The following is a 262,976-nucleotide window of genomic DNA, read 5'->3' as shown; positions in this document are numbered from 1 at the left end:
TTTGAGAGTTGCAAAATGTAAGACTTGGAATCAACTCTATGAAATGAAATGGCAGCAGCAGGCCTCACCTGTCTATGAAACCCCTTGTCAGTCAATCGTCCCATCACTTTAGAGCTCACTTTTGAAATGGCTGTCGTTCCGGTTTGTTTGCAAGCCCCTTGAACTCAAGCTGAAAGCCTGCACTTCAGTCGCATTGATCGTTTGCTTTTAAGCACACTTTGCTGTTGAAAAAAAACAGATGAGCCAGGAAAAAGAAATGTTATGGACCTAACTGTATGTTTACACAAATATGGGGAGAATTTAAGATTTTCTGAGCTTGCATCATATGAAGTTTGTGCTTTTTCCTGCAGCACATGCCAAGGTACTTAATGCCATATGTTCAAAAATGTGCATTCAAGATTACCCTGTGGACACAATCTGTGCAGCTCATAAGAGGAAATGTGAAACAGAGTTAAAGCATCGTGATCAAACGGTAACATATCAGAGCTTTTTTCTGGCCCAGTTTCTGTGCAATTCAAGGGAGCCTCAATGCATTCCACTCCTTTTGATGCAATGATCTGAAACTGTTTTTGCATAGCTACATTTATGGGATGTGCACTGGTGTGGAAGCATTACATGGAAATTCTTCGGCTCACTTTTTAGTAAGTGCAAAAATCCAAGTTGCAAATATCCATTTGAGTATATTTAATGCAGGCTATACGATTTGCATTGTTTTCATTGGATGCTGACATTTTTCCCTATTAGAGAAGCATGTGTTATTTAGTATTTCTACAGAATACAGAGGGCTGGAGTTTGTATCCTGCAAACACATTTCTCTTCCCTGTCCCCTCACAGAAGAGGAAACCATTCCTAAATAATGGATGTAATCCACTTTCCAGCACCGAAAATCTCTTCTCCCTTCTCTTTAAATATCTCTGCCCCCTCTTTATCAAGACCTATTCCACTCTCCATCATCTGACGCAGGAGCAGAGCCCCTGGTTTTATTTCTTGTGTTATCCCAGAAATGATTAACAACACGTGTCTTGGGACAATTTATCATGTCAGTGTCAGGCAGGAGGAAGCAGCAGTAATAAAATGTCCAATAACAACATGAGTGTTCACTGACAGCCTCTTTTCTCCCATCAGCTAAGCTTCAGGTGCTCTTGCTCTGACCTTAGAGATCCTCTACTGCCCTGTTGCCATGGCAACACTAATGCAACGGGCTCTTCCCTTAAGCTGACAGGAGCAGACAAGAATTGTAGACGTGCACATACGAAGGCTGGGGGGGAGAAGAGAAAACAACAGCACTGGGTTATTTTTGGCTGTGTGCTCAGGATCAAGATGATTTCACTTAGAATAAAGAAAAAGTTTCACAATTGTATTTATTTATCTTTTTCAAAGAGTTGAGGCTATTGTGGGGATCTATTCAAAAGCAAAGTGTGAGGAGCCTGGTCCCAGCTGTAATCAGTCAGTTAAAAAATAAGTCCACAAGCATTGTGTCAAATAATCAGCAGCGTAGAGCTAGTTTATACATAATTGGTGTTTTTTTTCCTTTTCCTGAACAGTCCTGTTTCCTTGTGTGAGATTATTATACTATCTTATGCCACTTTATACTTCTAATCAAAGAATTGTTGAATCATTATACGGCTACAAGCCACATTATGCCTTGGATTAAAGATTGTGAAATCATTACACTGTTTTATGATGCATTATACTGCTGATTTATAAGAAATACTGTTTTCAGAGAATCATGGCCTTATTTGTCTGATTAGAAAGAACAGAACATACTGCACAGGAAGCCAAGGTCATAGGCTCACTGAGAGAGAAAGAATGTGGATGTTTAGGTTTTATGACTTTAGAGGGGGCTGAAGCTATAAGAATTACAAAACGGTTAGACACTTTGAGATCTGACGGACACCCTCCTGTCCACTTCTCCCGTCTGGACGTTTGTAATGCTCAAAGTGTTGTATGGAATAAAGAGATTGTTGACTGAGCATTTATACACCGAGTGTTGCTCTTCCTTCAGCCCAAAAACCAAAGAATTGGGATATTTAACACTTGCTAATTTGTAGATAGAACTTGACATTTAAAAAAATTTCAAAATTGATATTTTATATGCCAAAAAAACTGTTTACTAGCTGTGTTTTCAATCATTATATATGCTCCTTTTTGCATGCCGGGCTGTCTCTGAGTACAAGAAGTAGTTCTGTAATTGAGGGTGTGTATATTCTTCCATGTGTTTTAAAATGCTCACTAATACATAGACTGTATATAAAAGATGGATATATCCACCGTGGCATTGCCCGGATGATCTGATATCGTCGTGTTGGTGTTGTTCCTAGATCATCATGAAAATGTTGTTCCAGGTTCAACATTGGCTTGTGATTGGTCACTTGCATTCGTGCATTTATGAAATTCCAATGTTGCAAGGACAATATTAATTCTGCTTACCGTTTATTAATGGGTCAGGGTTAGGATCAGGGTCCGTTGATTGGCGGACAGAGGTGGTTTCTCGCAGCTTAAGTACAGTTTTTTGTTTTACGGCGGTTTTTCCCGAAGTCGCAAAAGTATGACGTCACAACATTCTGATTGGTCACTTGCAATGTTGATCCTGGAACAACATTTAGTATGATGATCTGGGAACAACACCAACACGACGATATCAGATCGTGCGGCATTGCCCAGTGGTTTCTGTGGTCTACATTTTGAATGCAGACCTGGATATTAATATCTGTGGCAACTGCCTTTCCCATTGGTAGAACTTTAGGTTTTTGAGGTTGCATTGTTGGTGAGCTGCTCCATTTTCTATCAAGTATTAGTCCATAAATAGCCCCCAAACCATCACACAGCATGTTTTACAGATGGCTGTAAACACTCACTGTTGTACTTCTTCTCTGGGCCTTTGTACCACAAAGTTCAAATCTGGAGACATCGCTCCATCAGACTTGTTGTCTCTGATTTTCACACCAGTTCTTGGTGTGAAAATCAGTTTCTCCTAGTTTCCCTTCCTTATGAATGGCTTATTGTCAGGCACTCTTTCAATGGGACCATTTCAGAAAACAGTCGATGAATCAACTTACGGGCCAGATACATCGCTCAGGTCCTGTGTCAGGTCTTTGCTGTTTTTTCCTATTCGAATTCTTAAAGGACTGACTTTCAGTATGTTTCGATCCAATCAGCTGTTCATTACACTTCCCACATTGAAATAGACGTCAGCATGAACGATCGCATGTTCGCCATTACCTGCCCGAAACCGGAAGCCTATACTGGTGTTTTTATAAGTCATGTTTAACTTTATGCTTTTCTGAATAGTTTCTGTGATGCTTAGAACTCAAATTGCACTGCTTAAAATAGTTTATTTTGATGCACATGCTGTTTTCTTTGCAAATTTGCATCATAAGATTGTTTTTCGTTTTTTCTGCAGTATATAAAAATTGGTGTATCTCAAAAATAAAACTATGAAGCCACTCCAAATAAATTTCCTGTTGTTGTAAACTATTTTTTGCAACTTTTTTTGTATTTAAAGTTTTGAGGGATAAACCTCTTAAATTTCTCCAAGTAGAAATATATGTAAAAAGAATCAAAAATGATTTTCAATTTTTTTGTAGTTTATTGCAGTTTATGTCGTTACTATGGACTTAATGCATACATATTATTAAAATGTGGGCTTATAACAGTTGTACTGATGTATAGCAACTTGAAATGCTCCCTAAAATGGCACTACAGCATGTAAAAATATAAAGTAAGCTCTGGCAGCCTTGGTTCTATGGTAGGTCTTAAAGGGTTAATGAACAACAAAAAGGAAATTACATCTGAAAAATGGCCGAAATCTGGACTGAAAATGAGTGTAAAAGCAACCAATGTCCAAAGAAAAACTTTGAAAGACGATTTGAAAGCCTGGAGAACTGTTGCTCAAGACAGCTTTAAAAAGTACAAGAAAGTCTGACTCCATTAAAGCAAACTGTAAAGACTTTTGCACAGCACTGTAAGTACTCATTTATGTGCAAGTGTTGCTGCTGTGGGTGAGGCGTGTGATTATATTGAAACTTGTTTATTTGTTTTCTTAAAAAGAGGATCGGCGGACTCCAGTAATAGCACGCAAGAGCTGAGGCATGCATCAGAATCAGGGCTCATCTAGAGGAAGTCTTGACTGTTTAAGTTGACAAAATATCACTTGTGATTTGATCTTGAAGTCCCATATGTGACTTCATAAGTGGAGGGTTCGTGTCCCCTGAATGACCCCTCCTTCAGCAATGCCAAGACACTGAACGTTTGCCTTCCCTTGAGGCATCACCTCTGGCTTTCCTTTGCTCAAACGTGCCCATGCGTGAGTGTCTAATAAATAAATGTCTCACTTTGTGCAGTTAGCGTGCGTCAAGTCTTTTTCAGGTCTGTGTCCCCTTGAATGCAAGCAGTTCCCCTGATCAGAGGTATGGCTAACACCTCATGGAAAGAATAATAGAATTTTCAGATTGTCTTGTTCCCTTTCAGAAGAGAAGTGGCCCACTGAAAGGTGCTCTGAGCTGAGGCAATGAAATAGTTATACTTTCATAAGAAATGCATGTGGAGATGTCAGCTTTCCTGTTGCACTGTTGAATGATTCATTTGAAAAACTTTGTGTGAGGCCATTTGGTCATGGTTACTTCAGGAAGACTTTCTTCTACACCATATTTTGAGCATGCACAGTATGCATATGGAGTATGAAAAGCGTGTACATGGTCTGCAAAAATGCTAAGATAAAGTTGGTGGGATGGGTTAAAGTAACATCCACGTGGCTGGCAGGACCCAACGTTTCCTAGCAGAACGTTGCCCACAATTTGGCCCTTGTCAAATTAGGTCTGGGACCTTCATGTTCCAGATATCAGTTGTCACACATGAAAATGTATTTCTCTCATTCAAAAGATGCACGTGATTTATGTCTTATGCATTTGTTTTCAAAGGTTTATGGGGTCACATCTGGGTGTGTCATAGACCCCGAACAACTGTACAAAAAAAAGAGAAATGCATACTGAAATATTAATACTAGACAATACTGATTAAAACCACACATGAGACCAAAGCTCGAACCAGTAGCCCTATATGTAACCTTCACTCATGTCCTCATCCAGATGCGGTGCTGACACGCATTCACGCCCACATGTTTGCACTCTGAAAGTCTGGTGCTTTTGAAAGTGCTGATGTGCAGGGAAGTGCATTTGAATGGTGATGTGCACAGCTACTGATGCTCACTGTGAAATATTTTGTTTGAAAGGTAATGTAACATCTTGGTTTGTGGGGGGTGAATATGCACAACAACATAGTCGGTGGTCATTAATTTTTCAACTTTAATGAGCGAAGCTAGAGCGAGCGGCAAACTCATTCGAGATTTCCTCCTCTACTCTGCGCCGCACTATTCACACTCATTTGTAAGAGTCAAATCTGCCACTTCTGTTCATGGTACCTTTGAGTTTTACTTTGCAATGGGCTCACGGGACACAACTTGCTTGTTTATCGTGGTCAAGCCTCCTTCTGTCAGTATTACATGTGAGATTGGCCGCCTTGTCCTGTCAGCAGAAGGAGGACACATGAACAGTCTGTCACGCATGTGATGTAGTCTTCCTGTTCTGTGCCATTGTGAGCAATCCATCAGGTTAACACCAAATCGCATTAGTTGCTATGTAATCAAGCGCTCCCTCAGTAATGACTGTAATGTGTGTGTTACGACTGTATGATCTGCACTGCCTGCCTGTGTTGTCAACAAACTCAGAGAGGAAATCAGTCATGTTCGGCGCAGGTCTACAGGCAAACATGCTTCAAAGTGCTGCCTTCCCTTCAGCATCATTTCTTTTTTTAGTTTTGACAATGTCAGGTTAAATATTGATGCTCTGAAGTTGCTTCAAAGGAGCTGAGGAGAGAGGGAGTGAGCGTTACTTTGGCAACGTACAAAAGGAGTACTGAGAGTTTTGCTAACTGGGTGAGGAATTTGGAAAAGGAGGAAACAAAAAGACCTGAGATAGACTATTCTCATTCATACACATAGAGGTGAACAAGTTCTAGTAATGCCTTTTACATTGGATTTATTAGTTCTGAGTGTTATACAAATTCATAGACACAAGAGGTTTTGGTCCTTGGATAATAGCGCTCGCAGTTCTAATGATGTGAACTGAATTCACAACTACACCCGGGCTTGTTCTTAAACATCTTTTGGATGAGACTACTTCTCAAGGCTAAATCCCTTTATTCAAGTACCAAACACCTGTATTCCATTACTCGGCATGCAGATGATACCAAATGGACAGCAGGCATATTTTGCAATGCTTGAATATACTTCTTTTTTGGTAACCTTCATACATTAATAAATAGCACCTGGCAACAGGAGTGTAGGTTTGGCTTTAGCTTTGGAGGAAAACACATTAGGGCCTACAGTCTTTCAAGAAATTTTGACCATCAGATACTTAATTTTCCACCATCTGGTGAATTTTAATGCACCGATTTGTGATTTTTATGCACCATTGTATGGTGGAAATGGAAGAAATAAATATTGGCACTATATAGCAATTAAAAAGTACCGGAATATATATATATATATATATATATATTAGGGGTGCAACGATATTCGTATCGATATTGAACCGTTCGATACAGTGCTTTCGGTTCGGTACGCATATGTATCGAACAATACAACATTTGTAATTTATTTTATCAATTTTCCTTCTGACGATGCTGTCTGTGTTGAGCGCTCAGTGAATCTGTGTTCGACTACTCCGCCTAGGCTGCACTGTCGAGCGCAGATCCACTGAGCGCTCAACACAGACAGCATAGTCAGAAGGAAGAGCGCAGGGCAAGCTAGCGAGACAGAAGTTAAGCTCTACTTGCAACATTCAGATCTGGCGTTTGGAATTATTTTGGTTTTCATGTGACGTATGACCGTGAAGGTAAGCGAGTCATGGACTAAAGTAAAACAGTATGTTGGATGTGCCATGCAATGCTCAATTACATTGGTGTGAACTAGTGTGTTAGCGCAGTTAGCTCGTTAACGGAGATTTGCCGTGTTGTGGCGTTAAGGTCATTTCAACGAGATTAACCTGAAAGCACTAGTGGGAACACAACGAATATGACTGCACATTTACGCCGACATCATCCTAGTGCAAAGACAAAAACAACAAGCATGCTACTAACTTTAGCCGAGTCATTTAGACAGCTGTTAGCACATGATTCTCCTTATGCTGCTGAGAATATAGCCCAGAAGAAGCGGATAGTATAGCTTTTATTTTGGAAAGAGCCATTTCTCTGTAATAAACTCTCTTTTCCAAAGATGAGTGATTCCTCAATCAGATACAGGGCTTGCAATATCGCTAGCCCGACGTCCCGGAGCTAGCGATTTTTTCAGTCGGGCTACCAAAATCTATCTCTTCCCTGCCCGTCGGGCTATTGTAGGAAAAATATATGTCAATGCTTTTGCATTCTTTCAGAAATGTAGCTGGGTAATTATGTCATTGGCATCGGTGAGCCACTGTCAATATGTGACATATTGAAGTCGCATTTGAATTTGCGCTTGTTTTTTTGCTTTCACTTTGCAATCGTGCGAACTGTGTATAGAGAGCGACAGCACTGATCTGTGAGTGATGATAATTTGTGCACCAATTCCTCTGACATCGTCTTATTAATCGTTAGCTTACTATGCAAACATGACAAGTGAAATCTCCCGCAGCAAGCTTAAACATGTGAGAGGTTGATCGCGCAGAGAATCGCTGAGCTTATGTGAGTGAGCGTGTAAAAGCATTTCAGTTCTGCTGAGCCAAATAAGACAGGTCAGGGTGAAGAAGTGACAGCCAAAGAAAAGCTTACCACAAAACGGAGAAGTTATGACAAATCAGACTATAAGGCAAAAAGAAAGTGCAGCTTTATGGTTTCATGGACAAAAGAATTTCTGTGGCTGCAATATGATGAGCTAAATAACCAGGGCTGCACATAAGTGGTCCGCAGGTGCGCATTCGCTGTCAAAATAAAAAACATGCACAAGGGTTAGGGTTAAATTTAAAAACTGTACTTTTGAGTTAAAATATATTTATAATTTTAATAAATGACAAATTAAAAAGGCATGAACATTTTTTTTGTATCGAAAAAATATCGAACCGTGACACCAAAGTATCGAACCGAACCGTGAATTTTGTGTATCGTTGCACCCCTAATATATATATATATACATACACACACACACACACACACACACACACACACACACACACACTATAATATGGGCATGATAATACAGTGATGCTCTGGTATTCTGCTGTTAGGGTTTAATCCAAGGACTCAATAGCAGGACACTGATTAAATTGCTTAAAAAGTTTTAATGCAGTTTTCAGGACTGTGCAACAGCAGGTAATGCTCAAATTTGGGTTTCCAGAGACCGAGACTTCACTCAGTTAAGTATTCTTTAAATTACAGTGAAGGTATGGCTTTCCACTCTTCCAGCAAAAAGTCTAAGCTTCCAGTTTCCCACAAGTTCCAAGACTGGCAAGTATCTGAGACAGAGTGAGAGTGGGATTTCAAGGAGGGAGAAGACGAGCACAAGTACAAGGTACTCAGGTAACTGGAGAGAAAGTGAGCAAAGCAGAGTAGAATTCTGGCCTGAGTTGTAGTACCACATACTTAAGACACGGCAGAAGAGGAGAGCCAGGAGTGGAGACTGAAACCAGGTGGAGGAGGACACTAGACTACGGGGGTGCCAGGAAAATAGTTTCCAAAAAAATTGCCAAATCTTTTTATTGTAATGCTCAGGCAACACATGTACATACAATTTATACTTCTGTGAGTGTTTTAAAATGTTTTCCTGGTTCCACAAATGAGCAACTCAGATCTTATGACAGTTGGTAATTCGGTTTGGTGATGAAACTGTTTACCTGCAACTGTTTCTGCCCAGTCTTCCTAGGCCAGCTGAGAGATATAACCAGCGTGTCCTGGGTCAACCCTGGGCCTCCTCCTGGTGGGACATGTCCAGAACACCTCCAGAGGTGGAGGAGGACACTAGACTATGGGGTAGCAGGAAAATTGCTTTCAAAAATTTGCCGAAAACTGAATGCAATGCAATTAAATCTCTAAAACCCATATTTTATTCACAATAGAAAACCGAAACCATATCAAATGTTTAACCTGGGAAAATGTACCTAAAAATACATGTTAACACATTTATGAATTGGATGCCAAAAATGTGATTTGCAACGTTTTTAGATCAGGCACATAAAAAAAAAAAAGAAGAGTAGGAAAAGGAAAAGATTTACAATTTTAAGGAAAAATAGTCATTTTGATGGCCAGATGGTCATTCTTCTCTTTAGTTGGAGGGATGGGGCATCCATATTTTCCAAAACTAATTCTACATTTATGTCCTAAATGTTGACTTTAAGTAATCTGATTACATGTACATTTTCCATGTAATTAATCTTTGATTTCCTATATTTCAGTTGCATGTCATTCAAAATGTTTATGAGGACCAAAAATAAGCTTTTTAATTGAGTGTGGATTTGACTGACTGCAGAGGTTTTCTCCTGAACCATTTTCACATCATAGCATCTTTGAGTTTTAACCTGCGTTTTGGATGGTATAGAAAATTGTGTTCACGGACAGGGATTTCTGAGCCAATGCTCAGAGGTCACTGGGGACATTTGGTACATTTCCATATTGGGTATCCAATATGGATTTTTTGCATGCACAGAGATTTCTTCAGATTTTCATAATCTTTTCATGATATTTTGTAATGTAGATGATGAAATATTCAAATTCTTTGAAATTGTACATTGAGGAACATTATTCTGAAATTTGAAGATATGTTTGTTTTTATTTATTTATCTTTTTTGCAGATTCTTGAACCTTTCACTTCTGAGAAATGCTGCCTCTCAAAGATGCTCTTTTTTTACAACCAAGCATGTTATTGACCTGTTGCCTGTTAACCTAATTTTCCTCCAGCTGTTTCTTTTTTGTACCGCTCACTTTTCTTGCTCTTTTTTTCTTTTTTTACTGACTTCATCTCAAAAAAGTTGAGAATCACATTACTGCCATTAAATTCAAAAATGTTTAATGTTTTTGTAAACTGGGATATTTTCTACGTTTAAACATTTCATGTTTTTTCTGATGTTCTCCTTAATAAAATATGAGTTTATAAAATTAGTAAATTTTTGTATACGGTCCAGTCGTTTTTGGACAATGGGTTGTAATATATTCCAGCAAACGCAAAAAAATTTCTTCAGCTGACATTTTTACATCCATCCATTCACTTCCGCTTATCCTTTTCAGGGTCGCGGGGGTGCTGGAGCCTATCCCAGCTGTCATAGGGCGAGAGGCGGGGTACACCCTGGACAGGTCGCCAGTCTATCGCAGGGCCAACACACAGGGACAGACAACCATTCGCATTCATACCTAGTGGCAATTTGGATTAATCAATTAACCTATCCCCACAAGCTGCATGTGGGACGTGCTTTGAACGGTGGGCGGAAGCCGGAGTACCCGGAGGGAACCTACGCAAACACGGGGAGAACATGCAAACTCCCCGGCCTGATGTTGGAATTGAACTCAGGACCTTCTTGCTGTGCGGCAACAGTGCTAACCACCGTGCCACCGTGCATTTTTACATTGTAATCAAATATTCTAATACTTACTGTACATCAAACCAATGCACTAAGAACAGCACTGGAATCCAAAGTTCAAAAAAATTATTTTAGGTTAGGAGTCGTTTTTGGACTGTATATGACACAAAGTTTTGAATTTGTAATCTTTAAAATGATCTGGATCTCCTGCTGGCTGACTGCTTTTTTGTAATTAGGCTATGACAGGCGTGTTTAAATGGTCTTGCAGGTGTTTGAAGACTAACTCGTGTTATTCCTAATAAGAACTCCTGAAAACAGCTGCTGCTCCTTCAGGCTATGTGAGGTTGTGATAAACTATTTCAGGGTCTTGATAGACGCTAAACCGTTTCACTAGCTGGCCACTAGGTGTCTCGGTGATGTTGGGTTTTTGTTTAAGAAAAAAAAAATCTCCTTGATTTACAGTCATGTCTTCAAATGAGCTCTCACAGAGTGTAATTTGTCCCTCGGCTGAAAAAAACAACACCGGTTGGCCACATAAGTAGAGGGAGTAAGAGCTCTACAGTTTGACCTGGCTGATGTGGAGGATCCAGCTGAAGTGGCTTCATTATTGTTATTCTGAGTGGATGAGTGCTGGTTTTCCTTTTTGCTGATGAGATGGCAGAAAACTCCCAGAACACTCCTGTGACACTTCAAAGACAGTGCTGAAGAGAAGCAGGTTTAGTGCTAGAAGAAGCAGCTGAGGACACAAAATCACAATGTTCTGGCAGTGTAAAAGATTTTGCACTGCCACCTAACTTAGTCTGTCATAGATCAGGTTGTATTTAATAATTAAACATTTGAAAAAAAGGATATTTATTTTAAAGGCACAACACTAAAATCCCAATATCTTCTAGAAAATGCATACAAAATGCAAAAATGTTGTAAAAATCAAATGCATTTTAACGAGCAGTTATTAAGCTGCAATTTATCTTTAATGCAGGTGTTTTATTAAAAGTCAAAAAAGCTGCTTATCTGAACTCGGCTGATTAGCTGAATAAATTAATTACTTACACACATTTTCATAAGGAGTTGAGCTGCAACGACTCAGTGTTTGTAACTGTATAACCTGCACAACGTTGCTATGGTTTCTGTTATAAAATCCAGGCCTAGAGAGCAACAAATAATAATATCCTCATATCCCACACTTGTTAATCATTTCCACTAATTCTTCTGTGGATTGACTCGTGTAATTTAAATTGGTACAATTATTATATTATGACTGGTAACTTGACATTATTAAAGAAGCGCAGCATACGGAGAGATTTCGCAGGTCTTTCCTCCCCACTGCTGTCAGACTCCATAATAAAGACTTTAACTGATCAAGCACACACATCCATACATATGCAATAATACTAAGTGCAATAATCCTTTCTGTCATCGTTGTATTTTTACTCAGTTGTATATAGTATTTGTATTTGTATTCTATTTTTATCTTATTGTATATTTATTTTATTTTATTCTACTGTATATAGTATTTTATTTTATTCTATTCTGTACAGTTGTGTACTGTAATTATTCTTATTGTATTCTAATTTTTGCCTCATAACTTTTGCACTGTCCACTTCCTGCTGTGACAAAACAAATTTCCCACGTGTGGGACTAATAAAGGTTATCTTATCTTATCTTATCTTATCTTATCTTATCATACCTCCAACAAGGCTGAAGATTCCTCTCATACTATCCATGAATGGCATTCCTGGATATAAAAGGATATCCAGCTGCAGATTAGTTTTTACATTTTCTTCAGACAATCAAGGCCAGCACTGCAAGTACACACACTGTTTGTATTTGTAAAGATACGATCCAAAATGTACAATGTTGCCATAATCCACAATGATAAAAATTAAACTCAAGGCTTCAGATAAACTCAAAAAAACGAATCACTTCTAGCTAAAAGATGGACATATCAATCACAAAGCTTTCTTAGCAGAGGTAAAACTCTTGTTGTTCATCAGGGTTGTTGCAATTTTGGGTCGGCAACCCGTACTTTGGTTAAGTATGTTAGGGTTTGAAAGCATAACAGTAATTCAAATTGTAAACAAAAACAGCCGGTGCAATACGGGAAATTTAAGATGCTTCCTTTGGAATATTTTAAACTTTAATAAAAATAGATTAGACTTTCACAAACTCTTAGCCGAGAGTTACAAATATGAATATATAAGAAAAATATGACATGAAACTCAGATTTCTGAAGGTAAAATAGACAGGCAATAAATTATTGATCCTATTGTGCATCAGCTTTCTTGAAAATCAATTTGGACATTTTATGTATTGGTAACAATTGAAAAAAATAAAGTGAAAACTACAACTTTCTTTGGTTTCTAATGTGGGATATGCCAAAAAAGACTTTCGTTTAAATACTGTAGTTGCTACAGAAGACTGTGGTTACATTGCACTTGTTAAAAAGAATTAACCCACCACTTGTCTTGAAAAAAGACAGATTACTTTATATCCGATTTATAAATGAAAAGATTTTACAAACATAAACATAAGCAAGATTATAAAATGCTGTCTCAGCAGGGAAAATCATCAGTTAAGGTTTGTGTCCCACAGTGGCATCTTGTGGCCAGTTTAAGACATCACAGTCTTATGCCCTCAAAGCTGTGTGAACAGACTGTTTTCAGATTTGTGGCAAATGCTGTAAACATGCCGTCGCCTCGCCAACCATAACTCACGAAGCTGAGTGTGACTGATGCTCGAAAAGAAGAGCAATCTGCGTTTCCCGCCCCCGTTCTCCATTATAAAAACCTTGGGTTCCCTGCCAGTGTGTCACACATCTGAGGCCAAGGACTCCATCAGAGAAACGGATCAATATGTCACCGAAGGAATTTCTGTGCATGTATGTGTGTTTGACTGTATTCATCAAAGCCAGGGTTGGAGAGGAGATGACCGTCTGAAGCTTCTTTGTTCACAGTATTGATTCAGTCTAACAGAGTGTGAGCAGATTCCACTGGGGCAAATGCTGACTCTGGGTCAGTGATATTGTGGTGAGACGCCCTCTACTGTTGCTTGTGTTTGGATATTCAAGTGCTTCTTGAAGCATACATAGTTCTCGGTGGTTCAGGGTTTCCCATTTTCCGTTGACCTGTTTGGATTTTAAAGAACACACACCGTCTGGTAATACACTGGTCTCACTGTACAAAGGGTAAGAGGATGAATCTTATCAGTGGAGTTGAGCACACTACATGTTCTTTTTTTTGGAAGCTCTGCAAACTCAAATCACAGATTGCCAAATGCCAAAGGTTGTATAAGGCCTCTTAGACTGTTTCCTTTAATGAGTGATATAAAAGTCTTCTAGCTTAGGCTGCAAAGAGGGCTGGAAGGCCTGCGTGGGTCGATTCAGTGTTTACTACATGAAAAAGAATGATTGCATGCCTCCCTATATACACTGTGCGTCTATCCAGCAAACACACTCACGGACAATTAACACATGGTTTGCTTTCAAGTTGAGTTATGACCCGACCACTGCACGGTGCGTTTTCCATGGCCCTTTATGCATCACTACATCAAAGTGCTAGTTCATCTTTAACACGGCAGAGTTAACGACAGGCTGTGAGGACCGGACACACAGTCATCAGCAGAACCCACTACAGAATTATGCTGAGCCAACACAAGTTAAGTGATGTCTCATGGGCCCTTTCAGAGTTTTTATTCCCATTATAACAGCAGCTCCACTGTAAGGACCATTTTGGAAGGAGTTCTGGTTAAGAGCAAAGATTCATGTGGAGTGACAGCTTGTATTAGAGAGCCCCATAAACACAATGAGATAAAGTTGGAATGCATAATCCACACAAAGTTAAGAGAACATAAGGCAATAACTGACTTAAAGCTGCAAATCTGGGAATGCATTAACATATACAACACACATACAGTATATATATACTGTGTACACAAATTAAATTGCTTTTGCAGTGCAACATACATACACACAGTTGATCTCCACCACAGAGGGAATTGCTAGAAGTTCCACAGCATGCTAATAAGGCTGCAGTCAGCCAAGAAAAACACAAATCAGATATACATCTGCGTTCTGACCTCGAATGGCTTGCTGCATAATACAAAGCAGAAATAATGAAAGATACATTTGGAATAAACATTTCCACAAATGATAGAGTTAGTGTGGCCTGATTATTGTCAGTGTGCCTGAGGCTGTGGAGATCTGGAGACTGTAGTTGTTTTCTGCGCAGTATTGAGTTGTATCATGGCACCAAACAGTCCTGAGACACTCTCTGTGCTCTCTGTTTTTAGGGCTTCTTCTTTGTTGCGCAGAACAAAGACTGTTTGGTTGCTTGAACAAAGATAGGCATGCTTTGGGTTGACTGTGGTGGCTGTAAACTTCCTGCTGAGTGTGCTCTACTGGTGTAAAGTGGCTGACCAGAGGAAACTGGGTTCTTTGGAGTGGGCACGCAAAGGCGGTCCTTTCAGAAAACCAGGCTGCATCCCAACTAGTAGGTAGATTTTTACAGCTGGGAAGATCTAGTGATAAACTAGTAAGTTATTATTTTTTTCTTTTCTTTTAAACTGTAGAAAGGAAGCTGTTGTGTCAGCATATATACCTAATTATAGAATTTTTAAATGGTAAATGGACTAGCTCTTATATAGTGCTTTTCTACTGTTTTTGAGCACTCAAAGTGCTCCATAAAACATGCCTCATTAACCTATTCACACAAACGCTTACTTATCTAACTCTTTCACACACATATTCATACACACTGCTGATGAATGCACCGGAGAGCAACTTGAGGTCCAAGTAAAATTCCTTAGACAACCAGACTGGAGCATCCAAGGCTGAACCACCGACCTTGTGATTGGTAGAGAACTCTCTCCACCCCTGAGCTACAGCTGTGCGTATATTTAAAATACATTGGGTTAGCTATGATCAAAACACATTAATTGTGAAAGGTGACCTAGCCTTAAATGCTGTCAAATTTGTGAGGGACACCCAATTGGGAGAAAGCTGGCTTAAAGAGAGGGCGGCCTTAGAACAGATCTGAACTAAACATCGAACTGAAGGTAGAATAAATGGACAGCACAGCGGCCCAGTAGAAGATGAATAAGGATTTTTTGAACTGTTGACTCTTTACCCCATAAAGATGACATTAGACAACCTCTGCTGTACCCTTAGTGACACGTTTTAGCACAGGAAGAGGTTCTGGGTTTTTCCAAGAGTAGCCCAGAGATTATCTTCACTAACTTCTGATGCAGAACCAGTCATTTAGCTCAGGAAGCATGGGTGGAATATGACAAAAGTTACCTCTAATACACATCCAAAGGTGAAAAAGAGTTAAAATAGGGAGCTTTAAACATCATGGTCTGGATCACTCCCTGTGAAAAAATTGCATTATTACTTACAGCTTTAACATTTTGATCCCAGTTGGATCTCTGTCAGCTTAAGTTATATATGCAACTGAATGACTGGCTAATTACTGAGTAGCAACAACTGTGAATCAAACTCACTAAGGTTAGTAAAGTTATACCTATGGAAGATCCTGGAGCAAAGAGATGACTTTCTCTATTATCAATGGCAGCAACATTAAAATGTAGATAGAAAAGAGATTACTATATTCTTTCAGAACAATGATTCATATTTCTCCAGTAAAATTCCAAGCATGAAAAAGGTTTGACCTGGAACAATAAAGTCGCAACACTTCGTAGATTCCCTCAGCTCTACAAAATATTTATTCATCTTTCAGTTCAGTGTTTTTTTTTTTCCATCTTCAGATATTTTCAGAAAATCAAATACAGTTACCATAAACACATTGACATCACATCTGATAGACTGACTGCCTACCAGAACCACACAGGAGTCAAAGTTGCTGCTGAATTCAGAACTTAACAGCTAAAAAGCTGGTTTCACATCTCAGGAGTTGTCCTGGCCATAATCTAAAAGGACCAGTGATCTGTGCACCCTTTTATGGCAGCAGCAGCCCAAAAGAAATAACTTCAGTTTCAATTTGAAAGACAGAGGCCCGTTTGAGTCCTCAAGCAAGAGGAGATGAATCAAGGAGGCTTACAGGTAAAATACAGGAGTTACCAGACGCTCTTCATTAATCTTCCCGTCTTTTCTGATTTCTACAAACACAGAGAACATCGTTTGTCGCTGTGATTTGGGAGAGGGGGCAATGTTTATAAGAATGCATCTCTGTGACAACTATCCTTGAGGGCATTATGTGTGCCTTTTAATTCTGTATTTGATAACAGCCATTAGCAAATTAAAGCAGTGAGAAGACAGTCTTTGTTTATTCATCTTTGGAGTGAAAAGTGGTTTTATTATCACTGCCATTGTAAGAGGCCCACATTTACAGTAAAAATACAGAAGGCAATAGCCAGTCAATGACTGAGAAAGTCCACATTTACTGTTAAGTTTGCCATTCTCAGGAATCAGCTTTGTCACCTGAGGCTCAAACAGAAAATATCTCCCTGGTGCCCGTTACTGATCTTACACGGGAAATCCTCGCAGTGCAGTTGTAGAGGCATGGCAGCGAATCACAGAGGGCACAGCTATGGAGAAAAAGAAACTGCATTTAATATTTTCGATTTCTTTGTGGATTTAATGTTGTTATTGGCAACCGTGTGACTGTAGTGCATTTTTGTGTGAGTATGGTTATCCTCCACAGGATGTCTCAATAGTTTTTAAAGGGGTGTAAGAAAGCTGGGAAAGGGGGTGGGGATTTTTTTTCTCTGTTTTGTACCAGAAATCCTGACTGATCTCTTTCAGTTGGGAAATCATAAAAACTTCATGTACTAAGATCAGAAGAACAAACAGGAGCGCTTCCTGCTTCTGTTTAGAAATCCGCATCTTAAGCCAGCAAACTCTGATTCATAGGATATTTTCTTGAGCAATAAAAGTTATTGAGTGATGATATCGCATGCGTCTCATGTTGTACGAGCATTGGACAAGTTTCTGTGTGTGTGTGTGTGTAAAGGAGAGAGAGTCCGTGTTCCTTCCATGAATTCTTCTCCATTCTCCAGGGTATCCTCTGAGGGTAAGTGTGAGTAAGCACGTGTGTGTCCAGGATCTGACGCCCGGCAGTCAAGGGATGAATGAAGACTGTGAAAGGTGTGTGCATAAGTTGCTCCAGTGGGTCAAAGGTAACTGCCAATACACACCCACATCCCACCCTGTGTTGGACAATGCAAGGGTGGTGGGCTGGTGATTAACAGGACAGGGCTGTGGCTGGACGAGAACGTGGTCTGTCTCATACCTGGCGGAGCCGGATGTGTTGTGTGAAACGCCTGTGAGCTCAAACGTGTACTTCCCCATGCATGTCTGACTGGGGACATACATCCTGGAGCGACTCACGGAGCCACAAGTTTGAGACGGAGGGAGTAAATGGTGCACGGGAAGGGGTTATTTATAACTACTGACCGCCCCCCTGAAAATAGAAAGACACTGCTATCAACTTATCACAGGTTTTGTGTTTTGGCAATATTCTCAAGGCAAACTCGGGCCAACAATGTGCTATAAAATCGCTGACTTGGCAGGGCCTCTGCTGACCAGTGGTTTCAAGGAAGTGACAGTTCTCTGGGCAGCATTACACGGTATGTAGGAGCCAGGATATAAAACTGAGGCAGTTCTGTGGGAAAGAAGCACTGAGCATGCTCCGTGACCCCCATTGACCAGCTTGTCCACTTTCTGATGGGGACTTCTCAAGAGGAAGAACCCCAGAAGACATTTCTCTGCTCTGCCTGCTGTGCAGAAAAAAACCCTCTTTTGCTTTTCTCTCTGCATGTTTTTACACAGCAGTTCTCTCAGGAAGGATACGTTTATTTAAGAGAACGCCAGAATTTCTGCTTATGTTGACGCTCGCTATGTGCATCATTTCTTCTAATCGCTGTGTATTTGTCCGGCCCTCTGTGTGTGGACAGAAAGTACAGACAGCTCTGTACAAAGTGAGCAAAACACTCGCAGAGATGCTTCTCAGAAGATCGTATCTTCTTAAAGAGTGTACCCAACCCAAAATTTCCCCGCCCGTACTTCACCCTGCTGATGTCACATGCCTGCGAAAGCACTGTGGGACTAATAGCACTGTGACGTCTGCTGAGTGAAGGAGTGGGGTCTGATTTGTGTCACTGGTACAGAGTCACCCATAAGAACAGCAGCAGTGTGATGTCAACGCGTTTACGGTAGCTAGGTCTTGTTATTATTAGACATTCTGTTGCACTTGTTTTTTTGGCTTTGCTTCCTACTCTGGGGTTTGACTTTGGCAGCAAGTTAGAGGTTGTTCTCCCTTCTTTTTTTATTAGAGCTGTCACTGTGAAAATGCTGTATATCCACTTGTGTGAAAGAAACATAAAAACCGCTAAAAACACTAGAGCGAAAACTGCCTGACTGCACGAGCACAAGGTCCTTCTTTTCCTTCAAACACCCTAAATCTCCCCTTTGTGTATATAAGGGAAGTCACTCCAGCGCCCCGCTTACATCTATCTGTCAGTGATGATGTCAGACAAAGAGGTCACCAGAGGTTATCGCATGACTCTCAGAGCAGTTTGGCCCCTGATGTTCTGAACGCTCCCACGAGACTGACTGCGGTCAAATAAGCCGCTCCACGCTGAGTCAGCGTCCCCCGTTCTCAAGCACAGACACACAGACACACACACACACACACACACGAGGGATGAAGTGGCCCTTGAGCACTAGCAGACCTCCTGATTTGGAGTCTCTAGACTTAACCCTGGATGTTTTCTGTGTGTGTCTGTGTGGTGATTCTCTACGCTACTTCACTTCTCAAGGTCTACAAGGCTTTTTCGTTTGACCTTTGATCTTAATGGGGTGTGACTCGTGAGAGGCCCTGGGCGTAAGTGAGTTCTCTATGGAGCTGATGATGTTTGCCAGGAGCCCTCAGATGTTTAACACCCATACAGCTTGGTAAACTTGCAGAGCGCCCACGTGGATGATGAGTCGAGCTTCTAAGGGTCATCGAGTTTTGTTGCGTTTGCCCTTTGAAGTGAGGAAAGCCATCATTTACCAGATGAAAAGAGTTTGGAGTGTGGCTCTACAGAGTGTCTGCAGTCTCTTTTTCTAAATATATTTTTCATTTTCATTTTGGAGGATGCTGAGGAACAAAGTCTCATCCACTTTTGTAGTTTCTTATTTATGACATGGAGTGGGTTGAGGTTACGCAGTGCAGCCACGTATCAATATCTGGGGGCTTAAAAATTAAGCAAACATACAGTAGAGGTGCCAAGAACCACAGTTTCTTCTATGACCATTCAAGGGTAACTGTGAATACCAAGTAGATCCCCAGAGAAGGTTAAAATACACAACTTTTTTTAATGTGGAAACTGTGTTTAGCCAGGCTAAAGTAGAGCCAGGCACCCTTTGTGACCTGTTTTTAATTGTATTAAAGTTATGCATTTGAGTCCTTGACTTTGCACACAGATGCTGACACAGGCAGATTTAGCTAGTGCACATAATATGGCTGACTCTGCAGATGAATGTTTGAGTAAATGAATGAGAGGATCGATTACAGAGTACAACAGTGTGACAAAACATGCAATCCACACTACAAGTGTACATTGCAAATGATGGACATCTCCTATGTTGTATCCTAACATGATAGCTGTTTCTCTTTTTTGTCTTTTATCATTTTGTATTTTCCAAATTTGCCAGAAAAGGTAGGCCAGAGGAGCAAAAAAAAAAAAAAGAAAAAAGAAAAAAGGGAAGAAGAGGCAGGGGAAAAAAATCCTTTTCCTTTCATGTGTCTCTCAGGCTGTTAATTAGACAAGGAGTGTTTTATGAAGGCATAATCCCTGGGTGTTCAAACTATCAGTACTGTAAAAGGATGCCAGCAGCACAAACAGCGGGTGAGTGGGAGCTTGCGTGAGTCTGTGCTATGTGTGAATTTATGGGGCCTGATCGTAAACAGAGGAACAGTGAGGCGGGTACGATCAGGCTGAGAACACTGGATAAACTGGCGGCGAAGACGCGGCAACATTATTATGTTATTCCACTTTTAGTTTTCCTCTCTTCCTCCTCCTGCTCGGCACGTTTTTGTTCCGTGTTCACCGTACTTCCAATCTTCCAACGTCTCAGGGATCAAAAAAAGCTGTTTTTATATTCACGCCTTCACTCACGTTTCCTCCTTAAATTCATACCCGCTCGTACTGTATGCTTACCACTTTTTGTGAGCTTGTGTATTCTAGCCACAAGGTATGGAAAATGTAGAATGAGACGAAGACTCCACTGAGATGCTCTTTGAAGATATGTCTTTATTTTTATTCCTAGGCCAGCCCAGTGTCTTCTGCTCCCTGAAGGCGTTAAACAGATAAAAAGTCTTTTCAGTGCTGCATTTACAGACGAACATGAAGAAATATTTTGACAGTTGGAAAAATGATATTTTTTACCTTCTTATCTTGAGGTAAATGGGAAGCTTTTCCTTTCTTAAATCAGTTGATTAAGAAGGCAGAGTCAGGATATTGTGTATTTTCTGAGAACAGTTTGCAAAGCGGAAAAGACTACTGCTTGAGCTGACCAATTTCTCTCTCTGCTCTCACAATCTAATCCCGTCTTATCTGCACAGCCCCTTCCTCTGATTTTCTCTCTTGCTCTCTCTCCCTCTCTCTCTATTGCTGTCTCTCTGTAGGTGGCCTTGTCTTGTTGCTCAATCTAGCCGCAGCCATTTGCACACATGCAGACCCAGTAAATCGCCAATACTCCATTACAGGCCAGGTTTCTCATCATGCAGTCTGCCAGGCTTCCTTATCAGCCTACGGAGCTTTTCATCTGACTCTCTGGTCCTCTGCCACACCACCAGGTTCAGTTTAGCCTCCCACCCCGGGAGTGAAGCTATTTAGACAAATTATCTTTCATCTTTGTGGGCGGACGTTTAGAACAGGGTGGAAACGATGTGTAGGTTAGTTTAGTGTACGTTGGACTATTTGGACTGAAAAGTTGTGGGAGACTTTGGTTTGAAGCCCCGCTCTCCCCATCGGGCAGTGTATAGGATTAGCTGATTTTCAAATAACCGGACTTTCCACATCTTCGTGGCTGCTTACAGTGTGTTTGTGTTTGTGCAAAGGGTTGAGGTTAGCTTAACTGTGTTGCACCCACTCCACTGGGTTTCAGAAGGAAGTGTTTATGGTGAGATCCAGATTTTAGACAAGGTTAAGCGGATTTGAAGCCAGTTTCTGTTGAGGAAATGTAAAAAAAGAAAAAGGAAAAAAAGACCTCTTGGTAATACTGGCGCTAGAGCAAATACCAAATGCTTGGGGCTCAGTAGTTCCCTGTAGTGCCTGGACTGGGTAACTGGGAGCTGCTGATGGAGACAAAAGCCCACAGCTTTGGACCTCATCTGCCCCCAACTGACTGACTCTGCAGGCACTAATTCTCCTGTTAAACCCTGTCAACCCCTGCTCATTACACCACTTACTGGGAAATCTCTGGTGTATACCTCGGCACAAAAATGGGACAATACCTTTGTGGAATGTGAAATAACAACATTGCACTGTGGGAATATCACACAGGGCCTGAGAATGGAGAACTGCTCATTACGAATAACCATGTCCTGTCTGCCTGTGCTGAAAAATGGCCGGTACTATAACCGGCCACAAACACTTGCTGTCACCTCTTTCTGTCTGCTACAATCACCATGCACTGCTCTGCAGTTGTATGCAGGTGAACTCTTTCATCGGGTATTCTCAAACAGATTTAGAAGTGCAAAAAGACTGCTGCTTGTGCGATTCAGAGGCTGCATGCTTTCTTTAACTCTAAGACCAAACTGCTCATTTCATTGACTTGACAAAACCGTTCCAGTTTTGGTTTTGTCTGTGACCCCAAGCCATGTTTGCACATGTTCACATCATTTCCATTTTTGTGTTTATGGTCTTGTTGAAGAAGCTCACAGACTAGATATATTTCACCCCATGGCTTTGGATGCCATATTTGTGGCTTCACTTCCCTGCTGCATTTGCAGGACCGAGTCTGGGGAATGAGGGATGATCTTTGATCTGGCAACCCCCCTCCACTCCCCATCCCACCCCACCCCTCTCATTCCTCCCTCACTCTTTTCACTCATGTTCAAGCACACCCCGTAAGATGCAGCTGGTCTGTGAGCTCATCCCTGCTCCAGCAAAGTGTAAATAAACTTTCTCTGTCCTCTCCCTTGCACATCCCAACTCCATCTTTCTGCTTTTGTCGCTCTTATCAGTTCAACCTTTCCTCAAGGAACTCATCTTTCTCCCTTGGTTGCTGATTTGTCTGACATGCTGTCAGCAGGCCCGGAGAATGCTGTTCTAACACACTTTAGAGGTGGCTGTCACTGAGATGAAATAAAACAAGGATGTTAGGTGGCTTGTAGATGACTAATGCAAAAATATTTTGGGGTGTGCACTACAAAAATACAGAAGTAAAAAGCTGAAAACGTCACTCCTCCGCTTGTACCTGTGACTGAAAAAAATAAGTCATCTTTTTACAGAACTTTGCGGTCACATCCATATGTAGGTGTTTCGATAGCGATAAAGGTTACCTAAAGGTTATCTGTACTTTGTGTGAAGCTTTTCCCTTTCTAATTTTTCCTTAAGTACATGCTTTAAAGATTTGTGTCAGCTAACCTTGAACTTCAGGTCAAAAATGCGTCTCATACCTCCACTTATGGTGGTGGAAGCCAGATTCTGCTGATGAAAACTGCCTTAACACAATGCAGCAGCCTGTAGTGAGGCCAGGAAGGAAGAATTAGCCACACATCCTCCAAAGAAAGCCCTGGCCCCGTTCATCATATCGTCACACATAACACATCCGCTTATTCATTTAAGCCTGGTTAATGTGTTACCGTCAGTCAGCCGGCTCCATTTGCTTTTCCACACTCTCTTGCTTGCTAATATTTGGGCATGTTGTTCGCACGGTCCACCAGCACTGACAGATAAGGAGACTCGGCTCCTGCAAAAGGTGAAGGGAATTAATTGTATGATGGCATTAAAAAAAAAGGTTTAGTGCGCAGTAGTGCAGTAGTGTTTGGCAGTCTTTTGACCTCGTTCGGGGTTTTCTTGATGGATGCAGCAGACAGATAAAATCCATTGGTGGTTTGTGGTTCGATGATCACGGCTCGTTATGCACAATTTCAGTCCTGTGAGTCTTCTGTGTTCTCACAGAGAGAGGCACATATGTGGCTATTCTCCCTCACAACATGAAAGAATATGCCTGATTAAAACTATTTCATTATATAACTAACTACAGCAGTGCTAAAAATGGGAATGACCACAATGGAGATTCATAGATTCCACATGGGCAATGTTGGAAGTGCTGACAAAAAGCAAAAACAAAAACAAACAAAGAAAAAATGCCTGTATTCCTTTCAACAGTGTAATTACAAACGAGTTTTGCATTTGAACCATTTTTGTAGTTTTTGTAATATTTTCAGACACGCAAGCAACGCTGTGGTCAAACAATCCCCAGAGCACATATGTTCTGATGTATTTGTCAGGAAGCTGGAGATCCCGTTTTAAATCTGAAGGAATTCAGTGTGTGGCAGAAGGTTTTTGTAATGACAGAATAGCAGCCCAGATTCATTTTGAGGTTGTAAACACATGAAGTTCTACAGCATTTCTTGCATATAATAAACAAACCATCTTCTGGAGTCTGGAGCAACGGGGTTCAGTCTAAAACATGGACTTGCAGATTGGTACCAGGTGATGCCAAACATGGGTCCATGGTGTCCTTTCAGTATTTCATCTGGCTCTCAGTGCCAGTTTAGTGGAGGTTTATTCAGTCGTGTTCCCGTTTTGTACATTTCTATTTTTCTGTTCCTGTTCCATGTTTGTGTGTCTTAAAATATGTTGTAAGAACAACTAAGCTGTAGTGCCTCTTCACTTCACTGTGCAATACCTTTTGTGCAATACTTTTGTTAATAGTCAATGGTGCAATAGACCTCAATACTTGAAATGTGCAATTCACTTGTATTTTTGTTTTTATTCCTATTTATTCTATTTATCCCCTTCGTATGTCTTATTTATATATGTCTCTGTATTTATATATGTGTGCGTGTGTGTATATATATATATATATATAATATTCTGTTACTCTGTAACTTCTGTCGGTGCTGTGCTTTTGGAAACCGAATTTCCCAGAGGAACCCACCCGAGGGATTAATAAAGTTTTATCTTATCTTATCTAGATTTGTTGTTTCCAGTGCTACAAAATGTTTGCTTTCTAATTGAAATCTGACTGAAATTCATCTGACCAGCAGCCATTGCGGAAATGAAGTTTTTCACACTTCGGCATTAATAATAATGGATTGCATTTATATAGCGCTTTTTGAGACCCTCAAAGCGCTTTACAATTCCACTCTTCATTCACTCTCTCTTTTTTTTTCTTTTCTTTTTGCCTGTCCCGTTTGGTTCTTTTGCCATCAGAATTATTGTCTAAAGGCGAAGAAAGATGCCCAACAGATTTACTTTACCAAATTGACCATCCCAGCCTTGCCGTAATGGTCTATTTGATTCACCTTTTATTGTTTATTTTATTTAGTTTTTATTTTCACTTGCTAGATACGGGACAGACTTGAATGAGGAAAAGAAAAGGGAGAAAGGAAGAGGGGGAAAAAACAGCAGAGAAGAGGGACGGGGATAAAGGGCAAAAAACCAAAAACCAACTAAATAAGCAGACAAAAAAAAAACAAAAACAAACAAATCAACTATTCAATCACTCTCACATTCACACACTGGTGGAGGCAGCTACAGTTGTAGCCACAGCTGCCCTGGGGCAGACTGACAGAGGTGAGGCTGCCATATTGCACCTCGCCTCTGTCCCAGTAGGCGGTAGGTGAAGTGTTTTGCCCAAGGACCCAACGACCGAGACTGTCCAAGCCGGGGCTTGAACCGGCAACCTTCCGATTACAAGATGAACGGCCAACTCTTGAGCCACGATCGCCCTAGTGGCATTAGTGGCATTTTTCAATCCTGGAGGTTACAGCTTGATAAAGTCATCTTTACTTACTGGCAACAAGAAACAGAAAAGACAAGAAAAAGTCCTTGTTTTTATTTCATGTTAGACATTTGAAACGTCTGGATACAGTCTGTCATTCATCCACTTTGTTTCCTCGGTAGTTACTGATTGAATAAATTACCTATTTCAAAGTGAATGTGTTGGATTTAAATAACCATATTAAATCGACTATTGTCACATCTGAAGTTGTGCTTTATTAGAATATTCTTCTTTGCCTTCCTTTTCTCCCTCCTGTTTTCTTTCATTGCCTCCTACTTGATATCCTCCCATTTTCCTCCCCCTTTTCTTCCGTTCGTTGTCAACTGATCCTGTTTACTGGATTTACACACGTACTGTCATTCTAACTTTAGGCCACATTATTATTATGCTGAGCTCCAAAAACAGTGGGAGATGAGAAGGCAGCTGTAAATAAACAGCTTTACAAAAAAATAAGCATTACACCCTCATCAATCTTCATACCCAAACTAGATCTAAAAAGCCACAGTAAATAAGTAAAGTAATTGGACAATAAATCTACAAGCTGTATGGCAGTCATGACGGAAATCCACAAACTTGTGTTCTTGGAGATACTTTTTTCTGTTTAGCTTCTCCTGCGTGTCAGAGGAGGCGTAGGCGTAGGCAGAGACGGCGGGTCCCAAGTGATCCTGCCATTTCTACCTATAGGACTTTAAACTTGAAAATCCTATAAATTATTTCACACCCCAGGTGCTGTCATATGCTGTCAGGTGTTAACCAGTGGTGGCTACGCTGTAGAAATGACACCCAGCAATTGTTAATCTCAGTAATGTTTTCAAATGTATCTGACTGAAAAATAAAGATCTGTCAGCACAACAAACTTAACCCCATATTTGCCCTAATGATTTTTTCCCCAAGGCTGTATAGAATAGGATTTTTGAGTTACAGCTAAAGAAGCATGTAGGTAATGGCATCACAGATGGACACCTTTTTGTGGCTATGTGTGTATACGCTCTGTACTTGTGTGAGTGAGTCAGTTCCAAAACCTTAATATTTCTTTAAAAGAGAAAATATAACAATAAACAGAGACATTTTTTTCCCACCACAGGCCTGATCAGTTGATCATGATTGCACCATAAGCAAAAAAAAAAAAAAAGAAAATCTTTCCAGAGGCTTTGTATTGTAGTGATTAACACATGTGCCTTACATGGAAAAGATCCCTGGTTTGAAACCAGGAGGAGACATAAACTCAGCCTCACAGATCATAACCCAGTGTACTCCTGTTACTGGTCCCCAGCCCAGTTAAATGGGGGAGTTGTGTCAAGGGGGGGCATCTGTAAAATCTGGCCAAATCAACATGTGGATCTATCTGCAGTGGTGGCCTTGGGGAATAAACGAGCAACTGTGGAAGAGAGCCAGACATTATTAAAAACAAATGATTAAAGGCAGAGTGGTGTATAAACACATAGATAGAGAAAAAAGGTGAGTGGAGAAGAAACACCCAATGCATTGTGGGTCCATTGGAGTGTAACTAATGGAGGATTCAATGACAGTCTCAAGGATATAGCTTTCACCAGACTGGCATGCAACTACTCTTTAAAAGCTCCATATGTTACAAGCCAACAGAATATAGATGTTATATACACCCTCTCCTCCAATATGTTTATTCATAGCCCCAAAACTCCAAGCGTGCAGCAGCCATGAAGCTAATGTTAAGGCTTTAAACCAGAAAAACAATATCAATCTTTAGTCAAGAGTCTATGTTCTGAAGAGAAAAAGGATGTTAAATAGTAGCTGTTCTGACCCAGTGATTTCGTCTTTTTCCTCCATGTGTTGGCACACATGTAATGTGATGTGTCCTAACACATACACTCGCATCTATCTGCACTTGCATTTCAGTGGATACCATAAATGTTAACTTCTATCATATCATCTTTCTTTCTTTTTTTAGTGTGACAGACCATATGGCTCAGCTCCTCTCCACTTGTGAGCTCATCTCATGTCCCTTCATTCAACTTTCCTAGAAACACTGCCATATGGTAGCATTTCTCAAGCACACCCGTTTTAGAAGCAGACTGACACACAATCTAGCTTAGAATGAAAACACTGCAATATTATACATTTTATGAGCAAGGATTAACAGTCCAGCTCTTTGAAGACTAAACCCAGGTTCACAGGATTTTTTTCTGTTTGTTTTTTCATTCCTTAACAGCGAAAAGTATCGTTTCTGGGGGGGACTTTCTGATTTTTTTCCTCCTTATGGGGTCGAGTTAGCTTAAGGAGATGAAGGGTACTTGCAAAGCATAATTAACAGCGTTTAAAAATACAGTTGGTAAACTCAGCGATAAAATGTTTCACTCACTGGTGAGACTGCAGTGAAACGTGGAGTTGGAACACTTTGTGTTTTGCTCAGATGCACATTTTGATGTTTCTGCTGCTAAACCAAAGAGGTTTTGATAACAGTCACTGATTCTGTGTATTATTTTCAAGAAAAAAAACCTGCATCAGCATTTTTCAAAGAAGATTGCGATTTCCATAAAGAAAGAGGCTTACAATGTGTTTTGAAAGCACATCTGGACCCCCCGTCATTCTCAGATTCAAACATCCCGAATGGGACCTGAGCTGGAAACGATTTGTTCACCCGGCAGAGCGGGGCCGCCACTCCTGCCAAATTACGAAGGGGTGTGTTGAGGGATGCTGGTGTTTGGGGTGGGTGGCAGTGGATGTTGACTCCTGTGAAAAATTATGATGAGTAGTATCCATAGTTCCTCTGACCATGGGATGTGGTTGTATAGTAATATGGTCCGTTTTTTGTGTTTGAAGATGTAATCTCATTGATTTCCATTCAGCGAGCAGGATGGGAGGGGAGGATGCTCCCCTGGGCTACTACATCCAACCCTTATCAGGCACAGGCAGATTCTCATATAAACACTGATTAAAAGGCTGGAAATGACAGCCTGGCTAAAAGACACTGCAAAGATCCAACAACACTAAGCCTATGAAAGACTAACTCTAATGAAATTAAACTCCATTATGTATATTCTGTATATCTTTAACTACAGATACATTTTTACTCCTTTTATGTGAGCGTTCATTTCCCCATTTCCTTTTTTTTTTAAACCATGGCTTTAAATCTAAATGTTGAGCAGAAATTCAGTTGTTTTTTTCTCTCCTCTGTCATCTCTCCTGTTTATTGGATGGTGTTTAAACCTGTAAAAGAGAACGACATGTCATGTATCGCTAACAACATCAAAGCATGCAGAGCACGACTGTGCCTATCTCAGCATTAAAAAACAGATGTCGCGGATTCAAGGGGGAATTCTGAGTTGATTTCTGCACTTTTATTGAAACCAGAGACTGAAAGAAGGTGGCTGATGTCAGTATCTGGAGCCCCGCATGGAGCCCGTATGGAAAGTTCTCTGATGGTGTTTATGACACACAGTAACATAAGTATGAAAGTGCAGCTTCATCTGGCAGCACCTCTCCTACTTTCTTACTTAGAGATGATGACTGAATTTCATACTTGCAGGGTGAAGTAATGGAAATGACACAAAGATAGTGTTTTAGAATTAACTGCTGGACATTTGTGTGATAACTGCTGTGAAAATTCCACAACAGACAGACCTAAAACATATGGGTGTTTGATAAATCCATGCTTTCATGTTGAGAACAGTAAATGTTTTTCCAGAGCCGTTTCATCAGAAGTGTGGGAAAACAAATGAAGACTTAGATGAATACTGGCAAACTGTAGCAAGACCCGTTTCTGTGTCAACACTGTGCTGCCACGTACAGGTTTTCCCCTCGGTATCCGTAGCTACGTGGACAAATGTGAAAACCTGCAAATAAATCTGTTAAAGCTTATTTAACTGACTCTTTGGGGATGCCTTAATGTCGGAGGGAAGCTTAGTAATCGTGCTAGGGGAAGTTGGCCTGGCACATATCTGCCCTTTACCCTGCAGGGCACTCAGCGACTGTCTTATCAGATACAAAACAAAACTAGAGGAATAACCAGGTTAAGACCTTTCTGCTAATGAGATGGAAATTGTATAATTAGGTTCATCTGTTGTTCATTTGATGGACCGGTCCTCGTGTAGCCACTTGGGCTCTGTGGGGTGTTCTGAGTGAAGTTTGCAAACACTGATGAGAGAGAAAAAGCTGCAGCCAACTGTGGCTGCTTCACTCAGTGTGGGCTGAAGTTTTGTGGAACTCAAGTTTTCTGTTTGGCTTTGAATGACCAACTTTTACAGAGTTAACAGCTGATATCAGCAACTTTAGAATTAGAATGACTTGAGAAGGTCTTTGTAGTTGCTTTGACTCTGACACAGAACACCGTTTCCCCCAGAGGCCAAAGTCTTTGGGGAGACAGTGTTACAATAAAAATGATTTTCCACAGTGACTTTTGACATGTTTATGCATGTGCTATTGTCGTATAAAACAATTATTTGCTGGTTTTACCAAGAAGTCCTCAATTGGAATCACTGCATGACATCTTTTCTTGCTGTGGTTTTCAAGTGATACTCAATTTAAGCCCCAGCTGCAAAATGAAAGGGTTTGTAATTTTCTGTTCTCTGTGGATGTTTTTTTCCTGGATAAATAGTGAAGCAGTGACTCTTTTCTCATCACCTCCCATAGTGCACTCACTTAGTCACTTGGGCACTTTTCCCTGTTTTCCCGCAGCACATCTGAATCCAGACTGCAAGCTCCTGAAATATTTTAGAACTACAGATATGAGGCTGCTGATTCCAGGAGGTCAAACATTAATCGCGTTTCCCTGGTGCTACTGCTCACCATTCTACGACTTTAATTATACCAATAATGGACCATCATTCATCATCAATACTAAAACTGGGCTCATACAGAGAAAAGAATAAAGAAATAAGTACTGAAAAAGGAACAAAGTGAAAGCCGAGAGATGGCCTTGACCATTCATGTGCCTCAGTTTTTCTTTTTAAAGCAGATATTCATATTGAGGTAAAGGACTTTTCTAACAGAGATTCTAATTGAGATGAGGAAAAAAACCAAAACAAAAGCATTTTTATGAGCCTAAGTAAGGACTAGAAAAAGAATGAATTCCTTGTGGAGGGCCATACAGTATATGAATCTGCTTTGTTTGTGTCTGTCCTCTTTCCTCAGGCTATGCACAGAGAGCAGAGCAGTTGCAGATGGCTTGTTTCAGAAAACCACGCGTCCAAAAGGGCTCCCTCTCTGCTGTGCATTTAGTATACAAACTACAAAGGCTGTGGTCAGCACACCCTTGTGAAATGGGCTAAAATGGTGTCAGCAGGATGCCCAACAGATGGCAAGCAAGTGATGGAGAGAGCAGAAACCTGCATGAGAAGGACAGAGGAGCAAGGCTTTCTCCCCACAGTTGCTTGAGCTTCTGCTATAATATTAAAGTATGATCTGAAAAACCACTCCAGTAATCATCTGATCAATTGAAATTACTGAAAAATTGCTCACTAAGCGCTTAAGTGATAAAAAAAAATCTGGCTTTGAGGTTTTCTTTTGCTTTGTATGGTTCACTGCAGACGTGCATTTGTGTTTCTAACACTGGCCCATGCTTCCCCGCTCAGGTCACAGATTTTACTTTGGGATGATGCCACATGTGCTTTTCAGAGCTCTGAAAAAGTTTCTCCAATTCTAATAAAGAACGGCTGATAAAATAGCAACCCAAATACATGAAATAGAGTAGAAAAACCTGAAACACTATTCTAATTCTAATAACAGCTGAACAAACTTTTGGTCTGGGACAGAGGCAGGCAAAGCGTCTCCATCTTTCACTTCCCAAAGTTATTTTCTTGTGGACTGGCTCCTGTCAACACCGAGTGTATGGCTTAATGTAAGTCTTATGCTCTAAAATGGCTTACCTCTCATATGGTTTCACATTAAATGGAGTGTAAATTGATTTGCGTCCACAGTGCTGCTCATGAATATGTTCAACTTCTCTTTGTTTGCCAAAAACCCGTCAGTGTTGCTCGTTTTCATATGGGAAATGACGTGAGATCCCAGCAGTGCAGATTAAAAGCCAGCCCAAACGTGACCACCATTAGCCGATTGTGGCACACTTCTTTGGTTTAGCCTAAACTTTCATCCCTTCTCCTTGATATTTGTGCATTCCTTATGAAAATGGTTACATTTGCACTGTCTAATGTCAAAAACAGAGGCCTGCTCCGCCTACACAGCCATTAACAGAGCAGCTTTCCACCTCTCTTAACTCCACACGCTGCCTTTTAACTTTTAGCTTTGTCTTTGTGTCTAACTTGTCATACCTGTCATAATAAGACATTCAAAAATGAAGAAACAGGTGCCACAATGAGATTGATATGAAGAATTTTTACCTTACTTTGGCTCGCTGATGTTCACGGCCCCCACAACAAAACACGCTTACACATAATAAGAGAGTACCATAATAGAGTATGTTGTTTGCGATGAGTCACACTTTCAGAATGTCTGGATTTACTCAACAACAAAAACCAGAGGCATTTTACAACGAGACCGACTAGAATTAAAAGTCACCCGTGAGGCTCGAATAAGATGACAACTAGTTTCAAACTAATGTGTGATGATGTGACCTCAGCTATGAGACGCCAACGCTTAAACAGGATAGAAACTGAACCTCAGGGTGATCCAGGTAGGAGTAAATGCAAAAAACACGACAAAGGAGACGGAGAGAGCAGAGCAAGTGTGGGCAGTCCTGATCTCTTTGGATCGATTGCCTTCCCCTGTGTATCTGGAGGCAATAAGAAGCAATGAAGTATGAAACGTCTGCGATTTCATTTGCAGATTTTGGACGTTTCACTTGAACTGCGCGAAGAGCCAAGCGGTCATAACATGTCCATCTGACATATTTTTTATTCGGCTGCAGTGCAGTGCTTTTTAAAAGGGCTATTGACCGCAGAATAGCATCATAAAAATCCAAAGGCTTGAAAGTAGAGATCTGTGGGGCTTGCAGTGTACCAATAACTTCTTAAATCTCTATTACAACCTCACAGCAGAGCATCCCTGTCTGCCGTGCCCAATTTCCTCCATAGACTGATGCTCTTACCTTTGTATCTGTCTGGAAAGGCTGTTTCCTTAGGATTTAATCTAAAGGAATCCTAGATCTCTGAAATGGGATATTACCTGTACCTCTGACGTCTTAAACAGAAAGGTACACAAAACAAAGGCACAGTATAGAAGACGACCAATTTTTCTACAACAGTTTTTTCAGCACAGATCTTCATTTGTCAAAACGGCACGGCCAGGTGTCGAACAAGAGTCAAAATTAAAGTGACTGTCCGTGCTCGTACAACAACATTTGTGTTAGAGCTGCAGATTTTTAATGACATTACAGCAAAGCCCAGATCTAATCCACCACCCTCTGGTCACAGAGATTTTTGTTTTTTTTCTATAGTTTTGATCCCAGATATAATCAGAATCAGCCTGCTGCTCTAATTTAATTTTAAAGATGGCTGGCTTTTGTGTATATCCCATGAATATTCTGCTTTACATCCTGTTAGAAAAAAACAAAACAGAAAAACATGAAATCATTACAGATGTGACTCACAGCTTCTGCATATGGAGCCAATAAGAGCAGCCAAGACAAAGCTGACAACAACAAATTGGTGGTTCCTTCTTTCTTTTAGATTGAACGTTACAGTTTGCACTTGAAAAGCTGCATTGCTGGTTGGTTGTTTATACCAAATTTGCCATTTTGTTTACCATTTTTATGCTTCATAATTACAGTGTAGCATACATCATGTTGGATTGTTTAAAAGTTGTAGAACAAGGTTTTTGTGGTTCTACTGTATTGTGAGAAATATGTTTAACTACATTCTTTGACTTGGATTTCATATCTTAACTCCACCAGTTCTTTTTTTTATTTTTGCAAATAAAATACTACATTTTTGTTTTACTAAAGTTTTGCTTCCATTTATAAGCTTTATAAATCTTTTGTGTGTAGCATGACGTAATGCAAGTGAGATATTTCTGTGTGTGTGCTCATATTTTCCACTTTCATGCTGTCAGTCAAAGTGACTGTGGCCTTGGTACCATTCACCTCTCTGTGTTAATTCCATGATGCGATTATTGATTGATGAAATCTGATTTGGCAAAAAAATGATTTCTTTGTTAGCTGATGAAGCTAATCCTAAATGGCTTCTGAAAGATTAGATTAAGGCAGACTAGGATTTATGGCCCCGCGATGGAAACATTTCAGGTGACAAGTTGAGAGAATTTTTATATTTACAAAGACATTTTAAATTTTCCTCCTTGTAGAAGAATCATGCACCTCTATTATAAGTCCTTAACCCCCCCTCACACACACACACACCTTTTTCATACCCTTTTCATTGAAAATTTCTTTGTATTATCGCAAATTTTCTCTGTGGTAAAGCACTCCCCCTGACATCTGGCTGCATACTGGTGCACACTGCTGTGTGCCTGTCAGCTATAGTGAGCTTGCTGGCTCCTCTAGGTCCCAGATGACCCACTTATACGGTGGCCTTGCCAGCAGGACCTAGGCTAGCCTATTCTACAAGCTCTGACAGGCACAAAATAGAATCCTTGACCCAGAACACTAAACTATATCCAATATGACAAAGAAGTAGATGAAGCAGAGGAGAAATAGATCTTACTGCACACTGATGAGTGGCTTGTTAATGAAAAAAAAAAAAACGGAAAAAAAAACCCGTGAAAACCCATACATATCCCACAACCATACAGCAATGCAGAGTATGCAGGTTTTAGTGTCAGTGTCTTTAAACACAATTACAAGTTTCTGACATACAGTCATGTGGAAAAATTAGACAAGGAATCCCCCTTTGAACAAGGCTCACAGATAAATAACACCTCACTGAAAAGTGTTTGACTTTACCTCCACATTTCTGCTTTCTGGTGAAATGGAGGGTGGATATGCTAATGCGCTTAAGATGTCCTCTTCTGTTTGAAAAAAACAAATAAAACAAGGTCATCCATGGATTTTCTTTACACCGCCTTAATCTTCCGATTTAACCACAACTTTTAGACAGATATTTATCTGCACATTATCTTTAATACAGTTGTCACAATACTAGATTTTATACTAAGTACCATTGATACCAAGAATTATATAGCACCTTTCTACAAATTTTAAGCACTCAATGCACTTTCTAAAACAAGTCTCATTCATCCAATCATACACTCCGACGAATGCGTCCAGGGTCAATCCGCGGCCCCTCTGTTTAGTAAATGACCTGCTCTACCACCTGAGCCACAGCTATATCACAACACAAGGGAACATATCAAAATTAATGACAAAAATAACAATGACGAAATAAAGAGGCATGCATTTAAAAAAAAAGAACGATTAAAGAACAATATTGGTCTGTGCAAACATCTCAACGTATGCTACTATATACTATTTAAGATCATGTGTTGATATCTGTCTAAAAGCTATCTCTTGATGTTACAGATGGACAGGAAAATATTTGCTGCCTAGCTCCTATGTTAATATTATCATTTTACTACCAACTATCTTAATAATGACTATCAGGTAAGTGCTAATAGTTAAACAGCTAACGTTAGCATGTGTGCTGGCCAGGTTAACATGTGTGATAACTATGGAATACTTAAATGCTGCTGAAACAGGAGCTTTACTAACCTTGCAAAATTCCTCATCAATACTGGTTGTCAGTCTTTAAGATTCCAAGTTTGTTGTGCTGCCTTCGTGTGTTCAGCTGCTAGTGGGGCTGTGCGCCTGCCTGTCTGCAACTGTGATGTATGAAACCGTGTATCAACTAGTTAAGTATCTTTTTTTCTTAAATTGCTGTCTGATATAATGCAGATTTCATAGTTAAACCAGTGACTCCAAGCTGCAGTTCCAGAGGCAGCAAAACAACCTCAAACCAAGACTTTTCCACCACCAAGATTCATAGTCGGTGTGATTCATAGTTGGTGTGATGTCAAATAAAAAAGTCACCATAAAATGTCAGTTTACATGTAATTTGTCTCGATATACGGTCTTTATTTTTAGACTCGGCTTCAAAGAGGTTGAAGTGGTGGCCTGAAAGCCAACAATTTCCATCTGATGTTCCTACTTTTTCACATGACTGAAACGTTTGTTATGTGTACTAATACGCAGAGTCACTTTTACGTGAGAAAAAGCATTCTCAAACGTGAATAAGACCAAACTACTAAAACTCTTATCATAACACCATAGTTGTCCAGAACCTCCTACTGCAGACTTTACTCTTCACCCTGTGGATGCATCATAATATTGGTGTGAAAGAATGGATTACCTTCTACAAAGACTTAGTGAAGAAGTGGTTCTGTTTGCTCACTCCTCTGTAAACAAAAGAGTTCATTAAAGAAAGCTTTTTGGATTTTAAAGGATCACAGAGGTTGGATCCCCTACTGTATGAATATGGTACCTTTTATCACAGTGCTACACAAGCTGTGCTGCACTACACCTCTGATGACTATCCCCCTCCCCTCTTGAATCTGTGGAGTGATTAATTTGGTCTCTGGCATGAAGTCTATTGTTGCCATTCCACAGAGAGCCAGAGAATCTGGGAAGCATTCTGATTTTGGAGAGACCTGCTGACAGCTGCTGTACGACTTGGGCAGAATCCAGACCTCTATCTTGTGGTCTGTGAAAGCTCCACCAAAGCCTTAATTGCACTTCAGATGTTGAACAATGTTTTCGCTCAAGCTCTCACCCAACATAAACTTGCCTGAGACTATCCTAAAAAGCCCATTTACAGGATCACTTCCCCCTCCCTCCATTCCTCCCTGGTAAAACTCTCAGTGCCTGCTGTCTGCTTTGCTAGTTAAAGAATAAGAGCATGTGACTTAGCATGAACATGTGCACCCATTTGTGTTTGTGTGCGGTTGCCCGTCTTTGCCTGCAGGTCTTAGGAAGCCATGCGTCTCTGTGTCTGGTTATTTACCAATGTACTGTTGGAAGTCCAAGTAGTCTCATGTTGAAAGATGTAGTAAGTGTGCAGCCACAGAAACCATATTTTTTTCTCCTAGGAATACATCTGTTTCATGGCCTGTGGATTATACTGATGTATATTATGTACAGGCCACAGAAATGGAAGCTCTGAGGTATTTATTTGAGACATTTTTCCATTTTAGAAATCACAAACACAAACAGACATATGCAATGGAATCACAAAATATTCAGCAAACAAAATAACTCCTCAAGAAATAGCGATATGTATTTTCTGCCTTGTTGGGCTATGGTAAAACATTGGCTTAATGGATGGCAATGTTTGCCAAGTGGACTGTTTTAGAGTCCACTGTAATATCTCAAAGACTCCTGAATGAATTCATGTAATGACCAGCATAATCATGCATGAGTAGTCAGGAGGAGCTATAAAGAGCTTTTCATACCTATGACTACATGTTATGCCTATACACTATCACCAGGGGGCAGTATAAAGAAAATACATGGATCATTTGGTTATTTGGGTTATTCAATCAATGCATTGGTTATGCTATGCTATGTGTTGAATTCATACACAGAAAAAAACATAATGTAGAAAAGTGAAGCCAATGCAGAAGTGACATAAAACTGCATTTCAGCTGAAAACCACCAGATGGCGATAGCTGTGGCTGCAAAAATACTTGTGGTCACATATAAGTCTACAAGAAAATGGCTTTCTGTGTCGACCTCTTTAACACTTTCCTGCTAAATTGACAGGGTCAGTCACTCATTTTCGATTATACTGAAAAAATATTCTAGTATGTTTTGTAAATCTTGGTCATACCATGTTTCAAAATGGAGAATCATCTTCATAAGAGAGAGCATGCTTATTGGCTAACTAACTGTCAATCACATCATTGGTGAATGACCATGCCATGTCAAAGTCACATCCATTTTTTGAGAACCAGCGCTCATTTCGAGACTTTCAGAAGCCAGCGGTGATGTCACAGTAGCTATGTCAGTCTGTCCGTATGCAAACAGGCACCAGTGTGGGATCATGAATTTAGCATCACATGTGTTTAATATTCAACATGTGTTGAAATATCTCAACAAATATTGGAGTGCTCAACAATACATTTGGTACACAAATTAATTTCCATCTTAAGAAGAACTATATTTCCTTTAACACTGATTAAAACTTAAGTGATGTAAAGAGGAAAAAAACAGGACAAAAGGAAAGGGAACCCCACCTGACCCATAGCCTGTTCACCCGGCAACCAGCTGACAAGTAATACTGTATTGGTTGCCATGCCACCAAACTTTGGACAGTCTCTTCACTCGCATTACTGAACTCATCCTTCATGCTTCATCATGAAAATCTTTTATTTTTTAAGACTTAATTGAAGTCAATTTTGGTGTGCATGCCTATAAATGAATGATCTTGAAATAAAGATTCAGCACTTGGTCTTTTTCACATTCACTACACTACACAGGGATATTGCCTTGTCAAGATCACTGGGCCTGGAAGGTCTGTTGGGTGGGGGCTGAGGGTAAGATCAAGTAAAGGGAGATTTTAAAAGCCAAACAATTAAAGTGTATCTCTTTGAAATCCCAGGCCAGGCTTGGCTACTTCATTCAAGCTTTCCGCCTCCTATCAGCTCTTTATCTGATCTGGAGGGGAAGTGAAGTTTACACTGCTGATAGCTCTTCTGAATGATGCTGCTCGCACACAAATCAGGAAGGGTGACTCTGATGACCTCAGTGACCACCATTCATTGAGAACACGCATACACACACTACACACGCCCCCAGTTGTAGTAACCGCTTTGTTGAGAATCAAAATCAGCCCACCGAAGATGTTAACCATATGCTGATATTTAAGGTGGAAAAGTAGCTTTTTAATCCATTTTCATAAACGCTGTGTCAACAGTGACTTCAGTAACTCAACTAGCCATTCGCTGAAAAACATAATTATAATTTCTTTTAAATGAATAGCATCTGTAACAATGCAGCAACTGGAACAAGAGTAAATAGCCCTCTGAAGTTGTATTTGCTGTACATAAACATGCTGCCTAAGCACATTTTCTCCCAACTGTTATTACTTACCTGTGATCCAGTGTGCTGTAAAACTGTGTTAAAAAGAATTCTTGGAAAAGAGACTAACTGGAGATAAAAGGGGTGTGTTTAAAAGGAAAAACGTGCTCCAGCTCCAGTGGAAGGGCTAGGAGGCTAGGGAATTCTTTTAAGTCATGACGTAAAGGTATTCTTAGGAACCTCAAGTGTGGGTCATTACAACCAGTGATCTCAAATGCTAACATTTTACTGACCCCTATGATCATACTAAACTTGTTCATGGTGGATCATCCATCATACAAGAAAATTAGCCCTTACTGGTGCAAATGGGTGGCCAATTGCCATTTCGCCAAGAATGTTGGTTTTGTGAAGAGGAAAAAGCCATGATTAAAAAGGCTGGTGTGAATTTATTTAAAGATGTTCTCTATTAAAAAAGAAAGAAAGAAAGAGAAAGAAAAATAGATTTCATACGCATATGAAATCAACATAATTACAGAAGCAGCTGAGCTATTTTCTCCACTTTTATTTGTTTTATTTTGTGTTTTTGAACAACACAGGCATTCTATATGAGGTGCTTAATTTCAGCTATGCACCTGCACACCCAATGTTTCATGTATAGCCTCATTCTAGGCCACGTGTGTTGATTGCACACAACAAATAAGCTGTGAAGTCATATGCCAGCTGCAAGCATTTATCACCACATAAGGTTATGTGGGCTGGGAAGCATGCACAGATGCCTTCAATCAAATGAGTCTAAATGGAGTAATCTACCTGAGTACATGTCAGAATCCAGATTATGCACTACAGTAACGCCCGAGTAATTTTGTTAAAGTATCTTTCTGGAATATCTCCCTGAGAGATGACTGACCCAGATTTTTCAAGACTACCCTAATGAAACCATTACCACTGTCCTCAGACAATACCTTTTCCATCACCTACTTAAGACCTAAAGCAATGCCTGTATACGGTTGCCAGTTTGAATTTTGTCACTCTGTGATCCCGTGAACTTCTAAGTATACAGCTAAGATTATCTCATTTGCCCCCAGGGCAGGCATTTCCTATATGGGCCCCACCTCACTGTCATAGTCACCGATCTGCTGCGCATCTGTCCACCCCTCTGAAACGTGATTAACTCAACAATAAAAGTCGGTATGTCACTTTGTGTCACGATGCAAATTTGCAGCTGGATTGCGCACACGTTGTCGACACGTTATGTCAGATTAGTTGGGCAGCTCTCTCTGAGTATAGGTGGTATAGATTGAAACAACACAACTGATAATATTATATTAGACTGATCCCGCCCCTCTAAGCTAGGGAGAGTTGGTTCACGGGCAAGCGGAGCCCATCGCAGTTGAGTGTTGGAGCAGCCCACTCCTCTCTGCAGTATGCATGTTCGTCAGGGAATCGCGCTCACGTCCCAGCAGTGTACTTCATCGGCCAGAGACCATCAACTCAAGAGTCTAGGATAATAAAATTGGATGTGGCAGGCGGACCGGAGGCGGAAAGCCCGGAGTTACCGCAGGAATACAGTACTACTAAGGGAATACAGGCTGGCTCTCTCCTCTGAACGTGGACAATCATGCATGTGCTCTTCTGGGGCTTGGGGTTCCTACTATTCCCTGATTTCTTGAATGTAGTCGCATCTACGGGGACATTGCTTTTGAATTCAAGCACGGGTAAAGTATTTTGCTGTGACAACCCCCGCATTTCTTAAAATTTCTCATGCAGCTGTTTTCTAACACTGACGGCAGAGAATGAATGAGTTTTGAATTCAGTCAAGCGAATGACTTGCAGCGTTTAGATGCCTGAAGTTCACTGACTATCGTTTTCTGACTAAAACAACAGATTTTCAAGACAGAAACAACTTTGATAGAATAATAATCCTTAAACCTTTTTACCCACTGATTTATAATGTAAGCAGACTGTTTTTTTAAACCACATTTACATTCTTCTACCTTTATTCCACAGTAAACGAGGAGATCGGCGCTTATGAGGTTGTAACACCGGTGCGAGTGAATGAAGCCGGTGACAAGTTTCCAACCAGTGTACACTTCAAAAGGAAAAGGCGAAGTTTGGATGAGGGCACAGGCAATAGCACGGATCACTGGGCCTCGCCGAATATCCACTACAGGATATCTGCTTTCGGACAGGACTATCACCTCAACCTGACGTTGGATTCGGGATTTATCGCACCTCTCTACACTGTGACAATACTTGGAGTAGCCCGAGGAGAGAACGTAACGGATTTTGCAGCAGATGAGAGAGAGGAGGAGGAGGAGGACACGGAGTTAAGGCACTGCTTTTACAAAGGACAAGTAAATGCACATGCAGAGCACGCCGCAGTCATCAGTCTGTGCTCTGGACTGGTGAGTTTTTACGCGCGGTTGTACTCGTCGTGCGCGTGATCATTTTACATTCACTTTACTTCTGCAGCATGAGGGCATAAAAAGTTGTGTACGTGTTTTGGAGACTTTTGAGTGAAGCTGTAGCTGATTTAAGAAAAAAAAAAACTTTGAAAATTGTTCAAAATTGTATTCGTGGTAGGATCGTGTAGTGGGGCGCATCCAGAAAGTAAGTAACTGATCATTTACCGAGAATCTCGGTTGTGGCTTGCTGCAAAGAGCCCAAGTCGGCTGACTGCACTCAGGTTTACTCCACATTTGTGTCTCTTTCTGGTCCACCGGTAGTCGGTGACGTCTTTAGTATGGGTGGTACTGACGTCACGACGAAGTTGTTCCAGCTCCCAGGCTTCCTAAAGAGGGAGTCCTGATGAGTGATGCTTTGTAGTGGAGGAAAAGTGCACTCAGAGGAGTTTATACATAGAAACCACAGTGAGGTGACAGACAAGAGTAATAGGCCAGCTTTGTTCCCAAATGACAAATCAAACATAAAATGCTTTGAATCCTCTGCTCTGCAGGGAACTTTTGTGGGGCTGAGCTGACATTTATGAAGCATATATTATTATTTATCCAAAACCTCCATCCTAAAACAGGCAATGCTGCCTTTCATTGCAGTACATTCTAAAATAACTTATTGTAGTGAGATCCTCTTTTGTCTTGCCAGACAAAAGTTCAAGTGCAGGCCTTTGCAGAGTAATAGAAAAAATGTCTTGCTAAACAAAATGTAAGCAGAACAAACAGCATCAAATACTAATACACATAGCCAAATCATTTTTTCCTTATGATATACCATATATATATTTTACCATTGATTATCTGGGAGTAGAAACATATGGCAAGCAAACATTATACCAACCTTCCCCCCAAGCTTTCATGATGGTTCTCCATATGTGTGCTTTACTTTCCACGAATCTAATCTGGAACATCCTATACCTCTAAGTTAACCAACTCATGCTAAACGTGCCAAACACATACAAGGTTTGCAGCATACTTGCCAAGAACATACAGTCTTAGTGTTTTCCTGATAGACATCAAAGGTTTCACATTTAGACCTTTCCTCTGTTATAGCATGAATGCAAATGTACTTTGTTTTTACCACTGAAAGCTGCTATGTCTGTGTTTTGCTTATTTTTTACATTCCTACGTTAAGTACAAACTGGTATGTGATCTGCACTGAGCTCAATACTAAAAGATCCTCGAGATATAGATTATTCTCCTTGGTTTTATAAGCACTTAGAGAATATAGATAGCTGTAGCCTAACTGCTATGTGTCTTCTCTGTTACCCAGCTCGGCACTTTCAGGTCTCCAGAAGGGGAATATTTTGTGGAGCCCCTTCACAGCTATCAAGGAGAACACTATGAAGAGGAACACACAAAACCTCATATTGTATACAGGAAAAGTGCACCCAAGAAACAGACCGCTGAGGAGACCTCAGCTTGTGACACTTCAGGTATGGTACATTACATGATGAGTAAGCATATATGCCATTAGGATATATAACAGACACAGCTCTGTACCTAAAACGTCAGATCCAGACCTTGCTACTGAGGTGCTGTGTTTGACCAGTCAGCTGACCTAAATATCTGCTCTAGTAAACCCTCACCCAGTGTCCTCTTTCTATCAAAACAGCATACTTCTGCTGCTGGGCATGGACCTCCCAGTGTCTAGAAACAGTATATATGGGTTAGATGTAATTGGTTAATGCACATCTTAGTGCTTTAGTGGGACAGGGGACAGAGTGATTAGACAATTTTGACATTTGTGTGCCACTATGTACATGGGACCTTTAAATTGGTTTGCGCAGATATAATCACTCAAATTTAAAGTCTCCACTATCAGCTGTAACAGGAACCAATTATATAATAGTCAGTGAGCTATTACAGTAATTGTACTAAGGCCCTCTAGGATGATATGCTGCTTATCTGGTTAATGCAAACACAACTTTTCAATTGGTGGGAGGGGCCTCTTTTTCCTTTCATTTGCTTATTTTTTTTTTTCTTATTGTATGGAGTTGAATTCCATACATAAAACTATATTGTTGTGGCGCACTGAAGAAGAATAGTTCATTTCTGACAGCAAAAATGGGTCCAAGCTTTTCCTCCTGTGCTTGTCAGGCGGTTGAAGTTGTATGACAAATTAATGCTAGCTGGGAATACTCAGTTTGACAGGGGGTTTGTGCACACACGCACAAACACATACACTTTGTGAGGCAGCGAGCAGAGGAGAGGAGACAAAGTAGACTAAGATTTCAGTGTTGATACTGAAGATCACACCTAATCCAAACCACACAGGTATATATTAGTAGCTAACCTTGTCTTTTGAATGGGAACTTCTCAGAATCTCTGTTAGCTGAAGTTTGGTCTGTTTCCATGTCTTTTTCCTGCCATGTGATGGTATGTGTCTCTGACCATCGAGCACCCTCAACATAAACCTTTACTGAGGAAAAATGTATCCCTCATCCTTCATGCTAATGTGTTTATATTAGCATAACCATAGCTGTGTAGCTAACCATTGCATAGTTTATATGTCACTGCTCTTTAGTCCTCCATAGACAGCAGAGTTTGAACATTTAGGTTTTTTTATTTTTTATTTTTTAAAAACTACCTTAATAAGAATCTGGTTTATCATTTCTAGATTGGAACTAGCAACATAACTTCCTGCTAACTTCTAACGTCACTAAACCTTGTAAATCCTCTTTTTTTAGTGAATTATTTTTATTGGAGCTGTACTGTTTTTAACTTTCAGTGGTGCCTCAGTGTTGGGTTGATTTTGGGAACCGAAGGAATGTCTGGACTCATAAATGACTGTATATATTTTGTACATATATTATTTATTGCAATTACAGCTTGAATTTCTTTTGGCACCAATGTGGAACAGTACTTAAATTTTGTTGTAGTACTGTAGAAAGTATGACTGCGCAATGACCATAAAGAGTTAAAGTGAACCCGAATGGCAGCGTAAAAACCACCATCAAACTAATAATGCAACTGATTAAATATTAAAGTAATTAAAGTTCTATATCTAAATAAAAAATACATTCTGCCATAAATAGGCTACAGTCAGAGATGTAATGACAAGATTAAAGTATAGTATGAAACTATCCTGGCTTGCATGTCATGCTATAGCCTGCACAGTGCAGTGCCCACAGCTGCAGTACAGTAATGAGGAGGTTTTCCAGCTCTCGCACAAGAAGAATCATTTGGAAGCTCACACTTATATCGCCTCATCTCAGTTTACTGGCTGAACTTCCTGTTGACTCTTGTACTTCCTCTGCTCCTTTGATAAGAAAGTTGGTAGACCTACTTCCATGAAGATGCAGTGTAAATTTTTACATAAGTGATGGCAACTTGAAACGGTAAAATAATCAAAACTAAAAGCAATAAATATGGAAATCATTTGTCTTTGTGTGCTGGAGATCCTTCTGAAGATGCTTGCTCTCACTCCATTTGAGTGATTGTTTGTGTTTTCATTTTAGCCTCAAGTAACATAAATGAGACTAAAAGCTATTCTGGACACGATTCATTCAGCCTTGCACAAAGTGCTATTGAATCTGTAGACCATTCTTTTTTATTTTGAACTGAGAATGGAGACACAACACACACACACAAACAATGTACTTTTGATTTGATCAAAATCAGTAAAAAAAAAAAGATAAAAGACAATAAGAAATTAGAAAACGGGCAGGGACAAAATATGAATTTAATATTTAATCATTCACACTGCATAAAATGCCAAAAGGCTTCAAACCTTTTTGGCTGTTGCATTTGACCAGCCTTCAGCTTGCACACAGATTGATCCCTGATTGACTGCAGTGAGCTGACTATGACCGCTCATGCAAATGTGTTTTTTGTTAGAGTGGTGTATGAAAGTTATCCAGTGGTAACCTTCAGTTTATCCAATGTGACATACCAAAAAGAAGCTGTTACTAGCCACTCCAACAGACTACAGTTTTTAACTATACAAACAAAGATGGAGCTAAGGATGCTGTAAACATATCATACAAGAAAAGACTTTTAACATGATATTTTACAAAATACTTCTCAGTTGAATGTGAAAAAAATATACATGGATTACATTTCTTTCTTGCGGGTGTTTAGGAACGGCAAATTGATCTTTAGCACTATTCATTAATCATCCCTCATAAATGGTGACACATTGGTAATGGTCTAGTAAGGATGATCTGAAAACAAAAAGACTCAGCAGTTCAGCAGATGTTATCTAAGGACATAAAACCTTTCCAGAGTTAAAGAAAAATGCTTCCCAGTTGTCGGATTGTTCTCATTTGATGTGTGCACAGCAATTTGTGTACTCTTTTTATGGCTGGGTTCCAGGTTTACCTTGCCTGAACTCTTTGCCCTCTTTTCCTCCCTTTTCTGAGAGAAAAAAAAAGGCACTTCAGGCAATGTTCATTTGTCAGCAAACTCTTTTCAGTGGAGGGGGGAGCTTATTTTGACAATATCCACTTCCAGATCTCATATAGCTCCATCATTTAAAAGTTAAACATGACTTCAGCTTAATAGCAAACACATCTTCTTGACAAAGAATGAATTATTCCTTGCCTTGTTTGAGCGAATATGCTTCCAGTCTTCTCAGGCCTGCACTCTTGTATATTTACATTTGCTCCATTTCTTTTGGCTTCTCATTCTAGGACACAAACACAGACATAAGAGACACAAGGTGAAAAGAAGGCCAGCGGCTGGGGTCAGCACTGTGGTTAAAGCAGTCCCTGTGGTCAGTACTGGTGTATTCAATGACCTGGAGTCACTGAGCGCTGGCCTGGCCAGCAATGCTTTGCTCAGATCACAGCATGGCAGTGCTAGCGCTAGACCGTCAAATGATAGCAGCGGTGACTCAGGACCTCACAGGAGATCAAAGCGCTTCCTCTCCTACCCGCGCTTTGTTGAAGTTATGCTGGTGGCCGACAGCAAAATGGTGGAGCATCACGGCAGCAACCTACAGCACTACATACTCACGTTAATGTCTATAGTAAGTTCTGATCTCTATGTTTGGTTGGTAGGAATCTTTTGCGCAGATATGGACAGAGTAGGACATCCTCGTGCACACTGATGCACTAAATGTACACACGTGTTCCTCTTTGCTGTTTGCTGCTTGTGCTGCAAGTCAGTCAGCCTTTGGAGGAGAGTTGAGGGAGGTAAAAGGGCACCTTAGGGCAGGGGTAAACAACATTTTCAAACGGCTCGGGGGAAGAGAGGGATAGCCTGCCTGACAGCTTTGATGAATGTTAAAAAATAGGCTCAGGTATGTTACATAGGCTGCATACTCTCGACCACTTCAAACACCAGTTTCCGCCTGCATCTGGGGCTGAACTGAAAGTCCTGGGGAGGCAGCGATGACCCATATTCTAGTCTGGGGAAAGGCTGACTTGTCCACAGGGGCTCAAGCTGTTATCATACCGATCCTTCAATCAAACAAAATCTCTGGTACTTGCTTGAAACTGCAAGTAAGCAGCCCATAAAACCACTATCACTAAATATACAGTGTCACATCCAATCTGGCTCAACTTAATTTAAACATTGATTTTCTCTTTAGGTTTGAGGTCACGTTTTGTGTCTTTGTTGTTTTTTTCAGGTGTCTTCCATATACAAGGACCCCAGCATTGGAAACCTGATTAACATTGTGATTGTAAAGTTAGTTATAATAAACAATGAGCTGGTAAGAATACTTAATTTGCTTCCACGCCACAACATGGTGCACATTCCTATAATTTATTATTTTTTCTGTGTCCTTCTCAGGATGGTCCAGTTATTTCATTTAATGCACAGACCACTTTAAAGAACTTCTGCATCTGGCAGCAGAGTCAGAACGTCCTGGATGATAACCACCACTCCCATCACGACACTGCCATCCTAATCACCAGGTGCAAGAGGAATTGTGGAAGCTTTCATTTTTCAAAATGCAAATATTCCGTGAACCAAAAATGTAGAGGGATCCTGACAAAATTCTAAAATGTAGACTAACAATGACCGAGATCAATTATCTTTGTTTTCACCACAGGCAGGACATCTGTAGAGCGAGGGATAAGTGTGACACCTTAGGTAAATGCATATTTGTTCTTTTTCTTTTCTTTTTTTTTAACAGAGTGATACAAATTATAGTAGAAATGTACATTAAATAAATACAAAAGAAAATGAACTGAGCTTCTTCTTATTCAGGACTTGCAGAGTTGGGGACCGTGTGTGATCCCTACAGGAGCTGCAGCATCAGTGAGGACAATGGACTCAGTACTGCATTCACCATTGCCCACGAACTTGGACATGTGTAAGAGCAGCTGACTTTTTTCCACTGATTTGTTTTTTCATCAGTCATAAATACTTGGTTTTGTTCTTAGTTACACATTACTAGAGCTTCAGAACACTTTCTAGGAATTTATAACAGCTGATACCATAAATTCTGCACATCTGGATAAAAAAATGTATCCCTGCTTTTCATTTTGAGAGCAAAAAAATCTGTAACCTGGATTCTCAGAATTGAATTTAAACCACTTCTTGGTTTCCTTTGCCCTTCAGCAAACTCTCCACTGTCCAAAGTCCTGAGTAAGCGTTCTACTCTGGAGACTGTTACAGACTTTAATAGTCCTCATCTCAAACAAATGCTCCTTTTCTACCACTATACAAAAAGGTGGGATTATTGGGTTGCATGTTTATCTGCATCAGGCTGGGGCAGCATGCTTGATGACTGATTTGCGACAAAGCTCTGTGTTGTAGGTGGACAGCTTAGCAACAAGGAGTGTGATGCCGTACCTGTCCACCATCGACCGGGAGCACATTTGTTTACCCTGCAGGAGCTTGAATGCTTCACTTATTCTTCTCTCAGTTTTCATATAATTTAATATCTTTCTATCCAGTCTTGCCACAGGCAGGCAATACAAATGCTGTGCATTATTTTGTATAGCAACCTTGAATGAGTTTCCCAAAGCCAATAAGATGGTGACAGTAGAAGAATAGAATTGCTGTTTAGATGTTGCTGAAGAAATGAAGTACAGTCAAACACAACACAAATTGCTATTTGTCACTGCCACTTTGTGAAGCACAATAAAACATATCAAGAAGTTGACGTCCTGCCAAGAAGCAATAACCACACTGGCAAAACAGAGCCATGCCGGGCCATGGAAGTACAGCTAGTGGGGACATTTAAAAACACTCTATTTGTTGCTTGTTAATATAAATAGCTTTTTTTTTTTATGCCTGAACATGTTTTTTTCCTCTATTCTTCCAGGTTCAACATGCCTCACGATGACAGTAACAAGTGTAAGGAGGATGGAGTAAAGATTCAACAACATGTGATGGCTCCCACACTTAATTACAACACAAACCCTTGGATGTGGTCCAAGTGTAGCAGGAAGTACATCACAGAGTTCCTTGAGTATGTCATACTGTTGTCTTCATCATTGTTCCAAACATGCATGGGGAATAGAACTGGGAAAACGTAGCAAAAATGACCCCCTAAAACCTGGCTAAATATTCTTTAATAACTGTGCAGGTTTACACAAACACACACACGCCAATACACACAGTGCATTGGTAGCCACAGTCAAACTGTCATCATTTCTCAGGGCTGTTGTACCCTCTGGAGTAATAATATTTAATGACCTACCTCCAAAGCAATGCATAGTATCCCTCCATCCTTGACTTCCTGAGTTCCCCACTACTTACCACATATAGCTAGTTCAACACAAGACGTTTTTCAAGATGTATTTGTGCAGAAAAATAACCACTCCAGCTGTACTGAGTGTGCTTTCTGTCTGTTTGTTTCTCTTGTTTTTATCCCTTTTCTTTAAGTCATTTTATTTTTATTTCTTAATAGCACAGGATATGGTGAGTGCTTGCTTGATGAGCCCGTTTCTAGACCGTACGCTCTCTCGCAGCAGCTGCCCGGGCGGATATACAATGTCAATAAACAGTGTGAATTGATATTTGGGCCGGGAACGCAGGTGTGCCCTTATATGGTAAGCGGACTCGGTGTGCAAATCTGAACTGTCATGTTGCACGTGGGGGTCTCAGAGGGGAGCGGAGGGAGTTGAGATTCAGTGCAGCAGAGGTTCTCGGATGACTCTGAAGCCTTTAAAGTCACTTGCCACGTTTAACATGTTCTCTTCTGAAACACAAGCAAAGTGAAGCCAGATTTAATTTGAATTTAAGTTAAAAAAGTGACATTTCAGTTTAATAATACAGAAATGTCTTTAAATATGTGACACTATAGTTTCTTGGCTTGTGGTTTTCACTCAGTCTAAAAGGTCACGCAGGCTTAGAAATACCTGGCAAATGAAATTGTTGATGCAGCAAATTTAGTGTAGGGAGGCATATTGTTTGATAGAATGTGCTAAATTGGAAGTCTGCTGGCTTGAGTCCATGCTGTATATTAATGGAGTTGTTTACAGTCAGGGAAATAAACATGACATTTATGAGCCATAGCTTGTTCTTTTAGTTTATTTTTTTTCCTGGAATCCCAGCATTGACTCTTAATGTGTGTGTGTGTGTGTGTGTGTTCGTGTGTTCTCAGACCCAGTGTCGAAGACTATGGTGCACAAGTCCAGAGGGCGCCCAACGGGGCTGCAGGACTCAGCACATGCCGTGGGCAGATGGCACCGACTGTTCACCTGGAAAGGTAAGAGTAATGCTGATAGTGTAATGCATTAGTGTGTAAATGGTAAAGGAGAAGACCCTTGAACTGATTTTAATTAAGCCAGAAGCTTGGGGATAATTAAGTAAGGGGTGGAATGCCATATTTTAATCACTTCAGTTCGGCTGAAGGTGGCGATTTAAGCCCACCACAAGAAAAAAAGTCCATGAACCTTAGCATTGCCTAGTGTTGGTGGCCAGGAAGAGGGGACGTTATACACTGAAAAAAAAGCCATGTTGGATTTACTCGATTCAGTAGTGGACATTGGTTGCACACAAATGTTTTGCTTTGGCAGAAACTTAAACAATTGTGTTCACTCAACACAACTTTTTCATATTCAATAAACTTGTGCATTTTGTGTTCATAAAACGCGATTGAAACATGTTTAGATGAAGTAAGTTGAGCTCTTGGAATATTTTAATCCTTCACAATTTTGTCATTGTATTTCAACACCATTAAATAACATTTACCCCAATACTACTTGCTCATTTAAATACTACATGTTGTCTTCATATTACATAATGTTCAACAAAGTCTAGAGTCTGGTTAACATAAAAATTTAATGGATCTACAACAACTAACATCCTATCTTTATCCTGGTTGCAGGGGGGCTGGGAAATAACCCTGAATTGTTAGGCAGGGTACACCCTAGAAAACTCACAAGTCTGTCACAAACAACCATTTGCACTTACATTGACAGGTAATTTAGAATCATCAATTAACCTAACTCTACCAACTGCACGACTTTTAACTGTGGGAAGAAACCAGAATACCCAGAGAGAAACCAGTGCAAACTAGCCAGATTGTGGATTTGAACCCAGGATCTTCTTACTGTAAAGCAACAGCACTAACTACCATGCCACCAATCCAGACTTAACAAAAGTAGGAAAGCTATGATTTCAAGGCTTGATGCAGAATTTTTTTGTACGTTTTTGTCCTTGACAGGTTAATCCACAATAAATAGCAATAGCATGCACGTGGTGTGTCGTAGTTGTCTGCCTCTTATAACGCCAGTGATTTTCCTACAGTTTGACATCTCGTGCGATCTTGAGTGCGTTCATGATTTAATTACGTTCATAGAAGCATGTAATTATTGTGTTTAAATTACAAGTTAATTTAAACATGTAATTTTGTTTTTAATGTAACAAACACCCAATTTACTTTTTTCAGTATACCAAAAAAAGTAAAAAGAAAAATCTTGCTATTGTTGGTTTTAAATATTCCTTTTTAGTTGGATTTATTAAGTGTTTTCTTATGTCATTTGTAATATTTGAGGGAAACACTGGCAGGTTATCTCAACATAATGCAGGATCATTTGTTGTGCAAAATGACAAAACAAGACTTGCCAAAAGTCAAGTTTCCACTGACACATGTAAACTCTTGTTACTAGTAAATGAGTGGTGGAAAGCTGTGAATGATGCTTACTCTGCCTGAGCTTATAATTAGAACTTTTGCACTGACTTCCTGCTTCCTGTCACTAAGACTGAGACATGAAAGCACCATGGACCAGCCGAACTACACCTCCAGGTCCCAAGACCTGCAGATGCACACACACACAGGCACACACTTGTTTTCATATCTTAGTGAGTACATCTAATTGACATAATGGTTTCCCTAGCAACTTACCCTAACCCTACCATCAAAATTGAATGTCTAACCCTAAGCCTTAGCGTAAACCTCACCATAACTTTATTGTAACCCTGACACTAAAACCACATTTTGAGCCTCAAAAATGCATTAAAACTTGTGGGGACGGGCATGTTGTCCCCATAAGTCCCTGTTGGTCCCCACAAGAATAGTAGCATGCCAATTTTCTGTCTAAACATGTACACTCACACACACAGACAAGCTGAAACCTTTTGGTGTTTGTCTCATCTCTTGTCATGCCAGCACACACCACACTAATGACTAAAATGAAGTCTGTTTTTTTAACAGTATAAAATGATCCTTCTGTTTGGAGCTGAGATATATTTATTGACTGTAAGGGTGACATTTTCTTGTCCTCTCTCCAGCCAGACACAGTTGTGAATTTTTTTTTTTCCCAGTTCCAAATTTCTCCCAGATTAGCTTTAAAGCACAGAAGAGCAGATGGATGTGTTGGCATTACTTTTTGTTATCTTCTCTTCACTCATCTCTCCTTTACTTTTCCCCTTTGTTCCTCTCTTGCAGCACTGCAAACATGGGCTGTGTATAGCCAAAGAGCACGATGCCTCACCTGTTGAGGGAGCGTGGGGAGTCTGGAGTCCTTTTGGCACCTGTTCGCGGACATGCGGCGGAGGCATAAAGATTGCCATGCGCGAATGCAACCGACCCGTGTGAGCAGCCCGTTCCTTTGTAGTCACGCATGCCTATTGGACCTTGTCTCCAAAGTCAGTGTTCCATAGATCAAACCTCCTTAAGGGAATTCTTTCCATAGCTAATGCTCATCAAAACAGGCTCTCTGATGGCATATCTTACAGGATTGTTTCCTGGTAAATATGGAGATCAGTCAGTCTTCCTGAATAATGGACGAATAGAAAAGAGTAGAGCGTGTGGATAAGTTGGAAATTAAAAACTAACTCTAGGTGTATGGTGGTAGACAACAGGCTGAGCAAAGAGAGGGAAATTGATAAACTGATAAGTGCCGTCTTAGAAAAGGTGCTTAACACAAGGGAATGATTCGGTTTTACTGCTTTTATCCCACGTTTTCACTCTCAGGCCCAGAAATGGAGGAACGTACTGTGTTGGTCGCCGGATGAAGTTTCGTTCCTGCAACTCTGAGCCCTGCTCCAAGCAGAAGAAGGACTTCAGGGAGGAACAGTGTGCTGCTTTTGACGGCAGGCACTTTAACATCAACGGTCTACCTCCAAATGTTCGCTGGGTGCCCAAGTACAGCGGAAGTGAGAATTGTTTTTTTCACATCACAGTGGCATCTTAATACTTACTTCATGAATAACAGCCATAATGTAAGCTTTGCATTTATTTGAGTCACCATGAAATAATTATCTGTATTCTATCTCCTGTGTCAGTTCTGATGAAGGACAGATGTAAGCTGTTCTGCAGGGTTGCAGGCAGCACAGCCTACTATCAGCTCAGGGACAGGGTCATTGACGGCACGCCATGTGGACCCGATACCAACGACATCTGTGTCCAGGGCCTGTGCAGAGTGAGCTTTCTAATTCTGTTCATTTAGCAGCAGCGGTTCATGGTTATTTGTAATAATAACAGAGCAGGGACCATTCTTGAACAGTAACCGTGTTTAGTGGATAAAATAGTAAACACCTACATTACTAACATAACGTGTGATCTCCAAACCACGCACAGTTTTCAATATATTCCAGCTCAGACAATGGGATTTTTATATTCATAGATGCACTAAAGTTAAGCTAAAATGTGTCTCAAAAGAATCAATTACATATTTGCTATGATTTAGTGATTTTCTAATAAAGTCCTTTAATTAAAAATCCTTAATTTTCTTATTGTGCATTTCCTACTTCCCATACTGAGCAGCAGGCGGGCTGTGATCATGTACTCAACTCTAAAGCCAGGAGGGACAAATGTGGCGTATGTGGAGGCGATAACTCTTCCTGCAAAACTGTAGCAGGCACCTTCAACATTGTACGCTATGGTGAGTAACAACCTCTTTTATTACCCCCATCAGTCTCCATTTCAGTACATATAAATGGTAATAGCTGTTGTGGAAGTTATTATATTGCTTACACACCTCAGCAGAAAAGCATCGATGGATGGGTTCACTTGTTAGTGCATTTACAGACCTGGGTGCGCTAATGCGCTGCATATGTATTTGCAGGCTATAACGAAGTGGTGCGAATACCAAGTGGTGCTACAAACATAGATGTGCGTCAACACAGTTACTCAGGGAAACCGGAGGATGACAACTACCTCGGTAAGACAGCCAACAATTGTTAATACTTTGATTGTATTTTTACATTTCCAGTCGTGCTGTTTGAAGTCATTTCTGGAGGAATGCGCTGTTAAAAAGATGCGTGTTTATGAGCTGTGCTTGAGTGTTTATGAGAAGGACAGCGTTCAGCCTTCAGTGTAAAGCCGGGCACTGCATAACTGCCGTAGATTTTGCAAATACTATGCATGCAAATCCATTAAATGCCTGCGGGTACCAATCCAGCAAGGTCCCTTAGTTTAAAAGCTTTAGTACTTGCTCTAAGGCCCTGTCTCAGCCTGTTCGTACCACTGACCTACTCATGTTTTTTGTGCTCGTGTGTTGTTTTTATTGTGTGCATGTCCTTGATGCAAACTTCTGAACATAGTGTCATCCTTAACTGTGTGTTTCAGTGTTTCTATATATTGGGACAACCCAAAGCGGATTGATTGTTTTTTTTGTCTGTGTGCGTGTGCAATAAATGCCACTCTCCACAACCATATTAGTGTAATGTGTGAAATGGCGAGGAAAGTAAAGGCAGGAAATTAGCTCCATAATCGCATTAGGGTGAACGAGTGCAGAAGACTGACTGTTGAACAGAACAGGGTGCCCCTGGATGGGACTTCTTCGGGAACAGAGGATTATTTTAGCCCAATAAGGCTTTACTGTTACCCACTGTGTGTGCCTTACTGTAAATGAACATTTTAAGCCACTGTGTTTTCTAAGCTGCTCTGCTGCGCACAGAAAAGTTCATGTTTGTGCAGGTTCCTGCCATAAACAGTGATTTGCACAAAGTAATTCACCTTTATGCATATTTTTTTTTTTAAATCAGCTAATAAATCAAAGCTAGCTTGAGTTTACACAAACCCTTTTCAGTGTGATGAAGCCAACTAACTGTTTCTGCCTCCCTGTAGCCATATCAAATAGCCGCGGAGAGTTCCTGCTTAACGGGGAGTTTGTGGTTAGCATGTTCAAAAGGGAAATCAAAGTAGGAAATGCCATCATCGAGTACAGCGGTTCCGACCATGTCATTGAGAGGATCAACTGTACTGACCGCATAGAAGAGGAGATCGTTATCCAGGTAAGCTGTCCTTATCATGACAATTTGGTATCTTGTGCAGGAGATGTGAAGATAGAAGATGGTGATTTAATAGAAGAGAGGAATGCAGAATCATAAATCCTTCTACAGACTTGATATTTCAAATTTACAATTGTAAGGTTGTGTAATGTATATCACATTGCCTGCTTTTTCCCAGGTGCTTTCTGTGGGGAACCTTTACAACCCAGATGTCAGGTATTCCTTTAACATTCCCATAGAGGATAAGCCTCAACAGTTCTTCTGGGATGCTTATGGGCCCTGGCAGGAGTGTAGTCGTCTGTGCCAAGGTGAGGGGGAGGCACATGTGGTTTGCAGGGTGAGATGATGGGAAAGGTGAATGATAAACTGTGTGGTCAGAGTAAAAATGAGATGGGATGGAGAAAGAAGAAGATTTAGAAAATGCTGAGCAGGAGACCCAGGAGATGGAGGATGCTGTAGTTACCATTAAACATGGTCATTGTAGGCATTTAGCCTTTGTACAAGTGATTAAATATCAGTTTTACACTATGCCGTGGCACATCTGCTTGGCATGACTGTGGAGAGGTCAGAGTACGTGGGTGTGCGGAGGAAGATTGCAAGCAAACTCGAAAACCTGTTATGTGTGTTACAAGTCAATTTTTTCTGTTTAAGAATGCCTTTCTCCACTTTTTGACACCACCCTGCTTCAGCAACTGAAGGGAAACCAATAACTCCACAGTTCACAGCGGGATAAACATCTAGCATATAACACATTAAGCTCTCATAGCGTTCAGCTGCAAAACTTGGTAACATGAGGTGCTGATCTATTGCCACATTAAGGTTCATATCGTGCTGTAATTTTACACAAAAGCCAAAGTGAGGTGTACACACTTTTCACGCTGGCATTTATTGCACTCCCGATGATGAGCCATATTTTACTTGAGCCAGATGGTGCATCAACCCAGACAACTACTTGCAGGTCGGGCAGTAAAAAGTCACTTTCATCTCAGGATAAAGTTATGAAACCCGAGATTGTAACTCAAGCTTGAGATTCTGTTTACATCTTTGTAAATTTCTTATTAGTTATAAAACAGATCTCTTTATTTAAATGACACAGCTTTTCTTCAATTTCCTTTGCCATTTTGACTCATGTTTGATTTATTTTTTGTTATAGTGTGTTGCCAAGATGTTTTAGAGTGGCTGTCACTTAGAACCTCAATTTTTGTACCCTGACAGGAGAGCGCAAGCGGAAGATTCTCTGTAGCAGAGAATCGGACAGGGTGGTGGTGTCAGACCAGAGGTGCCACGGCACAGCGAGACCTGCTGTCATCACTGAGCCATGCAACACTGAATGTGAACTTAGGTTTGCATCATCACTCTAAACCATTTTGATCCATCTGACTGACACTTTATTTGGTCTTTGCAGTGCAAAGATTTACCCACTTGTTCTTTACACAGATGGCACGTTGCTCGAAAAAGTGAGTGTACAGCCCAGTGCGGCCAAGGATATCGTACCCTGGAAATATACTGTGCCAAAATCAACCGTGCAGACGGCAAGACCCAGAAGGTTGATGACCGCTACTGTAGCGGTCAGCGCAAACCTGATGACAAGGAAGGCTGTCACGGAGACTGTAACCCGGGTGGTTGGGAGTACTCATCCTGGTCGGAGGTACGAACTCTGTTGGAAGTCTGGGGATTTGTTTGTCTGCACTGACCAGATGTTTGTCCAAGTTTATCTCGGGTTGTGTATGTGTTTACACTTGTTGATGCTCAAATGTTTGTGCTGCAGTGCTCCAAGAGCTGCGGTGGAGGAACCCGCCGTCGAGGGGCAGTGTGTCGAAAGGCAGCTGAGGCTGGTGGCGATGAGAGCAAATGCAGTCAAAGGGACAAGCTGACCGTCCAACCCTGCAATGAATTCCTCTGTCCGCAGTGGAAGACTGGAGACTGGTCTGAGGTCAGTTTAGCAATTACTGTATTGTCTTTGCGTTTAGAAGAAAATAAGACCCCAGGGGTATGTGCGCTGCACTCTCTGCACCTTTGGTGGCTTGCTCTGGGGCCGACAGTTTCAAGTGAAGAAAATAAGACTTTTACCTAAGTAGTTAAAGTGGACACCTTTTCAAGCTGCAGATGTATGTGTTTTTGTGTTTCTGTGCAGGTTTTCAACTCGCTCAGTGATTTGTTTGTGAGATTTTTAGACGAGTATGTGTCTAGGGTTACTCAACGTAAAGAATAACAGACTTCTTTGTAAATGCTGGAGTATTAAAGCAGCGGTGATCTGGGTCAAATGTCAAATCCCAGTGCTGATTGTGAATGTCTCCGCTTTAGGAGAGTTACTCCCCTCCTTCCACTCCAAATGAGTGTTGGGTAAGAGGTGATTGCAGGGTGAAATCGTTCTTAAACTGCTGCACAGTTTACACATCGTAGAGCAAGGAGCTTGCAAAGCTGTGGGCTGCATTCCGGGAATTTTTCAGATCTCCCGTGTGGTGTTGCCAGAACCCGTATGCTGTAATATATACATATGGACTGTACTCGCACATAAATAAACACACTCACACTTTTTTTGTTTTTGGGGCTAGGGGCTTTCTAATGTGCATATACTGCTTTACATAAAACTAAGAGAACTTCCTCTATCATGAATCTGAATACTTGTAACTGCTCATTTCTTGTACTAATTTAGCGATTAACTATGTACGCAATTCATGGCGTTATAACCTGTAACATTTATTTATTTAGTGCCTTGTGACATGTGGTAAAGGCTACAAGCATCGTCAGACGTGGTGTCAGTTTGGTGAGGACCGTCTAGATGATCGCTTTTGTGGGTCGTCTAAACCTGAGTCAGTGCAGACGTGCCAACAGCAGGAGTGTGCCGCTTGGCAGGTTGGACCTTGGGGACAGGTGAGTCACCCCTGTATTTATGATCTGTGCAGCATTCAGTACACAGTGCTCGATTGTTTTTGTTCAAAGCTGTAAGAAGTCGGGTCATTTATCAGCTGAGAGCGTCAGTGTATGATGATGTGGATGTGGATATAGGTTACTTTTCAAAAGGAAAAAGCCGCGCCAATCATTTCCTTTCTCTATCCACGCTTCTTCATCTGTTTCTCAACCTATGCTGTCCTTCCTGTCTCTCCTTGTTCACTTGCAGCTGTTAAAATTGCTAGATGCAAGTTTGGCATGCTCTTGTGATCCACATCTCTGTGTGTGTGGGAGACAGTTTTATTTTCAGTTCAATACAATTTTGTTTATATAGTGCCAAACCACGCCAGTCACCTGAATGCCCTAACATTGTAAGGTAAAGACTAAAAATAATAGAAAGTAAACCCCAACAATCAGACGACTCCCTATGAGCAAGCACTTGGCGACACTGGGAAGGAAAAACTGGAAATGGATGGAAAATTTTATTTGCATACTAACATGAGTAAATCTTTTTATTTAAAGAAGACATAATCTATCTTTAATCAATCAGTTTGGTTGAATAATTTTTATAGTTCTATAGCAGATCTTTTTTTCCAAGGCATTTAAAAGAGTGTGCTGTATATATAGATTTAGAGCCACTGCTTTCATACTTGCATACATGCAATATGAAAGTCTACCCAGTTGATGGGTCACAGCTCAGCAAGAGAAATTTGCTATTACTTCTCTGATGAATTGGTCTCTAATTTAAATCATCGGGTGGATAAACAGACAAGCTACGCTCGTTATTTAGCACTGAACTCTCTGCTGTTTAGAGTCAGAGGACATGTCATGAAAATGAAGATACAAAAGCAATGGACAGTCTTCATAGCAGTGTTCCCAGAAAGCGCGTTATATATCTGTGTGCGCACCCATTCTCATTTGTGTACGTGTGCAGAACAGAACACCCAAAAATGCGAGCTATTTTGTGCCCCTCGTCAGAGGATGTGCACATTTTAAGGTATATTTGAAGTGGTTTAATGAAGCATGATCAAATGGTAGCTGAAGTTGCCGCCACACAAGTTTGACCCCGTTTCACTGAAGGCAGTGAGCCAGAAGAAAGCGCGGGATAGTACCCTCTGACTGAGCTGCAGTGGGAAAACGGCCAGTCCAATGTATATGAATATCCTCATGTATGATTTTTGTTAGAAGACCTTTTTCTAAAGTGAGCTAACATTTTTTCTATATGCTCTATATACTCATGTGTGCAGGGGTTGCTCTGGTGGCTCCAACAAAACATCTGTTTTTTGCTTGCCTTTCTTGTCTTTTTCTCAGTTTTCTTTTTGGCTGACTGTTGCAAATGTTTTCCCATCACGCCTCCTTTGTTTCTTTTTTCTCTCTTTGAACCCAGTGCACTACCTCTTGTGGGCCAGGCTACCAGATGCGAGCAGTGAAGTGCGTGGTGGGCTCTTATGGTGCCGTCATGGACGACACCGAATGTAACGCAGCCACGCGACCCACTGACACCCAGGTAAGAGGTCTTATCGTCCTTTCTTTTTCCCCACAATCTGCTTATCATCTCCTCACTCTGAGAGCATTTTTTTGCTCCGTGGTTGAGTGTGAAGGAAGAAGATGCACGCTTGTACTGAAAATGTACACAAAAAACCTGGCATTTCATTTCCACCTGGTCTCAATAAAAGCTGTCCCGCCTGCTCCAAATGCAGAGGGAAGTTTACCAGCCTCACTATCCCACCATAAAGACAAAACTCTGAGACAGAATCCCTAATATGTTTCTCTTGAAAACAATTTCACTTGTGTCATCTTGCTGACACTTGAAATGTTTGGCAGAAGCAATGATTGCGTTAAGCCTGGGGCACATGAGAAGGAGGTGACATGCACAAACACTTGCGAGACTGCACTAAATTCCAGTTTTTCTCTGTAATTTTTACAAACCCCCAATGCACAATCTTTAAAAGATTTGTTGAATTTCTAAACAAACTTTCCCAGACATAATCAGACTGGGTTAAATACAAACAGTTCTTTATGCTTATAGAAGCATAGACTGGAACATCAGCCCACTGTTTGACCAAACCTGCAGCTTAAAACAGTAAAGTTTACCTACCCTGCTCTTACCTCAGCATACAATGGGAATTTGCTTATTATGGAAACGATCAACTAATATAAGCTCCTTATAAAAAATGCAGTAAGATGGTTTGGGGTTGGAGTCCACCAGCCAGCTGGGTCCTTTCTGTGCGTTTTCTCCAGATACTTTGGCTTTCTAACTCAGTCCATAGACATGCATGATACAGAGATGATCTAAACTGACCTTAGATGTAAATGTGAGGGTGACTGGTTGTCTGTCTTTCTATATTAACCCTGTGATAGACTGATGACCTTCTATTATCTAGCACAGCGGTCCCCAACCTTTTTTGCGCCACGGACCGGTTTTTGCCCGACAATATTTTCATGGACCGGCCTCTAAGGTGTCGCGGATAAATACAACAAAATAAAACTAGTACCGGTACCGAAAAAAAGAAAATTTATTCATAACACACGTGAAAAGACCAAGGAAAACCGAGTTAACGATAAAAACGATAACAAAATAACCCTGAAAACCGATAAAAACCCTGGAAAATATACATTTCACACCTGAGCCTCAACTCTCGCGGCCCGGTACCAAACGACTCACGGACCGGTACCGGTCCGAGGCCCGGGGGTTGGGGACCGCTGATCTAGCAAACATATCATAAGAGTCTATCCCTGCTGCCTCCTACGATATGCAGCTGGGATTGGCTCCAGTTAGTTCCCTCCATGGATGGATGAATGTTTTAGAAAGTGGTTGGACTGAAGGATGTATTAACTAATTTTTTTCAACTTACAAGCATTATTTTTTCGGACCTGAAGAAGCACTACCTTGCAATTTCTCTGTCTCGTTACCACTTAACTTCCCAATGATTCCAGCACCACGAGTGCACAGTTATTTACCCCCAGTTTGATTTTCATGCATGTTTTGTGTCAAAACATCCTGTATTTATGGCAGCCATAAATAAATCAGAAATCACAGCTATATCACAGAGGACATGCTTCAAATAAATAATTACCAGTATTTAAAGTAGGCTAGTTCAAAGCCGTGCTTCTCCTCCACTTACCCATGTTGTAGACTGACAGAGGGTTATGTCAGTCTACATCATACGATGTTGGGAAATGACACTCACCCAGGTTAATTTTCTTGCCAACTGTTTGTGTGTGTGTATATGGTGAACTTTGCACACAACTTGCACAGAAACCCTGACAGAAACTTGCAATATTTTGAACTGAATGAGAGGTTTGTTTGGTCAGCGTAGGGCGTAAACCCATTTCAGAGCGCTTAGCATGCAGACTCAGGATGAGGCCCCCCTCTAGTCACAGCAGCTCGCAATTCCGGTGCTTGGACCAGCAGAGACTGGTGACCAGTGACCCTGAAGCAGTTGCCCCACCTCGTTGTGATTCTAACCAGCCAGCCATGAAGTGGGCCACCAGGCCACTAGTCCCACCACCACCCTGCACCAGGGCATAGGATGAGAGAGACTGATAGATGGAGGGACGTTTTAGTACAAGGTTGCTCATGTCTTGGATTTCTTGTAGTATATATTTGTTAATATTCTATTGATGCATGCAAATGCAAGTACGACAGGAAGCATGTGGAGAGCTTCCTGTTACTTTGTTTCTTTTTGGAGGCTGCATGCTGAATGTGTAGCCCAAGTCTGTGCGACCCGATCCAACACTCATTCCTAAAGACACGGGGTCAGAGGGCACCAGAGGGCATATGGAGGGGAAAGAGGGAAAGGCGGAAGGTGCGGGACAAGGGGGTGGATTAGGGGTGGAGTTTACAACCACGCCAGCATAGGCATTGGAGCCCTGAATACCACTCCACTATGACCTGTTATGACAGGGATCAGGGCTTTATGCTGAGTGGCTTACTGCCACAATCCATAGTTTGAACTGACGGGGCGGACCCTGTTAATGTTGTTTTGGTAAGTTGAGGGGAAAGGGTCGATGGGAAGCATAACTACTCTCAAACGTAGAGCCGAAGGAATATAGTTTAAGTTGATCACGACTGTCCCATGTCAGAAAAGCTATCTCTGATATTCATGGTATTTTGTTGTCAGGGACAGATGTTGTTACAGTATATTCATTTTGCTAATCACTGCATGAATGGGTGTATGTGTCTCTTCTTCCACAGGACTGTGAAATAGCCCAGTGTCCCAGCAGCCACCCTGTTCCCCCAGGGACCAAAGTCCCTTCCCACCCGGGCCACAAAACCCAGTGGCGATTTGGTTCCTGGACCCAGGTTGGCAGTGCTGTCGCATTTTTTGTTTATTTTACTTTTTATCTGCTTTTCTCATTTGGTTGGTTTCCGGTTTCTTAATCTTTCTCTCCCGCAAAACAGTGTAGCGCCAGCTGTGGCAAAGGGACACGGATGCGCTATGTGAGCTGCCGTGACGACCAGGGCGGCGTGGCCGACGAGTCGGCATGCGCCCACCTACCAAAGCCTCCTTCAAGGGAAGTGTGCACAGTCGTGGCATGTGGACAGTGGAAAGTGCTGGAATGGACAGTGGTAAGAAGACCAACATGTGTATATGATTGACTGACTCAAATAATTCAAATAATTAAGAACTTGCAAAAGAGCTTTTGCAAATAATTATTTCCTTATAGTGACAGATTAACCTACATTGTGTCATCAATATTTGCCATCCAGATGTGTTTCTCCCCCCTCCATGTTTGCTCCATTGTTCACTGTAGACTCATTTTAACCCTGACAACCAGTGTCTGCACACGCTATGCAGATGTTAATGTGTTAGCCAGCCAGGATGTGGAGACAGGGTGGCAGCTGGAATGCGTGGATGTTGGACTGGAGGAGGGCTGCAGTGAAGTTGTGTGTGTGTGTGTGTGTGTGTGTGTGTGTGTGTGTGTGAGAGAGAGAGAGAGAGAGAGAGAGAGAGAGAGGAATCAGGAATGAAGTTCTTGAGCTGGGAGATGCAAGGGGCTGTAGTGAGGGGCTCCAGTCTTGTTTACAGATGTTTCTCATCAGAGCCTTAGCGATACAGTTCAGGCGGACTGCAGGTCTGGTCACCATACACATACACAACACACACAAGCACACAACCATGCACACCCACACATGTACTTCCAAGCCAAAGACACTCATTGACCCCCTGAAAAGAAATATCCTAAATCATCCCAAAGCCGCTAAAAATTTCAGAGGCCTATCCCATGTTTACACACACACACGAACAGAAGATTGACAACGGCAGATTTATAAACCCAAAGCAAATCATCTTTTTCTAGCTCGCTGTTACAGAAAAATCCAAATTGAGAGATTTTTGTGACTGCTCTCCGGGCCAGTGCAGCTTGCAGTACAGTACAGCTCGATGTAGCGTCACAGTATATACATCAACTTAATGCATGCAGAACCATGTTACAGTATCTGTAATAACATGAAACATCGTGACAGAGTCATGTAAACCTCTGGATAGGTCATGTTTTTTATGAACTGCTGTTGCATAAGTGAAATGGATCACGCGAGACACTGAGTGGACTCTGCTAGGGAGGAGCAAGATTGGAGACACCATTAGCATTTGGTGGAAGATCTGCCTTGTGTTATTTTTCTAAAAAATGTCTACCAACTCATTTAGAGTGATACTGTAAGTTTTGCTGTAACCTTAACACCAGGTTAAGTCTGGGTTAGCTCTTTGGTAGCATGAAGATGACATCTTTTTGTATCTGACATGGTATCTGGTTTGACCACGAGCAGGTCACAATGAACAGAAATGTCAAGAATCTGCTATCAAAGAAAGTCAGCTTTCCTTTTATGGCAGTTGGATTTGTGTATATTTGCATTTACCTTTCCTTTTCATTTCTTCACCCTCTCCATGTGTTTGTGCTGTCAGTGCTCAGTCACCTGTGGCCAGGGAAAGACGACGCGACAAGTGCTGTGCGTCAACTTCAGTGACCAAGAAGTGAACGCTAGTGAGTGTGACCCAGACGACCGTCCTGCCACAGAGCAGGACTGTGCCATGTCTCAGTGCCCGTCCCGCTCCAGTGATTCCCGACCTCCGTCCTCACCAAACACCAGCACCAGGAACCTGCCACGTAGCCAATCCCACCAATGGCGGACTGGACCCTGGGGCGCGGTGAGGCTTCCTAAACACAACATCATGCTGGTCAACAAACCTCAGGGGTGTGATATTTAAGATGTTGCATTAATCTTGTGGGACCAATCACTTCAATAAGTAAAAGGTTGGCAGACTTTGTTACCTTTGTGCTAATCTAAGCTAACAATCTTCAAATTCTATTTAAATATCAACCATAAAAACTTCCTATATAGATCTATGCTCTTCTTACAGCAAGGGCAGAGTGAGGATAATTTGGACTATTCTTTTAAGGCGCCCTAAATCAAAGTCATACTCATATATTATCTGTGCTTTGGAGCTGCAGGGTAGGGTTTAAGAATCATTGTGTAATGTCACACAGTCCTGAATAAAAGCTCAAAAGTTGGACTCTGTTCTTTAGGCCCTTCATTCTTTTTAGGATGAGATCTTTAGAAATAGCACTGAAGGACATTGTGACCTAAATGCCCCAGGCTATCCTGTCCCACTGAGCTCCTTCTCTTTATTGTTCCTGCATTTTTTTTTCTTTGTTGTTTTAACTGGGTTACTGATAATCTTTGACAAAAAATAGCCGTGACCTTTAAATAACTCTGGGAAGGATTTAAGATATTTCTGGTCACGCTTCCTTCCTCAGAACATTATTTTAGAAGCAGAGAAGTTTAGCCATGTCGCATGTGATGTCTCTGCGTTGTCAGAATTTTGTGTGGGCTTTGTGTTCACATCATATACACCTCATATTACACATACTGTATGTGCACTGATTTATTACCGCGAGGCTGAGAATATGTTTGTTAATCGCTGCGTTTAAACGAAGCATAAAATATACACTAAACTCTTTTACACCTGAATAACAAGGAACTATTTTTGTGCCCTCTTATCTCTGTTAAAAAACACAAAAACAGTGCTCCAGCACATGTGCAGGAGGCTTCCAGCGGCGTGTGGTAGTGTGCCAGGATGAGAACGGCTACCCTGCCAACAGCTGTGAAGATCGCAGCCGACCCAGCGAGCAAAGATCCTGCGAATCGGGGCCATGTCCACAGTGGGTGTATGGCAGCTGGGGAGAGGTAAGAAGGACACACTAAAGTAGTCTCACAAAAGACAGGCATATTTTGACATGAAAACATGGCTGTCAGCTCCTTTTTTTTTTAATCCACAAACTTGCATCTATAAAATGCGACCTCTCTGTGTGCCGTCCTCAGTGCACGAAGCCATGCGGAGGTGGGATAAAGACAAGGCTGGTGGTGTGTCAGCGTCCAAACGGCGAGCGTTTCAATGATCTGAGCTGCGAGATCCATGACAAGCCCCCAGATCGTGAGCAGTGCAATACTCAGCCATGCCCGTCTAACCCCCACTGGAGCACAGACCCATGGACCTCGGTACGCTCATAAAAAAAAACAAAAACCAAATACTCTATAACCGTTTTTTATTGTTGGTTTTTTTAACCTCACATATGTTCAAATGCATGTAGTCTTACTCTTTCACAAACAGTTTTAAAGAGGCAGGTTGACTGTGGTGCTTTTACACTGGAGATGTCACACTCCAGCTTCTCCAGCTTTTTACCTTTAACCCCCTCCACTTACTGCTCCCTCTCTGCAGCCGGCAACTGCTCAGTCAGTTTTTCCTCAAGACATTTGGAAAGATTCATTTCTGTTGCACTTGAATGGCAAACATGTGCTTAATATGCCAAAAAAGTACGACACACAAAAACAATAATACTTCAGTGACAGCTGTGACCGTAAGAGTTTTTTTCATGAGTAGTTAGAAAACTGTTGTTGAGCCTCGTACTAGTTTTCTCTTCTTTTTATTTTAATAATTCAGGATTACGTTGTATCACAATCAAAGTTAGTTTTGTAAAATATTGTTTTTAAAAGATAATTTATTGAGAGATGTTTTCCTTTTTATCTCTTGTAAATAGTATTAACTTTAAAAAAGTGTCTTATTTGGTGTCTTAGCTCTTTGTATTCGCACATTTAGCCAATCATTGTTCATATGCAAATACTGATGAATGTTTTTGTATATCAGGAATATACAATATGCTGCCTTGTTCTTTTATTATCCAAAGAATGGCCCACGATCTCCACGTATGAGGTGCTACATGATATAGTCGATGTTCTGTTATGAACGTAAAAGGCACCACCTTACATATTGACTGTATATGGGCTGTATACTATATATACATCTTTGTACTATATGCATCTATGAAATGGCTATTATATTAGGAATTCAATTTGTTTTAAGGCACATGTAGAGAAGTTACTAATCTTATTTAGACACTTTATTTTACAGTTTATGTATCTACCCCCCTGAAAGCAACAATGCTGTTGTCCCGTAATGACAATGACAGTGAAGGAGACATACGTAAAGTCAAAAGTGCCTGAAACGTCCAGTATCAGTAGTAAACACCAGCGAACAGTGGCTGTACTGCCACTGTAAAATAAAGTGTCTCTTTCCGACGAGTTTGTGGTAGTTAGGCCGGATAGCCATTGTATTCCAGTTTTGGGTTTGCACCCAGAATTCCTTAGTGTGGCCAAAACAGTAGTTTTAAATCCTTCAAAGGTGCTTAATATGAGTGTATTTATATTATGTTAGTTAATGTTTGCTTTGTACAGTAAGTACTTGGAGTTGCTATATATGCTATGCTCAACAATACCTCACTTGGAACAAAACACAACTCAACTAGCCATTAAACAATGATGACCTGCATAACAGTGGTGCTTTTTCCAAACAAGGGAGATATGAGATATAAATATTTTTTCAAAAAGAGAACCTTTAAATTTTTTTGGTTGGTTAGGTGTTTATTGTGGCACGTTGCCTCTTCTGTACTTTTTTTTTTCCATGAGCAGTTTGCACTGATCTGATTGATCAGCTAAATGCAAAGTGTATCACAGATCTGATGAAATAATGTTTGAATTGTCTTTGACTGTCTCAACTTTAAGAGAACGGGCTGTTAAATGTCATGCTTTGAAACATGTAATACCTGTGACCACAGGGGAAGTTAATGGTGTTTTGTATTCAGAGCTCTTACTCTGAGCCAACCTAATGTGTCTACCTCAGTCTCTGTTATGATTGCCCCCCCTGCCGTATCTTGCTCTCCCTTGCACTGGAGGGATTTTGGCTGGCTAAGATTAAGCATGAGTTGTCGATGCTACCCTGCGCAGATGATGGCCCTAAACACAGATCTGTAGCGCGTGTCATCTCCTGCCCCGTAACGCTTAACATTACTGTGAGGACGGTTCAAACTGATCCAGAATCTGTGGTTAGGGTCAACTTTGCCTGAAGCCCACCCAGTTGACTTCTCTTGGTCATAAATGTCTGTACCAACATCACACCTTATTTTAAGGGCCTGTTAACACAGCAGTGAGTACATTTTTACCACACGTCATTTACTAATGAGAACTTTTACTTGTAATGACTCCCATGTGTGATTGTAAGGCAGCACAAAACCAAATCTAGGTTGAATCAGTGAAAGTGGAACACAATAGTGAATTATATCATAATCCCCTCCAGTTTCATTTGTCAGTCTAAGCAGTCAACCTCTTGTCGCAGAATAGCAGTATAACACAAACACTATATCAACAGGCTCTTGAAATAAGTATAATGTATGTCTCTTATTCACAAATGGCAGTATTAGTCTATGTTTCAAGAATATTTCTGTATATTTATGTAATTACTTGTATTTATTGTTCATTCATTATAATGTTATGTCAATATTTAATTTTTTTTTACAGATTTGTTGGATTTCTGTTCATTTGCAGAAAAGGTTACAATTAAAGTGAAGTAGAGGTACTATCGAAGGCTTTTTTTCATTCTTGCCTGAATAAAAAGGTTTACATCACATACAGCGACCACACCGAGGTCGCTTTAAATTGAGGGAAAGACACGACTTAAAACTTGCTGGTGATTTGCACTGACTGGCTTTAAAAATAAATGAAATGCTGAAATTGCAGTAACTGATCCCTGTGCCAGCCTTTAGCAACATTCATTAATGCTAATAGCATCAGTGCTTGCAACACTGTACTCCTGCTGCTAACCCCCATATTAGGATTTCACCAGCCCAAGCTTTTTGATAATTGCAGTGTGTTCATGCAAAGGAAGTGGCTTTTATTGTTTAGTGCTTTAGGTTAAAAACTGAGAAAAGAACGCTTGCAAATAGGTTATAAAGAAGTCCTCTTTTCACGAGCGTTACCCTTGTTGTTTTATGCGCTCAGGGCTTCTGTTGACCTCTGTCAGCGAGTATGTTCTCACCATGTGTCAAGAGTTCAAAGCTGTTTCCATTAAGGTAAATCTCAGTCCTGCGGGACAATGCCTCGACGTACTTCCCATTGCATTTACTGTGCTCATTCACTCTTAATGCACGCTGAGGCTTTTTCTGGGAAGCTCGGCTATGGAGTTGCTAGCGCCCTTTGCCCCCTTTCTGGCAGGCCCCTCTGCTCTGGTCTAATGCGGGTTAATGACAGTGGACCATTGTGGGGGCCTTTGACAGTGACTTGAATAAAAGGTGGCGTCAGCAAGACTATTCAGTGGTGCATTGGCAGGTCAAAGGTCACATTTGATCTAGTGAGGGGCCCCATCCTGATTCATCCCTTCAGCACAGACAGACTTGTGGGAAATTACTCGTGATCTAGATTTAGAAAAATGAAATAAAAGACAAAAGCCAAACAAAATAATGTGACATTGGTGGAGGGCAGATAGATGCCATTCCACAGTGTGTAGACCAAAGATCTGCCACTAAATTTCATGGGTGGAAATCGTCTTCTCAGCTATGTTTATACATCAGCACTGTCAGTTATTTTACACCAATATATGAAAAAAAGTAATATATGCTATAATAGTAATATATGAATAGTACATGCGATAAGCACAAAGTCTCCTTAAAATAACCACACTGTGTCGATATGACTCACGTTTGTCTTTATTGATTGGATAAACAATTTACCTGCAAGACAATTACGATAAATTAAGTACATTACAAAATGCACTGGCATGCCTGCGTTTATAAAGGGGAACAAGCACTTTAGTCGTCCCTCCTTTTACAAGGCTTCCTACCTTTTCACCTCGTTGAATGAGGCGAGGGGTCACAGCTTGTTCCTGTCCGGTACAGTCCCTTGCTGATCAGGACAGAGCCACATGCTGGGCCACGTACTCGTTCAACTCTGAGCCTGTCGCTTCCCATCCATCCCCACATGCAACGCCCCCTTTGATTATCCAAGCACAGTCCAGCCCAACTCACTCCTCCCTTAGTGCTGCTGTGTGTGTGTGAGTCTGCCTGTCACACTGAGTTAGCTTTTCAGTAACGCGGTGAACCCGGAGGTGAAACAAACTGCTGCCGGGATGATCAGGCACGCTTTACCATTGGACCACCTCTCCCCATGTAATCGGGTCTCACCTCCTTTTTTTGTGAGTGACAAATAGGGCCCACGAGTTCACAAATACTAATGAGATTTTTTCTTCATTTCTTGTTTATTACATCCCATTTTTAATGCTGAATAATCAATTACAGTTAAACTTGATATCAACAAAATACCCCCTCAATAAAAACAATAAAAAGGAAATTATTAATCTGAGTTTCATTGTTTTGAAATGTGTCACTTTTTACGCTTTCTGCTTTAGGTTAAAACATACTTCTGCTTCTTATTGGCCTCCTTATTTCCATCTTGCAGTGCTCAGCCTCCTGTGGAAGAGGTTTCAAATCCCGCAAAGTGAGCTGTGTGACCCGGTCAGGACGTCCTGTCCCAGAGGAGTACTGCCAGCACGCGTCGTCCAAACCCAGCGAGCGGCGCCGCTGCAGAGGTGGACGATGTCCTAAGTGGAAAACTGGCAACTGGGGGGAGGTAGGACTCTCTGACCCAGCCATTAAACACTTCTCAGCTATTTGTTCTCACGGTGCCAGACATGTTGGATTTGTTTCTCTCTCGTAGCCCCACTTTAATACTTTGCAGCTTACAGGCAAGTATATCCATATGTGTGAAACAGGCCACAGCTGAACCTGACTGCCTTCATGGACAATGCTAAGCCACTAACTGAGGCGTGATTGCTTTTAAACATCACATGGTGGTTTGCCAGGGTGGAGCCAGAGTCTGAGGTGGTGTACGCTGGTGCTACGGTACCGCCGTCCACCAAGTTGGGCGGCAGGATGGATGTGCACCCCTTCCTTTGTATTTGAATTAGAGCCAGTGTAAATCTACCCCTTTCATCTCTATAGCTTCTTTTTCTGTGGTCCTCAACTTCCTCTCCTCTCTGTCTCCATTCATCCCCTCTCCCACTTTTTCTTCCATGCCCTCTTTCCCTTCTTTCTCTTTTTTTAAATTTTATTTTTTGCCTCACCAATGGGAACCACATGTTGGTCTTTTGAATGTGCTACTCGAGGCAATACACTCGCATCATCACGCCAAACAAACTCAACAAAGTGCACCTGGTCATTGCCTTTCAACACCTTTTCTCTCAATAGGACTGAGTGGACTGAGCACACAGAAACATCTTACATGTCAGAGAGGATGTGCGTCCCCCTCTAAACAGCTGTGGAGCATGACGCAAGGAGAAAATGATACTCCACTCGAGGCTCTTAGTCAAGCACAGCACAGCACACTGGAGTGCCTCAAAGTTCAGCTGCTTCACTGAGTTACAAATAAATGGACACATAAATATGCCTGTAGTAAATGCATCTTTATAGGTTGAGCTCCAGAACACAAACTGCCTTACACCGCCATCACTTTATTTGTCTCTAAATCATCTGTTATTACATAGGCGTTATGTGATCCAGGAGCATTACATTTATATCAGTGAAGTGCGGTCTGTCTGAAAGGAGACAAAAATTGGTTAGTGTAAGATATCGTCTTACAAATATATCTCAAACAGTCAAAATAAGACAGTTGTTTTACGTTTCAGTTAAGGTTAAGGGCAGAAAACGACAGGCATCCCCCCACCTCCCAGTCTCATTCATTTTACCCTCGACACGATGTGCTCTGTATGTCAGCAGAAAGGACACGCTTTCATTTCAAACATGCTGCTCTAGATTAAACACAGATGTGCCAAACCACTTTCCAGACTTCAACTTTGATTCTGTACATATCTGTAGAACTGGCATTGATCTGATACAGCTTAAATGTTTACACAGATGCTTGGTTGCTTTTATCATTAAAATGTAATTTGCATAGTCTTTTATTATCATTGTTATAAAAGCATCTACCTGACATTACAAATGAATAACATAGTCATTTTGGCAAAAGCATTCCCCATAAATAAATACTTTAGACTAAATCAGTTATGAGTCTTCTATATAAAAATATATTACAATGGATAACTACTAACACAGATTGAATGATTTCATTGCAAAGCTCTTACCTGCCCTGTCTTTAGTGTTCAGCGTCCTGCGGCGATGGCATCCAGCAGCGGGAGGTGTTCTGCCAGTTTGAAGACCAACGGAGCTCGCAGGAGACCGGCTGTCCCCAGCGCTCCCGACCAGCGTCCAGCCAGAGCTGCCGGGTCACCGACTGTCCCTCTCGCTACCGGTGGAGAGAGGAGGACTGGCAACCGGTAAGCCAGTAGAAGTCTGCACAAACAAACACTGTAATCTGCATGCTTAAACAAGTAGTTCTAGTGCCGCGGATGAATTTGCTCAGACATATCTGGGCAAGGATGAGAGTCTCTGCTTCTGTAGGAGGCACAGCTGCCTGTCAGGAGGCCAAAGGGGAGGGGAGCAGAAGAGGCAGATGAAAATCAGACAATCCCCTTTTTTCCCCTACCCCAAAATAACTCAAGTTCCTCTCATTAGCGAATTAGTCTATTTACTTAAACTCAAAGACAACGCAAAAAGTATTCAGTTTGGCAAAACTGTTAATTGGCACTGAGGATCCAATAACCAGTCAGATGGTTATTCTAATCTATACTCAAACAAAAGCGCTCGAAAATTGGTTGAGAATTCAGTGAGTTGTAATGATTCTCATTTACACAGATCTGCCTGTTACTTGCCCCATTATTAGTGCCAGGAGGGAAATGTACTCTTTACTGCTAAGAGATGGAGTTGGAGATCTCCAGGGTGGAAATGTTACCTTTCTTTTGGATATATGGGATCGAATGTGACTTACCATGTGCTGCTCAAAGTGACAAAAAACCCTGTCTTCAGAAATCATGAAACAGTAAATAAAGAAAGAAAGAAAAAGAAAAAAAATCAACTTTTGCTGTGAGCTTTTATTTAGTAACTATTTTCTTTCTTCTCTGTTTCGGCCAGTTTGGATAGATGAAGAGCAACAGAGAAAAAATAAGTAAATGATTTTGGGGTGAGCTGTCTCTTTAATATTAACCATTTTTATTTGGTGCAAAGTAATGATCAGCTATTTTCTGCAGGATAGAGTCTGCACATGTTTGCTGTTTATTAGAACGGGAAATGCACCAGGAGCTCCTTCTTCACTTTGCTAATGTGATGGTGAATGTGCGTCACTAAACAACATGAAATGCCTTTCTGAAAGAAGAGTCCAATCACTCTGCAGAAGTGCTCGGAGGTCCCTGCCTGGGTGTCCCATTTAACAGCTGGAGGCAGTTAAAACATTTCAACTAGGAAGTATTACCGTGTTTTAGACATTTACACTGTACCCACACATAAGATAGTTACATCTCACACAGGCAGTATTTCTTTCCCTGCCTTGTACAAGGACAGGACAGAGTATCCTGTCCCGGTACATCTCAGAATGAAATATAGTATCTTTGGCTACCTAAAACCTGAGTACCTCTCAGGACAGCACAACTCGCTATGACAGATTAAGGTAATTCAGTTGTTTGACAAAGTTAAAGATATTAAGAGTGAAAAAGACCTGCTGGTTGACTGCTGAGTGTTTCTGACACACGTGGAAGCCTTTCTGGACCTCTGATAAATCTTTATGACTCTAGCAAACTTGAGTGTTGTAATATCCGAACCAGCACATAAGCCCCTTTACAAGGCATTATTACAGTAGTTCCATGATTAAAAAACCAACAAATTAATCCCAGTCACCTCATTCTGCTGCTCTTATGCTTTTAATACTTGCCACGGTGACTTGTGCAATGGCACGAAATGGTGCTAACTGGTTTTTATTGTGCCCATTTTGCTTTTCCAATCTTTGAAATGGAAATTTATCTAGTATAGGTCAGGGGCTGATCACGCAATTCTGCACTTACTATTAGATTGTTACACCCTGATCATAGATATCTGTCTCTCTTTCCAGCCTTGTATACCACAAATCTCCTCAGAGATATATTAAGCTGTGCTGCTGATCTGCGCTAAAGCAGCTCTGTTTAGAAAATATACATCATTTATATTAGGTCTGATCTAATGGGCTGTTATAAAAGAATGGGATGAATGGGTACCATGCTTCAAGTTTTACTTTCAAAATAAGAAGATGATTGTTGTCTGACAGTAAGAAAAAAGCTCTTTTTTGGGCCAAGGGTCTAGGTGTTGAAACTTCATCTATGATCAGACATGTTGTTGGCACGGGATGTGAGCACTGTGTTTTCCCCTCCTCTTAACATCTGTATAGCCCAAAGCAGTGCTTAATGACTGAATGCATGCTTTGCTTGAACTGGAGCTTCCTTGCTGTGTGTGCATTGTATATTGCAACTTTAATTTGGCAGTGCCACAGAGTTTCCAATAATACCGCTCTTTTTCTATTTGTACTCTCTGTGAAAGATTGTTTCCTGTCTTGTCTCCTCTACAGTGTAGTAAGTCGTGCGGATCGGGTCGGCGACAACGAGCCTTGAAGTGCGTTGACCACAACCAGCGGGAGGTCCACGAGATGTACTGCGTGAACCAGATCAGACCCCCAGAAATAGAAAGCTGCAACACCCACGCTTGCGAATTCATCTGGATTACAGGGGAATGGACTGAGGTGAGAGTCAAACAAGCAGACATCTAGATCATTTTTTTGTCTTCAGGTCTTAATTGTAAAAGTTGTGTTTGAGTTAAATTGGTAATGCTTTGCTCTTCAGAACGAGCATGCAAATCACCACCTTTCAGTCCAATGACGCGCACATGATGGAAAGTACGCTGTTCTCTTTTTTCATGCCGGTGATTTATGCTATCCTCCAGTGCTCAGCCAGCTGTGGCCAGGGCTACCGCCAGCGTCTGATCTCATGCAGTGAGGTGCATGTGGAGAATGACAACTATGAGTATGGCCATCAGTCTTTGTCCAACTGCCCTGGGACCCCTCCTGAGAGCTACATGCCTTGTAATCTGGGCCCGTGCCCTCTGCTGCAAGAGTGGAGGGTTGGAATCTGGGGACCGGTGAGTGAGTCTGGACTGCCTAAATGAGATATAGCGATTTATCAGTATATCAAAGGCAGATTGATGTCAATCCTAAATGCTTGATAAAATGGACTGTTTTTCACCTCGCCAGGCATGACTATTGACTTTAAATTTTATATATATATATATATATACATAATTATTTTGGATTAATATAATTAATCCAAAATATATTTACTCTTTTTTTAGTGATGATTCATGGCTTTCTTTGACATTAAAACAGTAGCAGTTGGCTGATTGTATGTGAAAAATCTTGTCTTCAACTAGTGTTTCAGCATTGAGCTTAAACCCTGGTCGAATGAATCGTGTCCATTTTTTAAAAAAAGTGACACTTTGAAGACAGAATGTCATGTTTCGGCTGTGTGCAGGCAGGAGAAGGACCCAAACGCAAAGCTCACCACGCAGGAATTAAACTCAAAAAGCTGCTTTATTGCAGAATGGCACAAAAAATAACAAAATTAAACTGGGACATGGATAAACTGACACATAGGGAAACACAGCCATGAGGGAGACTACAACACTGACAAAGAGAAACACAGGGCTTAAATACACTGAGGGATAACGAGGGAATGAGACAAAGAAGGAGAGCACAGCTGGGAGTAATCAGGCTGGACGAGACAAGGGAAGCAAAACTAGAAACGCTGACATGAGACACGGACCTTCAAAGTAAAACAGGAAACACACTGACTGAACTCTAAACATGTAAACTTAACAGCAACTGGGGAGACAGAACATAGGAACCTGAAACATGGGACAGAAAGGCACAGTAGACACAACGTGGACATAACAACGCCACAGGGAAAGAGTAAGACAAAACACAGAACCTCTTAGAAAATAAAATAGGAAACCTAATGAAACGTAGACATGACTGCATGAACTTGACAACATAACAGACATGAAACACATGAAGGGCAAGGGAGACTTAACAGGGACACAAGGGGACTCTAATAACAAATGAACTAGAAAACCTAATGAGCTTAACCATATACTATAAACATCAAAATAAACTAAAACTCAAAACGCTAGGTCATAAGACCCAGGATCGTGACACAGAATTTCTGACAGACTTTCACCTGCAAGAATTACCTTCGGACTGTTATGATAAGTTGCTTCTTTTCAGTGTTCAGTGACTTGTGGAGATGGAGTGACGGCGAGGACGGTGCAGTGTGTATCAGCCGGTGGTCAGAAAAGCGACGGGTGTTCCCCAGATGTAATGCCAGAAGCCAAAAAGGTCTGCAGGAATCCAAACTGTGAGTGCTGAGATAAAACTCTTTTCTTTTAACAAAGGTCAAGACTACTAGGATTAGACAAAATCCAAGGAATGGCTCAACACGACCTAGTCATTTCAGAAATCTGGCCTTTAGTGAAATATTTATGAGCCGAAGCAAACATCAAAGATTTACTGTTTAGCCTGTTTGCTTCCCCACGGTACCGTGGGACATCAAAGTGTGAGGGGTGTTTCATTTTCTTTGGTTCGATAAAGAGATTTGCCCCACTTGATGTGACTGCCAACATTTGCACATTTGTGCACCGTGCGAGCCCGTATCCCCACAGAATATTTATTTATTTCTTCTTGTGTTTCTCCAAGGCCGTTTGCCTTCTAGCTGTCAAGAGATCCAGACCATGAATGGCCCCATGCCAGACAGTGAGCATTTTCTCAGCATACAAGGCAAAACATTCAAGGTAAGATAATATCAGCTTATTACACCACAACTGCTCAAAGCACAGTGTGAGGCCACAACTGGTTTGATTAATAATGGGGAAAACGCAGCTGAAAAGTAGGTTGCTCTTGAAATATTTCTAATATCTTACCCGTTATTTTATGTTTTTTTATGTTAATTATTCCGTTTCCTCTATCCAAACTAAATAATTCAGACCCTGTCCGTACAGGGATTTTTGTGGATTCTCCAAATCTTTTAGAATATCATGTACCAAACAAATCCCTTAAAGTGCAACGAATCAGTAGATAAAATGATGATACTGGCACAACTCAGGACTTTATTTCTTGCTTGCTAACATATAAAATAGGAAGTGACAAACTATTTAAAACATTTTTGCTTGTTCAAATGAAAGGACACATAATCGGTGAGCATTTCACCAAACAGAAAAGATTTTTCTTTGATTATTAAGCTTTACGTAGTGAAGGTGCTCACACACAGTAAAATATACAAGGCTGCGAGCTCCTTAACCAGCGCAGTGCCCCAGAGCCCACGCAAATTATCCTGAAGGTCTTCCCTCCTGAGTTAGCTCTCCGTGTGTGTGAGAGAGCTCAAGGTCCCAGCCTTGTGCTGCTTAGGAAGGCCCAGATGATTTGTAAGTGTGTGGCTGCCTGTGCTCATAAGTCCTACGTGACGATGCTGCCTGAACCTCTCTGCCCCACCTCTACTTCTGCACCTGAGCAGAAACCCCCCACCACCACACCCATATATGCATATCCGTCTGCTCCACATCCCCCCAGTTGTGTTTGTCAGTGCATCTCTCTCTGTTGGCTGTGTTTATCAGTGTAGTTTTGACTCCGTCAAGAACAGTTTGAAGCCAGGTTATGGTGCATCTCGTCTAGTCATCCTGATAACGCTCGCACTCAGCTCACAGCCAAAATCTCCACTCATATTGTCAGTCGCCTGCACTGTGTCCTCTGCCCCAGCGTCATGAAAAAGGAGCCTCCCAAACAGTTTGGTTTGGTCATTGTGTTTTACAGAAGACAAAGATCTTAAAAAAGCTTTATATACCAAATATATACACCTTTATATTAGTTAAATGACGGTGTTCCAGCATGTCTTGAGGAGAGATCCTACTGGGAAAAGTTTCTGTCATATTATGTATATTAAGATGGACTTGGCTCCCAGGTGTGGAAAGTGAAGCCAGAGCAAAAGTGCATCAAACCTGCTTTCTGCTTATTTTCCTTGAGTGGAAGCTAAGAAGGTCCGATTTGAGGATCAAAGAATGCTCCTCTACACTGCTCACATACACTGCTCACATCTTTGATCTCCTCACGTGCACACTTAACTGTGCCGGCTGCTTAAAATCAATTCTCACTAAAATCTTTAGGTACTTTTCGGACACTGAGGCTTTGTATATGAGGTTGCAAATAGATGTAGTACTTTTTATGTAACAGGAAATCTGTCTTTTTGTCTGACCATTACATACTATCATTTGCCAAAATATCCACAAGCTCTTGCAGGATTTAGGGGGTTTTAATTGTTCATTTTAACATTTCTCTTCTTGTCATTTTTTTTTTCAACTCCTTACGAGTGTTATTTTTATTTCTTTCCTCTCCTCTGCACCTTGTTTGTACTTTGACAAATCTTCCTGTATCTTCCTATCACCTCTATGCCTTTCCCTTTGCCCCACCTCTGGTCTCCCTCCTTTACTTACCCTCTTGCTCCTCTGCTGCTTTTTCTTCCTCCTCAGGTCTTCTGTGCTGGAATGCAGACAGAGGCTCCGCGGGAGTACATCACCTTGGCGACGGGTGAAGGGGAGAATTTTTCGGAGATCTTTGGCTTCAGGTAAACAGGAGGATAACAATAAAAACAGCCATTTTCATTACAAAAACTCCACCTGACTCCTGGCAGTGTTATGTTCTCTGTAAATGAAGAAATTCCATGGAAGTGTAAAGTTAAGCTAAGGTATCTGGCAAACGTGTGTTTTCCCAGGCTCAATGACCCCACCCAGTGTCCAGCCAATGGCTCTAGAAGAGAAGATTGTGACTGTCGAAGAGACTACAGTGCCGCTGGCATCACCACCTTCTCCAAAGTCCGCCTGGACCTCAGCAAGATGAACATCATCAGTAAGTTGCCCACAGTCTCACAGCATCCTGTGCAAAATGTTAACTCCACATTACTTCAAAATGAGAACTTCCTTTGGCATTTAATTATGTTCATGCTCACGAGGGTTAATGGGCTCAAGATGTCTTTAAGGTCCATTTAAGGAACACATAATTACAAGGCTTGAGGGGATTAAATGAAACTGCTCTAACTAGATGGAATTATACTGATATGAGTTTGGCTCAGCCTGAAACGCAGGCTGGATTTATAGGTAAATAGCATAAGATTTGCTCACCATGGCAGATGCAAGTCACGATTATTAAGGTTCATTCGAGCTACTATAGCGACTAATGCCTAGAGAGACCTTTTACGAGATCACTTTGTTGCTTTATCTTGATCTATAGCTACAGACTGGCAGTTTGCGTTTACCCACCAAGGCAAGAGTGTTCCATTTGGTACAGCTGGAGACTGCTACAGTGCCGTTCCTTGTCCGCAGGTGAGGATGATGACATCTATTATAATTATTTTGCTTTTCATATCAAGAAAAGCCAAACTGTGGCAAAAAATAGATAAATAAAATGTCAAATAAACTGCTCAGCTGACCAAGGACTGCTTTTCTTATAATCTAATATCTAATCTATATGATAAGTTGTCTTTTATGTAAATAATACAATTCATTTGCAGTCAAATATATATGTTGTGCTTCTTTATTTTTCTGTAGCTCACTGCACATCAGGCACTTAAAGGTCTCTGTATTACTTTCATTTCTGTCCTTTCTCCATCCATCTGTCCTTTTAGGGCCGCTTTAAGATCAACCTGTCAGGAACAGGGCTCAGGCTAGCTGACGACACCTCTTGGATGTCCCAGGGCACCTTTGTAGTGAAGACGATAAAAAAATCACAGGTAAAACATCACATACATGCCCAGAGGATTAATTCATATACTTGCTTTGTGTTTGCACAGGCTGCAGATTAAGCAGACATAGCTACAAAGGAGGTTCGGTGTTCAGAGCTCCTTGCTGAAAGAGAACCTTTATTGGGCAGCTGCTCTCTCTCAAGTGCCCCCTACAACCACCCTCCACTTTTTGAAATGGAGATCAGGCTGGAGAGTGCTTTTTGGCAGGGCAAAAATAGGAGGAAGTAGAGATGCCAACAAGTGTTCGGAGTCTGACATCCAAAGCCAGCTGGCCCTCCTTTGGGCACTCCAGGCAGTTTAGATAAAGCCTTGTTGGGACAGCGGGATGAAGACAACACTCCAGTGAAAATCAGACAAAGCGCTTACTAGGCGCTCTGGCTTTCATGTCATGGGATAGTGAATTTGGAGCACTCTTCTAATGCAGTTTCCAATTTGCTTCTAGATGTTTGCATGAAACTACTATTAAGTTGCCTGCTTCTGTTACCTATGCTAGTGAAATTCTATTAGCTCACATTTCTAGCTTGTTTCTAAGAGGCTGTTTGCCAACCTTTAGAAACAAACCTGCTTGGTGGGCCTCAGACATTGTGTGTCTTTTTAAAAAAAAACCCAAAAACAACACATTTCAGGGTGCATTTAAATTTACGCGTCAGGATCTTTTCTACAAAGATTCCTAAAATCATTGACAAGAAAAGCAAAACTTTAAAGAGAAGAATTCACTCAGCTTCTTTTGTACCTATCCTCAAATTCTTGAAACAGCAGATAGTCACAGTACCCATGTTATTATTCTCGTGTCCACAGGATGGCAGCAGAGTGTCAGGAATGTGTGGAGGCTATTGTGGTAAATGTATACCGTCCTCTGGTCACAGTCTGCCCATAACAGTGGAATGAACACAAAGCCATCAAACAGGTGAGGTAAACATGGATAACAATATGTAAATATGAAAAATTTTCTGTCAAAAAACAGAACTATAATCTGCTTTTGCGCTCACCGAATGCATTTTTTGATGTACTGCTACTCTGCAGGGTAATTGGCTTTCGTGGCTCATGTCTTCTATCTCTCTTTCTTTGATCTGCAGTGTTGTGTTCAGGTGCTCATTGTGTGAACATGTCCCTCCTTGGTGCTACAGCCAACTTTGAGTTCAAACCGTTCCAAACAACCTCTTTTCCCTCCTGTGTGTTTTTAGCGTAATTTAAAATGATGTAAATACTGTAAAGAGAAGGATAAAATTTATTATTTATTGTACTGTGCCATTTATTTTTTATACTGTAATGTAATTTAAGTGTTTTGTTTTCCAAAGCACCACACCGTGCATCAGGCAATAACACCACACAGTTGCCTTTTTGTGAGATTTTTACCAAAGTAATGCGCTTTGTATTTTGGCATTTGCCTGTTTAACTTTTTAATACTGTCATTACGCCACAGTAATTCTGTTACAGCTATTTTTGTTGTAGTTGCTGTTGTTGGTGGGTAGTTTTTTTTAAAATAACTATTATTAAAGTTGTATTTAATCCAGTAATGTTATTGTGATGCTCACCAGACCTGTGGTTCTCATGCAGCGAGGTGTCTCCAAGCTATCGGCCTTTTTTTTTTATAGCTTCAGAGTTTGTAGACGCATGTGTAGATGGCCATTATGTTGGCCACTGAACGGAGGTGTTCATTTTCCTCCTTTTGTGTGATGAGATGACCTCTTGCAGTAAGTACATCAGACTCTATGTACAGCTACTTCAACTTTTTTCTACACCCTGTCAAAGTCCAAATTTCGCCGCCTCAGCGAGATGTTGTTTGATTTTTGTCAAAATCATCAACAACTACTTCATCTATTAATTGTAGGTTTAGGTCATCAAGCACGTATGCAGGGAAGAGGAGAGTGCATCTTTCGAACTGAGTTACAGCCTCATCAAATGATGAGTACCAGGGTCAGGTGCAATACAGGTCAGGTGTTAGTGCCATGTATTTTTACCGCTATCCTGGAGATGCTGAAAGTTTAGTAAAGGTATAGGTTATAAAAATGGTTGAGTTAAATGGACCAAACATCAGATTCTCTGTGTTCCTGCATATCTCTCAAGTAGCGTGCAGTGGCTGGGGAGAGCCATTAGCTTTTAGATCTTACAAAACAAGCAGGTTATCTTATCTGGAGCAACTTGAAAGAATTTCATAAGAGAGAGAAGGGGGGGGGGAAGACTTCACCTCAGGCCTATAAAATCCTAGCAGTTATTCCGGAGATCCATATAATGTGATGGTCCATCCCTGGAGACACCCTTCAGACTGCTGAGCTCACAGGCCCTGCAGGCCCTGATTTCTGTCCAGATGCTGCTTGCAAACCATTACCTCCTGTACCTCACATTCTTTTATTCCATCTTTGTTTTGAAGAGTCTGTCCAAACTGTGCATACTCATCTGCTCCTGTTTAGATCAACCTGACTTGTTGTTCTGTGTGAAGATATCAGGGTACTTCTTATTTTGTGTAAAAAGTCTGGGTTTTGTATCTATGAAGCCACTGATGTGCAGTATTGTGAGCTGTCCTTGTATTCTGTTTGTTCTGTGTGGTACATCATGCAGCTACATCTGATTAAGAAGCCTTATTTGTGCATGTAAGCTGCTCCATATGGTGCTGTTTCAGTGCCTTATATAAAAATGTGCACATTCAGCCAATGCAGTTTTAATCTGCCGCCAAACAAGTACAAAAGACACAAGGAAGAAGATGTGTTGTGTCTTAATGAAGACCACAGCTGACAGGTGCTCTTCTCACTGCGAATGTCAGAATGCAGTTCTCAGGTGTCATAAAAGAAGGGATTCTTGTATTTAACTGTATTTATCTTATTATTATTTGTTGCATACCTGCTGCATTTTTATCAGACATATAAAAGTGTATTATTGTCTTCATATATATTCTTTGTTTTATATGCAAATATTTATTTTTTTCTTTTCTTGTGAATGTACATAAGCCTCGATCATAAACGACTATGAATCACAGCACAGTATTGCCATAAAATGAAGCATCTCGCCAAGCGTTTGTTGTTTTATGAGTGCGTTTATTTATGTGTGTCATATTTGCATAAATTGTATAAGCACAGTTTGGTGGTGCCGCGTGAAAAGGATGATTTATGTATGAGAGCAGATGAAGCAAAGATTGGTGGGTAATAAAATGCCTGGGGTGCACTTGTCTGTCTGCTTTTTGCACTTATATATCATTTTCACTCCAGTTTGTCCTTCACGTGTCATCTGATTTTAATACCAGCCATAAAAAATAAAATAAAAAAATCATGGGAAGATGATAGTCTGGTTAATGTTTGCACCATAAAATTCTCGCTCCGTAGCACTTCTGATTTATATGGTAACACATTTTATGCCATCGTTGTAGCAGTCGGACTTTTAACCGGGCAAGCGTGGAAGCTAATCCAACCTCTGTCTGTCTTCATAATTGTGAATTATCAGGTCATTTACCAAGTGTCAGCACTGGTCCTCCAAAATAAATCTAATTCACCGATGAGGAGTTTTCAGCAGAAGGAAAATATGAATGTTTATAGTTGGCAGATCCCTAAACTGCAGTGCCAGTTTAGACTCACATCCAGTCATTGTCAGACATTTTCTGTCCATAACAAAATGAAACAAAATCTAAATTTTATAAGTAAATATTCTTCATTTCAAATGAGCACAGAGGAACTTGGCCTCTTGAGCAGATGCACATCGGGCAATATAAACAGAAAGAGTCTGGTTCTTTATTTCTAGGAAAAACTGTAAAACTAATGAATACAGTTAAAGTTCAGAGTCTCCAGAGCCATCCAGTGGACTGGATTCTAGTCTTTGTCAGTCTCGTTCTGTCCCCCGGGCCTTATGTTTAACACTGTCTAAACCAGGTCCACAAAGCTCAGTTCCATGTGGAAAGCTGCACATAAAATAGTTGCTTGATTGTATTCAGCAGACAGTCATCCTGTACGTACGTAACCTGATATTAATATTAAATGGAGCAAGGAATGAAGTGCCAACTGTGTGGAGGCATGAGTATGCAGCACTGACCACCTTGCACCAGCCTCCGTGTTCTAGTTTTTCTTACTGTTTGTGTTGGTATTCCCAGGTGAGCCATAGCAACAGGAGCTGGCCAGTCACTCTGAGGCTGACTCTTCAAATGTCTGTCAGCAGGCTGAGTGAAATGCTGCTTCAGAGCAGCTGTTTAGCAGGAGATGGGGAAAAGTGTGAAAAGGAAAGAGAGAGAAGTCAGTTTGGTGGAGAGAGGAGCTCTCAGCAGCTCCACAAGGCTTGTCTAAACTTAACTACGTGATTCAGGTGTAGATGTGCAAACAGCCCTGGGGTCAGTTGGAGAACTCTGTGTTTCCGCTTTTTAAAAAAGTCTAACAGCGTTGCTATCATGACTGCAGCATGTCAGCAGGTCTCCGTTGCATCAGATATTCCAGAAAAGGAAAGAAAACACTTACGGAGAAGCCTTCTCTCCTCGGCAGATTTAGACAAATGAAATCCTGCTCCGAGTTTCATCACTCCTAAAAGCCAGGATGAATTTCTCAGGTATGGTAAAAATGCATTTAACATAAAGATTTAAAAAAAAAAAAAAACAAGACATGTTTAGCTGGAAGACTGGATCTGCCACTGTTTCCAGGTTTTCATCCAAGATGTCTTATCTGATTAAATGACTGGATTTTACAATGACACACTAATACACTTTTAATCTTTACAGCCTTTATTTGATATAATTTCTTATTAACATCTACTCAGACTCCAGCAGCGTGTTATCTCAGGCTGAATACAAGTTCTTGTTATTTTTCTTCTTATCTCCAGGTTCAGTGATCCACAGCACTCATCAGGTATGTTTCCCTTGAAGAATGAGCACTTTTATCGCTGACTGAAGAAAACCACAGAGGTGCTAGAGGTTTCTCTTTCCTCTAAAATGCCTTTTGATTAGTCTGCAAGTGCGTGACCAAGATAGTTAGGGTTAGGTGGAGACAGAGAACGGGCAATATTTGATACAAGTGTTCCAACAATAAGTCCGCAAACTGACACAGTATATATCAGATTTTTCCACTGTTGGGGAAATGAATAAACGAACATTTACACATTTACATACTCATACTGCGATCAGTCTGTGTAGCCTCCATATTTTCATATGACTGTTTTTTGCACCCTTGTCTCACAGACCTTCCCACAAGGATTATATGTGTGATCTAAGCTGCTGTATTAGACTTTCTCAGAACCTTTGAACGGCATTTCCAAAAGCTTGCGAACAATGACTCAAAATCAGCCCTGTCAGACTTCTGTAGGTCAAAGGTTCACAGGCTACATGGTGAAAAAATATGAGCAAAAATGGACCTAATTAGAAGATCTGAGCGTGTGGCAGCAGCAGTTCACTGTATAAAAAAAACTCACTTTACCCTGTTTAGCATGCAACCAAAAAAGGAGCTTTTCTTGACTGCCACCTAGTTCTTGCATTGCTCCTGGAAATAGCATGAAAGCTGTTTTTGATTCTGCCAAGCTTGTTTAGACTCTTAACCTGAGAGTTAATGAGGGGAATTTTAAAGTCATGAGTCCCCAGGGTCAGCTTCCCTCACCATCATTATCATCATCATTCCTAAAGGTAATCTGGGCTGACTTTGAACTGAGGCTTAGTAGTAAGCCTGAGGCCCGACATGCACGCACAAATAATTTGGATACCCAGATACACTGGCGTTATGTGTTACACTTTTTCCTCAATTGCCTTGCCACATTTTTTGAAACATTATCAAAGCACTTGAAAATGCATTTTCAATAGAAAAATAGAATAGATCTACTATGTATAATAATATCCATCCATCCATCCATTTGCTCCCGCCTATCCTTTTCAGGGTTGCGGGGAGCGCTGGAGCCTATCCCAGCTTGTACAATAATATACTACAGTAAAAAAAAATTATGATTAAAATGAAGAAAACAAAACTGCCTAGGTGTTCTTCTACAGATTACATTGTTTTGTAATCTAATCCATTTTACATCTACTGTTCTGCATTGTTACTGTAGTTGGAATATGTTCCTTGCAGTTTCTTGCCTGTTCCCCTTCCTTTGAATTCCTATTACTATACTGCCACAGATGCTTTCTCTTTTTCTCTTCTGTCACCAAGTTATTTATCTGAGCAGGCTCCTGCATGTTCACAATTTATATTTGTTGCATGCAGTAAATATGTTTCAGAAAATGCTCAAAAATCTTGAGGTACTCCTCATTTCTTTTTCCTTCTTAGCAGCCAGGCTTTGTTTAATTTTATAGTGGTCATGACTAATAGTTCTCCTTCTTTTTCACTCATTTTCAGTGCTTATTTTCAAAATAAGTTTTTTTTTTTTAATCATTGAACAACTTAACACTGACCTAGGAATCATTCAAGCACAAAAAGGCACCTAACTCAAGGTAGGAACCAATGTTGTGTCATAACAGACAATTTGGCAAAGTGTGCATTTTTTAAATTGCATCTTTAAGTAATTTGTTGCTAGCAGCCACTCACAAATGGTCTGAGTGGAAAAATGGCTTAATGAACGGAAGCAGGGAGACAAAACTGGACAGAAAATCATTGGTAACAGGATTTATGGAGTGATAAATCCAAATCTGAAATTTTTGGTTTGAATCATCATCAATATATATGGAGTAGGTCAGGAGAGATGGACAGTGAGTGTCTACAGCTTTCTATAAAACATGGTGGAGGCTTTTTCATGGTTTGGGAATCTTGTCAAAAATGATGGACGTTTGAATACAGAAAGGTAGCTTCAATATTTGATCCACCATGCAATGCCATCTGCAAAATGTCTGCATGCATGGCCAGCGTTCAGCATGCCATTGTTCCCAAACACCGCCAATGCAGAAAAAACTTACCTGGATAGGAAAACACAATGGAACAGTCGGTGAGTGGCCTCCCCAGAGCTCAGATCTAAACATTACTGAAGCAGTTTGAGATCATCTTGATGGAGAATATAACAAAAGGCAGCCAACATGCAAAGAAGAGCTTTGAATATCCTTCAAGACATCTGGAGAACTATTCCTGAAGAATACTTCAGGAAATTACAAGAGAATCAGAATTCTACAAACTCAATGCATATTTGCAGATGTTTCAATGAATCATTGCACTCATTTCCCATTTTCCTGATGCAATATAAAGAAATGAAAGATGGCTAAAGGCCTTTGCACTCTACTGTATGCAACAATGAAGAATCACAATCAAAGAATCACACATTTTCTTCCCCATGTGCTCAGGCAACAAAACACTGAAGAATTTCGTGTAGCTAAAAGGTCAATCAAATGATGAACCCGAGCAAAGGTGAGCTAACCTGAATCTGGAAAGGTAATTGTCTGTTTTGTGAGCAAATGTGGATTCATTTTCCTGTTTCTCTGTTATTCTTTCACACTGCCATCGTTTGACTATTGATGCTTTTTGCCTTCATCCATTGCTACATCTGATTATCTCAAGGTTGTGATTCTGTCCTTAGACAAGCAGACATCTCCCAGTTTGTCTGTCTGCTCCTTGTTTCATCCTCTTTAAAGGAAACAACACCTGCAGGGTTGTCTGTCTTCGTTCTTATCAGCCAAAACCCAATCTGACAAGAGACGCTTTTTCAAACAGTCTAAACAGATGTCGAAATTCAGCCTCCTTTTCTTAAGCTGTGCACAGCAGCAGTACGACTGCAAGTCTCTAAACTGACCGTGGAGTTGTATTAGTCAGCAGTGACATTTGTGCAATCTTACCACTTCATTTAAAAAAGAAAAAAAAGAAAAGAAAAAGGAACCCCATTACGTCTAATATAAACGACCAAAACGGTGCACAGCAACCATCACACATTACTGTTGCATCCCTGAACTTTAAGTTGGCTGTCAGAGCAGCATAAAAGCTGCCTGTGAGTCAGATCAGTCTTACACTGATGTTAAAAAGCCTTTTCTCTGGTGATAAATGGAGGGCGATTGTTGGAGAGTCAACGCTGTCAGACCAAAGAGAGGAAGGCACGGAGGAGAGCTCAGTGCAGGTTTGTGGTAAAGTAAAAGAAAGATTGCATTATTTTCTCGCTTTTTTCTTTTTCCGTTTTGTACCAAAGTGCTATCATTAATTCATTCTAATAGAGGAAAAACAAGAAACAGGAACATGTATTTCCTCAGTGATAATTCTGTTATTTGTACCCATCCACTGTAATAAGTGGACATCTCTCTCTCTCTTTTAAAAATATGTGACTTTTAAAACTTGCTCAACTTTCAGCCCAAGTTTGCTGTTAGCTTTTAAGTAAAACACAGCAAATTAATTAATTAATCACCACTTTCAACAAAATTTTGTAATAACCTGTTTTCTTTATTTCTTTTTTTTGTCCAATAGAAGAAGAAGAAAACCCACACTGACAGATTTCCATTGGCTGTGGATAAACAGGGTGGAGCTGTTACCCGGAACAGCGAGGCTTCATTCATTAATGAAGGAGGTTAATAGGGCAGGACAGCCGCCAGCGCTCTGCGCACTTTTAGACAAATCTTGACAGGTTTTTTTTTTTTTTTAATTATTCTTGTTATTGTTATTTTTAATCCCGAGTTTTCTCTGTGCTCAGTTTGTCTCTATAGCGCACGCCTGTACATCTGCTCTTCTGGGTTCAAGCGGTCATGTTCAGTCGCAGCTCCAAGAGAAGAGATCCCAGCAGATCGGTAAGTTGGCAGGATAAAGTTAGTAGAGGTTTGATGGTTTCCATAGCGCTGCTTCAGCTCCCACTGCACGCGGTATGCTCGTGTTTGTTGTGTGGTTTTCTTCTCTGTATCTGCTCTGCCCTGTTGCTAAGGAGATCCAGTATAATCTGAGCTGTCGAGATATGTAACTCAAGATGTGACACAACAGCACAGTCAGCATGATGATGTTTTCTGTTGCGCACAGTTGCTTTCTGAGCGAATTCTGAAGCGCACACACATATTTCCATTACAAATACCCCCCATGTGTTTTTAAGTCATATTAGGGACGTCATTTAAAATAGTGTTACACTGTAAAAATGCAATGCGTTCAATGCGTTAAATAGTCTAAATTACCAGCTAATTAACGACAGTCGTTTAAAGCCCCATGCAGTGAGGAGTTTGGGGGACCTGCTATTGTGACCTGTGTTTCTTTCTATAGAACCCTGCAGATGAGACTCAGAGAGGACAGCCCTGTGTCAGCTGTGGAGAGCAGTGTCCTGGCTTTGCCCTGCACAAATGGAGGTACAGCACTTGTTCACCCAGATGGGTGAGCAATCCATATCACACCAGTGATGGGGGAAGGTCCAATGTTTCTTTTGTTTTTTACATCTTTACAAGTCACTGAATTCATTCATTGAAAAGGGTTAAAGCGAGAGTCATTTGCCGTGCTCCTGCACCCAGTTTGGCAAAGCAGCCGTTCTTAACACTGTGATTTCTTCTTCAAGAACTCTTCCAAACTCTTGGGCTGTTGAATAGAGTCAGCCATGCATCATACTGTGAGGAAACAATTGTTGTGCCCCTGTGTGCTCCAGGATAATAGTTTTACAGTAGAGACCATTCATGCAGCAGGAAGGATTCAAGCCTGCTGCTTCTGCAGTCACGCTGTCACAACTGTGAGGGTATAAATGTGCTTATGCTGCGAAACAAACTGCATATTGTTGGAAGACGTAATCCTGCTGTGGAGTACGGGAGGATTGGGTTAGAGTGTGAATGCCGGTGACTGTGCTTGTGCAACTGTGGAGATGCTGTGAGCATTGGAAAAGAATAGGCTGCCTGACCCCACCTCCTAGTAAGGCTTACATGGAGAAGAGAAGTTCCAAGATATAAGTTCAGTAACACTGAGAAGTTTGTGTTTTTACACCTGTGCAGCCTATAAAGTATGACCTTGTTCTGCAGCATGTTAGAACTATTTTAGTACCATTTTTCTCACAGATGTAGAACGCATCAAAAAGACGTTATAACTCACCGCAGTGTTTTGGTAAAACAAAAGTCAGCTGGGTCGGAGACATTTCATTCAGAGAGCGTGGATTTATGAAGTGTTTTGTCTGTTTGATAGGAATCCACAATAGGCTGGGAGTTTCTGAGCCATAAAGACCATCAAGTCTCCTTTGCCGGTAACTATACAGAGGCAACGGCAGCCTCAGGAATGCAGCCTTTAATTGCTCGTCTGTGCAGTCCCACAATAAAAAGTCAACCCACTCCCCACCCTCTAGCCCCACCAAGCTGGAATAAAAAGTCAGTGGACACAGACTGCCTGCAGGAACACGACTGTGTGCTGAGGCAAAAGGCTGTTTTATTGCTCCAGCAAGTCTTTGTGTCTGAGGCTAAACAGAGAAAAAGACAGGGTAACTTCTTAAGGAATGTCCTACTTCCATACCAGGCCAAACTTAATGGGTTTTCATGCTTAAAAAACATTATTATCCTTTTTTTAAGGCGTAGTTGTAATGTTTTGCAATGCAGTGGACTTAAAGTGACCCTTGGGTCAGAGATAGGAATGAGAAGGGGGGAAATGTGTGCGTGCATGTGTGCACACTTACTGTGTGCTCTGGTCACAGTAGCTGTTTGACAAAAACAACACACATTTGTAATAGATTATGTGGTAATATCCACCCTACTGGATGATCTGCCGTGACATTTTGGTTCATATATCCATGTATGCTGAAGGTTGACGCTTTGCTGATGGACTCAACTTAAAACACTGTTGTACTACTCTTAGTCTTTTCTTTAAGCTGAATTTAAATTTGATGACGAGCTTGATTTCCTATCTGGGATAATTTAGGATTAGTCTTGGGAGTTATTGGGATTTCAGGTGGTTGCTCTCTTTGTGTTGCTGCCAAATTTCTTAATATAAATTTAAAACGCTGATAAATTTATGTAATTGAAAAGAGAATTTCAGCATTGACATTTTCTTTGCCATTTAATCCTCTAAATGTAATGTGTATGTGTTAGTCCGTAGGAAAATTACTCCTCTGCATTTAACCCATTCACCCAGTGAGGGGAGCAGTGTGTAGGGACGGTACCTTGCTCAGGGGTACCTCAGGGTATCCATTCAGTGGAGTCGAACCCCCGACCTTCTGATCATGGGGCAACCACTCTACCTACTGAGCTATCCCTGCCCTTATATTGTCTATCATTGTGTATTATATTGTCTATCCCTTGTTCTTATATTGTGTTATTTGCCATTTGATAAAGTAGCAAAAAATACCATTCTAAATCTGAGGGTAAATGCCCCCTCTGATTATTATCTTTCCCAAATACAGTCTGAAATATTGGGATATGTTTTTTATAAGAATATTAAGAGGAGTAGAATAGGAGGGATCATGGCTGAATGTCCTGTTAAAAATTTGAATGGAGTAAGGGGTCTGGTTAAATCTCTGACATTTCCACATTTTTATAGAAATTAGCTAATCGTGCTAAAGTGAGGAGACAATCCCTTTGAGAATATGCTATAGCTGTTGTTTTACTCAAATGCGATCATAATAATTATTACTGATAAATCCTTCATTTATCTCGCTGAGATTGAGAGCTCTTTTTCTGGAGAGACCTGTGTACAAAAATAAAAACATGGACAGACCAAAGTAAACCAAATGGTTCCGGTCTGCTTAATGTTAAAGGTTCAGTGGAAGGTCCAGGACATCTAAACGTCTTTTGGGATCTTTGAAGTTGCTGTCCTGATGTGGATACAAAATGGACACATGAAAGAGTTTCGGTTTGCTGGCTGCTTGTGTGTTAGTGTCCATGTGTAACAGAGTAAGCCAAGTTGGCTGCTCTGGGTAGGTTAGTGATAGGAGCGGATTCTCTTCGCTCAACATGTTCCTGCTAAATATTTAATACTTGCCTTTGGCTTGATTGATTTTCTTTGTACTAATGAGACTCATTACCAGCCTTATTAACATTAACCCTGAATGTGAACGTTGCTGTCTGACCCGCCGGATCACATGACTCTTCTGCATGACACCAGTGTGTTTTCACACCTGAAAAGTTACTGTCGCTTAACCTGTTTTTAACCTGTTTTTGAAGCCTTGAGTCAGTCCAGGCATGAATCAGACTGCAAATCCAATGGGATCTTGCCATTAGCAGTTTTTCATTTCCTCCAGCAGCACAACATAAAACTTAATTTAAGGCAGTAGGTTTAGTTCAGGTTTTGCCAGAGCTGACTGGCGCTGGACAAAGCCTGCCCTTGTGTGCAGCGACGCTTTGGCTGAAACTTCAGCTGGCTAAAAGCAGTACTGAGCAGATAAAGAGAGAAGCAGAAAAGGACAGAGGAAGGAGGAGAGATGATGTTTGCAGGAGAATAAGAGGGATCACGGTTGAGTTTTAACCCGGCCCTGAATGGCTTGCTGACGTCTGTCCCCTCGGTAACCTGGTGTGATCTGCATAACACAGGCTGGGCCCCTCAATTCACTGTGTTAACAAGACGATCTGGCAAATAAAACTGTCAGGGTGCCCGGCCATTTGAATGGGTTCTGGCTGTTGCAGCACTGAAGAAGACTCAGTTTTAGGTGAGGGGGAAGGGAGAAGGAAGCCAGCGGTGGCCGGTGCCAGATAATGGAAACTTTAGATTTATCACCAAAGCTGTGTCAGTGTATTGGCATGTAGATGGTAAGCATCTTTGCTTGATAGTTTCCAGGGATGAAAACATTCCCTGACCTGCTGTGTTTTCTCCTTTTCAGGGCTTGTTTGGATGCAGAATGCGTCAGCAGCGTCTCCTAATAGCATTCATATGGGTCAGGAAGCGAAATACTTTACTAATAAACTTGGCTTTTTAATGTGTGAATGGCATGTTTTGTTTCTGCCCTTTGGCGGTTTATTTTGAAGGGGTTTTATTTTGACAAACCTGCAGGAACTTTGGTTCTATGCCTGATGTTTACAGATAATGCAAGCCTAGGGAGCTTTGACTCCGTGATATCAATCATAGTTTGACCTTTAGGTTTTCGGACGGTCTCGGGCTAAAGTCAACCCTTCCTATTTCTCTGCTTTCATTAACTGCTGGCTTTGTCCCTCCCTCCTTTCCCCCTGCCATTTCTCCTCATATTCCTCTTTATCCGAATCACCCCATAATTGACTGTAACAGGCTGGTCTAGATGGGGATTACGTATGTTGGTCACGTAAATGAGGATGGCCTACGCATGTCGCCGGCTGATTTCCTGCAGGGCTGGTGGTTGCCTGTTGAATTCCAATGATATCCTTGAATCAAAATTGAACAGCCAGGCTGAGATTATAGACTTGAGCAAAATTCCTGTACTATGCCTTCTCTTCTGCATTTGGGAATTTTAATGATAAGCATGGGTAAAGGGATATTTGTTTGAAACAAGCACACGATTCTAACATATTCCCTGCTTTCTAATACTGATTGTGCACATTGTTGCAGAAAATACACGAACACGTTTATTGCTTCTTTTTCCCGACACAATAGTATCGACTGATCTCATCCACTGTGATGGACTGGCATTATACTGGATTTCTTCTTTTTTTCCTTTTGGTTTGGGACTCATTTGTAGAATCTGTGAGGACGGAGCCTCACATCTGGTTTAGATGCAGCTTGTGGTGCATTCACCAACAGATCAATTTGATCCCTAAGAGAAGGATGGGTGTAGGTCACAACAGCAGGCGGCGTCATATCATCCACCAGGTGGGTTCTGGAAGTGTAACAGGACCCCCTGAGAGGTGTTGGGTTTCTAAACTCTGTGCTTGCGTAATTGGCTTTTGTAATTCTCTATCATTAGAGCTGTAGTTGTTTACTGACAGACTACGCACAAGTAAAAGTAGATTCAGTGATTAAAAAACTGTGTGCCTTCAGTTTACATTATTCACATGCCAAGTTTCAAATAGTTTAATATAACATATTATATAATCACTGTGTGTGTGTCTGTGTGTGGGGGGATGTAAGAAATGTCATATAACACAATTTATTAACAATTGTAAAATGGTTTTAAATTTCAACATTCTTAAAAAGCAAAACTGTAAAGACCAGTATATTCATATACTACATATCAATATGATCTAAAAAGCATTTTTTAAAAAAAAAAATTGTTTTCTTGTTTATGTGTTGAAAATAAACTGACCAGCAGGGGGCAAACATGTCTAATAGACACTGAACTGTATTAACCACTTTGTTTACTGGTTGATTGGCTCCATTGTCTTTTAATTCATGCCGTCAGCTTGTTAATTCTTTTCAAAAGGATTCCAAATTCTTAACAGTTCCCCATCTCTTCCTGAGGTATGACATTAACTCATTATGATAATTGCCATATACAAGTTTGGCTTTTGGCCCAACATCCTGATAAGCCTTCAGCTCTCTCTAGCTTTAACTTTTCCAACATTAACAAACATTGGTAACTCCCCTTGATTTACATTCTAGTCATGCTCATTCATCCTGACGTTCGCCCTGGTGGTGATCCATACCTTAAAGGCTTTGTGTGTTGAGCTGCCTTTGAACTGTCATTGAGAATAAAGCCAGCAGGTCAACAAGTGTAACTGTCTGTCAGCTATGACTGTACAATATTTTGTACTAATCCAAGTTAGTGTGGATACCTACAGAATAAGTGGAAGGGGAATCCATGACAAACTTGCATTTGATCCTGTGGCAACCTTTGATATATGTTCATTTAGTGTAACTTAAACTGAAAAAGGGGGAGACACTAAAGTCATCAGGACTGACTTTATGCATATCTCTATTCAGACTGTCTTAACCCTCCCTGCAGCCTTGTACCCATCCCTATTGCACCCATTCCTACAGCAAACATGACTAAGAACTGAAATAAATAAAAAGCTCCTGGAGACTGCAAATAGTTTCTTGATTCGTCTTTTAAAGGACTGATAAGTCATTGAAGCCGCAAAACAAATTCTTTGACTATCAGTTCATCAGTAAACTGATTTCTCAGTTCAGGAATAGGTGGGTGGTTAGACTGACAGGGAAGGTGAGACTGGTGGAAAATGAAAGATTGACAGTAGTATAATGTCACCTTGTTCTGCCTCTAAAATGAAATGCAAGGGTAATTAGCTTATACTTACCCCAGTCAATAGTTTCCATTGCTTGTTTCCTGCTCATACACCTGTAGTCATTCTGTCTCATAGTGCCACTTATCACTGCTTCACCTCAGCTCATTAACCCTTCATCTTGTGGCCTCCTCTCTCAGTCCTGGCATCCTTCCATTCATGCATCTCCTCATCTCTGCAGTTTAAAGACTGCCAGACCGCTGCGGAGGTTTACACAGTGCTCCACTTCAAAGCCTTCTTTGATTCTCTCCTCTTGTTTTATCCACCCCCCCATCCTCAGTTCTCACCGTCTAGCCACCTGTTCTCATTCAGGCTGGGTGTGGAAGGGAAAAGCCTTAAGGAGCTGTGCTAACACCACAATTTGAACACACAATCCTACAGGCATTTCTTGTCTTTGGAATACTTCCTCAGCTGTGGTGATTTGGAGGGGATAAAATGTTCTTTGGTTTTGGGTTTTTTGGGGGTTTTTTGCAGCCAACAGAGGACAGCATTGTACAAGTGCAACATGGATTCATCCAAGTTGAAATCCTCATTGACTAATGTGTTAACTGGAATATCAGAGATGAGAGATTTTTCCATAATAGCAAAGCTTCACACCTGCCGCACTAGAAGACACTGGCGTGGTGTGGATCATTATTTTATTGGGGAAAACTCATAAGTTAGGAAAGGGTGACAGTTTCCTTTTGACATTCCCATTACTTTAATTACTTGTGCTGTTTTTTACAGACCCCCAAATCCCAGTGGAACACAAAGCCTTGTTTGTCTTAATTGCAAAACAGAAGCTTGATGACTCTGCATTGTTAAATTATTTGATTGGTTTATTGATTCAGCCAGCCCCCTCAATATTGGTTGGCTTAAGTGGCATGTGGACCTAAGAGAATTGAGTGTCATCTATTAGTCAAGAAAGGAACCGGATAACCTCTCTATCAAAAAGGACTGAGTTTGGACCATGTCGATGCGTCACTTTGACCAAGTTTGTTAGCTGAAAAAGGAAATTCTAACGTGTTGGATGAATTGCACACATCGCCACAGCTTTGACCCTTTATCTTCTATTCCTCCAAAGCCCCTTTCACTCTTCATCTTTGTCTCTTTTCCCTTCCCACGTCTGTCTCTGTGTGTAATTTGTCGTCATCTGAAGAGTGGGCGAGGTGTCGTCTTCGTTCTGCTTGCAGGTTTGCGTGAGTCAATGCTGAATCTAATAGGCATGCTGGATGAGCTGTAATGCTCTGCTACTGTTCTGCTGGTTCATGGACTTTGTCTGTTGTGTATCTGGCATTTTCTTAAGCCCATGTGTTTGTGTGTGCTCATAGAGCTGTGTGTGTGTGAGAGAGAGAGAGTATTAATAGCAGAGAGGCTCTTAAGTGAAGCCTATATTTCATGGATGAGAGAGTAGGCTGGCTCTCATTGCCAAACTGTACAGGTATCTATCAACTGATCTGAGTGCAGTCAGAATGGAGAGGGGGCAGAAAAAAGTCGAAGACAGCTCTGAGGCATGGCCAGCTACCTCTGATAAAGGCCAGAAGTAGCACTGCCTCACCAAAACATTAGAACTCACACACACCAGCAAATGGATAACATTTTATTTTTATGGCTGTGGTTGTAAATTTTGGGGGCATTTTGGTATTGAGAAAGTGTTTGGAAACATTCTGCTATAGCTGGCAGGTCCGTATTCATTCCTATGGTGTTTTAGTCAAAAACTGGTGTCAATAACTATATTTAAGAATCTGATGGTTATTTATTGATTATTCTTATTAGTTTTATTTATTTGTATGTGCTCTTTTTTTTAATAAGAACCTCAGTTGAGATATTTGGATCTGGATCATCTAGGATACTCTAGGATACTCTAGTACTACCTGGTCCATCAGATAGTACAAGAATAGCTCTGAGCTGTCAAGGCGTGGACTCCAAAGGTGCTTTGTTGTGTTTGCAGCAGATGCTTTAAGCTGAGGAATTTCCATGTTAGATTTGTTCAAGCACACTGCTGCTGGGTCACTGTGTGTCCCTGCTGCTGTTACTGTATAATAGACACAGTCAGTATTTGAGTGGCTGTAATTTTTTGGCTTGTTTGTTTTTGCAGTTGCCCAAAATTAGTTGTTAGTTATAGGGTGTATGTGAAAAAACTACATACACCCTATAATTCAGTAGCTTGTAGAAGCACCTTTAGCAGCGATAACACAAAGTGATCTTATTCTGTATGACTTTATCAATCTCACATTGTTGTGGAGAAACTTTGGCCCGATCTTCTTTATAATCTTGGTCATTGAGTTTTGCAGGAATTTGTTTATGCACAGCTCTCTTAAGGCGTCACCACAGCATTTCAGTCAGGTTGAGATCTGGAGTTTGACTGGGCAACTGCAAAACTTTAATTATTTTCTTTTTCAGCCTTTCTCTTTAACATATGCTGATGTGATTAGGATCATTGTCCTTTTGCATGACCCAAGTTCAGCTCAGTTTAAGCTGTCGAACAGACGCCCTCACATCTGACTCTTTTCTTTATACTTTGCAATCAACAAGGAACTTTTCTGTATACCAAAGAGCTTTTTTCTTAAATGCTTTGTGTTACTGTTTAGGTACAGAGTGGAGAGACATGATCTGGAAAAGGTAAATGGATAGGCTGATGATATGTGACAAATTACTCAGGTTGAATTTAAGTGCATTTCACTTGCATGGTACATGTTTTAGCCAGTTCAGACATGTGGATGTGAAGTAGCTTTACGTTCTCTTATAAGGCTGTGTGTTGCAAAAAAAACGGCGTGGGCGCTAACGAAAGACAAAGACATTGAATCACTTGGATTAAGATGGATAGAAATGAGAACTGGTAATGGAGACACCTGACAAAGTTATCTTTGTGATTTGATTGAGGCCATCATCACCCTTATTTTGCAAAATGGTTCCGTTTCTCTAGCTTAACCGCCAAGAGCTCTGCATATTTGAAGGTTAGACTCATTCTTTTTCTCTTCTCCAGCAATCTTTATCACTCATCTGACAGAGTTTATTTGTGCAGGTTGACCAGTTGCCAAGGCAATGATGAATGTGCTCTAAGTTTGCTGCTGCCTTGACAACAAGCCAGATAAGTTGTGTATTATCAGTAAGACAATAGGAGGACCAGTGAATATGGGCGGTAAGCAGACATGGGAGAAGGGAAAAAAAAAACCTGGAAATGAAGAGGCTAGTGTTGCTCATTTGACGTCAGACTTTTTGAGTGGGTTTAAAAAAAAAAGTTTCTTTTGATGTATGATCTTGGTCACAGTTGAATGAAATGTTAAGCAGCATGATCTGAAAACTGTTTCAAAAACCTCCCAAAGAAGAGCATGAAGAGTTTTCTGTTCTTTATTTTAATCAAATGTCAAATTTAGCTACAATGTGTTTGCAAAGATGAAAAGTCACTATGAAACTGGCCCCTCATTTTAAATGGTTACCTTAACTAAGTTATTTAAGGTTATCAGTATCAAGAACTTTTGCCAGTGACATTTGGTTAACTCCCTCACCATGAAACGTGGAACAGATGCATCAAAAGAATAAAAAGCAGACTTTTGTGGAGTGGTGTGGCCCCAAGAGTACTTGAGTTGTGGAGGTATTTGTATTATTTGAAAATCTTGTGAAACCAGAGAGCCAAGTAACTCACCAGCAATGTAGCCTTCCCTTGTAAAGTCCCTCTGCGATTTATTTCTCAACCTGATACTCTTGTAGTTGTGACCAGCACACAGATTCCAACAATTTTTGAATGTGATGTTGAAAGAGTTCAAATTAGCTTTGACTGTGCTTAGGATATCCAACACTGGAAACATGCATGGCCAAATAGGTTTTATAAAAATAAAAGCCAAATATGCACCTGCAAATGTGATCAGAAGTGCCCGCAGACTCACCTTTGACTCTCTCCATGAATAGTGTCGCGGTTTTAGTCTGTCCAGCGTATGCAAAGTATTGTGCTGTAACACTTAGACAGTCTGCACAGTCCCAACTGCCTTCTGTCACATAATAAAACCATGTTATCCTGTTAAGACTTGGCAGTGAATGTGACAGAGTGACTGCAAAGTCCAGAGGCGGAAAACAGAATGAGCTGATGTGCTGAATCAAAAGGCCGTTGTATGCATGTCAGAGGTCAGCTTTTAACCAGCAAATCCCCTTTTCTCTCATCTAATCCACCAAGCTGGGGTTTTCCCACACCACAGGGCACATCTCAGACCAACCAGAGTGCAGGCAGACAGGCACGATGGTGCCTGATAGCGTCCACAAGGCTCAGACCACATTATTTCCATCAAAGATCCTTGGCCTGCAGGTATGGAGGGACTGTGGGTCCAAATTTATTTGAGCAAGTGTTCAGATAAATTAAAGCATAGAAAACATGTCTCTTTGTTATAAAATGCACAACTACCGATTCATTTTTACTGTTGAACTTCCGTTATGGTCTGTCCAAAGGCTAGCGTGTCTTCGAAGATTGGCTCAGTACAGCATCCATGCCACAGATGGCACTGTAGTAAAAGTAGCTTGCTTGTTTCAGTAATGTACTGTAGACATGTTTTCTTTTTTCTTTCCAAAGTCCATTGAGACACTTTTCTAGCTGTGCAGAATCTCATGAGGTAAATTAACCCTCTGTAAAGTTGTGCATTACTCATTTTCTCCATTATGCATTGTTAAAGATTTTAAGAACATGTCATTAGCTTGAAACTGATAACAGCTGGCCACATCTCAGTTTCAACCATGCACTAGCTAGTTGCCTTCATTAAACATGTCTTACTATTGCAGCATTTACAGGGTCTAGATCAGACCTTTAATGCCAAAAGCTCAGCATTCTGGTTGGCAATTTAAATTTGAAAGTATTATCACACATTTCGAATATTGCAAACTGTCAAGTGATACTTGGAATAATGGCTACAAAGGCAAAGTTCCAAAAGAGTGTCTGTGTGTGTGTGTGTGTGTGTGTGTGTGTACACCACAAAGTGTATAATTTTAGCTATGCCATTGCTATGATTAAAGCTGGCACTGGAGGTAATCATGGTGGAGTAATACATGAGCTGTGCTTAATGAGAATAATGGATATCAGGAAGGAAATAAAGCAACAGTTTGGGCTGTAATCCATTTAGCTAAAGACTTAGAACTTTCTTTTGAACTTCTATCCAGACTCATCTGCAGGGGTCCAGGTTGTCTGTACATGAGTTAGTTGCACATTTTATTCAACTGAAAGTTGGTCAGGAAATTATAGCATCAAAAGTTACCAAGTATTACTGCAATATATTAGTGCTGGTAGTCTACTGTATTTTTTTGACTCAATGGGAACCTGGAGGCGAAAGCTAACATACACTGTGAGCAGCATCAACGCTTCTTACATCTCTCTCCAGCATGGCATCATCAGGTTACACGTTTACAGAGAGTCAGCAGTTTAGCCCGGTAAAGCTGACTGGCCTTGCTTTGTCAGAAAGGCTGTGATGTGCGCTGTATATCTCTGCATTCTTAAACAATGAGCTTAACTTCGCCTGAATTCAACCCCCTCTAACATTATGTTGCCTGTGGCACACACACATCACACACACACACACACACACTCATCATTTCCCCCACAGACTGAATCGCTCATTTGGTGTGGGGATCAAAGACTCCAATATTTATAAGTGGTCTTGGGGTGTAATTTGTTTCTCGTTTGATTCTGACGAGACCATTCCCCGTCTCCTCTTTATTTATCTATGTGTTTATTTATTTATCTGTTTAAGCCAAACTTCTTCTTCCTCATTACAGCGGCTTTAATGTCCTCGCTGAGCAGAAACTAATGGTGATATAATGAACGGCGTGCAAGCACATTGAGAGTAAAATGTAAATTGTTTGCCTGGAGCGCTGGTGGTGAAACAGGAGGGAGACAGATTGGATAACCCGCAGTGTATGGAAAGTCCTGTCTCCTGTCATGTGGGAACACAAAGCTCACACTGCTTTGTGTTCCGACAAAAAAAAAAAAAAAAATAAATATATATATATATATATATATATAATTTTTTTTTTTTTTTTTTTTTTTTTTTTTAAATGCCACATTTTATCTTCCATCTGGTTGGCTTATGAGACTCTCGACTTTATTTGTTTGTTTATCTTTTAATGTATTCTAAGACCATTTCCAGCCTTTTATGAGCCTGTGTTTGATCTGCATCTGTGACAAGTTTGTGTAATGACGCCACAGTTGTTTCCAGGTCTGGTTTGTCACCCCTTTTCACCTGTTTTTGGTCATTTTAAAAATTGTTTAAAATGTTTCTTTTTTAATGTGTGTGTGAATGTTTGGTGTTTATCGGAGGGGGTAATAGGAAGCTTCTTTCTTCCCCTGTATTCCCTTAATTGATATTTGATTCCCATAACAGGTCGAATGCAGACAGTGTGCGCAGGTGTGTGTATGTTTAGAAAGACACATCTAAGTGGGGTGGCACTGTGTGTGTGAGAGAGCAGGTGCTAAATGCCAGACACTTTAACTCGAGGGATGTCTTAGATTGTGTAGCCCATGCAGAACTCCGTGCACCTGTGTTTTGTTTTTTGTTAGCACCGCCACACGTGCCTGCTCGTGCTCCCAGCCATACGAAGAATGGACTATACAGACTTTAAGCTTGTAATATTTAATAGCTTGACACCTGAGCCAGGAAGCGTGTCTCCTTTTATGCCAGATGGTGTTCAGCTGAAATCTCATGTTCCATTCTGACTACAGTTCAAGCTGGAGTGGAAAGCAACAGGAGACCAAATTGGTGTCTTTACAAAAACCACCCCAAAAAACCCCACAAAGTCGGTGTGTCACGTGAGAATAAAGCCTACGGCCATTTAATTAGACGTGTGTGTCTGCCTGTGTGTGTGTGTGTGTGTGTGTGTGTGTGTGTGTAGGGGGGGTTTATATCTATTAATTACTGTTATGTTGTATGTTCCACCTGTGTCTACATGGGTCTCCTCCGGATGCCCTGTCTTCCTCCAACAGAGCAAAGACAAGCATGTCAGGTTAGCTGTGGATGTCAGGTAAAATGCTTAATGTGCATAGACATTGGTCAGGAAGCCCTATATGAAGTAAAAAGTATAAAGTAAGGGCAGCGCAGTGGCAGAGTGGTTAGCACTGTTGCCTCACACCAAGATCCTGAGTTCAATTCCATCATCAGGCCAGGGTCTTTCTATGTTCTTCCTGTGTTTGCGTGAGTTCTCCCCGGGTATTCTGGCTTTCTTCCACAGTTCAAAGACATGCAGTTAGTGGGGTTAGGTTAATTGGAAACTCTAAATTGCCTATAGGTGTGAATTTGGGAGTGAATATGAGTGTGACTGGTTGTCTGTGTATATGTGTTAGCCCTGCAACAGACTGTACCCAGTCTGTTGCAGGGTACAGACTGGGTACCCTGTTAGGGTGCCAGAGTGTCAGATTGCCTTTCTATTTGTGCCTCTCTCTTCCTTTAGGTAAGCAGGTACGTCTTGCTATTTGTGGTTGCATGAAGATGGAGTTAAAGGTACTTTAGACAGGCTGCAGAGGACTGTTCGCTCAGTTTCAGCTCCACGTCTGGCCTGTTTGAGTTCCAGATGCTCTAACTCAGACAAGCTGTGCTCGAGAAGTCCCTGAATAATGAATCTCAAGCACAAGAAGACTGGTTGATGTGAGTGTGCATTTCTTTGTGTCTTGTTTGTGAACTTTTGGCACATTAGCATTCCACTGTGTTTGCTCGCAAGTTGCTTACATTTCTGTTTAAAATCTGAGTGCGTGACAGTTATTTGTACTAATTATTGGACGCATTACATTGGATCAATAGAGATGCATCACATACTGCGGGCGCAGTAATAAGCAATCTCATTATTCAATCAGAATAACCGACTAAATATGACTATCATAGGTTATTGGCTCGTTCTTTCTTAAAAAAGTAAAAATATATAGATAAATATGGATATTTGCTTTTTTGACAGAATTTGCATGTTTAAGAAGATCAGTCCAACTCATTTGTTTATGTGTAAACAGAGTAAGTCAAAAATCAACTAATTGGTTAAGTATCTTCAAATTCAACTTCTTTTTGTGTGTGCAACTGAGTGACGGAGCTTTTCCTGCTGTAACTGTTTTGGGAGGGTGTGTGTAAGAAGACTCATTTGGGTTATCTTAGGAGCTAGTGGTGCATGTTATTAGCAGAGAGACAATCCCCCCCTGTTGAGCCTGATTAATGATGTAGGACAACAGAAGGGTGTGTGGATGAGGCAAACATAACAGACCTACACTGGACACACACGCACAGAGCCATACACAGTTTGTTTGCTCTTACCTCACTGCCTGCCTGGTGCAACAATCAGATTTTAGTTAGCCGACTCCTGTGAGCTCCAGCAGGTCATAACAGGTGAAGGTTTCTCACATGATGTCATGCGCACATTGAGAGTTGTCTGTTGTATTGGACGCGATAGGATCAGTGATTGCTAAAGAGAAATGTGTATTTCCCAACTGGTTGTCAGTGGTTCCCAGTGGTTTCTGGGCCATAAACCTTCCCTTGACTGCTTTGGTTGCTAGCTGATTGCCACGGCTGCCTGTAGTTTTTCACGGTTGTCTGCAAATACTAACTACTAACCAAGCAGCAGTACAACTGGAAAAGGTGTGACACAAACTGGAAATGGAGGTTTCCCTTTAAAGTAAGAGCAGATGGGCAGTTTTTGTGGAAATGGCCGTCACTTCAATTCAAACTAGCGGTGGGGAGAAAAAATTGATACAGCATAGGACCAAGTTGCAATACTCGTGACCACTTTGATTGGAAAGCCATTGCACATTCGCCTGATAGAAGATAGGCTGCAACTGCTTGCAGGTAGGTTGACTTGGACTGACTGCAATCACTCTCAGAGAGACTGTGGAACATTTGCAGATAAATAAATAAAATGCAGACCAATTGGCAACATCCTGCCATCAGTCTGAATGACTCTTGGTCCATGAGAACGACAAGGGGATAAATCGCAATATATGTTACAGCAAAACTCAGCGTGTCACAAAATGCATGTCACTAAAAAGAAGCAGGGTTGAAATAATACTGTCTGGTGATTCCCAGCTTTAAATCAAACTGCAGCCATAATTTTGGCTGATACTGAGTTTCACAAGCCTCAGTGAAAGTGGAAGCCACTTTAATGATAGCTGCCTGACAGATGCGAAGCATCGACAGAGCACTTGGTGGATTTGGCGGTTCCTCTGGAGCATGAGCGTACTTGGCCTTAAGAGTTTACAGTCAGTGTTGCACAACAAGAAAGACATCATTGCCTGCACACGTCGTGTCGAGCATCACTTGTGCTATCAGGGGCTTCTGACTATGCCGTTTCTTGGAAGTGTTAGTTTCATAATCAGTGAAATGGTGTTTTTTCTTCAGCAGCCACATCTGTGCCACATTGGGTTGTTTTAACAGTGCTCAGCTTTTAGTCGGCACCCTTCATAGTTGCATAATACCAGAAATGGATAGATTTATAACAACAATGTCAAATTCAATTCATTTCCCAGAACGCTTTGTGGTGCTGATTAAATGGAACTCGTCTTTCTTCATTTATCACTTTTGCTGTGTGAGACTGTGTTCTTACTGTGTTCTTACTGTGGGAAGTTTTTGTCCACATCTGGGTTTTTTCTAAGTCTTTGGAAGGAGAGGCACATCAGGCATCTGCAAAACTAGAAGGAAGTATTTTGAAATTAAAAAAAAAAAAAGTATTTTGCCGTATTTTCCCGTTAGTCCACAAAAATTTGGGGACGGCAGTTGGCTGCCCATCCCTGAGCCTGGTTCTGCCAGAGGTTTCTTAATGTTAAAAAGTAGTTTTTCCTCCCCACTGTCATCAAGTGCTTGCTCAACGGAGATCGTCTGATTGTTTAGGTTTTTTTCTGTATTATTGTAAGGTCTTTACCTTACCATATAAAGTACCTTAAGGCAACTACTGTTGTGATTTGACACTATATAAATAAAACTGAATTGAATAGTAACAGTTTAACAGTGTTATGGCCCCTGGCCTCGTGTGACATGGGGAATCATCTTAACTCTACTATATTTAAATCTACTTAAACATTTAGCTACAAAAAAATTGAGCAGTTTAGGTGTGTGTGTGTGTGTGTGTGTGTGTGCGCGTGTGCCTTTGCTTCTACTGTGTTTAACTAGAAGTTGACTGTGACAGAGTTGGACTAATCCTCAGGCTGCCATCTGTTGTTTGACCTCCTCCTTATCAACACATAACCAGCCTCCACAGGTCCAGTGTGTGTTTGTGTCCCCATTCCCAGTAATGAGGTGTGTTTGTTTGTGTGTGCAGAGCATGACTGTCAGTCAGCCATCATGAGCCAGACAAGTTAGGAGGGAGTGGGGTGGGGATTGTCATTAGCACAACCTAACACAGGCCTTGTTTGAGGTTAATAGGGTCATGCTCCTGCTAAAGGTACACATGTGGGACTTATTTCAGACCAAGGGTTAGATTGGCAGAGAGGGGAGACCAGTTTTGGGTCCGCTTGCCTTGTGGGTATATGTCACGATCATATTTCAGAATAGTTCCACTTACGGATGTCGGCATGCATTGCAGTTCCAGAAGCTGATTGAAATTCATTCTATTCATTCTAAGACCAGCCTGAAGAAATGAGAAGTGAATTCATTATTTTTGTCATTTGTTGTTCCAGCCTTGGAACTCCTTTGTGTTGATTTCCATTTGAAATAAAAGTCTAGACAAGTTTTTCTTCCCCTTTTTTTTTTTGCTTTGTGTCCCATTTAAAGCTTAATTGTGTTTGTGAAATATTTTGTACCTTCCATTACAGACACGTTAACATTAGCAAAAGTAAATGTCACAGTCGGTGAAGGTTTATTTATAAAAACTATGTTATCAGAGGCGATGTCATCGCTGTGAAGTCTAAAGGGTGTGGAATCATTCGCGATGTCACAAATCAAACGTATAACTCTACAACAGATGATATTAGGCAGTGGCCCTCGGTGAGCTATGGAGGGATCTTCTACTGTATGTATAACAAACCTATTGTATGTGTTGTGTTTGGGACGCTAACTCTGCCGTCTTGATGTTGCCCTAATTACAGTAACTAACGTCTTTTTTTCAAATATATATTGCTACAGGTTTTTGATTAAGTTCATTTGTCTGGCGCCAACAATCAGCCCCTTGAGAGTCTTGGCCCACTAATCTTGGCTAACAAACCAGTTCTAATCTATCTAGCATTATCATAGCTTCACCACAGTAAGCTAGGCAGCTGCATACTAGCCACTGTGAGACTTGCTATGGTTCATCTTTCATGCTGGAAACAAAGTCCCATCTGTTTATTCTTGTTTTAATTGTCGTTTTATTGGTTCTTGAACTTCTGACAGAGAGTTGATGAGATTAAAACTTCTCTTGTTTACAATGTAAATTCTAGTGCAGGGCCTTTTCAAAACATAGCTGTGTGAAATAGGACATTGGGCCTTTTGCTGCCATTTATGGTTCTCTCTTCCCCTCTGCTTTCTTTCACTGTTTGTGAGCAGAGAGTTGTTCAAAGGAACACAATAGGAAAAGGAAACTATAACCAAAATATGAGACCTGCTCATCCAGACAACTTTAAACTTGACGCTTGACTTTTTAGCTACCCAGCAATAGAGCAGATGAAGGACTCTAGCTGAAACTCAGAACACACACAACTTTTTTCTTCTTTCTTTTTTTTTTTGCTATTGCCAGCAGCCCTGTTGCTTAGCACCAGCCTTGTCCAGAAGTAATAAAATCAACCTACAATCCTTCTAAAGATCACAAATTAACCCATTTTGTTTAATCTGTACAAAATCATAGTGTAAAACAAATCGAGTTTTTACATGAGGTTGTGAGACCATTTCTTGACTGGGAAAAGTCTCGTGGTCACTGTGGAGTTCTCAGGTGACCAGCAGAGACTACAAGAATTCATCACCCTCCCCCCCCCCTTTTTTTTTGTAAAATTTGTTATCTTTGGGAGGAGTCGGGTAACACGTGTTTCTGTGATTTTCATACTTTGTGCTCAGCGAATTATGTTTAAAGAGAACGATGTTTCCATCGAGAGGAGATAAGGGAGCTGAGAAGTTGGCTGAGCTATGTGGCTCACAATGAGCAACATCCACACGTCACTTCATATCTTACACACTCGCATGTATGTATATTAAATATAATATTGATCTCAGTGGGTTTGATGAGGCATGTTTGTTCTTTTTCTTCTCGTCATACTGAAAAATGTGATTTCCTCTCTTCACCTCAGTATATTTTTACGCCCACTCGGCTTCTGTTCTCTCTTTTTCCATTTCTACGTCACGTTCTTTGACTATTCTCAGTGATATTTCTGACAGGCTTTTTTGGTGTGAGTCATCCCACTTCACTGCAGTTTTGTCCCTAAATAGGTTTGAATAGCGACAGCGTCAGTCTTTTTTTTCTTTAGGAAGATAGCTTTTAGCTCTGCAATGGTAAAACGGTTGAAGCTGAGTCGTGGTTTGTGGATGAAAGCACAGGATGATGTCCGGAGCTGCTGCGTGGGATGTGCACTGTTGGCTGTTTGAACTTTCTCATTCACAAATTCTTGCCTAATGTCCTATTTTGGTATATGTTTCCATGGGAAGACAGAAATTATTTGGGGCAGAGGATTGTTAAGACCTTTTTTTTTTTTTTTTTTTTTTTTTTTTCCAGGCTTTGCTTGTCGATATATTAAGGATGACAGAGGTGAAAGTAAAAGATGTGTCCCATTCGTAAAACGCTGAACAGAACATCCTTCCTTCACACGACAGTCGTACACTCCTGGCAAGTGTGGACAGTTCCTCTCAGCATTGTTCAAATCCCACAGCTGGGGAAGCATCCAAGGCCAGACCTGTTCAACACACTAGACTGTCTAATGATTTGTGCCGTGTCTAATTTGTTCTCCATATGGTGCATACACACACGCACAGACACATAGACACAGCGAAACCTGTCTGACCTTTGTTCCAGCTCTCTCTTTCCAAACTGCTAATATTATTTGCTCTGCTGTTTGAGAGCTGTTTCTAAGGGAAGGTGCTGGTTAGCTGTCCTGATCAACTAGCATTAATCCACTTGATTGGATTTAATGAGCCACACAGGATTCATTTACCATTCAGACCTGACTGGAGCTATGTGCAGCGTACAGTAGGAAATTGGAAAGAATTGCGATGTAGTTTGGAATCAAAACAGAGCATCTGTGAATACCTAGCCTTGGCCAAATTACATAGTTACTTTATTAGAACATCCTCTCTGATTGAATCAACAAAGAGGAGCAGTAGGGGATTTGAGGTGGAATTAATAATGCTTTACTCGAAAACATCAGGGAAACGGGTCAAATCATCCCTGGATGAGCTTGAGAGGGTGCAGCGGCAGGTTAAGCCCTTAAGAGCTTCTTCTTTCTATAAGAAAGAAGAGCGAATGAGGTGGGAATGAGATGGGCAGGAAAAAAATTGTATTAGGATATTTGCTTTGTACCCAGGTGGTGTAAATTGACCTATTGCACCACCAGTACATGTTATTAGTAGAGCAGTTCCTTTTTCTCTCTTATTCTCTTTTTTTTTTTCTTTTGAGCTCCTCTTTTCATTTTTGCATTGATTTACATGTTCATGGTTTCAACCTTTGTAGTGCAAAAAACCCCTCTAACTTTCATTTTAGCTAATGAGTGCTGAATTTGAATGGGGGTATTTTTTTGTAATGAGGAAACCTTCTCAGGTGAAATTTGCAATGCAAGTGGCATGGATAGTATCATTAGGAAAAATAGGGCAGCAAGGCACATTTGGATTATTTTTTTGGTTTGAAGAAGTTCCTTTCTTCTACAATTATAACACAAAGACAAATGTAACACTTTTTTTTTACCAGTTAGGAAGTTTTTTGCAGTCTGACTTTACCAAACTTCCTTTTTTTAGTTTGAGTGAAGAGCAATTAATTTAAACTGCAAAGATGTTATGAAAATGTACCACTGTAAATGTACAATGAAAGTGTGGGTGCTCCACACTAACTATGCTGGAATAAAATATAAATGGTCGACAGCAGGAATACATAGCATGCAGGAGAAATATATACAGTGAAGAGGGATGTATACAAAACGAGAGAAATGTATACAAAAGTGACATAAATTTTGTCATCAGGCAGCGAGAGCGGATGTCTGTGTGCTTGTTTTCCAGTCTTAAATGAAAAATCGAGGATACCCATGATGCTTCATTTGGGTACAGCTGTTATTTACTTTCAAATGCTCTGAAAAAGCTGTTTCTGCTGCTGGGTTCTTTCTGTCCTTCATATTCTAGTTAGATTTGTAAAAGGTTTCTAAGCCTTGATCAATAAGTTTATTAAAAGATAATGACTATCATTATTTGTGAGACTGATACAATTACTGCTGCTCTTTTCTTTGTTCTGTTATCCAATTTTCCATTGGAGCTAACCAAGCATCCAGTTGAAGCCAGTTCTTTAAATTAAGCAATTACACCTCTCTTTATTGCTTGTCACAGAAGAAAATCTTTTAATTTACCACCTTATTTTCTTGTGGCGCTCTTCTTTTAGGTTTTGGTGTTTCAAAAGAAATACCTCATGGTGGCTGTCTGTAGCCTGGTAAAGCTGCTCTCTTTTGGTTTTGCTAACTACTTCTAAAGTGTTTTTGCATATTTAGAAACCAAAACAAAACATAAACAAACATTAGATGATTATTTCTCTGAAGTGATTATCTTATATTCCATTGCTCCACGAGTGTTCTCAGTCTTTCTTCCTTAAGAAACGGCTCTGTTCAATACACAGCTGACACAAAGCAGTGTGCAAGATGGCACCACTCCAAATTACTGGTGGGTCTTTCTGGCCATTTGTATTTTTTCTGTGTCCGAGGCTGGCTGGGGCCGGGCTGGTAGCTGACAGCAGATGATCCCTTTTTTAATGAGATTTTTTTCCCCTCCCCTCTCTGTCTCGCTTCATGGCGCCACAAGGGAATCATCTTAGTCAGACAGAAGCCCTGAACCATGAACAGAAAAGCCTGGACACAGATAGGACACCAGCAGACAGGCAGGGAGAACGGGAAGGATAAAAGGAAGGACGGAGGGAAACCTTGGGAGGGGGAGAGGGAAAGCAGAAATTATAGTTATTGTTATATACTGACAGACAGTTCCCCTAACTAGTTGTCAAGTCAGTTGAGATTCTGATGTGCATTTGAAATAAATGAGTTCAGACTTGAATTAGCTTTAGGTGACAGATTAGGCCAAGCCACGTTTTGCTTTTTAACTTTAGATTGAATAGATGCTGTTTTCAAGGACACAATCTATTTCTCATAATGACTATGCATAACTGATGTCTTTTATGTCAGTACTTAGTAATTTTCACAGTATGTCATTTATGCTACATTTGAGACATGGGCCTTATCAAGAACATTATTCAGGTTCTAAAATCTGAAAACATTTTCATCCTAATATTAGATTTACAACTCTCTAGAAACCTCAAGCCAGCCTGGAGTCAGAGTGATGGGCTCTTTGAGGATAATACTATACTGTGAGGTCTATAAGATTTGATGGGGCCTAAATAATCAAGACTTTCCATGTGAGAAGGATTTAGACTTCTGGTTAGACACCATATTTCAGAGATTTTTAGGGTGAAATATAATGACTTTTTTTTTGCCTGCCTGTATCTAAATGTTTTGTGTCATGTGACTTAATAGATCATTAACACTGTGTATCATCGGCACATCAATTAAAATGTTTGGATGTTTTCTAATAATATAATGCAAAAATATATTGGTAGCAGCTCAAAACCCCGTGGAACTCCATGTTTACATCAACATGGGCTCCTGACTTCATATTTACACAAAAAATGAAATTTGCTACATCTTAAAGATGGCTTAGTTTTACAGAGGGCTTTGACATAGAGCAACAGGCCAAATGAAGATCTTCTAAATGAGTGCAATACCATTTTCTTCCATACTCACATGTTATCTGCTTTAATGCATGCCATTTGTGATTGGTACCAAGGAGTCAGCAGTCACCTCTCAATTTTTAAAAAAATTTTTTCCCCCCAAGAGGAGCTACAGAGTCCAGCACTGTACGTAGTGAGGGTGTAACACTACTAACCAGACAATTGGCCTCTGTGGCAGTGAAGTTTAGGTAGTTGCTTTGCATTGTGTCGGCACATGGTGTTAACAAGATAACTTAAGCACTACTTTAAATTTCGTTACAGTACCTTCAGAAAGACATCTAGTGTAATTACATAGTTGAGTGTTTAGTTCTTTGCTATTTTAAATTTAAATGTTAAAAGATGTGTTAGAGTTAGGGGGGTTTGAGGACATCAGATGCTGCTGGACCGGTCACCCAAAGGAGTGGTGCTCAAATGGTGATTGTAACAGTTGGTTGGTACATCTGAGTAGCAAGAGGAAGATTGGTAATGTGGTGTAAACCATAAGATCCACTCACCCATCCATTAATCACCTGTTTTGTTAGTTTACAGTTAATGTGTCCGGACCGTATTTGCATACATTCTAGGGGTGGGGGAAAAAATCGATACTGTGTAGTATCGTGATATCTTGTTTGCTAATAATGTATCGATACAGGGGCAGCAGAAATCGATATTTTGTTACAAAAAAGTTTTTGTGGACTGGAACATGCTCTGACTTCAGAGCATGTTGATCAGCTCCTTTTTCTGAGCAAGAATCCTGACATTCCTTCACTGTCCAAATGTGTTTAACTTTTTTTTTGGCTGCAATAAACATGACAGTTTACTTATTTTAATTTAAGACATGTTTTATTTTAATTAAGCTTAAAACTTTTTTATTTAATGTAAAATTATATTTTGTTTTAATTTACTTTCAAATTCTTCAGTTGCTGAAGGGGCTGCATAGTTTTCATAAATTGCATAGTTCAGAATAGCTATAATTGTACCAGATGGTTGCATTCAGTTAAGTTGGACTAGACTGTAATACAAACCGTTCAGTTTGTCAACAATAAAACTGACTGAAATGAGAGAAAGACTGAGTGTGAGACTTTGATATTAGATAAAATGAATATTGATAAAGTTTACCTTTATGTACAGAATCTGAATATCGCAAAATATTTTAAAAAATTGCAATAATATTGTATTGTGGGATGTATGGTGATTCCCACCTCTAATACATTCATTACATTTAGTCTAGTGGAAAACCAGAGCACAATCTACTCTTGTACATTATGTTAGATTTTACCCATACAGGGAGAAAATTGAGTTTTTTATTTAATGCTGCTGTAATTATATTAATTTTGTGTGATGGGGAAGACTTTTGAAATAATCAAAGTGGCACGGCTCTAAGGATATGGAGTGTTATTTGATCTGTTGATCAGGCTTGTCCACTAGTTTGGTTTAGTCTAAAATATTTTTAAAACTCTTGAATGGGTTTGCCACAGAACTATGAAGACATGCATAGGGTCCACAGACAACGTAGCTTAAAGAATAATCATTAGCTGAACTTTGTACGTTTTTGAAAACCTAGTTTTATGATTAAAATGTCTACCTCAGTTGTGCTTTAATAGTGTCAATTATCAAATGTTAGCATAGCATGCTAATACTCCTAATTGAAACTATGGTTATACTCTGTTATTGATATGGACAGCTGGATACCTAATAGTCAACTTGGCTTTTTTGCTTTACTTCTTTGATGTCTGGTTGACGTCCAGCACTTGGCGTGCAATGCGTCGTTGGTGAGCTGTGAAGTAAAATTTTCCACGATCAGTCTGCATGGTCCCAAAAAACAGGGAGACACACAGACGTATGCTCTCACTGCCTGATGATGAAGTTTACATCACTTGAACTTGAGCCGACTGTAGCTGACCTGCGGCATGATATGGAAATATAATCAAGCCTTAAGATAGTGATTATCCTAAACAGCAGACGTGCAAAACAATTTTTATGTGAGTCTAATGTTGGCAAATCACGACTTGTCTCAAAGCACTGTGATGGACTGTTTTTTTTGTTTTGCTCTACGTTTATAACTTCACATATGTTTAGCAGGCTGCATTGCAAAATGACTTTAAATATACTGTACTTACAGATGTATCTCAGACTGCACATCAATCTTATTTTAATAATGTTTCATCAGCATTTTTAGAAAACATTTACAACCAGATTTCATGGGTTTCGTCTAATTAGTGAGTTACTATAATTGGCACTAGTTTATGTTAACACCAGATGTATCGGGGTCATTTATCTGCCCATTAATCTACCAATTTATCTAATCACCATCTAGCCATACTGCCAGCTACCTCCCCTCTTTTCTTTATGACTGATGACTTCTACACAGCACCAACAAATTATAATGAGCCCATCTGACAACCTTTATGGTGCATTTTAGCCTGAAAGCAAAGGCACAATGGGAAGTCTCAATGGAAAAGTGAGTTCACCACCAATTACTTCCTTTATTGTTTAGGAGAGAAAATCTTGATGGTAGAAGAAATGAAGGAGAGGAAAAGTAGAGTCAAAGATCTTGTGAATGTTTAATGCACAATGCTGTGGTAACCACATCCTCACCATTGTTCAGTGGGATTGTCTGTGTGCATGCATTGTAGCATGTGGGGTCTGATATTATGCTGCCTGCTGCTTCTAAAAGGCTTTCCCGATCATTCCTTTGTTCCTTGTTTTGTTTTTTTTTTCTCTCGCTCTCTGGTTCCTCCCTTGCTTGCTGTTTTAGTGTAGCGTCCTCAGAGAGAGGTTGATATATGACATCTGTTTGATGAAAATTGGACTGCGAACATCCCATGTGGCAGATGGAAACGCATCTCCAGTATTTCTCGATGCGTTGTGCATCTGGGTTGAAAAATGAGACTTTAGAGAGGGGAAAGAAGAGGTTTTCTAAAATGACTCCCTCAACCATGATGGAGAAGGTCGGGGAAATATGAAAATGGCAAATGAGGCAGAATTCATTGAGGAAAAGCAGGAAAAGTAAGGCTCTAAAACAGGAAAACCAACACCAGGCCTCGTTAAACAGGCCGTTACCATGAAGCTTATTGTCCTGTCTCCATCTGCGTTTAAGACTATCTTAAGACCGTCTTTACTTTGAATGCATTTCCTGTCTAAATGTACATCCACTCATAAAGTACAGGAATTAGGCACTTTAACAGCTTTATGTTAAATCCATTAATGAGGAGGGATTTCCTTTGTCACAGTGAAGTTGTTGACCCTTTTTTCTCAGTCTTCTTACTAAGTGTCAGAATAGAGGATGTTCACTGATGGGACCAGTAGCTTAGCTTCCTCACACAGATGCTGATATGACACATGGCTGACTGGAGCTGCATCAGCCGAAAACGTGCTTCAGTTACTGCTTGGGGAATTTGACATTGTGCTTCTTACCTCCCCCCCTCAAAGGATTTCATTTTATTACAACACATTACATCCTGTTAGTTACAAAAACCGTGTCAGCTCTAAAACAATTTTTCTTGCACTAGAGCGAAATGATGAATTCAACAAGCAAGAAACACGAGAAGTCACACGATCATGCAAGCTGAAGTGATTAGCATCTTATTTTATTATTTGTGATCTATAACTCAATACAGTAGAGATATTAAAATAGCCTGAGCAATAGCATGACTGTCTTGACGGGCTTTATTATAATCCAAGCAAGAGGTTTTTTGAGATAATTCAGCATTGAAGTGTTGTTCACGTGAAACATATTCATTCCTAAAAGGAAAAAAAATGGAAATGTGACACACACTTGCATTTAGAAAAGCTTCAAATTAATCTTTGTTCTGACAAATGGCTTGGAGGCAGAATTTAAGTGGGAATGTTGAGGTTTTTGTCTGCTTTGCTACAATTAGGGAGTGATCGGCCATTTGCCGCTGCTGTCTTATTTTCCATTTCATTTCCCTGTCTTAAACCCCCACCTTGCAGCACTCATCCTTAAACTGTGACTACATTATGCATGGACCAGAAAGTGTATCATAGTAGATATGAAATATGCATGAGCTTTTGTGCAATGATGCCCCTCCCCATCCCTTGATTTATCCCCCAAAAGGAAGGAATCATTTTGTGTTGTCTGATTCATTTAGGGGCTAGGATCACTGAATTCTTGTGGGGAGGGGGTGAGAGGTGTCTGGTTATTTGTGGTATTTTCTTCAAATGGCGATAGAAATGAAAAGAATGATGGTGGTGATAGGGACAGAGACAGGAGTACGGGATGAAAGCGCAGAAAGAAAATGGATATGGACTTAAAGGTCAGACTTGAGGCTGAAAGAAGGAACAAGGAAACGGACGAGTGAAGTAGGATAGAGAGACAAAAGCAAGTGTGACACATCAACGGAAGATCAACAGAAGGAGTCTTCTGGGGACTGTCAATAGAAGCGATATCAACTGATTGATTGTTTCACTGTGTCACATGGAGCTGATCTCTAGAGACTGTGTGTGTGTGCGCGCGTCCTTGTGCGTATGTGTGTGGCGGGGCTCAGGGCCTCAGCTGTTGTCAGAGCAGAGGGCCACGCGCCTCTTTTGGAAGCACTCCAGAAGTCCCATATTGTGAAGCCACAGTCCCCACAAAGGGAGCGCCTCCATCTTGTGGAAATGTTTTTGCTCCTCCACCCTGTTCTCAATTTCTGATTGCATTTGTTTGGGTGCAGGAGAGACAGAGCATGGAGATGGCTTTTTAATGATACTGGAGCGCAAGGCACATGTTGTGTGTATGGTGAGAGGTTTAACTTTGCAGTGTTATGCTTGGATCTGGTTATTGAGAGGTTTCCACCCAATATTTTACCCCTCTGAGGTCTAAAGTGAGAGAGGGCTCATTTTTAGGATTTGCATGGCATGCGGCTTTCGGCCACAGTTGTGGCTGTGGTGATAAACAAAGGCATCATCTCTCCCACACAGAACCACAGCTGTGCAGATGAACACGCTGTACACAGATGACACAAGCACAACTGTCTTGTAGAGAATCTGTTTTAAAATTTGTGGTTTGGTTGAAAGTTTGGTGCCTACATCACTCTGACATTATCCAGTAAGTGGTGACTACTTGTGTGCGCATCACCATGACAAATGGAAACACAAACACACAATGATTATACAGCATACATCCTTAATGACTTTAAAAAGAAGAATTGGGTGCACAAGCTTAAATTTATTTTGGCCTTTCTCTGATCCACACATGGTAAAAAGTATACATACAGTCTTAAGTATATACAGAGACTTGCTCTTTTATTATGTTGTTCTATAAGGTTCTTTAATATGAACCATGAGGCCAAGGCCTATTAACTTATTGTTAGTGATCATGATTGACTACAGCTGGTAGTTTCTTTTTGCAGCATTAAAATGAGAGCACTCATTGTTTTGATCAGTCTGATCGTCACTGTGTTCCTCTGACTTTCCTTTTGCTCTAAAAAAAAGAATTTTAGGTTCGTATGCTGTAAAGTTCTCTTTGATCCATTTCTAAACAATTACATATTCCAAGATCATAAAACAATGATACACAAGTACAAGTTATTTCGATGTTTCTCCCAATTTCTGGAAGAAGACTCAAGCTGTCACCCTCAGATGAGAGAAAACTGTTTTAAGATATTCAGAAAAAAACAGGAGCCACCAGGACTCACGTCATCCATGAAGTGCTGGAACACCAGCAATGAAGTGAGTTTTACATCGCTATGGACTAGGGTATTGTATGGGGTGTTGGCCAAGGCAGAAGCCCCTACTTAAAAATTGACTTCTTAAAGCTTGACTAAAATTTGCAGCTTCCCACATAGACGAGCAAATTGCCTTTGGAGAAAAGCTTTATGGTCGGACAATGATAAGATTGCGCTAGCAACAGTGACAAGAGGTATGTTTGGAGGAGTAAGGCTTTCTAACCTAAGAATAGTGTATGGACTGTCAAGCATGGTGGTGGTAGCATCATGCTGCGGCTGTTCTGCCCCAGAGCTGGGGCTGGGGTTGTTTTGCTGGATGGAATAATGAAGGAGGACTACCTACAAATTCTCCAACTGGATGTTCCTACAGGAGAGTGGTCCCACATACACAAAACTGGTTTTGGAATTGATAAAGCAGGCTTAAGCTTTTGGAATGCTTTTCTAAATTTCCAATCTCAACCGTATTAAAAATTTATGGGCTCAGTTCAAAGGAAACTAACCAGTTTAGATGAACTCCAGAATAATGCCAAAAACTTGTTGATGACTACCAAAAGCATCCAGTCACCTCTAGTGCACCTTACTAAAGGACATTTAACAAAATTGTTCCTGAACATCCCAATATATACATATACATACCCTTCCATATGTGTATATATGATCCTTAAGTGTATTTTTGTGGATTAGAACTATGTATTAATACATTAAATATGTATCTTGCTTAATCATTCCGCCCTGAAAAAAGAACCAAAGACATTCTTAAAAGTCTAAAATTACTTTGACATTTATGTTCATGATGAATATAAACTTTTGTATGTAAAATCTGTAGTTATGGTAAGTTTAAAGGAAATTTTTCACAGTTAGTTTAATTTCCTCAGGACCTCCCTTGAGTTCCCCTGCTGTGCATGGCGGATGCTGTCATAACCCTGACTGGAAACTGATTCACCAAACAAATCATTAAACATTTAACAGATGATACTTTCTGTAACTGGCTTCACCTCCTCAGTCCACTTCAGCATATTTGATCTGTTTGTAAATATTCTCTTAGAAGACTCATCTGCTTGGTCACGCAACTTGAAAAGATCCAAAGTTGAAAGTCTTGTCACACTTCTAAAAAACTTAATACAAAACAAGCTATTAACAATGAAATCAACCCTTTATTGAACTGTCTTATATATCCTTTCTTGTACATTCATGGGAAATATTTGCGTAATGAGATGTATTAAATAAAAATTTTTGGGAAAGGGTTGGGTTTTCTTGAAGTTTGGAGGCTGCATTTGAAAGCTAGTATGAGACCAAATGTGTAATTTCAGGCAAACATCAGAAAAATGGTGTTTGAAACATCTGGAAGATCATTTAAATTAATCTGAAATAATGATCAATGAATGAACCTCTGCTGCACACTGCAGTTTGCTAATTGTATGTATATATATGTGTGTGTTTTTTAATTAGATCGGATGCAGTAGAAGCTGAAACAGGATCAAATTCTGCTAGAAGCATAGCATGCATCCTGAGAGTTACACATCTTTAAATAAAAGTCATTTCTCTGCTCATCACTGCAGTGGTGCTTTTGCTTTGGATTGTCCAAAATTTTCAGTTTTCAGAGCAGTTTCCTTGTGTGCTGGAAAATGTGCTGTACCAGAGGAATGACCCACAGAAGCGAAAAGAACTCGTATTTTAAGAGCGTAGCGCAACTGGCATTTAGCTACATCACTTCCTTCATTTCCCTTTAAATGAGGGAAATAACTGGGAAACGTTCTTTTGCATCCTGATACATTTCTTAAATTGCTATATAAACCAATTAAAATTTGAATGTGTGTTAATAAATCTCTTTAACTGAAAATTATTTCATCCAGTTCAATGTAGCTATAGCCTTTGCCACTACACTGACAGCTGATTTTTGCTTTTTGGGTTAATGCACTGTTTCCTGTTAGTTTGACTGACAGCTCTATCAAATACTACGAACATGCTATTACCTTGTGTGTACCCGGCTACAAATTGACTGATTGACTGAATAGTTAATATTCAGTCAACTAACTGAGGAGACTACAGAATTCCATTTTAGTGAATTTGCTGTGAATAAATATCTGTGCGTCCACTATTCCCAAGAGATTTCTGATATCCATTGATGGAATAAGATGAACAAATTAAAAGATGAAAAGAAAGAGAAGAAGACACGGAGGAAACGAGGCCCCCTGTGAACTTAATGCCTTGATGTCCTTGAGCTCATTCCCATAAGAATGTGTTTCAGCGTGCATGTGCGTCGTAAGCAGGAATTTTCATGGGCTTTACTTGTGCAAGTAAAACAGCTGGATGTTGTGAAATCCAAGCATCAGTCTAAGTAGCAGGCTCTCAAGAGCTCAGCAAGGACATTGTTAATTCCTAGAAGACTCTGTTTGCACGAGGTGATGGCTGCTGACTTATTATCGCAGAATAAGACGGCATCTCCCGCCGGTGCTTCTCTCTTTCCTTTCTCACTCCCTTCCTTCCCTTTTATTTCCTCGCTTTTCCATTCCTCTCTCCTCCTCATGTTCCCAGTCCACGTGAAGCACAAACAGATCGGAAACAGCTGTGAAAATTATTCTGTCTAATAAGGGCCAATTTTGGCTTCTCGGTTAGCCTCAGAGTTAAAGAATGGGGGGGAAAAAAGCACCCTGCCTCGAAAATCCCCTCAAAGTTTGCGGTGATGCTTTGACTTTGCTCCCTGTATTTGTGTGTGTGTGCGTGTGTGTCTTTCTTTCTCTGCAGGGTTACCCATATGCAATGGATACCAAACATTCTGCCAAAAGGCTGACTGCCAGGCCAGAAAGAAGAAAAGAAAGGGTGCTAACTCCTCTTTCTCATCCCCCTCTCTCCCTCTCTCTCTCCATTTCACTCTCTTGACTGCTCTCCCAGCAGCACAGTCCATTTATTTTCTTCTCTCCTCATCACTCAAGTTTGTATTCTCCTTAAAACAAAGGCACGGCTATTTCGGTCATTATCATCTTCTCTCTCTGTACGGGCCCACTCCATCTTTTCCATCCATATTGCTTTTGCCTAATTGTCAGTTAGTGGTCTTTGGTCTCACCACTCCCCTCATCACCAGGCACACTGTGTGAGAGGAAGAAGCAGTCGAGCTAAAGAGCAGAATGAGCTGACAACTAGACGTCATGAGATGAGTTCACTGCTGAGCTGTGTGGACATACCAGGTCACAAGGCAAATTCCAGGGCTTTTTGTGGCTGCACGCGATAAGCGTGGCCTTGAAAAGTGTCTGGATCACAGCTCACACTCTCTAAGGCTTCACTCGTTGAAACGTGAAACTTTGTATCAGGAAATCTTCTTGCACCTGAGCGTTTCCCGAGATGGCTGAGATTCTGTTCTTGTTGTTCACAGTCATTTTAATGCTGATCAATCTGATTTTAGCATGAAAACTACTTGACTGTTGAAATGGGTACACTGCAGTGGACAACTAGTGGAGTGGGTGCAGCTTTTTGGAGTTTCCAAGGATTTTGCATTATTAACTCAAAATGTGTCTATGTCTGTAAACGTCTGTGCTAACAGCAGCTCCAAGAGCTACTTGGAATCAAATGATCAAATTAAGGAGATGAGGTCAAAAGAGAAACTCACATTGGTGGTCCTCTCTATAAATAAAGTTTTTAGTGTCTTCTCAGATTTAAATGATTTGGGAAGTAAATGAAAGCAGTGTTCCATGAAATTCCTAAATAAGGCATGTTATTAAAAATATTGATATAATAAAATGGCTCTATTCTATAGAATGATTCAGATTTATTCTAAAGGAATAATCTAAAGTGTCCACTTACTTTTCCCAGTCTGATTACTCTGTTTTGCAGACACTGTTTGATCAGTCAGATTGTATGTTTTTCTATCATTGCAAGCTAGATGAAGGGGTCTTGATCAAACTGATTCAGAAAGCTGAGCGTGCCAACTGATTGTATTGCACTTTCTTTTAGTTTTACTTTTTTTCTTCCTCTGCATTTGTTCGGAGCAGCGTTCAAGTTTTCAGAGAAATTTGTTTCTAGATTCTACAATTAGGGCTCAAGAAAACAGCATGTTACATCTACATAGGTTCTCTGTGGGTACTCCAGCTTCCTCCCATACTCCAAAGATATGGTTAGGATTTAGGTTAGTTAATGACTCTAAATTCTCTCTTTTAACTCGGCAGCATATTGGTAACATGTCCAGGGTGTACCTGGCCTGTCAACCCATGGCAGCTGGGATAGGCGATGGATGGATAGATGGAGTCTGCAATTACTTTGTTCTATTAGCAGATGTGCCTTGCCCATTTATCTTGTGTGCAAGGCATGTGTCTGTATCTCAGACATCGGAAAATAAAAGAAAAAAGTCTCATTTACAGCACCGTAGAATTACTGTATATACTATACATCCTTACATAAGATTAAGAATCAGTTGTTTTTGGATTTTTGTTTTGTTTTATTTCCCTGTAAAACTAATATTTCTATATTTATTTATTTTTTACTTTCTGATATCCTCCTTTTTAAAAAAAAAAAATATGTTGTATAGATGAGAACTATTTCATATATAGATCGTTTTAACTTGATGAAACAAAAAATCTTTTATAGCAATAACTTACTGTGTATTGAGAGAACGCTGGAATATGAATAACTGCAAATCACACACATAATTGATCTGTACATAATGGGCGTTTAGTACAGCTCTCTGCTACAATGCTGCAGGCTTTCTTCTTAAAACAATCAACTTTTATTTTGCAGTGTTTTTGGCCACCTCAGCTTTGCTCTCTTCATGTCTCTGGTCCTCATTTCCTTGTCTCTGTGGGACTGTGGGGTTGATTGATAACTTCATTTGTTCCTCAAGGGAAGAGGGGGATGAGTCGATGACTTATCCTCACTGTGTGTAGATGGAGGGAAGAGGAGATTTTTTTTTTCCCTTTCCCTCTCTACATTTTCCTGGACTCACCTCAGGCTCTCTTCACCCACAGCTTCTTTTCAACCATGACAAATGGTCTAATTTTTTAAAAGCATTAGGTCGGTCGTTAGGAAAGTGAGGTGTGAGGGCTTTCTTTTGTCTCAGCAGAGCTCTTGCAGTGTAGTCAGGGGATGCCCTTTTCCTGCTTGTTGCTGCTATTTTCTTCTGCACAAATGGGACCAATTGTGCCTGGCACAGCAGGCTGATTCTCAGAATATTTTGAGCATGATGGGAGGCTTTTGCACCAGATTTGAGTGATGTGGACTGCAGCAGATCAGTTTCCATAGTAGCCAGAAAGAAAACACAAGATGTGGTGATTTGTTGCCTATAACTGCTTTAATCTATGCGGATGTTGCCAGAAATTGTGTGTTTTTAAAGCTGGTGACCGTAATCTTGTTATCATAATTGTTCCTGTATGACCGTCTTTTTTGGGGGGCTGTCATGTTTAATCCGTGTTTCTGTCTGTGTTTGATGTGTAAATGTAAGGAGAAAACCTGTGCATGTACTCAGGACACAGAACAAGTCTTTGTTGTCAGGTGCGGACAGGAGCCTCCTCTCTTGGCTGCGGTCCTGCTTGTTCTCCTGAAATCCCTCTAGATTTACAGCTGTGAATCTAGCTGTTCCACACTCCTGAGAACAGTAGGTGCACAGTGTGAGCGCCACTGAAGAAGTGATGACATCCTGCCCACATCACAGTTGCTGAGTGTGCCAGAAACCTCAAGCTCACACCGGTGCAGAGAGATCCTGCTTTCCTGTGCTCACTCTCACTGCACCGTTTCTCTTCCTGTATTTATTTGACATATGACTGGCAGGGAGGAATGGTGGTTACCTCCCTTAAGAGTCAGCCATTTTGGGCTTTGGTTGGTTTAGGAATCGGCATCCCGAGACCCATTACAAGGACGCAGTCAGCTCGGGCTGATTTAAGTTATCCGTTGCTCACTGAATGAACATTAGTGCAACTTTGACAGAAGAGGGCTTTTTTTGAAAGTGCTCTAGCAGATGTTTCCATAGACTGCTGCCCCTGTGGATATAGAGGAGGCAGAGCAGACTGATTAACTGCTGAACAGGGACTACTACATTAATACTCTACTTACTATAAACTTAAAGATCAGTCCTTGTACAGCTGCGGCCAGCTAATTGGCATTAAAATTTAATACAGTTGAACACTGGTGCTCATTCATGCTGCATCCTTAAAGTGTAATATCCACATCTTCAGGGTCAAAATATTAAGCTGCTGTGTGGAAAAGACAGAACACACAGGCTTCATACATTCATGTGCTGCCACATAAATTTGGAACATTTTCCAGTTAGCTGGAGTCAAATTTGTCGCCTGTTAGTTCAAGAAGACCAATCTTTCATCGAATTCATACAATAATCCCATAAATAATCCCATAAACCTAATGTTGGCATAAAAAAGCGCTCTTAACTAAAAGAATACTTTAACATTTGTCACTGCTACTGGCCAAAAAATTCTCCAACATAAAAATGAGGTAAAGGGGAAATCTGACAGTTGTATACTTTAGTTTAAACTGTGTATAATTTGTTAACGCCGGTGCTTTAGAGGCAATGGGAGGTGTGGTACGATGCATTGAAACAGAGCTCAGCTAGACATTTCTACGTGTTCCAGTCTAAGCCAACTTTCTCCTGTCGTTACTAAATATTTACTGTATGGTGCAGTCATACCTTCCAGTGACGGGGGGGGGAAGCCCGGTGATTGCAGAGATTTTTTTGTCTTTTGTCTGAGACAGATTGCAAGTAGTTGCGGTGACCCCTTTTGATCACAAGTCGATTTGTACAGCTTGTCTGGTGGGACACAATCTATCTCAGAGCAGTTGGGGTCCTACTCAGACTATCTGCAATCACGCCAGACAGATTGGCGAACATTTGCAAATAACTGTCACTACTTTGCAAATGCAGACAGATCACCAGCAGGTTGCAATCAGTCTGAGTCGGTCTGCACCGATGAGTGCAACTTGTCTTTGACATATCTCTTTGCAGCAGGGGACTCAAGTGTGAAAGTGACACTGTTGAGTTACTGGTCAGTCTAAGTTCCTGCCCTCACCTGTGACCACAAGCTCCGGGTGGTGACAGAGTGAGATTGCAAGCAGTGGAAATGAGTTTCCTCTGAAGGGTGAGGAGCTCGGTCGTTTAGGAGAGGCTTGGAGTAGAGCAGCTACTCTTCCACATGCTAGTTTAGCCAACTGATGTTGTTGAGGTATCTGACTAGGATGCCACCTGGGCGCTTCATTGGTGAGGTGTTCCAGTGTTCCAGCCATGAGCAGGCCCTGGGGTAAATCCAGCACATACTGGAGAGATTACACCTCTCAGCTGATTTGGGAGCACATTGGTGTGCCACTGGAGGAGATAGAGAGAGGGAGGTCTGAGCTGCTTAGACTGCTGGCCCTCATGACCCAGACCAAGATAAGCAGCAGATGATGGATGGATGGATGGCTTTTTCTTTTTTTCAAACCATATGTGGTGAAAAGTCATAGACATTTAGGGATGAAATCAAAACAGCTGCAGAACTCCATGTCAAGCATTAAATAAAAATGGTTGATTACTTATTATTTTTGTTTTTATTCTGGAATGTGTTCTTCTATGAAAATAAGAACTACCAATAACACGTTAACTCTTACCCACACGTTGTGTCACTTTGCTCATCCATCAACTCTCAACTGACTTTAATCTTCACTTGTACTTTCTAACTCTCTGAAAAATAACAGAATGTGCATACTCCAACCAGGAATGTTGCTTTTGTTTGCACCAAAGTTTTGGTCTAAAGTTTGTTGAAATCCTGCTTGGTCTTCTGAATCCTCATGCATCAACTCTACATCCCATTATCGCATGATGTCAGCAAAAGAAAACTGCCAGAGCATTTATGGGTTAAGTGTAAGTGGGGAATGAGCTTAGGAAAAACGCTGACTGCTGCTGTCAGGCCGTGGGTGGGGTTAATGTTGTGGACTGTTTGCCCTCTCAGCAACCAGCTTGGTGGTCAGCCCTGATTGCATCCGTCTGTTGAAAAACTCTGTCGTTCTGTCACTTCCTCTTTTGCTTTACTCACACACATACTGCCCTCACCCTGCTGACCATCTGCAAGCTCATCTCCTCATCACCCCAGCTCAAGGCGATCATTTCTCTCTCTCTCTCTCTCTCTCTCCCTCTCCCTCTCTCTCCCTCCTCCCTCTCCCACATACTCACTGATCACAGAGCAATGAAAACAGATTTTTTCAATTAAGAAGTGCCGCTGAAAGTGTTTGCTTCAGGCTTCTGCCCTGCTGCGGCTCTCTTTGCCCCCTCCTGAGATTGTCTGTCGGTTAGTGTGTTTCTTCCCCCCTTCCACCTCATTCCCAGCACAGCCAGGGGGGAGGGCAGGAAGCGGTGAGTAACTTTTAAACATTGTCATCCTTTTTCCTTGAGCTGATTTGCGGAGACGAGTTGTCTTTGGCATGGTGTCAAGATTTTTCCCCTGGGTGGTGTAAATTGGGCATTTTTGACACCCCCCACTTTTTTTTTTTTTTTTTTTTTGAATAGCTAACCCCCTTGGTGATTGATTAGTTTTCTTAAGGCTTGTCTTAACAATATAGATTTGAAGGAATGTTTTAATTTTTGGGAGTGTGTGCACATACCACAACTATCTGGCCATCTGTGATGTGCTTCTGTAGGTTTACATCTGCACGTGTCTGTGCTTCCAAAAGCATGCGTAACGTTAAGTGACTCTGCCAGCAAGTTGGTGTGCATTTGCATGTCTGTGATGTACGTTCTCTTTTTCTTAGCAGTACATTATCACAGAGTAATGACGGCTGAGTTAAAAACGTTACTTCGGTCTTGTCTTTTCCGTTCCCTCGAGTGCTGCTTTGTTGGGCTGCCAGTGAAGCTGTCAGAAGTGGGTTGCTTCATCTTTAAACAAGGGGGAAAAAACATGTGTGTCAGGGGAGAAAGAGTAAAAATGCTTAAAGGTGGTGGGATGGATTGAATTAGAGGAATAGAGGAATCAAAAGTGAACGACAGAATGGAGAAGAAGGAAAGGCAGTTGAGAATCAGCACCTTGTCATCTCAGCTGTTGTGATTTAGATTGGCTGACAGCACACAAAGCTCCCAGCATCTCACAGCTGTGCGACATGCCTACTCTGTTTTATTTTTAACCTGGACACCTAAATTAGGCTCCTAGGTCCAAGCAGCATCCACACCATTGTCTCCAAAGCCTGTATGTATGTGTGTGTGTGGCTCCTTATCTTTAGATATGCATGTGCCAGGGTCTGTGTTTGACTGCGTCAGTAGATGCCTATATATGTCAGTGCTATGATATTCTACCACACAACACTGAGCGCTCCTCTGGGCTGTGCTCTGACTCAAATCGAGTCAGATGTGACAAGTTTAAGAACAGTTTACATGTGCAAGATCCGGGGTCGGCTCACCAGCCTTTATTGACCGTGTGAGTGTGTCTGTAAATTGCCAAAGTGCATTCCACACAGACGTGCTGCCAGCTCTGTTGATGGCACCCTCGTGTGAGAGGCTGGTAAAAGACTTACATGGAGGGGGGAGTGAAGGGGGGAGAGAAAGAGGGGCTTGGATAAAAAGCAACTTCCTGTGCTCCAGGGAGCCGACAGTATCTTCACCTGGCCTGTGAGCAACGGTCCACAGAGACTACACCTATTTAAAAAATATTGAGCAAAATCATATCATCAGGAGAATTAAAATGGATTTAGAGACAGTTCCTCTCCTGTCATCCTATTACCACTTGTTTCCGGACCTCAAGACAAAAACATCCCTCACTACAAGGTTTCTCTGCAGTGGAAGACTAGAATCTGCTTAACTGGAAGGAAGAATAATGTAAGGGGTCAGGGATGATCGGAGGGGCATGCAAAACAGGGGGATAAATGGATTAAATTCTGAAAGCAGATCTTTAGATGCTCCTCAGGCGGTGAGTGTGGCAATTGATTTGATGAGTGAGCGGTCCCCACACCCACAACCCCCATCCTTCTTCCTGCTGCCGGTCCTGCTGCCTGCATTTGTGCACCATGAACCAATCAATATCAGGGAGTTGGCTCGCAGTGGTGTATCAACTTAGAGTTACATTGATCTTACTTGCATTGATCTAACTCCTAATTATGTTTTATAGTCTGAACACGTAAACACATCTATACACTCTAAATGTAATAGCACTAGAGAAAACATCATTTTTACTAATCACAACATCAAATTTATAAATGATGGAATTTTGGTCACATTATTTTGAAGGCCCACCTTTTTAACACTTCGGATTTTAGCTGTGAAATTTCACCTCCCACATCATTCCTCACATGTCCGTCTTCTCCTGGCGATGTAGCACCGTCACAGCCGTGAAACGAGATGCATGTTAACAAATAAGATCAAGAATCCGCAGCCATGTCTGTGTGGTCAAAATAACAATGATACTGTGTAGCAGGTATAATTTTTGCCATGTTCACTACATGGAAAGTGTAGCTGTCATAGTTCATCCTCCAACACATCACAAAATCCTGTAGGATTCGTCCTCTAGGCGCTGTGAATATCTGTGCTGTTCTAACTAGTAGCTGTGTGACTTCGTGGCAGGTGAAAGATCAAAATTCTGAAATGCTGATGTCAATACATGAAGAGTGAGGCTGCCAGAACTCATGTTTTTCATCTTCTTCTTCTCCATGACTCTTTTTGCACAAACATTCACTATAATTTGTGCAAAAATGAAATGATAAACATTCCCATCCTGCTGCCAGCGCAGCAAAAATGTGCTTGTACTTGTCAGGCTCTATGCGCCTCAAACAGCTGGACGAAGAATATAATTTAATAGCAGATGAAAAGGCACGAGATACAAGGCGACTTTGTACCTAGAAGAAATAGAGTTTCCTCATGTGCAGTACTTTATCTCCATCCAGTACTGGACGACATCAGACACATAGGAGACATAGCCAGATGCTCGCTCTCAGTTTGGCTAAATTAGAGCCAGTATGATGGTAGTTGAATGAAACGGCAGAGAAATTGGGTAACTGGGTCATGTCACATTTACCACTCCTGGCAGGGAGATGAAGGGAAGAGAGTAAATGGGGTCATTTTAATTTAAAAATATATCTGCAGCAGCCTAATTAAACAACTGATTGCAATTAGAATTCTCTGTGTACTTAGACTTTTTATCACACTGGCCTGGTCTTGGATGTGTTTGAATATGCACACGCATGTGTGTACACAAAGCTCTGGAGACAAAGAGTGCGTCCAGAACAGGCTTGCTGCCACTATGCTCTGCCAAGCTCAGCCACTGATAAGGTTGACCACAGGGAGATGTCTGCACTCAGGACCCGTCAATCAAAACACAAGAGTCTGCCTCCACCCCTACTTCACAAGAGTGCGATAGGAGAGATTAGGGGGAGGAGTGTTGTGAGTGAGAGAGATGGACAGGCAAGGAGACAGATATAGAGTCTCACGGGCATAAATGGATAGAGGTAGTCAACTAAGGGAGAAGGGGGAAAACACGACACAATCCATGAAACTGTAAAAGATTAGTAAAGTGAGCAGACAGTGATAGTGTGTGTGTGCCTGTATTCTCTGTGTAGTGGATCTATACAAGGATTGTGACCCGCTTGTCATGTGGCAGCCAAACCACCTATCTTTAATAATGCTCCATACTTTCACCCACTGTTTTTTTTTTTTTTTTTGTTTGTTTTTTTTTGTAAAAAAAATGTACGCCTAAAGCCTTGATTAGGTTACAGAGAATAAGTCAGTTACCATAAAAATCTCATGGAAATCAAGTCATTGTCATGCTGAGACTTGGATGGAACAATAGAGCTTTGTTGAAGGCTCACGGCAGAAGACATTTTTGGTAAACACGGCCCAGACTAAAAAATGTGGTCTTATAGCAGCAGTGTTTTGCAGCATAAGGGGTTGCTGTGAGGTGCAAGATAACTTGGGTGAGGAATGGAGGCACATAGCATACTTTAGTTGAACTTTATCTCTCAGAAAATTTCTGCTGACAAGGGAGGAAATTTGTTTTTGCTTATTTTTGGAGATCTTTGCGTCACACTTTATTAATTTCTGCCCTCAATAAGACACAGAAAGGGAGAAATATGTTAACACTTGACTCTCTTTATCCATTTTTGGCTCCTTCCTTTGCTCTCCTATGTAGACTCGTCAGTGATCAAAGATGCTCCAGATGTTTGTTTTTTACACATCATCGTTCACCATCTCTTGGCATGGTTTGAAAGTGGCTGAGGACCTCTTCCAGTTCTGTTGAGTGTTCATTAAAAGGGAAGTGATGGATTGGGCTTTTGTGGGATGTGCATTAGCTTTAGATCTCCTGCAGGATTTAATAGGGGAAAGTGACACATACACAGCCCAGTTGCAGTAGTAAGGGCAAGCTCGTTTGATTTTTGACTCTTGTTGACTCTCTGTATTCTTATCATATAAGGAATAAAGTGCCCTGTCACAACACAACACACTACAACACACCACCTCTGTCTCTGGAAGTAGTTTCATGGTGGAAAATTTGGCAGTGGAAATTCTTTGTTTTTGATCCATCTGCTCCATGTGCCACACTAAACAGAGCTATTTCTGGTTTCACAGCAGGCTGAGGAAGTGCTGGCTCTCTCACAGTTCATTAAAGTTTTGATGGAAAATAATAATGAACTGAATCACAGCTCCTTATTACAGCTGTGTTCATAGCAGTTTTTCTGTTTTTCCCAGTGCATTCAGTTTCACTATTTACTGTAAGCAATTCCCACCTGGGAAGTTTGAGGACGGCTTCTCCATATTGACCTCAACCAGCAGGCTCATGGTGATGTATTACGTTTCTACTGTCATATGTCTTCTGTTTGGGTCACCCTTACCTAGTCCCAAACATGGGGTGTACTCTGAAACTCATGGCCACTGGTAGGCAAAAACAAATATGCCTATATGAAATTGAGAGTTGAATAAAAAGCATTTCTGCCCAATTCCAAATATAATGAAGGCACTGGGTTGGCTAAAGACCTTAGATTTTTGTCATGTCAAAGATTTTTTTTTTTTTACACCATATGTCTAAGTTGTTAGAAAATCATTAGCTATGTTAGCAAGCTAACAAATAGGCCTATATGTTAGCAAGCTAACATAGCTACACTAGCTTGCTTACTTTAGTTAGTTCATCAGCTCATTAGCTGTAGAAATGCTTTAGCTTAACATATATGTTAGGGGTATAACAATTCACCAGTACCACATTTCATTTCACATGTGATATTGTAAATGTTTCTACTGGGTTCAGTCCTAATTTCAGAATGAAAATGTAATTTAATCTCATACAGCAGCAACTTGTCAATCACAAGTTAGCCCCATGCTAAAGCATACCCTGTTTTGTCCTTATCTTTGATGCTAAAGCTGGACTACAATTTAAAAAATGAACATCATGGTGTATTCAGAGACTTCAAACCAATGACTGAGACCATAAACTCCTCAGGAAAATGTTTATTGAAGTCACCGATCGAGAGAGCCAAGAGTCTTGTCATAGATTTTTGTCCAACCAGACTTCTCTTTTGCATTGTTTGGAGTTTCTCCATTTGAGCGAATGCAGGTTTAAGCCATTTACACACTGCGTTTACTTTTCAGACCCAGAAGCTATGTACATCTTTTTATAGACAGGATGTTATATGGTCAGGATCCCACAGTTTTTCCATTCCTCCTGCTGATACCTCATGTCTTATTGCACTGTTATCCACTTGGCCTATAAAAGGCTCAGTTTTACACTTTATAAAATCTTACTCCTGGATTCTTACCCTGTTGGTAATCCATCTTGCTGAACTGCAGCTTTTGGACAGTTATCAGGGGTTTTTTATGTTTTTTATTTTATTTTTTTGTTGGCAGACAGAACTGACAAGGAAGCACTTTCACGCTATGCAAAGTCAATGGAGAGTCATGAATTGTTTTCCCCTCTGGTGTGGGCAGCACTTATATGTGCTCTTTCTCTTTAGAGAGTGGAAAACACTGTTGAGGAGTCTACTGTAGGCTATATAAGTGTCAGTATGATCAGTGTCATAGGTGGCAAGAGTGAGTTGGGTAAGGGTACATCTGTTAATCTTTCAACAAAGCATCATTATTTTGGCTATTTGGTTCAAAATGATTTTTTTGGTGTGATATGCCTCATTAAAATACATCTTTATGACTCAAAGTCAACTAAAAGATGATTAACAGTGAAATCACATGTTAAAACGCAGTGGAACGATTTACAGTCATAATGTGAGCATGTAAGTTGGCATTGCTGGTTAGCTGCTGTGTTGCCTGGGAACTTTTCTCCTGTCTCTATGGCAACATGCACAGAAATCAGAGTTTTCTCCAGTCTCTTTTTATCCTTGTCTATTTTAATGCCAAGTTGCCATAAATACAGGATTTAGAGGAGCACTTCTGGTAATACACCCAGTTTGTGGGCCAACAAATGCTTTAATTAGGCTGAATGCCAACCATATGGGATAGCAGGTAGGCGCCCCACTCTTATAGTCTAAACACACCCACACACAAAAAATGCAATGTATACTCACATTATTGGGGTTAGGAAAAGTTGTGTGAGAGCCAATCAGTAGATTCCGGTAGATTCTGTGCTGTATGTGTATTTTTATCTTTTTTTTTTTTTTTTTTTGGGGGGGGGTTGAAAAAAATTAAAAGCCTAACTGCTGCCTACACTGACCAGTAGCTTAACTCTTTGGATACTATGGCCATTTGCTTTGTTTCTACAACCTGAAAAGGGAGATTGATACCTATGGCATTCTTGTTTCACTGAGCTCCATAGTCTATTGGCCCTCAGCACTCACTAGAGAAAATGGAACCTCTCTCTCTCTTTTCCAAATTTAATAATATAAAATAAAATCTGCCAACAACCACGTCTGAGCCTTCCTAGTTTGTGCATACCTTGTTTATTAAATCAGTGTATAAAGGTAAATGTATGAATACTAGTGCAGGGTAGAAAAATATCTAGTAGCTGGTTGACAAATTGTAGCTAATCAATCTGTTCAGCAGTTCTGTGCAGAATCACTGTGACTGTAATGACATGATTGGGAGGTTTCTTTACTCAATTATTTGTCCCCAGTACAATTTTAAAGCACTTAAATTTAGCGTTAGCCAAAAAAGGGTAGGAAATGATAGACTTGCTGTCGTGCATGTGTTTTGCATGCATAAAATGGACTGGCCTATAATCAGACACGTGTGAGGCTAACCAGCCAGTCACTGGTCTTGGCCAAAAATGTTGGAAATCGGCTGATTCCAGTCCCTGGCTGATTGATCGGTGCATCTCTAGTTTTAGGGCTGCTCATTAATCATAATTTTGCCAGTTGTCAGAACTAGATTCAGATGTTATCTACAACAATTAATATACACGCGAACTTTTTAAACTTTTTCACGACAGCAAACACGGTACACATGTAGATAACTGAAGCACGTCTAAATACTTTATTTGTGATTGTAGTAACTTACTGTATTGTAACCCTGTTGGCTTTCATTACACAGTGGCTGTCAGTATAAGAGTCCGTCAATTCCCACAACACTGGATCTACGTCACATACAGGTTACTTACAAGTCCACATTCTTTAGCAGGAAAGGCTCGACCGGTAACACTCACTCAACCTCAGATTTGAGCTTCTCTCATTAGTTAACCACTAGCAGAGCACATGTTGCTCCATGGCTAAGTGAAGGCTTGATTTGAAGAGTCACAGCCAAATTAAAAATCAGACTGTTGCTTCAGAGTGCTGACTTTTAGAGTCTTAATGTGTTTGTTTGCGTAGGTTTCCTAATAATTGATTGATGGGTTTGATCAGTATTGGTGAAAAAAAGTGTAATTGATGGAGCTTAAGTATAATGACCACGTCATTTTCATCGTTTTGCATTTCTGTGGTAACATAACAACAACCTGTCAACCTTATATAGCAGTGGCACAGAAACGTCCTGCTGTCTGGATTGTAGACCACATTCATATGTGCTGCTAGGAGTCTTTTTGTTTATTTCTTATTTAATTTATTTTTTGAGAGCCACAGTTGTTTGATTCCCTGTGCTTTCAGTCCATATGGTAAGCAAGGCTAATAGGCTCCCAATGCTCTGTGCTTGAGGCACATATCATCGTATCAATCTTCTTCCTTCTTCTCTTGGAAAAAAAGAAGCAAATTGTGTTTTTTTTGCAAAGCGCCAGACTGTTTACTTATACACCCAGCATTATACATCAGTGGTTCTCCAGATATTTCTACTGTCAAACTGTGATCACTGAGAGAAGGTGAAAATGTAGTAGCTTCTACACTTGGCTAATTCAGCAAACAACGACGCAGAGTCGTTATAGGAGGAGGAGTAAGAAGAACGAAAAATGACCTGAGTTGAGGGGGAAAAGGAGACAAATCCAGAAAGGCAGTTAATGAATGTGTGGGAGGAAGGTTTAAGACAGAGGACACAGAGGATTAGAGAGAGTTAATTAAAAACTTGTAAGAGGGTATTGAGTGAAGGTTAAACAAAGGTAAGTAAAGCGAGAGAGGGGAAACACTGGAGCGAAGCAACAATAAGAGAAAGTAGTGCCAGGCCAGGGGAAAGAAGGAGGAGAAGCACAGAGGGAGTGTGTGCTAAGAGAGGGAGGTGAGGTGAAAGATGTATAGGAGATGCTGAGCGAGGGACCTGTACAGCTGCAAGTAGAGAGGTGAGGTTAGAGGGAGGCAGGAGGAGAAGGAGGGGAACTGAGAGCATTGCCAAGCTGTCCCAGGGGTGATGAATGAGGCCATAATGAAGTATCTGTGCTCCTCTGCCTCTGCTGCTGGCTGGAGAATACCGCAGCCTTGGCACGGCCAAGGGGCCCGCTCAATCATGCCAGGAGAACGAACACACACACACACACACACACACACACACACACACACACACACACACACACACACACACACACACACACACACAGAGCTAAGTGCAAAGTACATGCACATATACACACTGAAATGTATGACAGATGATCTCTCCACCCGTAATGTCTCCATCACAGACATTTTTACCTCCGCTCCGTTTCTGTCTCTCCACCCAGATCCAGGGAGGCAGGAGTGTGGTTTTTGTAAAACAACCCATTGTTCGGTATGACAGGAAGGTAATGCACAAGGCACTGCGGTTCTCCACAGAAACACATGCACACAGCGAGCAATTGAAGTCAAGAAGATTGGTAAATTCCTCCTCTGCAGTAAACAAGTCCTGCTGTCCTGCGGTTACCAGTGCTGTCACCAGTACACAATGATATGTCAGTCTGCTATTTAGTCATTGTCTTCTCTGCATACTGAAGATGCATTGTTTGTGCAGCATTGACAAACGGTCTGTGCCACTTGTACGCGTGTCTACACGCAAAAGGTTGAGCAGACTTCTACAATGGGCATCGGTGGGGGGAAGCTGCCTCGTGACAAAGACTGATTGAAACCACTGCACAGTTTTATTGTTTGTGTGTTAAAACTGACCAGAACAGTCAAGGCAGCACAATCCAAAAAACAGCAGAGCTTGACTTATTCTCTGAAGTGCAGGCATCACCTCATGTCCCTTTCTATTTATTGTTGTGTTGCCTGGCAGTGATGTAACAAATGAAAGCATGACCAGAAATAAAACAGATTGTTGATTTTTATTTTTTTTTAATGATATTCAGGGTGCTTTGACTTGCAGTGTGTTTCACCTGCAAAGATCGAGATGTAGGCTAATGTCAACAAAGCTCTGGTGACCTTTTCTACCAGCATCTGCATGTGGTTACCTGTCTTCTTGATTGTGCAACGCCCCTATTTAGAGGTAGGCAGTTGAAACCACTCATTCACCCGTCAAATGGCAGAAGTCATCTGGCATTCTTTGTCATGTAAAGGAATTTTTCCCTCCCAAAAATAACATTTTTATAGTGGATGTGTGCACTATTTGCATTCTTACTTGTTTATGGATCCAAGCACTATGAATTTTTCCCTACAGTGTAAAATGGATTTCTGCTCCTCCTCTACTGTCAGCGTTCCAGAGGGGAAGCTTTGAATTAGGAGGAAACAGCACTGGATGTACAGTATAGCCTGAACTTTGCTGACAAACTATTTTTTTTTTTCTTTTTTCTTTTTTTCACTGATCCTTCCCAGAAGACCAGAAATGGGAGAGAGAGAGAAGGAGAGCTGTAAGGGAAAGTAGGACAGGGACGATGGGATGGATCTCTCATACTCTCTCTTTCCTTTGTCCGTGGCTGTCCACAGCATCTCTTCTCTGTGCCCATGCTCACATTTTAAAATAAACTTTCCAGTGCAAATGAGAATCCCGCCCCACAGTCTTGATGTTGCACATGTATAGTTATAGTCTTCTATCTGGTGCTGTGCAGGTAGGATAGACTTTTTTCTGCCAAGCTGCTTTTGGCTATTGCCTTATTCACAAGGGGTCACCACAGTGGGTAGTTTTGCATGCCTTCCTGATGCAGGCTCCCAAAGTGATTTGTGTCTCCTCCTGAGGTTGAACCGGAGATATTTCTTTTTCTTGTTATGCAAATGTGTAAATCACTATACTTTGGCATGCTAGCTCTAGCTAAAAACAATTTACAGTACCAGGGACATCGGGGTGAACCAAAAGAGGAAAGTTGTGGTTTGTAAAACGTTGAGGGGATTTAAGATTTAAGAATTCTAGATGCATCATTGTAAGTGACTGCATTCAGATTGCACATAGGTCTGGTATCACACTGGTATTGCAGTTAACAAAAAAACATATTTGTTATAATTTCAGAGGGCGATCCCCTTGGTTGTGACTTTAAGTAAGGCAGTAGAGTTTACAGTAGCTCTGTTTGTCCACACACTGCAGCTCAGCTGGTTTGTACTCCACTGTGGCCAGTTTATCTACAGGGGCTTTCCTCCTGCTTATTATAACAAAAACTGTAAGTTAACCATGTGCTCTCTCTCTCTCTCTCTCTCTCACTCACTCACTCACTCACTCACTCACTCACTCACACACACACACACACACACACACACACACACACACACACACACACACACACGGATCCTAAAACTCAATGGCTCGTGTGTGTGTTCCCTCACGCTTTCATTCTTTCAGTTATATAGATAATAGATAAACACACACAGTTAGAACTGGAGCGTGTCCTGGCTTATCATGTTCAGGGTGGTGGAGGTCACTGGAGTGCTGTGTGTGTGTATTTTGGCTCAGTTTCATACAGACATGTAGTCTGTAGATTGGTCTTGTTCCAAACAAGTCATCCTTCCAGTGAACCAGCCCACATACAGTACTCCGTAACATGTTTCTCAGTCACTGAGTTGCTCTTTTCTCTGCTTCATATCTTATCTTTGGGGCATTGTGCTTTACTTCTGTTAGCCTTGCCTTCTTTCTTAATATCTTTTATGAAATTTAGCCACTAATGGTTTAGACATGAATTCCTAACAATCTGTGATCCATGTCTCCACTGCTGTGTTTTGCCTAATCTTTACAGAGAGGAATGCCGCATTGAAAACAGACATTCACCCAGGCATAGCGTGGACTGCTGAGTTGTCACAATGAACTGCTAAGGTTTTTGCCACGTCTCTTATTCAGTAAGAGTTTGTATGTAGACTTGTGTTTGATTTGTGAAGGAGAAGAATGGAGTGAGAGATAAACATCAGCTGTGATCAAATACAAAGGAATGCGGAGCGGAGGAATGGGCCGAAAAGCAGGGAATGATCTAGTTTAGCTCATGGAAGATGAGGAAACCAAAAGATGCCTGCGTGGGTGCAACTATTGAAAGATGTGCATTTTTTTTGTGAAAAAACTTTTTAATTGATTTACTGCCTCTGCAACAGCATGTGTGACTCAAAATTGTTTTAACGTCATTGTAGCCCAACCCTTACTTATCGAATGCTCCATTTATGGTTATGGAGAGACACGGGAAGAACAGCTGTGTGTTTTGGCCTGCTATAGGATTTAGGCAGCAGGTCAGTGTTGTTTAACAGTTTAGCCTAACAGGTTAATGCAACATTATCATAGACTTTCTTTCCTTTTTGGTTTCTATAACCTGACAGGAATTCCCCGTCTGGCTCCCATATGGCAAATTCTCAGTAATCAGTTGAAACCTGCTTGATAATCAGTGAATGCTACTGAAACGGTGGTTCTAGAGGAAAGACTGTTCCCATAAGTGTGTGGGTGTATGTAACCAGGCCAGAGACGGGCCTTATCACCAGCCCTCCACTCCTGGCCAGACCTTAATTAGCACATAACTGCTTAGCGCAGATCTGGCTGAGCCCAGGGAAGTTACACGCCCCCCCAATCACAATCAAGCAATAAACATGTGAATGCATATTCTGTACGAAAACCCAATGAGTGTGTGTGTGTCGGTTGTGGTTTATAGATTGCGTAAATGAATTTGTGTGTGAAATCTTTATGTTAGTTTTGCAAAAACTGTCTCAGTGTTTAAACTGAACTAGCTCACACTCACATTTCCAAACCCAACATTCTGAAGTTCATAGTCCCAAAAGTGAATTCATTTCATGGTTTTCTAAAGGTTTCTTTGTTGGTTTAACAGTGGTTTTTCTTAAGCTATTCTTTCCCAGTAGAATCTCCTCCCACTTTCCCTTGCAGACTATTGATGCTTCATGCAATCAAAAAGGGATTACTTTTAAAAGAAAATAAGGAGTATTAAGTGTTTTTAACTGCCCCATAAAACCGAACAGTAAAATTCAGTTCTCTAGGAATTTTTCACTCAATAGATTGACCAAAAGCTTCAGCTCAATATGACACCTCAGATTCTCGTAATGTGTGTGTGTGTTGTTGTTTTTTTCAGATCCAACAGGAACAATTTGCACTAAAAATGTTCCTGAATTAATCTGAATTAGCTCTCTATTAGAGCAGGGCAATATGACCAAAAATATTTATCACGATATACATTTGAAAATTTGCGATAACGATATAACTGATGATATAATTAACACTAGACAAAATACTTTACAACTCCACAACTTTATTAGTGCAAAAAAAACAAACATCAATGTATTTTCACGTAAACAAGCAGCTTTTTTAAATGCATTAAAGTTATATAAAAAATTAACAGTGCAAATGCAAATTCCTTGCTGACAGTTTAACCAAAAGGCATTTCCAGTGGAAATTGGCCGACATATCCTCAGCATAACCATGTATAATACCCACAAAACTTAAAAAGAGGTTATACACACACAATACGGTAATATTGTGTTGAAGCACAGTACGTATCACTCCGCGAGGCTCCTGCCTACGATAGCCGTAATACTCCAACAATCCATCAAGCGGTGCGGCTTCGTAGCTTAGCAAAGTCGTACCAAAACATTTGACAGATTTTCGAGCGCCGTGTACCACATAAAATCGTTTCGAGGTCAGTAAACACAACCAGAATTCACACATAAGGCACACGGGATTATAAGGGGCTCTGTCGATTTTCAGAAAAATCAAAGGATTGATTTTAAGTGTGCCGTATTTTCCAAACAACGCGGTAATAACGACGGCCCGCTAGCATGCGCTACCAAAACCTAGTGCTTTGTTGTGTATCTGACGGATGAAAGCCAAACCAGTTCCACACCACTGAAGTTGCAGCATTTTTACAAACCAGTTCTGGTTCATCCGTTTCCTTTGACGATCCACTTTTGCTCTTCTCATTCTGCATCGCCGCCATGTGCTTATGTAAACAAAGGCACTGCGCATGCGCTTTTTACCCATATTCTCTCGTGATATTTCATTTTCTTATCGTTGCCCATCATTACACCGGTATTACCGTGAACGGTATGATATAGCCCAGCCCTACTCTCTATTCATTCATAAAAATCCCGCTAATGGTCACGTAGGCTGGCTTCAGCAGTATCGCTTGTCTAAACCGCTCCTAGCACCAACCATGCCAACAAAGAATGCCATGACATCAGTCGACTCTCGTGAGAGCAAAGTCGGCTCACGTTACATTCTTTAGTTGCGTACACCATTCATCCATTTCACCGTTCATTGAAAACATGGTTAAGCTAAATGAACGCTCTCTTTTCAGCAAGTTCATGCACAGCACTGTTTATAATGGCACTTCCACAGTATACGTGAATCACCTCCCTCTGGACTGGCAGCCTGGTCTATCACTAACCTATAACTCACACAGTTAGGTTGTGAGACAATTATTACGTCTCGGATGGCAGATTTCACTCTCTGGAAAACCCAGACCACCCCTGAATGTTCCCACAGTCTCCTGCAAGGCCCTGACCGCAGATAAGACACCCCCAGCCCCCCCAGTACTTTGAAAGACTGTTATCTTAATGCACCCACTACAGTGTAACGAAAGCAGCTGATTTTTAAAATAAAGTTCAAAGTGTTACTTCTCTTTCTGTTTCCTCTTCCTGTTTCTGTATGCAGTTTCACACATTGGCAAAGTTTTATAGCTGTTCCTCTATTACTTACACACAAACACCCTCACGTGCAGGCGACAGTCATGGTCTTTAACCCCCATCCTCCTGCCAGAAGTCAAAAATGGCCCCCCCTTTGCTTCGAATCTGTGCTAGTCGCTGGAAAGCTTTTAGTTCCGTCTCCTCTAGTGACCAGCCCTCTGCCCATCTATCCAGCCAACCAGGAGTTGCTGCTGGAAGTTTTAATGGTCTTTCTGCCTCTCGTAAATCGGCACATGAAGTCAGGAGATTTGGGGGCTGGGTGGGTCCTTTTGATCTTGGACAATGACCTCTAACTTGGTGGTTTCTGACATCCCCCTTCCTCTATACGTCTACACACCAGACTTCAACAACATCCTACTACAGCAAAAAGAGACATTTCCTGAATGATGCGCTTTGAGCTGGCCTTTTTTCCTTTTCTTTTTTTAAAGACTGTTGATTTGTTGGGGGATGCGAACATCATGGAGGAAAAAAAGTTGCTTCATGGCCCAAACTCTGTTTTAATGAGAACAGACCACAGCTCCCCTGCGCAGCGCTGCATGTGGCTGTCGACCCCCATCAACAACCATGTGAAGATAATTGGGAACAGATCCACGCTATTAATTAATCTAAATACTACAGTTAGATGGAATTTGGTCCACAAAGTTCCTCCACATATTAATGAAGACATGCACAAGGACATCCTCCTATTAGTGGGGAATTTGTCATTCATCTGTCCTAATTATTGAGGGAACATCGCAGATGTCCACGCAACACGAGGAAAACGTGACACACTGTAAGACTCCCCCAGAACACGCGTTTTCATGTTTGGCCTCAAGTCGTTATATTGGAAGTTCACTTGTCATGTGTCCGATCAGAGCTGCTGGAGTTTGCTCCATTGATCCAGCTTCACTTCCTCCTTCTCGAAAGCATGGCGTGTCTGTGTGTAAGTGAGAGCGTGTGTGTGTGAGTGCACGCATGTGTTCTGGTTCTTGCATGATGGAAGACGCTGAGATGGAACCACGTTGATGTGAATCTCCACTTCCCAGTTGTATCTGATCATTTATTCGACTGCGCTCGCTATCTTTGTCTCCTCCCTTCGGAATTCTTACGAATCCACTCGCAATCACGTTGAGGCCATTACTCTCATTTGTACCTGCAGGCACAAACATGCCCTTTGGCTGGCGTATATCTTCCCCCTCTAAGACTCTTATTTAACCCAAATCTGTCACATTCCACACTAAACAAAGGTGCAGTTACCTGGAGCTCCTTTTGATCAGGCACCACTTAGAATAAAAATAAATAAATACAGAACTGATACTCAACCATGAGAAAAACTCTTTCACTGCTACCAGTTGAGGATTAGCCCTTCGGTTTTTGCAAACATTATTCATTCTTCCTGTTAACTTCTTTGTTGACTTCACCAAGGGACACACAATAGCTCCTCCCATCCTCTGCTTATATCCTCTGATGCTACATTTAACATCTGCCTGTATGTGACACATAAGCTGGGAAGCAGGTGATGGCTAAATTGTTCACAGTATCTACAGTCCAATTCTGGTAGCTGGTAGCTATCTTGTCATTCTAAAAATACCCTCCCCTTCTTTTTAAAGCCGTAATCCTGGCCTTTAGTCTGCTGCTTTGTACAGTTTGTTTCCACAATGTCTTTTTCAGATCATCTCTGCTTAGGCGAGCCGTGGTGCGTTAGTACAGTTCAGCACAGAGATGGTATGTGCTGATTAGTGGCCAAATGAGCTGCAGCAAAGCACCATTATACTGTAAAGTGCTGACTGCTCAAACAAACGTTATACTCGCATTTGCACTTTAATCATATTCTTTCTTTGTGGTCCTGCGCTGTTTCGCAGCTGCAGTTCCCCTGACACCAGCATCCACAACTAAAGCTGTGCCCCAGCATCATAATGTAAGCTCATTCTGAGGGAATTATGCCCACATTTTCTCGTGACTGTATGACAAGCATGTGCAAGCATGCATCTGTGTGTGGAAAACCAATTGAGTAAAAACCAAAACATACTGTGTCAGTTGTTTTTGTTGAGTATATCCAGTCATTTATGGATGGATGGATAGATGGCTGCTTTATTTATTACACAAAATTGGGAAAATGTTTGGAAATTTCTGGTGACAGTTCTAAACTGCAGTCGTCAGCTGATAAAGAATGTATATTGAATAGCTTATTGTCTACTTCTATAGAAGCAAGAAACTTGTATTGGATAAGTAGGTTTACTGGTCGTATTATGTGTGCACTGGAAAAGAGACATAAGTAAAATACTAAAAAAGGGCACTGAAAGATTGAAGGTTGGCAAAGTGAAGCTATTGCTCGCTGGTGTCTTTCATTGCGAGAAATGTATGATGTCGGTTTGTGGTTGGGGTTGGGAAAAGCTCAAGGATGGGATCAGTAAAATCGTACCTAGATGAAACGCAAAAGTGTTTCTGTTATTTAGCGTTTGTTCTGCATCAGTGCCTGCCTGTTCCTTTTTACTCTCCTCTACTTCAGCCAAGCCCACATGAATGCCAGTCCTTCCAAAAAGAAGAGCGAGATAAGTGGGTACCTTTAATCTGACATGTGAAGGAGAACCTTATATTTATTCATGGTGGAGCACAACTGCTTCAAATTTACTTTTAGTTCCAATTTCTGTGTGATCCGTGGAAGGGTAAGGAGCACACATACACAAACGTTGTGATATGTACACACCCAATCCCTGGTTGTGTCCCTGACCTCTGAGGTTTGGCTGAATAGCAGACCATGGTGGAGCTCTGAGTGCCGGCAGACCAGATGTGGCTGTCTAACCTCACAGACCTAACAAGCGGCTGCTTGGCCAGTAGCCGTACAACCGCTCAGCTGCTTAGCATTCTGCCTAGAAAGCCACCGGTCACGGTAGCAAGCCACCAATAGGGTGCTGGCTTTAAAGAGATGAGGTTTTCCCTAATGTCAGGGAGCTGTGCACACCATCTTAAAGCTTCACGTTAACTAGGTTTATTAAAGCCATATCCTTATGTCTTTGTTGGTTTGTGTGCTGCCTGTTAAGATTTAATGTGGCTTTGGGTCAGTGGTAGAATCAGACAGTTTTTGATTCATGCTATTGTTGCTCATTGCTAACAGCACCAAATTCGAAAGTACTCATTAATGTGAAGAAATTGTGACTTTTTCCTGCAGAGATGCATAAAGAATCACCAGTGCCGATTCACTGCAAACTAGCATAACGAATTTGATCCCTCTGCAGAGTTTTTCATTGTTTTTCTTTTTTATCTAGCGTAAAACTGTAACTGTAAGCTCATGGCATTCTAGACCACCCGTCCCTCACCCCCCAGCCCCCTGATTACTCATGCCCCACCACAAATGGAAAGTTTTAAATATAAAAGAATGCATAAATGCAACGTTTTTGTTTTTTCTGGGGGGTTTTGGGCTGCTGGTTGTGTCTTCCACTTCCAGTCTAACCATCACGTGATGGCAGGTTTCAGTTTTAACAGGCTAAAAGCACAGTCCAACCATCTCTGCAAAGAATTCAATTCATTGTCCTTCTCCTGTGTCGTAGGTTTCAGTCAGCTCACTGTCAAGTTGTCCAGAAATCCTCAAGTTGATGATCAGAGCTTTCAGGGTGACACAGGAACACTAAAGTTTGCCCAGCATGCCCAACGTGAGGGTGATAAATTTCACCCTTCTGCTCTAAAATACTCATTTACAGCAGTGAAGAAAGCCCAGTGGTAAAACAGCTACGCTGACATTGTAGCATTGTTTCTCTTTAGCAGACCGATTTAAATTATTTCAGCTGAAAGTCTGTACTTTTCTCCGCACCCCTCAATCACTTTTTGTCAGCTCCCTTCAGGAAAAAACAAAAAACTTTTCTTACAATGCTGAAGTCGCAAAAGACAAAACCATGAACAACGGGAATAAAATCCCATCAACAGATTACAGGCTTGAGCGTGGCTTGATTTCCAGAAATATGTAATACATTGCACATGGGCACCAAATGTGTCCCAGATGTGATGGGGTTCATGTGTTGTTCACGCTGTTCTGTCTGCACCCCGAGATCTGTGCTGTGTCATCAGAAAACTCTGCTCTCGCTCATATCGGCTTCCCACCACGGGAGACATTTTCACAAGCTATTGTTTATGACTACACATGCGTCTATTCATTTTCCAATTAAGATCCGGGGAGGCTTGTGATTATTCTCAGTAAATCCAGCTGACTCATCCCATGTATTGATCGAATATTGTCTGAGAAAGCGACTGTCTGGCTCCCCGCTGTGTCCGTTCAAACTCTCACCTTCTTGATTTTTTATTCGTAATCAATAAAGTTCACAATAGTTAAACGGCACGCTGATCTCTCAGTAAGATCAGGGGATCAGATGGACAAGCAGCTAAATGCAAAACAGCTCATGAGCTTTTCTCAATGTTTTTGTGTCAAGAGGTTGACCCTCGAGGCTGGAAACTTACCTTCTGCCATCTCGAGCCCACACAAAGCCAAGTAAATTTAGATTTACATCTGTATCTCCAAGACTAGAAAGGCGTTATTAGTACCTGCAAACAGAGCTAAAATTGAATGTGTAGCTTTAGGGATAACTCAAATAACAACACTTTGATTTCATAAAAAAAGAATTAAAAAAGAGAAACTCTTACATTTTTAAAAAAGCATCTGAATATGAAGAAGCGGCAGCTGCTAAACACTAAATCAGCTTAGAAAGACTGACAGTAAACGAGTATAAACACAGCAGACAGCTTATAGTAAGCCGTTTCAGTTACAGACGCTAATATTCAGTAAAGCAGACACGATATACACAACATTCATACCACACCAAATGTATTGGAGCTTCTTGATATGTTTCTTTTTCCACTCTGTGAAGATGATATTTTATCCAGTGGGTATTAAGAGTAGATGCTGAGCAAATAAAAGGGTGGCAATGTGAAGATTTTGTCAGTGAAACCACATCTTGCAAAAGGTGAATGTTTGTTACTTTTTTTTGTAATGATCTCCACCCAGACCTTTTCTGGTTTACCTCCCCTTGATTCTCCTCCCAAAGGTTTATAGCTTCACATCTCTCTACACATAACATTAATTTTAAATTAGTTATGTGAAATTAAGTATTTCAAAAATCCAAATGTAAAAAAAAAAAATGTTATGATCCTTTTGCGTTTGTGTGGCTGACTTGCTTGTCTGGCAAGTCTTATGCATTTTGTGCCTTACCTGCTTTTGATGGTTTAATATGGACACAGGTATTTGCTGAAGCAAGCAGAAACACCTGATATACGGACATGTTGTTTTTTGTTTTAAAACCATGTAAAAAAAAAAAAAATGTAGCCAGCTTATGGTAAATGCAGACTGAAGCCGGCAGAATTTTGGTAGAGCAAAATATGCCTGCATGTTGTGGTGCTCAGATTTAATTGGGGTCTGCGAGGTAATCTTCTGTAAACACGGCAAACAGAATACATTAGTCTTGCCACAAAATGATGGTAATTTAAATGTAGGTGGGAACAGATAGACATGTGCAACTAAATGGGACTGCAGGAGGTTCTGCCCAATTATTGGTGTTGCTGCAATAGCTTGTATCATGACCAGTGCTCATGATACCTAAACAGCTCTCCCTGACACTCTGTTCTAATGCTTGCATACAGTCAGGGTTATAGGTTAATTCCAGAGTATTCGTAAATGTATTGGCATGAGGTTTGGCTGCAGATGGATGGGCTTGGTGTTACCATGTGCTCCTCCTCCCCGCTGTGTGCCTTCTCCTCCTCATTGTGTTTCCCTCTCAAGCTTTGTCTCACAAGCCTCCTGCCTTTCCCTTTTATGTTTCCCCCTCTCGCTCGGTCTATCACCCATTGATGTTGGTTTTATGATCTCTTTTTATGATCCCTCTCTCTCCCTCTGTGTCTCTCTCACTCTGAGAGCCGCTTGGTGTGTTGCTGGGATGGAAGAGCAGACTGAATGTGATTCATTCTGACGCCAGAATCAGTCTTGTGGCTGGCACAGTCTTGGCATGCTGATACACACACATCGTGACACATGCGCTTGCACACACACGCACACACACACACACACACACACACTACTACACACACACACATATATATATATATATATATATATATATATATATATATATATATATATATATATATATATACACAGCAGCCTTTCTTGTCCGGAGTTTATTCTACTGGCTGGTATGCTGCCCCAGATACCAGACAGAAGTCAGAACAGGCACCGAACACACTTGAGCTGCAGCGCTGTGATGTGATTAGACATGGCGGATATCGACTGTGCCTTTTTACAGATTAGTATGTCACTCTCTGTTACACTATCAGTGACTGAGGGCTTTGCTTGATTTTTGTGGAAAGCGGTAGCTTGTAAAGACTGATACAATTGTTTGCATGCTTGTGAGTATGGGAGTGTAAAGAAATGTCGCACATGTGTTTTTTGGCACACACACACACAGTGTGTGACTGTGTCTTTGTGTGTTTCTCTCCAGTCAAAGGTATTTATGTGCAACCATTGCCAGCAACACATGTTGAGCCCATCAACAGACTCAAAAGAAAACCAAAAACCAAAGGATAATATACAGTGATAACCTGTTCATTGTGTCATGAAGAAGATTTGATATTTTTAACTTTGAGGAAGTGATTTAAGAGCCACTCTACTGGTCATTCCTAAGCCTGTATGAAAACTAGCAGATGTAATGCTGATGAGCACTGATTTGTCATTCCTTTAACTCAAACCAGCCTTTGGCTGTTTTTCTTCCTGTCCTCTCGTGCTGTCTTTCTGTTTAGAGGTTCTTCACGCACGCATGCACATGCACGCACGCACACACACGCACAGAGGGAGCTTTATTGTCATTTCGGTATGTTCATGGTTGCCGCTTAGAGCCAAACACACAAATAATACTGAAAGCAACAGAATGCCTCATTAAGGACAACAAATTACACATGGCCAGCTCTCTTTTCTCTTTGTTTGTGTTCTTATTTCACATAAGTGCCTATCTTTAGTGTGTCCTTGTCTTCATGTCTGAATACTTGAAGGCTTATATAGTCCTCTTCCTCCTCTCATTCAGTCAGCAGTTTTTAAACACTGACCTCATTGATTCTCAGCTCTTCTTATCCTTTGCTCCTGCCTGGGACAGTTCTAACTAATCACACACTAACATTACTGTTTCCGTGTGCGCGCGTGTGTGTGTGTGCGCGCGCGCGTGTGTGTGTGTGTGCGTGTGTGTGTGTGTGTGTCTCTGAAATCACCTTAGTCTGAATGGAGATCGCTATACATGCATACAATTGCTCATGTGTGAATGTCTGTGTTTGTGTGCGAGTATGTGAACATGCCCGAACCAAGCTGTGATGTCAGATGCAGGTCAGCAGAAGGACATTATTATTAATATTATTGTTTCTGGAGCTCCACAGTGGGGGTAAGAAGTCTGTTTTCGGCTTCCCTGTGGCTGATCACTGCGGCCCCAGTCGGGCTACACAGAGGCCCGTCTGTGGCCTGCAGGACCAGGAGCCCGCGGGGTGAATAAAAACGCTGTGAAACGCGTGTTAAGAAAGGTGTGAAAGAAATCCGAGGGCGAGACGCTGCGTTTTGTGTGAAACCGCTCCCTCCTCTTTGCCACTGCCGTGCACATGCTCCCTCTCTCACACACTTAAACACACACACAAACATACGCTTGCACTTTTCCTTTCACACACACCTGGCATGGAGGTTCACAGTTTAAATAAACAGCGGCTCAAGCAGCGGGGCCGGGTCTGGCGTAAACGGCAGCAGACCGGGATGATTTTTCTCTTGGGGTAATGCTCTCTTTCACATATTCTTAATGATGCTTTAAAAGGGTAACGAAGGGGAGCAGCTGTAAGAGGGGAGTGAACTAGGTGAAGAGAAAGCTACAAGTGGGCAGAGACTCCAACATGACTACCTTTTTATGAGTAAAAATAATTACTCAGACCCGGCATTCAGAAGACGCCTGCAGTACATTTTAAAATGTAGTAGAAGGTCTGCATTTACTCAGAGACGCGCTCAATTGGAAGGTTTGACCTCCGCTTGATAAAAGTTCTTTAATGGGATTTGTCTGTCTGTGTGCGTGTGTGCTGTTTGCTGTGACTCATCCCTCCTGAGCCTTCTCCTGCAGCTTTGTCTGTCCTTGCGTGTATGTGTTTGTTGCCTACAATCTCAGCTCTCAGCAGCAATCGGTCAATAACACTTCAAACTCACCGTTTTCATCGACCCCCATGATGAAACACACAGCAAGTCTGTCACGTCCTGGAAATGGCAATTTCTCCTCCAATCCATAACGTCCACAGGCCTTTGGGACCATGTGGGGATAGGGCTGCGGCGGCTGTATTGACTGAGTGGCGTGTTGTGTATGTGATTGAAATCTACTATTCATCCATTCCCGTAAGGTAAACATGGTAACGGGTAGGGATGGGTACCGGTGTCCGGTGCCATGATGGCACCGGTTCTGACATAAACGGTAGTAACCAGACCGAAAAGCAGCGCACATTTCGGTGCTTTATTTCGGTGCTTTTTTTTCCTGAGCTGTGATACACTTCTAGCCAATAATTTTACGTTTCCGAGGATAGTAGGCGGGTCCAGGTATGTGCGTTCTTTTAGAGCAGAGCTACAGATTAAAAATGCCCAAGGCGAAGCGGTCAAAAGTCTGGCTGTACTTCACAGCAAAATATGCAAACTCAGCAGCCTGCAACAAGTGCTTTAAGCTGATACTGTGATACTGTCAAAGGAGGTAACACCTCAAATCCGATGAAACACCTGGCGACGCATAGCGGTTTTTTTTAAAAGCCCAGAAATGCGCCGTATGATAGCTTGCTGCGAGACCTCACACCGAGCGCATCTACTGTGCGTGGGTTGCCTGTTATCTGACCTGGAGTTAGCAATATCCCCCAAAAACCCCGAAGAGGAGAGTCCTGGCCCCTAGCCCTGCCAGTGTAGCAGAAATGATGAGGATGATGATGCAGCAGCAGCCGTTCTTCTCTGCGTGAGTAGCTTAATGTTCGTGTGTAATTTACGTTGAGTAGGCTAACCACGTTATTACATTAATGCATGTAAGGTGAACTAGCAAACATCATCATAGCTACATGCAGCTGTCTTCTTGTTTGATGGCAGATACTCCCTTCACCCTGGCCAAAAAGGCTAAAATGACCAAAGAAAAAGTGGAAAACAGCTAAACATGAGAGGTTTTTGGACAAAGTTTGTATTTTTTCCATTGATTAAGCACTGCTTCCAGCCAAGAGTGATACCATATATGCCCCATAGCTGCAGAAAAGGCTATCTTTTTACAAAAAACCAGCTGAACATGAGAGGTTTTTGGACCAATTTTGTGTTCTCCATTCTTTAAGCACCGGTTTGAGCACCGTTTGAGCACCGGCACCGTTTCAAAAGTACCGATTTGGCACCGGTATCGGATAAAACCTAAACGATACCCATCCCTAGTAACGGGATGAACTGAGGGAGATTAAATGGCTCAAATATGACTTTGGTCACTCACTACAGGCTTTCAGTGTCTGATCTTCTTTTTGATTCAGATGTTTATTATTTAATATACCAAACAAGCTCATACAGACATAATCTAATCTCCTAGTCTTGTCATTTTGTCATTTTGTCCAATAGATTTTGAATAAGTTTCTAAAAAAAAAAACAAAAAAACTTTTTTCAATAAGTTGCTTATACTTGACAAGGTCCTATATCACTGTTCTCAGTCTGACGGCGAAGCTGGAAATAACTGACAAATTAGAAATGGATTTGAAAACTTTTCAGTGACTTTTGAACAACATGCTCTGCCTCTAGTTCCATATTTTCCCCGATACCTTTTAAAGCCCCATAAATATAGTTTTCCCATCAGTTTTACTGATTCATCTAACAGCCTCTAAATGTATTGTTTGGGTATGTCTGCGTTTCATAGGTCCGTGTGTGTGTATGTATGTGAAACAAAATCGTCCTTCAAGCTTCAGTTGCCAATTAAATGCTTTGCGTGGAAAGACTAAAGAGCCTTGAACAATGCCGAACAGTGCTACTCCTCCCACCACAATTATGTTGCATCTTAAAGTCGGAGACAGTATAAGTGCAGCAAACCCAACCTCAAGGTGTATTCCCACATGACTATCATGACCCATGCTGAAGCATTTTTGTTGCCGTTAATTATTTTTACCACAAACTGTACACAGAAACAGAGTCTGGTTTCCTGATGGGAACACGCAGACACAGTTCGTAATAGAGTTAAAAGAATACTCTTCTTTCCAGTCACATGAGTTGTGTGGAAAACAAGTTGCAAACTAAACTCGTGGCACAGTTTTGCATAAGCTCAGCGTCCAGTTTTGTGTACATTTTCCAAGTCTACTTCAGAATGGATTTAATGCCCTCGGGCTGAGCTCCGTTTGATAGACTTATCCAGTCTGTCACTACTCTACCCACAAGTCCTCCGAAGCTAAATATTTGAGCTTTTCATAACTGAGTGTTGGATTTATTTAACTAAAAGTCTGAGCTTAAACCATGACAGAAGGGTTCTGGAGAAAGTGCACAGAATATGTCTGAATCACAAAGGCATTTTACAGTCTCCTCATTCTCCACCTCCTTGTTCATGATTGTGACCTCATACTTAACACATTTCTATTAATTTTAGTTAGGTTTATTTATTTATTTATTTTAATCACATGTCTCTAGAGATTGGCAGCTTTGTTGTGTGGAGTGTGTGGGCTGATCAGTACTGACACCTATGCTTCTCGTGAACATGATGACACGGTGGCGAGCTGGAACATCAGTGGAGACTGAGAGTGCTGAGTCAGAGAAACTACTGCGGGGTTGTGGATGTGGTTCATTCATGGAGTCGCAGGTTCATCATCTGTGGAGTTGTGGCTTTATGTGCTGCTGAGAGAGAAATGAGACCTTTATGCATTATTTTGCAACATTGTGGTATTCGACGCAGACGGGAAGACTGAGCAGACATGCCCTCTCACAAATCCTTCTATATTTCCCCTCATATCAAAATGTATTTATATTGCCTCTCCTTACCCATTTGTCATATCCCACTGGATACACTACAGTATTTTTTTTTTTACTGCCTACTACTCTTTCCCCCACTGCGTTTTTTCATACCACAGCGTGACCTAATTATGTTTTGAATCAAACTCCACATGTGGATTATGAGTGAGAAATGCTCAATGACAAACTGTCGTCGCTGGGCACAGCTAGCTGGAAACTGAGCCACATCGTCCTGGAGAGGGTTGGCTAGAGTGGAGATTGATGGCCTGATGGATAGATCAGGTGGATAGAGGTGGAGGGTTTGGTGGTTGTTTTCTTTTTTTCTTCTGTGCTGAAGTGCCTTTGAGTAAGTGGGGCAGGAATAGCAAAAATAGTTTCCAGTCCCCTTGAAAAGTAACTCTCTAAGGTCATCTCCTTGCCCTGGGCCTTTATGCGTGAAGCTGAGTGTCCATATTCAGTCTTTTCCCTCCCTCCTGTCTTTTTTCTTTCTTTCAGTCTCTCTCCGTTTTCCTTCTGCGGCTTAATGGCTTACACAGGCCTCTGTATCAGCAAGGCTTCTGCAGCAGGAGTAGAGTTTGTGTGCTAACGAACCCTCGAGCTAATTAGAATTTCAGCCAAGCTGGCTGCTCTCCTCATTTCCTAGCCATTTCCCTCCCTTCGGACAAATACAATTTCACCCCTCAACTCGTGCAGAATTAATCCAGTTAATGTTCAACACGGGATGAATAATGGCCACTTATCTGCTGGGAACAAGGGTACAGAGGAGCTGCTGGGCCCAGTGCTGTGTGTCACTAAATCTGCTTTCTAGGCAGAGTAGTTGGGCCAAAGTACTGATAGCCCCTGGAAAAAGGGAGGTCGATGTGCTCTAACTGAATATCAGCCCACTGAACCTTTTATACTCACTGGCCTCTCTTTCCTCTTCTTTTCTAACAGAGTCCAAGTGTTCCCATGAATCATTACACCCCTAATGTAGCGTGGGGGGATGTTAGCAAACAAAAATAAAGATTGAAAGCAGTCCTCAGCTTACCAGGATTATCTGGATTGCTTGACAACAATTTCCACATCGTCTCCAAAGTGCCATGCATTCTCCAGGGATGCTTCATTTGTTAATATGTAACCAAGTGCAAGAATTAAAAATTAACCCCTGTCTGCTCCTGGTTTTCTTTTAGACTGGGTTACACTTGAAAGTCACCAGTTCAAGGAGAGTGTCACCACATCTAAAGTGTGTATAGCTGATCCGAACAGTTACACAGGGAGGCGGAGTTAAAATCCTGCTGTTGCAAAGTGTGATATTTGACAGTCTGCAGTAAAAAGGAGACTTTACAATTGCGTAATATGAATCTTGATATAAATGTCCACTGAAGCGTCCACTCCTGTGGAGGAGGGGAGCTATTCTGTTTGATAAAGAAGTCTATGGCGACACTTCGCTTTGGCTTCCTGGATCTGTGGCCTCAGTAAATGCTTTTCTAGTCTGTTCATTGTCTCAGTCACTCATTTCAGGTCCTATTGAACAGGACATAATGTTTAGGGTGGGCCTACCTTATGATTGGTAAGTCCAGACCATGTGACCACATTGTGTCTCTCAGTTTTTCAGTTAGATCTACCCCTCGTTCATCAGAGGGTTCGCAGCAGAGCGTGGCTAACCAGTGGGTGACAGCTCAGTGTCTTTGTCCATCTTTTATATACAGTGTATAGATAACAGCAGTGTTTCTTAAATTAACCAGTTTGTCGTGTGACTGCCAGCCTTTTCATCATCTCATTGAAACTGTTTTTTCAAACTGCCTGACTGGAGATCTAGCAGCACCAAACTTTTGGTGTTATAAAGCTGCTTCTAATATTGAGCTAACTGTAGCAGACAGATAAGAGTTTTATTGACCCCCCCTCTTGGGAAATTTACTTGTCAATGCAATAGAATAAATATAGCGACAGAACAAGTAAGAAAGATAATTTAAAATATATATATATTTTAAAACTGTAGCAATAGAGGTTATTATAAACAGATTATTTTCAGAAAGAAATGTAATATATATACTTTATAAACTTTAAAATAACTTTAGCTTTATTCAGGTTATGACCTGGTCTTAATGAGAGGGGAAACACATTTAGTAATTCAGACTGGGTTAATGCTGCATGCTTGTGTTTATGCATTTGTTATAAAGATACAGACCGTAAAGAAGTAAAGTTTAAAAAAAAATACAGAGTACATGTGATTGACAGTATAATGGTGCAGTTCACTTTTGTGTTACATGTGCACTTGACATATTTTGTAGTCTAGACAGTATGGAACTGCACAATGGCGTCCACGCAGGGAACCAAGGGCACCCCTGCGAATTAAGGCCGTTAACGAAATTACTTCACGTGGACCCTTGTGACCACTCACAGACCGTGAATGGGCTTTTACATTAGTTGGTGACTTACTTAAGAAACCTTCTGCAGTGGTGGGAAGTGAGGCTATATGGGAAGTTGGTTCTCTACCTCCCTCCCAGCATGTCAGAGCTATCAGCTGTTGGGTTGAGTCCCAGCTGCCTCGTGTGTTGACTCTACGGTGATAGCCATCAGCATTTGCCACATGAAAGGAGAGGAGACTAGTGTTCCTAAAAGAGCAGATGAGAAATAAAGATGCAGAGGCCATGTTGGGATCTTGGCTATGTTTCAAATCTAGATAAAGACACTGATTTATCAGGAATGCCTTTTGACCATATCAGACATTATATAAATCAGTTCCTTCCTTCTGGTAAGACCTGACTAATGTTCTTGTAGGATAAGATCCTTTGAGCCAGTAAAACTTTCTTACAAATTTCAGATATGCACCCAGCCCAGGGGTTAGTGTATTTACAGTTTTGCTCATCCTGTGCTTTGATAAAGACAAAAAAACACAATATGCATACTTAGGAAGGAAGGGAGTAAACCCATTTGGCTCACTGTCTAAAATTACCAAGCAAAGGCTCTCTGTGCATGCCAACAGCCTATGCAGGCAATGCTATCTGTGGTATGTCCCTTAAGCTGGCCCCTACACTTTTATTCAGTCCTCTTGTGGCATTTGAAACAGCTCACTGCAGGTCTGGGAGCAGTTTATTAGGAAAAAGGGAATGACTGATCGAGGAAAGCGGCTGGGCCCGAGCCAGCTGACCCGTAACCTGATTGTTACGAGTACAGGACACAGTCGTTTAGGGCTTATAAAATCTTATGGAGTGCTTGTGAGTACAGCCTGAGCTGTTACTAGTATTCTTAGATTTCTAAAGGAGTTATACACGCAATGCTGCAAGATTCATCCTCCACATCTGAAAGGATCAGCAACAATGTCTGCGCAGGCTTTTATAAACCTTTTTTTTCACCTCATCTCTCATTTACCATGTTTGTGTGTGTGTAAGAGAGAGGGTGAGTGCCATCGTGGCAGATGTTCTTGTGCAGATGCCTACTGTAACAGAAAGTATAACACAGGATGTTTTGAGAACTTTTGCAAATGTTTGTCATAGCCTGTATATAAAAGATGAATGTAGGCATCATGACATCACCCACTCGTTTTGAACTCTGACAAGACTGGTTGAGTGCTAACTGTAGATAACTTGGTTAGCAAGCTGCATTTTTTGTGTGGGTTCAAAACACAACACGATACCTGCTTGGATTACTCGTGCCTAATTAGAGAACTGTTGGCTACAGCAGGAGACATATTAGCGGAGAACTTTAGCATGTGTGTGCGTACTGACTGAGGTCACTGTCTCAGGCCACAGCACTATGAACACACAGACACACACCGTCAAACAATTGTCCACTGTATTTTGGTGAGCTAGATCTTTTTTTATTAAGTAAAGGGAACAAAATGGTTCACGTGTGACATGAAACTCTTAAAGATCTCTAAATTCATTTTTCATACAGTGGATTTTCATTGCTCTCTAAGTCTTTTGTCCTTTTGTTTCAGCTAACGTCTGTTTCTCATGTTAAAGAGAGCTTATCTGCCTCTCTCTCTCTGGATGAGCGCTCATGTCCTTGCATGACCAAGTCAGCGTCCTGCTGCTGTTCTCTTTCCTGCCTCCCTTTCTGTCTCTCTTTTTGCCCCCAGCAACTGAGTCAGGCAAGTGGTTTGATTCACATGCAAATCCTGCCAGACCACCAGTCATTCATGCTGCTAATTACACTAGTGTAGGGATGCTGACTTACTGACATCACACTGGCATATTAGCATGCAGGACAGAGGAGAAAAGTGTGTGTGTGTGTGCGCGCGCGCTCACTTGTTTGACCAACCAGAGAGGGCCCAGAATAACACAGGAAGTGAACAAATCTGCCTTCAAATAGAAAGTTGACATTGTGCTGTAATTTGAAACAAAATGTGAAAATAAAATGCTAAAAGTAATGGCGTTTACAGGAAGAACAAATATATTTGCTACTCAATATCTGAACAAAATAGTAAATGTGTATACTCATTACTCATTCATCACGGACGGTATGAATTGACAAAGAAGAGAGAAAAAACTAAAGTAGATGCCCCCCATGCTATCGGTGGGTTTCATAATTACATGCAAAATTTTATTTTTATTTATGTTATTATAAATAAGAACTTAAGGTCCATTGGTCTTCTTTTCACAGAATCATTTGCACTGCAACGGACTTTAATTTAATGTCAAAAAGAGAAGAAACAGCGTTTCAGTAAATAAAACTGAATATGCGTAAATAAATGCTATAAACACAAACGAGGAAGAAAATAATAGATCGACCAGTGAACCAAACTTTTGACGTCATGCTTCTATTTTGAAAGGGTAAACCGGAATCGAGCTATTAATCTAAGCGCACTTGACAAATGGGGGGAGGATTAAAGCGCTGCTGCTGTGTGGCTCTGTCAGCAGAAAGCAGAGCTCTTGGAGCGCTCTGGGCTTTTACGCACCGAAAGTCCGCGCCGATCTTCTCTGAGACTCGGCAGCAGTGTTTAACGTTACTGCCAAAGGAGAGCTCTGTTATTCTCGTTGAGCGACAAAATCTGTTTTGTTTTTTTTCTCCCTCTGGTGGAATTTGCGCACTTACTGGACATACTGAAAAGAGGAATCCGCTTTTACGCACTTCATACTGGCTCTTCGTTGGGGCTTTTCCTCGTTTGCAGAGCCCCCCCCCCCCCCCCCGCCCGAGTGTATTTGCGAAGAGGAGAGGGTTGACAAAAGGCTTTTAAACGGCCGGGATAAATGTAGCAGAGGGGTGCGGATCACGCAGCGGGCGAGAGTGGCGTGTTTTCGTGGCGAAGCTGTTGGAGTTGGAGTTGTGTGACAAATTCTGCAATGAGGAACGCGTATTTTAAAACCCGCAACACCAAAGCCTCCGAGGTCACGGTAATGGCTTCTCTCGGTTGCAGTTTGTAAGAAGGTAAGGGGCACATTATTGATAGTGTTTGTGTTATTGTTTGGTAGCTCTTGTGTAAAAGCGCAAACGGAGACGGGGACTTTAAAGGCTCGATTGATTGGGGAATGCGCCACCAGTCTGGTCGTGAACTTTTAGTCCTGTCTGGCTTAATCCTGATTTGAATTTATGCGTAAAATAATCGCAGGACTGTTAAAGCACACTGCCTTTTTTTCTTTAAATGTATAAACAAGTTGAACCCTCTACAAGATTTTTATAGGGTGTTGCACTCTTCTGTTTCACAAGTGGGTGTTTTTTCGATTGTAAATAACACTTGAATGCAGATTGCTGAACTTTCTCTGTGGACGTGTTCTCCCTGGTTTATATCCCCCACCCCACCTCCTGTAGCGCACTGGTCCGACCAGTAATGTGTGCTGTGGACCGTGTAGCTGTGTGACATATGGATTGTATTTTGAACTGACACAACAGACAATAGTCTGCCCGAGTAAAGGTCTGCAAATTAGTATTTTCTTCTCGACAGTTTGCATTAAAGAAGGATCTGTATTTTTCTTTGTCTGATTATTTATGTCGTTTTTTCTCCTGAAGTTTGCTGCTGACTGTACGTCTTTGTGGCTTTGCATTACACAACTCAATGCAGATTAATTGATCTGTTAAAATAGTTTACTTATTACTTACTTTTAGCAGTGAAAAGCGCCGCTGGATTAGCACATGAATGGGCGACAATGAATAATGTGGAATAATGTGTGGCAGCTGGCTGCAGGATCGCTGTGCACCTCTGGTCCGAGAGCAGACTGACAGGAACCTAAACGCCTGTCCAACATCATTTCTGACATACGCAACTGTCTTTTGGGGGTGTGGTGATTCGGATGCTCATTGGTTCCTGCCTTTTCCTCACTGGCGCTTTGAAAGAAAAGTCAGCGTGATATAACAGCAATATTGTACTTTCTCTGAGAGTGTATCAAGGCCATTTAATGTGTGTTGGGAACTGAAAGAGAATGACTAACGACCTGTCACCAGAGTGCTTCCAAAACAACATCTGTATTGATGCAAGTTTGACCCTTCCATGACCTCCCATCCCATCAAAAGTATTGTCAATTTATGGAATAAGTCAACTCACAGTGACTGAGTAATGTGAGCCTATCTCATGTATAGTAAAAAAGTGTCCCAGTGTGATGTTATGCAAACACAGTCTCCTTTTATCCTTCCGTTTCATATTGGACCTGAATCGGTCCAATATGATGGCCTACATTTCCCATAATACAACTGTTAAAATATCCAAGATTCCTTGAGTTATGTTTTCAAACTTTGGCCATTATAGACTTTGACAGCTGGTTTTGCAGGTGCTCTTGCTGCTTGTGACGATTCAAAGTGCCCTTGCTGTGTTAACTTGTCAATCATCTACTAAAAAATCAGCTCACACTGTCAAAATTCAGTGCCAACATAATAGTTTTTTTGGGGGGTTTTTTTGTTGAACATGCTGTAAAATAATGTTGCCCATTAGTGTAGACCAGGGCCTAGTTCAAAAGAGCAGGCTAATCTATAAGTGGTCATGACAGGTGGGTGTGGACCTAATCTTGGCCATCAGCAGCACGTTGCAGCAGGTTCTTGCTAATTGGCCACACATGGAAAATGCCTTTATCAAGCCTGGGTTATGCCAGAGACACCTCAGTCGTGTTTGCCTGTGATTAACTCTTAATAGCTCTGAAGTCGAAAATGTAGACCATAGGTACGACTTTGTTTGCTTGTGTAGCTTGTATAGCTATAATTTGTGAAAGCAGGGCTGTTTCTCAAAGCGCCTTTAAAATTTATCTTCAAATATTACTGCCGGCAAGCTTGTATTTGCTAAACAAGAGGCCATTAAAGACAAAAGACTCTATCTTCTTCCGCTTCTTGTTCCAAAGAAAACAAAAGCAGAAGAAGAGGGGGGGGTGGACAAAAAAAACCACTTGGAGTGTCCTTGCGCCCAGCTGTCCTGTCCTCTCCGCTCTCCCTGCTTGTCATGCAACCTCTGCTTTTTGTGTAGAGCTTGCATTTAAAGATGAGATTTTAATCTGACCTTCTGATACTATGGAAAAGCTGCAGTGGTTTCGGGAGAAAATGACGACTTCTGCTCAAAAGACGCACTTCTGTGAATTGCTCTTTATCAGATGGGGGTTTTTTTTAGTACCTAACTTACCTTCCTAAAACTTAATCACCTTTAAATCAGCACTAGAGCCTAACCCCACATTTCAGGCTTCTAAAATCAATAAAATAAATAAATTCATTGAGCCCACTTTTGTTTTGTCTTCAGATATTCAACTTAATCTTACAGCCTGTTTCATTAAACTGTGAGACTGTGCTTGCTAAAGAGCTTGCTGCACTGATTGACAACAGTTAAAACAACTGTACACAATTGTAGAGCAGCCCAGTAGACCCTAGTTACGTATTAAAATTACCCGTTACCTGGGATACGGTGCTCATCTTGCAGCAGTGAATAATGATTATAATTAACTTGAAATAAGAACCATTGTCCACTGACATCATTGCGAACCACAAACATACCCCAACCACCCCATGGCCTTGATAAAACCCTCACTCTGACTGACCAATGATATATCAGCTCCCCCAGGGGACAAAAAGAAGAAGCCCAGTCACATTTGAAAAAAATAACAAGCCTCTTTACTTCCTTCCCTATATCTCAGTCATTTATGAGGCGTCAGTGATGCACTTGACTTGTTTTACCAGAGTTTCTAAATCTGATTTAATTGAACTCATGTTGCTTACACGGGGAAGCTCGGGGATTACGTTTCAGTTGAGGGGAAATCCCAGGCATGTCCATGGAGAATGTAAATCATGGGGAAAGCAGGGGAAACGGACCCTCAAGGTCTACAGACTCTCTGCTTTTTCTGATTTGAGAAAATCAGGACGTGTTTGGGGTGAATCACTGGAGGAAGGTCTCTCTGACCCACATCTGTACAGATGTGGGTCACCTCCTTCTGAGTGGACACATGAAAGGTGTGGTGTGAAGAGGCTTTCTTTCAGGTTTCATCCTTCTTAGCCCAAGGACAAAATACCTGCCTTTAAGTGTTCATATGTGCTTTATCTCGTGTGGTGGATCCACCTTGTGCTTTGACCATTTTCATTGTGATTGTGTATGTTCTCATAGATTCATGAGATTCTGTTCCCATCCAGCAAATCATCTTTAAATCAGTAATAACTGTGAAAGTGCTGGGCTGTACTGAGGCAAGCTGCTTTGCCTCCGGCTATGGCATCATCCTCTTGGGACTGGGATTTGCTAAGCACCCTTCTCCCAGTCTGCCTGCTTGACAGCTCATTGATGACTTCATCTACATCTGTTCTGTTTATCATGGTCATCAATATTCATGACAGGGATATTTGCCCACTTCAGGCATTTTCTTAATATTTATGTAGTGAGTGTGTGAAGTCTGTGGCTGCCCTTGCACAATGACAACAGAAGTTTAGAGGTCCTTCTTTAGCTGGAGGTCAAAGCATGAGCTTTTTAGGCTTCTGCCTGTCGCTAAATAATCTCTCATCCATCTTCAGCTATGTATATATACATATATTACAGGCATGTGGCTAGTTGTGGCATGCCAGTAAGACGTTTTGCTCGAACTAAATAAAGTGAGCTCCATGTGTTTCGTTGTCTATCTCATCACTCAAATCAATCACTGCTAAGTCAAATTGGATTTTGAGCTTTGTTAACTAAGGCTAAACCCTTGGACAAGAAGAGCTTTTTTTCAGGGAGAGACACGATGAAGCATTATAGCCGTTTGGCTCAGAGCACTTTACGTTAACAGGTAGTTGACACAAACGCTGGGACAGTGCCAACTGTTATTGTGACTGAGTCTTAGCTTCGCAGCCCCGCACCCATCACCCATCGGTGAGCTTAACAGACTCAAGAGTCCACAGCTACAGTACAGAGCAAAGTTAAGAAAGGCTTATGGACATATCCAGTGGAAGTGTTTGAAAATAGGATTGACTCGGCACATGTACCTAGATTGAAATTCCAATCAGACCTAATTGCTCAGTAGTCATTATAGTGGGAACAGGTTCAACAAGTACCGTAAGGTTTAAAAATAAAGTCTGCAAGAAATATCGAGCAGTTACACGCTGAATATATCACATTGCAAGAACTGATTCACAAGAAGCCAGATATTGCACACTACTTTGCATTCATTTGTTCGGATAGACTGACACCTTGGATGGCTGAGGATGTGTTACAGTGTCCTGACTGTCCCTAAGCTCCTCCATAGGGCTGTCTCTCAGACAAGCCAGCATCCCTCTGAGAAGGTAATGGGATTGTCTCACCGGTTTGGCCGCCTGAGCGGCAGCAAGGGTTAGTGGGATGTGACCTCGTTGCCCACCCAGTTTCTATTTGCAGGGTTTAGAGCTGTCAAGGACACGGCGATCTGTATGGTTGCACTGTCTCTATGCTTTGCATCAGAATGCAGACCTGGCAGTGTTGGGCTACATTTTCATTTTGGCCCATGCACTCAAGTATTGAACCCATATATTGCGATCCTTTTCTGAGCCATCTCATACACAGCTGACTCTAATAGTAGCACAGTTACAAGCTGAGGTGTCTGCAAAAATACAGCTTTACTTTGATGAACAGCAATGATGTTATGGGCTTTTAAATCAACAAGACAGGTGAGCAGTCAAACCCAGAATCATTCTTTATAAGCTTAATTTCAATCCTGTAATGATTAAATGAGCTGTATTTGGTGTTGAAACTAAAATCAGACAGTGGTACTGTGATTGGTGATGCATTATTTTATGGAAATGAAGGGGCGATATTCTAACTTGGGTTAGGAAAATTATAGGAAAGAGCAGCTCAAATGATTGTAGACCCCCTAGTGCCTTAATGTGACCTTGCTCTTGCATCTAAGTTTTCTGTGGGAATTCTCACACGGATTGCTTTCCCTGTTATAGATGGGTGGATCCCTTTGGCTAATGGGAGTGGGGCACTGTCCTCGCAAAGCATCTGCAAGTGGTTCTCGCTAACCTTGTACATAGCAAAGTGCCTGTGTATTGTGTTTGCGTAGTGCTGTTTTCCATCACTGTCAATTGCTGTATTCGGCCTATTTCCAAGGCACGCTTGACAGTAGATCTTCATACCGCAGACGAGTGATGAGCATTGCATTTGTGGCACCCTCTTTTACTGGGAAACCCACAGTGGGAATCCTCGACATTTCAACTGAGATGAATAAGAGTGCCTGTGGAGGGGGAAAAGTTGTTTCACAGACTTCGAGTTTGTGTTTCTTGGGCTAATTTTGAAAGAAAATATTTTTTTAATGGTTTATTTTCGATCATTAATGATTGATGCTAGAGGCTCACACCATGTGACCTCTTGTTCTTCTTTATACATCACTCCCAAACTATGAACCAGACTTTAAAGCTACCATTTAGACGATTGCTTTTTTTCTAGACCATTATATCTGTCCTTAATTTGCACATGTAAGCACACATGTGACATTGAACTGACAGATGGGGGGGTTTTTTTTGTTTGTCACCGGCAGGAAGATCTGTGTACACTGTAAGTGTCGTCGTGAGGAGCATGCAGTGACAGCCATGCCCGTAGAGATGGAGAAGACGGTCACCAAACTGATGTACGACTTCCAGAGGAACTCAACCTCGGATGATGACTCTGGCTGTGCCTTGGAGGAGTACGCCTGGGTTCCACCGGGTCTCAAACCTGAACAGGTATGTTTAGTCTTATTCTGCTATGGAGCACACGGTCTTCCAGCATTTCAGTCTTGTTAGTAACGCCATCTTATCACTTCTCTTGTCACCTTTTTTGTAAAATATGTGTAATTGTGTGTACCGGTCCGATCCTTTCATCTATTTTTTTTTTTATCATGTGAAGCTGAAGTTTTTGTAAAAAATTAATTGTTGAGCATTTGAATCCACAGCTTTTTTGTTTCCTCCAGTGTAGAGAATACAACACAGAGGCTAATTAAAGCTTGAACGTGAATGAAATGACAGAAGATGTGGGATCACATTACAGCGCCCTTTCAAAAGCTCCGATTTCACCATACACTGTAGTGGCAGTTGAGCAGTGTAAGTTTATACAGTGAATTAGGATAGGGCTTGGTGTTGTAAAATATGATCATGGGTTAAAGCTTAGTCTTTCAGAGATATGCACAGGCAGGTGTTAGTTCAAATATATAACACACTTTTAGTACAATAATCAGAAATCTAATACAAATTCCAACTATTCGTTTAGACCTGCATGTCGCCATGTGTCGACATATATTACATGCTGACTGCACCTTCTCCCAGCTAATGGATAACAAGGATTATGTGCTTCCAGCAGTTAAATTAATCTCCAATTCCTTCTCCCTGCAAACATGTTTACAGTAGGTTACATTGCCCTCACAACCACAAAGCTAAGCCTGCGTTAATACATAAGCACATAAAATGGACCCGTGCAGAAAATCCTCTATTACAATACTTCACTTAACTGCAGGTGCGCACACGTGGGAGGGTTTCCAGCTTTATGGGACAATAACAACGTTTATTGAAGCCGGTTTCATTTTGTTGATGAGCTGAGCTGGTCAGTATATTGTTGGCACACCCCCCACTGTTTCGACCTCAAAGGACTGAGACCAGCTATTATTCATCCCTCTCCAGGATCATGCTTACAACTCCGTAGTCGCTTAGGTTCTCATTTGGTGAAAATATAACCTCGGGAACATTCAGGAAATAAAGAGGACTGGGCTGATTAGTATGGCAAGACCAGAATGCTAAACAGCCTAGAGAAAAGATTCAGGATTATTGTTTTTTGTTTTTTTATTACTTGATTGACTTGATCATGAGAATGGAAAGAATATTAGACTGTTAAACTGAATCACTTCTAGCTTTAACCTAGCAGCAGGCAGCACATGAAATGTGCCAGAAGCTGTAGCAGTTTCTATCTTCCAACCCTGACATGACAAATCATTCAAGCTGTGGAGGCCTGGTGTGACTTTTTTCAGGAGAGTGGACATAAAGCTAAAACTTCAGGTTAAAAACTGCAGATCAAGAGTCTTCCTGCTTTGAACCGCGGAACTGTATCTGTCTCCTGTTCAGCCTCAAGTGATGTACTGCTATTCTGTAATGAGACATTTCTAAGCAGGACTGGGGTCAGTCAGGTGTGTCTGAGGGATAACTTGGGATTGTTTCTGTCAACCAAACAGTGCTGTCAGCTCTACTTTCCACTATCAGGGTGCTGAAATGCAGAGACGGCAAAAGAATCTTTAGCAACAAATGGAGCCATTATTCAGTGCATTTGACATGTTATTGGGCCATTTTCCTCCCTCGCTAGTCGCCTCGCTCTCTCCTCTTCATCGTTTAAAATAGATTTATTGGATGTTGCCAAGTTACCGTTTGTCAAGGGCAAGAAGGATAACTAGCAGTGGTCTGTGAGAGATAAGCGTTTTCTTCATTTGTAAGAGCTGCAGTCTAATATTGAAACTCTGCTAGGCATCAATTCCATGTGCCATGTCTATATAGAAATTCAATTTTAGGTTTTTCATGCAAACTTGTATCTCTGTCAGGTTCTAACATGGGCCGAGAGCCTTGAAGTAGATGAATTAAATAGAAAAGCGCCAGGTAGAGAAAGAAGCAAGGGCAGTTTGACCTTTTCCAAAATAGACCAGAGGGCAATTGGACTCATTCCGATCTGAGATCAAGAACAATAAAACCATCAGCCTCTGACTTGATTGCAGCCAGCAGCCGTGAAGGACGAGTAAATGATGGGTCAGTGGATGTAAAAGCTAGTTGGGTATTTGATAGAAAATGTGTAAAAATCCATAGTCCCTGGAGGATGAAGAGGACTAATGACTTGAATTACCTTCCTCGCTTTACCTTTGTTGCGCCACAGCGAGATTGATATTTGCTGAATTTGACATCGATAGATGGCTGCGATTCTAAAAATTTAATTTAGTGCTACCCTGCTGTCCAAATTCTGTTACTTCATAGATCATGATCACATATCTTTAAAGCTAGTAATATTCCTATAAACATCACTTCTGCTTTGTGTTTAGGTGTCATATGTTAGCAGTGTTTGGCACAGTTTTGCACCATGGGCATTCACACATGTCAGCAAAGACGTGAGAACAGGAGGGAAATGAATGAAAACTGCTGTTAAATCCTCTCTCTTCACAGTAAAAACACCCTTTTTTTCCTCCGCAGTGTTTGACTATAGCTACCAGTATTTTCTCAGCTATATAATATCTGTGTCTACTAACCGCTGCAAAGTGGCTTGTTGTGAGAATGTCAGAACTGGTGCCTGGTGGTGTCTTTTTCCCCTGCCTGCCTGGCCATTAACAGCAATAGAAACCAGCTGTGTGAAGCAATCTCTCTTGTCACTCATCTGTAAGTCCTACCATTTGCTTCAGCCTTAAAAAACACTCCCTTCAGTACAGTTTGAAATTCTGCCCTGTCTTTACTTCCGTCTGTTTTCGATTACAGTTATTATCGCAAGCTGCTTCTTCTGGCTCGCTCTGGAATATTTGTGTGTGTCGTACGTATGCATGCGTGTACGTGTGTGTATCTTTCTTTAGATCTTTTCCTCGGGGCAGTGTGCCTTTCACCTCCAGATTGTAACCCTGCTGTTCTTGGAAGCATGTTTTGTAATTTATCATTAACAGTGGGTGTGTGCGTGCATCACGAGTTTGTCTTTTTTGTTTGTCAGTGCTGTGTGATATATCGGCACTTGACCACAGTCGGTCGTTTCGGGACTATCCAGAGATTCCACCCCACCCTCAATGCCCGTCCTAAATTGTGCTCCTGAGCACAGATCTCGTGTCCATTGCCAACGCCAGCAGAGAGCCAACAAAAGCAGAGCAGAAGGAATTGGGTTACATTTACAGCAAAGAGTCTCCTGCTATAAATTCATCTCAGTAACAAATACGCTTGTACAAGTGGATACTTCAAGGAAATGAAGATCGTCTTTGATGCTGGATGTGATGCCGCACCTTTAAAGAGAGTTTTCGAAAGCTGCTCAGTTTTGATTCGGATGTTTACACACTGATGCACGTCTGCGTTATTCAGGTTAATCTGTTTTTGTGTGGCAGACCGTGTTATTGCCAAGGACAAGGCTAGTCGGTAAATCCATTCAGCTGACCTGTAGGCCATCAAGAGAGACGTGATCTTGTCAGCAAGCATCGATCACACATGCTGTCTCTCTCAAAGTCCTTGGTGTACATTTTGCCCATTTTTGCGTCTTTCCGTACACAAAGATATCTTCCTCTACACTCACATCTTTTTAGCTTTTTCCCTCTCATGTCTCCTCCTCCACCTCTCACCCTTTCACTTATTCATCTATCCTCAAACCTCTCTTTAAAAACCCTGTGGCTTTCTTCATTTGCCCCCCCTCGCCAGTCACATTCATATATAACTGCCTGACCTCAGTTATACCCCAGCCCCCCCTCATTACAGTGTAATAAAAAGAGTGTAATAAATAACACAGAAATGACACTCATTGTCTGCTGTGGTGATGTAAAGAATGTCCAAGTAATTTGAAATGTCCAGATTAGCATTAATCTGCTGCCACACGCTTGCATTGCTGGGGGCATACGTGTTGAACACTATTTCGTTTTCTCGTGTGTGTGTGTGTGTGTGTGTGTGTGTGTGTGTGTGTAATTGTGACAGGTCAGTAATGCATTCCCTTGTCAGTGTGCAGAGATGGAGAGGTGGGGTTCCATTAAGTCTCTACTGGTGGGCCATAAATCAAAGTGTGTGTGTGTGTGTGTGTGTGTGAAAGAGAGAGAGAGAGAGAGAGACTGACTCCCAGTGGCAGATCTTGATACTTTGGTCCTTGCACAGTTTTACCTTTTTAGCCCTGAAACGATAAAATCAAAACAATATCAAATAAAGGCTGAAATTTCTCAGTTTTTGTAGATGGTACAACAACAAAAGAAAGAAGTCACTTACTGCAGAATATTTGAGCACTTACCTGGTAATGAAAACAGCCCCTCAGTCCAAATGTTCTCCGTCTCTCCCTCAGGTTCATCAGTACTACAGCTCCCTGCCTGAGGACAAGGTGCCCTACGTGAACAGCCCAGGGGAGAAATACAGGATCAAACAGCTGCTCAATCAGCTCCCGCCCCACGACAATGAGGTGAGTCCAAACAGATGCCCTCCCCCACCACCTTCCATCCATCCATCCATCCATCACCTCACCTCCTTCAGGGCAATACAGAGATAAGAGGGGGAGCGGGGAGAAGACAGACGCTTTAAAAATGGAGTCTGTCTCCCTAATGGGCGAGATAGGGAAGTGTTTATCGCTGCCTATTAAAGTTGGTTACATTAATAAATTATTACCACAGTTCGTTTGAAGAGATTAAAAGACAGGATCCCCATGAAGGTCGGCTCTGTTTCCCACCTTAGTTTAGGCTAACAGTCAGCCTGAGCTGTTATTTCTTTTCACTTTATTAAGTGGGACTTCACAGAACCAATTTGTGGTCAGGTAGTGGGTGGGTTCTTAATTCCACCTACTAATCTGATTGGTCAGTTGTTTCGTCAGCTGCGATCTGAGAGCCAGTTATTCATTTGGTGATGTGGTTCCTGGTTAATCCTGATTCACAATTTGCACCCAGCAAAAGCAGAGCACAATATCAGCACTTCTTAGCAATGACAAAAACATGATGACAGTTAATTCAACTCTGGGATCAGTCACTGACCTGGCAAACATTATACAGATATTGAAATCTTAAAAAAAACCTACTTCTATTCACTTTAAGTATTATTCATTCATCCATCCATTTTCTGTCACCGCTCCAGTTCATGTTCTCGTGGTTTCATGGTCATGTGATCTTCATCCAGGTGCGCTACTGTAACAGTCTGGATGATGAGGAGAAGCGAGAGCTGAAGCTCTTCAGTAACCAGCGGAAGCGCGAAAACCTGGGTCGGGGCAACGTCCGCCCACTCCCCGTGACGATGATGGGGGCGATCTGCGAACAGGTAGCTGAAAGAAATGTCGAAAGCATAAAATATACATTTGACCTCCGTGTTATTTATTGATTTATTTTTTTTATAAATGTCATTTCTATGTGGACAGAGAAGTGACAGAAGTGAGTGATGTGGCAGACATATGGAACGACCTGCTGGCATGTCAGCAGGGTTTAATGTTGACGTATATAAACGAGGGAGATGCAGTTAAATTACTATTGTGACCTTGTCGCACTTCAAACTCTTAAAGTGATGTGTGTGGGTATGGTGCCCCCACTTTATTTTCTTTTTTTTTTATGCCTCACCAACTATAAAAATTCTGAAATACAGCTGAGTTCATTATAGTTGAGTTAGACTGCTCTAAATTCTCTAGACGCTTAGTGTTTGTACTCTTATATAATGGAAGTTTGGAGCTGAATGGAATTCCCGTTTAACAATAAACACACACACTTAATGCATCCACTGGCCGCTTGTCATTTTATTTACAACAAGCTCAAACAAGGTGGAGATACTCAGTGCTGTGCTGGTGCTCCGGGTGTACAGCTGCTTTATAGCTCATGTTTCTTATCCAGTTAGCAGACACACACACACACACACACACACACACGAGGGAGTGGATTGTTGGGAGAGTTTGTATTGATTGAATTCTCCCCCCCTCTCTTTGGTTTCTTGCAGCTCTAGGCTTTGTGCCAGTTAGATAACCTGATTGCAACTCTACCTCCGTCTCCACCTTCCCACCCCTCTAAATCTGCTTTGCCTGCCTGACCTTTCCTCCCGTCTTACTGGTGCTGCTGCTCGTTTATCTTCCCGTCTTCTCTGATTGTACACCTCCATGCCTCTATCACACTTTTTTTAATCTTCCCTACATATCTCTCCGTTAATAAATCTATCGTTTGTCCCACCAGTGTCCTCCACCAGCCCCTCAAATTCTTTATCTCTCTGGTTCCCGCCTCCTGAACACACCTTTGTGCTCGCAGCCTTTTCGACTTGCATAATTGTGTTACAGACAGAGATTTACTGATCCGGCATGTTCGATTGGTATCAGCACTAGCCTGACCTTATTAGAGATCCAATGGAAGGTGGACTTTAAGTTCATGGAAATCTCTTTATTTGTTGCATCTTCTGTAGCGCTTCTGTTTTCTGGAGTCTTTTGTGAGGCTAAACTGTCTTTTCCAGCCATTGATTGGACAGAACAACCAATTTACAGCTATTAACTTCGGCTTTAGTATATGTATCACTTGACTGTAACTTTTTGTAGACCAATCTATCAATTGTATTATCAATTAAGTAACGGGTGATATTAAGTGATGATGACAGTGGTTGGAATTGCGGCCCTTATGCTCTGATGCTCCAGTAAGTTTGACTAAAGGTCCAATAAATGGAGTTCATCCCAGATTTAAAACAATTTTACAGTTTTTCACTTCCTGTCAGATTAGATTGTAATTCCATCCCTCTAAATGGAGCAAATTGGATTAGACTGTCTTATGTCCTGTTTCCAATGAACCGTTTTAACAGGAATTACTTTACATTAAGCAATCAGTGATGCCATACAACAAATCAGGATGCTGGCCTGTCTGCTCATTAAAAAAAAAAGCTCTGCAGGCATGGACTTTCAGCTTTCCTTATGCTTTGAAAAACTAATTTGAGCCATGTGACTTCTTGCTGGATCATGACACATGAGTCTCACGGGGTGGTTTTTTTTTTTTTCTTTCACATGCAAAGATTTTACATTATTGTATCAAAGAAGCGTTTCACTCAATTCTGTACTTTGAGGTTTAGACACTTTTTAAATAAGAAACGAAACAGTGCAGTAAGAGAAAGCTGGTAAATTGTGACAAATAAACCCAGCAATCATTTAGTTGTTTCATTTCATTTTCTGTTTAGTGTGGAGGCCAGATAAACGGCGGAGACATCGCTGTGTTCGCATCCCGGGCAGGTCACGGTGTGTGTTGGCACCCTGCGTGCTTCGTGTGCAGCATGTGCAACGAGCTGTTGGTGGACCTCATTTATTTCTACCAGGATGGAAAGATCTACTGCGGCCGGCACCACGCCGAGAGGCTGAAGCCACGCTGCACTGCCTGCGATGAGGTAAACGCACATCACACGCAGACACACAAGGCTACACGCAGATGGTCATGTCTTAATAGGTACACGTCACCCACTTGGACAAGCTGTGCCTGTAACTGTGCCAGCAGGGCTATTTATAGTGTTTACACACATGCACTCTGCACTTACACATGCCTATATACACACCAAATTGCTGTCATACGACGCTTACGAGCTCACAGCACACTCCGTCACAGTTTAATGTCTGCTGAGGTTTATCCAGTTTAAAGGGGTTGAGTTTCAATATCCTGATCTCCCAGCCCATTAACGCCGACTCTTACTCTGCAAATGGGGACAAGGACTCTTTTGGCACTTAAATGCATCCCAGCGGTTTAACAGCGGCGTAATTAAAAGCAAATGCACCACCAAGATTTCAGTTCCTCACACACATTAGCCTCCTACACGAACTGGCGACAAAGAATGATCTAAGAGCGCCAAGCTGCAGAGGAAAAAATGGTATGGAGTGGGAGGGCAAGCAGTCTTTGTCCTGTCATTCAGCACGCAGTAATAACCCAACTGAGGTTTTATCTCTATGGACTTTCAATAAACGATACTCTTTCTTATGTCTTTGTTCTTAGATCATCTTTGCAGATGAGTGCACCGAGGCAGAGGGCCGTCACTGGCATATGAAGCACTTTTGCTGTTTTGAGTGCGAGACGGTGCTGGGGGGTCAGCGTTACATCATGAAGGAGGGACGGCCCTACTGCTGTTCCTGCTTCGAGTCCCTGTATGCAGAGTACTGCGATTCCTGCGGGGAACATATTGGTATGCTGCCTCACTCCCCATCATCCATCACTTCCATCTATTGTTTCCATCACTGTTCATATGGACTGCATTAATGACTAGAAGCTCATGCAAAGAATTGGTTGCTGAAAGGTTATTAAAGTTCCAAATACATAATTTATATATAAGAGGATTCAGATGCAAGTTTGCACAGAAAAGAAAAGAGTTACAGTAGCATGGATGTGGTCTTGTTTTCAGCATTTTTTTCATGGAATAAAGTTCAGAATATTTGTGGCAGGGGTGCAAAACTGAACACCACAGACTTACCTTTACAAAGCACAGAAATGTATACAATATACATCATGCAGTGTGGAACTCAAAATAGGGCAAAGGGATGACTATCACGTGACTTTTCAAATTATGGGCCAGTTTTTGGTTGCTATTTTTGTTTTTTTAAGTTTATAAAGGCATAAAGTGTCAGACAAGTGTAGAGACAACCCCAGCGAGAGAAGAAAATGGGGGATTTTTCAGCTGGAAACATTCCTATAAGCAATTTTTCTGTCTCCGAGTTCGTGCTCATGTGCATGCATGTGTAACTGCACACGTACGTGTGTGTTTCCCAGGACAGGATGCCCAGGTGTGATTTTTGGCACATATTTCTTTACAGATTTGCGCTGTAATTATTAGTCAGACAGGATACAGAAAAGTATTTGGCCTCAAAAATAAAACTGATTACAAATGAAAACCACCAGAAAGCACTCTCAATCCAGATGGCAGTCATTAGCAAATAGCTGGTTTTCTTTTCCCCTGCAACAACTGGAAACATTCTCAAAATGCTATGTGTTTATACAATGCTGGGCGAGCGTCATAATGAGTTTACCCTGAAACACAGCAAAGTTGCCGCCTCTAGCTCCATTTTCCATTTTCTTACTGTATAAGCTACTTGCAGTATGCTGCAATTTTATACAACACAGCTGGTTTAAATTACATTTTTAAATGTTATGCCCTTTGAATACGTGAGTATGAGTATCTGTCATTTATGTGTTTATCTTTCCTGCAGGTATTGATCAAGGCCAGATGACGTATGACGGGCAGCACTGGCATGCTACAGAAGGCTGCTTCTGCTGTGCACGCTGTAAACGCTCTCTGCTGGGTCGGCCTTTCCTGCCCAAGCAAGGTCAGATCTTCTGCTCCCGCTCCTGCAGTCTAGGGGAAGAGCCTAATGGCTCCGACTCGTCTGATTCGGCCTTTCAAAGTGCTCGCTCCACTAGAGAGTCTAGACGCAGCTCTAAAACAACAAAGAATGGAGGGGGAGGCGGGGTGCAGACTGAAAGATGTTCAGGGGAAGTGGACCCACTATCTTTACAAATGGATCTTCTGAGTCTGTCCAGCCAAACACCCAGTTTGACTCGTGAGCCACCTTCCTGGCAGAACCAGGAGCAAGCAGGCGATGGTTACACTTATGAATCCCAATCTGATCCAACTGCTAATCCCACACCTCTCCAGCTTCTTAGCCAGTGCAATGTCAGAAGTGTCTATAACCCCACCTGCTCTGGACAGAATAATCAACAGCAGGATTACAGGATCAAGGAGAATGGAGGTTTAAAGCGACCGCCTATTTCAGCCATGAAAGGCCACTCTCTGAATGAGACGTGGTTCCAACAGCAAGCTCCAGAAGAGTACTATCCACCCAAACTGAGGACCCAAAAGAGCTTCACTGAGGTGTCCCACTGCACTCAAAAACACAATGGCTTCTCCTCAGACAAGCGTTCGATTAGTTTGCACGGTTTTCAGAGGGACAGAGATGCGGGGCCTTCAGCAACTACCCAACAAACAGCAAGGAGCAGGAACCCAATAAATGCACTTAACTTGACAGAGCAGCTGACCCCGTTAGAGCAGACCCCAAGAGGATCCATGGAGTCTCTGGCTCTCTCCAATGCTACAGGTTGGTGTGGTAGTAGTACTCACTAGATCTTGGTTTGACTTACAGTTTCTGTTTGGTGTGTTTGCATGTTGTTGCATATTAAGATGTTTCCTCAAGCTAAAGTGACAGTGAGTAAAAGGCAGTGATTTCTCCAAATTCTACTCTGTTTCCTTACAGGCAACTCAGATGCTGGGGGAAAGCGTCAGGAGCACCTTTCACGTTTCTCTATGCCGGACCTGAGCAAAGACTCTGGAATGAATGTGTCTGAGAAAAGTCATGTGGACACCCTCAACTCCTCAGGGCAGTTTCGCAGCTCTGAGTCTATTCACAGTCTCACTGCTGGTCAGTCCTATATGGAAATGAACCCTCGCAGACCCGCTCAATACCAGATGCAGTACTGTGACCCTTCTGGCATGGGTATGGGCATGGGTATGGGCATTACTCGTTTACCACCTGGCTTCACCTTTCAGGAGGAAGATGGGCTTAGTTTGGTGAGCAACGCCAACGCTTCACGCTTGCCTCCCATTAGTGAGCGCAGGGTGGGTGGAGGTGGTGGTGGAGGTGGAGGAAGGGGAGCCAGTATCCGGATAGATGCCCCAGAAGAGACTCCACAGAGACGTAGGCACCACCATCACCGCTCTCGGAGATCCCGTCGTTCTCGTTCAGAAAACGCTCTCCACTTGGTGGCAGAGCAAAGACAAAGGCCTCAAGAAAGACCACAGCTACATGTCCGAGAGGATTATGACTGTTTCCCGCCACCAAGGAGTGCAAGGGACCAGTTTGGTGGAAGAGGAGGAGGGGGAAGATACCAGCCCCAACTCTTCAGGCAGTGCCCCAGGACCACTTCAGACCTGAGTCTACAAAACCCTGGGGCCAACAGACGCACTGGCTTGAATCAGTACTCCTGGGATGATTATGATGACGATGACTGGTGCTCCACTTGCTCATCATCCTCAGAATCAGAGGATGAAGGTTACTTCTTGGGTGAACCGATACCCAGGCCCATCCAGCTGCGCTACCTCAGCAACCAGGAGCTGGTCCACAAGTATAACAATGCAGGAATGGGAGGACCCAACCGTAGTGGGCAGTTACACACCCGCAAACGCAGAAAAAGCAAGAACTGCATTATCTCTTAATATCTTGACATTTGCTCATTATATAACTTTTTAGCCCTTTTCAGACATGCATTCCTTACCTTTAATCTAGCAACCTCTGAACATGTTACTTCAGCAGTGCCAATCTTACAAAGCACTGGATAAGTTTGAAAGTATGCCGTAATATTAATGGATTGGCTTGGACAATAGTAGGGATTATGTGTGTCTGCTCTGAGTTGTTAAGCTCACTAACGGACATGATTATTTTGGAAGTTAAAAAGCCAGTAACTGGCAAATCAGACACCAGTTCTCAGTAGGTGTCTCATGGTCTCACTCTGCTCAAGGAAGCCACAAACCCATTCCTTTTTGAAAAAACTTAAACACAATAAACTGACCTTTTCCCCCCACACACCGGAAAAAGTTTTAATATCCTGCATTTTCCACATTTAAGCACCAACGCTGGTCAGTGCATACCTCATGGACCAGTGACTTCATGTATATATAATCTTAACATACCGTACTGAAGATAGACTGTGAATGATGACTTTAACCTATTCTAACCTGTTCAGAAAACATTATTAAAAAGCAATGTAAACAAGTTAGTTTGCTTCCAGCTGTTTATGGAAGTCTTTCTTCTGAGCATATTACATACCTGCAGTAAGTTAGCTGCAAGATTTTTGTGGCACTTGGTTTTTAAATTACAATAAATTATCTTTAACGTGGAGACAGGGATGATGACCTTGTAGACTTTAGACAAATGACCTGTCATAGTTTTTAGGCTACAGTTTATAAAGTGTCTAATCTGTTTACAAAAATGTGTGGATGTGGATGCATTCCCATGACTACAAATCGACCTGGCAGACATATATATGTTTATTAAATGAGAGCTGATTACAGACAGAAAGTTTTAAAGATTTTACTACGTATATATGACATGAGGACAGTCTCCTTCCTTCAGTGCTTTGAGTGAAGCCTTGAGAACATTTATGTAAAATGGACCTACATCTGAATGACAGAACCCTCTGACTTAAACAAATTCATGAAGCTAGCAATGTTACATATATCCCATGTCTGAAAAGGGCTGTTGTTCACCTTGTGTACACTAAAATTCTCCATCTGGAACAAAAACAAAATCACCTACTCCAACTTTTCAGTGTTATTTATCATTGATTATGATGTAATTGAAAGTCAGTGATGAATTACAGTCAGTTAACAGTAAAGAAAACAAGTGTTTGCATGTTTTTTTCCCCTTTTTTTAACTTTTCACAATAACTCCTGATTATTAAGGCGAACAGTTACATGTGCAGTTTTGTCAAGTCCCAATGTTTATCAAAAGCTGAGGTGCAATTTTTTTTAAACTTAATTTCCACGCAGCAAACGAGTGTACATTACCAGATTGGTATAGTTTTGCTTTTTCATGCAATGTGATTTAGATATAGGATATAATGTACTATTGAATTCAGTTTAATAGTATGTAAATAGATAAAAGAATTAATAATTTCACTTAAGTTAATGAAGTCAGTGTACATATGGTTGTAAATGAAGCCTCACATATTTTTATATTTGTATAGATGGAGTCATTTATGTATTAAATATCTATAATGTAGAGATAGAAAAATGACCAAAACAACGTTATGCATGTGTTATTTGGCTGACCTGGTCCTGCATTTGGAATAAAAGAGTACTTCAGTGAGTTTCACTGAGTGACCTGTATTTCTCTCCAGAGATAGGGGAAGTGCGCAAAAGAGTCACTTTGTCCATCTGTTTAATAAATAAATGAATGACAGTGGGCTGTAGAAGCCAGTTAGAGTCATCCTCAGATGAATTGTTCGACGGTGTATGCACTCATATTCAAACACACAGAGGTCCATTGTCCTGGAAACAGATGCCACTGCATTTCTGGTTTATTGCATCAGCTTGCACAAGTTGGAAACTGCTGACAAAGGTCTAGGGATTTAGTTATTGAAACCTGGTGATGCTACAAATATTCTTTGTTAACCATGCTAATGGGGTGGCTGAGACATTGTTGTTCCTGAAATTGGCCAAATTAAAAGCTGGTTTTCATGATGCCTAAGACACTGACATTTAATTACATTTCTGTGAGGGTGAGCTGGATATTCAGTCTCAACCAGACACACTTGTGTCTAATTTGGAATACTTACGACATCTGCGTCTCATTCAGGGGCAAATATGGCCCAAATGTCACAATGCACCTGACATCTGGCCCATATTATGTGAACCTGTGGCCATGTTGAGGCAGCCCGACTCGCCCTGATTCAGAGCCCAAAAGAAAGCTGCACATGTGGGCCATTTCTAGGGCCAATCATTCCCTGGTGTCTTATTAACATCAGAACATACTGAAATAGTTTAACATTATAGCCAATAAAACATTATTCAAAGTTTACCATGTTAAAGGACATGAAGGACAGCAGTGCAAGTTGATAGCAAACACATCTTTAGAAGCCAAGGTACGGCTCTACAAGATAGCCAACAGGAGCAGGTGTACCAATGTAGCAAGTCTGCTAGCATCATCAAAGGCACTTGTTGAAATGGGCTAATTTAGCTCAGGATTAAAAACTTGGCTAGTAAGCGATCACTAGCAGCCGAACATCAAACAACTGCGACAACGCGAGATATGGTTCACTGGCTAATATTTTACTAATCCAAAGGCAAGGCCAACTCGACATCCATCGTACATCCTGTGTAAAGCTCTCTTACCAACTGAAAGCCAGTCCACAATATACTCTTTACACCCTCATGCTTTGTATCATTCCCTTTGCCTTCCTCTTTCTGTGTCTCCTCGTTTTTGCCATGATGTTTGTAGTAAGAATACTAAGCTAAATTCTTCTTATAGCTGGCTGAAGACCCAGAGATTGTGGGCTTGTGAATGGTTTTCTGTCTCTGTGTGCTCTCTAACTGATCGGCCTAGGGTTACCCTGCCTCTTGGCCTATGGCAACTGGAATAAGCCCCCTTCCACTCTGAATTGGATAAATGGAAGAAGATGGATGGATTTTACTTTACTTTGTGTTTGTTTTTGTACTTTGTTAAGGTAACTAGTGCCATACCTCATGAATTACCAAGCAGAGGAACACAATGTGCTACATGAAATGAGCAATTTGGAGTACATATCAGATGATGTATATTTGCTTGCTAATGAGCACTACGGGGGGGACTTCCAATTACATCCCCCCTCCAACTGTAGCCACCTCCAGAGAAATGGTACTAAGGAGGGAAACTTGCTGACTCAAGCCAAGTAAGATTCTTCCGCCATGCTTGAAAACCTGTTCGTTAGATTTCCTGGCAACATCTTGATGGATGCTCTGACAGTTTTTATTTCATCTTAAGTCCACTTAAATTCAAAACAAATCTGCAATGTCAAAAGTATTTTACTTTTTGAATACTCTGACTAAAGAGAAAAGATTTAAAATGGTAATAGAAACAAAAAGACATGCACAGGAGGGTTAATTATTTGTACAGTAGAGCAGGTGGTATTTGAAAGTGTTAAGCAAAGTCATACTGTAAATTGGACTGATAATGTCCATGTGGTCTGGGGATTACTGCTGCTAGCCCCATAATCCCACCCACCCCACCCCTCCCCTCACACACACACATACACACTTGGAACAAGGTGTGCAAATGCCAGTCTCCTGACTTGGAGCCATTGAAGCTCTAATGTTGTTGGCATAATGGTCACATTAGTATGTTTGCCTCACCTGAACTCAGCCACTAAGGCGTGTAGCCCAGCTTTCATGTTTACTTGGGGATGTGCAGATAACTCATTGACGGGAAGGAATGGACCTGAATTAGTCTGTCATTATACCGCAAAGCCAGCTGCAAAAACATGTTCACATTATGTCTGACTGCTGCAGATGGCCTGGCCAGTAAATATGGACTTTGCTGCTTTAAGCTTTCATGTTGCAGACTGTATATCATTGGGGTGTCTGTCACTCAAATCCTTTTACTTAAAAGGTACTGAGACATACAGTGAGAGTCGGAGTCTTTGGTCTGCCTTCAATAACGTGAATATTATTGCTCTTGAAACACGAGCTTCCCTTACATCATCACTGCTTGCCCATATTAGTTTGTTTCTTTATTAGTCCCTCACCCGTGTGTGTGTGGGTGGGGAGGGCGGGGAGAGTCTCCAAGTGTTTAATTAAAAGCAAATGGAAGCCGTACACTGAAGGGTGCCACAGATTGCAGCCATATGCTTCCCGCGCTGTGCCGTATTCAAGATAGCGGATGGTGGGGAGATAATCCTCGAGTGGTTTGGATGCTTCCAGTTGTGACAGTCATATTGTCAGCCAAGCGTGTAATTTAGAGCCATGAGCGGTTAGGTGTCTTCACTGTACAAAGAAGTTACAGTCTGGTGATAGTCGAACTAGGTGTCAGGAAGAAGAGGTTTAATCGTTTCGTGATCATGACTGACATTGTCAGTGTTGAACAATAATGTTCTCCAGATCATGTGGATGAAAAGCATTTCTATTTACCCTCTTATTTTGTTTGAGCAGGTGTACAGTTCAGTTATTACATACAAACTTAGATTAATAACATCTGGGGCTACAAATGCCCTGTTTGAAAAGGAGTACAAATTTCTGTCTAATCCCAGCTCTACTCTTCTTTTTTTGTCTGCCACACAGTAAATTTACAAAATGCTCGATAAAGGTTTGACAAGAAAAAAAAAAGTGCCCTTGTAATACATGCATCCTAGTAGTCCTCATGTTGTATTTGTGCCTTAAAAGCCACTTCATTTAGAAAATGCAACAGTTTCATTAACAGCCAGACGTGTGTGTGTGTGTGTGTGTGTGTGTGTGTGTGTGTGTGTGTGTGTGTGTGTGTGAGAAGGCTCAGATGCATGGCTGTCATGGGTTGAAACAGTTGGAGTTGTTTTAGGAGACTCTCTAAAAGCTGTAATTACCGGTCCTTAAGAGCAGAATGGCTGCAAATTACAGCTGCACTCTGAGCAAACTAAAATAGCTTGATTCAGTTATTTACAAATGAAGAATGCCAACCGCGTGCTATCGCACATGCACACGCAACCAGCTCGCTATCGCTGGCACGCAAGTAGATACAAACTCCAACGCATATACACATACGCACACATGTTCACTGGCCTTGCTGAATAGGAGACGCGTGACAAGTCTGACTGAGGCCTTACCAGCCAGCTACTCTCCTACAGCTCTATCATGTGTGTTCAATTAGTGTGGAAAGAATGCATAAATACAGTTATCACTGTGCCAAAAATCACTTTCTCAAGTGACTGAAAATCACCCGTGGCAGATCTTCAAGTTTAGAAGATTTGTTATGTTGTTCGGGAAGTTTTTTTCTTGTCCAGTGGATTGTGAATCCCCGTATTCTGAGACCGTAGTAGCTTTTAAACAGATCAGCCACATTAAAACCACCTGCCTGTCCCCTTCATGCCACAGCTCTGGATTAGTTAGGACTTTTTGGGTTGGCCTGTGGTGTGGTGTAATACTCAGAATTAGGATTTAGTGAGTCTGGACACCACATCAGTGCTCTGTGGACTTCTGTTCCCCTGGGCATTTATTAGTGGTTTTAGCAATATAGTGTGAGAGACCGTCGCGATGGTGGGGGAGGCCACTGCTGATGCATACTGTCTTTTCTATGATTATTCTACAGCACATTTCTACCCTGATCTATGACTCTCGCAGTCGTTTCTGTTTAGCCTCACTCTCCTGTGTGACAGGGTCACTTCTCTCACAAAGTGGATGTGCTAATATCATGTGACAGTAACCCTGCTGTCCATCTGTCTTTTCTCTGCTCTACTCACCAAGAAAACATGGCTACCACACCCAAATTGAATTATCTCCAACAAGTTCCTTGCTCCTCTAATTTAAGGAGCTCCAAAGTGTCACAGGCCAGCATTAGACTTGTAGACCTTGACTAAACCCGCTAATCTCAGACTTCATTCTCACCCACTTAAGGCTGTGTGACCTTTGTCCTTTCCACTGGCTTCAAGTGTGGCTGGTCAAGACTTTATATCCGAATTGCCTTCACTTCTCAAACTAATTCCTTGTGCTAATAGACTTGATGGCAAGTTTTTAAAGAGCGCTGTAAATAGGACTCATGACACGCACTGTACTATTAATTAGAGCCCATAAAAGGCCTCTGTGGGGGCCGTCATTAAGCCTTATTGTTGTCATTCAGCCACAGTGAGACAAAATAATCTTTCATTTTCAGTGTTTGCTTAGTATGACACGTGGCGCAGTGAAATGCTGCCAGGTTTGGATTAATCTGCAGATCCAACAGCTCGGAGGGGAACCCCGCCATAATGGAGAACAGCATGCTGGGTATTTTAGTGCTGCACTGCCAATGAGTTCATGGTATCGGCTCACTCTACCCCTTTTCACCACTGTGACTCATTAAGAAGCATAATTCCCAGGAGGGATCCCATCTGCATGCCACCTGTAGGAAGTTCCCTCTGAAAGCAACACTTAATGCATCCTGCATCAACACAATTTAAGCTCAATGCTTGTGTTCATCTCTTCACTGCCCTTTCTCTCTTCATTTTCCTATTACCCACATCTTTTTCTGACTCTGTTTAGGCCAGATGATGGATAGACTGATTAGGCCTTCAGCTGTATCTGAAGCATAGGTGGTCTTGGAGCTAGGAAAGCCCCTTTTCAGACAAACACTGCCGCTTTCTACGCACTGCATGTAAATGGCAGTTGGCGAAATAAATACTAGCTGATGAGCTCGCTCCACCAGTGGGACGAGACCATGAAGGGGAAGGCAGTCCAGAGTGGTTCACCGCAAAATGTGCTTTTTAAACTATCCTCTAAATGTGTAGTCTGGTGGCAAGTCTCTGCCGACATTGCAGATTTTATCGCAGAAATGGCCGATCTGGACAACCTCAGGTGTAAACTGGATACAAGATTCAGGGTTCTTTATCATCATTATAAAAGAAAAATACAATGACATTAGATAAAAATAAGTTGAATAAACGTTAAATAGAAATACATTTTTCATTTAATTAATGCAGACACAACATCCATCAAAATTTCCCATATTTTCCACTATGCAATACATTCACTGCCATTGTATGCATTAAAAAAGTCGATTACTGCACATTAAAAGTCCATCAATGTGCTTGACTATGAACAACAAACTATGTGGGGTTTTTTTTTAATTGTTAATGACCTTATTGCAAGGACAGAGCAAGCAAGTGTTACAACTGCAGTCTGACACTATTTGTAAAGTGAAAAGCTTCTTGTACACAGTTGTTGAGCAGCTTTTGTTAACACAAACTGAAGCTGTCCTTCGGTAAAGCGAGAGACTGGTATCAGTATGACCTGCTAATTCCCCTGTCATCCACTCCTCATTCTCTTCCACTTAGAAAAAGTAGACAATCTTCACACACAATGGTCAGTTTAATCAGGTGGAATGTTTTTTGTTCAGGCCGTGCACTAAAAAGCATTGTGTCATTTAACCTCCTACGACCCGAACTCTTCCACGGCATGCATTTTTAATTTCTCTTTGATATTTGGGCTGATTGGGGCCCGATGAATGTAAAAACAAAGAATTACCGGATTTTTTTTCTTTTTTTTTTTTTTTTTTGCCCAATATTTGTTTCTAAGATAAATAAGAGCCACAAATGAGGATATTCGTTTAAAATTTCAATAGAACAGTAGCAGTATAATGTCCTTGTAAGTGGATATCAGGCCCTTGTAGAGCAAAATTGAGGATTTGGTTCTAAATAACCAAGAATGTGATGTCCACATATGTGGACGGAGGGTCCTAGGAGGTAATAAATCTACCCACATGACTCAGACAGAACAAACCTGGACAAACCAGCTTGTCCCAAAATCTTGAGACTTATAAGACAATGATTCATTTAATCTGTAACACATGCAGCTGTGTTCACTCTACTCTGACTTGCAGTACTGTCTGTGAGCTCAGTGTTGCCAGGCGGAGTGATGGCTGAACGATGGCCCTCATTTCACCCCTTCTTCAATTTGCATTGTTGCTCTGCTGGAGGAGGATTTACTTAATAGTTAATGCTTAAGTGTAAACCATGAAAAGCTTTCTCTTCTTTTTTTTCCCATTAGATACGTAATATGAATAAGACGGATGTATGTGAATTAACCATTTTGAATTTCAATGAAGTTATAGGCAAAAACACCACGGTCAAAACATCAAAAGAGGCACACTGTATCACTAAGTGGCCAAGGTACGTTTTGAACTCCACACATCTCAGAAACAATCAGACACAGGAAACAGTTGCAAGTGGAGAATTTGACATGTGCTGATGAACAGTGAATTCTCTCTGATCAATGGGTCAAAAATGTCTGAAATATTTATTTACTAATTAACTATAATGACAATAAATGATAATAGATATGTAAAGCCTTTATTTACCTCAATTTAAGCATCTATGAAAACCAGATTTAGTTCATTTGTCCTGTTTGCTCTGGGCTACAGTAACTGCACTGGGTTGGTGTGCATGCTCCGTTGAGTTACTGCCTCCCAGCAGAAAGCTAATATCGCCACCTGCTGACGTGAATATTTCAAAATAGCTCTGCAAGTAAGAAATGTTAACAAAGATTGCTCCAATTACTTGTTTAATTACTCCTCCCTCGTTGTTATCAAAGCACAGCATGGTATCGTTTCAGAATGATCAGCCCAGCCAGGATACTGCCAATCACAACGTGGACCCCCAAAGTGCTGAACTGTGGGCAGAGTGTTATTAACAGCTAATGAAGACCCTGTGGCTGCTAGCAGCTGTTGGTTTGTGATAAGGAAGAAGACACTTGTTATGTACATCATCATAACCAGCCATACACAGCCACTCAAAGAGCCCAACGGAGGTGAGGAAAACTCACAGACCAGGAATTCAATTTGATTTGCTCTGCCTGCAATAATAAGAACAAGGACAGTGATGAAAATATATGAATAAAAAATGAAATCTTGCCCAATAAAATGTGTAGAAGGTTATTCTGATTTTTTTCTGTTCAAAACGGGTTAGAAATACTAATAATAATAAAATCAACATATCATGTTAAAAAGAGTAGTTGCTCGCTCTGTGCTTTTGGTTGTTGCTGTGTTAGCTAATTCATCTGTAATTTTTTTTAATGACAATGTCAATGGATCAGTGGCCGCCAAATTTAATATCAGTCACATAAAATATTTAGGGAAATTAGCTCAGTTGGGCAGATTCACCACTGGCTTTAAACAGCTTCAGGTTCTGATGAAGAGTCACAAAACATTGTGACATGTTAGATTTTTATTAGGACTTTTAACAAAATCCATTATGGAGGTCACATCATATAAACTGACATCACAACCTGTGTTGTTCTTAAAACTTCTCACTAAAGCTAAAAGGAACCAAAGGAAGAAGGATGCATCCAAATCAATAAAAGTCCTTATGGCTGTAAACTAATAAGCATGGAGAGCCACGAGTGCCAAAATGAATTCAATAAATATGTCATCAAATAATCCATCTAATGTGTTATTAATTAATAAAAAGTGGAAATAATTATTTTATTAAATATATAACACATTCATTAAATGTCATTTCATTTATAGCATTGAATAAATTATGTATTTTTCATTTCCAGTTTTAATTATTTATTTTTAATGAATTAGTGTAATAAATGTGCATGTGATGTAGTAGATCAGTAATACAGAAAGAGCTATTTGTTTAACCTGGGTTGATTCAGGGACTAAAAGAATGTCTAATATAAAAACAAATAAATTAAGTAATTAATTAATTAATATAAATCCTTCAATCATGAAGCCTCATTTCTTGAAACGGGATCTCATATCATATCATATCAAATTTATTTGTATCGCACATTTAAAGACCAAAGTACACTAAAGTGCTTTCCAGTAAAACCATGATACAGATAAAATCACAATATAAAATATAAATTACAGATATAAAGTAATTACCGTACATAATATAAATGCAGAGCCAGATGAAAATCACACTAATTAGCCTTGAATGCCAGGTTAAACACGTACGTTTTTAGACATGATTTAAAAGATTGAATAGAATCTGATGCCCGAATGTCAAGAGGAAGATTATTCCATAATTTGGGTGCGGCAATGGCACAGGCACGGTCTCCTCTGGTCTTCAGCCGAGACCTAGGTTGCACTAAGAGCAGTTGACCCGATGATCTTAGTGCTCTCTTAGGCGAACAGACAGAGGAGATCCCCAAAGTAATCAGGTGCCATATTATTTAGGATTTTATAAGTAAACAATTCAATTCATACCTTCTAGTGCCAGTTAAGAGACATGCTGCAGCATTTTGGACCAACTGCAATCGCTGAAGGAGGGAAGATTGGAGGCCCAAGTAAAGACAGTTACAATAATCTAGTCTTGAAGTGATGAATGCATGAATAAGTTTCTCTTGATCTTTACGTGGCATATAAAGTTTAGAAAAATCACAGACATACAGTATGAATAGCAACATGTCGATCACAAACCCTGGAGCATATCCTGTTTTATCATGTATTTTACTCAACATGGAACCATAATTGACATTTTAACAACTTACACATTTGACCAACAGACGAAAGATCCCCAATCTAACCCCAGAATAAGACAAATATACCTGGGGTTGTGTCAGGAAGGGCATCCATCATTCAAATCTGCCAAATTAAATATGGGGAGCTACCAACTGTGGCGACCACTTGTGAATAAGGGAGCAGCCAAAATGAGGTTGGTGGCTAATAGACTTCTATAAATTGCGACCAAAGGAAGGTTTTTTTTTTTCAGACCAGGAGGTCATGTCCATCTTGGTTATAAAGCATGTGGTCAAAAGTATCATGCATAAAAATGCCTCAATTCTTGATCTGTTGGTGGCAGCAGAGCCACGTGTGAAAACAATCTGATCACTGTCTTCAATCAGAAACAGAAAAAAAAGGACAAAACATATAAGAAAAGGACAAAATAGTCTGGATGCTATTATGCTTGCTGCACTTAACACACTGCCATAACACCAAGAGCTATTGCTGTATATGGCTCTTCTTTCTTCAAAAAAAAAAAAAAACCAAACAAACTACTTTTATCCTAATTGTCTCCTATTGTCAAAGCAGCTGAAGTTTCTTTTTTTTAAAAATAGTCCCTTTAAGGTTATATTATATATACTCTGAGGTGTACAAACCCAGCCAAGCCTGATAGCAAGTTTGCCACAAATTGACGTGTCTAAAGAAACCTGTGGAAACAAAATCACAGCATCACAGCTGCCTCAGGTATCCTTTTATCCACACCTGACTAGGTGTGATCAATTAGCAACAGCTGAACCCACTGAAGAGATTAGGGGCTGCAGAGGGACGTAACAGTGACCAACAGAACAAAACATGTTTGAACATTATGTAAGACTTTGTGGTGCATCTTTCAATCATTTATGCCTCATTGGACTGAGAAAAGTATTGGATGACTTATTGCTGGAGCCATGATACTATATTGCATAATAGCTGGATTGCACTGATGGCTTTTTTTGGGGGGTTTGTTTGTTTTTTTGCAAGTTTAAATAAGAATTAAGAATTAATTAATTTATTTATTGAGTGTATTCCTTTTTCAAATGTTCATACACAGCCACAGTTCTTAGTCTGCGTCTAAACTCTGCTGGTCTGATAATAATAGAGTTTATCTTTCCACCTGATTTAAATAAGAAGAATAAGAAGAAACAGGAACAGAGAGAAAAACATAAATCAAGCTACTGGCAATAGGACGAATCACTTATAAAAACATATGCAGCACCAGTGTTGTGCACAAAATGTACTGATAATGTCCTTATTTGACATTATGGTTAAATCTATACATTAGCTTGCGTGTGACTGTGAACTCATTCAGTTTATATTGTTTTCAGTCTGAAATAGCTGCAAGTTAGAAATGATCCAGTGATTGTCAGGGTGGTGTGATGACACCAAGTTACTTTATTTCTGAAAAGTTAATAATAAGCAGGGTGAAACACTGAACTGTGTCCCCATTGTTAGGACATATGTGCTGTTAAGGTCCGTGTATCAAGAGAATGGAAACTTTGTTTCAGCAGCTGGTAAGATTTTTCCTATATTTGCGCCATAAAAGTTAATACATGTATTGTAAATATGTACATGTGGATTTTAAATATAATTTAAATATTCTTTTTACATTTCTGTTAAATTGTTTCGTGACAAATCTGTCACATTGCACATGTCTAATTTTATGCGTAATGCTGATAATTTTCTTTTTAAATTTTCTTTATTTATTTTTTACAATTTTTTTTTATTTCCTGAACTCAGGGGAGTTATCTAAACCACAGTTTCAGCTGAGTCACACTACTCTCTCAGTTATTAAACCATTTCGCTGGTACAACTAACATGACACTGAGCTCATATTTACATGATTACAATCTATGACTGAGGTGTGATCATGAAAAGATTCAAAAAAGGTGATTATTATTGTTTTTCTGTGAACTTTCAGACACAGCTACATCTAGAAATGAAACAGTTACAGTTTATGAATCAGACAGGGTAAACTTAAGTCTAATCTAATCTTTGTTTTATTCACAACTTGTGTTTAAAAAAAATCAGTAAATCCAATTTTAAAATCTAGATTTTCTCACTCATTTAAACATGTTTGAAATCTTTGTTAATACCCATTCTCCAAAAGTTTGACTAACTTTAAAAATATAGGCAGCATCTTTACAGGTGATAGTAAACACATTTATAAAAGTGATTCATCGGATTTCTCTCCTTTACTTCAGACCCATGGAAACGCTCTATTCCTCATCCTTGTTTTGGGATTAGGAGGAAGCTTTCAGGTCGGCTTCCATATCACTGGACTGAGTTCTCCTTCGCCGGTGAGACGCGTCGCCTTTATCATTTCTTCTCCATTCTGTCTCGATTATCTGGATCACATTTAATAACAGTTTAAATTTATCTCCACAGTACATCCAGCGCTTCATCAACAGCAGCTGGTATGACAGATACGGAGAGCCTCCACATCCGCAGACGGTCACAATGATCTGGTCTCTTATTGTTTCCATGTTTGCTGTCGGGGGACTCTTAGGTGCCATCAGTGTCAAATTTATCTCAGACTTGCTGGGAAGGTGAGTATGAAGACAGATGTTGTACCAAGCTGTATAGCCTAAGGAGACCTGAAGTCATAAGTTTTCCTTCTTCAGAAAAAAGGCAATGATCTGCAACAGCTTCATTGCTGTTCTTGCAGCAGGATTCATGCTGGCAAGTAAAAATGTCAACTCTTTCGAAATGATCATTGTGGCAAGATTTCTGTTTGGTTACTCAGCAGGTAAGTTGCCATATTCTACAGACTCCTTATTAATATGTTTTCACCACCTATACTCACCATGCTTGCTTTATGCGACCTGCGGGCTTGGGAATGAACACTCACTTAATATATCTTGGGGAGATTTCACCCAGAAAGATAAGAGGGATAGTGACTCTGACCTCAGCCGCTTTTACGTCACTCGGGAAAGTGTCTGGACGGGCGTTTGGGTTAAGGTAAGCACCTGAAGTTGATATGAAAAAGAAAAATGGGCTTTAACCCATTGTCAAAAGCTACTGCAGCATATTATGACAATAGATTACAAATTAAACACAACATTTCATTTTGATTTTTCAGCGAGATCCTTGGCCGCGAGGACACGTGGGACATTCTCCTTAGTGTCGCTGCACTTTTCTCCTTTGTTCAGATTGTGATGTTGCCTTTTTTTCCTGAGACACCAAGATATTTACTCATAGAGAAAGGTGATGATAAGGCATGCAAAAAAGGTTAGTAGCTTTGCGCAGTTTATGTATCAAACACGACCCCAGATGTTTATGAAAATGTGTTCTACAAACACATACTAGTTAAAGATAAATGATAGTCTTGCGAAATTACAAGTCAATCAGTCCCTGCGTGTTTTGTATTTGAGCAAAGTTGCACATTTTTCAGTTCTTATCCCCTCCGTGATTTGGGATTTTCTGGTTTCAGCTCTCCAGAGTCTGTGGGGCCAAGGTGACTACCAACAAGAAATGGATGAGATGTTGACCGAGCAGGCAGCCATTAAAGCAGCCCCACCAGTGAGCCTTCTGCAGCTGCTGAGAGACAGGACTGTCCGATGGCAGGTCATCACCATCTCCATCATCTACTGTTGCAACCAGCTGTCGGGCATGTCTACAGTATGAACAATACCATATAGTATTAGTATAAAACCATATGATACAATATGATATAGGATCGCTAAATTGCAAAATGATACATTACAACAATTTTGTGACTTTTGGAGGTTCACGCACATGCATACATGATATATCTGTATAACTACAGATCAATATATCTATTGATATCTGTATATATGAGACTTCATTGTTCCTTCCATATCAAGTTTCTATCAACAGAATAGACTAATATATAAATCAGATTTCATGCTGACTGTTTATAGCCTAATAGTGCCTCTTTTCTTCCCAGATTAGTACCTTTACTTATGACATCTTCCTGGAGGCAGGTATACCAAAGAAGAAGATCCGCTATATCACTCTTGGTCTTGGAGTGGCTGAAATTCTCACCTCGCTCACCTGTGTAAGCAAACACTCAGTCTGTGCCTGAGCTCATCTGTGTAAATGAGCATTTTAAGTGTATACATCCTTTCATTTGAACTATTAGAGACAATCTCCTTATGACAAGTCTGTCATTATTTTCTCCCTTCCTCAATTTCAGGGTCTTCTCATTGACCTCACAGGGAGAAGACCATTGCTGTTCGGTGGTTACGGTGTCATGTCTGCTTGCTGGATTTTTGTCACTGTCACACTCAACCTGAAGGTAAACCATTACCAGTGGTGGGCAACATAATATTAATAAAAGTAAAAGCAATGCAAAAAAGCAAAACAAAAACAGTTGATTTGTTAAAGACAACAAATGTCAGGTGTGTGAAGAGACTGAGGACCCAAGTGCAGGCAAACGGAGATGAGGGTGGATGATAACAAAAAACGAGCCTTTATGGACAGCTGAACAAAAACTACAAACAGGTGGAACAGAGAAAACTAAGCAAAACCTAAACTGGGAAAAACTATGCATAAACATATAACCTGAGGGCGGAAACCACAGGCCAGAAAAGAGAGACCAGGAAACGCGGGTAAAGCTGACGGAAGAAATACAGAAGCAACATGGAAGAAAACAAGCAGACGGACCAACAAGGGACAAAGGGAAGCACACACAATAAATACACACAAGGTAACGATGGAAATGCAAACAGGATGTTCCTTGAGTTGACTGTTGTTGTAATTTGGTGCAATATAAAAAAAAATTGAATTGAATTAAATTGAATAGGAGGGAGATACTACTGAACCTAATTAGAAGTGATGAGACAGGGAGGAAGCAAAACAGAATCCACTGACATAGGACACAGACTTTCAAAGTAAAACAGGAAATACATGAACACAGAAGCAAGGATAACAAAGAAGACAGAACACAGAGACCTGAAACGTTGGCACAAGAAGGCACAGAGTGGGCATAACACGGAACACAGGAGAGGCACATAAACAAAACCTAAAGACTGGAAAATCACAGATGACACCGTTTCTACTCATCAAGATCAAGGATCAAGGAAGTTTTCTTTTCATTTGCAACACATGTTTACATGAGGTGGAATGAAATTACGTACACACGGTCCCGGTTATCCATAGAAGGGAAAAGAAACAGAATAATGAAGAAACTAAAAAAAAAAAACCCACAACTAACAAATAGCAAGTAATGAAATAATACAATATAAGTAGAGTGCAACAACCTGAGTACCAGTATGGAGTATAAATATAGAAATATAGGTATAAATATTTTAGCAGCAAGAGGGCATGATGACCAGCATTAATAAAGTGATGGTGTCAGTAAAGTATCAGTAGTATAACAGTTCTTGTCCATTTATGCATTGAGAAGTCTCACAGCTTCTGGAATGAAGCTGTTTCTCTGTCTAGTAGTTTTGCATTTAATGCTCCTCAGCCTCCTGCCTGAGGGGAGCAGGACAAAGAGTATGTGTGCTTGATGAGTGGGGTCCTTCATGATACAGGTAGGCCTCTTCCTGCATCTGGAGGTGTATATGTCTGTGACGGTTGGGACAACAACTGTCTGTGTAGCCTTTACTAGAAAGTACACTAGTAACAATATTGCCAATATGACTGAAGATGACCTGTTTCATAAAGGGGAAAATGTGTATAAGCTATCACTGCTGTGATGATAAAAGGCAGAAATATAGAAATTAATCTGATGCAAAATCAAATATATGCATTTAAAACTGTCTTTCACACAGGATTCCAGCTACTGGGTTCCATACATTACTGTGAGTTTGATGGTTGTCTTCATCATGTTCTTTTGTGGAGGACCTGGTAAGCGTAAAGCACTTATACATATGTAGCTTAACGTTTTTAGTATCCAGTACATCACACCTGTAGCGGTTATGGAAAACGTGTCTATATGCAAAGATAACAAGGTCAATTCCCTGTTCTTTCTCTGATTCTCACAGGAGGAGCCACACCAACGCTCAACAGTGAGCTCTTCATTCAGTCTAATCGAATGGCATCACTCGTCCTCACAGGGCTGCAGCGGTGGTTTATGTTTGCAGTGATGGGCCTGGTCTTTCCATTCCTCATTGTACGTACGACCAAACTAAAAATAAGCAGCACATTACACTATAACACCCACAGGGATCTATATGTTGTGCTGAAATCATGAATGTCGTTTCTTTCCCAGGATGCTCTCAGCTCGTACTTATTTTTGCTGTTTGCCTCTGCCTGCATGCTGGGTAGTCTTTATACCTTCTTCCTTTTGCCTGAGACTAAAGGCAAGACCCTGCTGGAGATCTCAGAGGAGTTTAAAGCCATCACTATCTGTGGGAAATCCTTTGCCGAGGAAACGAGAACAGAGACCAGGTTGTGATGAGGACCACGTATAGCTACAGCAAAAAACATGAGGAAAAAAACATTTTTTCTTTCAGGACAAGATTGAATGACTGTGGAAAAAACATGCTTTGCAAATAAATGACTCACAATGACATTAAACAATGTTACAATTCCCAAAATTTGGAATCTTTCCAACTTCAGTTTTTGCTTTTTAGTTGCTTCTGCTATTTTCTGTTTGTCCATAAATGGTGACTGTTGTGCAATCAGATCCTGTACAAAGTTTTTTCTTGGCCCACGTTTCTTTACAACTAACAACAACTAACCTGCATAATGGGCTTCCATTACAATTCTAAGATTCAGTATTAAGTAATCATCAGGTAATGGCATAATATCATTATGCAATTTTCCATATGCCCAAACACCAACATAAATACATATCCTAGTAATGAGAACATGCATAAAGTTTTTCTTTTATGCTCTTAAATGCCACTAGTTTAGCCAAAAGCAAAGTTGGAGAAAAGGAGCGCTTCAGAGAAAACGTCGTAGTGAAAGGAAGGCTCACTTTATGATGTTTCACTAAACCCCAAAGTTGCTCTGTTGGCCTGATCTGGTGACTGTCATGTTCAGTTTGAGATGATTCTGGAAACAACCATCAGAAGATGGGTACACTGATCGTAAAGGGATGGACATGGTCAGTACCATTTTGCAGGTAGGTTGTGGCATTAAAACAATGCTCTTTTGTTACTAAGGGATCCTGCCCATGTCCAAATGCACATTTCTATGTTGTTTACACCAGATTTTGAGCCTACTATCTGAATGTTGAAGCAGAAATCAAGACCAGGGTATTTCCTGTTCTAGGTTGACTGGAGTGGCACCCCGTGTGATGTTTAAACTTCAGTATGTGTAGTGTGCATACTGTTAAGCTCTTCCACATACCTTGGTTGAAATGAGTAGTTATTTGAGATGCTGTTGCTTGTTTATCAGCGTGAACAAGTCTGGCTATTCTCCTCTGATGTCTGGTATGAACAAGACCAAAGTCACTTAAATCACCTTTCTTCCATCTTGAGCTGTTGCTGATTAGATATTTGCCTTAACAAGTAATATAACTTAACAACACACCCCTTCACGTTTACACTGTGTCCCTTCCTGTTTGAGGAAGCTACACATGCTGATAAAACGAGAAGTGAGAGCAGCGGAGAGGATCGTGGGTGTTTCTTTTCCCTCCCTCCAGGACACCTATTGCACCCGCTTTAGACTTTTATTTTATTTTTAGCTTTTTATCTCTATGTTGTTTTAGTGTACACTGAGGGCCGTTGGAGCATTGCAATTTAAAATTCCTGTGGATGATCTGTACACGTTTTGTTTTTTGTTTTTTTTTAAATAAAGCTGACTTTGACTTTGACTTGGATTTTGTTTACAGTGAGAGCAAAACTGTGAATACAGTGATGAAAATGGTCAGTACTTTCAAGAATGGTGTATATAGCTTTAATATTTAGATATTATTAACAAATCGCACAATAACAGTGGCGTTGTTCACACTAATCTCCAAAATCTTTTGCTAAATAACTAAAGAATCTATTCATGTAATGAGCTGCAGCGTCTTGTTTCAATAGTCCATGATGGAGTATTTCATTAAAATCCAAATGGTAGTGGTAAATGGACTTGCCTCATTCACAAAAGCACCTTTTTTTTTTTTTCCCCAAACTCTTGCTATTTATCATCTGATAGAAGCATTGGAGACCAGCTTGGGGTGGCTATCATGCTCAAAGATATTTGGCATGCAGACTGGAGGGATCGCACCACCAAGCTTCCGATTAGCAGGCGACCGCTCTACCACCTGAGCTACAGCCACCACCATGCAACTATTGTGACAGGTAATGTCACTGAAGTATTCTTATGCCAGCTGTAGACTGTACATAAAGGATGGACATCATGAAGTAGCCATATTGGTGCTTTGAAATCAGGCATAATAGATTGAGTGGCTGAGTCTGACTATGAAAGTGTGAGACACTGCAAACTCATAGAAAACCAACATGTCGGTCACAATGTCAGCCTGCCTTAAAGAATATTTTGCACATTTTGGCTACCTGGATTTTTTTAAATGTAAATGCAGATGACAAATCTGCTTGTTAGTTGACACAAAACTGTAGATTTTAAAATGAAAAATACAAACTGCTTAAGTATAAGCTGGAGAGTCAACATTTGCTCCATAGTGTAGTGGTGTACACATGTAACTAACAAGTAAAAGCTCCCAGCATTGATTCTAGGAGGATATACGGATCTCTTTGGGATTGTGTCAAAGTACGCAACCTGCCATGGTGGCCTGTTATTATTACAAGAAGACTCAATAGTTTCTTCTTCTATAGGATGAAGATTCAACAGTTTTTCCAGTGCAAATCATAGCTAGCAGTGTTTGCTTTTATTTATTGAGTGTATTCCTTTTTCAAATGTTCATAGACAGCCACAGTTCTTAGTCTACGTCTAAACTCTGCTGGTCTGATAATAATAGAGTTTATCTTTCCACGTGATTTAAATAAGAAGAATAAGAAGAAACAGGAACAGAGAGAAAAACATAAATCAAGCTACTGGCAATAGGACTGTGACAAAGTGGGTGAGAAGACCATTTGTCTACATTCTTAGTTAACATTCTTGCTTTGAGTTAACCATATTTCACATGTAATCTGCAATCCGGTTGTTCAGTGATGACGCGACGAATCCTACTTCCGGGTCTAAAGTAGTCTGCGTTTAATATGGCTTTTGTGTTGTTAACATGTTTAATGTTATGTATTTTCTTCTATTTGATCTCAAAAAGCTCCTAAAACAGTCAGTGATCACTGTTGACCTCCCTCGGCTTTTATTACCACTAATCATTTATTTAAGCTCAGTTTTTAAAACCTTAGGATGTAACTACAGCCCAGCCCATGCAGCAGTATATGAATGATTAACCTCGTATTGTGGATGGATTATCTCAGTTGTTCTCCTGGCTGAAGTTTGGTCCTTTTACAGCATCCTGCCATGCGATTACATTTGTTTCTGACCACTGAGAACACTCACGTTAACTTTTATCGAATGGAAAAAAAGTTAGCTTGTTTATATTATGCTAACATAGCTGTGTTGCTAGCGGTCATTATATACCAGCTAGCCCAACTTCAGTAACCCTACAAACGTCACTGCTGTTTAGTTTTCTGTCTTCATTTATGCTGGAAGTGATAACAGAGCTGTACGTTTGAATTTGTTTCCAAAACCCCGCAGTCAGGACATGCTATATTGTATTTAGATAGAAGCTAGCGAGCTAACTTCCTGCTAACTTCTAACTCCGTTAACTGTCATAAATTCCGTTTTCATGGATGCCTGGATGTTAAACTCAATTGTTACACCTGGTAGAGCAGAACGCTGATCATTTTATTAAAGATGAAAGACTTTAGACAGTTTTTCAACTCTCAGTAATGCCACAGTAATCGTTTGATATATGGACCTGCAGCGGAGTTTAGACCCAGACACGGCTAGTGACGTCAGACTGAACAACCGGATAGGCAAACATCTACTATCCCGGGTTTGTTTATGTTTTGCACTTTTACAGATTATATAATATAACATCTTGGTTTAAATCAATTCATACAAGTTTGTTAAGTTAACATGTTCTTTATTTCAACTGTTAATTTGTATTGTTTAGAACTTACCTTACCTACCTGTCTTGCAGAAACAAAAGGAGGAAATGTAGTTTTACTTCCTGCTTTATACCTTCTGGGTTCATTTGAGGTCACAGGAAGAGACCAAGTGCAGAAGGGGAAGAACTCTTATAATTTAATAAAGTTGATTTTAGAGGGTTTATGAAGAGATAGATTTATTGTTGTAATATGTATTGATTACACCAGAGTTTATGTTGCCAGTAAAGAGGAGTAGTAGAGGTTTGAATATAATCATGTTCATCTTACCTACCTACTGAATGGAATAGTCCAGAGGAGAAATTGTTTGGTTAAGTGGACTATTTAAGCAGAAGAACTCAAGTGTTTCAGAGGAGAAAGGTTCAGGTCAGTGTAGCTGTGTGCAGTTTGACCTTAATTTCTGTTGATTTAAGTTCAGTTATGTTTATTTGAACTGAGTTAATTATAGAGTTGAGTTTCTTATTTGTTTTTTTTTTTGTAAATATTGTTTGGGCCACAAAATGGTGAATAAATCACTTGCTACACTGGACAGCATCAGTCTCCTGCACTTCTTTGACCGCTTAAGTCGAGTCCTACCACAAGGACGAATCACTTATAAAAACATATGCAGCACCAGTGTTGTGCACAAATATGTACTGATAATGTCCTTATTTGACATTATGGTTAAATCTATACATTAGCTTGCGTGTGACTGTGAACTCATTCAGTTTATATTGTTTTCAGTCTGAAATAGCTGCAAGTTAGAAATGATCCAGTGATTGTCAGGGTGGTGTGATGACACCAAGTTACTTTATTTCTGAAAAGTTAATAATAAGCAGGGTGAAACACTGAACTGTGTCCCCATTGTTAGGACATATGTGCTGTTAAGGTCCGTGTATCAAGAGAATGGAAACTTTGTTTCAGCAGCTGGTAAGATTTTTCCTATATTTGCGCCATAAAAGTTAATACATGTATTGTAAATATGTACATGTGGATTTTAAATATAATATTTATATATAAATGTATAAAAAAATTTACGTTTCTGTTAAATTGTTTCGTGACAAATCTGTCACATTGCACATGTCTAATTTTATGCGTAATGCTGATAATTTTCTTATTAAATTTTCTTTATTTATTTTTTACAATTTTTTTTTATTTCCTGAACTCAGGGGAGTTATCTAAACCACAGTTTCAGCTCAGTCACACTACTCTCTCAGTTATTAAACCATTTCGCTGGTACAACTAACATGACACTGAGCTCATATTTACATGATTACAATCTATGACTGAGGTGTGATCATGAAAAGATTCAAAAAAGGTGATTATTATTGTTTTTCTGTGAACTTTCAGACACAGCTACATCTAGAAATGAAACAGTTACAGTTTATGAATCAGACAGGGTAAACTTAAGTCTAATCTAATCTTTGTTTTATTCACAACTTGTGTTTAAAAAAAAATCAGTAAATCCAATTTTAAAATCTAGATTTTCTCACTCATTTAAACATGTCTGAAATCTTTGTTAATACCCATTCTCCAAAAGTTTGACTAACTTTAAAAATATAGGCAGCATCTTTACAGGTGATAGTAAACACATTTATAAAAGTGATTCATCGGATTTCTCTCCTTTACTTCAGACCCATGGAAACGCTCTATTCCTCATCCTTGTTTTGGGATTAGGAGGAAGCTTTCAGGTCGGCTTCCATATCACTGGACTGAGTTCTCCTTCGCCGGTGAGACGCGTCGCCTTTATCATTTCTTCTCCATTCTGTCTCGATTATCTGGATCACATTTAATAACAGTTTAAATCTATCTCCACAGTACATCCAGCGCTTCATCAACAGCAGCTGGTATGACAGATACGGAGAGCCTCCACATCCGCAGACGGTCACAATGATCTGGTCTCTTATTGTTTCCATGTTTGCTGTCGGGGGACTCTTAGGTGCCATCAGTGTCAAATTTACCTCAGACTTGCTGGGAAGGTGAGTATGAAGACAGATGTTGTACCAAGCTGTATAGCCTAAGGAGACCTGAAGTCATGAGTTTTCCTTCTTCAGAAAAAAGGCAATGATCTGCAACAGCTTCATTGCTGTTCTTGCAGCAGGATTCATGCTGGCAAGTAAAAATGTCAACTCTTTCGAAATGATCATTGTGGCAAGATTTCTGTTTGGTTACTCAGCAGGTAAGTTGCCATATTCTACAGACTCCTTATTAATATGTTTTCACCACCTATACTCACCATGCTTGCTTTATGCGACCTGCAGGCTTGGGAATGAACACTCACTTAATATATCTTGGGGAGATTTCACCCAGAAAGATAAGAGGGATAGTGACTCTGACCTCAGCCACTTTTTTGTCACTCGGGAAAGTGTCTGGGCAGACGTTTGGGTTAAGGTAAGCACCTGAAGTTGATATGAAAAAGAAAAATGGGCTTTAACCCATTGTCAAAAGCTACTGCAGCATATTATGACAATAGATTACAAATTAAACACAACATTTCATTTTGATTTTTCAGCGAGATCCTTGGCCGCGAGGACACGTGGGACATTCTCCTTAGTGTCGCTGCACTTTTCTCCTTTGTTCAGATTGTGATGTTGCCTTTTTTTCCTGAGACGCCAAGATATTTACTCATAGAGAAAGGTGATGATAAGGCATGCAAAAAAGGTTAGTAGCTTTGCGCAGTTTATGTATCAAACACGACCCCAGATGTTTATGAAAATGTGTTCTACAAACACATACTAGTTAAAGATAAATGATAGTCTTGTGAAATTACAAGTCAATCAGTCCCTGCGTGTTTTGTATTTGAGCAAAGTTGCACATTTTTCAGTTCTTATCCCCTCCGTGATTTGGGATTTTCTGGTTTCAGCTCTCCAGAGTCTGTGGGGCCAAGGTGACTACCAACAAGAAATGGATGAGATGTTGACCGAGCAGGCAGCCATTGAAGCAGCCCCACCAGTGAGCCTTCTGCAGCTGCTGAGAGACAGGACTGTCCGATGGCAGGTCATCACCATCTCCATCATCTACTGTTGCAACCAGCTGTCGGGCATTTCTACAGTATGAACAATACCATATAGTATTAGTATAAAACCATATGATACAATATGATATAGGATTGCTAAATTGCAAAATGATACATTACAACAATTTTGTGACTTTTGGAGGTTCACGCACATGCATACATGATATATCTGTATAACTACAGATCAATATATCTATTGATATCTGTACAGGGAGTGCAGAATTATTAGGCAAGTTGTATTTTTGAGGAATAATTTTATTATTGAACAACAACCATGTTCTCAATGAACCCAAAAACTCATTAATATCAAAGCTGAATGTTTTTGGAAGTAGTTTTTAGTTTGTTTTTAGTTTTAGCTATTTTAGGGGGATATCTGTGTGTGCAGGTGACTATTACTGTGCATAATTATTAGGCAACTTAACAAAAAACAAATATATAGCCATTTCAATTATTTATTTTTACCAGTGAAACCAATATAACATCTCCACATTCACAAATATACATTTCTGACATTCAAAAACAAAACAAAAACAAATCAGCGACCAATATATCCACCTTTCTTTGCAAGGACACTCAAAAGCCTGCCATCCATGGATTCTGTCAGTGTTTTGATCTGTTCACCATCAACATTGCGTGCAGCAGCAACCACAGCCTCCCAGACACTGTTCAGAGAGGTGTACTGTTTTCCCTCCTTGTAAATCTCACATTTGATGATGGACCACAGGTTCTCAATGGGGTTCAGATCAGGTGAACAAAGTGGCCATGTCATTAGTTTTTCTTCTTTTATACCCTTTCTTGCCAGCCACGCTGTGGAGTACTTGGACGCGTGTGATGGAGCATTGTCCTGCATGAAAATTATGTTTTTCTTGAAGGATGCAGACTTCTTCCTGTACCACTGCTTGAAGAAGGTGTCTTCCAGAAACTGGCAGTAGGACTGGGAGTTGAGCTTGACTCCATCCTCAACCTGAAAAGGCCCCACAAGCTCATCTTTGATGATACCAGCCCAAACCAGTACTCCACCTCCACCTTGCTGGCGTCTGAGTCGGACTGGAGCTCTCTGCCCTTTACCAATCCAGCCACGGGCCCATCCATCTGGCCCATCAAGACTCACTCTCATTTCATCAGTCCATAAAACCTTAGAAAAACCAGTCTTGAGATATTTCTTGGCCCAGTCTTGACGTTTCAGCTTGTGTGTCTTGTTCAGTGGTGGTCGTCTTTCAGCCTTTCTTACCTTGGCCATGTCTCTGAGTATTGCACACCTTGTGCTTTTGGGCACTCCAGTGATGTTGCAGCTCTGAAATATGGCCAAAGTGGTGGCAAGTGGCATCTTGGCAGCTGCACGCTTGACTTTTCTCAGTTCATGGGCAGTTATTTTGCACCTTGGTTTTTCCACACGCTTCTTGCGACCCTGTTGACTATTTTGAATGAAACGCTTGATTGTTCGATGATCACGCTTCAGAAGCTTTGCAATTTTGAGACTGCTGCATCCCTCTGCAAGATATCTCACTATTTTTGACTTTTCTGAGCCTGTCAAGTCCTTCTTTTGACCCATTTTGCCAAAGGAAAGGAAGTTGCCTAATAATTATGCACACCTGATATAGGGTGTTGATGTCATTAGACCACACCCCTTCTCATTACAGAGATGCACATCACCTAATATGCTTAATTGGTAGTAGGCTTTCGAGCCTATACAGCTTGGAGTAAGACAACATGCATGAAGAGGATGATGTGGACAAAATACTCATTTGCCTAATAATTCTGCACTCCCTGTATATATGAGACTTCATTGTTCCTTCCATATCAAGTTTCTATCAACAGAATAGACTAATATATAAATCAGATTTCATGCTGACTGTTTATAGCCTAATAGTGCCTCTTTTCTTCCCAGATTAGTACCTTTACTTATGACATCTTCCTGGAGGCAGGTATACCAAAGAAGAAGATCCGCTATATCACTCTTGGTCTTGGAGTGGCTGAAATTCTCACCTCGCTCACCTGTGTAAGCAAACACTCAGTCTGTGCCTGAGCTCATCTGTGTAAATGAGCATTTTAAGTGTATACATCCTTTCATTTGAACTATTAGAGACAATCTCCTTATGACAAGTCTGTCATTATTTTCTCCCTTCCTCAATTTCAGGGTCTTCTCATTGACCTCACAGGGAGAAGACCATTGCTGTTCGGTGGTTACGGTGTCATGTCTGCTTGCTGGATTTTTGTCACTGTCACACTCAACCTGAAGGTAAACCATTACCAGTGGTGGGCAACATAATATTAATAAAAGTAAAAGCAATGTAAAGAAAGCAAAACAAAAACAGTTGATTTGTTAAAGACAACAAATGTCAGGTGTGTGAAGAGACTGAGGACCCAAGTGCAGGCAAACGGAGATGAGGGTGGATGATAACAAAAAACGAGCCTTTATGGACAGCTGAACAAAAACTACAAACAGGTGGAACAGAGAAAACTAAGCAAAACCTAAACTGGGAAAAACTATGCATAAACATATAACCTGAGGGCGGAAACCACAGGCCAGAAAAGAGAGACCAGGAAACGCGGGTAAAGCTGACGGAAGAAATACAGAAGCAACATGGAAGAAAACAAGCAGACGGACCAACAAGGGACAAAGGGAAGCACACACAATAAATACACACAAGGTAACGATGGAAATGCAAACAGGATGTTCCTTGAGTTGACTGTTGTTGTAATTTGGTGCAATATAAAAAAAATTGAATTGAATTAAATTGAATAGGAGGGAGATACAACTGAACCTAATTAGAAGTGATGAGACAGGAAGGAAGCAAAACAGAATACACTGACATAGGACACGGACTTTCAAAGTAAAACAGGTAATACATGAACACAGAAGCAAGGATAACAAAGAAGACAGAACACAGAGACCTGACACGTTGGCACAAGAAGGCACAGAGTGGGCATAACACGGAACACAGGAGAGGCACATAAACAAAACCTAAAGACTGGAAAATCACAGATGACACCGTTTCTACTCATCAAGATCAAGGATTAAGGAAGTTTTCTTTTCATTTGCAACACATGTTTACATGAGGTGGAATGAAATTACGTACACACGGTCCCGGTTATCCATAGAAGGGAAAAGAAACAGAATAACGAAGAAACTAAAAAAAAAAACCCACAACTAACAAATAGCAAGTAATGAAATAATACAATATAAGTAGAGTGCAACAACCTGAGTACCAGTATGGAGTATAAATATAGGTATAAATATTTTAGCAGCAAGAGGGCATGATGACCAGCATTAATAAAGTGATGGTGTCAGTAAAGTATCAGTAGTATAACAGTTCTTGTCCATTTATGCATTGAGAAGTCTCACAGCTTCTGGAATGAAGCTGTTTCTCTGTCTAGTAGTTTTGCATTTAATGCTCCTCAGCCTCCTGCCTGAGGGGAGCAGGACAAAGAGTGTGTGTGCTTGATGAGTGGGGTCCTTCATGATACAGGTAGGCCTCTTCCTGCATCTGGAGGTGTATATGTCTGTGACGGTTGGGACAACAACTGTCTGTGTAGCCTTTACTAGAAAGTACACTAGTAACAATATTGCCAATATGACTGAAGATGACCTGTTTCATAAAGGGGAAAATGTGTATAAGCTATCACTGCTGTGATGATAAAAGGCAGAAATATAGAAATTAATCTGATGCAAAATCAAATATATGCATTTAAAACTGTCTTTCACACAGGATTCCAGCTACTGGGTTCCATACATTACTGTGAGTTTGATGGTTGTCTTCATCATGTTCTTTTGTGGAGGACCTGGTAAGCGTAAAGCACTTATACATATGTAGCTTAACGTTTTTAGTATCCAGTACATCACACCTGTAGCGGTTATGGAAAACGTGTCTATATGCAAAGATAACAAGGTCAATTCCCTGTTCTTTCTCTGATTCTCACAGGAGGAGCCACACCAACGCTCAACAGTGAGCTCTTCATTCAGTCTAATCGAATGGCATCACTCGTCCTCACAGGGCTGCAGGGGTGGTTTATGTTTGCAGTGATGGGCCTGGTCTTTCCATTCCTCATTGTACGTACGACCAAACTAAAAATAAGCAGCACATTACACTATAACACCCACAGGGATCTATATGTTGTGCTGAAATCATGAATGTCGTTTCTTTCCCAGGATGCTCTCAGCTCGTACTTATTTTTGCTGTTTGCCTCTGCCTGCATGCTGGGTAGTCTTTATACCTTCTTCCTTTTGCCTGAGACTAAAGGCAAGACCCTGCTGGAGATCTCAGAGGAGTTTAAAGCCATCACTGTCTGTGGGAAATCCTTTGCCGAGGAAACGAGAACAGAGACCAGGTTGTGATGAGGACCACGTATAGCTACAGCAAAAAACATGAGGAAAAAAACATTTTTTCTTTCAGGACAAGATTGAATGACTGTGGAAAAAACATGCTTTGCAAATAAATGACTCACAATGACATTAAACAATGTTACAATTCCCAAAATTTGGAATCTTTCCAACTTCAGTTTTTGCTTTTTAGTTGCTTCTGCTATTTTCTGTTTGTCCATAAATGGTGACTGTTGTGCAATCAGATCCTGTACAAAGTTTTTTCTTGGCCCACGTTTCTTTACAACTAACAACAACCAGTGTTGGTCAAGTTACTTGAAAAAAGTAATCAGTAACTAATTACTGATTACTTCCCCAAAAAAAGTAATCCTGTTACTTTACGGATTACTTATTTTCAGAAGTAATTAATTACTTAGGTACTTTTTAAAAACACGATTTACAACCTGAATAGGTGATAAAGCGATAGATCTTTCAGCCCAATTCTATTTTTTCTACATAATCCATCATACAAAATGTAATCAAATGGAAAAGTCCTTTTTTAAAACTTGTTTTATCAGTTTTAGTCTTTTAACTTTATGAATCAAGCAAATAGATGTAAGTAAAACACAGCAGAAAATAAATAAAGTCAAAGACTAGCGGTCCTTTTGCTCTATTTTCACCTATAAAGCAGGAGTGAGGTAGGCGGAGGTTTACCCTGGTGCAGATGTGCTGCAGAGGTCAGTTGAAGAATCCGCGAGTTTCTCTGTGAATTCCCCATTACATCGTAGCCCACTCGGTGCTTGCTTGGAAGTTTAGGGGGTTTTTTTCGATGTAAAAAAATGTTTTCTTCCCACGCACAATGCTGGGAAGAAAAGGAAGTGACAATGTTTTTGTCACTTTTTATGGATTCAAACTTAAAGTAAGGTCAGTACTTCCACGCTTTAAACGCTGCACGCTCATACTCTCTCCCACACTCGATATATTATCCATTGTTGATCTGCACACAGCTGTTGTCAGGAACGTTGCACTTGCTTACGTCACTGTCATGCGACATTCACACAAAAAAATCACGGTTTTAGTAACGCAGCGTTCCTACGGAAAAGTAACGGTAATCTAATTACCATTTTTTCAATAGTAATCCCTTACTTTACTCGTTACTTGAAAAGAGTAATCGGATTACTTAAGTAATCGGCAATAACGCGTTACTGCCCATCTCTGACAACAACTAACCTGCATAATGGGCTTCCATTACAATTCTAAGATACAGTATTAAGTAATCATCAGGTAATGGCATAATATCATTATGCAATTTTCCATATGCCCAAACACTATGCTCTTAAATGCCACTAGTTTAGCCAACAGCAAAGTTGGAGAAAAGGAGCACTTCAGAGAAAACGTAGTAGTGAAAGGAAGGCTCACTTTATGATGTTTCACTAATTAAGAATTCTTCGTATGGAGGATCAATCATACAACAGCTATAGAATTAACTGGGGTGTTCCTCAAGGTTTAATTTTAGATCCCTTGTTTTTCTTTTTTCTCTTTTTTTCACTTTTGTTACTAAGGGATACTGCCCATGTCCAAATGCACATTTCTATGTTGTTTACACCAGATTTTGAGCCTACTATCTGAATGTTGAAGCAGAAATCAAGACCAGGGTATTTCCTGTTCTAAGTTGACTGGAGTGGCACCCTGTGTGGTGTTTAAACTTCAGTATGTGTAGTGTGCATACTGTTAAGCTCTTCCACATACCTTGGTTGAAATGAGTAGTTATTTGAGATGCTGTTGCTTGTTTATCAGCGTGAACAAGTCTGGCTATTCTCCTCTGATGTCTGGTATGAACAAGACCAAAGTCACTTAAATCACCTTTCTTCCATCTTGAGCTGTTGCTGATTAGATATTTGCCTTAACAAGTAATATAACTTGACAACACACCCCTTCACGTTTACACTGTGTCCCTTCCTGTTTGTGGAAGCTACACATGCTGATAAAACGAGAAGTGAGAGCAGCGGAGAGGATCGTGGGTGTTTCTTTTCCCTCCCTCCAGGACACCTATTGCACCCGCTTTAGACTTTTATTTTATTTTTAGCTTTTTATCTCTATGTTGTTTTAGTGTACACTGAGGGCCGTGGGAGCATTGCAATTTAAAATTCCTGTGGATGATCTGTACACGTTTTTTTTTTTTTAAATAAAGCTGACTTTGACTTTGACTTGGATTTTGTTTACAGTGAGAGCAAAACTGTGAATACAGTGATGAAAATGGTCAGTACTTTCAAGAATGGTGTATATAGCTTTAATATTTAGATATATTATTAACAAATCGCACAATAACAGTGGCGTTGTTCACGCTAATCTCCAACAGGGGGCAGCACTTCTCTAAGTCTCTTGTTAGCTTTCAGTCTGTCTCCGCTCTTTTCTCCCCTTGCTGAAAGCTGCTGCGGCGGAAACAGCAGAGTCCAGTGTTTTCCGTAGTCATCGTTCACTAGCGTAAAGGCGAGTAGTTGTAGGCTTTGTCTACTCAAAGAAAGGCTTGAGTTTGTTCATTTGTTTATATAATTTAGCCCGAAAATGCCGTTAGAGAATCTAGAGGAAGAGGGTCTTCCCAAGAACCCCGACCTGAGGATAGCACAGCTGAAGTTCCTGCTCACAATGGACGGTCACCGACAGGATGCTAAAGTGAAGACGGAGCTCATGGACGCTATCAAAGCTAACAGTGAGTTAGCATTTCATCCAGTAAAAGCTGTTTCATTGGAAACACGAGTCTCATAGTGCACGATTTTGTCTCTTCATCAAGACACTGGGCACATAAATGCTCCATAGATGTGACTAATGTATAAAATGTTAACTTATAATAAATGACGGGCAGCGCAGGAAAGTTAGCATGCTAGCTAACGATAACAGAAGACGTCAACCGTGGAACTCACTGTGTAGTCTATTTTGCATAGCATTACCAAGTTAGAGAGTTTACATTCACTATGCAGTATTTTAAGCCTTTACATTTCCCTTAAGCTAAGGTGACAACCTTTGCGATGTCATGTTAAAATCCTTTCCCGGTTCGTTAATATGAGACGTAAAAGGTGTACGCTACGTGTTAAGACTCAAGACGTTTATTGTCATTTTCGTAGGGTGTTACCCAGCCTGAAACGAAATACTGTTTCTCACCAGCCTCTACAGTGTAATAAGCAATACAGTTTAAAAAGAATAAGTTTCAAAAAGTGCAGCAAAAAAGCCACAAATAGCATAAAAGTTCTAAAACAAACTCCAGTCACATAAGTTAGCCATGTTAGCGATGTTTCACGTTTTACACCACCGTGCTTTCTGTGTTTCAGATATGGCGCCGTATTACGAGAGTCTGTGCAAGGAGCTGAAGTGGCAACTGGATAGTGACCTGCTGAGTAAAATGAAAAAGGCCAACGAGGAGGAGCTGAAGCGCCTGGATGATGTGCTGGAGGATGCAGAGAAGAACCTGGGAGAGAGTGAGATCCGAGACGCTATGATGGCCAAGGCAGAGTATCTCATCAGAATTGGAGACAAGGTATGTTTTCAGAGCAGTCAGAATATTCAAGTTTCCAGGTAGGAAAATGAACACTGTTAATGCCTGTGCATGTTGGAATATCTTTTTAGTTTTAACACTCTACAACACATATCTGCTTCTAAGTGTTTTGGGTGAAACATATTGAATAAAGTTTAGTTTTCAGAATTTCTCCAACAATAGCTGCTCCTTGGAGTTCCCAGATATCACAGCAAAGGGGTTGACATTTCCCTTTGATGTCAACACTAAGTTTACAGCAGTTAAATTGCTGGAAATGACAGTTTTTAATTTTGTTTTCCCTTTATTCTCTTAGAGCTGTTTGCATGAAGGTTATCACAGTTGCCCACTTCAAAGTTATATGTACAAAAAGTAACAGATTGGCTATTGCCTGATCTTATCTGATGTCACCACAGGAGGGCGCCCTAACTGCATTCAGGAAGACTTATGACAAAACTGTGGCTCTGGGTCACAGACTAGACATCGTCTTCTACCTCCTGAGGATTGGCCTCTTTTATATGGATAGTGATCTCATCACACGCAACTCGGAGAAAGCCAAGAGGTAAAGGCTCTTAAAGCTTTGTTCTGAAACAAATCTGTCAACGCTTTTTTTTTCTATTTAATACTCATCTGTCTGCGCATCTCTGTTCATCGCAGCCTTATCGAGGAGGGGGGAGACTGGGACAGGAGAAATCGTCTGAAGGTTTACCAGGGCCTGTACTGTGTGGCCATCAGGGATTTCAAGCAAGCTGCTGAGCTCTTCCTCGACACAGTCTCCACCTTCACTTCCTACGAACTCATGGACTACAAGACGTTTGTTACCTACACCGTTTATGTTTGCATGATTGCTCTCAAGAGGCCTGACCTCCGTGAAAAGGTAGGAGAGAGACTCGTGTCTGCTCACAAGATGTGTAACTTGGCAACATGTCTGCTGGTAAGTGTACTAAATATGTTTCTCTGTAGGTTATAAAGGGAGCAGAGATCTTGGAGGTGCTCCACAGTCTGCCCTCTGTTCGCCAGTACCTTTTCTCACTCTACGAGTGCCGTTACTCAGTCTTCTTCCAGTCCCTGGGTGAGGTTTTGTTGTTGTTGTTGTGTGTGTATTCTCAAGAAAAACATCTGAATGCGAAGAGACTGTACTTACAGCCATTATCTATGCTTGTGTTGGTGCTTTGCCATATTCTGAAAACATAAATATTAAATGTGAAACTTTGTGCCACAGCCACGGTGGAGCAGGAGATGAAGAAGGACTGGCTCTTTGCCCCACACTACCGCTACTACGTGAGGGAGATGAGGATTCAGGCTTACAGCCAGCTGCTAGAGTCCTACCGATCTCTTACCTTGGGATACATGGCTGAGGCATTTGGTGTCAGCACAGAGTTCATTGACCAGTGAGTTTGTTTGTTTTTAAACACCTGTGCATATACTATGTAACTCTGCAAGATTTGGAAAATATTATTGAGTGCCAATACATCAAAGAAGAAAACACTGAAAAACTTAACTGTCGGTCTTTGAGTGTGCAAGTTTATTTTTCTTGGTATGCTTTGATTGTTTTATTTTGAACACGTAAATATAAAGTAAGCACAAATTACACTGTAAACAGAAAACAAAGTACATATCACATAATATACATGCTTGAAAAGATGTATATAGATGAGGTTTTGTGTCTTGGAATAACTTGTGCTATAAATTGTTACATTCAAACTGGACCATCTGTCTAGAACAGTTATCAGGATGGTACATTGGAAACTTACTAAATCAGAATTACTTCTGCTCAGGAATATAATTAGGAGTCTATAGGCCGATGGTCATCATGTAAAACTGGGTGTTATCAGCATAAATGTGGGAGTTAATGCTATGTTTCCTGATGACATTTTGTAGGGATAGTATTTGAAGATTTTTTTTTTTTTTTTTTTTTTTTTTAAACAAAGAAAAACAAGGGATCTAAAATTAAACCTTGAGGGACACCCCAGTTAATTCTATAGCTGTTGCGTGATTGATCCTCCATACGAAGAATTCTTAATTAACAACATGAATGAAGCCATTTTAAATCTAAACCAGAACAGCCAATAAAACTGAAGTCTCTTTAAAAGGGTGGGAGTGGTTCACAGAATCAAAAGTTGCCCTTAAATCAGGCAGCACTAAAATTGAAGACCTATAACTGAGAACAATTGTTTAAAAGTTTACTGGCGGCTTGTTCTAAGTCGTTCTAAGTTATCTTTTCAGAAGAGGTTTTACCAAAGCAGTCTGAGAATTGCATCACAGCAAACCAGTAAAATGAGCCAAGCCTTCATTTCAGTGTTGGAGGAATATTTTGACCATGAGTAATATTTAGTTGGGGGGTGATTCTTGCTCCTAATGCCTGTTACATATGAAGCTACAGGGCAGCAGTTGGTTGTTGTAGTATTTCTTGGACATTTGTGTCACCATTAAGTTCCTAAATAATTCACAGAAAACATTTGTCAAAATAAAATTGTCCAAATTCCCTGTTCAGATTTTAGGGAATGTTGGTGTTGGTTTTTTTTTGGTCCTGGCTAACGCAACATATGCCCATCTCCTTCCCACAGGGAACTGTCCCGATTCATAGCTGCTGGCCGCCTCCACTGTAAAATTGACAAAGTTAATGAAATTGTGGAAACTAACAGGTAATGAAACTATCATTGAAACCACAATACTTCGAGTAATTCCCAGAGCACTAAAATTGTGTCCTGTTCTTGCATGCAGACCGGATAGCAAAAACTGGCAGTACCAGGAGACCATCAAGAAGGGCGACTTGCTTCTCAACAGAGTCCAGAAGCTGTCAAGAGTTATTAACATGTAACCACGGAGGCCACCATCTTCATTAAAGCAAGGGGCTTGTATTGTTCTTTTTTGGCATACTGAGACCTTTTGTTTGTCAAAGTAACTCTTCTGTTGTGTAAATAAAACTTGTTTAACTGTTGACATTGCATCACCTGTTTGTTTTAAGAAAGAGGCAGACACATAGTTTCTTATAAATAGCAGTATAAATTATTTTATTTACAGAAACTTGTTACAAAACAAATATACTATACAATCTTTACTTTAAATATTAATTCTAACCTATGTTTTGTTCATGAATTACATAGCAGCCAATACATAAGTCCAGCTGAAAATGATTCTGATAATGTATACCCCAAAAACAAAACCAAAAAAAAAAAAAAAAAAAAATCTATACACGCTTTTACATAGTATGAATGGTGGTTTTATTTTTTTCTTCCCAGACAAGCTGTATTTTCTCTCACTTTCACATTCCAAGTCTACGGTGCTAAGAAAGAAAACATCCTCGTAATGTTTCCTTGTACTGGAAACAAAGTCGAGATGTCAGTAGAGATTGAGGGTAAACAAAACACTTGAGTGAAGTTTTTAAATACAAACCCTAATAACCCGGAGGGGGCTTAGGCCACACACCGATGCTAAGAAAATCTCAATAGAAAACAAAAACAGAACAAGTGTTTCGCAATGGGCAGCTGACAAGCTCAAGTTCCACTACATTTAGGGTTCAGAGGCAGACTTAAAGCCAAATCCCCTAAATACTTTGAACATTCAAGTAAGGGAAAAACAACCCAACGAATACTGTCCTCAAACAGTTGGGATGAAACTAATTCAGGCACTTTCTTAATTTGATATTTCTTTTAAGAGCTGCTCAACACGTTCTTTAAAAGCTGTGATTCAAATTACTCGTTTGGCAACAACGACGCAAGCAGTTGGACCGTAAAAATGTTCCTATTCCTTGCAATAATTTCTGAAGTCCCTTCAGCCTATTTTCTTTTTTTTTGGAATAAAAGAACATGTTTCAATCATGAAATGTGTTTAAGGTTTACAAAGTGTTACGACTGAAGAGTCCACGAAAGATGGTTAGACAGCGGGGGCACAGCTTCGAGCCTGCACGACATCGCAGAATCACAGGCTAATTGGGTCGCAGAGTAACTTATTTTGTTAATTCGTAGGCAACATAAAATGTGTTGTAAAAGCACATGTGATTGAGACCTTGAAAAGTGAATAAAGGTTTCCTGTCATACAGACACATGCTACAGTGACAACACTTCTTTCCCTAAAGGATCCCAGTACACGATTCATGAGATGCTTCAGCTTCCACATATAGGCATATTGCATTATATAGACTTGGCAGTGAACCACTTCAAATAGTCATGTTCTCTGACTTTATCTTTTTTTTGTTTTTTGTTTTTTACTAAATAAATAATGATTTTTCAAAATTGTACCAAAAATTCTGCGTGTACAAAAAAATGCCTGTGCAAAAATACATATTTGAACTATGTACAATTTGTTAACAAAATATGTTTTCTCAAATAGGGATACTTCAATACTTGTTTGATACATAGGCTACAAGAAAGAAAAAAAAAAAAAAAAGAAAAAGCTAACTGAAGATTTTTAAAAAAAAAAAAAAAAAGTCTACTAGGTTTTCCACACTAATTGACATCAGTGGATGTTCCATAAAACAGGTGTTGCCAAAAGATCTAAGATCTATATCCAGTGAAGCCATCTCCATGAATCTCACACTGTAACGCTCGTCCCCGAGACCTCTTGACCTAAGCTATTTCCCAACGAGTGGGGCAAGTATTGCCTGATTTAAGACTATTTTGACAGCGGAACAAGAGTACAATGCCTCGTCTACTGTGACAAATCTCTTCTGAACATAGTGTTACTGCGAGGCATTCAAACTGTAACGTCCAGAGCTTGGGTAGTGGTTACACACAGGAGGGACAATCATACCCACAGAAGACAGGTGACGTGCAAGTTTGCTCCAGTTAAGACGTACCATACCTGATTCCCTATGTTTAAAAAATAAAATAAAATTCACATCTGCCCACATACAGCTGTGGAATTCACTCAGCGGTGTAAGTAACTTGTGGCTATAGTTATACAGCTTGCACAGATTTTCTTCAATCCACAAATGCGCCATCACCGCTTCATAAGCAAGACTGCCCACCTTTTACTTAAAAAAAATAAAATAAAATAAAAGTAGTTGGCAAAGCTGATAGCAGCTTTTTGGCTTGCTTTGTGGACAACTAAAGCAGTGCCTGTGGAGAAAGTAGTTATTTAGTGCTGTTCACAGTTGGGGGTAGGTCTACTGTGGCTATCATTTTGCACGCTGAAAAGATTCCGAAAATTAACAGGCTTCCTCGAGACAGAGCTCTCCCTCTCTGACAAAAGATCCAATCGAATGGGCACATCAGGTGTCCTTTTCACATTTAAAAGCACAACCGTCTTCACCAGGTCTACAAAGCCTCTTTGTAGTCCAGTGTAAAAAGATCATAAGAAATCATAGAAAGGTAACACTTGCATAATTATTCCGGGTAATAAAAGAAGTGACCAGATCATCCCTACGGGCTCGTCTCAGGCTACTGCATGTTACCCGAGGTAACTCAACATGTCGCCAGGGAGAATCACACTAACAAGAAGTGAAACAAGGTGATTGTGTGTATTTTTCTTAAGGTTTTTGCAAGTAACAGTTTGCTTCTCCTACTGCTTTGCTTGCAAGGCTTCTGAGATCAGGCGCTGGGGGTGTAATTAAGTTGGAAATTCCAGTAGTCCAGCAGAATTTGACATGAGAAAAAACATTACTCATACACACACATAAGCACACACACACACTCTCACACAGTCTTTTTTTTTCTTTTTCTTTTTTTAAACAAACACGGAAGAGATCTGCTCGTTGTCTCCCCAGTTGCTCAGTGTCATGACGGCTTGTTGCAGCAGCCCTTAACCTGAACCCAATGACCTTTGAACTACAGGACAAGAGACCGATGGCTGTTGCAATTGTTCCTCCGACCAAACAGGAAGACCTCTCAGAATACTGGGACAACAGTGGCGTGGGGGGGATCCTTGGCTTGCGCATTAGATCCCTGGCGCTCCACGCTATCCCCAATTCAGTTCCCCCTGCCCGCACCTCACACACACATGGCTTTGGGAGAAACGGTAAGGACCACATATACATCATTGGGCAGTCCAAATTATCTCCACCCTGAGGATTGTGGGAAGCTGAGAGTAATGTGGATTTGATTTCAGAAGGCCTCATGCATTCCAGAGCAGTATGCGGACCACTCTGGATTATTTCCCGCCCGCCTGCCAGTTTCATACACTGAAGCCGGACACCACTGTCAGGGACGAGCCTTTGGCTGGAAAAGGAGAGGAGAAAAACATAATCTTAAAATGGCTGTAAAGTCATCAGTCTATAAACTAGTTTTGCAGTTTAAGATGAGGCTTTAATTTCTAGCAAGAATTATTTCTTTGTCCTTTTTTTTTTTTTTTTTTTTTTAAAATCGGGAGATTCAAATGTCGGGCAAGATCATTGAATGTAATCAGAAATGTCTTATCACCTGATACTTTTGGCATTATATATCAAACACTATAAATACCTCATTTCCTCATCTTTACTCAGTTTATATCAGCCCTTCAGGTTCTTTAATATTTCATTCATTTTGATAATTCACATGAAAAACAAAAGAAAAAAGTTTTTAAAAGGATTACGGCTGAATACCACTTGGGCACTTTGCTTGGAGGATGCAGTTTATGTGCATGATAGCTCAGAACTGTGACGTGTTCATAGACATACTTTATTCATTTATTTTGAAGTAATACACTACACTTTTATTAGTCTGTGTTCAGAATAAGAAAATTGCCGTGACCTAATATATATATCTGAAAAATGTGGAACTGTAATCATGGTTTAATGTAGTATCCTTAAAATCTTAATAATATCCATCCTTAGCCTAAGATGACCCACATCCCCAAATTTTAAGTGCAGTGAACTGAGAAAGAAACAAAATCTTTCACAAGATGCAATCAGTGAAAACAAAAACATCCTGAATGTGTCTCAAAAACCAACCTGATGTAAATGAGAGTTGTTGGGTAGACCCGGTGTCCCTGGTATACTCCGCCCATGCTTCCCATGGATGTTGTTAATGGCAGGTGACTTGGCCACTTTGGGTCTACCTGGTCCTGGCCCCCCACCTCCTACTCCGAGCCCACCTTCCCCACCTCCGCTATTTACGCCACTGGAGGCGGAAGAGCTTTTGCGCTTCTTGGCCTCCAGGCGCCCGTCTGAGGAGTGGTGACTAAAGCTGGTGTGGTGGTCAGATGAGGATTGGTGGTGGACAAAAGGTCCCAATGAAAGTGTTGAGTCACTGCTGTTCATTACCACGCTCATACGCTTGATGGACTCTGCAGGGCTGCCCGAGGGAGGACCTCGTGCTGGTGGCCCAGAGGAGCCACCGGCGGAACTGCCAGAGAGCTCGGCCTTGAGGCTAAGGGAGTTTGTTCGCACAGTAGGCCCACAGTTAAGCCCCACACTGTGAACCCCACTATGGGAGGAGGATGACGATGAGGACGAAGGACCTAATGAGCTGTGGTGGTAGGTGCTCCCTGAGCTGCCGACATTTACACAGTTCTTCTTAAAAGAGGAGGAAGAGAAGTTGGCATTGGAAGAGGAAGATTCAGTGGAGCCATGGGATGAAGAGAGGATAGAACTGTTCTTCCTCTTCTTCCCCGAGCTGAAGCTAGCGCCGCTACTGGTATTGTTGGCTCCAGTGCTTCCTCCACTGGTGGCGTTGGGGATGACGGTTATGGAGGAGCCAGACGAGCTCTCCTTGGGCTTAAAAGATGATGACGATTTGGTAGTGCTGCTGCCAGAGGAACGGGACTTAGGCACCCGGCCTGAGGTTAGGGAAGGAGCTGAAGAAGAAGAGGATGAGGACAAGTGGGCTGAAGGCATCTGCGGCGACGAAGACACTTGTCGGGCTTGTGTGGTGCCATAGGCCGGGTGCTCAGCCCCACCCTGCGGCGAGCTGCGGGCATTTAAGGTGGTCCCATAGGAGAGCACTGACTTGCCCTCGTAGGATTGGCTGTAAGGAGTCTGGGGCAAGGTGGCAGGAGGGCCCAGGAAGCCTGAAGAGGGAGTGCTACAGTGGGAATTTGTGCTTGTCCTATGGGTGGGTGCAACAGAGGAGGAGTTCTCCAAGGCTAAGGGGATTTTCCTAAAGCAAAGAATATCAGAAATTAGCCAATTATTAACTTGACTCATAAATTTAAAAAAAGAAAAAAAGAAAAAAAGGATGAGTCCAAGACTGACTTACTTCCACATTTGGGAGTTGACATGCTTTTCCATCATTGTGGTGAGGGTACATCGCACTTTGTCCCATCGCCGGTCAAAGGTATAATAGCCTCTCCCAAACAGTCGACTCCCAAAAGTACAGTACTGGGAATAGAAGGGAAGAACAGATGAGAACTGTAATCTTTAATGGCTTGACCAGTGTAATAAAAAAAGGAAAGTTCCTTGGAGGTAACAGCAGATGAAGTGCACTTACAGCTGCCGGTCGTGGATGATAACCTGAATAGTGACAGTCCAGTTTCTCAGCATTGTCCTCACGCTCCTCATTCTCTCCCTCATCACTGGATGGTCTAGAAAAGCCATCGGGGGTCGTTTGGGGATGGTGTAGCGACTCGTGGACTGCTGCAGAGTCTCCAGAAATACCACCTCCGTGACTGCTGTTTAGTCTAATGGAGAGAAATTGTGCCCAGTCACTTTCACCATATTCATCAAAGCTGAATCAAATTAAAACTGTCTGTTTTACGCCTGTGTGAGCAAAGCTACACACAGACACAATACAAGCACAGCAAAAAATCAAAGTGTGGCACAGCAATTACCGTGGAAGACCAGGGCTGTGAAATTTGGGCTTTCCAGTTGGCAAAGGCTTAGTGGCATCAAGGGCTGGGCCGTTTCCATGAGCCACCTGGTGGGCATCATGGCCAGAGGTGAGGTGGGAAGAGGGGTGTAGGTCCCTGAGAGGGGGGTTTTGCTGGGAATGATTTTGGTGGAGTTCTCGCTCCCTCTCCCGCTCCCTTGTTCTGTTCTTGTGCTCTGCCAGCAATGTGTCAAAGCGCTTCCTCCGCCCTGGCACCGCCCTCCGCTGGCTTAAGGAATGTGTCTGTTGAGACATTATAAAGTCAATAGAATTTTCATTATGGTAAGAGCTGGAGAGAGTTCTCCTTAGAACCACTCTTAATTCCCTTTTTTTTTTATTGCTGTTTATACTTGGCAGCTCTGGCTCTAACAAATTTTTACAACATCAATCACAATCAATCACAACCATCCTTTGAAATGCAAAGAATAACTTTGGTAATATTCTACACATTAAATAGAATAATACGACATAATTGAACTGTATGCCAAAGTGCTCCACTTCTATTAAAACACAACGAGTGACGGCATTTTGCCGTTTCATTAAACACAGACATTGTAGTTTCCTATATTCACAGTAGAGTTCATCATTACAGGCTCCTCAGAGTTACGCTGTGCTCCTCTTTGTGGCAAACCATCTGAGCTGACAGCATGTGTCCTAGAAACACCGGCCCTCAATTGTCAGCCTGTGGCTGCCGTGGGAAACGCTCACCCAGAGGTTTGAAGCTTGCTGCCTCCACAAGTATGTCAAGAACACGTTAGATCATCTTGTGAATCTAGCAAGTGTGCTTTGATCCTCATTGCTGACAACAAGAAAAACTGCTGAGCATTACCAGCCCAATTCTCTTTAAAAATAAAATGCATTTATACAGCTCAGTTGCAGCATGCAAAGCAGGGACTTTGTTACCTTGCATGTTAGGGATCTTGTGCAGGGTTTTCGAGATGTCACATCTATAACGCCACAGTGGATATCTGGATTAAACTCACGTTCTGATGGCAGAGCAAAGGGGGAGGAGAAAAACATTTGTTACCTTCATAATTTGGGACAAGTTGTGTTATGCAAAACATTAACATTACATAAGCCTTTCCCCTCTAAGATAATGTGTGGGACATTTTGTTTAAGCTGCCGACAACATTCTGAAATGATGTCTGCTAGTTACACTCTTTCATAGGCAATAAAATAGGAACCTAATGGGAGGTTCGTCTAATAGATTAAAAAGCAAGGTTATAAAAAACAAAAACATTCAGGCTAAGCATGTAATGCTGTATGAGACTTAAATACTCTGGAAAAAAATGACAAAATGTAACTAGTCCCCCCTCATTCCACATTCCAGCTGACCTGTGACTTTCTTGTTAACGTGACGTCTGCTACTCGCACTGCTGCTGTCCTGCTTCTTCTCCGAAAGGACAGTGAGGTGGCCCTTGCCATTGGGAATCTGGCCTGGGGCCAGTAATGGAGGCTTTGGTATGGAGGGACAGTTAAGGCCTGCTTTTAGGGCTGATGAGGAGGTCGTGATGGCGGTAGTGTTGGAGCTCACAGTGGTGCTAGAGGAGGATGTAGAGGAGGATGAGGTGGTGGCGGGGGCAGATGGAGCTTGCGCCGGCTTAGCTGGCGTGTCCGGCTTCGGATGCATCTTGTCCATCTTGACAGCTGGAAGGCTGGAAGAGAAGATGACAGCGATGAAAAGGGTGGTGAGGAGGAAGCTGAGAGTTAGAAACAGTGAGCCAGTGACAAGCGTATGGTAAGAGACAGATGTGGACATATGGGTGGCCCTTCGAGGACAATCACTACTAATGTTCCGCTATATATAAAACACCTTCAAAAGAAGAAAAAGGTCAAAATCAACACTCGCGTATAAATGACTGAATCAGATTTCTACCGAGAAACAAGCAGTAAAGGCAAATAGCTCTGACTGCCACATAAACCATCAATAAGCAGTAGTACCTTATTTTCAAGTACTAGTATTGCTACAAAAACTATTACAAGTAGTCTCCATTTCAAAATTGTTTTTTTGTTTTTGTTTTTTTAAATTAGACTTTAGTATGTCTGCCAGAAATGTGGTTGTAACAGCCCTGCACCTGTGCAGAGTGAAACTTACATCTTTTCTGGCTGGTTCATCCTGAAGGGGGCAAAGGGGGGTCTTCGCTGAACGCCTGGCAGCTTCTCTTTGGCTGGTTTGACAAGTTTGGGATTGGAGGACGACGATGAAGAGGAGGGTAAGCTTGAGCTAGCAGCTGTAGGTCGACCAAGGATGCCTCCGGTAGCCACTGCAGCTACGGACACAGAGCCCACCCCGGGCCCAATCCCACTGCCGCTGCTCCGGTTCCTGGCAGACGCAGGAAACGGCGAGGTGGACGCTGGTTTGCTAGCCGAACTGTGTCTTCTCTCTAAAATGATAACAAACAAACCAGAAAGGCATTAAAACATAATAGTTAACACACCAATTATAATCCAACACTACTATAGGACTAAACATAGTTGTGACTCATAAAAAAAAAAGAGAAATGGAAACATTAAAAATCTCCCTCTAACAGCTGTGAGCATGTTAGCTGAACAGCTAATAAGCAGTATTGGTGATTCATGCGCTGCATCTTGAAATAGAACTGGCCAACAGGTCAAGAGCTTTCTTTCTTGCCTGAGCTTCTTATAACAGCTGCTGTGCAAACTGATGAAAGTCAGTAAGACAGCAGAAAAGGTTAGAGTGATGCTTAGTTGTGGATGGAAAGACAAAAATAGAACTTGGAGGGGGGGGGGGAATGCTCATCTGCTTAAATCCAAAACTAGCTGTCTTTAAGCACACTGCTTTCCAAAATGAACAAACTCTGTGTGAACACAAATCACACCAATTACACATTTACACAAGACAATTACAGATCTACTTTCAAAAAAGGCTCACATCACATCCTATTTTTAGTAACAGCGTACAACAAAAGCTGCTGTCCCAATGTCACCACTACACAAGCACTTCATAGTTTAAGGTTGATTAGCTGCCACTGCATAAACAATTAAAAAGAAAAAGATAGACAAAAACATCATGAAGGATTTTTGTTTTAATTCAGAAATGACTGGAAGCATGAAGCAGAGAGATCTGAATCTTGGCAAAAGCAGCAGCTCTCTAACAGAAATAGTGGGCGCTCTGGGTGACACAGACCGACATACACTCCTGCTGCTCTGATTACATGTAGAGAAAGAGAGACTGACAGACGTGAGCGTGGGTGTCATACGCCCTGCCTCGATCACGCTCAATCCAGGGAGCTCCCTCACCTAAACCAAACTGAGAATTTTCAGCAGTGAGGAAACATCTGACATGGAGAGAATCTCCTGCTGGAAGCTGCATGTGAGCAAAACTGAAGGATATACAGAGAAACAAGACAGACAAAGGTGACTAACGAGAATTTCAGAAGAGAGACGGCAAATAAACATTTGACTAAACACTCATAGTCAGCTCTGAGAAGCAGCAACGAAAGACAGGACAGAAAATAACTGCATGCTTAAAAAAAAAAAAAGAGAGATAAAGGTGCATCAGCACCAGAAGCATTAGTAATTTTCTACCAAGAATCTGTGTCAGCTGGCTACTGTCACCAGTGTTTTTCCTGCATGATTAATAAATAAATAAAAACAGGCACCTCCACGAAAGAGGTTTTGGCCAAAGGAAAACCACCAGGATTATAGGAAAAAAGTATTTTAACTTTTTTTCAAAGCTTCTTAAATGGTAAAAAAATAAATAAATAAATAAATAAATAAATAAATAAATAAATAACAGTAACATGAAAGGTCTTCTGCCAAGTATGGTCACCTAGACCCTCTGCCCCAAACTAATCATGCTTATGTGTGCAGTCACCTCTCAACTGTCTTTTGATTTAGTCCCATTTTGTGTGATTATAGCTAACTATATGGTAAAGCTGGGGAGTGGGTTGTTGGACAAAACTCACTGTCACAGGTAACAAAAACAAAAGTGGAGTGGCTACAAAGAATACAAATGCTCAAAAAAAGGTACCACTCCCATTTGCCTTCAGCTATATTCCTCAAGAACACACGCACGCACACACACACACACACACACACACACACACACACGCACGCACACACACACCTAACTGTTAAACTTCTGCTTTCTGAAAGAAAAGGGAAAAAACTGCTTTTAAGCGTGCCCTCTCCACACCTAGGGGCCTCTCCTGCACATATATTCAACCTACACTCCAGATATTTTCCCCTCCCACTTCTAAGAAGCCAAACAACCCAAAAGCTTTTCTTTCACTGCCTCCCTCCCACTTCCTCTCACTGCCTTGTCCTGTCCCAGTCAACAGCGAACCTCTGCACACAAACTCACAACAAGATATCCAAGTGAGACAGTGGTGCTCTGTCTACAAAACAACAAAAGCCAACAGCAGCACCAATGGTAGTCATAACTGATGTAGAGGAGGAAAAAAGGTAAGGAAAAAGGACAGACAGACACAAGACATAGGAGGAGCCTTAATATCATGTTTCATATTATCAAACAGCTGGCTCAGTGGCATGGGGGAATCCCAGCCTACAGAAGTGAAAAAAAAGAAAGAAAATCAAGAAGTGTAATGGCCTTACTACAAACTCCACAGGCATCATGTTTAAGTAAAGACAAAGTGTAACCTATTTTAAAAAAAAAAAAAAAAAAAAGGTAAAACTAAAACCTTGAGTTAACCAGAAACTCAAATCCACCGTGGTTCCCTTCTTTTACCATTTGAGCTCAAGACACTGAGTGTAAAATTCTGTATGTCTCGATCTCTGAGGAGTCTTTGTTAGACAAGTTCATAAACAAATGCATAAAACGCCAGGCAAAGCAGCAGCTTCCCGTTCCGTGGTGAGTGTCACCCCTGCTGGGCTCAGCCTCAGCCGAGAAGCACAGACACCTAAAGGGAGACAGATGGGCTCAAAGAAGCACGCTAATATCATATTGAGACCATCTAAATAGTGCTGAGATCAGTGCCTTTTCCCCACGTTAACGCTGCACGGGGTCCTCCCATAATGACATCACAGAGAGGACATGGGGTAAAACACAGCAAGAGCACTGCTGCTCTGTATGGCCACACATACATGGCTACAGAGTTTCACTTAGATTTAGACTGTGTGGTTATAGCTGATGCAATAAGTTCATTAAGTGAAACTTTTTTTTTTTTTAATAATTTTGATACTGCATGGTTTAAAAGCTTCTTTAAAAAAAAAAAAAAGTAATTATTTGCATCTAGCGGCTCAAATCGGAAGATTTACTGTGATGGGAAATCTTTGGGTTTAGCTTCACCGCCTGATTTTGAGAACAGAACTTAAAGATGTTGCAAAGGACGAAAAAGAGACTGGTGCATTCATTATGATAAACACACTACAGACAATCTGTTCACACAAAGAATCAGCAGCAGCAAACAGCTGAAGAAACAAATATCAAGAAACATGATGAAATCACTGTAAATCTCTGGGTGCTTCTACACCATGGACCAAGCAGAGCACAGTCTGCATTAACAATGCAACCCCTGCATGTGGAGTAAAGCCACATGTTCTGATAATGATTGTTTTACTTTACACTTGGTACTGCCATCCAGTGTTTATCTACAGTTCCTTCAAAACCCCCTGACACCTCAAAATAGAGGCTGTATTTCAGACACACCCATATATCTATACTGTTTAACAATGATGGAGAAGTCTGAGTGATGTTCACACAGTTCCAAGGACAGTTTTACCCTAGAAGCCACATGCTGCTATACCTCCCTCTTGTGGTTGACCTTGATAAGTGTAATTGCTGCTGCACTTCAGAGAACAGGCACTTCCAGGTATTTAGTGGCCATTGAAACATCCCCAGTTTAATGTCTTAACAGTACTAGAAATCTTATCTGAGCTGTATCTGTTAAAACAGCCCACTACTGGAAAGACTTGAAAGAGACCTATCAAATATTAACACAATAATTTTTAACACACAAACAGTAAATAAATAGGCTACTGAGTGGAGTAGAAAACTGGGGGGGTGGGGGAGGTACACAGAAAGAAGAAGCACTACTAGGAGTGTGTTAATCAAAGAAACATCACATTACTCTTGGTATGGGGGGTATGGATACAGAGTCCCCCCAATTCTTTATTCCCAAACCTTGCTGAGTATCTGCAGTAACAGCCACCTCCTTGTTGTAGTGGATTATTGCTACTACTTGAATCTAGGAAATCTAGCTCTGCACCCCAGCTGCATGAAAAATAACTGAATATATAGATACATCAAGGCGTGTGTGTGCGTGTGTATCACTTACCAAAGTGTGCTTGAAAGGCTTGTGGCTTGACTACCTGACCACAGTGGCTGCACATCACCAGGTAGAAGTCGTCCTGTGCGGGACACTGGCCAAATATGGACATGTCTGTAAACGGGAAGATAGAAGCAGATGGGGCTCAACTCAAGGAGAATAAATAAAAGCGTGACCGATGCCATAGTTGGCAGCAGACTCTGCAAAATACACACTGTTCAATGTGCAACCAAACATCAACTGCTTACTTTGTTTTATATTTAATGTGCATTTGTTGGGGAGTGGGCCGAGGGGTAAATAGACAAACGCAGCAGACCACAAGAAAATGCATTCTTGGCTGAGCCCTAACAGCAATTCTGAATTATTGTCTAACACATACAGTGGGATCCATAAATGTGTGAACAAGGCCATACTTTTCAGAATTGTCCTTTTCTACTCCATCGCAGCAGAAAAGGAAATTTAGCAATCACAGAGTCATAAATGTAGACTCAAGTTAAATTCAAGTGGTACAAAATACTGCCCCACCCATTTAGCAATGGTAGATATTCTTTTACATAGCTCCTACATTTCACGGTCTCAAAGTTCAGTGGACAAACTAACATAATTCCAACATTTTCAGATTATAAATAATACATTAAAGTCAATATCTGCTTTTCAGCCAGTCAGTGAGAGAACCTATAAAGTAGCCAGAGTTGAGGTGCTTCTGGAGCTACATACTTTCCATGCTGAGGCTGTGTGCAGTGGCTTGTGTTCTACTAATCTGCATTGAGGGCAGTGACCTGAAGAAACTGCTCTGTTTGGCCTTTAACAGTCAGGGGGTCCTTTGTACCCTCAATGTCCTCCAGTACAGACAGTAGGAGGCAGTATTGGTTTAGTGACTGAGATAATAAAAACCTGTGTAAACCTGCTTTTTCTGCACACAGAAAACTGAAACCGATAAAGACTGAAGCAGGTGTGAACAAAATCTTATCAACATTCATTCCTAAATGACGCCTCGCTGGTCAGAATACTCATGAACAACTACTAAATGCTAATTTAACACTTGAAAACAACTCCTAGCCTTTTATCTTCTTAATTTAAAATGAAACAACAGGCCACACCTGGCCACGAAACTGCATATCAGTTAACTGTCCAATTTCTTTTGAACCTTTGAAATAGATTAACTATGTAAAGCACTGCTGTAGCAAGAGCCTGCACAATATATCACACAGTGCTGCTTTATTAGAAATCCACTGTGGTGGTTTACAGAGGCAAAGTTCGGAAACTGTGCTCTTGTTCAACAGCTTAGACAAAATAAATTTGTAACACAACTCATAATAGGAATTTTTAAAAAATTAACAAGCTCAGGAAAGCAGTTTGGCCAAGTAAAGTCTACACATGCAACCCAGGAGTGATTTGTAAATATAGATCACTTATGAGCCCTTATTCACCATGGAGAACAAGTACTGGTGATAAGCACCAATCCAAAGGTTGCCTTTCCAAGATATAAACAAACCCAGGACTGGCTTAGAGTGTGCGACATTTCTGACTCAATAATTAGGAGATATCACTAAGGAATCAGGTTTAATAAGGTGGGTGCCATCTCCTTAGTGCTTTCTATGTTGTTATTAAGAAACAAAGAAAGTCTGCCTTTTGGAATGCCACACTCTGAGCTACCAAGGGAAACTACCAGATATTCTGAGAAGGGGCAGTTTTGCAAAAGGTCCAAATGAAATTCTGAATCTTGACCAGGTCGCAACGCTTGTTTGAGGTTTTCTCTGTCAAACACGGCTTTAATATTTAATTGATTGATTTAATTGGTAAAAGTAATTATGAAATTAACCTATAAAGAATGAATTACTTTTGCAGTTGGGCAGACTAAATGGAGTTATTTATGGTGTTTTTCAAGATGTAAAAGCTGGCTGTCCCAGGTGTACAGAAATGCTTAAAATGCAGCTTAACTAAACTAGTCATGTAGGTTACCACCTTGTGAAACCTGATCCCTAAAGTCAGGTCATATTTCCATGAAGATGACAGTATAGGGTTAAAATTAAAATGCTGACGCACACAACATCATGGATCCTGATGCATTTCTTCCTGGATAAAACTGTAAAAACGAGAATTTCCCAATAGTAAATAGGCAAATACAAAGAAAACCATAAAAAGCAAGAATGCAAAGGTGTCTTCAGCTGGAGAACCTCTGCCCAATGACAAACCTCACGCTTTAAAGGCACTCCAAGGCGAATCAGAGGGAAGTGCTGCTTCTCAGCAGAATGTGATCAAAATTTACCCTGGCGGAGAGAACCAGAAACCACCTAATTAAGGAGGCTAATTAAGAGATTGCCTGGGGCGTTATGATGAGATGAGCAGAGGAGAGGATACAAGAGCAGAGAAGTGGAGCCCCTGTTCAATATGTACTCCGCCAGGACCGTCAAGGGTTCTCCAAACATCACTGGCCAAGTCTTGAAGGGATGAGGGCCATTAAGCAAAGACCGTATAAAAGATGTACCTGGCAGATTCTCTCTCAAGGAGGTCAGAGGCAATCGTGTGTGGATGAATTGACAAGTCCAATGCTACTTAATGTGTGTCAATTGTCTGAAGCTATTTTGCCAAGTGTCTCCTTCAACAGCAATGGACCAAAAAGACTTGCTTTCAAAGTATCTGCTTGCTACAAAGAGGAAGGAAAATATCCTCACTTAATGGACAAAGGCATGTGAATTACGAGTGGTAAAATGTGACATGGAGTATTCACTATGCCAGCTGCAAAAGGACAAGCCATCAAAACAATAGCTAAATGCTAGCGTAGGCAACTTCTATGTTCAACGCATCTACTTTAATTCTATTCTGTCTCTACCCAATTTGCTTATCCAAGTAGCAAATTGCAGATATAATGAGAGAGCAAACATATTTGCCAAATCAATAACTTCCTGTGTATTTTTCATTAAAACTGCCTTTCTCTCAAATCTACTGAAACAGGACAGGAACTGCAGCATCCAACCACATTTCCTCACTGGATCAATAGCAAGGTCAAACAAGACTCGTTTCCAAACTGCTGCAGCAGTTCACGTGCAGTATTTTTCATTAGTATTTTTCTAATGGGATGCTCAACTATGAAAGTAGACATGCTATACAGCTTTGCTACTCCACGTTCAGTGCCGTAGCACTAAATGGCCTTTACTGCTAAAACTGTCCGACTTCAAAAGTGGTCTAACGCCACTGTGTCTGCCCTCGTCTCAACCTCCATTTTCTTCTTTTTCAAACATGAGGTGTTAAAGACAGAGAGAAAGAAAGTCAATGTAGACAAGAAATAAGACAAAACGGTGAATTTAAGCCAAAAGGAAAAGAGCGCAAAACGGGAACAAAGTCGCAGTAAACGAACAGAGAAGCCGTCTGAGGCCTCTGCGAGACAAAGAGGCAGTGAGCAAAGGACATACGCTTGAAGGAGGAGGAAAAGAGAGCCTGAGAGCACGAGGCAGGGGAAGAGAATGAGAGTCCAGTTAATTTAAGCATCCTCATCCGTGGCAGTGATGAACGATCTAGGTGCAATCGTAGCAGCTCTGGCTGCCGCCGAGTAGCGCACATGCTGGCTGCATCTGACCTGTGGCTGACAGTGGCACTACATTTCCCAGCTTCCCTGACTGTGGCAGTGCCACTGTAAAATTTATCAACAGCGTGACAGAATGATGAATTCATCAGTCATCCAGTACCATACATTCTTATAATCTGTGTGCGTGCATGTTATTCATCTGCGTGTGGTAGAATGGCAGTAACGCTACAGGAGGAATCTGGTGGTGAGTCATGGCAGAGCGATGTAGTCATCCACTTGTAATACCCCTACCAGACGCACGCGCACACACAGGCTTTCTATGAAGACAAACTTCTGCCACGAGCAGCATGTGTTGATGAGCCCCATGACACAAACAACAGTCACTGACAGACGCCGCAACATGATAAAGACATGTTTCATGACAGCCAAATGTCAACTGACCCCGCATCTTTGAATTTCAGATGAGCATTCTGTCTCTGTCCTTTATGCAGAAAAATGTTCTAAATGGTTGACAAATGAAAAGATACAGTGACTTAGTGGTGTCCTACATCTCGTACCATCAACACCGCTCCATTGCACGTTGGGCGCTGATTCTCCAAGTTTCATGAACTCTACACAGGACAGAAATTTTCCGAGACATAATCTATCATTTTGTGTTTTGTTGACAGCGATAGAGAGCAGCATCTAACTATCTCCCGTAAGAGTTCAACTCAGTTTAAGCTGGTAGCTAACCAAGCATACGACTTACTTCATTTTCCTACTCAAACTATTCCCTTATCTGCCCAACGCATGAGAGCATCATAGCATCAAGCACATAGGACACTCTGCTGACCACACACACACAAAAAAGGCAATATTAGATAAATCCTCTGTGAAGCAGTCTGCAATAAACCCCCTCCTTTATTCAACACATGAGGAGGAAAACCAAATAAAGTTGGATAGGCAATGATGACACAAGTGTGGGACAAACTAATGTGCCAAAAACGAAGAGAGGCTGAACCGCCAATCTCCACACTCATTCAAAGTGTGACTTCAAAGTGCATTACTACTAAGACAGTGAGGCCTCAGGGCTGTCCCACTGTTAAACTCTCAAACACACAAGGGCTCTCTCAGGTTTTGTGAGCCCTTTATGCTCACACTGCATTTCTGCAAACACTCCCATAGGGAATTACCCACAGTTCATAGTGTTGTGACGTTAAACTGTGGGTTAAGGGGGAAAAGCCTGAAAACATTAAAAAAGTAAATAAACAAAGGAAGGAAAGAGGAAAAAAAATGCTAACATGAACCAAATGCTATATAATGTGTTCATCTATTCGTCACCTGTTCATACTGTGTTCGTTTTTGTTGCTGCTTGTCAAAAGCAAGTGAATTAGTACTTCTTAAAGCCACTACCGAGAAGATGTTCAATTCACATGAATGGCTCAGCCTTGGCCATGCAGAAAGTAAACAGTGTAACATAAAATGCCCCAAACAACAAATATGTTTTTGAGCCATCAATGTAATATCACATGGTAAGCCCAAACCTGCCGTCCTATTCCTGTATATACCATTTTGAGTGCCCAACCTCTCGCACACAACCACTAAACAGGTAACATCATCAGTCTGTGAGGGCTCAAACACTGGGCCTTAAGATGAATTTATACTTCTGTCTTAAATCTTCAATGTCATGATGTAAACTACACTGTTTCCTGATGATCACTTCCTGAGAAATGTAACTGCACGTCAAACTGATGCAGTCAACAATTACAGTGATTGGAAGATTTGACAGTAGTAAACAGGCCAATGTGTTTCTGGGCACTTTTTCACTCCAGTTTTTGAATTTATCAGTGACAGAATAATCATCATCGCCTCAATATAGGAAATCACAGATTTTAGCAAATTCCTGGATGGAGACTTCTGAAACTATTAGTATAGATTTGAGGAAATGTTCAAATAAGTGGAAAAACTTGACAGACAAATATGTTTGACCCAAGGAGGGAAAAACGTCCGAGCTGTCTTATCTGTCACCATCATGGCTTATACCACATATAAAACAAGAGGGCACGACCGCAAGGCAAATAACAACCCATCACATGCAAATTCGAATGCTGGCAACAGCAATTGCCACTTTTATAGGTTACGTCGTAGCCGTATGTGAAATGACTTAAAAATACTGTCCATCCAATATGTCGATCAATGCTTTAACAACAACGATGAGAATGCGAACTACTAAAATTTAACATTTGTGCCTTCACAATGTGAATCACCTAGGTCAGAACCCTGTTAAATTCTTTTGATGATTAAGCACACCACAGCGAATGATTCATAGCTGGCCGGAGAATTATTGATGGTGTTGACGTCTAAAGGAGCTTCTTGTGGTTTTTGCTTGATTAGCACCGTTTTCTCTTGACCAAAATGATCCATGTAAAAACAATTTCAAAACAGAGATTATTATTTTTAGTCCACATTTAGTTCTGAAAAGAAGCTTAAACAAAAGAATGCATTTTAATCTTGTTAGCCTACCTACTGCAGTAACTGCTCCTTAACAGCAAGGTCATACATGACATGCCCTGCTTTTTTCTCCGTCAGCAGGAGATAAAATTCCTTTTTAGAAAGTAACTACATCGTGGTGAAATGTATAAAACACAAGAACAAACATGTCCTATCCATAGGTATACACTTTTAAGTAGACTGCCTAATTAATAACTCAAGACAATGTACATCATTAGCTCGGCATAACGCCTTTCATAGAACAAGCTAAGCTTACAATCACCACAGTGACAAAGTTGATTCATCACTTGATTTACTTGTGCCTCAAATGAACAGGTTAGTCCTCACTTCATTTCGCCAGCAGACTCATCCTTATTTCAATCTTGAGGTCTGGCGTGTTATATTTCAGCTTAGAAACTTAAGCATCACATTAGTCTTAAGTAAACAAAATGCAATTTTAATTTTATAACAATTTACCTTTGTGATGAAATTCATTCTAAATCAAGGCCTGCCAGCAGGCCCAATCAGCTAAGGCTAATCGAGGTGTTTCCAAAAATAAAACTGCAGTACAAACTGCTTTGAAACACCTCTCTCTAGCTCAGAAGCCAGGCAATCTGTGTGTTGTACATTGAGTTTTGGCTGCTGTTTAAGATGATGCCCTCTGACATGATTTTACAATTGTCCTTTAAGAGTTTATTAGTTAAACCAACTATGTGTTAACCCTGGAATAACCACACCTACTAGCAGAACAACAGTCATATCAAGATTTTAATCAGTGTAGCCTGGTTGATTGTTTTTATCCTATTCAGGGTTTTATATGTTTCATACATGAATAGCTCATGCATACTGGTTGGTGGTTTAAAAGGCCAATAAATAATAAATAAATATTTTTAAGTATTTTTCTTAATAAACAGTAAAACTATTACCATTGGTTAACATCATATGTTGGTTGTTAAACTGAAGTAAGCAAAAACATAACTTAACATTTTAACTTAAATATATTGTACAAAAAGTCCAACTTGCTCTTTTAACAGCAGTAGTTTAACATTATTATGCTGGCTTTTGTTTTGAAAAATCAGGGCTATGCCTACGAAGTAACTTTTTAACTTCTTTATACTTTGCATTTCTCTTAGCAACAAACATCAATGTTGTCTTAACGATAAGGGGAGAGATGTGAAACATGGTGGAAGTTTTTGCAAAATGGGAGAAATATGGATGCGAAACAAAGCCCTTTAAAACACACCATCCAATGAAATACGCATTATCACTTTAGTCAGCAAGTCCAAGTTGCTAATCGTTAAGTTATTTTAGGTTCATGTGCAAATGTCACCACATGAATTACCGACACGTCTGACTGATTATATCCGGGTGCGCTTGTTTTACTATAAGTTTTGCAGAACGACACGAGTAAAGTGTTTGAATCCATGTTAGCGTGAGTGAATGTATGTATGCGTGTTAACCCCCATAACCAAAATACACCTTTGGCCCTAGAGGGAAAAAAAAACACTCACCTTCTCTGCACAAACGCATGGCTTCTCGATTTTTCCCGAAGTCTTTAAAACTTTCCTCCGATTCAGCACCTAAAAAATGAGAGCGATCCGAAACACACAAATGAATAGTTGCACTTGCTTCCCTGCCCGTGCTGTTGCTACCAGTAGCGTTTCTTCATATTCAACCGAAAACTGCATGCACTCGGCCAAAAAAAAAAAAAAAAAAAAAAAAAAAAAAAAAAAAAAAAAAAAAAAAAGACAGGACTGGCAACTGTCGCGCTCTACCTCGCTTCCTCGCAAACATACGGCACGCTGGGGAACTCACCGTCGTTGCCGTGGAGTTTGGCGGCGTCGACCCAGCTGCTCCAAGGCTGTCCCAGCATTATTTCTGGACTAGGCAACGATCTCCGCTCTGCAACAGTCGCCATTGCTGTGGAGCCTTCTCCCCGCTGGATCTGCTGCTGCTTCAGCTGCTGCCTGGCCGCTCGGCGCTGCTCCCCCCTGACGTCATCCTCGGCCCTTTCCGACATTCTTTCCGCTACAATGTAACAACACGAGAGTCAGCGCTGGTAGAGCTCGGGATAGGAGGACTTTTATACTGATTGACACGGGCATACGCGTGTTGTTTTCAGCAAACCCGCCTCTCGGAAAAAAAAAATCGCCCTGTGTGGTAACTTGACGTTACAAGTACAAAGCTTACACAACATACTGTTTAACGTCGAATAAATAGGCCGGCTGGCGATTCAGCTGAAGGTTGCTGGTTCCCTTGGCTGTGGCTTACTCGCTAGCTATCATTTAGAAATGTAAATTACATTTAATAATTGTAAACTATACTTAAGAATAACGATGCTATCAAATACAGTGCTTTGAGGCAAATTTGTGATTGATTATAAATGAACAACAACAGTAATAATACCAATTTAATGCACAAGTTATTAGTTAATAAGGATCGCTTTTGAGATTTGACTCCATATAAACAGTTGTAAGATATACTAAATACTTTTTTAGTAATTGTGGGTGTGACATTAGAAGATGACTGACCATAACATATTTATAATTTATTATTGATTCTTTGTTTTCTTCCCATACTAAGAAAATGTGAGCTTTAACATCTTAAATGTATGAGCCATAAAGCTGATATCAATATATAGACTTTCTACTGGTGACTTATGAGTGAAATACTATATTATAATGACTTTATGTTTAGAATGTATGCATTAGCTTCCCAATATTTTGAAAAATATGAGAGAAATACATTTAGAGATATTGACTTTGTATAAAAGGATTACGGTCAGTTACATTAGATTCCATTTAAAATTAAAACAGGGTCATGTTACTATTAAACACGTGTCTAAGATGTATAAATGCAAGACTTCAGAGATTTTTGAATGACATGCACAAACCTTTTAATTTCTAAGCATTTCAGATTTACAAAGTCTGTTATAATCTACCATGTTTACTTTCACTTTCAAAATGAAACATTTCTCATTCTACCCAGACAGCATGTGCTCGCCTAAGTAAAGCTGAACAAGGAGAGAAAAAAAAGAAACAAAACTAGAACTGGGATCCTTTTACATTCTTGCCAGAAACAAAACCTAGAAAAGTACAGATGTCTTATAAAGACGGTGTAACACACTGACTGAAATTACTTCTAAATGGCACATCTCATCTGTTGTGGCGTTTAATCTTTAATATTAAACATGCAGTGTTGGACTCTGTGTACCCATTTTACTCCTCTACCTGAAATTCTTACTCCAATTTGGCAAGTACTCCAAAAAGCCTTGGCCCTCTCGAGTACAGAGTTTAGTGTAGGAATGCACTGATATTATCAGATGAACATCAGTATCAACTGGTGTCAGTCTTCCTGACTGCTATCACCTACCAAATGCTGATTGGTTTCTGCTGCGTCAAATAAATCAGGTGATCACACAGTGTGATGAAGAGCTTAAATAGTTCAAGTACATTTAAAACTTCTCTTTGCTTTTAGCACAAAATGGTAATAAAGAAAAGAAAAGACAAAATGAGCAAACAAATGAAGGAAAAAAAACAGTATTAGTAAATTGTGATCTCAAAAATCTGTTTGAAAGTACAATTTTACCATCATGCATTTAAATGCAAATTAAAAACATCATCCTGAATGTGCTGGCTGTGTGTGTGCTCAAACACTGTGATGAAGAGCATTTTTTAACACTGAAACTACAATAATGTCAATTTAACAACCTTGATGCCAATTGGTTTAATGTTTTAACTGGATATAGTTATTTGACATGCCCTCAGATTTTTCATTTCTTCAAAACATCTGTTGCCTTTATTGCCATAGCATCATATCTGTAAGGTCAAAGCAAAATGATCGCAATAGTGTAGTTTCAGGAACTCTGCCCTGCATAGCTGTGACATTCTTGTGGGAGGAACCAGTTAACAATTAGTGCACTGATCATAACAAGAGCATTTCAAGAGGAGGAGGACTGTGTGATTACCGTCATCCTTTCACGTACCCTCACTCATTAATTTTAGAGAACTACTGCTTCACTGGAGAGGAAATAATTTGCATATGTAACTTATTAGCACCATATGTTAGTAGCTGAGTAAAAGCAATAACATCACAAAGGTAGTGACAACATGCCTCTGACACACACAAGAACGTCAAGCTTACTGTACCTGAAAGAGGTCACAACTGCTGCATCTTTCCTGTGGCTTGGAGGAAGAGATTTCCCCTTTCTATACACTCCAGTATATGGTGATTGATATTTTGGTAGAGAGCCAACTCTTCAACTGGAGCCTAGTCCAGCCCAGCTGGTCTTCCCTAGTTTTATGTTCTTTAGGATTTTTTTTTCCTGTCCCTTTCAGTTTTACACCGTGATTCACAGCAGACATTTCTACTCTACTTGGCTACATTACCTTATGCTTTACTTTGCTCTGTAAGCACATTTAAAAACAAAAAACAATCTCAGTTTGACCCCCTCCTCATGTTCTTGCCGTTTTTATGAAATCACCTTCAAGTAAATACTCTTAGTTAATTCCAGATTGCCCTCTCACAGAAGATTTTGCTCTAGTAAGGTGAAAAATTGAACACTCCCACTGGTCCTCAAGTCGCATCAAGCTTTTGTTGAGTTTATCTTCATTTTCAGAATCAATACCCATGTCCAGACTGTAAGACTGTATATAAAGATGGAACAAGCAATCATGATGTCATTATTGTTTTTAGAGACAGAAACTCCCATAGGTGAATGAAAGGGTAAAGTGATAAGTTATCAGCTAATGCTAGCTGGACTCAGTATTATTTCAGAATACTTCCAGGAAATCTGAGATAATATTTATGACATTGTAAAAAAATACTGAATACTTTTTTCTTTTTAATTACTGCCGTTTGCACACAGTGCCATTATTATTATTACTGTTTTTTAAACGAAACAAAGAGTACTTTCCACCCTTTTTTAATGAGTTACTGTCACTGATGACAGACTGCCTAATTGAAGTGCTAATATGTTGAAACAAGGTGCCAGCAACAGTAGCACTCTAGTCCAAATGTAAACCAAAGCTAGCCAAAAGAAAATTTAAATCATAAAATAACTGCTTAATACCTTAATTTACCAATAACTCAATTAACTTAACCTTGTAAAGCATTAAGAGCCTGACCAATATTGTCACCAAGAGACCTTGTACCAGCTACAACATAGCTACATCAGTAATCCACTGTTTGCTTTTCCTGACATATAGATTGTAACTATCTGGACTAAAATCACCATCAGAGACGGATATACAGTTCTCACTCTCAGATAGGCCTGGCCTTTCTTTGTTATAGTGCACGCTGGAGGATGCAAATGCATGGTGTTGCTATATTGCTGATGTTTTGACACTTTTACTGGTATTACGAGGAACAGCCCTGCTGTACAGATGGAGCACACAGACAGAGATATCTGCTTATTACTACTAAGTAAAAGACTAATAAAACACTAGAATTTCACTCACCAAAACTGAACCACAAACGTCTAGATTAGGCTGTACCACACACCTGCCAATCAAAGTGACCATGCATTATGAAAGAGGCTTACCTGTCTATGGGGCATAAACTGTTTATTTGTACCAGGCTATAAAGATGTCTTACCGTCATTTACTTGGACATTTTAACATAACAGCCTGTAAAGATTGACTTGCTTTTGGGGCCAGTCTCAAATGGCCATTTATTTATCTAGCACATCCATGTTGGATTCATTTTCTAGCCCAAAATTTGCCACTTGGTCAAACACAGCAGAAGCATGTAATCATCTCAGATGATTTAATCCAGTGAGTCTAATCAAAATCTATTGTGAGTTCAAAGAACAGAACAAAGCAGATTAGCGGACGCTGGATCAGCCAGCTGATGTTGGATCTTTTAAGCAACATACAGAGAACAGATGCTGTAATAACGAAGACCTCTGTAACATTAAGTAGTCCAACATAGAAGTCTTGAAATTACACAATTTCTGTAATTTCCTTGATATTTACTGAGGGGCAGCTGCACTGTTGGGTTTTTTTTTAAATTCAAACAATTCATACACATATAGTAAAAAGAAAAACCTAATCTTAAAGCCCAATACAACAAGTAGTATAAAGCATATCCTCAGATGCAACTCACTGATGCTGTAATTGAACACTTCCTTGATACTGAATACTTTACAATAGAAACTGTATTCGGTGTTGGGCCGTTGTGATGGAAGTACTACATGACTAGGTATGATTATTCTGCAGCTATGAGGAAACATAAAAAACCCACCACATGTCAATACAGTTTTGAAATGAACAGCAGCAAGATCTTACCTTGGCAAAACAAGAAACAAGGAATTTATCTTTAAACTCAATCAGATGATCCACATCAGTTTGGGTGATTCCTGGCTGGCACACACACACTGGATAGGAAATCTGGAGACATACACAGACATGCATTGAGGGAAGATGTAACTATACCACACCTTTTCCTTTCTATAGTTAGTAGGTGGAATTTTTGAATTATGTGTAAAAAAAACACTTTCATTCCTGTCCCCTTAGTGATCAATGGGGTGGCTGTAGCTCAGGCGGTAGAGCAGGTCATCTACTGATCGGAAGGTTGGTGGTTCGATTCCTGGCTTCCCCTAGTCTGCATGCCAAATATCATTGGGCAAGATACTAACCCCAAATTGCTCTCTGATGCATCCATCGGAGTATGAATGTGTGAATGTTAGCTATAAAGCACTTAGAAAAATGTGCTTTATAGCGAATGGTGTGAATGGGTGAATGCACAAGTTGTGTAAAGCGCTTTGAGTCCTCAGATGAGTAGAAAAGCGCTATATAAGAACCAGTTCATTTACCATCCATCAACTTAGTCAACATAAAGAAACACATACATCTACAGGAATCCATTTTAAAGACATGCAGACATTTTTATATTTTTTGTTGTCTTCATACATTTAAGGCATATTGCTGTTTATTCAGTGGTGTACTGTGCCATATGGTACCACCAACTTTACATTTGTTAATCAAATGTTGCTTTGCAACCCTTTAAAGCTTACAACCTAAATACCGTCAGAACTAAACCACACATCTTAAGTTTAAGTTATCTAATGTCAAAAATCTGTTATAATGAGCATGAAATCAAAATAAATTCACTGCAGGCGACCTGAATTCCAGGATTTACTGGTGCTACACGTTAAAAAAAGTGTATTGCTAATATACACAACAACTTTTAGAAAAAGCAGAAAGAAAAATAAGAATCTTACTGCTGCAAAAGTGGCAGTCCGAAACTATTTTCACACATCAAGTCTGGAAAATGTTCAGAGAGTCAGGTCGGGAGACTGTCCAGTGTTTTCTCTTCTCACATCTAGCTCACAGCAGAAGATTATTAATTGTTAATAGTTAGTGTGGTTTAGGTGAACAAGCTGCCTGGCTGGAAGATTGAGGACACAGGACACAGTCACTCAGTGAAAATTCACCACAGTACTATCTGCGCTATTCTCACATTCGACAACACGTAATACATATAGACTATCTATCTATATGGATAGACATCTAGAAGTCAATACTTTCCTGTTAACTTTCAGTAAGTTAGAGTGGGAAACAATTACAGAGTATTATGTAAACGCTTGCATATGGGTGTCTGTGGAACATGCTATTTAACCTTTCGACAGCAACAAAAATTCTGACTTGTGACAATGCAGAAGGGAAAAGTTTCAGCAGAACTAAAATATTAGTATTATATTTGATTCTGTATGCATGTGCTGTCAAACAATACTAACAGACAATTCTCACATCTTTGTCATAAATGCCAACACTGATAAAGTGGCAAAGAGCTAGTGCCACCATTATAGCCGTTGGCCTCTACGATGTCACAGTATTAATACGGGCTTATAACATGTTTATCATTATATCAGAAAAATTGCCTAGAATACACTAATATATCATCTGAACATCAGTAACACTGACTTCTGACCAGCATGTAAGATTATGTTTACGGTGGCAGCAGCCGATGTCATCTGTTGTGTTATCTGCTTAATTTATTTATTCTTTTTTGTTGTTTTATCTTTCTCAACTGGGTGGCTAAATAACAAAAGCTACATAAAAACATGAGAAATAAAATGAGATTCTGACAGAAAAGATATGATCCAATTATCACAATGACTGGATTGGGGAACTGGTTATGTTGGATTTCCACCTTTATATAGATTCACTGAAAAGGCCTATACCGGTTAAGAACAATGTTAATAACATTCTTACGGAATATAAACATACCAGTACCCGTAGCTTAGCCTTAGTTCGGTTGTGGTTTTGACTTTATGAAATGAGTATGTTAAAGGCCATGAGTGGAAGAACATAGCATTATGTCACTTCTTTAGAAAAACAGTTGTTGTCATTGGCAGACAGGTGCAACTCTGACACATAGATAAGAGAGAACACAGGAACCAGAATTCGTATTGGCTAGAAATGCTGCCACTTCTACTCGACACTAATTACACTATCGTAGTTATTTTTTTGAATAAAAAAGACAACATTAACCTTCACCGGAAATACGGTATTTGAAAACAGACCAAATGTCTATAAGCCGTTGTGTCATGACATTAAGCTCAATCTAGTGTGGGTCTGTGACTGGTACAAACGTTACTAAACAGCACCGATGGCTAACGTTAGCCTGCTAGCTGGCTAACGTTAGCCAGCCATGACTAGCGCCAGCGAGGAAGCTGACAGCAGCCTGACAGCCCAGCAGAAGTCATTAGCCGCGGTCACATATCGACAACAATTTCACTCTTACCAAGGCTCTGGATCCTGTAGACGTAAGTCTGACACCTGGCTGATATATATCAACTGGATGCACAGGGTGAAGGAGACAGAAGACGGTGGAAAAGAGCGAGTTTAGTGCTCAGCCTCTGTGGAGGTCTTCACCTGGTGCTTCCATGTCTGTTTACCAGACTGCATTCTGGGACAGAGAAAAACGTCACCGCGCCACGACGCAAGCGCGAACTGACCAATGACTGCATGGCACCGCCGAACTTCTTCACCAGGAGATTTTATTTATTTATTTATTTAAATTTATTTCTTTATTATTTTTATTTTATTCCCCTGTTAAATGCAGTATTTACAATTGCATGAAGCCTGGGAGATATGTGATAGGGGAAATCATTACAATTGACATGTGCAATTTAAAAAAATTAATAAATAAAAAAATACTACAATACGTTCACCAAACATATGTTTAATTCGATTTAAACGATTTAAATCGATTAACTAATAATTGCGGGCAAAAACAGAGATAACTATTATATGGGAATGAAAGAATCCTGAACTAAAATCTATAACAGAAGCAATGGGGGGGTTTAAAACCTAGTTTCGGTGCAAAGTCAGAACACTCTTAAAGGACTTTTTTATTACAAGGTTTGACTGATGATTCTATTTGCAGTTTTCATATCAGCGAATGCTTCAAACTACCTGCCCAAATAAGAGTCCCTGGGAATTTGAACATGACTGCAGGGTGTCAAAACGTGCAGTGTCCTTAAAAAAGTAGAGAGAACTGGATAAGAGACATGTTCTGCAGAAATAGGAAAAAATGCAAAGACCTGACACAAGACGATATATGCCAAATTACACAAGAACTGAATTGAAAAAGTAGTGGCACGGATATTATGGAGTCATGAACCCAAAGTTGAAATTTTGGTTCAAATCATCACTATGTATGGAGGAGGCCAGGAGAGAGTTAAAACAGCGAGTGCCTACAGCCATCAGTAAAACACATTGGAGAATGTTATGGTTTGGGGCTGCATTTCAGCCTGTGGTGTCAAGAATCTTGTTAAAACCGAGGGAAATATGAATACATAAAAGTACTGTCAAATTTTGATTCACCATGCCCCACCATATGGAAAGGGTCTGATTGGCAAACAACTTTTTTTTTTCAGCATGACATTGATCCCAATCACACTTTCAGTGCAGTAAAAGTATACCTGGATAGAAAAACACAAAATGAAACACCATGTCATACACTGGCCTCCCCAGAGTCCATACCTCAACATTATTGACGCAGTATGATATCATTTGGACAGAGAACAGAAAGAAAGGAAGCCAACATCCAAAGAAGAGCTCTGAAGAAACCTGGAGAACTATTCCTGAAGACTGCTCAAAGAAGTTCAGAGGAAACCTTACCTTAGAGAGTTCAGGCTATCTTGAAGAATAAAGGCAATCATACACTGACAGACAAGCCAACTGCAATTGTAAAATTGGAATTGGCGTTGTAAAACTCAGTGTTTGCCTTATATACTATATTTCCATGGATGTTTGCACACATTTCAATAAACAACTGTAGCTACTTCTCATTTCTCTAGCACAATATAAATAAACGAGGGGTGGTTTAGGAGTTTCGCACAGTATTATATGCAAGCTAATTAAGAAAAATAGCTCACACTTATAGCACTTTGCAGAATTTATTCCAAAACATATAAGAAAGTTATACGTCTGTTTGAAAAAAAAAATCAGTTTAGTGCGATGGTTCATGACACAAATTAAGACACTCTATAAATGTCATCAGTTATCATGTCATCACCAAAACATGGTTTTAACAATATACTTCCGTGTTGTTCTGCTCTTCCCAAAGTTAAAAAAAAACTCATCATATAAAGTTTTATCAAAAAGAAAACGCTCTGCATTTTTTTTTCCAACTAAAGGTTTCACTTGTCTCATAAAATATCCAATGGCACCTGTTTTTGCCCACTCCAGTCCGGTTGGTGGCAGTAATTTTTCAAACTAGCTTGCCAACCGAGGACTAAACCACAGAAGAAGAGCAGGAGACTGTCCACTTCCTGCTGCTCAATAAAGTTTTGCAAAGCCGCAGCACAAACATGGGGGCTGTTACAGATGGTAAGTAACCGTTCTCTTCATTTATATTAGCTATTCATACCACCTATGAGTAGTAACAATTATCTAAACCTTTAGAAATACTACTATACCCAGGCACATACCCATGCCCGTCAAAAACGAACCAGTTGTGCATGGAGACGTGGGTTATTTTGGATACAGCTAACATCAAGTAGCCTTGTTAGCCGGTGTATTCGCTTTACCTGCTGTACCTGAATGGCTGTTATTTCGCCCGTATTCCAGATGAAGTTATACGGAAACGCCTTCTCATTGACGGTGATGGAGCCGGAGATGACCGCCGAATCAATTTGCTCCTGAAGAGTTTCACGAAATGGTGCAACTCTCCCGGGACCCCGGAGGAAGGGTAAGCGAGCTCTACATACCCAACTCGGTTGCCACGCATTTCTCTAAAATCGCCTAGAAGAATTTGGTCTGAGTCATAAAAAGTGCTGTAATTCTGTTCAGATTCACACAGTATCAGAGGATGCTGGGCATTCTGGCTCAGTGTGAATTTTCCATGGGGAAGACGTTGATGGTTTACGACATGAATCTTCGGGAAATGGAGAATTATGAGAAAATCTATTCCAACATCGGTAGGACTGGGTTTTGTGAGACTGTCCATTTATCTTCGCAACTGTTTACAAGTCACATTTTGTATTACCTGCTTTTCCAACTCGTTGATTTGCCCCCATACTACAGAACAAAACATTGCATCTGCACATGAGAAGATAGCAGAATGCAAAAAAGAAATTCAGAGGGCAAAGAGGATACGAAAGAATCGCCAAGGTAAGAAAGCTATTCAGTCAGCTGTCCTATTGCAACACGTTTGTTATGTACCCCTTCTACAAGCTATACCTCCAGCTGTTGTCAATTCTCACCTGTAAATTCTAAAGATCTTGACATCAGTTAAAGCCTTACACCTATTTACTTGATCCTATCCCCACCAAACTATTTAAATGTGTGTTTCACCGTTTCCCTTAAATGTGCTGTAATCACACTGCTACTCGAGAGAAAAAAAACCTGGCTCCATTGATCATTAATAATTCTAGCCTTAATTGTAATCTTTCATTCTTCAGCAAAGCATTTGGAAAAAAAAGTTTACAAACAACTGAATAAATACCTTTCAAATCATAGTTTTTATAAGTACTAATCAAGGTTGAGAACCAGTCATGGCACAGCAACAGCTCTTACTAAAGTCATCAATGACTCGAGGATCAATAATGATTCCCTGAAAGTTTTAGTTTTTCTTGATCTCACTGCTGCTTTGAACACAGTTGACCATGAGATTCTAATTCATAGGCTTCAGGACAAAGTTGGTTTAACAGGTCAGGCTCTTGATTGGCTCTCATCATATCTAAAGGGTAGAAGTTTAATGTTTCAGTTAGCAGTTTTAGATCAATCAGAAGTTCCTCAAGAGTCTATCCTTGGTCCATTACTATTTAACTTTTACATGCTCCCACTTGGTGCTGTCTTAAAGAACCATAATAAAGCCTACAATTGTTATGCGGATGATACACGTTTGTACTTATCACTTTCCTCTGATGATCTAACGTCTGTTCGCAAAAAATTAATGAGCTATGTTGATGATATTAACTCAGGGGCTCGCAAAATTTTAAAATCCCTGGTAGCCCTTCGGGCGGGCACTCTTTAGTTTTTGGTAGCCCGAAATAAATTTGAGTAGCCCGAATAAAAAAAGATTATTTTTATTGTATAATATTGTAAAGGAAACAAAACATCAATCAAAAAATTGTTAAAACACAAATTACAACAACTGTGTAAACATTACAATCAACTCAAATATCTGGTTCTAATTAAACAGAATTTTCTGTGAACTTGTTAGAACTGTGTAGAACATGAATTAGTCTGTGTCAGATCCTGAATCTGAAATTTCCACTGAAGTCTCGGATGAGAAAATGCCACTCGACGTTGAGGGCATAGCATCTCCTTCATCAGCTTTCTCTTCCTGTGCATTGCCCTCCATTTCACTGCTCTTTGTTCTTGTCGGGGTTTTATGATCCAGGTGTCTTGAACCTTTTCCAGAAAACATCCAGAAACGAATCGACTTGTCAGGGCAAAAAGATTCAACTGTTTCCCCATTAATGGAGAGTTGCATGCAGTCATTCAGTGTTTCAGGGTGTAGAGAGGTACGATGTGTTGTCTTCACTCGGTTCATGCAAGAAAATCCTCTCTCACAGATGGCTGTCGATGGACTAAGTGTCAGCATTAATTTCACCAGCAACAAGATATGAGAGAGATGTTCTGGAATGTCAGAGAGGAGATCTCTGTACAAGCAATCTACTTTGCGACCCCGGCGTTCTGCAAGCCACACTTTTAGATCCATCCATTCTTGTGGAATTTTCTCTTTCTCTTCTGCATCTAGCAAACAGGCAAAATGTGTGACAAGATAATCCACCTCTTCATCCCCATAATTTGCTAGTTCTTCTCTGGGGTAGGGAAGCGTGGAAGGGTCAAAAACCTTGAAACAAGAGAGAGGCTTTTCATGGAGATTTTTAAATCTGTTGTCCATGTACTTGACTGTGTTGTCAATAATCTTCTGGATCTCTGCACCAAAGGTGTCTTTGTCTGTTCCCTCACCTCTTCTAGCAGGTCGCTGACTTTTTGTTAGCCGAGTTCCACAGTAGCAAATGCTACCATCCTGGTTCGCTGTGAACTTTGTGTCCAAGGTTTTCTGATATTCTCCTGGTTTTGTTTTTAGGCTGAGTAAGCGTGATGTTGTGCTCTCAACTAACTGATTTGTTCGTGTGATGTTTAGGTTTTCATGCTGAAAATCAGTAGAGCACTTGGATAAGATGGTACTGTAGTCCAACATGAAATGCAGGAAGCGAACAAATTTCTCAGTCTTCATCTCCTGCACCACCCCCTTAGCCTTGGCTGCATCCTCGGCTTTGACATCACTTCCTTCTGCCATGTTCTCCATATGAACAACAGTGGGAGTGTAATTTTTTTCCACAGCCTTTAGACATCTCAGCCGGCTTGGAAGCCACCGTGTGCTCTTCAGCCCACTGAAATGTGCCAGCCTCTCATTTAGCAGTTCACTTATTTCTGTCAGCTCTCTTCGCTTCTTTGGGGAATAGTAGTACATCTTAAAGATGGTTTTCAGTGTATCTTCAAATTTCACCAGGTACTCACAGCCTTTCACGCTATCCAGCACGGCTAGCTCTAGTTTGTGTGCCACACAGTGGATTGTTATGATGTGGGGTATCCTCTGTTTCAGTCTCCCAGCTACTCCTGTTTTCTCACCCATCATCACTGCAGCACCATCAAAATTTGCACACACTACTTTCTTTTTCCATGTGTCCTCTCTGATACCCATGGTGTTCACTGCTTCATCAATAGCCTCTAAAATACCTGCAGCATTTGCACTCTTGACTGGCTGACATTTGATCATGTATGTGGCTATGTCACCATTATCCCTCACATACCTGACGTGAACCAACTCCTGTTCTATTATACCAGTGTCTGTACTGCCATCTGCAAGAATGGATAAGAACCTGCTTTCTTGAATTTCCTTTTCAATCTGGTCTCTTGAAGTTTGTGCTATTGCTCCAATAAACTCTCTGCAAGCATGGTCATTGAGGTAAGTGGAACCAAGATCTAGGCCATTTGCTTTCTGAAGTTTGCAAAGACTGCTAAATTTTGCCAGTGGTAGTTCACTCTTTGCAACATAGTACGCAGTTCTAAACAGCTTTTTCAGGACTTCTTGTTGTGCTTGGTTTATTTTTAGTATGGTTTTTGCAATTGGTGTTTGTTCTGGGACAGATGCTGCAGACTGAGCACCAATGCATTTCTTGTGATGCAGAGATTTCTCATGAGTTCTGATGGGGTCTTTCCTAAAATTACTGGTCCCAGTAACAAAGGCGCTTGTCGACTCAGCAATAGAGGGAAACTCACGACACACCCGGCAGAACATCATGTTATTTACCTTGTCATATTCCAGCCACAGAAATTCTTTTGTCCATGAATCCAAAAAACTGCGCTTTCTTTTTGCCTCGTAATCTGATTTATCATAACTTTTCCGCTTTGTGGTAGGCATTTCTTTGCCTGTCCCTTCTTCATCCTGACCTGTCTTTTTTGGCTCAGCAGAACTAAAATACCTGCGTAAATCCATCTGTCTTTACACATGCCAGAGATTTTTTTTTTTTTTTTTTTAAATTCTCTGCGCAGTCAACCTCTAGCACGTTTAAGCTTGCTGCGGGAGATTTCACGTGCCACGTTTGAAGAGTAAGCTAGTGAGTGATGTTGTGTCCTGTCTGACTATACCATATTGCACCACTAGAGGGTGGTGTCGTGAAATAAGAGGAAAGTGCAGTCGGGAAATTGTAGAGTTAGAATATAGTTAAGACGGCTATCTGATAACTCGATATGTCTCCCTGTTACCTCTACGATGTAAAGTTATGTGCTGCATTCATTAAAGAGCACTGTTCTTTGATGAGGACTCAGCTAATTACTCAGCTACATTTGCGAAAGAAAGCAAAGGCATTGTCATATATTTTTACTTCCTATGATAGCCCGACGGGCAGGGCTGAGATAGATTTTGGTAGCCCGACTGGAAATATCACTAGCCCCGGGACGTCGGGCTAGCGATTTTGCGAGCCCTGTAACTGCTGGATGTCTCAAAGCTTTTTAGAACGGAACAGAGCCCAAACCAAAACACTTTTTGTTGGTCCCAAAAGTCTGGGACATAAAAATAGTTTCTCTGAAACAGAGTGAGCAAATCAGGGACCTTGGCATCATCTTGGTGGTTTCAGTTTTGATAACCACATGAGTGAGGTTACTAGAACTTCTTTCTATCACTTAAAAATATATCAAAGGTTAGAAAATTCTTATCTCAAAATGACTTATGTGTTTGATCCATGTGTTCATGTCAAGTTTGTCAGATTATTGCAATCATCAGGATGTCTTTAGATGATTCAAAATGCAGCGGCTACTGTCCTAATTGGTGTGTGGAAATTTGACCACTTTACCCCAGTGATGAAGGAACTTCATTGGCTCCCATTACAATATAAAATTACCTTAAAATTCTTCTATTACTTCACAAAACTCTGTTTCGCTCAACAGTACATTATGTATATAAGATGTAACTTGTCCAACTTCTCTCTTTCCATACTTTTTCCAGAGTATGATGCTCTAGCTAAGGTTATCCAGCAGCACCCAGACCGACATGAAACACTAAAGTAAGTCAGTCCTTGCCTTCTGGTTAGTCAGATCTTTGCATTAAATTAAATGCATCCAATTTACAGTTGTGGTCAAAAGTTTACATACACTTGGAAAGAACATAATATCATGGCTCTCTTAAGTTTCCCGTTAATTCTACAACTCTGATTTTTCTCCTACAGAGTGATTGGAACAGATACTTCTTTGTCACAAAAAACATTCATGAAGTTTGGTTCTCTTATGACTATATTATGGGTTAACAGAAAAAAGTGATCACGTCTGCTGGGTCAAAAATATACATACAGCAACATGAATTAGCAATTTTGGTGACTTAGAATGTTGTCAGTGAAAGGAGCTTCATAGCATGGCCTCTTAACTTCTTGTGAGTGATTATGAGTGACTACAGCTGGTGACTTCTCTGAGGCCAGTTAAATAGGGCTCATTGGATACAAACGCCCACAAATGGTACAATGGGGAAGTCAAAGGCGCTCAGCATGGATCTGAAAAAGAGAATTATTGACTTGAACAAGTCAGGAAAGTCACTTGGGGCCATTTCAAAGCAGCTGCAGGTCCCAAGAGCAACAGTGCAAACAGTTGTTTGTAAGTGTAAAGTGCATGGCACTGTTTTGTCACTGCCACGATAAGGAAGAAAACACAAGCTACCATCTGCTGCTGAGAGAAAATTGGTCAGGAGGAGGAAGAGTCAACCGAGAATCACCAAAAAGCAGATCTGCCAAGAATTAGAAGCTTCTGGAACACAGGTCTCATTGTCCACAGTCAAACGTGTTTTGCATCTCCATGGACTGAGAGGCTCCCATGCAAGAAGGAAGCCCTTGCTCCAAAAGCGGCACCTTAAGGCTCAACTGAAGTTTGCTGCTGATGGACAAAGATAAGACCTTCTGGAGGAAAGTTCTGTGGTCAGACGAAACAAAAATCAAGCTTTTTGGCCACAATGCCCAGCAATATGTTTGGAGGAGAAAAGGTGAGGCCTTTAACCCCAAGAACACCATGCCTACCATCAAGCATGGTGGTGGTAGTATTATGCTGTGGGGCTGTTTTGTTGCCAATGGAACTGGTGCTTTACAGAGAGTAAATGGGATAATGAAGAAGGAAGATTACCTTGAAATTCTTCAACATAACCTAAAATCATCAGCCCAAAGTTTGGGTCTTGGGCGCAGTTGAGTGTTCCAGGACAATGACCCCAAACACACATCACAAGTGGTAAAAGGAATGGCTAAATCAGGCTAGAACAAGGGTTTTAGAATGGCCTTCCCAAAGTCCTGACTTAAACCCCATTGAAAACATGTGGACAATGCTGAAGAAACAATGTCAGAAAGCCATTAAATGTAACTGAACTGCACCAATTCTGTCAAGAGGAGTGGTCAAAGATTCAACCAGAAGTTTGTGGATTGCTACCAAAAGCGTCCAATTGCAGTGAAAATAGCTAAGGGACATGTAACCAAATATTAGCACTGCTGTATGTATATTTTTGACCCAGCAGACGTGATCACTTTATTCTGTTAACCCATAATATAGTTATAAAAGAACCAAACTTCATGAATGTTTTTTGTGACAAAGAAGTATCTGATCCAATTACTCTATCAGAGAAAAATCAGAGTTATAGAAATAACGGGAAACTCGAGAGCCATGATATTATGTTCTTTACAAACAAACGTTTGACCACAACTGTATGTGCTTTCAGCTTTTGTGATGATCTGGCTATGAGCTCAGTTTTACTTTGTTCTTTGCAGGCAGCTTGAGGCGCTTGATAAAGAACTCCAACAGCTGTCTCACATTAAGGAGAATGTGGATGCCAAGGTAAAACCAAAATATCTCTTAAACGCTTTAGTTTTAACTTTGAATATTTTTTTAGTTAGCAGTAAAAATTCCTACTTGTTAAAATCTTGCTTTTGTTCCACTCAGTTGGAGTTGCGGAAGAAGCAGTTCCATGTGCTGCTCAGTACCATACAGGAGCTTCAGCAGACCCTTGAGAGTGAGTGCTTTTTAGTCTCAGTAGCTGTTAAAGTGTGCATCTTAGCACATTTGGTGTCACCTCACCTCGCTGATCAACTTTCTGTTTTCTAGACGATGAGAAATCAGACAATGACGACAACAGTCAGGAGAGCCCTGCAGAGAACGGAGAGTGAATATGTGGATATCCTGAATTTAAAACAAAACTTGATTTTAATTGATTTTGTTGTCTCTGATACTTTTTTTTAAAATGTATTTTGAATAAAGCTGACTTGTCCACAGCTGCTTTGTTTAATTTATTCACCAAATTTTAGATTCATATTAACATTGTTGATCTATATTTGTTTTGCTGTGGGAAACCACAAGAGGGAGCTAAAGTTATTTAAGTAGTTACAAAGTGTAAAGGTAATGGACTGGTTCTTATATCTCGTTTTTCTACTGAACAATCAAAGCACTTTTAAGCAACTTACCTGCTCTGCCTCCTGAGTCACAGCCACCCCAGTTATTTACTCAGGTTTTGAGTTAAAACGTATAAATTCAACATCTCAGCCAAACGGAAGCAGAGCAGTTCAGTTTGATTTGATATGTTTTTTTTTTTTTTTTTTAATGAATAGAATTCTCAGAAATTAGAACGCATCATTAAGTATCTGACACTTAAAATATAATCAGAAAGGTCAAGTTAGGAAAAAAACTCTTTATTTAAACAAATTTATGTGATGTGATGTCAAAATCATCTAAACAAATAAGAACAAAAAGCACTTTAGTAGAATTTACTCACACTAGTAAACCAGAGAGTTAACAGAGCCTATGCCCTAAAAGACATTTATAATTTAGGATGGAGTGCTACATGTTACACTACATGTGTACATATAAACGGTCTCCCATCACCTGGCACCACTGACTGCAGAGCATTCACATCTAGAACTCGACCAGGTATGCACGGGCCTTCATGAGGCGTGTGACGCGATTCTGCAGAGCAGCCCTCTTGGTGCCAATGTCAGAATCCTCCTTCAGCAAGAACTCCAACTTTTCCTTGTCTTGAAGCATCTGCAGCATCTCCCTCTGCAGCTGGATGGCAGCCTCTTGCAGCATGTGGTAGCGGATCACCAGTGGGATTTGATCAGCCAGACGCTGCCCAGCAATCTGAAAGAGGAAGTAGAAAAGACAGTTATGAATAATTCCAAAAATAGCCTCTGTGTAAACACTCACTGATTTTGTCCATATATTTTTCCGCTAAACATAAAGTAAACTTACTTTGTAATATGATTTAAGGTGTAGCATCAGTTCCTGAAGTGTAGCATGGTTATCCTTGGTGTACACATGTGTCCGCAGCTTGCCTCTGTGATTGTGTTCCTCCTCCTCCTCATCATCATCTTCTTGCTTGCTTTCACTCAAGCTGTTGCTGTATGTCCTGTCCTGGGAGTAAACCAGCAACTCCATCTTGAACTGAGTTCTTAGCATTGATTCAGCAGTGGCCTCTTTATCCTGCTTAATGGCTTCGATCTTTGCCTGGAAAAAGACTTTCAGTCAGTCTGACATTTCTTAAAATGACAAAAATGATACTTTGACATAATGCTGATAACGATTAAACAGTAAAACAGAGGCAAACTCAGACGATTGCTACCTTGGCTGTTTTTATTAGGTTAGGAAATCCAATGAAGCTTCTCTGGGCCAGCTGTAGGAACACCCTTTTAATAGCATCTAGAGAAAACAGATATAAACAATAAAACCACTGAACTTGAAGTGATTGCATCATAGATAGGGATGGGTATTGATAAGATTTTCACAATTCCGATTCCATTTTCGATTCTGTTTAACGATTCGATTCTTTATCGATTCTCTTATCGATTCTTTTTTAAAAAAAAGGAGATCACTAAGGTCGAATAGCTTAGAACTTTGTTTTATATCTTCTCTTTGAACAAGATAGAAATTTAGGAGTAGCATGGGGTGTCACAATTGTAAATCTAAAATAATAAAATAAATATTCATCTGTAGCGATAACAAAGTATAACATAAATTATTCTGTAGCAATTACGCAAGAATATCCAGTAATGTCCCTGCCTACAATTAAACACATTCACTTACTGAAAATCGGGGACATCTGCTGTGGCAAATGGGTGCAAGCCTTTTACCACAAACTTAGTCACTGCTCGGTGACATTTGTCTATCCTGGCCTGAAAGGAGACGCTACCGGTAGACTGCAGTGAGAACTGCCAGCATCTGAGCCAGACTCTGTCTGTCTGTCTCATCATGGTCACTAAATGCACAGTAATGGCAGGTTTTGTAATAAGGCAGATCGCGCTAACATAATATGCACTGTTAGGTGATTATTTACCTGCCGCATTAATGGGAGAGGACGTGCAAACGTTACCGCTGCTGCTGGGCTGAGATTCACGAGTCCGGAGCGGAATTAAAAACACGACATTCATTTAAGGTTATCGTGTGTTTTGTGAGCAAATGCTTTTGCATATTCGTAGTGTTTCCTCCCTTAAATGAAATATCTACTTTGCAAGTATTGCAAGTTGCCCTGTTGTCATCCGTTCTCGTAAAGTTCTAACCAAACTTTTGAGCGTTTAAGCCGCTTAGGCGCCGTGTTTCCTGCCAGGTAAATGACGCTCCGCAACGTGGTGACGTCATTAGGGGCGACTGGAATCGATAAGGGAATCGTTTGCAAAAATGGCAAACAATGCCAAGGAATTGAAACAGTGGGAACCGGTTCTCAACAAGAACCGGTTTTCGATACCCATCCCTAATCATGGGTGCAGCATATTTCTGGGTAAATCTATTGTGTAATCCAGGCTACTTCAATAGTTTCAGTTTCAGCCAAACCTCAGTTTTAGAGAGAGGATTATTAAAAAGAAAAAGAGGTCCAACAAGCAAAAGTGCAAGATATCAAAGTCAGTTGCTTTGCCAAAACCAAGAAAATGTAGTAAGTGTAAGTGTTAAACATAGACAGCACTAAAAACATTGAACAGTAAAATAAAATGTTTTTATAACCGTGGAGATCACTTTTCAGATTGAAGGCATACATGACCGCTTATTCCAAATCTGGCAAACATCTACATTTTGTAAAAACATGTGGAAATAAGCCATTAGATCTATGGAACAAAGTTTTATTAAGCTATGAAACAAAAGTCATTCTATATTCTAGAAATGTCTCAAGTTCACCACCTAATCCGTTAAAACACAGCAGTACTTTTGCCTGAACCTGTATACTGTGAATTTGACACGCTGCTCTTTAATGACCATCTCATATCTGTCTGAAGCAGCAGGCTAAATTCAGAGGTATGTAAAAGCATTCTGTGTGCTCAAATTTAGCCAAATGCATCAAAACTCATTGGATGGGTATTCAATGTAGCATCTACTCAGAAAATCACAAAACTAGGACAAAAAGTGAGTAATTATCCAATATGTACTGCCTAGACTGTAACATCACCTGCTATGTCCTTGAGTTTCTTGACAGCTGGTTCTTCCAGCTGTTTGATCTGCTCCTTCACCATGACCTCAAAGGTCTTGTAGTTGATAAAGCCTGGTAGTTCTCTTCCACGGTACTTGTCTTCATATACCTCCACCTCTTTTTCAATTTTCCTGTTAACTGCAACACGAATGGTATACATCAGAGATGTGAAAATGGACTGCTATACACCAGCTCAGTAAAAATAAAAAGACTCACAGTTTTGTCCAGAGTGGTCCAGGTGGGCATTCCACTTCCCAAACTCTCGCCTGAGAGTAGAAAAAACATTCAAGCTCTCTCCACAGTTGAGCTCCTCTCCTGAAGTCAGGTTGATGGCATCCTGAGTGAATGCGGTCACTTTCTGCAGCACACACGTGTTAGAGGTATTTGATGTTTGTTAAGCAGAAATGCAAGGAAATGAACGTAGTCACATAAATGTTATGGGTGGTAAGGAAGCTCACATCGATGAGGAAGATGAGTCTCTCAGCCATATCAGAAGGAGGTCCGTTACCATATCTGTCCAGCTCTGTCTGAGTCTGAGCCAGTTTATCCTCTATCTGCTCTTCCAGTCTTGGCAGAGATCTCTGTAAATCAAACGGCAGGGTCACACACCTTACAGCTAATCACTTGGTTGTACAGGACGTTTGTTATAAGAACGCAAAATCAGAAAAAAATCACCTCAATGTGATTCACCAGCTCAAGGGTGAGTTTTTCAGCTAGTTTAGGAACAGTGGCGTGGCCTTCACTGTAAAGAGTGCTGGAGCAAGAATACAACAGGTTCTCAGTACTTTACTAGATGATTCGCACCCAAACAAACCTACAACAAAAAAAGAACAAAACAAAACAAAAAAACTTACTGGAAATAGGGATGATCTTTGAAGAACATCTCCTCTTTTTCTAGGGCTTCAGTCAGAGACACTTTCTCTGTGATCTCCTTCTGACCCCTGCACCTGACAATCATGTAGCCCTTATTCAGGTGGATGACTTCATTATGGACGATTTCAAGCACGTTCTCTTCTGTGCCTTTGTCCACCAGGTCAGGCTTAGTCAAGATACCTGAGTGAGAGAGGGAGATAAAGAGAGAGAGAAGACAACTTTAAAGTGAACTTAGACCTGTCACATCTAAAAGACTGAGTTGCAGTTTGCAAATATGTTCAAAGAAGAATCCAGTATGATTGTGGAATGAAGCTTTATAGCTTTATGAAACATTATAACTGGGGTCCTTTTACCCAAAGTCCTCTCTCCTTCAGGATCCACCTGCTGCGCCATTTTCAAAGCCTCTGTGGTTGCAATGTCCACATTACACGGAACAACCACCAAGCTGATGGTTTCTTGTTTTGTGATAAACTTCTGGATCAGTCTTTTTATCTGAAAGCATAGATTCACACCATGAATGTAGTTCTTTCTACGGTACTTCCTATTCTTAAAGTGAAAACACCCATCTAAACCTAAAATCACACAAACTTTTAGAATTCAAGCAGTCGTTGACTGCAAAAGATTTTCACCTTTGCATTAAAATAATCCTTATATTTAAAATGATGTTAGTTTGTCCAGTTATTTTTGAACTGTTGAAAATGAGGGATTGTAATTATTAAACAATACTTTTGTTTACTCCTTGAATTAAAACTGAATGAAGTCTGCACTTGAATGCTTGACTTACTATGCATTGTAGTTATTGTGCAGAGACAAAACTACAAAAATGTCACCGTCCAGAGACTTATGGAGCAAACCACATCTGCCTTATTTACCTGTTATTTGCCCAAGGTGCTTTGAAAACCAAAGAAGTCCCTATGAAGTTTTTCAGGGGGACCCTCAACTATGATACCTGATCGCCGATGTTCTCTGGCTGTCCTTTTACAGCCACCCTGGCAATGCCGGGCAGGTCGATGAGGGTCAGGTCCGGGACCTCAGGGGAAGCGATCTCCAGACTGATGAGCTCATCACTGATCCCCACTCCAACCCCAGCCATTTCATTTTGAGCTGAAGGTACAAACAGACAAACATAACATGATACAACTAATGATTGCAGGACTGATCAGTGAAACCTTAAAGATCCGGTAGCTCAGTCAACCAGATTTAGTAATTATGTGTTTGTATATTGTACCTTCTTCAATCTTTTTATCCACAGTTGTAGGATCTTCTATTTCCTCGTCGTGGCCCTGGTAACTTATCCTTCCAGTCCATTCTTCTCCTTCTTTCTTTCTCTTCATCTTGAGTTCAAGAGGGCATCTTGTTACAATGCCTAGATTAATGAAATGTGAATAAGAAAAGAGGGGACAAATTAAAGATAATCTGATGAAATTATGAAAAACAGTAGTCTGTGTCAGACAGCACAAGAGTTATTTGATACTCTGTCAACAGCACATCTTAATATTTGGTAACAGTATGAATAGGGAAGAGAAGCAATTATAAATGTTTCCAAATGTAAATGCGGCCATTGCTGTAGTGTGGCTCTTTATTTCCACCTTGAACACATTGCATGATGGTATTGCAAAACCTAGTTTGTTTCAACTATATTTGAACCTTGAGTGAAGGCACAACAGAGTGAACGTTTTAAAAGCCAGGATTATTCATTTCCCTGATTATTCCCAGTCTACACTGGAGTATGATGTATCAGCTCGGTGTGTCTTTTGACGTGGTTAAAAAAAATCTGTGAATGCTGCTTCAGAATCCCTTATTATTCTTTATTTCTTCATTTGAACCTTTATAATTATTCCTTATTTGCTTCTTTCTTACTCACCGCTGCCTCTCGGCAGTGCCACCCCGGACAGCGCCTCCAACACAGAGCTCTTCCCCGAGCTTTGGTCTCCAATCACGGCGATAGCAGGCAGCGCCAGGTCCTTCTCTACACCGAGAGAGCGGAGAGAGTCAATGAGGTCGATGCAGGGTCGGACTTTCTCCTCATACTGCTGGTTCAGAGTGCTCATGATGGTGATTGCTTTTCTCTTCGAAAGAACAAATGAATGCAGCTAAAATTAAAGTGACAAAGTCGCTGTGGCTTGTGAGCTGTTGTGTCGGAAGAAGACGGACTGAACCGGAGAAGTTTCGAATCGTCAGCCTGGCTGTAAGTTTCGTTTTCCCTCAGTTTCGTGTACGTTACAGGTGTCTGTGTAAAAATGATGAGAGAGAGACTGGCCCATCCCGTCGTTTCAGTGACGGAGCACGCATTTAATAAGGCGTGTCAAACTGAGTGATGATGAACGTTAGCCAACAGTTTACGCTGCAGAAAACAAAAAGGCAGAAGACTTTCAGGAGACCTAGCGGTCACATGCCGGGTGACCTGCAGGTCTGAAATCCTGGAACCATGAACATAAACATGCGTTAGGAAATGTTGGTCTCTTGTTTTTATGTATGGCAACTGCATTGAAGGACAAGATTCAGTTTTCAAGGTATTGAAAGTAACAAAGACTGCAGACTGATTACAGCTGTAAACACAATTTGTTCTTTTTGAGTAGAAGTAAAGGATAATGTCCAACACATGCTTGGTTTTCAGTTCACCTTTGCAAAGTAAAGGATTAAGAGAACTGTAGGCAGTGGAATAACCACTCTGAGGCATTTGAGGGTCAGTCCACTTGTCAGGATTTAAGGTATTGTTTTCTATCTAGCTTTCGCTGCATATTTTATTAACATTATGTAGTTCATTTTGATGTTTTAATGAGTAGAAAAATAGTTTTAAAAAGGGGGCTCAGAACAATTTTATCCTCCCCATAATTTCTGACAACAGTTTCATTTATATGACCAAAAAACTTTAAGGATGGCACAAAGATTAGAGGGTGGAGGGCAAATAATACCAAGCCTGTCATTGTGAATTGGTATCTGTTTCCATATTTTGTACAGTGGTATAACTAATCTCATTTATTTTGGGGCTGTACCAGTTTGAAGATGAATCCGTTGTTGAGAAATGTTCTTTTAATACATTCTGATCATATTTTTGCAGAAAAAAATGTCACTTTCAAAAAATTCAGCCTTTTAGTATATGTCTCACTTTATTTTAGTTATTCATTTCCCCCGTTAATGTATACACAAACTGTAACACACAATATAACAAAATAGCACATGGAGTGCATACCATTACCAGTGATTTTTATTTCTAACACTCAAAACATTTTTAATAAACGAAAAATATCCTTCTGCAACAGCAACATACATGCGTATGACCCTTTAAGATGTTATATTATATATATATATATATATATATATATATATATATATATATATACACACACACACACTAAAACAATTACAATCTATAATAAAGGCACTCAAAATGTATTGCAAAGCGAATGCTGGGGAAATATTTCTATGATTCTATGAAGTGACGTCCATCATTTTGTTTGTCAGGTTAGAAATCTGGTTTTAAGCTTTGCCCTTGTGCTGAGCTGAAGTTGAATGTGTTCATACTAAACTCAGTCAACAAAAGGCGGCCGTTTGAGAGGCGTTTAAGGCCGTTCTGAAGTTGTTCCCTTTGAATTTTTGTGCCAATGTCCTCTTGAAGCAGGGACTCTTTTCTCTCCTTATCCTGAAGCATCTGCAGCATCTCCCTCTGCAGCTGGTTGGCAAACTGCTGCAGCATCTGATAGCGGATCACCAGGGGGATCTGGTCAGCAAGACGCTGACCAGCAATCTGTGAGTGGAGAAGACAGAAATAAAGACGTAAAAAGCTTTTGTTTGTTACTGTCTGTAATATGTCAGAATTTGAACATGGTTGTTGTTTTGTATTAAATTATTAGCTGTGAACAAAATCATAGAACATCTCAATATTTTGTAACCAACTTAGTTGGTTACATTGTGTTCACATCTAAAGAAAAACAGAAAAAAAGTCATACCAGACTAAGACTTAATAAAGTTGAGTAATATTCTTAAAACAAAATAAAACAAAGACTAAAACCACCCTCCCAGCAGATAATAGGGATGCACTAAAAAGCTAAATCCTTCATGTGCCGCCATCACAAAAATATAGTTGGTGTCTCTAATACTGTCAGACCTGAATTTGGACCTGGCTTTGAGAAGACATTAAAACATTTATTCTGTATTAATAAATTATTAGGCAAAAACAAACTAACATTGTTACTGTTACTGAGGCCAAATATCTCTAAGTAAAAGATTTGCTTCTGTACTGATGTCCATGGGCAGATAAACTGGATTTGTTTCTACTTTGTGGCCCATTTTTGTCCCATCAAGCTGAGTTTGTTGGGGCAGTGAGCAAATTCAGGCTCTAACCCAAATTTCCTGTTTGTTGCTTTATGTGACTGTGTCATAAATATAACAGGTGTTCATTTCATTTAACTGTATACATTCTAAATTTCAGCTTTAGTTTTAGTTTTCTTCTTTTCTTTTTGTTGTTGCTTATCTGTAGTCACTGTTTCAAAGAGTCTACTTTTTCTCTTATATTGAAAACTTCAGTGGGATGTATCTTTTGACATGGCAAGAGTTTATGTACTATATCATGTTTTTAAATGCAAACATAAAAAACAGAGTTTCAGTAACATTTACTTGGTAATAGGATTTAAGGTGTTTCAGCATCTCTTTCAGGGTGGCCCCACTGCTATTATTGTTCACCAGGGAATTTACAGCCTCCTCTTTGTCTTCCCTCTTCCTCTTTGCTAACATCTGGCTGTATGTTGTGTCCTGAGTGTAAACGATCAGCTCCATCTGAAACTGCATCCTCAGTATGGCCTCTGCTTCAGCTTCCCGTTTAGTTCTGATGTCTTCAATCTTCAGCTAAATCACACAGAAGATGTCAGTACATATTTATCAGTGTTTAGTAATAAATATACAACAAGCAGTAAAGGAGATGTTACCATTGCTGTTCTGATGAGGTTAGGAAAGCCAACCAGGCTGCTCTGTGCCAACTCAAAGAGCTCCTTCTTCACAAGCTCTAAAAAGAGAAAATTATCAATATAAAAAATTAGAAAATGAAAGAATACCTGCAAAGTAACATGTTCTGTGATGACTTTCAATGATTGCGGTATCATAAAAAACATGCCTGACACATCTTTGAGTTTCTGGACAGCAGGCTCCTCCAGCTGTTTGATCTGCTCCTGGATCATGGCCTCAAACGTCTTGTAGTTGATAAACCCTGGGAGCTCTCTTCCACGGTACTTTCGTTCATATTGAGAAACCTCTCTCTGAATATTCCAGTTGACTATAATATGGTTGTAGTTGTGGTGGGAAAAGAGTATTAATAATTAATAATTTCATCTTTTAACAGTAGGTATATTAGAGGTAACTAATTAACAAGATTTTAAATTAACTTACAATTTGTTCCAGAGGTCTCTATGGCTTCCCTCCATACTGCAAACTGACCTCTCAGTATGGAAAAGATGCTGGACTTGTATCCACATTTTAATTCTTCACCTTTGGTGAGACTGATAGCATCCTGTGTGAATGCTGACACTCTCTAAGAAGGAATGGTTTCAAAGAACAGGACATGTTGTTTCCAGAAGCTCATATTCATTTTTCTTACACTTTTGTTTAGGAGGTGCAAAACCTGCAGCTGGCAATTTTTTGTCTCCTAAAAAAACTGGTGAACTTACATCAATGAGGAAACCAAGTCTCTCAATTGCATCAGATGGGGGTCCATTGCTTAATTTGTCCAGGTTTGCCCGAGTTTGTTTAAGTTTCTTTTGTATCTGCTCATCAAGCCGTGGCAGAGATTTCTACAAATCACGTGGACAAATCACATCAAAGCTGGAGTGGGTTAAAGCTCTCCCCAGTGACCTACAAAGGTAAAACAGTAATAAGTACTTACCTGAATATGATGCACCAGTTCAAGAGTGAGTTTTTCTGCCAGTTTAGGAACAGTGGCCTGACGCTCCTCAAAGAGAGTCCTACAGCACAAACAAAAGGTTAGAGTATAAGCAACACAGCCTAACACACCACAAACACTTGTTTGCATAATTTCCAAAAAGAGCAAACTTACTGGAAATGGGCATGCTCTTTGAAGAAGTCTTCCTCATTTTTTAGTGCTTCAGAAAGTGAAACCTTCTCTGTGATCTCCTTCTGACCCCTGCATTTGACCACCATGTAGCCCTTCTTCAGCGGGATGACTTCATTATGGACAATTTTAACCACGTTCTCTTCTGTGCCTTTGTCCACCAGGTCAGGTTTAGTCAAGATACCTGACAGAGAGAGATAGTGTTGGATTCCCCACCTTATGAGAAAAGCAGCTGGATAATGATGATGATAATAATCATTAATGAGCTCCAGTCACAGCTTGGTGCCAGCCATTAAATATTGCTCACATTGTGACAAACTAATAAAAAGATTAAATGAGATTCAACAGTTTCCTCACCAGTGAAAACAGAACCAACATAATAAATGTATGCAGTAAGCATACATAGCAACTATATTTATTCAGTGGATAGAGAATAAACGACCTAAGAGAGACATTTGCTTATAAGCCAGGTGGCACTTTTTAAAATCAGTTCTAGTTACCCAAAGTCCTCTCTCCTTCAGGATCCACCTGCTGTGCCATCCTCAAAGCCTCTGTGGTTGCAATATCCACGTTGCATGGAACAACCACCAAGCTGATGGTTTCTTGTTTTCTGATGTTATTCTGGATCAGTCGTTTTATCTGAAAGTATTAGCTTGTAACGTAACAAATATTAAGCTACGAAATGGAAAAATATAGTTGCAAAAAGTTATACAAACTAATCGTGCCCAAATTAGGATTGTTCAAATCAAGTTGTGAATGAATGTAATACCCATAAAAGATCACAGCCATACTTTTCATTTTTTCACAAGAGAAATATATCATATGATTATATTATTGAGCTGTGGTTTGGATAGTGTTCTGTGGGCTGTACTGATAGCAATCATGCATATATTTATGATGGGGTCTTTCTTGCTTTTCTAAAAATCAAAAGTAAAACAGCAAACATGTGACAGGGATGAATTGAGCTGTATTTTAATCTGACTTGATGCATTCTACCACCAAATGCTACCTGTTCACCAATGTCCTCTGATTGTCCACTGACAGCCACTCTGGTGATGCCAGGCAGGTCGATGAGTGTCAGATCTGGGACATCAGGGGAAGCAATCTCCAGACTGATGAGGTCATTGCTGATCCCAGTCCCATTCCCCACCAGTTTATCTTGTGCTGAAAAGAGGATTTGGTTTGAGTCACACCTGAACAATAAGTTTAGCTGGCCTATCTTCTGCCTCCATCAATAACAGTGACATTTAAGAATACTTCACGCTGTACCTTCCCGAATCTTTTTCTCCACAATTGAAGGCTTTTTTAGCTCTTCATTATAGTCACGGTAGCTTATCTTTCCATACCACGCCTCTCCTTTCTTCTTTCTTGTCATCTTCAGTTCTAGTGGACATCTTGTCACAATACCTGTGTTTTTTATGAGTGAATGGTGAGACAGAGAGGAAAAGATTTGAGTGAATACCCAGAGTATTTGATAAGATCATAAAAAAGCAGTCATTATACTATATTGCCAAACACATTTTCTTATGTGTCTGCAGGAATATCTAATTCTTAATCCATAGGGTTAAACATGATGTTGGCCCACCCTTTGCTGCTTCAACTCTTCTGGGAAGGCTTTCCACAAGGTTTAAGATTGGATTTACGGGGATTTTTGACCATTCTTCCTGAAGAGAACACATCTCCACTACTCTAGAGTCCAGTGGTTTATACCCATGCATCTGACTCTTTACATTATGCTTGATGATGTGAGGTTTGCATGTAGCTGCTCAGCCAGCTAAACCCATTCCATGAAACTTTCACTTTCTGTTCTTGAGCTAATCTGAAGGCCATGTTTGGAGGTCTGTAGAAATTGAATCTCAAGCAAACTTTTCTTTCTTTGTTATTATGGGGTGTTGTGTGCAGACTAAGGTGAATAAGAGTGAACATGACAAAAATGTGGAACAAGTGAAGTGCTGTGAATACTTTGCAGATACACTGTAACTGGAAAATAAACAGAGGAAATTATTCAATAAACAAGATGAGAAAGAAAAGGAAACAAGGGAGGGCAAAGGAACCAAAATGAAACAAGACAGAGAGGGAAACAGTGAAGGTCCCAGAAACAGAAACTCAAATAGACCAAGACTCAAAGCAACAAGAATGAAAACAGAAACAGAAACTGAAATTTATCCAGCCAGCCCGACATTTGTCTCGGCTTATCCAAATATATTCAAACGCACTTCTATAGAACCACGTCAGAGCCCATGCCAGGATAAGACCAGTGGTCAGGTAGTACTGTAAGGATTTGATTTGAACAAGTTGTTACAAGTTGAATTTGAACAGAGAAATAACGCCAATTAAACAAAGGTAAGGGATTTCAAATGTATATATACTACCGGTCAAAAGTTTTAGAACACCCCAATTTTTCCAGTTTTTATTGAAAATGATGCAGTTTAATGTCTCATTGCACCCTGAAATGAAAGCATCTTACAAATAAGCAACTTCAGTTAAAAAAAAAAGAAATAATGGAATCAATTTATAGACTAAAACGTATTCTAAACTTTTGACTCGCCACCTTTGGCAGATATAACAGCTAAACCAAAATCCTCTGATTCAGTTGTGGCTTTGGGTGAGCCAGACCTCATCCTTTCAGTTTCTGAGTGCCTTTTGATGGTGAAGGAAACTGTAGTCACTGACACCTTGACTTTCTTTGCAGTTTCTCTGTGCATTTTTAACTGATGGCCTGTCTCTCTTCCATTATTAATTACCTTTTTTTGTAACAATAAACTCTCTGCAGTACAATACTGTTCAACTGATGCTCATGAGGGTATGTGTTACGACTGCTGTCGTAATGCTGTTTCTCATATGCAAATTTAAGTGTGCAGGTGCCTTCTCGTCATTGGTGGATCCAGGGGACAGTTCCTGCGGATTGGCTAACTACCGGGAGACAACGTATTTGATGACACCGCCATGGACGGCGAGCCTTTCATCCTCGGCCCATCCTAACTGGCAGACTTTATGTTACCTGTCTAGTGATGTTTGTTTTACACAGGAGCATGTAGGGGTGGACTGCCCTTTTCTTTGATTACAGTTTTCTCATGTTTTTGTTAGTTGGGGAGGTAAGTTCCTGTCGTTTGGTTTAATTCTTTTGAGTAGGCAAGTTTGATATATCCTTGAGATAGGCTCCTTTTGTTTATTGTTTTTTCGTTAGGTCCACCCCAAAGTTATATTCTGCTCCTTTCCTTTGTTTTAAATCCACTCATTGTAAATAAATCACCATCAAACTGTACTAATTGTGTGATGTGCTGCTTGGGGTCAGACGGGGATGGATCACCCTTATGGTCTGGCCACCCCGAGACGCGCTATAACAGTATGGTACCACAGTGTGTTCCAACACTGCCCTTATGCAGACAGAGGGGATTGTAAGTAATCCAGAAAAGATGGAACACCTGTAGGAATTAGTAGCACCAGCTTTCAAGGCTTGATCGACTTCCATTGCTGCAGAACATCTTTAAATTGTTAACCCATTTTGTGTTCCCTGAAAAAGGCCTTTTTGTATATGTGGCACAATGATAAAAATAAAGACATGAAAATAGCCGCCCCCCATTTTATTTTATACTCAAAGACACTTTCTTTTGGTAAGGCCAACAAATATGTTGCACGGGAGATGAGTTGGCCCACCATTTCGGCAGAGTAACATATAATTCTGAAATGTACTTTTTTTTTTTTTCATTTTTGGGTAACATTAACTTTTTTAACCTCTGGCCTTTCTAACCTTTGTGCCATTTCAAACTATTCATCGGACTTGAACAACTTGTATTGCAAAAAATAACTGGAAAAATTAGGGTGTTCTAAAACGTTTGACCAGTAGTGTATATTACAAGGCGGTAGATTTGGTTTTGGCATTGGTGGGGACGGATGATTCAGCCACCGAACCCTGCCCTGTTTCTTTTTTTTCCTTTTCGTCTTTGCTTCTTGATTAAAAAAAAAGGAGAAATATACTTGCCTACATATGCTATTCTACATGCTTTTAAACCATTTAAAATTACAATTTATAGTTTTATATGTGAATTATATAATGTTAAGTTACTATTAAACAAATGACTGACTAAGTATTTTAGGCTTTAGTTTACTTCAGCCATATTCCATATAAATCAGATATCATACAAAAATAAAAATAGCTTAAAATACTGTCATGACAATAAATGAATATGACTTTAAGGACTTAACAACATTACTTCAGTTATAGTACACCAACATCTGTTATACATTAGTACTAAGGGAACACTGAATGACCTGGTGGGTTTTGTCCATAAAACTACTCATCTAAGATTATCACAAAGTAAAAGATCTCTCAGCAAAATTATGCAACATTTTAGTCGCACTATTGCCCCGATCAAATCAGTGAGCTGGGATGTTTTACTCTAAACATGAACTACTGTTACAGCAACAGACATGGACTACTGGTGTCCCACACAACAACTTAATGTCCAGTATGTGAAGGAGCCAAACACATGCCTTCTCCTCTCGTTAACTGAGATAAACTGCCGGCATATTTGTTTTACATCTATATGGTCCAGTCTCTCCTGGTGGACATGGCAACACGTTTTTCGTGATTACATACAATTTTAGACTGATGTGGGCCAAAGCCTAAAACGATGTGCTGTTCTCCCCGGTTCAGATATTTGAAGTTTGCACAGCTACATTCTCGCCTGAATTTTTTTTAAAAGTTTATTTTGCAACCCAGAAAGAGTAATAAGAGGGGCACTGAAATTCGGGATTGTCCGAGAAAAAACGGGAGGGTTGGCATGTATTGCCTTGCATAGCCTGTAACGTTATTATGATGGACAGATTTTATGAGTGAACTTGACATTAAGTGACTTACAGGTTTCTTTGAAAAATACTTTCTTATATCCAGGTTCTTTTTGCTGCCATCCTCCTCTCCTCTTCGCATAATGAATTAATTAAATACACCATTAAATAATTAATTAAATGTGGCAATAATTAATTAAAATTGGAATTAATTAATTAAATAAATAGTTATGGCACATGTAATTAATTAATTATTGACACATTTAATTAATTATTTAATGATATATTTATTTATTTCATTTTGGCAGTCCTGGCGCCTGGCTCTCATCTTGAATTAATTTTATCTGTCAGCCTCACCCATCAAACCCAGGGGGCGGGGTTAACGCTGATCGAGTCAAAACCATTGCTTTGGCCTGGTGGCCATTGTTTTTAGCACACAACAACCGGCATGTGGAAACTAACAGAACTGAACTTTGAAAAACCCTGTTTGTGTGTCACCAAATACAGTTTTAATATTTTTTTTAGCTGAGAATGTAGTGGTTTAATCTTCATGTGTCTGGTCGGTTTGTCAAGATACAGCCTCTTTGCAAAAGTGCTTCGATGATTTCGGAGATGTCTGCCCAGTCTCAAGGCAAAGCGTGGGATAGACCCGCTAGCCTCGCAAGCTGTTATTACCACCGACAAAGCGCAGGCCCCGGTACACAGCTTTTTCATTGCAAAAGAACCGTCTGAATGGTTAACTGAAGTTAACTTGGATAAATTATAGTTAAGGAGTTTCACAGATAATGACCATGTGAGCTGTGTGACTGTTGTGTGACACCACTACACTGAAATCAGCAGGCTATTACTGAAATACACGTGCTATATCATAAACTATGATATAAATAGGGAGGTCCTACTAACATGTTTAGTTTTAAAGGACACCTTCCTGCCTTTAGTCTCATTCATGAGCAGTATTAGTTTTCTTCTAACATCCAGAAGTCTGCAGATGTGTTTCATAGTTTGTAACAAAACTTTGACAGTTAAACATAACATGACCGAAAAAGCAAAAAAAAAAAAAAAAAAAAAGAGAGAAAGAGAAAAAAATCACACAAATTATATGTTAACCTCATTTATTTTTAGTTAAGTAAACTCTAAAAATTCTAACAGATAGCTGGTGCTTAGAATACAGTTGAATAACTATTAAAAAACAGATGATATACTATTTCTGTCCAGGTTGCAGTCTTCATGATGAACATGCTGTTGCAAACTCTGCTTCTCTCGGTGGAAATGCGCCTTCTCTTTCCTCTTTGTATAAAACATTTTAAAAGTCAGTTTAATCTCAAAATTCACTGTTAAATCCAAAACACACCAGATAAAGAAAAGCGAATAGTTCAGTCTAACACATGTGCCAGTGAACCATTAAACGTCTGTAAAACTATGCAGTTATGAAACGTAACTTTAACCTCAGCCAAACCGATTTGCTCAGTTGTAAATAAAACAGCGAAGTAAACGTGACCCGACAGACAAAACCTGAGTGAATTAAGTCCAGCGTTTAACCACTGAGAGCTAAAACTCAGGTGAGGTTTCAAAGCTGTGTGCCGGTGATTGGACATCAGCCGCCGATGAAGCTGGTTCGCCTATAAAGTGCTCTGCAAGGAAACAAGCTCCAGCAGCTCTGCGCTCGGGAAAAATACTATATTTCCTTATCTTGTGCAGAAAAATGCGCTGACATTGCTTTATATCGAGTACCGGCTGCCCGGTTAAACTGTGACTATCACCAGGTAACGTAGGCGTGTTTCTTGAATTAGCAGCAGGTGTTAAACAGCTGACAGGTGAGGAGGGGGATGCATGCAGGTAAACTGGGGGTCTGTTGAGCTGATCGCTGGTTTCGTGAGAAAAATGTCAGCTAGTTCTTTATGTTACAGAAGCACAGAGACACAAGACCAGGCGGAAAGAGACGATCGTTCGGTGAAAATGAGAATCTGCGAATGCAACATGTGGAACACGGAGAGTGGAATATGTAAACAAACCGGTTAACGTAACCCCCTCGGTGCACTCTGCATGCTGACTGTTAGCAGAGCTAGTGAAATCTCTGAAAACATCTGAGCACTTTTGCAAACATGTTCTATGTTGACAACCTGACCAGACATACGTCGCGACATTCGCGGCTAAAACACTGTTAAAAGTGTAGCTGGTGACAGAAAAACGGGGTATTTTAAAACTACACCACCACCATTGCTGCCTGTGATTTGAAATACATTCTGGGATACCTGGCTGCCCCAAGTCTACACAAGCAATCGATTATATAGGATCGACCTGTTTTGACTTACTTTGCACGGCAACCAATCAAATGTTAGAGAAGCTGCATGGGCAGCGTTAACCCCGCCCCCTGGGTTTGATGGGTGAGGCTGACAGATAAAATTAATTCAAGATGAGAGCCAGGCGCCAAAATGAAATAAATAAATATATCATTAAATAATTAATTAAATGTGTCAATAATTAATTAAAATATGAAATACATAAATAATTAAATATATCATTAAATAATTAATTACATGTGTCATACCTATTTATTTAATTAATTAATTCCAATTTTAATTAATTATTGTCTACATTTAATTAATTATTTAATGGTGTATTTAATTAATTCATTATGGCAGTCCTATCGTTGCATAGGACTCCAGCAGAGAACGTAATTTAACTCTTTCTGCACCGCTGGGTGAATGAGACGTTGACAGATCGTTTTTGTTTCTATCGGTTTTGTTTTTCTTTACTCAAAGAGATCAAATTATTGGTGGGGACAATTCAATAATCGCTGGATATTGGTGGGGACATGTCCCTTCCTCCATGCCAAATCTACGCCCTTGGTATATTATTTAAGTAGGGTATGAAAGGATTACTTATATACTGGACTGTCACGATTCTAATGAACAGTGAGTTTGCTGAGCTGGAAATAAGTGTCTTCTTACCAACTCCTCTCGGCAGTGCCACCCCGGACAGCGCCTCCAACACAGAGCTCTTCCCCGAGCTTTGGTCCCCTATCACGGCGATAGCAGGCAACGCCAGGTCCTTCTCTACACCAAGAGAGCGGAGTTTATCAATGAGGTCAATGCAGGGACGGACCTTTTCCTCATACTGCTGGTTCAAAGAGTTCATGGTAGCTAGTCTCCTGAAAAATGATTTTGTAGAAAAGGTAAAAATGACAGTGTGAACTGTAACCTGCTCTATCAAAATTGTTGGTTTAACCCGGAAAAGAGTTTGCTATAAGTTTCGTTTCTTGGCATCTGTTGTCGCATTGTTTATTCAAACATACAGAGAGGAGGCAGTTTCTTCTTAAAGTGATACTTTCTTTAACTCGCGGTTAATTGACTGTGCAGTGTGCACTATAGAGTCCATCCATCCATCCTCTTCCGCTTATCCTTTTCAGGTTTTTGCATAAGGGGGTTTGGAGCCTATCCTAGCGGCATTACAATTCTTCACTTTAATTATTTTTTCCTAAATCAGCAATTAAGTGAGTTCGGTTAGGTTTCATTTCTTTCATTTCTCCTGTTACTTTACCCTACTTCTTGCAAGATCACGGGAGATAGCCTTAAGCTGGGCAAAACGCAAAGTTCCTGTTGCTAAACCACAGTGATTTGGGTCATCCAGCATCCTGTCCACGGAAGAGGAAAAATACTTATTCTTAAGTCTTATCCTGAGCATGTTTTTCTCTCGATGTATGTATGTGTGTGTGTAAATCTATGAGAGAAGTACCGTGAAGCTCATGATTTCTAACTTCAGTAAATGCTTTGCTGATGAGTTTGATACCTTAATCAGTTTCAGAGGTATTTACTTTGGCACAATGTTCCGTTTCTGAATTATAGTCCTCTGCAGAGGGAAACAAGGAAGCCCATGCCCATGGTGTTGAAACTATAACTGATGTCAGCAGACATGATGCTCAGCTTGAGGGGTCAAAATGGGAAATCACAAAACAGTGAATGATGTCATATCCATCTTTTGTATTATTTAAAACAGATCAATGAAATGGTAATTGATAATTGACTGACAAAGGCTACTATTTAAAGTTAAATGGCTGTGGTGATTTTCAAATAAATACTTGAACTGCCTCAAATCAATACATCACTCATTGGTTGTACTTTCTAAAGCTGAAAAGGGACAACATCTTTGGTTTTTGCAGCAGCTGTGTGGGAAATGTGATTTGGGACATCAGGAAACTGCATATCACAGTGTCCACACGAAGCAGGACTAATGTGCACGCATGATACGTGTTTTGTTTTTTTGTTTTTTTACACTTGATTTAAACACACAGCGGACATTTCATATCCATCCATCCTCTTCTGCTTATCATTATCAGGGTCGCGGGGGGGGGGGTGTTGACCAGCCTGATGCAGGGCAAACACCACTTCAGATTTGACAAAGACAAAACATTTCAGTGCAGAGATGTGCGTCTTAGTAGAGAAAAAATACAGATAATTTCTTGCCCCTACTGTCATCACTTAAGAATGGCAAATAAACAAACCTAAAAAAACCACAATTTCTTTAGGATCAGTATCTGGTACTACGTGAATACACACTCTCAGGAGTTTAGCTCAAACTAACATATAATAATAGCTGCTAAATTTCCCCGAACCACAGTTTTGCAGGTATACGGCACTGATATTTTCTTTAGAGCTTCTCATATAGTAGGCACATAAACAGTCTAATCAATGCAAAGTGATGGTTTCACAGAATCCAAAATCCAAGTTAACCTTTTTTGAAAGACCAAGGTCCTGATAATATTGTATTTTAAATTTGTGTAAAACCACAAGGGGGAGCTAAAGTGCACAAGTGTTTGAATAGTTGAAAAGTTTCCAGTATCTAACAAGTGCATGAGAGATGAAAGCAGATACAATAATATAAATAGAATCTCAGTGATTTACTTAATTTTGTTTGGAGTTGGAACAGATAAATATTATATCTCAGCCAAAAGAAAGTAGAGCAGTTTAGTATGAGCTGATCAGTTTATTTATTCATTTTAAAAATTCTTCAAAAAAATAAATAAAGAAGTCAGATTGTTCAATTAAGTAATATTACAGATACAATTAAGATGGACTGGTAAATTAAGACAAAAAAAGACTCTTTATTTAAACTCATTTAGATAATGTGTAGTTTAAACAGTTTCAACAAAATGTGATTCAGTTTAAGTTCCTGCAAGGAAATAATCTAAGCATAAACCTATATATTATAACCTATATATAGCACCTATGAGCTCTTATAGGTCTATTATTATGTCTATTTCCTGTTTAAGCAAAGAACAGATATGTAACATTTTGGATTGATGGCCTCAGATTTATTATCTTAATGAATGTGAATGAAAAGACTCCATGTTATAGTACATACAATACATCTTCCCATCACCGCTAACTGCAAAGCCTCCACATCTAAACCTTGAAGCGACTCTGCAGAGCAGCCCTCTTGGTGCAAGTGTCAGAATCCTCCATCAGCAACAACTCCAACTTTTCCTTGTCCTGAAGCATCTGCAGTATCTCGCTCTGCAGTAGGATTGCTGGATGACTCTTGCAGCATAAATCACCAGTGGGGTTCCATCAGCCATCAACCTGGCCACCAGCAATCTGAAGCAGGAAGCAGAAAAAAACAGTTGTTAATCATTTAAAAAAAAAATACACTCTTTGTAAATGTACACTCACTGATTTTATTCATATTATTTTTTCACTAAATTTAAAGTCATAACAGAGACGTCAAGACACCCCCAAGCCAGCCCAAAAACATAATCTCTCCAGTGTATACTTGTGTGTCCCCTCATGCCCAAAGCACCTCATCTATGTGGTGTCCAGAACGGACCCAAATATGCTTGAACCAATTCAACAGGCTATTTTGATGTGTAGGAGTTGCAACTCTGCTCTGAGTCCCTTCCAAATGACGAGGCTCCTCACCCTATTACTATAAGACGTAAATCAATGACAGATATTGATCGATAGCCTTGTTCAGCTTTCTTTTCACCACAGTAGACTGGTCAGAGGTGGCAAAAGAACACCTCTGACCAGGTGTTCAGTACATATACAAGTGTTAAAAATACTTGAGCAAAAGCTGAAGTACTGGTTCAAGTGAAAAAGTGCAGGTTCAAAAATGTACTCAAAGTAAGTAAAAAGCAGCTCTTTGTTTCTACTAGTGATTTTTGTGCAAAGTTACCTTGTAGATGGGAAACAAAATTTTAGTCTAAATTTTCATTCTAATATAAGTATTCAGCTTGAATTAGGTAAGCAAAACATGAGCAAAGAAAAAGAAGGATTAAAAAAAAAAGCTCTGTTTTCTGTTGCCTACATTGTAGAAGGTTGACTTTTCCTCTAAACAGGAAAATGAGTCCAGAAAGGGTTAAAATTGAATTGAGCATGTGTGGGAACCCTAAAATTGTCTGTAATGGCTGAGTGTAGGGAAAAGAATCACAACTCACAAAAACTTTCTATTGAGAACTCCAGTAGATTTTTGACAGGCTGTGATCGGCTGATCTGGGCTACTGCTGCTCTGTGTAGATGTACACAGCTGAATTAAAAAAGATGTAAACAGATGTTTCATGAGTCGTCCTAGCCTATTTCCATCCTCTACACACTGACTGCTTCTGCTGTAGTTAAACGGTGGGATTCAGTGAATGAATGTAAGCATCATCAGTTTAACTTCAAATTCATCTCTGCTACACTTAATGTAACCAAACCATGAAACCACAACCACTCTGCACCAGGCCAAAAGACTGTAAATCTATCACAGTACAGGAAACTTGTTTGTCATGCACCAAACTGCTGATTATTTTCAAGCAGTCTTTAAATAACACAGCTAGTCTGCCTTAGTTTGTTTTTCAACATGCTTCACAATTTAAAAAAAAGTAACGTGTACGGATCTAATATCCAATTTAAAACATGAGGAACCACAGTGGTTTGAAAAAGTGTTTTTCCCCTTCCTGAGTTTCTATTTTCGTGTATATTTGTCACACTTACAGTGGGGCAAAAAAGTATTTAGTCGGCCGCAAATTGTGCAAGTTCTCCCACTTAAAAAGATGAAAGAGGCCTGTAATTTTCATCACAGGTATACCTGGCATACCAACTATGAGAGACAAAATGAGCAAAGAAACAAATCCAGAGAATCACATTGTCTGATTTTTAAAGAATTTATTTGCAAATTATGGTGGAAATAAGTAACAAAAGTTCATCTCAATACTTTTGTTGGCAATGACAGAGGTCAAACGTTTTCTCTAAGTCTTCACAAGGTTTTCACACACTGTTGCTGGTATTTTGGCCCATTCCTCCATGCAGATCTCCTCTAGA

General features: G+C 40.6%; 9 protein-coding genes and 3 long non-coding RNA genes across 20 annotated transcripts; 6 read left to right on the top strand and 6 right to left on the bottom strand.

Annotated features, from left to right (window-relative positions):
• The first annotated feature begins 39,610 nt into the window (after positions 1-39,610).
• On the top strand, positions 39,611-81,645 carry adamts9 (ADAM metallopeptidase with thrombospondin type 1 motif, 9). The gene is made up of 40 exons (XM_040029212.1): positions 39,611-40,113; positions 40,406-40,803; positions 42,125-42,287; positions 45,486-45,823; positions 46,427-46,510; positions 46,591-46,715; positions 46,853-46,893; positions 47,011-47,116; positions 48,074-48,220; positions 48,662-48,803; positions 49,358-49,462; positions 51,647-51,792; positions 52,175-52,356; positions 52,486-52,622; positions 52,967-53,084; positions 53,268-53,363; positions 54,272-54,438; positions 54,614-54,743; positions 55,651-55,777; positions 55,873-56,083; positions 56,204-56,368; positions 57,148-57,309; positions 58,715-58,834; positions 61,526-61,633; positions 61,733-61,900; positions 63,234-63,476; positions 64,355-64,516; positions 64,652-64,828; positions 69,113-69,283; positions 70,809-70,985; positions 73,139-73,309; positions 73,510-73,704; positions 74,846-74,975; positions 75,314-75,408; positions 77,137-77,231; positions 77,379-77,512; positions 77,894-77,985; positions 78,288-78,392; positions 79,203-79,311; positions 79,481-81,645. Exons 1-39 carry the CDS (start codon positions 40,017-40,019, stop codon positions 79,290-79,292), a joined length of 5,820 nt encoding a protein of 1,939 aa, XP_039885146.1. The 5' UTR covers positions 39,611-40,016; the 3' UTR covers positions 79,293-79,311; positions 79,481-81,645.
• On the bottom strand, positions 70,144-70,903 carry LOC120731882. Its single transcript, XR_005695435.1, has 2 exons — positions 70,794-70,903; positions 70,144-70,247 (listed from the first exon to the last, which is right to left on the bottom strand). It is a non-coding gene; the product is annotated as an uncharacterized LOC120731882 (long non-coding RNA).
• A 5,192-nt stretch (positions 81,646-86,837) lies between the features above and the next one.
• Positions 86,838-171,950, top strand: prickle2b (prickle homolog 2b). 3 transcript variants are annotated; one of them, XM_040029206.1, is made up of 9 exons: positions 86,838-87,045; positions 87,503-87,585; positions 158,961-159,144; positions 163,433-163,546; positions 164,251-164,388; positions 166,261-166,464; positions 167,061-167,247; positions 168,266-169,150; positions 169,307-171,950. In XM_040029206.1, the coding sequence occupies exons 1-9, from the start codon at positions 87,004-87,006 to the stop codon at positions 170,263-170,265; spliced, it is 2,796 nt and encodes a 931-aa protein (XP_039885140.1). In that variant the 5' UTR covers positions 86,838-87,003; the 3' UTR covers positions 170,266-171,950. The 3 variants fall into 3 exon arrangements, with proteins under 3 accessions (XP_039885140.1, XP_039885142.1, XP_039885141.1); XM_040029208.1 differs by lacking the exons at positions 86,838-87,045; positions 87,503-87,585 and adding an exon at positions 122,383-123,159; XM_040029207.1 differs by lacking the exons at positions 86,838-87,045; positions 87,503-87,585 and adding an exon at positions 152,911-153,447.
• A 6,642-nt stretch (positions 171,951-178,592) lies between these two features.
• LOC120731878 (solute carrier family 2, facilitated glucose transporter member 9-like) lies at positions 178,593-187,107 on the top strand. Of its 3 annotated transcripts, none has more exons than XM_040029211.1 (12): positions 178,593-179,049; positions 182,935-183,030; positions 183,119-183,279; positions 183,355-183,479; positions 183,562-183,691; positions 183,813-183,961; positions 184,164-184,351; positions 184,641-184,751; positions 184,890-184,991; positions 186,472-186,547; positions 186,685-186,812; positions 186,912-187,107. In XM_040029211.1, exons 3-12 carry the CDS (start codon positions 183,191-183,193, stop codon positions 187,095-187,097), a joined length of 1,284 nt encoding a protein of 427 aa, XP_039885145.1. In that variant the 5' UTR covers positions 178,593-179,049; positions 182,935-183,030; positions 183,119-183,190; the 3' UTR covers positions 187,098-187,107. The 3 variants fall into 3 exon arrangements, with proteins under 3 accessions (XP_039885145.1, XP_039885144.1, XP_039885143.1); XM_040029210.1 differs by lacking the exon at positions 178,593-179,049 and adding an exon at positions 181,979-182,244 and having other exon boundaries at positions 184,164-184,297; XM_040029209.1 differs by lacking the exon at positions 178,593-179,049 and adding an exon at positions 181,979-182,244.
• LOC120731880 lies at positions 186,336-187,061 on the bottom strand. Its single transcript, XR_005695434.1, has 2 exons — positions 186,930-187,061; positions 186,336-186,827 (listed from the first exon to the last, which is right to left on the bottom strand). It is a non-coding gene; the product is annotated as an uncharacterized LOC120731880 (long non-coding RNA).
• Positions 187,108-191,221: 4,114 nt separating the features above from the next.
• LOC120731875 (solute carrier family 2, facilitated glucose transporter member 9-like) lies at positions 191,222-198,085 on the top strand. 2 transcript variants are annotated; one of them, XM_040029205.1, is made up of 12 exons: positions 191,222-191,634; positions 192,339-192,434; positions 192,523-192,683; positions 192,759-192,883; positions 192,966-193,095; positions 193,217-193,365; positions 193,568-193,701; positions 195,609-195,719; positions 195,858-195,959; positions 197,431-197,506; positions 197,644-197,771; positions 197,871-198,085. In XM_040029205.1, exons 1-12 carry the CDS (start codon positions 191,611-191,613, stop codon positions 198,054-198,056), a joined length of 1,422 nt encoding a protein of 473 aa, XP_039885139.1. In that variant the 5' UTR covers positions 191,222-191,610; the 3' UTR covers positions 198,057-198,085. The 2 variants fall into 2 exon arrangements, with proteins under 2 accessions (XP_039885139.1, XP_039885138.1); XM_040029204.1 differs by having other exon boundaries at positions 193,568-193,755.
• Positions 197,295-198,006, bottom strand: LOC120731876. Its single transcript, XR_005695432.1, has 2 exons — positions 197,889-198,006; positions 197,295-197,786 (listed from the first exon to the last, which is right to left on the bottom strand). It is a non-coding gene; the product is annotated as an uncharacterized LOC120731876 (long non-coding RNA).
• A 2,370-nt stretch (positions 198,086-200,455) lies between the features above and the next one.
• psmd6 (proteasome 26S subunit, non-ATPase 6) lies at positions 200,456-204,489 on the top strand. The gene is made up of 8 exons (XM_040029202.1): positions 200,456-200,730; positions 201,347-201,552; positions 201,963-202,108; positions 202,204-202,423; positions 202,510-202,618; positions 202,769-202,937; positions 204,114-204,191; positions 204,271-204,489. Exons 1-8 carry the CDS (start codon positions 200,586-200,588, stop codon positions 204,365-204,367), a joined length of 1,170 nt encoding a protein of 389 aa, XP_039885136.1. The 5' UTR covers positions 200,456-200,585; the 3' UTR covers positions 204,368-204,489.
• An 844-nt stretch (positions 204,490-205,333) lies between these two features.
• LOC120731866 (ataxin-7) lies at positions 205,334-231,439 on the bottom strand. 4 transcript variants are annotated; one of them, XM_040029198.1, is made up of 14 exons: positions 231,264-231,439; positions 229,738-229,838; positions 228,803-228,904; positions 224,331-224,543; positions 224,027-224,095; positions 216,530-216,634; positions 212,365-212,653; positions 211,605-211,924; positions 211,173-211,255; positions 210,232-210,512; positions 209,892-210,081; positions 209,661-209,782; positions 208,415-209,561; positions 205,334-207,704 (listed from the first exon to the last, which is right to left on the bottom strand). In XM_040029198.1, exons 4-14 carry the CDS (start codon positions 224,533-224,535, stop codon positions 207,687-207,689), a joined length of 2,829 nt encoding a protein of 942 aa, XP_039885132.1. In that variant the 5' UTR covers positions 224,536-224,543; positions 228,803-228,904; positions 229,738-229,838; positions 231,264-231,439; the 3' UTR covers positions 205,334-207,686. The 4 variants fall into 4 exon arrangements, with proteins under 4 accessions (XP_039885132.1, XP_039885131.1, XP_039885129.1 ...); XM_040029197.1 differs by having other exon boundaries at positions 229,738-231,439; XM_040029195.1 differs by lacking the exon at positions 229,738-229,838.
• A 1,788-nt stretch (positions 231,440-233,227) lies between these two features.
• thoc7 (THO complex 7) lies at positions 233,228-240,780 on the top strand. The gene is made up of 8 exons (XM_040029203.1): positions 233,228-233,356; positions 233,597-233,717; positions 233,819-233,946; positions 234,053-234,139; positions 238,491-238,548; positions 240,280-240,346; positions 240,452-240,521; positions 240,614-240,780. Exons 1-8 carry the CDS (start codon positions 233,338-233,340, stop codon positions 240,673-240,675), a joined length of 612 nt encoding a protein of 203 aa, XP_039885137.1. The 5' UTR covers positions 233,228-233,337; the 3' UTR covers positions 240,676-240,780.
• A 393-nt stretch (positions 240,781-241,173) lies between these two features.
• LOC120731869 (interferon-induced GTP-binding protein Mx-like) lies at positions 241,174-247,075 on the bottom strand. The gene is made up of 12 exons (XM_040029200.1): positions 246,694-247,075; positions 246,058-246,195; positions 245,779-245,933; positions 245,183-245,321; positions 244,811-245,009; positions 244,632-244,710; positions 244,415-244,537; positions 244,173-244,314; positions 243,936-244,094; positions 242,124-242,200; positions 241,754-242,008; positions 241,174-241,642 (listed from the first exon to the last, which is right to left on the bottom strand). Exons 1-12 carry the CDS (start codon positions 246,878-246,880, stop codon positions 241,418-241,420), a joined length of 1,878 nt encoding a protein of 625 aa, XP_039885134.1. The 5' UTR covers positions 246,881-247,075; the 3' UTR covers positions 241,174-241,417.
• On the bottom strand, positions 246,900-259,016 carry LOC120731868 (interferon-induced GTP-binding protein Mx-like). Its single transcript, XM_040029199.1, has 12 exons — positions 258,630-259,016; positions 252,160-252,297; positions 251,900-252,054; positions 251,391-251,529; positions 250,876-251,074; positions 250,705-250,783; positions 250,490-250,612; positions 250,212-250,353; positions 249,940-250,098; positions 249,755-249,831; positions 249,447-249,674; positions 246,900-248,577 (listed from the first exon to the last, which is right to left on the bottom strand). The coding sequence occupies exons 1-12, from the start codon at positions 258,814-258,816 to the stop codon at positions 248,296-248,298; spliced, it is 1,908 nt and encodes a 635-aa protein (XP_039885133.1). The 5' UTR covers positions 258,817-259,016; the 3' UTR covers positions 246,900-248,295.
• Positions 259,017-262,976: the final 3,960 nt, after the last annotated feature.

Source organism: Simochromis diagramma, unplaced genomic scaffold (assembly GCF_900408965.1).
Source record: "Simochromis diagramma unplaced genomic scaffold, fSimDia1.1 OVJJ01000483.1, whole genome shotgun sequence".
Taxonomy (NCBI): Eukaryota; Metazoa; Chordata; class Actinopteri; order Cichliformes; family Cichlidae; genus Simochromis; species Simochromis diagramma.
The sequence above is the reverse complement of the archived record's forward strand: the minus strand, read 5'-3'. Positions and strand labels throughout refer to the sequence as shown.

Bases quoted from the DNA above. Each gene is read 5' to 3' on its own strand.
- adamts9 (XM_040029212.1), top strand. From the start codon at position 40,017: ATGCATGTGCTCTTCTGGGGCTTGGGGTTCCTACTATTCCCTGATTTC. The intron at 51,793-52,174 runs GTGAGCAGCCCG...TTTCACTCTCAG, and splicing joins CGCGAATGCAACCGACCCGT to GCCCAGAAATGGAGGAACGT. The intron at 77,232-77,378 runs GTAAACAGGAGG...GTGTTTTCCCAG, and splicing joins TCGGAGATCTTTGGCTTCAG to GCTCAATGACCCCACCCAGT.
- prickle2b (XM_040029206.1), top strand. From the start codon at position 87,004: ATGTTCAGTCGCAGCTCCAAGAGAAGAGATCCCAGCAGATCG. The intron at 87,586-158,960 runs GTACAGCACTTG...TGTCACCGGCAG, and splicing joins TTTGCCCTGCACAAATGGAG to GAAGATCTGTGTACACTGTA. The intron at 166,465-167,060 runs GTAAACGCACAT...CTTTGTTCTTAG, and splicing joins GCTGCACTGCCTGCGATGAG to ATCATCTTTGCAGATGAGTG.
- LOC120731878 (XM_040029209.1), top strand. From the start codon at position 182,221: ATGGAAACTTTGTTTCAGCAGCTG. The intron at 183,280-183,354 runs GTGAGTATGAAG...TTCCTTCTTCAG, and splicing joins ATCTCAGACTTGCTGGGAAG to AAAAAAGGCAATGATCTGCA. The intron at 186,548-186,684 runs GTAAGCGTAAAG...TGATTCTCACAG, and splicing joins GTTCTTTTGTGGAGGACCTG to GAGGAGCCACACCAACGCTC.
- LOC120731875 (XM_040029204.1), top strand. From the start codon at position 191,611: ATGGAAACTTTGTTTCAGCAGCTG. The intron at 192,884-192,965 runs GTAAGTTGCCAT...TGCGACCTGCAG, and splicing joins TCTGTTTGGTTACTCAGCAG to GCTTGGGAATGAACACTCAC. The intron at 195,720-195,857 runs GTAAGCAAACAC...CCTCAATTTCAG, and splicing joins TTCTCACCTCGCTCACCTGT to GGTCTTCTCATTGACCTCAC.
- psmd6 (XM_040029202.1), top strand. From the start codon at position 200,586: ATGCCGTTAGAGAATCTAGAGGAAGAGGGTCTTCCCAAGAACCCCGAC. The intron at 201,553-201,962 runs GTATGTTTTCAG...ATGTCACCACAG, and splicing joins TCATCAGAATTGGAGACAAG to GAGGGCGCCCTAACTGCATT. The intron at 202,619-202,768 runs GTGAGGTTTTGT...TTTGTGCCACAG, and splicing joins AGTCTTCTTCCAGTCCCTGG to CCACGGTGGAGCAGGAGATG.
- LOC120731866 (XM_040029197.1), bottom strand. From the start codon at position 224,535: ATGTCGGAAAGGGCCGAGGATGACGTCAGGGGGGAGCAGCGCCGAGCG. The intron at 224,096-224,330 runs GTGAGTTCCCCA...CTCATTTTTTAG, and splicing joins CAAACTCCACGGCAACGACG to GTGCTGAATCGGAGGAAAGT. The intron at 210,513-211,172 runs GTAACAAAGTCC...ATGTCTCAACAG, and splicing joins CAAGATCCCTAACATGCAAG to ACACATTCCTTAAGCCAGCG.
- thoc7 (XM_040029203.1), top strand. The intron at 240,347-240,451 runs GTAAAACCAAAA...TGTTCCACTCAG, and splicing joins AGGAGAATGTGGATGCCAAG to TTGGAGTTGCGGAAGAAGCA. The intron at 240,522-240,613 runs GTGAGTGCTTTT...TCTGTTTTCTAG, and splicing joins GCTTCAGCAGACCCTTGAGA to ACGATGAGAAATCAGACAAT.
- LOC120731869 (XM_040029200.1), bottom strand. From the start codon at position 246,880: ATGAGCACTCTGAACCAGCAGTATGAGGAGAAAGTCCGACCCTGCATC. The intron at 244,538-244,631 runs GTGATTTTTTTC...TTTGATTTACAG, and splicing joins AGCTGGTGAATCACATTGAG to AGATCTCTGCCAAGACTGGA. The intron at 242,009-242,123 runs GTAGCAATCGTC...GTCTTTTTCCAG, and splicing joins ACCTAATAAAAACAGCCAAG to GCAAAGATCGAAGCCATTAA.
- LOC120731868 (XM_040029199.1), bottom strand. From the start codon at position 258,816: ATGAACTCTTTGAACCAGCAGTATGAGGAAAAGGTCCGTCCCTGCATT. The intron at 252,298-258,629 runs GTAAGAAGACAC...TAAAAAACACAG, and splicing joins GGCACTGCCGAGAGGAGTTG to GTATTGTGACAAGATGTCCA. The intron at 250,784-250,875 runs GTAAGTTTGCTC...TTTGTGCTGTAG, and splicing joins AAAGAGCATGCCCATTTCCA to GACTCTCTTTGAGGAGCGTC.